Source organism: Harpia harpyja, chromosome 1 (assembly GCF_026419915.1).
Source record: "Harpia harpyja isolate bHarHar1 chromosome 1, bHarHar1 primary haplotype, whole genome shotgun sequence".
In the NCBI taxonomy this organism is placed as follows: Eukaryota; Metazoa; Chordata; class Aves; order Accipitriformes; family Accipitridae; genus Harpia; species Harpia harpyja.
The window spans coordinates 92,107,118-92,371,008 of record NC_068940.1 but is presented as its reverse complement, the minus strand read 5'-3'; the positions used below and the strand labels follow the sequence as shown (position 1 = coordinate 92,371,008).

Sequence of the window (263,891 nt, the reverse complement as noted above, 5' to 3'; positions counted from 1 at the left end):
ATGTTGGACCAAGCCCTACTCTCCGACATGGCTTTTACATATTTCGTAAACACGCAAATTTTCCAACTGATCAGCCAATAATTTGTCCTCCAAGATTTGTGCACAGGTCAGGTCAGCATGACTTGGGGATTGAGGTGGATTGATTCCTCTTCAACAGCAGTATTTACAAAACTGACTTCAGTTTCAAGGCACACACCTAGTAACAGTGAAGTCAAAGGGTGGTCATGGCTAGGAAAGAAGTGTTTGACATTTCGCTGCCGTAAGTTCTTCTATTTTAGTTATAGCTTAGTTTGTTTTTTCAAATTCTCTTTATGTTAATATAAAAAGGAATTCAAGCTGAAATAGTTACCATCTGCCTGAAAGAGGACAGGAAAACATGGTTACAAAAGAATGTCTAAAGCGTGGAGCAAAATACGGTCCTGCTAATGGCAGCATTTCTGTCATTAACATTAAAGATTAAAGGCTATAATATACAGGAAAATATATTGCATGGCTTATCACATTTTTAATGAAGGGTTCAGTGTTACAGCAGGCAAGCGCTGAGAAGAAAAATGTACCTCTTGGTTTTTATTTGCTCTCTTGGGAAACTACCCTATCATGATTCTAGCCCGTAGGATCAGCCAAATGAACACCAGGCAGTAAGTCAGCAGTCCCCAAAAGGTTAACAGAGCTTCTTCCTAATGTTACAGCAATGATTAAAAAAATTAGCCCACATTAACCTTTCACCTTTCAGTGGATGGTTCAAATCTAGTATGGGTTGGTAGTGATTGAGAATGGTTACTATAAGTTTAATGTTTTTTTGGTGGCTTACGCAATGTGAGCGGGTGGTCCCACGCTGATTCCCAGGGGAGGCGTGTGCCTGATTAAAACCCCAAAATAACTTGCCTCAGTTGGTGCTAATTGGAAACCTCCCTGACTATTTCAGTGGAGACCTCTGCGTGGGTACAGGACAGGCACCAAACAAGCTGCTACAGGCCACGGCTGCAGCAAAGGCTGCCCTTAGACACTCTGGCTTCCCAGCAAAGTTTTGAAGTCCTGATTTTTTAATTAAAGCAGGTTTGCCCATCTTTGGTGCTGAGCCTCCCCAGGGACCTGCTCTAGCTTTAGCCCCTTCACCCTCCCCCTTCCCCACATTCCCCAGGTCCTCCCGAGGGTGCTCCCTAACTCCTCATCCCCACACACAGGTCGGACCAGACCTTCATGTGTGGGGACAAGGCCTGGCCATTTGAGGTTAGGGGTCTGCTCTCTTCAGCTAATGTAATTTAGGGTGGAGGTGACTTTTGCCCTATAATCACTGGCAATGAACGCAGCTGCAGTAACCCATTTGCCCCCTGCATTTTTGTACTTCATCCATCTCCAGCCCGTGCCCCTCGCCCACTTCCCCAAACAGATCCACAGTGTAAGCACATCCATAGGGTGAGAGACTGCAGACAAGCATTTGCCATAAGGTAACAGGCACAGAATGGCCCAAGAGCATGGAAGTCTGGCCCAGTGACGTGGACTGAGAAGTACAAGGTCCAACGCGCTCCCTAAGCTTCACCATGATGGCTAAGGCACATTAGCACGACCCCAGGATGTCCTGGTTCCCCGTGTGCCTTCAAATCTTGTACCGATTGTAAACATTTAATCAATGACACATGCACAGACACAAGCTCTCTGTAAATCCTGCTTGTTCCGCATGGAAAATCCTTTACCTGGTCTAACAAACTACTCTCCTTCCCCTTCTGTTGTATTTTGCAACTAGAAAAAAATATCAGGCTCTGCTCGTGTGCATTTCTTGATTCCTGGGTGAGAAAGCAAGCAATCAGCACTCAGGGTTTTTTACTGTCTTGGGTAAATAGTTCTTGTTAAACCAAGCTAAGTAAGGTGATTTGCAGTATGGATTTTTCCCATCTAGGTTATTAGAATAAGTTCAGTCAGCACATTCAACCCTAGTCTCTAGTGGTACATAAATTTAATGCAACACTCAACTCTCCTTCAGTATTTTTGGTGTATACTTCAGTTTTTCTTGGCACAGAGAGAAGTAGCAGGTGGAGTGATCAGAGACTTTTTTCCTTCAAAGTGAGATTAGGTTTTTTTAGGTTCCTTTGTTCTGTAAAAGCCTTGGTCTAATTCACTACAAGCTATCTAGGACTGAGAATGCCATTTCTTTACTAATTTATATGTTTGGTTTAAAGCTGTGCACCGATCTCAGTGGATTTTCTCTATTTTTAGTATCCTGCTAAGAATTTTTAACCAAAGGGTTTTATGCACAAGAAGGGCAGGTTTTGTTGGGATTTCTTTATTTTCACATTACACTATCAAAGGCAAATAGTTTCCTCTTTCTTCCCCCTGATAGCTTCTCATCTCAGCAAGAGAAAGTGGGACACCCAGGCTAGCTCGAGACGGTGGAAATCCACCAGCATCTGTTCAGGACAACACTGAGTGACTTGAGCCCAGGCTGAGCTGGGTACGTTAAAGTTAAAATCCCCCAGTGCATGCGAGGAAGTGTGCTTGGGAAGGAGAAATAGGAGAAGGAGAAATAGGATTTGCAATGAGCTGTCTTCTCCAGGAATATACTAAATAGAATTCACCTGGCAAAGAAAATTGGAGAATGCATGCAGCTTTCTTGGCAGGTGCAGAGAAGGCCTTTGACATGATTTAATGGTATTTTAAAAGGCAAGCACTAGAAACAAATGGGAGTGCGCTGGGATGAATTAGATGGATTAAGATTCAATGCGATAACCTAACAACCTCAGGAATAGCTAATGACCTACCCTAACAGAAATGTCTGCTGTGTAGGGAACAAGGCACGGCTGTTCACTTTAATGATTTTGCTGGCACTGAAGCCTCTCATTTGGGACGTTCAGCAAGAACAGCTTATAAAAAGTATTGGCTGAAGTCCTCAATTTGTGCAAATTGTCTTGGTTCCTTTGGCATCGGACGTGTGACCCTCTGGCCCATTGGAGCATCTGCCTCATTCTGGTAACAAGACAGAAATCAATGCAGGCCTCAATGTGAATGATGTATTGATGGCTGAGATACCCTTGTTCATAGAAATGCTTTGATAATATCAGGAGCAGGACAGCCTAGAATTTAACATCCAGAGGCGCTAGAGACTGCCCCAAATGTTTTATGTGTGCAGAAGTGACAGCAATGGTTAAAACTTCTGAAAGGGTGACTGTGGTGTACAGGCATTGGTCTGACACCCAGCAAGGCTCCCTTCCGTAATAAGAGTGATCCTTTGCTCCTGTGACATTTGAAATAAGAAGTGGATGATAGTGTACCCAAGAACCGTCCTTAAAATGAGTACTTTGCCTCAACTTCTTTTCAGTCTGATAATTATTCACTGCATCATTTCAAAAGGAAAATTATCATGAACTTGGCTGAACAAACTAAAAATCTCCTAGCATATCAATTAACAAATTGTATAAGAGCATTGCAATTAATTTGTTTAATTGAAGTCCCTATTTCTTAGCAGTGCCAGGCTGATTTAGTGCCTTGAAGGACACAGATACTCTGCAGAAATGAAGAGAATGTGCTGGTGACAGGAATGAAAATCCCCTTTCTGCAGTCATTTACGAGATGAGAACACTGGGACAAGTGTCCATAAATCTCAGCTTGGCCACTTGACTTGCCAGCAAGTCAGAGCTACAGAGAATCCACCTGAAAGGCGGAGGGCTGTTAACTATGCGATGCTTTCATCACAGCTGTGAGGGGCTGTGGGTGCTCTCTGTCCACAGACCTATGGGGAAAACATGGGGAGCTCCTATACATTCAGACTGCATGGTGCATATCACAGTAGCACACAAATATGGCTTCCGTCTCTCCCACAGCTTTCCATGGGATTAGAGCAGCCCTCAGGCTCTACGTAGCAGTACACAGCACAACTCCTGAAGGACCAAGCATGTATTCCAAATTCAGGTGGGATGGAGTGAGATCAGTTCCTCTCTTTTCCTATGTTCTTTTAATGTATATGCTCTGTACCAGCACTGGCTCATATTGCCTTGCACAACTCTTTCTTTCTTATTGCAAAAGATGTTACTGAGCAATGAAGAGCTGCACAGCCATTAAGCCCTTGATGGTGAAACAGCATGTACATGTGCAGATGTGGGTGTGTGGCCAGCTAATTGCAAACCATGACTGCGTATGGCACACGCAATTTAATACAGTTGAAAGTTCAGAGCCTGACCTTCACAAAGGCTACATAAAAACGCTTCCCTGGATCAACCTCAGCTCATGATTTCAGCTGTGGTACCTCTGAGGCACTGCCCTGGGTGTGGAAGATGTCTCTGTCCTGCAGCGGGGCCCTGCGTGACATTGCGCTGTCAGCTATTATCAGCTCCTTTGATTACTAACAGGTATGTTAGAAAGCATCCAAGTTTTAATCAGACTGAAATGGACTTATAATGATATCTGATCTGGGAATTTAGTCCAAAGCTTTCCTTTTCCATGATGGTTTTCATTTCCTGTAATTTAGAGCTGGAAGCATTTATGGAATATCACATGGTTTTAGTTTACACAGGAAATCAGCTGCAGTTGCGGGAAGATACTGACTTAGGGGTTTTAGGGTTTGTTTTGTTGGGTTTTTTTTAAGAAACGAAGATTGCTTCAGAGGAAAACATTGCAGACTTCTACCTCTGCTGTTTGAAGCCTGCATTCTGCAAAGTGATCTATGATTATATAGGAACAAGCAGTTTATTTCTGTTACATGATAATCACTTAATGTGAGTGAAGCAATAAATGCCTTTCCTTTTTACAGTGAAGAGATAAACCAAGTGCAGGAAAAGATGTGGAGGAGGGTGAGGGGAAGGGATGCTGGGCAGCTGCAGCAAGAAAAACCTCTGAAGGAGGAAGTATCAAATAGAGCGTGCATGAAAAGCCTGAGATGACCAAATCAGATTAAAATGGGAAAAGGTGGTTATGTTTCTTGAGTCACAGCCTGCCATTTTAATGACTCTCTGTGTGACTCCTGGGGAGGGGTTGGGGTACGTCAGGAATAACGCATGATGCTGCACCACCCAGACCACACCGCAAAAGCCTTCTCCATTCCCAGGGGTGAAAAGCTGGTTTTCCCCATGGTGCCAGGCACGTTTCTCTTTTGGCTTGGGGTGCAAGTGCTGAAGTTTCAGTCTTGGGACGGGGAAAGCACTTTTGAACTGCATTCCCGCTGGTAACAATTCTTCTCAACAAACTACTCCTCCGAAAGTGCCAGCGGAGCAGCTCGGTGTGCTCCGGCTGGAAGGCCAGGGCAGGGCAGGCTAGCATCCCTCGGGAGGCAGGCTGTGAAATGCCAGCCGGGAGATATCAAAGAGCAAGAAAGGCAGCAGGAAGGGGGGTGGAAGCCAGCAAACTGCAGTAAAAATTCATCTCTTCCCGAAGGCAGCCCTGCCCACTCCATGGGTCTCTGGTGCCAGAGCAGAGGGAGATGGCAGGCTGCGAGAAGAAAGAGATGGACAGCGTAAGTCAATAGTGACTAATGAACCATGTTGGAAACACCATCAAAAGCAAAGGGCTGGATTTGCAGGACGGCGAGAGCAGAGGAGTGCTGGCTGCTTGCTTTTTGCACACAGAGGTACATTATGATTTTAAATGAATCCAGAACAGCTGAGGCATTTGTGAACTAAAAGCCAACATAACCATGACCACCTTAATCATCCCCTTGTAAAATGAGCAGCCATATGCGTGAAATCAGCCCATACATTTTATGGAATATCTGTTGTATGCTGGACAAGTACTTGGACTGAGGTTTATTTTCTCAGGACTTCAACTCCTGAAATATAAACCATGTAACCTTTCTCTTCATAAAACCAGAATTTAGAGAGGGGAGGGGGAATTCCCCCAAGCTTTGCACTGCGTGGCATTGCCTCTCACATGTCGCTGCACTTGACAAAGTCTGGTGCTATAGTGGACACTATAAACAATGATTCATTTACCATCCTGCATGAACAGCCCTTGTCATGATGGGGAAGAGCATTTAAACAAAGGTGGCATGGCTTATAATATTTGTTAGCGAGATATCAAAATATTTATGTGCACAGTATTTCTTTGCTATACTTCTCAAAAGGCTGAGGTTAATCAAAAGGAGCCTGTTCCTTGTCTTAAAATCTTGTCCCAAGATGCCTGCTCCTTAATCCCCAGAAAGCAATATCGTATTTCCTTACTGGTTGCTTCTCAGCTAATTGATTCAGTATCAGAGGCAGTGTTACGCTGCGTTAGGATTTCTCAGGGCGAGAGAGTTCCTCCTTGACCATACCTCTCCTGGGCTCTGGTTCTGCAAAGGTTTTGTGCATGTGTTCAACCATCTGTGCCGGAGTAATTCCTCGGGCCTCAGCAGGGCCATTCATGTGCATCGTTACGCATATGCAAGGGTCTTTGCAGGACCATGGTCTGATTGTATTTTATGTTGTACCATGTCCTGTAATATATCACATTGTCACTGGCTTACATGTCACGAGTTCCTTCAGCTCCCAGAGCAAATTGTTGGAAGCAGGGTGGTTCATGATGGCTAGAGAACACTCGTGGTCTCATCTTGGGCTTTTCTGTTTGTTCTACTTTCATCTTGTCCCATTCTGGTTCTTCAGTGTTTCTGAAGACTTCAGGCTCATTTTGCTCTCTCTTCTCCTCTCTGAGGTCTGTATAAAAACACCAGGGAAAATGCCGTAGCCTATCCTACCACGTCCCAGTTGCTGGTTTTATACTACTTGACCATCATTGAGGCAGCCCCAGAGGTCTGCGCTAGATGGAAGCGAGGGTGGTGGGTAGGATTCTGTGCACAAGAAAGAAAGGAATATTTGGGCGGGAAGTCAGTCTGTCTTCTTTCTGTATTTTGGCGCAAACCCTAGAGGACTCCCCACTTCGATTTTTTTAAGTTGTCTTCTGGAGCACATAAAAATCTCTGCTTCTGGCTGTACAGGGCCATAGTCTATTTTCCCACCGCTGCAAAGAATGAATTGAGGAAGGTTGGGGTTTTCTGGCCATTTCTCTGACCTGCCTGCAGAGTGGTGTAAAAGCGTGTGCAGGCTCAGAGCTGGCAGAAGCAGGGTCCTCTCCGGTGTGAGGGAAGGTCAGCCCCACCAGCATGGCCCTGAGGGGGAATAAGGAAAAAAAAGCAGCCTATGCCATCCCATGAACCGTACTGGAAGGAAACATGGCCAGAGGAGAAGATCACACCGCCTGTGTGTGGGAAAAGAAGATGGGATTTACCATTTATTTGGAGAAAAGGTTGTTTTTGTTAGGGAAGGTGTAAGCAACTGTCTACATGGGAACAGGACTCAGGGAGCAGACTGATTTATGAGAACAGGTACTGACTTTGGAAATTGGAAGAGGAACGATTTTGCACTTGTGGGTGGGGGATGGGGCAGCCAGGAGGGCAAGGAAGCCACTGACGGACCCTCCCCTTCCAGAGAAGAGATCTTTCTTCTTAGGGGGTCAGCAAAAAAATCCTGCTGAAACAAAGATTTGCTTTTGGGCAACAAGCAGAAAATTATTTGGGCAAGAGAGAAGAGCTGATCCAGAAGATACCGTGCAACTTCACTGCTGGGGGATTTTTGAGAGGACGTTGGGGCCCCCAGAGCATCCCTCACTGTCCTCACATCCTGGACACGGGCTTGCAGCAGCAGCTGCCTGTGGCACTGGGTGTCCCTGCCCTGCATCAGCCCAGGGGCAGAGACTCCTGCCCAGACACAAACAGCGTATGCTGGGGAATAGGATGTAGACCTGGGATGAAGATCAACATTATTTTGTGGTTGACCTCAATTTCAGTTTTTCTTCATCTAAGGGAGATTTCCAGGATGTTGCAAAAGAAGATAGACTCGTGGGAAGTTTAATCACAACTTCTTAAAAAGTGAATTAGCCCCCACTTCGCTCCCTCCCTTCCCCTCCTCTTGAGATCAACCTCAAAGCTGGAGCCAGGAGTCCAGGCGGGACCTCTGCGCTCCTACCTCTTTCTCCAAGTCCTGCTGAAGTGCCTTATCTTTAAGTAGTCTCTGTGCAAACAGTGTCTGTTGGAACATGATGAATTTGCGCAGATGTATTTACCATCCTGAACTAGATTTTAAACAAATTGACATTTTAATATGCATATATTCCTGTCGCATTAAAAAAACCTGCTGGTATTATGCCAGAATGTGATATATAATGATGTTGTTTAGCGGCAACTCTGTCATTTGGTGTTGTTGACAGTAAAATAAATTAACATAATAAACATAATTTGTTCAAAAACAGCTAAGTAAAAACAGATGGTTAAAATATTTTGGCAGGACCCGTTAGCCCAGGTTTACATGTGTGTTTAGACATTAGTTCTGTTTGCAACATATGTTACATATTTTCTTGATCCCATTTAATATGCAAATACACACCCTCTTCCACAGTTGTATAAACAGGTCCTTTACAGCATGAGCAATGGGGAGGGTGGGGGAAACAGGATTTTTTTTCTCGCTTTTCTGTGTCAGGACCAATTCTCGGCTACGTAAATGGGAGAGGAAAGTAGCCATAGTACTGTGAGAAACAAATAGGGCGGAAGGTGGAGCATAGCAACATATTTGTGTACTGACACAATGGATCTATTACTGGCTGCTGATACCTACTTGTGTAAGGCGGTGGTTTGTTGCTCGCTCTCCCGACCACGCCAGAACGTGTTGTCCTCTTTGGGCTCCGCAGCCTTCTGCTTACCTAATTCTCACCGCACTGGCATGAGCCCTGGCAGGATTAATGGTCACATCTAGTCCCATCCCCCCCTCCCTCCTGTTTGTGAGGGCTAATGTGAAAAAAAAAAAAAAAAAAAAAGAAAAAAAAAAAGGAGAAAGCAAGCTGCTCTTTTAAGAGAACCTGTCATGGCAATGGAACAAGCTGGGATTAAGTTCTTTTTAACTATTTCTAAGCTGTGGCTGGATTGATACAGGCATGTGAATACTATGGAATTCTTGTCAATGTTTAAAGGTTACGTGCCTGTCATTCATTTTCAAGGTACAGGGACATGGTTTACTGGCGGACTCGGCAGTGTTAGGTTAACAGTCGGCCTTGATGATCTTAAAGGTCTTTTCCAACCTAAATGATTCTATGATTCTATAGCAGATGATAGTAATCTTTGTGCTGCAAGAGAAACTAGGGGCATCATACCTGGACATATTTTTAATGAGCTGTATATTTAATATAAATTGTATATACACGTGTACATGTACTTAATGTGTACATAAGATGCACCTTTTGAACCACAGCTCCAGAACAGAAGGAGCACGGACACATGAACATACCATGAACCATGGGTGCCTCCCAGCGCACAGCTGCTTCTGGAGAGCTTTGAGCCAGAAGGCAAAGGTGATCTTCAGTGCCCTCCTGAGAGAGCCTGGGATGTGCTCATACTAGACTGCACCAACCACACAGGGTGAGTTTTGTTAATATGTGGACTGGAGAAAAAGGTGGTAGGGAGGGTAGTGCCAGTGGTGTGAGCTCTTTTCTTTAAGTCGGTAGTAAACCATGCACACTTCAGAGTTTGGTGCATATGCAGACTTCAGTACTAGGTGACCTCAGGTTGTCCCTCTACTCAACTTTGTAACCCTCTTTCTCACTCACCTCACATTTGCAGAGGGAGAATGGCTGTTCACATCCCCTGCTCCACTCATCATCCCCAAAAGCTTCTGCACCTGCCTTGGAGATCTTCCCCTGCCTGTCCCCTCCAAACACCAGCAAATGTCACTGCCCGTTTATCTCTCCCCGCACTGGCAGCTCTCCCCTCCTGCCCCATGTCCCTGCCTGCCCCAGCACCTCCCGGCACCCTGGAGGGCAATGCTGGGCAAGGGTCTGGGCCACCCTTCTGTCTCTGGAGCAGAAGGGGACGAGGGAGAGAGGGGATAGTGCCACTACCCCACATACCGTCCATGCTGGGCCTTAAAGCAGTGACTTACGGCATCCACATCATGAGCGGCCGGGGCCTCATCCTGCAGGGAGGGTTCTGGATGCCCAGGAAGCATGGGCTGCTCTCCAGGGAGGTATGCCATCCGTCACCGCAGAAATACGTGGCACGAGGGAATGTTTTCAGAGGTTCCTCGAAATGTCACTGCCCCTTCCTTGCGTGGCTCTGAGACATATCTAATATAAAATATTATTTGTGAAACTTCTTTTTAATTGCTGTTTAATGGCTCCTAATATATTTCAAATAGGCATCTGCAAGTTCATTTTGACATTTATTAGAAGCCATTAGATACCAATTTAATGGTGATTTTTATGACAAATGTCTGACATCATTAAAAATGTGATGGTTGATAAATTATAATGTGATGTGCTTTTGAGCATCAGGGAATTAGACTGTTTCCAAATGTGACTGGTTTTGATGTTGTAAATTAAATTTTATTTCTAATTGATTTATGTTTGTGTGCTCTGAAAGTGAAGAGTATCAGAAGTTGAAGAGTTAGTGGGGAAGCAGGTTCTGATGAGGGCAACATGGTCAGTCAAACCAGCGTAGCTACTGATGGCTTGATTTGGGTGAAGGAAGATGGTATTTGGAATAACCTGCTTTTTAGAGGAATTGCTTGATCTGTCCTACCAGTGTTCCAGTAAGTACTTTCCCCTGCATTAGTCTGATTATTTGTTTACCACTTTTATTATTGTCTCACACATCACTCATCCTGGACCATCATCCCCTTGTGCGAAAGAAAGGACAAGTGTTGGTCCTGCCTAGGCAGTTTACAGTACGGACAGGCCCAGGGCTGAGGAAACAGGGAGACAGAATTAGCATCATAAGCAGCAAACACTGGTCTTTAGAAAGCTTTTCATAGACATCATGGCAGAAGAGATTTTTAGAGATAATTGGCAAATGTTTATAGGAGGCTCCTCGCGAGCACGAGGGGGTAAATGGTAGAGGAGAGAGCTGTGCAAACTAAAAAATGGGTGATAGAGGCTGCCAAGGAATCCCTAAGCTACAGGATTCGGCAGATCATGGATGTGGTTACCGAAGGAAATCTCTGTCTCAAGTTGCATGGAAATCCCACATTCACATTAACATGTGTGCAAAGCAATGGAGCAGAACCATAAGTATATATCAGATTTCAAAGTGAGTACAAGACCTGCAGGTGGGGGAAAAGATGTTTTCTCACAGAGGGCCCCTGGCTTTAAGAAGAACAAGTTGCTAAGGCCACTGTGTATGCCTAGGTGGAAAACAGGACTTCTTGGAGATGAAGGTACAAGTCAAAGGATGTGGTGTCAGGAAGGCAAGGTCACCTGGGCCTCCAGAGGCAATAAAGAATCTGGATGTGGTGGAGGAGAGGATGCCTTTGGGATCTGTGGTGTTTGAGATGGAAGAGCTGAAGCAGCCCTGGCCAATGATGCAGGTCTGGGCTCTCCTGGCCTCCCCCATGTCCAAACGTAGAGGCAGGTGCTGACAGCCCTGAGCTGCTCTGCTGCTGGAGGGCTGAACCATCTCTGTCCTATGGCCTTGTGCCTTAGGCACCCATCTTGCCTGTCTAATGACTGTCCCCATTGCCAGGTTCATTATACCCTCATGGAGTGGCACGGGAACACTGAAGAGGTGCCTAGAAAAAGTACCTGGTAACTGAGGGATTACACTTCCCACTCTGTGTTTGGGAGGAATGCCCTCAAGACCCACTCATTTGGGGGCCAGACTTCTTGGAGAATTCATTTTTGTCCTCCATGGCCCAACAGCTTGGCAGTCGGGTAGGACTGGCATAGGCAGGCATGCCTGAGCAAGCAAAAATGCTGACAGTGTGGCAGCATCTGGTTTGGTATGTGTGTCTGGAACCACCTGGGGATGCTGGGTACGATCCTGGGTAGCTTCACCTCATTGGTGGCCATAGCGCATCTTCGTTGGTGCCTGTATCTGTGCCTGCTAGATGAAGGCTATCTTTTCACAATGCAGCCTGCCTGACAGCTCTGCACAGAGCACGGCACAGCCTCCATCGGGATGTCAGCCATGGCTTCTTCATTTAATTGTTCATGTGCGGCTGAAGGCAGCGGTCGCAAAACTTTGGAAGGCAGGCAGGAAGAAGAGCGGGGTGTCACGCACACCATTCATAAACCAGCCGTGGCATGGGCTGTACGCTGCCTGCTCCTCCACAGGCTCACCTCCGGCTGGAGGACACAGCCCTGCAGCCAGTTTGGGTGAGGGGGCCCATCAGGTCCTTCCCTGCGCTGTGGAGGCAGTTGTCATCCTCCAAGCCTGGGCTGCGAGCCTTGCTCAGCTACCTTACAGCACAGCACGCAATGTAGTTGCATTGCAGTGGCTCTTACACGGGCCTGGAGTCAAAAACAGTGTCCTCAGTAAAACTGTGCATCTTCCCAACTCTAATATTGAGCCACGTGGCTTTCTAAAAAACAAGATTTTTGTTAAACAAGATGCCCTTTTCTGTAGATTGCAGGCATAAACTGGAAGAGCTCCATGGAGTAATTATACAGTGTCAAAAGCTCTGTTGAAGAAAGAAGATTTTTTTCAAATCCTCCCAGGCAGTGTTTCCCTAACACACTGAAGAGTCCCTTTTGGCCCCATTAACTTATTTTCTTGTCTATTTTTCAAGTCTTTGAAGTTTTTTTTCTTTTTCCTTTGGGTAAATGTCATTTTGCCATTGCATAGTTAAGGGTGGGGGTTACTTGAGACAGGTCATGCTGGAACAATAAAGGCTTGAAAAAAGAATACTTTGCATTTCTACCACCATGGTGCATCTGAGGGTCTTCAGGTTTGATGAAGCTGAGCTTTTCTTTTCTTGACTAAGGGCCTACCTCTGCCAGGACAATTGTATACAGTACCAAGGTGGGACTTCACAGCACATTTGTCATGACACATATGCCCATGATGCTGTGCACAAACTGCCTGTATACGAGAGGTCTAAGAGCACCTTTGGGAGCAGCCACTCACAAATGCAGCCATCTGCCTTGCATTTGGGCTGACCTGGGGAGTTAGCTCAAGGTAGCTGGCACATGTTAAACTTGCACTTTAAAACACCCTGTCAAAGTTCCCCCCACCCCCGTAGATAAGCCCCAAAGCGTTAAATGGCTCGTTCCAAGACACAGAGAAAACAGAAGCAGACCCAGGCTGAGCCCGAATTCCCTGATGCCGAGCCCTGGTACCCTGCGGCCGGCTGAACCCCAGCCCTGCACTGCCAGCTCGCCGGTCTGCTTGCTGCTCCCCCAGGCACAGAGCACCTCGCGGTCCTCTGCAGGCTCCTGCGCCTTTTCCTTGCCTTGTATGGAGGTCCTCTGCACAGGGAAAATTGTTTTGGTTGTGCTTCCCTGGCCTTTTTCTCCCTCTCTCCCTCTGACTTTTCAGAGAGAGAGAGAGAGGTGCTGGCCAAAGCTGAACGCACCATTCCAGGAGAGGAAATACCATTATACTGGCATCATGAACGAGAGGGATCCTAGTGCTGTATTTAAAGCGAAGCATGAGCCTGGGTACATCTGGGTTCTGTTCTCAGTCATGCTCCGGGTTTTCTCTGAAGTTTGCCCTACTTACTCAGAGTCTCTATGCTGCAGCCTCTCTCCCTGTGAAAACAGGGCTGTAATATTTTCCCTGCATCTTAAAAATATTGGGGTTGTGAAAGACTTGGATACTTGAGTGCAGATGTAATTAAAAATGCAAGATAGGGTGGATTAATTATACTCGAGGCCTCTCGTAACAGAAGCCAAATGTCTTGTTCTGTGGTTTTATAAGGAAGAAATATGTGTTTGGACCATGCTGTGTCATCAGGCTCTGCTCACTGGTGCTGATGTATGGGGGCTGAAGCAGGGCTGGAGGCTGGGAAAGCCGCGGTGGGGAGAGCAGGGACGGGAGCTCCCCCCAGACCTGCGCTGGGATTGCTGGTGCTGCTGCTGTGATTTACTTAAGCTTGAGGTCCTGATTCAGCAAGTTGCTGAATACATCTGGAGTTGCTGAGAGAGCAGGGCGCTGTCTCCAGCCTGGCTTTATAATCACCTCAGCATCAGACAGCCCGGTTTGGTGTATGGGGCAGGTTTGAGGGTTTTTTTAGTATATAGCCATGCACGGCCATCATGCTCTCTCCATGTATGTGTGGGCATGACTGCAACACGCACGCCCTTCTTGGCCAATATACCTGGTGGTAAAAGATGAACCCAACCGCAGATTCGGCATGCCGGGGTTAAACTCCTACTTGCTGGCAGCTGACACAGCTCCAGCCCTGTTTCTTGTTTTGAGTAAAGGGAAAAAAAAACAACAACCCTGTTTGATTTGCTCCTGTAATAGCAGCTGATCTGGATTGGATTTTATCCAAGTCTTTATGTGATTATATGGGCCAATCCCCACAGTATGTACACAAAACTGTTAAAAAAAGATGAGACATTTTAAAATACAGTCGGGCTTTAAAAAGGCCTGCTTAAATTGCAAGAAATACTGAACTTCTGCCAGGGATTTTGGTATTTGGGTGAAAATTGAAATCCCCTTACAAGATTTGTTACATTATTGAGCAATTATAACTATCTGTAGTTAAATAATGAAAGAAAAAGTTTTACTGGTCTTCTGCTAGTGAGTTGTCAAGAGAAATTAAAACAAAATATGCCGGTGTATGAGCAGTGAAGCAGAGTTCCTGCAGGAGGAGAAAAGCCTGCAAGCAGATTGATGGCCGTGGTGCGTCTCTCTCTTGTAGAAACATGACAACGTAGAGAAAAGAGACCATAGGGGAGCTCACTTGTGGTGTGCCTAAGAATTGGCTGAGCAGCAAACCCCTTATTTTCTCTGGATAATTTTTTCCTAAGAAGTGAGCAAATGCCTGCTATAGAAATGTCAAACATTTTCCGAGAAAGGTTCCAGGTAGAGAGAGTTGACTTGCATATCTGAGAAATCACTTAGACGGCAAACTTCATGAGCAGATGTCAGTGTTTTGAAACTGTTTGACATTATTAAAGATGCAGGTGGCACATTGGCACTACTGACTCAGCTCTAGGCAGTGATGGGCATTGCCTGGGAGACGCAGTAGCTCATCACTCTTCCCAAAACTCCGGTCACGCTCAATGAGGAAAGCCAGGCTAAGATGAACTATAAATCTCAAAATACATATTTTTAGTAAAAATTATGTATGAAGTCCAATTTAAAAAATTATAATAATATTGATGTTACTAGTGTGTATGTCATTTTTCATGTGTAACAGGAAACACACCAGATCTTTCATGTCAGCTTAGGCCAAACCTAGTAGACTGTGAAACTCTAGAGAAGAACGGGATTTAAAAATTGCAGTTTTGTCTCCAACCTCCTGTTTTCTTGCTGCTCCCAGATTTCCCTAGGTGCTTTCTCATTTTCATCAGCTCCCAGCAGCCAGGACCTTGTCATCTAATATGTTTTTAGAGTGTATTGAATCCAAATGACCAAAACACGCCTGGTCAAGGCTGCCTTGCAGGGTCTTGTCTCTATGCCCTGCCTGATCCTGCAATGTGCCCAGTACCCTCAGCTCCCCCCTCACTGGCACTCTGCTGCAGGTGGCTCTTAGAATTATAGCACGGTTTGGGTTGGAAGGGACCTTAAAGATCGTCTAGTTCCAACGCCCCTGCCATGGGCAGGGACACCTTCCACTGGATCAGGTTGCTCAAAGACCCGTCCAAACTGGCCTTGAACACTTCCAGGGATGGGGCACCCACAACTTCTCTGGGCAACCAGTTCCAGTGTCTCACCACTCCCATCGTAAAAAACTTCAACCTTATGTCCAGTCTCAACCTACCCTCTTTTCGTTTAGAACCGTTACCCCTTGTCCTATCACTACAGGCCCCTCTTCTCTGCTGGCAGCAGCTTTTCTTTTGGCTGCCTCTCCACAATATCGGGGAAGGGAGCGTGGCAGAATGTAATGCCCAAAGGAGCATTAATTCCCCTCCCGTGGGCCCCCCGAGCACCTACTAGTGAGGCTGCACTCTTGCTCCTCCTGACCGGTGATGCTCTAAGCGGAGTGGGGCAGGGGAGCAGCTCTTTGCAATTCCTACACCAATAGTTTCAATGTTGATGCTACTCCTTACACTTAAAACAACTTGTAGTGTCTCTAAAATAGGACTTGGGGGGAGGCTGATGGGTTGGTTTGGCTTTTTGTTTGTTTGGTTTTTGTGTTGGCTTTTTTAAAGTGTGAGTGTTTTATGTCCCAGGTACAAATGTTTGCAGGGCAACAGAGGCTGCAGTGGGACTGTGCCTGTTTCTAACCGATGCCGGGTGAGATACCTGCTTGCCCTCTGCTGCCTGCGCAGGACACTGCTGCTTGCCCCTCCAGTGAAGATGGCCCAAACGGGAGAAATGACTGTGTGTGCTGGGCCAGCTTCATGCCAGGTGGCAGCTAAAGGGCTGGGACTGAGGCATTTTCCTTAGGATTTTTTGCGTCAGGCCCTCGGGCCGATGGAGCTGGAAGGGATTGCTAGAGAAAGAATGTGAGGAGAAAGCTCTGGAAAGCACAGTAAGGTCCCATAGGTTTAATCTGAACCCTCTCAAACCGTGTGAATTTGGCACGTTGAGTTTCCAAGTTCATCTGGCTGAGACACGGAGGAATCAAAGAGAAAGAAATCTCCTTTTCGCTTGGTTCCAGGTGGAGCAAGATAACTTGTTCTGGCAGCCTTTCAGTGTCCCAGAAATGTGTAATGATGTATGCCGAAGTGCGTGCCCCCTACTCTCTGGGGGAGAGTTCAGCATCTGCAATAAACTTGCATAGTCTAAACCATGCCGAGAACAAGAGGATGCTTTTCAAAAGAAGCTGGCGAGTTCTCACCATTGCCTTCAGCAGTTGCAGTTCAGCCAGCTGATTTAATAAGGGACTTCAATATATGTTCTGCTTCCAAAAATCCAGATTCCCCTTTACTATTCAAAAGACAACAATTGACCTAGGGGAAAAAAAAAAATGTTTGCAAATATGATTGTTTCCTTCAAACTGTGAGTTACACTGCTTTCCTGCTCAGCTGGCACTGTTCTGACGCGTACATGTGAGTATTTAACATGCTAATTAAATGCTTTGTGTCACACAGGTGCTGGCTCCTTTTAGCACTTACTTGAAAATTCCCCACGGAGCCGGTGCCCGTGCTGGAGCATCACCGCTGCCCGCTACCGCCTTGCACCAGGACCAAACCCCAGGGCAACGTGCACCGAGCCCGAGTCGCAGCCGCTGCCGGCTCCCCTTGGCTTTCCCTAAGAAACGTCTGGTGCAGCAGAAAATGAGAACTGAAGTAGAAGCATTAACTCTTTGCTTTTCTTTGGGGAAAACCCAGGGAAAAAATAATTCCTCAGTGATATCCTGGAAGATATTCATGTATGGGATGTTTAGCAGTGCTGAGAATCACCTAAGCTTTCATACACGATAAAATATTACGATGATTTATTACATGAGAAACCTTTCGATTATATTTAATGAGCTTCCATTATACTGGTTTATTAGAAGTGAGACAGTCCTCATCATTAAAATAATTTCCAGAATTAAACTGGAAATATTATTAGACATATTTGGGGATATGAAAGTCTCATCTATGGGAAAGGCATGTATTTGTCTGAATGTGAAAGTAAAAAGTCCTTTTAAATGTGAGGAAGGTGACAGACAGCAATAGTTCAGTTTTCCAAACTGAAATTTTAGCTCTGGTCAGTGTTTACTTTCAGGTTCTGCATTATTTCTGTGAGCAGTCTTGTTTTCCCATTAAGAAATAAGCTAGATAGATAAGGTTTGGAAGCAACTCGATAAAGAACAACTGAGTTTGTAGTAGCTGCTAACTCAATTCTGTAGTCTGAAAATAAGGGATGGAAGGGTTTTGTCCCAGAGAAGCGGAGTGACAGCTTTGTGCTCGGCTTTCAGATCACCTCAGGCTTCTCTCAGAATGATTTATTTTGCACTTTACTCTATATTTATTAAACAGTTTGTGTGATGCATTATAAAAGCTGGAAACACACCAGCAAAATCCATTTTCCTCATGTACTGCCGATCACCATGAAAGCCTTGGCACAGCCTGTCAGCGGAGCACGGGTGAGTGTTAGATACACATTTCTTTCCCAAGTCACACAAGAAAGGAAAACTTATTGAAATGTTTGTGTGTTTGTGTTGGACCGGACAGTCTGATAACTCTGCTTAATGACACGAGAGGAGTTTAACATAATTTAAAGCTACTCTGATCACTAATCTCATCATAAAGAAAGTTGTGCGCTTTTTCTACTTCCCCAACTCCCACCGACTTCATTGTCCACTGATGTCAATAGGAATGAGCGCCCTGGGTGTGCAGTGGTGAGTCTGACATTTTAATGAGCCACAGTACAGGATCTGAGCAGCACTGAATACCCCGGCCTCTATAGATTACACAGATTTAGGGGAGTGGGAGAGGAAAAGAGACAGAGAGGGGGAAAAAAACCCCCCTTTTCTGCCTAGCTTTACACTGACTGGAGTGGAGAGATACATCAGCAGGTGATAGGATTGCATCCAAGTCTTGATTTTTTCCTTAAAAATGCCTGTAAAAGCCAGAGCCTGCAAAGGGTCTGAATAAAACATGAGGTGAAAAATTGTGCCTTACTTCTACTGTGAAGGAAAATTAGTGGTGGAACAGGAGCGCCCCTTCCCCCGTTTGATTGTTGCTGCAATCCCAGGAATTAATTACTGCTTGGCCACTGGGTACCTGGTCAACAAACACTCCCAATATGTTGTATGGAAAATTTATTTCTAGATTTGTTTAACTGCCTCAGAACATCTTTTCCTTTCAAAAGTACTTGCTCCATTTTAAATCACAGAGTGCCTGGCCATTGGCTTTATTCAGAAAATAAATACAGTGTATGTTTGTACTATATTTGTCAGTCAGGTTGCAGTACAGCTCGGGGCACCTGAAATTGAGCACCTGAGTTGCCTGTGTGATCACAGGACCACAAATGACACCCAAAGGTCACTCAGGACATCCAAGACAGGTGTTGAAAGGCAGGAGGTGTGACTTCACCTTCTGTATCTGTTCAAGTAGGAGGTGAAGGGACCTATGCTCCTCTCATGAGCCACCTCGCCATTTGCAAGATGAAGCAAATCTCTCTGAAACTCTTTTTTTTTTTTTTCTTTTTTGTCTTTTTGTACGCTCTGCTGGCCAGAGGGGCCTGCAGTGCTAGAACATCTTACATCTGACAGCAGCGTGCAAGGTGGGCTGACAGCCATGTAGGATGGACCTCTCAATAGGGCGGTATATGTGTCTCCTGCCTCTCTAAAATGGTCCAGCCATGCTGGGAAAAGCTTCGGTGTAAGGATCTCTTTCCCTCCATAGATGGGAAGGGGTCCAACCAGACTTTGCTCTCTGCAGGAACAAGACTGCAAACTCAATTTTTATGCCACTGACCCCAGCATGGAAGTTCCTTTTGGAAACGTGCAAAGCCTATTTGCCTCATTTCCCAGAGGGCAATCAACTGCCACAGCATAGGAGGAATATTTTGTCACTATCACCCTGACTTAATTTGAATTTCATTTCCAGGAATAATGCAGTGTGTGATGAAATCACCTCACCACTGCTGGCATGCTGCCAGTGACGCAGGTGATAGCTGGCTGCAGCTAACTATCCCTTTTTATGTCCTCTTGGCCATCATCAACAAAACCCACACAAAGCAGGACGTCGCACCTCCTTCACTGTACAAGCAGGGAAAGTTCCAGGCTGTGATGAGCAATGTCCTTCACCAACATGGGAAAAGACTCTTGTCACCTACTTTTGTACTCAGCTTGCTTCCGGTGGGAATTTTAAGCAAGGCGATGAATAGGAGTTTTTCTTTCCTAGAGAACAGCAAACCTCACAGCAAAAGACTTGAAGGTAGAGAAGCTACCTCCTCTACTTCTCCTGTGCTGGGCTGCTCTAACAGCACACGGCCTTGTTTTCTTTTCATACCTGGAGCAGTTTTGTACACGCCAAGGGGACTTCCACCCCTACTTTGGGAAATTCTACCACCTTCTGTTACTTTGTACCTGTGTCCTTGCACAAACCACGTTTTTTTCTGTCTGTAAATTCATTCCATTACATCTAATCTTATCCCAAATGAACCACCCTTAGTGTTTATAGCCTTCAAATGCTTGCAGAGGGTTATCATATCCTCCTCCTTTAGTCATCATTTGGAAAAGTTGTTTATACTGAATTCTTTCAGGCTTTCCTCATCCAGCCGTTCCCTCTCACCTCTCATCTGTGGTGGTGCTCTTTGAAAGCCCTCCAGCCTGTCTGCATCACCCCAGGCCTGAGGTGCACAGTAACGATTGCAACAGCCCAGGTGCAGCTCTGGCAGAGCCCTGTTGCAGCCCCAGCACATCCTCACGCTGCGACGTGATACCTCAGTGGGCAGCCCCAAATCACACTGGCTTCTCCGGTCCTATGTTGCAGCAACGGCTGCTAACTGACTTGCCTGCTTCCCAGGTTTCTCTGTCCTATTGACTAGCAGCGTTTCAGATTATTTCCCCCAGATGTATTAACTTCAGTTTTCCCAGGCGCAGTCTAATTTGGTTAGTTCCTGCTCATATTTCTAACCGCTCCTGCTTCCCCCATATTATCGCTACATCCTCCCTCATTTGCTTTCAACTGCTTGGGCCAAATTACAGAGAAAGGAGAGATGAGCCAGGATGTGTATCCAGGCTCTCTGCCAGCCATTTTGCAAAGAAATCACCCAGGCCACAAGCTCCCACCTCTCGCAAGTCACAGCGACAAATTGTGAGTTAGCAAATGGCTTTTCTTTTTCCAGCCTACATGGTTACACGGGCAGGATCGGTAGCGGTTGCCAGCTGACCCGCATGGTCACAGGGGCCTGAAGGTTTCCAACTCCTACGGTGACCCGCAAGGTGCCCCTGGGTCCTCAGGGGAGACCATCAGGTATTATTTCCAAGCAGTTATTTGAGGTTGGACACAAAAATGAACGTGTCCTGATTTTCAGATGCCAAGTGCTTATAGTTTCCATTGGTGATTTTGGCCACCATGCTACCTAAAGAATGGAGCTCTGGGCACAATTTGATCGAGAGCAGAAAGGCTCACCACCTTTGAATTTCACCTTTGAAATTGCTTTCCTGTAGGTGAATGAATTTCAGCAATTTTGGAATTGTTTGCGTGCATGTGTGTGCATTTGTGCATGTGTGTGTTCTGCTTTTGGAGGCAGAGACCAGGCAGAGGGACATTAACACTCCCTGAGAGCACAGGGACTGAAGGGGCGATGACAAGGGTCACTGGAAGTCTGTGGCCTTACTTGGGAGTGGGGTAGCCTGTGCTTTAGCCAGCAAGCTGTTGCATATTTTCCCTCCTCAGAAATAGCCTGATTCGCCTCGCACCTACATAAGCTGCTTTCCAGGCGGTGACCTGCTTTCCTGACTCCAACCATTTAATCAAACTGGGCTTTATTTCTGGTTTAGTTCTTTATGTAAAGTTACTCCTGGTTCACGAACACTTTCAGCAGCTGTTCATGGCCTTTCATCATTGCGCCTCTCACTTCCTCGGGGCTTTTTCCCACTCGATGACTGAGGTATCATGTCTGCTGATGCGAAGTGAGCGTTCCTAACTTCACTGCCTTCAGCTTTTAGAAAAATGGCTCTTTAACAGGAAACGGCTTACATTTCACTAGACTGCAAATGATTCTGCAAACCAATATTTACCAAGTTGGACTCAACCTGTGGAGTGTTCCTGGTACCCAGCTGCTTGATACCTGGGCAGGCAGGGCCAGCTCCATGGAGCGGCCGGTGTGATGTGGCCCCCAGGCCCTTAATACCCAGCGCTGGGGTGGCTGGTAGATGACACAGGAGTCACCTGGCCAAGCTCCCCCTGCGTGAGCCCAGTCCCCTCCACTCTGCCCCAGCAGGCTGACATCGGGTGGTCCAGAAGATGACCTGGAAGGTAAAGACTCTGCAGCCCCTCAGGCCAGATATCAACCCCAAATCTCTCCATAGCTCCAGTTACAGTGTTATGGGGTAAATACAAGCTAGTGCTGCCTCCGCCAGCCTACTAGCAGCTGGGTCTGGTGTGCGTTGCGCAGAAATCATTAGTGGAGACCCCTGTGCCTTGGAGTCCCTCGGCCAGGGGAGGAGGACCCCGAGCTCCTCCACAGCTCTAGGTGGGATAGTGAGGAGTCCTGCTGTAATGGCAAGGGCTCAGGGCAGACCTTCTCTGCAGAGCCCTGGGTTACTGGGGAAACTTAAGCACCTCTGGACTCCAACAGTGGGATTCCTCTCTCCTCACTCTATAGTGGAGCCATACACCCCGGGCTCCTTTAGAGTCAGCGGGGAGAGGGAAAAACCTTTTGGATACAATTCACCTGACTTGATATACCTGCCCCCTTTTGGATGAGGTGACTTCAGTCCTAGAATCCAGCAGCTGAACCAAGTAGAGCTCTGCTAACTATAGATCTGAGCAGCGGTGACTTCTTCCCCAAAACCTCCTCTTAGCCCCTGTGTGGAGCCACGAGGCAGATTCAGGTGCAAGATGCTCTGCAAGTCTGAAGGCTGAACACGGACAAAAGGAAGAATGGGCAGGCAGTGCATTGCAGTGGTCACAGTGACAGAGCCATTTATAGCTGCTTCCATGCTCTCCCTTAGCTTACCCATTCCTGGCCATCTCCTCTTGTAGGCAGGATCAAAAGCTGAGGAATAATTGGGGCTTCAGCTTCAGTAAGTGCTACAAAAAGTGAGGGAGACTTTGAATGATGTAGCTGTCCTGGCCCTCAATTTGTCTGTGCTTACCCAGCACCAGAATCGGGGGAAACAGCCCAGAGGCATCCCGGTTGATGGGCTGGGAGCCAGCGCAGGTCCCCTGATGTCAGTGCAGTGCTGTGCCCAAGCTAACAAACCCAGGGCTTATTAGCTCAGGTGCAATGCCAGGCGAATGCGTCAGTACTGCCGTCAGACCCACTGCTGCGTCTGTGTGACACGGGGCTGCACCTCGTGTCGTTACCACCTCTCTGTGCATGGGCAGCCCTGGGCTGCTGCCTGGTTTGGAGCGTACAGGGCTCATAACCACTACTTGCTTCAGGCCAAATGTGCAAGACCCACCTCCCTCCCCCTTCTATATATACAGTAATAAACCCCATGAAAAAGTCATAGCAAGTGAGAGAGAAGAAAGTCCAAGCCTGGTTTTGGTCACCCATTTGGATCTATGCCTTGGAAATGCGCAAACTGCCGACAACCATCAGGCATGAGCAGTTTACCCTCACTGTGTTAGTTCCTGTGTCCCGGACAAACGTCCTTCACTTCTCACTCGATGTTAGAGACTGCCTGTCTCCTAGGTATTAAAACGTGTCTTACAGGTTGAAGTTGTTGTGGTCCCAAAATGCTTTCAAGAGACATGATGTACTCAGGTGACGACACACACTGTCACAGGTGTAATGGGGCAAGAAGGCTGCTGTTGGTTAGTCCATTAGCCCTTCCTAACAGTGTTCCCACTGCAAGGTAAAACACACTTGAGTATTCAGCACATGAAGTGCTTAAAATAATAGTTTTGTGTGTGTGCGGGGTGGGGGAGGTGGTTTCTCTGCAAACTGCTGCGGTGTGATCTGGCTGAATATTTCAGCAGCGGAATAAAAGCCCCTCTCCAACTCTTCTGTCCCCGAGCACCCAAATAAGGGTGTACGTATTCAGCACAAGCACTGCTCTAAACCCAAGCCCCAAATGCTAGCAGGTGCTTCTCCCGCTCTTTTCATCATCTGAGCGTAGCTGACGTCTCCTGCCAATTTCAAAGGCAAGCGAACACAATGGCGATGGGGGGCGAAGCAGCTGGGGGGGTGGCAGGGCGGGGGCACGGAAGGGGCCCTGCTTGGCAAGGTGAGCGGTGCCCGCCGGGCTGGCGGGTGGCCCTGCCAGCTCTCTTTGTGCGGCTCTGGGAGGAAAGGGGGGAAGGAAGAGACGACAGCAAGCGAGCGAATTCAAAGTGAAGCGGCTGGGGCCAGCGAGCCGTGGCTGATCTGTGCCAGCTGCGAGCCACCGCTCCTCTAGTCAACGTGCCAAGTATTTTGCTGGAGTAGGGAAGAAAGAGCCACTAGACGTGTGCGTGAGTTCGTGGCCGACCGGGCTGGAGGAGGGCGGGCTGGATCTACCTTGCCCATACCCACTGACACGCAGCCATCACAAATTCCCTAGCGCCTGGCAGTCGGGGTGTCCTCCGTGCACAGCCGCAGCCTGACCGGCCCAAACTGCTGGGTCCCGAAGGAGAGGGAAAGGGCGGCCATGCTCCCCACGCCTATCCCAGAGCAGGGAATGCCACAAAACCAAGCATGTGTCTGCCAGGGAGTCATTCCCCGAGCTGCTGCAGGGGACGGGACCTCAGCACTATCTTGCTTAGACCGGCAGCCAGGTAGCCGGCTGGCAGGGAGAACGTTTGGCCCCAAACTGCCCCGGCTGAGCCGCCGGCGCCAGCACCGAAGGCAGCCCTCTCCCCTCTCCCCTGGGCCACTCCCGTCCTCACGGCCAAGGGACGGCTTTGCCCTTTTAGTGTGTTTCTGGATAGAGGAGCGTGGTTCACGTCAACCACAGCTACTGTCCCCGAGCTGGGATTAGCGCTGCCTGCGTGGGAGGAGGGCTGGGTCCGGACAGCTCTAAGGCTCCCGGTGGGGTGTCGGGGGCGAAAGGCGGCTGCTAAGGGCTTCTGACGGGGGGGCTTGCGCAGCCCGGCAGCGCCCTTTCGTAGCGGCGCGCCACGGGCACAGGACAGCCGGCGGCGGGCGGCGGGACCCCCCCTCCGCGACCCGGCCAGCCCGGGGCTGTGAGGCGGGCACCGAAGCCCAGCGCCGGCCGCCATGAGCCCCGGGGGCGGGAGGACGAGCCCGTCCGTGGGCAGGCGGCGGCAGCCGGCAGCCCCGGGATCCTCTCCTGGGCGCTCCCTCAAGCACCCGCCTTCTCGTACGCCGACGCGGAGCCCGCCCGTGGAGCACCCCAGCCCGCCGCCCGCTTTGCGCCCCCGCCGCAAGCCCCTCCCCGGGCAGCCCGGGCCCCGCGGGCGGCGCGGCGGCGCTGCCACCTGCCGGCGGCGGGTCTCCACGGCGGCGGCCCGCGGGCAGCGAGCGGGCTGGGCCCCGCGGCGGGGGGGGCGGGTGGGGGTGTATGGCCCAGGTGCGGCGGGAGGGCGAGGGCCGAGGCGGGGGCTTTGGGGGTGCCGGGCGCCGCCTCTCGCTGCGGGGCTGCGAGCTGTGGAGAGGCCCCCGAAGGCTCTCCCGGGCGCCCGGCGGGCGAGGCGAGGCCTGCAGCCCCGGCTCCGGGGGCGGCCTGCGGTCACCCGGGCCCGAGGCAGCAGGCTGCGGCAGATGAACGCCGGACCCGGCGCCCAGAGGAAGGACTTCAAAGCGGCGTGAGGGCAGGAGCGGTGGCGGGCAGGCAGCCACGCTCTCCTGCTCCGCGTCCCGCAGGCGCTTTCTCCTCTGCCCCTAGCCGAACGCTCGCCCAGCGATTAATTAGAGGCCGCGTGGGGAGATGCAGGCCGGCAGCGCTGAGCCTGAGCAAGCGGCTGCTGGGCCCTGCAACACCGACCACCCCGGCGCTGCGGCCGGAGGCGCTCGGCCTGACCCAGGGACGGGACGGGACGGGACACGCAGCTCTCGTGTCCGTCCCCTGCCTCACCTCTGCACCCCTGGATTTTTAAACGCCTGTCCCGGTGAAGGGCACCTGGTGAAGTCCCCCGAGGCAATACAACAGCCTGCGTCCAGCTCGGGCTTAGCCAGAGGAAGGGCGCGAGCTGCTGCGGCGATGACGTTCTCACAGCAAGCAAGGGGCACGAGGCAGTCCAGCGTGAGCGGGGTGTCCGTCCCAGCCGGCGGAGGTGGTAATGGGGCAGGAGCATGGCGACGCGCCCCTGTTACCAGCGGTACTCGTGGGGAACGGAAGGCACCGTGTTCGCCAGCCATGTTTTCTGTAGGGCGGCAGCCAGTCTTCTGCCCAGTCACCTGCCCTCGCAAGATCCTACGGCCCTGGCTTACGTGACGTGGTGTGAACACGGAACAAGGACAAGCTCTATTAAATTCAAACACGGCTGGCAGCCTTCAGCCACTTCTTAATATAAAATGAAAGGACGTTTTAATCACTCTGTGCTGGCATTTTTCCAACCGTTTTTCCTCATCCCTTCCCTTCCAAGAAGTCTCAGTCATTATCCCATCTACCAGGAGCACCTTCTCATTAGCAAACATCCTCCGCTTGCCTTCACTGCGCTCTGCCTGCCTCCCCACGCACGGCTCAGTCCCTTCTTTGGAAAATGCTGCTTTAAGGGTTTTCTAACTTTGCTTAATGAGTTTGGCTAAGAAAGGGGAAAGTTTGGTGTATGTCATTCAGGAAGAAACAAACCTGTAAGAGATCCATCAGGGGACAGAGGGAGGAGGCTGCATGCGCAGATGTGTTTCCAGAAGCTCCGCTTTCACACTCAGTTGTGTCTGGTAAGGGCCATCTCATTCTATAGATATAACCTGGAAGCAAATCTGCTGCTACCAGGCTCTCACGGACAACTGCCTGGTCTGTGTCATCAGAAATGAGTCAGCTGCAGTAACATCCTCAAATGCAAAACCACATGTTCTTCTAGCGCTTGGTCTTACGTTCTATGAACATCAACAAGTGAGGTGTGTTGGATAAGGTGGTATCTTATTTGTCCAACCAATACGGGCTTCTCATAAACCTCACCTTATGGAGTCTTTGCACATATATTAAGGACAAACTGTAGATCTTCTGTGGTATCTACTCCGTCCAAACTGGTACCAAGACCAGTGGTGGTTCCAGAGGATCTTGTCTTCACAGGTCATTCCTGAAGGGCTCCAGCTTGTCCCTCTGTTGCTCAGACTCTGGGCTGTCAAAGTTCGTTCCTGTTGCTGCCCTGTGTAATTTTGGCCAGTCCTTCATGTTACTCCCAGCCTTGAGTCCTACATCTGCTTCTGCAAAGTCAGTCTTGTAAGTCTTTGCTCATCTAGCAGTCATGTGTTGGCAGAACACACGGCTCTATATAAATCAAAAAGCATTGCAAAAATTAAGTCTGTTTTGCTGGAAATTTTGATACTAAAGTAAACCAGAGGCTTCTGGATAAAGTAAAAACCTCAGACTATTTCTGGTAGTTTTCCTTTTGTGGAGTGTGCTACGTTCCTTAGTATTTATTCCACTGGTGTGGTGTGATATGGTGCAGCATGGTTCTGCTTTTGTTCTGCAGCCAAATTTTGAAAATCTTTTCTGAAATAGAGAATCATCTTTCCCAGATCACTAATAAACCACTTGGAAAGAATTGGGGGGAAAATACCCCCCCAACATTAGAGTAAGGCACCAGCAATCGTATTCCTGAAATACAAAAGTTAGAATTGTTAAAAAAAAAAAAAAACCAACATATATTTAGATTGTAAGACTTCACTGAAATGAAGGTAGCAGTCAGAGTTGGAAAAAGAGAAAGCATTAGAACTAGCTGAGATTTTACTTGGAAACTACTTACATAAATGACTTAAGTTCAAAAAAAGCTATAGAAGTGAAATGATAAAATACTGCCTGGGCCCCCGTAAATAAACCAAGCCAAATCAATTACTTTTCTCTCTATAGGTCATGAGCGATTTATAAAGCACAGAGTGAATGAACAGAGGCGCTTTAATAATAAAGTGTTACCACTTCAACAACATTATTATATATAGCATCCAGTTTCTGGAGCTAGGAAGCAGGTGCCTTTCTTCGCAGCAAGTCGCCATTACCAAGAGTAGCGTTCATATAGAGGCTACTATATGTTTAGTGGCAGCATAAAGACGATTAATAGCCCCACACGTAAACAGTTACCAGTTTATACAGCATATTTCTAAATTAAAGGGATTAAATATCAGAGTGCTGCTATCACAGCACAAATGGCTCAGCAATTGCCACTGGAAAACGAGTATGCTGGTTAGCACAGCCTGGAACCCACAGGCTGCAGAGGCGGAGGCTGAGCAAACACCACCCTTTAGGGGAGTGTAACATTGAAGCTGAATAGGTATCAGCTAGTAATATGGAAAATGGGGACACTACAGGTTGCTTTCTTCTGCCTCCCCTTGTTCTTCCAGCAATGCATGTGGTCTAGGACTTTTCTCTGGTTCAGTTACATGGTGAGTAGTTCCATGGACAGGTCCCTGCAGAGGAGGGCGAAGTTTGGGGTGGTTTAGGTAAAGTTTGCAGCCATAGTGTCGGCAGCCACCTAGATAGCCCTTCAAGGCCCCTTCCAGCTTGGTTGGATTGGTAGAGCCACCAAGCGTAGAAATGCATGACTGCAAGGGTTTGCCCGCACAGGACCTGGACTGTGTGCGTGCAGACACGTGTAGCAGAGCCAGGCACCTCAGATGCACATTCAGTAGCTTTTACCATGAATCTCTACAACTGACTCTACCTTCTATTGATGAAGGAAAGTTTTCTTCAAATACCCTGGTGTCTTATTGCAATGAAAGAGCAGAAAACAAAGCTGTTTCTTTTGCATAAATATTGTATCTTTTAGCAACAGAATGTAAGAAATTTGTCCAGTCTGGTCCTTGCTGTGAAAATACATTCCTGTGCTAGTCTAAGGGACTACACTGGGTAGGAGTGACTTACAAAGCTTTATACAAGCAGCACTTTACGGTCTTGCCAAGAGAGCAACTGGTGCTTTCTGCTTTGTCAGTGCATCAGGACTGCAAGTGGACCTCAAGTCATGGGGCTACCCTTACTTATGACTGTGGCTGTAGAAACAGGATGGGGCCATCTTTGCCCCTTGGGCTGCACATCCTTATGGAGAGCACAAGATTTGGCATGAAAGAGTGTGAACTTGTCGTCCCTGCTGCTGATCTGGTGTGCCTGCTGCCTTGGCACTTGGGCACATTGCACCGATTTCCTGAAGAATAAAGGGCAGGGAGCACCCAAAGGCAAAGTAGCCCAGCTACAGGAAAGATGATGGTGTGCACACAGCGTGTGGCGCTCCCTCTTTTTCACCGTTCGTCTGAAATATGCTGCACTTCAGGAGAAGCACAAGCCGGAGATAAAGATTTACTTTGCTTCATCTCCAGAGCGTGCAGCTTCGCAAGCTGGTTAGGGTTGCTTCTTCAGTGGCTCTCCAGCTCTAGAAATAGTTCCCCGCATGACTGGCGCTCAGTCCATGCTGCTCTCGGCCACACCAGAGCACAGAGGAACGTGGAGGAGGGTTGCCCTCCACCAGCTGCACGGCTGGTGAAATACTGCCACTTGGCTGCATACTCCCCCCATCTACCCCCAAGTCTCACAAAACCAAACTGGAAAATCCCCCACGAAACATTCCTGATACAGAGCAGATCCCAGAGCTGCCAAACAGAGAGTTTAAGACCGCCTGTGAGTCACAGAGCAAGTGGGATGCCTTGCAGCTGCCACCTTTGCTAAACTGAGAGACGCTGATTTTGACCTGTGGGCAGGTACCATGTGTGTGAGCAGCGGGTTCCCTCACAGGTAGGGCAGTGGCTGACCAGCACGGTCCCTGGGATTGCCCTCCTGCCTGCCAGCAGGAAGAGCCGCTGCTTCTCCCTTTGCTTTCTGGGACTGGTCATACTTACTGCTCGGGTGTTTGGGCCGTGCCTCTATCTGTGGAGAGGTTTTGCCCTTGTTCACCTCCAAGTTCAGAAGTCAGTGCCCAGAAAAACACTGCTAGCAAGAAGCCAGTACAGCACACATGCTAAGGCTTAACGTGAAGGGAAAAGTATTGTTAAAATATTTTAGCTGTTTTTTGTATTATTATAGGACCAGGATAGTTGGATTAGACAGAGAAAAACTAACACTGTGACAACACTACCCCACAGGTTTTAACAAAACTTAGCTGCAGAGCCAGCATGAATGAGGAAACTGCACTGACTCCCCAGACTGTTCTTCAGCCTGTTTTAGTTACTAACTCACCAGGATAGCAGCAGAAAGAGGAGTTACAGTTAGCAGATCTTCCAGGCGCTCATCTTGCTCCACTGATCAAATCACAGGAAAACAACACAGAATCAGCATTAACCTTACAGGGCATATAAATATGAGATGAGAGGAGGGAGAACCCACCTAGCATTTCAAGCACTGCACTCCAACCTCCTTCATCCCCATCAAAGATTAATTCACACATTCAATTTCAGGAGGAAGGTTAAAAGTGTCCATCTACCCATGGCAGCATCTCAGGCTTGCATGATCAACCCCATGCTGTTGCCCTGTGAGAATCAGAGGGAACCATGTGTCCCCAGAGCCAGTACTGACTGGCTGAGCACGATCCTCACCTCGTGCTCAAAAGGGATTTCCCTACAATATCAACTGTCGGCTCTCAGCATCGTACTGGGAGAGTGCATCAGGTGAACACCGGCCTCACGTGTTTGAACAGTGGCTTGAGTGTACAGGCTGCTTTCTCCTACTTCTGGGCAGCAATGACCTATTGTTGCAAATCTACTTTAGTTTCCACACAAGGGGATGTAGAAAGCAGGCACTTTGAAGAATATTATTATTTGAGCTACTTCTCTTCATCTGCTACTTGGTCCAAAAGGGTTGTTTAGACTGAGAGTTAGTAGCAGAGGCTAGTCAAATGGTTATTCCTGCCACTCCAGTCAAGCAGGGTTAGTGCTGCCCTGTGGGGAGCACATCTCCACCAGCCAAAGCCTCTATCCCAGAGAGCTCTGCAGCATTCAGACTCCACCGCATCAGCCTGCCACTGCCCCCCTCCCACAAAAAGCACCACAGGCTGAGAAGCTTAGAATCAGCTTTCACCGGTTGTGCATGTGGGTCCACAACTCCTGCTCAGCTAAAACCTGTTTGGGAGACTGGTGGGACAGTGGTGGACAGAAACAAGCTCTCCCAAACTGTTAAAGATTAGTTTTATTTTTTTTCCCCCTACCTACCTTCCATTTTCCCTCCTCTTCTGGCTGAAGCATACAGGCTGCAGATTTTTCAGACATAATGTTTTATTTGCTGTTCTGGCATACTAATGTATTCACGTTTCCAGCCCATTTCACTGCTAACAAATCCTTACGTGTGCAGGAATGCTTGTATAATCAGAGAGCAATGTTTTTAAGAGTCAGGATTGAGCAGTTCAAAACCATAGGAGATAAGAATCATGGCTCAAGGCCTGGAAGCTGCGAGATCGACAGAAAATGCAGAATGCCATGTTCAAGGTAATGCCTTTTTCACACAGAGTCTCTGCACCAGATACTTTGCCTTTGAATTCACCCTAAACATTGTGTTCTTGAGGGTCTATTTGAAACAAGCAAACAACACTAGACAAGCCATGCAAACAAACAAACTACCCCCTCCCCATACCCAGACAAAACCTGTTTCAGCTGTATTTCCCATGCAGGGCTATAAAAACAGCTCAAGAAGATTTTAATGGCCCTTTCCAATTTCCAACCTTAAATGGCATTCCCCACAGTAGAGAGGGAAGGTAGCAGAAAAATTAAAGCATAACCCACAGTTCTCTTTGAGGCCTTACACTAACTTGTTTTCTGTTGTCAGCTTCACATTTCAGGAAGGCATTTTGATAAATAACAAGTATATTAAGGACAATAAAATATTATATCTTCTGCAAAACCTTGAAGCTTTCCTAGGCAATGTTATTGGCAAAGCACTTCAGTAGGAAGTTGGGTGCTGCATCCTGGTTCCTGGAACTGGGACACAAGATACCAAATTGTGTAAAAATTATAGGAACTCTGAGAGCTGACAACACTGAATTAAGTTTCACTGCCTGTAGGTCCTCAAGCCGGCTTGTCTTGTCTTTCAGCTGAGATTCTAAAGGCTTTCAGGGTGGGTGGATGTTGCCCTTCAGCAGCACTTGGAGGACTGACAGTGTTTTCAAAAAACAAAACCAAATGATACTACCCTGCCAGAGGGAAAAACAAGGTCAATCATGCTATGCAAATCAGCTCTCTGTTGGAGAGAAAAATCAAAACAGAGGAACCTGCTACCCCCATGGTACAGACTGAACATGAATAAACAAAACTTAATTCCTGGTTGACTTTATCACCAGAGAGGGTGAAAGAGGAAAATATATGGGTGCAAAAATACTTAGATGAGTACAGCAGTGACTTTGGAAATCTCTCAGTGCTTGAAAAATAACCTTGTCACTATAAAGCCCTGCATTTTCAAACTAAGTGTATCCCATGCAGAAGACATAGTTGAGGACCTCTGAGGAACTATCAGACATCTAAACATATTTTTGCTAGAGGCTATGTAAGAAGTATCCTGGCTCTGAATATTGTTGCTACCCTTTTCTTGGGTTATTTCATTTCAGTTTTTGACAGAAACCAGTAATGAAAGGAAATACACCAGTGAGAAAATTCACCTGTAGTATCTCAGGCCAGGTGAATAGTACTTGCATATTTCTAGGTTTTTCGTTTATTTACTTAAAAGCTAGCTTACAACTTATTAACTGATGTGTCTAAACAAGATTAATTTTAACTACGGAGCAATATTTCCTGCAGATCTTGATGAAATCTACACCTCACACATTCAAAGATCCTAATTCCTTTCCCTGGGCCTAGGAGAATGACAAGAGCAGCAACAGGTACCACTGCAGGTGATCACCTTTTTACCGAGGCAGGAGGAGCTCTGAATAGCTGCAGGGCAAAAGGAAATGGAAACTTACGCTGGCAGGAACAAAAATGTGAAATCCACTAGGCTATCAGAGGAGAACCACACAAGTTGTTAACAGAAATGCCAAATGCCTGAAAAACATTTCAAACAATAGCATATTTTTACTCTATTGCTCTATTCAATGTCCTAATTAGCTGAATGAAAACGATTTTGACTCTGGTGCTTACTGAAAGAACAGACACGATGCCATACTCATTTTCAGTTCAAGTTTTACTCCCAATTGCACAAAGGTTGAAAAGATTTTTTTCAAAGTTTGAAAACCAGCATAATAATTTTGGTTGCATGTATAAAACAGGAAAACCCAAAGGATATAGGAGTTGTGTGACTGTTCCAATGTTCAACATTAAAGTGTTGCACATACACTGATTATTTTCTACATTATCTGCTTCTCAAATTGTAACTGTACAACACTTGCAGATATCTGAGGTTAAAATGTTTTGATAAAATACCATGTTATGGAAGGTTTCAGTCACTTACTACAGATTACATTACAAAATAATGACAAGTCAGAGCATTGCTAAGAGTTTATTCAGAAGCTTTTACTTTTGGTTCTCATATCACAAAAGACATGTTTAATGTTTACAACAAGTATTAGAAACTGAGATGTTTTTATTTCTACTATTATAAAAGTAACATAGGAGACCATTCTAAGCCATCTTCAAAATGCAGACCAATCTTTTTTTTTTGTATATAAACTGTACACAAAAAACAAGGCACTATACATTTTTGGATAATAAAGTATAAAGGTCAATTCGCATAGTTTCTCAAGAAATCCATGCTATAAATACAAACGCTTTGTTTGGTTTAGCACCTGAAGCAGCACTGAGAACAATTCATTAACTACTGCAAAGAGAAACTTTTCAGAATGCGTAGGAGATACATATTGGTGGTAGAGCTAATTCAGTACAAGCAACTGCCATCCAGCTACTTTTCTGCAGTTTTGACATGACAGTCTTGAAAGTGAATATATATTGCATTGTTAAATACATACTCGTTCTATGTGTTTATATAAATATAAATTCTTTGTAATCCACAAACTAACAAAATAACACTTTACAAAGAGAACTTCTTCAAAAACAAAAATGGCAAGTATTGTATATAGCCAAAGGACACCTGCAGCAGTAGCTCAAGAAACTACTGTTTCAGTGCATAGGAGAGCAGAGCTTAAAACACATTACCTTTACGAGTCAAAACTGAATTCCATTTCCAAAGAGTTCTCTTGGCCTTTTATAATATTACACACCTCCAGACAGGTAGTCACTAATAACTTCAGATTATTTCTATTTATTCTGTAAATGTGGGGTACAATTCTTCTAAAGGGCATAGAAAGTGAAAACAGACATCCCTTTAGTGCTCACTCCAATAAACACAACTTAGAAAAGTCCTTTTGCCTTCTTCAAATTAACCTGCTTCCAAGATGGCAGTGCATTGTACTCTTCTCTTGTCATCTCTAATGCAACCTGCATTTAAAATGAGAGGATATGCCATTAGTAAAAAAACTTGTAAGTAGCAAAACTGTCACATGACTTCACAGCATGGTTAAGACACACATGCACAGAGTAACAGTGCACCTATTCGCTCCTTACCTCAAAGTCCTCATCTGAAAGATAAATTTCAAGCTTCAGTGGATCGACTCCCTCAGGTAGAGGCCTAGCTAAGAGATCTGCTAATGGATACACTGTTTTACACAGCTTGGCCAGCACATCCTCTACAAGGATTATCTGATTAGAAACATCAGCATCCTATAGGGAGAAAAGGAAAACGGAGAACAGGATCACAATGCTGAAACCACCAACTGTTCCCATTGCAGTCTGCAGATGGCATGGGATCAACCTGCACTGCCTGGCCCACAGAGCACAAAGCTATACATCCAGGTCCGTACATAGGCAAACAGCCCTACCCTACAACAATTTCACAGCTTAAAAAAAGTCTGCACTTAGAAGAAGGACATCCTGTACTCTCCGTTTAAGGCTGAATTCTGTGTTTAGTCATGAAGCCAGCATTTTCCACTAAGGATGGCTGCAGAAGACTTAGAAAACAGAAAATGTCATTTGCCTTGAGATGCGCCTTCACTGAAGGCTTTTAAAGCAGTCACGTGTAATTCGGCTGTGACTCCACTTCCCAGGTGGGTAAGTCAATGCTGAAGCTCTTGGAGCCAGCTGATCCTTTGCAGGGCATTTTGCTCCCCTGCACGTTGAGCCTGGAGAACAGACCAGAACCGCATGTTGCTGCCTGTTTCACATGATCAAAACAGTTGTTCTGCTAAACTCTAGCACATCTCTTTCTAAGAGATGATTCAGATAACACTTTCCTCCTGTTCTTAACAAAAAAAAAGAATGTGAGAAGTTACATGAAAAAACAACCAGGAATGCCTCTAATATCCACACTTCCAGTTGGAATTTAGCTATGTTATTTTTTTCCTGTGCAGACTCCTGAACTGTACTTTCCAAGTTCATCCTCTGGATTTTGGGGATGACGGCACAAACAAGAAATGTTACTGACAACACAAGACATAATTACTAGCAACAGGAAACAGTCTGGGCAATGAAAAGATTTACCATTTCTGTGATCTCTGCGATGTCTTCCCTGTGTTCCCAACTTGGGAACATATTAGTGAAGGTCAGAGGCTCTAGGCCAGCATGAATTAGATAGGATTTTGGGGGCTTCTTTACATTTTTTCCTAAAAACAGTCAAACAAAAAAAAGAGAGAAATTGCAAATGGTACCATATTTTGCAATGTCATCCACTATCCAAAGCTACCTCATGAGCATGTTTAGTTGATTCTTTCCTGAAAAGCTGAAGTAATTTAAGGCAGTAGGAATAAATTTCACCAGGATTTTTTTTTAATATAGTATGGCACCTTTTAACATATTTTTCAGTATTCTTAAATCTGCCTTTTACTGTATCTGACCACAAAGATCAAACCATGTATACTGAAAATCCCCCACAGTTACTTCCTAACCCAATGTATTTCTTATCTTACAAAAATAGAGTTAGAATAAAGTAAAGCAGAGTGTGATGGTCTGAAATTAGCCAAATTCACGTAAATGAAACCTGGTATGCTCAGCCAAAGTGTCCTGCCAGCAGCAAATAAAGCTTAAGCTTGGAGGCTTAAGGGAGAATGTTTAAACTGTTCTTAACTTGGGATACTGAGGTCAAACACAATCATTTTGTTATTACAAATTCAAAGGAGTGGGATCTGAAAGTTAACAGAGGTATTGCAATAGCTGGATGGTAATTACTGATGATTTTCAAAGACAGTCCTGCCTCTTTAAAACATGTATGTGTACACACTATATAGGACATGGACATAAACCTTCTCTTCCACATATTTTCACTGTGGTTTATTTCTTCGTTCTACCATGAACAATTCAACAAGCACTTAAAAACATTGCATTTAAAAAATGTGTGAATCTGCTTTAGTTGCACTGCTCCACTCTCAGTAATTCAGCCAAGAAATAAAAGGAGAGTGGCATTTGCTAATGTTCCAGTATAGGCAAGATGAATTTGTATGTAAATGGAAAAACATTTTCATTGCATGAACTCTGCACTCAGCACAAGCTGATCTCCTCACTAAAAATCACTGAAGGGCAAACCAGATTCTTCCCTCTCCTAGTGGTCTGCAGGTCAGCTCTCCACACTGCTGATTTAGCAGATAAAACCACAGAAAAACTTTTAAGACATTTTGATGAGTTAAAGAAGATTTATGCACAAGGAGAACTGCTAGGTATATTCAAGGGATATCCAGAGTTGCTAATTAATCTCTTTCATACCATCATGTAGTTAAACACTGCAAGCCAGGAAAAGAAAAAAAAAAGGGGGGGGGGGGTGAGTGGGAAAGGGGGAGAAGGACATAGATGAGGAAAGAAATAGAGAGAGATAAGTAAGAGAAAAGTGTTTTAATGCTTCTGATCACTCAACTATATTCTGGTAGTCAAAATAATTGCAGCAGCATCGGTATCTCCTGAAATACAGTTTCTTCACCTTGATAAGTAACAACACATAAGAGCTAGTCAGCCCTGACAGCTTGATGCAATGAATTTTTGAAGGGGTTGACAGAATCCCAGATCATGAAAGTGACAGACCACCAGAACAGCATAGTTTGAACAGTAGGAAACTGCTAAAGAAGTTCACATTAGCTTTGGCATAGAAATAGTACAAGTAGAATTGGTCTTTAACAGTAAAAAACTTGTTCTGTACCTATCCAACCATACAGCCCAAAGCTCTTGAGAACTACCCCATGGCAAAGAGGATAAAGCCACAACTGCTGCAAAGTCATGGCCAGAGGTAAAGAAGTGAGCACCCAGCAAAAAAACTTGTCCTATGATACATATGCTAAAGTTCAGACCCCTGAGGAGTCACCGAAGAGCTTTCCACCATGCATCAAACTCAGATGCAGCAAATTCAATCCAGTGCAGAAGGTATTAATCACTTTTCCCATCATCGAACTTCATGAAGTTCAAGAAATCTGGAAAAGTATCCAAACCTCAGCATGTGTATCTGATTCCATCTCTCCTGGGTCCAGAAAATATGATTTTCCATTACCAGAGGATTACCACTGCATCAGCAACACTGAGACCAGGATCTCACTTCTATCTCTCTCGCTAGCCTGCTGAGCAACTCTGGGCACTTCTTTGCATGGGGCTCAGTTCCTCTATGCTGACATTCACTTCTGCTGTGAAGCACACTGTATGAAATGATTTCAAAGAAGTGCACCTTATCACTCCTTCTGACTTGGGAAAACTGGGGGTGGTGGAGAACAAGTAACTGGCCTTTTCTTTAGGAATTCAGCAGTCGCTGCCCAAGACTCTTCCAATTACTGCCCTGTCTTTAGCACCCCATTCCTAAACAAATGCTGCTATTGGGCAGTGCCAGGGACACCAGAGGATGAACCACAGAGCAACACCGCAGTCCGATGAAGGTCACGTTTCAGTGCCTCCAGTACTGGTTTTCAGCTGTCTCCTGCCAGATGTTACCACCTCCCATCAGTGACATGAGACGACTGAGTAGAATCACAACACGTGCGCCTCCTCCTATTCAACCTGCAGATTGGGAAGGAAAGACTGGCTTATCCTCATAAGGGTGGAATCCAAGAAGGGTATCGCTTTCCCTCTTCAAATACACAAATATATATGGGAGAAGATGACAGTTACCACCAGCTGTGTCACAAGTTGTGAAGTTTATTTGCTACAGAAGAGATCAGTGGCATCATGAGGTCTCAAGGTCTCTAAGTGATCAGGCTTTGCTTGCAAGAGGACATAGTTTGCATCAGTTAAGCTGTAGTGACTTATTCACAGTGGGAAACTGTTCTGAACTAACAGAACACGGCTGTTACTTATGCCCTCTTTCCTGGATGGTAACCCCACACCTTTCTTTATTCATCCTTCATCAGAAGATGCAAGGTCTGTTCCCAGCCTCACATAACCTTAGATAAAGTGAGAAGAAAGCATTACGGTGTCTCAAGGAAACTCTACTAGCGCAGAAAATAATCTGGTCAGTGTGCTCTTACATGATCATCAATTGCAGCTAGAATCACTGCACACTGACTGGTAATAACTGTTTTCTAAAAATGAGTAGAGAGCCTCAGCTCTGTGCTCCAGCATTTCCAATGGCCGCCTGTTTCTGTGTGAGACTTGTTCTTGATCTTCAAAGTCTTTCCACCTTCCCCACTAAATCAAAACCCAGTTACATCAGCAAACAGTATCTTCGTTCAGTCTTTGGATATACAGAAGCTTATGAAATCTAAGAGGACCTGGACAGAAAGCATTCAGGTTTAAGAGGCTGTGTTCTCAGAATTCACTTTTAGGGATCTGATGTCTGAACTATTTTCCCACAGTGGGGGCACAGAAGAGAAATAAAGCCTTTCCTCTGAGAACTGAGTCAGCAGAGTATCTTTGCAATTTGGGAACAATACCATTACTAGACAAATGGTTTGCTAAGAAAGAGTGGAGAATGTATCTTCAAATACGCTGATGTTTATCAATAGCATTGTGGGAGCACCTGAGTACCTTTCAACTCAGGACAGCAAGGCATGGAAAGGCATGACACACTCAGAACAGCCAGGCACAGCCATCTGTTACCTTTGCAGTACCGGAGCACTGTCTCCATGGCGCATTTCCTGTCTGTAGCCCACCTGATTCGAGCTGATCCAGCAGTTTTGTTTTCCACTGGCCACCAGCCTTGCCACAGGTACACTTCATGGTGATTGTCAACAAGGAACAGTGCTACACAGCCAAAAAAATAACAAATCCATCATCAGCCACTTATTAGTTCTCAGAATCCCCTAAACAACCCCAGTCTTACATGCTTGTTCAGCATCAGGACAGGATCATTTCAAAGCTTACCAATCCCTTTTGTTATTCATCCAGCTGAACCTCAGCTGAACTCAGGTTCTCTGATACAAACAATGTATTTTTATAGCAATCTTTTGGGATACATGTATGTTTGATTAGTTCTCAGCATCTTTACCACAAAAAAATTACTGTTAGTGTTTAATGCAGTATAAGCATCACATGCACACATTTTCCTGTGATAAAGCAAGTTAAAAGTGATTACAGTTACTGAATCACTGCCCAATGCAGGATACTGTTATCTGTTTTCTTGTTACTTAAGTATTTTAAAGCATATACCTGGCTGTGGGGCAGTGTAAAGATCCTCTTGCAAGAATGGCATGGAATTGATGACAGCAGGGTCTCTTGAAGGGTAAACGTACTCAGTGGCTGAGAATTCTCCTGATGAACTACTGAGGCTGAACAGGCGGGGGGTGAAATTAAACTTTCCAGGATCTTTAAAGAACAAAAATTAAGATTTCCAACAGAAAATGCCAGAGGTGAATGTAAAAAATAAAAATAAAAAAAAAAAAAAAATCAACTTTCAGAGTGACTGTAAATTCTCTGGTTTTTGAAAAATAAAGATGACCAGATGTCTTAGGGGACTAGCAACAGCTGTGAATAACTTGAGCTACAAGGCTGGCTGCCATCAGTTTGAATCTGATCCTGGCTAGTTACTATCAGCCATTTCATAACGGGCTGTTTTGCAGCTTGAGTGAAGCAAGCCCATCTCAGAGTTTACTTTTTAACTGACACATTTTCCACTTGGTAAATCAATCCCCCTGCTACCTTTGTTGGCAGTTTCAAAGCAAAGACTGGACAAGAATGTGTGCAGAACTGCCTCCTAAATCCTGTCAGAAGAGAAGCAAAATGTGTTGGTAACAGTGTTAACTATTGCTCTGTGCTGCATGAATACAGAAGGGCTGCAGAAGGGGGAGAGAACAAAATGAAACACTTAGTTTTCCAGCACTTTCCTTCCAGAACAGCATTACTTAACTCAGTAGATTTTTTGGAAGCATCTCTCTGAAGTGATCATCTCAACTACCAAGATGTTCTTCAAAAGCTTTACATTAAATCTCACAATACCGTAGACCAGTAAAGTAAAATGTGAGTGCCAAATCCAGGAATGCAGGTCTACCTTGCAACATGCAATCATAGGCCTTTCGATCTCTCCTTCCTAATGCGTCCCAGAATCCCAAGGGCTCTGATCCTTCATCACATTCATGTATCGTCACCTTGCTGCTGCTGTGCAGCCCTGCCTCCAGCGGACATCTACAAAACACAAAGAGAGTGAACCCAGCTTTCCTGCCCCGAACACAGCTAACACAAACCTGCTGGGCACTTGCATTATTAGAACCCAAAAGCACCCTACAGGCTTGTTGCACACTTCATGTGAACATAGGCTTTTTGAAAATGATGACAAAAATTATCAATAAACAAGATATGGAATTTCAGCAACCATTCTCATACCATTTCTGATCACATACCTAGAGCGGAGGAGATGCTCGCATGAGCTCTCAGTACGGATTCTCACTGCCTGTTTTTGTAACTACTGCTGTCCTCCTCACATGCTTTCCCAAACACATTTCCTCTTCCTTATTTACAAGGCTTGATTCTAATCCTCCTATCAACTGGGATTTAGTTTGCTATTCAGATATTGAGCATCTCCCTCCAAATGGAGACCATTTGTTTTGCAACTGTAATTAGTACATTAGGAAGAGTAAGTGCATTTGACCTTAAAGTGATTACAGAACATGTGTTTTCCCCACTCCATCGAATCAACTACCCATCATTCCCCTTCCTTACCAAGCGTGCACATGCTGCAGTTGTACTCAGAGGACAGCTTTAGTTATTTCAACTTTTCTTTGAGGCAGACTATTTTAACAGCTCCAAAATATAGATCAGACACTCACTGTTCTTTTATTTTATTGGCTGCTGTTCTTCCTACATCCTTGGTGTGAGATTGTGCTTTGCAGCCATGCCACAGGTAGATAAGAGCTTTATTTATATTGAGGACAATCATGGATGTCCGGGAACGCAGGCTGCTGCAGTGACATGCTACTTCAAGTAAGTTTCCTTCATTGGGAACTTCTCCTCGCACACAATATAGCCTCCAGTCACCTGGAGCAGACAGGAACAGTGCAGTAGTATTATACAGTCAGTCACATGGGGTTGAAAATTCAAGACCTCTGCTCTGGAACAGCTGTTCTCATACTGGATGAATTTCACCTATCGCATGCCTATATTGTCACAGAATAAACTAGCCAAGCATCAGGTTTGGCTAACACTACTCGAGAAACTCTGTTGCAGAAAAGATACGTTCTGAAACCTTGCTACAAAAGTACAAGTATTAAGAGCTGAAGAGCTTAACAGAGCAGGAGAGACAAGTTTCTGCTCTGTTTCATACAGGAAAAAAAGGGAAACAAATACAGTAGTCCTTCTATTCAACTTCTCTTCCCCTGTGCACCTTAGGCGCAGGAGATCACATTCAGATGCAAACTGGAACATGTCCAAGCTACACCTGCATTGAAATTCTCCCACCTCAACTGCAGCATACAAGGAATATGTTGCAAAAAGTAACGAATGGGTAACAAAACCTTAGAGTTCTCCTTGGAGCAGGAGAACTGCTCATAAAAATACTCCTTTGCCCAGACTGTGTAGAAAAGAACATATTTTAAAGCAAATGAGCACATTGCTTAATTAAAAAACAACTAGAACAATTTATATGCATATCAATACAATAAAGTCAGCTTGCTCTAGGGTGACAAAATCCATGCTATGCTCAAAGAAGAAACAAACTACCTTGAAACAAAGCATTGCAAAGCTGTCTCATGGATTTCATGGCATTCATTTCCCTTTTCTACAGAGTATGGTAAGTTGAGACTAAATTCAAAGCCCTTCACAATAGATACAAAAGGATTTGCGGGCAGAAGCTCTTAATAGTAATTTACTTTGTGCATTTTCTTCTTCCTCTTCCCTTCTGCCAGCATGCACGATCATCCCTCCTTGGAAGCACTGCAGGAAGCATGGCGGTTCTTTCCCTTGAAGCACTTGTACCTGGAAATTGAAAGCACCACTCTTCATTAAAAAAATGAAGCAAGTATACAGACTCGGGAAAACTAATCTCTATGGATTATTAAAAATTATATAGTTATGGCCACCCACGAAGATGGCTTTCATTCTACTTTACAACTGCTGACTATTGTTTAAATTACCATATATATCAGCATGCAATGGATTTCGTATGTTACCGGCATCTTAAAAGAAACCTCTAGCGGAATCCAACAATCAAGTGTTTTAGAGGATAAGGAATACCAAATAAACTCTAATTTAAATTAGTTTAACCATTATTTGAATTCTTTACAGGACTGGGCCATCTTGCCTTATATTCTTTGAAACTATTATGGAGATAATGTAGGAACTAAAGTAGGTTCAAAATTTGCTGTAAAACTGGTTTATATGACAACATGCATGTTCTTTGCTCATTAAACATTGCATTGTGATTATGAAACCGATATAGCTAATTGCTAAATTAGGTATGTTGCACAGAATACCACACTCTGGATCAAGTGTATTTACATATCTCCTCTATGAACTCCTGTCTTACTGGTCACTTCTACGCTGCTGTTAAAAAACTAATTACAGCATTATCAAGGTACAGAAACTAACTTTAAGCCTCCAGTCTTGTATGCTGGTAGCAGTCAAGCCACAACAAAGCCCAACTTCAGCTAAAGACAAAGCAAGCTAGCCTGTCCTCTGTTTGAGCTTCAAACTAGCTGAATCTGCAGTTGATAGAATCTCTGCAAAACAAGGCAATCTAATATGTAATTACAGAGTAAACAAATTGAAAATTTCCAATGTATTTTCATGCCTTGGCCTGGCAGAAAGTGCTTCTCCTGTTCTCAGCACTAGGAAGACAGTCCTGTTATCTGAACATGTACTTGAAGTGAAGGCACAAATTTATTTAACTGTGCTTCACCTATTCCTGCAGGGAGAGAAGAGAAGACATTCTTCTTCAGCCATTCTCAGAAATTTCATCTTTAGAAGCAGGATTTAGGAATGACAATCCATAAAGGAGCTTATCTGTCTCTGGAAGTTGGTATAAAGCCAAAAGTAATTTTGAGGTCTAGTAATTTGTACTGTCAAGAACACCTTTACAGAAAGAGAGGAGGCAAAAAAGATAATTCGCATTTACCACTGGTGGCTACTTGGGCAGGCAAGTCTTACCAGGACTGCCACCTAGGTCTGCAGGAAGCTCACCTGTGCTCCTCTCTCTTCATCAAGTTCCACTGTCATCAGCGCTGATGTCCCTTTCTCACTCACTGTGGAGTGCCTTCCTTGCCAAAAGAAATACACGCATTTCTCTTTTCCAAGAGCCCTTACTTGTTGCTCTCCTTTTTGCCTGCTTCCAACTGCAAAACAGAAAGCACATGCTGAAAAAAGTACTCTGGCTATAGGTTTAAACAGCACGTGGTTTAATCTCATCTGCCAGCTCAGCACTAGCCCATCCAGAACAGGAAAGATAAAATGTCCAACTGGAGGAACATTACGTCTCCAAGCCAGTAACATCCCCCTAGTTGGCATTGTCTCATCAGGTGGATGTAAGCCCACAGAGAGAGATGCCTGTGTTGGCCAGAGAAAGAGATGTAGAAAGAACTGGTACTATCTGGAGAAAAATAACTGACATCACTTGAGCCAATTTGCATGTGAAATGGTACATCCAGTCATATTACCAGAAGAGTGCATTATGGCTCATTTTCCACATTACACACTGTTCTTTGGCAGCAGGAGAGTAGCTGGCTGGAACAATACTGGAAACAGCAACAGTTGAGAAAGCTACAGGCATAAAAGAAAAGTCTTTCTTGGTAAAGTGATATTAGAAAGGAAAACTACAGAACAAAAGAACACCAAAGCAGTATTTTGCAGTCATAAAAAAGTTAGGATTAGGTAAGATTTATTTATTTATTTAAATTAACTCAGTATTTCGTATTGGTCTGGAAAGTGGGTTAGCAGCAACTTTTTTTTTTTTTTTAAAAAGGATCAGTATTTAGTTGTTACGATAAGTGAGTAATGTTTACAGCAAGTGAAGTTGAACAATACAATCAGTTATGGGTTATTTTACTCTTTCCAGTGAATATTGAATAAACAGATATAATTAAATCAAAGATTTAAAAAAACCCAAGAGCTTTAAACCAGATTCTTAAAAAAAAAAAAAAATCAAAACTTCTGCCTTGATTTCAGCAGTGCTGAGCAGCATCCAACTGAAATACTTCGGAGAAAGCATCCTGTTTTTTTCAAGATGAGAATACTCAAACCACTAGTCACTTCTAAAATTTATGGTTTTCACTCTTATCTGTGCATTCAGCCCATAAAAGTACTGCCTCCTGCATAAAAATTTATTCTGTTTTGAAGTGATGGAATACATTTTCATCCATTTGGATTAGGAGTCTGTTTACAGTTCAGTATTAGTGTTACCCATTTCTCCCAAGATTTACAAGCTTTTGTATTTTTCTTGGATTTGCCAGTATCTGAACTCAACGATCCTGAATGAGACCTACCTACATTTTTTGGCTAAAAGCCTGAAGCTGTATGGCTGTTACACTGCTTTCAACCAATTTTAATATTTTCCTATTTGAAACAATAATGTTTAGACTATTTCTATTTTACTTATCGCGAAAGCCACCTATTCTTAGTTTAGTGCCAAAAGGGAGAGTTCCATTGAGCACACTGAGCTGACTGATTCTCAACCTTTTACCTGCTGCTCTTAGGCTCTTGTCAGAACACTGCTACAGTTCTCCACTTGAGACTGAAACCCATAGCAAAGGGTTTCCAGGAACAGCAAAAAAGACAGCAAGAGCAATGAGTTGGCAAGGGCTTTTCCTGTCATTGTTACTGTTCTCCATTACCCAGCAAAGTCTTTTGTTGTTGCTAAGCCTACCCCTCTTGCAAGACATTCAGACCACTGTCATTAATCCAGCTGCCTAGTTATTTTGGTGTTAAGCTGTGGGCACAATTCTGGCTTAATGAGCTGTCCTGTGAACACGTACACCACCACTATTGGGTAAAAGGAGAGATGGACAGTATTACATTTGATGTATGAAAAATAACTACAGCTTTTTTTTTTTATGCTTTCTTTTAAACAAAATAAAGTAATAAGCTCTACTTCTTAATGGCCTAGGAAGGCTAAATTAGCATTTCTAACCCTTAAAACAGTTTCACATCCAAGGAAGTCTAGGTCTGGACCTTACCCCTAAAACTGCACCACTATGCAGTTTTAGCTGCACTTCTCCATGTTTCAGCAGGATGAAATAGAATTGTTCACTAACCTGTAGTGCTCACCATGTACTTCCACTTCACCACATATGTGTCTCCCTCATGGAACTGCCCTATGCTTTGCTTAGGCAGTCTACTATAATCGAATTCCAGGATGTGCCAGACATCCACAGATGCAGTGATAATTTCAAACTGCCTCCCATCTTCTCCTTCTACAAGTCCATAGCCCCGGCCAATATTCATTCCATCCAAGACTGTGCCTACAGTTGTTTGGGGCACAGCTACCATTAGCATGACATCATATGGTTTAGAGTCAGATCTGGATTCTTCCTGTCAAAAAACACAGAAGAGATTTCTTTGAGCATAGCTTTTTTCTTCTTACCCCACAATTCCACTCAAACAGTTTGACTCTCGCATATTTCTGTACTTTGATATCTTGTCATCATTTGATGCCTTGTCAAAGCCACCTTGGCAGTATTCATTGAGCTGCTTGGCACTAATATAAAGCAACTCTGTGGGTTCACTGTAAGGTGGTGATGTTCTGACCCCTAGGTCAAAGCCCGCAAGATAAAGAAAGTGCTCTGGATCCTTGAGAACAAGCTTCCCTGGTTTCAATCCCAGCTAAGTCACCTAGTTTGAAATATCTAGCATGCTTATTATATGCACCTTCTGGTGAACGGATTCACTAGAATTCTTCTCATTGAGTTTCTTCAGCTCTGTCCAATCAAGAAATTTTTCTTTGAACAGTATGGTCTCGTTATGTTCTGTGAGTCTGCCAAACACAGCCCAGTCTGGGCGTCCTTGTCCCTTTCTGTACAAGGGAACAAAAGAAATAAAATCAAATTAAACACTGTGAAATAAGGGCAAGAAAACTAGGTTTCTGCAATGAGACCAAACTCGAGTTTTGATACCTGGGTATGAGGGGATTGCATTCCCCTGGGTCCAGAGGATTTATGTCACAGTTGGAGTAGTCAAAGGTGCCATTCCACAAGTGTTTCGCCAGCTGGAATGCCACTTTTCTTTGTGCTAAAGTAACTTCTTTTCCATGCCATACATATACTTCACTGCCAAAATCAAACACCAGCACCTAAAAACCAAATCAAAACAAAAAAACCCCAACTACCATTAGGTTAGGTGATACCCTGATCCTCCAGTTTCCTAGTGCTGCAAGCTGACAGTGCATTGAACACAAACTCCTCCAAATATCTGAGTTTCTGCAGTGACACTATCAACTAGCACTGCAATGCGAGTAAAGCCAGGGCAGTGATCTGCACTGTGATGTCTAATTGTCGAGGGTGACTGGAAGCAGGTATGGGGAGTGCTATGAGGTGTATCTTTAGGTGGTAGCTAGGTCACTAGCAGATTAGAGAGCTCTTACTACCAAGAACCTGATTCTGTTGCATAACTGATTGCCATCAAGTTACAGCAGCTTTCACCGACATTTAGACCTATGCTTCGTCCTGCAACTCGGGAAGGCTGACAGAACATACAGCGTGGTTATCTGGCTCAGCAAACAGGCAGCAACTTGAATACTTTCAAGAAAATGCATCATGTCTTTATTTTGGAAATCTGCTCTTATTTCTACTTAGATGGGTGAAATGGTTGTTTGAAAGGGAAAAGTCTGCTAAGGATAGAAATAAAAATGCTTGAAAGGGAAAACAGGTTTTTATTTTGTTTTGTTTTTCTGAAGTGCTACCTGTTTTGCACTTCATGACTTTGGAGTGAGCTACTGATGACAAAAAGATTTACACTTCCTAAAATATTATTTCACTTTAAAGATAACATGATCTAATTTCTTGAGACCTGCAGCACACTCTAGACAGCAAAGTGTTTAGAAGCTTTTCAGAAATAGAGAGGACCCAGTTTTCAGTGAGCCTCTCCATGAGCATTTGCAGTTACTGAAGGTCATTATCAGCTGTACATTCCTGCACTTACAACAGGAGCAGTAAGTGATACGATACCTCTTTTGGTTGTAGCAGGGTACATTTTGGCACCTTTCCCCAGTAGTCATCCTCAGGAATGAGTTTATCCTCTACAAGGCGGTAAATGCAATTTGTTTCTATTATTGCAGCTTCATACATTTCATCTTCTTCAGGACTTCCAGCAGCTTAAGGAAACGATTGTCAAAAATAATAAAAAATTTTAACATCCAGCTATCTTTACTAAGGAGAACAGACTCAACTATTTTACTGTGATAAAACACCAGGTACTATAACTGTAAGAATGCTTACACTGGTAACTTGTCTGTCCACCAAGGAGTTTCCAGAAGTCTTTGGCTGCGTGGGTATGGGTATTTATTCCTTCTTCTATAGTCTGTATATAAGAAGCTCTACAGCCAAGTTCCCTTTTTGTCTGAATTAAAGTTGCAAGTTCTGAAGCCTAAGAGATTAACAGTTATCTGAACAGAATTGCTTAAGTCTTTGGAATACTTGTGCATATCTTGTTCAGGGAGAAGGCAAAAGTATATAGGATATAGTAGAGCAAATAGCAAGAGAAATTATTATTATTTGTTGCACTAAATAAACAGACACTAGAGAAAATGTTACAGAAATACATTCATTCTTTCATTTGCCTAAAAACAAGACTTGATCTTAATGAACATGGGAATAAAAAGGACATCCTGCAATTCAAACTATTTTTTGTTTGAGTGCAAATCTGTTTCCTGAGGATATCCTCTCTTCTCTTGCAGCTTCACAACCTACACACTCGTATGTCAGCTTTCATTCAGTCCACAGGCTTAAATATATTTACAGGAACTCTGCATATCTACCTGTCACCGACTATCAGTTACATGCCACTTTTTGAGACAACTGGCACCAAGGCTCAATTACATCAAAGAGACATATGCTGCGACAGTTCTAAAAATAAATAATAAAAAAACCAACTAGTACTAACCTTTGCTTTTTCTATGACATTTGCAAACTCTCCTACCCATAAGAAACAAAAATGTGGAGTTAACAACAGGAAACAGTCTCCGCTGTTCAGTGACGAGGCCCTTGGTTCAACTAATCTTGTTTGAACATGTCTTCTTCCTAAAAAGAAAACAAAGCTAATTATATTCCTTTGACTACTGCTATCAAATGCCAAGATCTAATTTCTTTTGAGTGAAATACAAACAGTCCCAGCACATTTAGCAAAATATATGGAAACAGACTGTTAAAGAAGCATTGAAAGACTACTACTGTGGAAAAAGGGTTTATTCACAGAAAGCAAAAAAAATGTTGCCTCCGATCAACTAATATTTCTATTATTTCCTGTTCTTGCTTTAACAACTTTGTGTCCTTCTGGAGAGAAATTAATTAAGTAAAATGGCAGACAGCAGCCAAATTCCAGAATCCTCTACATTTGCTTAAGTGAAGCTATGGCACAGTTTCTGTAGGCAGTAAAAGTTTTAAGAATTTTACTTTGTCAAAAAAGTAGCTATTATTTTGCAGATTCAGATACATTACCATGCATTGTAAGGGGAAGTGGAGCAAGAACACTGTCATGTCACTTCCAAGTTATACTGAGCACTGGATGAACGGGACAGTTCAAAAATTTCCACCCGAGATAGCTAGAATTCCTGAAATAGTTTGTTTTCCCCTCGGAAAACACACACCAGTGGCCACAATGCAAACCAATTTGTAAGGTTTTGCATTTGCCACACAGTTCTCACTTATTCTTTTAGGTTTTGGACATAAATTTTGAGCTGGCGATCTAGAGCAAGCTAAGCATCCAACTGTGGTAGCAACTCCCATATATTACAATCAGCCTATTATATATGGAAAGTAAAAGCAGTTTCAGCATACCTTTAATTTGCAGCAGCATTAGCTTCTTGTATGGCACAGCACTGTTGTTAGAGTTTTGCTCTGTTAGATTAACACTCCGCAGGCTAACGTTGCTGAAGTTCTCTTTGCTTGCCAAGCCAGCAAGTGCTACTTCTGAGAAATTTGAGTTTGTAGACACTTGTACATAAAAAGAAGTTGGAGAAAAAACACACAAAAACCCAAAAAAAGGACAAAATTATTAAAAAATTGGTTGTTGCATTAAAAAAAAAATTATTTCCCCCCATTATTTCTAGTTTTTGTCCTTCTCAATAGCAACAGCAAAATCAGGTTGAACTTAGATTAACTGCTAGCCCAAAAGCTTTGTTTTGTTTTAAATTAAGACAGCAAGACAGTGTCTTGTACAAATCATCCTGTTAGCTTACTTTTTTCTACTTTCATTCGCTTTGACTCCATGAAGGCAACATTCAGTCTTTGTTCAGTATATTCATGAAGAATATCTTCTCTTGCTGCCAGCATTTTCAGGGGGTTTCTTGAGGACTGGACTCTGCGTGTAGGCCTAACTGCACGTTTGTGCTCTGCTACAGAAGATATTAACCTGAAAAACAAGCAGTGTTTATAATCATCAGTTAATTTTCCTAGTCAGAATCATCCAATGACATGAGATTTGCTTTGATTTTGGGTGTGACATTTGTTAGGAAATCAGGATCAGTTCCTGGATTCAGGCAGAAGAGCAATTTCAGAAGCGTGTATAAGAAATGGACATAACCAGTACTAAGATATCTACAAGATGACTTAAAGCTGAACATTTTGACAACCACCCCTACATCTACATTCACAACAATGGAAAAAACAAAACAAAACAAAAAACCACCTGATAGTTCTTACTTTGGTGCATAAGGATCAAAGATGGCATCAAAGTCCTCATCAAGGTCCAAAGGCACTGAGGAGGAAGGGAAATCCACATGGCGATAAAATTTGGAAAATGTTTCATCATCATCCAGCTTCATCACCTCTTTCACAGATTTTCCTGTAACTGTCAGCACTGTCTCTTGCATGCCAGCAACTGCAGGAAAAAAACACCTCACCCAATAAATAATCATACTAGAGTTTCTAACTCTAGAAAAGGTAAACATGGCTTGTTTGGTAGTTGTTGGGGTGGTTTTTTGGGGGGGTGGTGGGGGTGGTGGTATTTTTTGTTTGTTTGTTTGTTTTTTGTTTTTTTAAATTGATGGAATTTGAAGGAGAGATGGTAGAAAAGTTTGTTGGAAAAGAATGATAAAAATGGAGTGTAACTGCTAGTCAAAAGCAATAATCTTTATTACAAAATGGTTGGGAAATATGGCTGAATAAAAAGTTAGGCACTGTCAAAAACAATTTGTTTTGGTAGGATGATATAAGCATTTTATGGTCTTGCACAGTCCATCTTGCCTCCAACCACATAATTCCTTCCTTTGAAAAGATCTACTAGAACTACAAGTGGAAAAGTCACTACTTCAGACTAGTGAGTATGGATGGCACAATCATTATCCTATGCTACTGCCTCCTCTGCTGAAATGCAAATACATTTGTTTATGGTATTTGGCACTCTACAAATTACAAAAGGATTTTTGTCTTACAAATGGAGGACAGATATATGAGATGGAAACACCAGAGAACTCTAGCCAGCTTCACAGGTAGCCAACAAGCTGTACAAGGAAGCTGTATGAGCTGCTACAGAAAGTCAGTTTTCAAAAAAGCAGGAAGGTGAATGAATTGTGCTTGGGAGCAGCTTAGCGTCCTATCTTGATTTCAATAAGATTAAACTACATTTAAAGCTGTTTCACTGTATATGGCAATATGGTTCAAACTGGCTGTGTGATTTTAAGAAATTTTGCTCTCAGAAAGAATGTACATCGTGTGCAGAGAAAGAAGAAAGTAATTTTGGCGTTTGTGATTTATTCTATCGTACATTTGTAATACAATAGCATAAGGCTTTTTTGTTAAAACTTAGCAAAGACTGAACCAGAAAAATAAACTGGGTGATCAGTAAGTGCAGTCTGAACAAAGAAATATTCAGTTTCTGTTACCAGGTATTTTAACTAAGAGGTACTTCAAGTGATTTACTGAAGTCGGAGAGTGGATACATTGCCACCTTTGGTAACTCTACCAACCTTTGTTATTCAGCCTTCCCAAGAATGACTCCAACTTGTCAAGCTTCATATCTGATTCCAATTGCATATCAGGCCTGGCTTCAATTTCTAAGCAAACCAGAAAGTAAAATGTTAAGTGATGTGATAGGAAGTAAAGAAGCCTGAACATATTTCAGCCATTTTTATTCCTTACCTTCCAAGGGCTTTGTAACTGGAGTGGTAGACTTCTGCCGGTTACTAAAAGGGGATGCTACTGGTGTTAGCGCACTTGGAGAAGCCAGGCCTGCGTAAGAACACAGAACATAGGAAATGCAGACCTGGGTCAGCCCACCTTTCCAACAATGATGACTTGGGGAAGCTATTTAGGGAAAGAAGACAAGCCTGGCCACTTTGTACAGTCCCTCATACCTCCTCAGCCTCCACAACTGTTGTATTAAGGATGGCAGAGTACTGCCCTGCCTGCTCCTTAAATCAACAGCAGCCCCAGAAACCATCCCATTCACAAGAAAAAAAGCTTTGTTTCCAAGTGTCTGTAAGCAGGCTAACACAAGATACATGCTTTCTCTTGAATACAGTCATTTTGCTTGTTTTCAGGGTAGCAGCAGTTCACTTGGTCTACATTTTGGACTCCAGTTCTACCACAAGCCACATTTTAAAAATATGCAACTGTTCTGAACAAAAGATAGGGTTAGCAGGGAAACTACCAAGATCTTGCTTGGCACCTTCGCTACCACCACCCCCTCAACCCCCTTTTTTAATTTCAACCCATCTCTATTAATACATGTAGCAGGATGCATCTGACCTGTGAATGCTGTCCCTGGATTAAGCAGTAATTCTTGGGCCCTGTTGTGTTTTTAAGAACATGTGGAAATGGAAGTAGAAATGGAAGTCAGAGTCCCCACCGTATCAAGCACTAGTCCCTCCTTTTGTTGTACTCTCCTCCCACCTTTTCAGTAACTACCATAAAGCAATTCATTCTGGACCCAGTGGATAAAATGATTTTTGTTTAGTTCTTTTTATGCGAATCTATGTTGTTCCAGTAGGAGAAATGACACTCTACAGGTTTCATGGTTTTTTTATTAGGTAGAAAAGCATACTGAAGCAAAGAATTGCACCTATTACCTCTTGTTGCCTAGACTTTCAGTAAATGGGGAACCTGACATTTAAACTTTCCTCTATTTTCCACTTAGCCATAGCTTACCAATTACTGAGCCACATAAATTTAAGCCTTTAGTTATTTTGATCAGATTAAACCAAAACTGTGCTGGGAGAATATATACTAACCATGTTTCCACTATCTTTACTGCAAGTCCTAACAAGTCATAATTGTCAAACACCAATATAGATTTAGAATATAATTGAGTAGCTTTTCCACAAATATTTTCTTTCCCTGTTACCTAATAGACTCAAAATTCCAGCAGGTTTTAAGTCAACCAGTAAAGCCTTCATCAAGACATATTTGAGAGGACACAGCTCTTAAGCAGCTCTCCCAGGACTTAATCCACAAGACCACATTAAGAACCGCTTCAGATGTTAGTAAAAGATCACCTTCCCATTAGGACTGAAAAATTTTCAGTCATAAGCAGCAACTAAAATACAGCATCTGTGCACATGTATATAACAAAGATTTAAATTTGCATTGCTTTCTCATTATCTCTTAAATTAAAAACTCACGATGATAATCTATTCTTTTAGGCAACAGAAATAGCACACATCTGAATAGAATCCCACTTAGGCTACTTTTAGTGATGCAACTGTCACTGGATTACCTTGCTTCTCCAAAAGAATGATCGCACCACCTAAAGAGATCTTTTCAAGGTATTTTTCTTTTCCCATTAAGAAAAGCAAATGCTATCACCTCCTATTCCTTTCCAAAGACCAATCTATTCGGCAAAAAAAAAAAAAAAAAAAAAAAAAAAATCTCAAAAAGCCTGTCTTTGGTGACCCTCCAAAATAGGTAAGCATTTAAACACTGACCACTGGTGTTTCTAGCAGCAGAACAATGTAAGCAGCAGCTGAAATATGTTACTAACAGATGTAATTCCTAATACCATGTATCTGTTTATCTGCCAACAGAACGTGGCTTGGATTGCAGATGGAGTTACTCCCTGTTGCAAGTGTCCTCACCTCACAATGATTTTTTTTGGTGGTTGTCATTTAACTCAAGGTTCATTGTTGTATTTAATAACCAAGTTCTTGAAACAAAGCAAAATTTAGTATTCATTAACCACGAGAGATCAGTTTAGGTCCCTTCTTCCCAAGGGCACGGCATGAACAGCTGTATTTCTACCATGTACAGCTTTCAGAGACTCCTGTCCACTTCAGAAGAATGATTGTATCTGGAAACAGTGACTGAATTCAAGAGATCCCAAAAATGTCAACATTACTCCCTTGTCATTTCTAGTCCCTAGTTCTGTGCAGAAATCTGTTCAGTGATTTCTTCAGCCAAACACAACACTTCAAGTTGTTGTCCAAAACAGCATCCATAAAAATAACACGTGTTTGCTAAATATTCCCAGCGATCCTAGGAGTGGGGGAAGTGCCAGCAATAGCAACAACTAGATTTCACAACTTTTCTCTAAACAGTGCACCTGGGTTTTCAAAGGAAGAATACATAAGAAAGAATAATCCAACTGTGTCCTCTGGGTTGTATTAGAAAGGAAAACAAAACATATGACAGTTCAAATGACTGACTACCACCAGTCAGACAGAGCCCAATAATAACTGGATGGTAGTGCAACAGTGCAGAACAAAATGGATCAATACCAACAGCCACAAGAAGCTAGAGTAAACAGCCTCATGACATGATATTCAGCTGAAGATAAACAGTTCTCCTCTTGCTAAACATGGATATGCTTCTGCATAGTTTTAGCTTGACTTTATTTTGACTAGACAGATAAGCAGCGACTTATTTATATTGGGATCATTTCATCACTGACCTTTTTTTACCATTCGGCCAGCTACAGTGAACTGCGTGGAGTCATTGGCTGCTCCTTTACCCTTGGACTTCCAGGCTTCTTCTCGAGCTGTAATCAGGTGTTTCCTTTCTTCAATGGTCATTTGACTCTCCTGGTTATCTGCCATTCTCTGCTTTTTGGGGGGAAAGAGATGTTTAAAAGATAAACTGGCCAGGATATAGCAAAAGACTGACTGAATGTTTCAACTCCCAGCTGCAGAGGGAAGAGAACAGGAGAACAAGCTACTGAAGTAAAGTCACAGACACAGCTTAGCGACCCTGACCCTGAGAAGCTTCATTGTCTTGCTGCCCCATTGTGAAGATAAGGTTTTGGTCTATGCTCTTTGACCTTTTCTTGAAACCACCAGCCAAGGCAAATGGCATCACTCTAAGCATTTACTCTGTGATGATAGAATTTTCCAGACCTTGTTCTTTTGAAGCATGACTTGCTACACTAGTGAGATCACTAAACTGACTTTCAGCAAATGTTTTCAAGTGTGCAAATCTGCAGGTGGCACAGGGAATAACAATGAAGTGTAACTTCAGTTGGTGATTTCTGAATCAGTCTCTTACAGTAACTCAATTCTCCAGGCAGGATTAGCAGCCTTCTCTCTCCAGAGACTGCTCACTTTAGTTCCTGTATCAGCTTGCTCTACTGAGTATTTTTCCAATGACTGTGATCATGCCCCCCCCCCCCCCTTTTTTTTTTAGGTTTCTATTAGCTTTTCTTGCTTGCTGTAGAGGGTAGCAGCCAACAGCTTGAGTGATTAGAAGCAGCTAAGGAGCACTATCTTAGTGCCCTCCTAACACAAAGGATTGATGAAGGTACACTAAATAGGAAAGAAACTGAATTTACATACTCTGCTGTAGCTAGGTCAGGCCAAAGAAATATTGCTTAAATGTACTCATCTTAAAAAAGTAGCAACATTTCAGGGATTATACTGCATAGAAATCAAGCATAAAAGTATTTTTAGTGCATGGGACTGTCAACACTAAAATTACTTCCAAGTTGTGTGCTATTTGGCATTTTTCTTCACAACCTAGCTGCTAGAATTGAAAAACCACATAAAAATCTAAAGCTTTAGCACAGCTCTAGCTCATACAACCACAGAGGGGAAATGAAAAAGTATGCAAAAGCTTGTAAACATAAAGTAAACACTCTTCTCCTTTCAAGATACAAGGAAGAGAGATAAACCCAGATATTCTTACTTATTATTTTCTTAAAATCAAACAGACTAAATAAATCAGTCACTTCATATAAAAACTATTGTGACAGCAGCAGACACACTGAAACAGATATGTTGTAGCTTTCAGCCTTTACCAAAGCAGTATTCATCAGCCAGAAGAGTAAAGACAAGCCAGGAAGTAGCTTGTACAAGGACTAGGACATGAGAGCCCTCCGCTCCTTCCTCTAGTTCCATGTATCTCTACAGTCTTCTGCAGTAATGCTTGCTCTCAATTTAGTAGGAAAGATAGCTGGGCAGCCAGACACTATGACTGTAAGTCATGATAATCAAGATAAAACCCTCTGATTTTTCCCTAGAACTCCAAAAGTTCAATAGAAATAACAAGATGCAAGTCTATTCAATATTGCTTCCTTGTCTGTAAAAGCCTCTGAATGCTTTAAAGAAAAACACTGGAAGTAATCTCTGTTCACTTCCCCCAATCTCTGCCCATTCCAATGTCAGCACAACCACCTCTGGGATGAACAGCTGGTAGGAAAAAAACCACAGCAACATACTAAAGGAGATCTGTGCAGGAAATTAATAAATACCTAATGAAACCACAAGTGAAATTTCATACACAAAACAAATACTTTTAACTTAGTGAGGATGCTGACTTCCATTACAATATGAGGGGAATTGAGGGAGAGGCAGAAAGAAGTAGAGTCATATGGATTCTTTCATACTCTTTTTTTTTTTTTTTTAAAGCAACAGGAGGCTTAATTTTGAATTTTGCAAATACCTGAAGCTTCAGAGTCTGCAGAGCTACTGGAAATTCTGAAGACACAGACCTGGAAAGTGTGTGTGTTAATCACTACATATGTAAATTGTCAGAAAAATCAGGAGTAATTCTGGAGCTGTGTCAAAGGACAAAAGAGAGTAGCTGTCTAACAGCAGAAACAAACATTTTTTTTAATGGAAGATTTCAAGCTGTTCCACTGGGCAAAACATCTTTGGAGTTCCTAAAAAAAAAAAAAATATCAGACTGGACGTCTATGTTACAAAACTCTGAGCAATTCCATATTAGATTTCTTCCTAATGCATTAAGGCTCCCAACCTTCATCTATTAATGAACAAATGAACTAAAAAAATTATAAACTGAACAGACATGAAGCAATCACTAACCCATTTAATTTGCCATAACAGTCCTGGTGAAAAACGAAAAAGAAAGAGTAATTTTCAATAGCTGGAAAACTAACATGAGCCAATGCAATTGTCAGAAGAAATTTCAGAAAAAATACACCTGGTAATTGGGAATAGTTTAGAAAGCTTTCACAAGTTCCAAATGGCAGCATTTATGGAGGAATAAGTTGGTCAAAGCACATTCTGGTTGGGAGAAAATATGGCAAGAAAGGTAAAACTTGACAAGCTTTTAAGTCCAAATTTTATTTCCAAGTGAAAAAAAAAATTAAGATACGAAAGAAGAACATATTCAAATTCATAACTGTGACATTTTGATAAGGGGAGCTAAAGACCCCAATAAAAAGCTGAAACAAGAACTAGTGCATCAAGAATAAATAAAAGCTTAGGAAGACAACAGCTCCAATGCAATTTTTTCCATTAAAAAAAAAAAGGTGGTTACATTCAATGAAATATCCTAATTTATCATGAAAAATACATCCATGTGTTCATTGATACCTTGTTTCAGACAAATGATAAATTCCTAAAATGAACTGAAACAGAAAAAGGATCAGAAGAATTGGCATCCAACAACATGAAATAACTAGAATAGGAGATGCCCCAAACACAAGCAGTGAATTTTAAAAAAAGCCTTTGAAAATGGGAAAATGTATAGGACTGATAGAAACTCAGATAGGGACAATATTTAGAAGAAGTAAAACAAAAGCATGTAGGCACAGGTCACACAAGCTGTGTGTTGTTCCAGACACTCATGGGAAGACTGCTGTAAGACAATCAATGAAGAATCAAAGCACAGGCACGTAATTAGTGCCATTCCACATGGCATTATGGAAAACAGGTTTAATCAAAATGGCAAGTTTGATGAGATCAAGTATGATTAAATATGTTAACACAGTTACTTCTGATTTCTTTAATATATTTGACTTAATCACAGATGACATTGAGTTTTTTTGAGCAATATAAAAATATCAGTGCAGCTTACAGGCTGCAAACTAGTTAACTGACTGAAAAATTATTTCTAAACAGAAAAGAGCCATGTAGTGATCTGATTCATCTCAACTTTGATCAAAATATTTTCATGCATGTGGAAAAAAGATATGGTTCTGCTAAGAAGACTCTCAGGATGACACCAACATACAAAAGAGTGATAAAGAATAAATAATCACATACATGGGTAAAAAAAGGTTATTAGAAAAATCTGGTAAACGAAGCTTTCGAGAGAAATGTTACTTGAAAAGGGAAACAAGCAAAAACCAGCCAATTAGGAAGATGGAAAAAGATGAGAAAAATTCCCATGGAACAGTTCCGAACAGATAATCTGTACTGCAGTAGCTCATCCATTTCCAGCCTCTATACTTCTATCCAGGATGCTGACAATTTTGAAAGGTTTTGGGAAAGGGCTAAAATATGTTTTCAAGATTTGGAAAAAATCTACCTCAGATTAAATCAGATGAGTATTTATTTTTACTGAAGAGAAGGTTAAGAGTTAAGTTTTACCCAGCAAGAATAATTACACATGAAAAATTATTGAATATTGCAGTGAATTTTCTGTATGTTGACAGTTTAGAATAAAGACTGTGTATTTTTCTAAAAGATCTGGTTTAAGTCTGAGAAGGACTTACAGACTTGATGCAAGAACAGTCAGAAAAAAGGAATACTTTTCTTCCACTGCTTGGCTAGGTTGGATGATGATATTGGTCTTTTCTAGCACTGCAACACATTTCTTGAGGGTATGCACAGGCACTGCACTGCTTTTGCAGCGTCAGTTCATGCTAAGAAAGGGCCCACATCTAGGCAATGGTCCAAGTTGTACCCTACAGTTTTCCAGTCCAAACAGTATCCCCTTTAGGTCACATGAACACAACTCAGAGTGGTCTGTTAGCATGCTGGCTTGTTGTTTGGGGTTTTGTTTTGTTTTTTTTAATGCAAGAAATAAGAGAATTCATGGTTTTCTATGCTGAAGATCAAGACCGCCCCTACCTGGTGGAGTCCAAACCAAGAATGAACATTTAAAAAATGTATTTTTCAAAAGGGGGATCCATTTAAAACCAATGTTATAAATTATATAGAAGAATCCAAAAGGTATCGCTTTGCTTTTAATACAAGTAACTTCTCTAGTTTAGGCTCCCAAGACAAAAAAAGCACAAGAAGAATCCAACAGTTGTACAAGTATGGAAAACTTTCTGCACTGTTTTCCTCTGCAACTTTATATGGGTATTGTTTTAAAGGAGAAAACTCAAATGCACAGCTTTCTGTTCAAAAGTGGTTTGAGCAAAATAGAACGTACTCACCTCATGTTTGGTATAAACAACAAAATGATTAATTGTGCCATGCTAGGAGGAAGCAGCTTTCTAAGAGGGCAGGATGTAGCTCACCACAATCAATGGAAAGATGAACACTTTTTAGGTGTTCCCCTTTTAAGATAGATGGGATGAACAGCACATTGAAGGACCTCCTCTCATTACTGGAGGCATATTATGTTATTAAGTTAGACTATACATTTACCTTCTAGATACATAGAGCTGGTAAACTCTGTCACAACAAAATGAATGTTATCTGAAGTAAATGGTAATAAAGCTATATTAAACCCAGAGCTTACAGAGAAGAGGTAACACTGACACATTTCAGTTACTAGCCCCAAATTTAATTTTTAATTAAAAAAAATTCAGAGTAAAAGATCATCCTCAAAAATGGCTATCAAAGTGAATGTGAAAACGGTAAATATCAGTAGTCAAAATTTTTATTGTAGTTCCAGTAGCCTCTGCCATAATCATCATCCTTTGTTCTAGCAGTGAATCCCTGCCCCTTGAATTCACTGCCATTACACATGATGGTCAGAATGCTCCCCACATGGGACATACACTGTGTTTTGTGGGGGAGTGAAGAACGCAATGGATTCCTTGTAGTACTACAACCACAGATCTGAGCTGGGAGGCAAGGGACAAGGAGGTGTAATAAAGCAAAATTAGATTTGCATAGATCTATTGAGACCATCCAGTGAACTCTCCTTGTTTTCTCATGTTTTTCTTCAACTTGTTTCTTTGCCCAATGCTGCCTTTGCTTTTTTTACCTCTGATCATGTGAAAGAGGTACTGTTTGCTCAGATCAAGAACAAGTATTCTACTTCTGCTCAAAGACAACTTTGTTATGTAGCTCTAGCTGAAGAAAGTTTATATTCCTCATTATCTCTTAACTCCTCATAAGTAGGTTCTTCAAATTGTTTATGATGGAATTACAGAGGTATGGACATGATTTTGAGGAACACTTCATGTGAAGCTTCTCTAACATTTATTGGAACAGCAGCAGAACCCTATTCCCAAGCAAACACAAAGTTAACTCTGTTGCCACAAGTTGCTTTGGGAGTGCGTATCTTAGATCTGAATGTAATTTTCTGTCTTACTCCTCCCTCCAACAATTAAATAGGAAGTTTATACAGCATTTCACCTTCCATCTCCAAGGATGACGTTCATCAGAAATCAGAGAGCTTGATTCTTTCAAACTAGTACTACAGACCTTAAAAGGAAAAGAGAGAGACTCAGAGAGAGAGACAGGGAGAGACTCAGAGAGAGAGACAGGGAGAGACTCAGAGAGAGAGACAGGGAGAGACTCAGAGAGAGAGACAGGGAGAGACTCAGAGAGAGAGACAGGGAGAGACTCAGAGAGAGAGACAGGGAGAGACTCAGAGAGAGACTCAGAGAGAGAGACAGGGAGAGACTCAGAGAGAGACTCAGAGAGAGACTCAGAGAGAGACTCAGAGAGAGACTCAGAGAGAGACTCAGGCAGGAAGATGCAACAGTCAGAAAATAGAAGCAGGATGTGCCAAGGCAAAAATCCTTTAGACAGGGACTAGGGAAAAGCACTACAAGAAAGTCACCTCTGAACAAAAGCAGCTTGTTTTTTTTACAGTCAATAAATTAGATGAGTTTATATCTTACATGGTATATGTGCATTACTTACAGAGAAGTCAGGGTACACAGCATTTTATTCTAAAATAAATGCTGCGCAGTTACACATTGCTCCTTTTATATACCCTTTTTAACAACTTGAAAGTTTCCAGTGTTATAATGAATGCAATAATGTCTCCTTCATTTACTTTCTCATCTATATAGTCTAACAGATGTGGTTGCTTTTCTAAAAGTTCTGTAAGAGAAACACTAGCAGAATGTATATTGAAGAAAAGTACACAGCATAGTTATATGGCATAATACTACGTTTCTTTAACCAGCTTAGTAAATGCTGCTTTAATCAGTTAAGAGGATTATAATTTCCTATGTAAAAAAAACCAACCCAAAATCCAAACCTGACAAAATGTGCCTACTTGAAATTGTTGAGCATTTAAATTGTGCAGAATTTTGCTCACCTGATTAATAGGTAGAAAAGGATGAAATTTATGGAGAGCGGGTATAACGGGAAAGTAAGTAGAAGCATATACAGGTTCCTATGACAAGGACAGAAGCAAAGCAAAGGAATTAGAAAAGAACTGGACTATCAGAAATGGAGTTGGGGAGACATAACTCATCTTCCCCTAGTTTCTTAAAATGGAGTAAATCTGAATCTTTTAATCTTCTAGAAATGTGTTCCCTATTGGAAAGCCAGAGATCAAAAATGTTGTCACAATACAACAGCATGTTTACCAAAGCCATTCCATGCAGGAATTAAACAAGTTAGTAACAATATCATTACAACTCAACACAGAACAAAACAGCACAGCCAGAAGATACACTTTTCATATGCTGATAATTCTTCTGTCTCTGTTTTCATGCGCCATTAAATTTACGAACCATGACAACCACAATGTAAATAATTCTGCTGCAAGTTTAATCAGACCCTGCTAAATAACAAGTCATCTATTTTCTGGATGAAAGGAAAGAACGCTTACTAAAACTGGGATACTCAAAAGCCATCTGGAGGGAATTGCTAAGCCCACAGCACTCAGCGAAGGCAAGTTCACCATTCTATACAAAGCCTACAAATAACCCCTGCCTCAGAGCTGGGCTTACCCAAAGCTCATTAGACATGGCTTTATCATCTATAATTCTTCCTCCTTTCTATAGGTTAAAGCAAATGTGGAACATTGCACAGAATATGGGTAAATGCAGCTCGTTAGAGTGGCTCAAAATGAAGCCTAATCATTAGAGTTTCAGCTTTGATTAGAATGGGATACGAGCACTTGGTGGATATACCATATATGAAATGGATAAAACTATTACCACAGCAAGAGACTAATATTTTGCCTAACGGTCACTTTTTAAGGTCTTAGCCCCTTTAAGATTTTTACACACTTCATCTCTGAGCAATTTTGAATTGATTGTTCAGCCCTAGCCTTTAACACCAGTGCTGAGCTGCAGTTTGAACTTGCTATAAGAGGTAAGTGCATTTCAAATGTCATTCACTGCTTTAATGTGACTGTACTGTAGCTGGTAATCACATTAATCAGGGACTCTGTTAAAAATGGCTGACTATAAAATAGAAATTTTCATTCCAGTAAATCTTGCTATTTTGATACTAAGGAAAGATTTTAAAGTTAGTTAATTTTTCTACCCATGAAAAAAACCCAACAAACTGGAAGTCTTCCAGCCAACCTAAGATGATAGATACAAATATACTAAATCCAAAATATTTTTCCCAAATAAAAGCGATTTTTTTTTCCCAGTAAGATATTCCTCAGTATACAGTTGTTCACCTGATGTTAGGGCTATTCTTTGAATTGTCCAAGTATGTTTTACCATACATATAAATAATTGAAGAAGTCTCACAGCTTCCAACAAATTTTCCTCCTATGTGCAGCAATCATCAAAACAGATGCTGGACCTCCAAGTAAATCTCAACTTCTGCCCATTATCTGTATCTCCTTGAGTTAATTCCTTACTCCCTTCCCCCCCAATTTGAGGTTGCTCTGTCAGCTTTTCCATGAATTTTATGGTTTCTCTACAGTTTAGCCTACATATAAATTACTATAACACGTCTGGAGAAATATCTCATCATGCTGACAAATGTGCAGAAGCATTTTGACTAGAAGTGATCAAACAGCACTATTTAATGTAACTATTTTGTTAAGAGTATGAATCTTTCAACTTTTGTTGTTTATAAGAAAACTAAATGTACTCTAATAACTTCTATTTTATATAGCTATGCTTCAATAATTAAATCTCCAGAACAAGTTAGATAGCCTTTTAAAAGAGACACAAACAAAAGAAAACCTAAAAAGGTGTCTGACTACATTAACAGGAGTGACATACTGCAACTAAAATCTTCAGGCATTACTTCGAACCAGCAGGGCATGACAGAAGTTTACACACTCTTGCCATCGACACATGACTGCCATGTGTGGAAATGGTATTTTAACTAGCTCAAAAGACAGTAATCAATACAATTCCTGCATTTTTATTGCAATCCAGCAACAGAAAGCACTAAGATTCTTAAGTACATTGTAGCCTCAAAGCTCTTCTACAAATAGAGACTTCAGTGGCACACTGCTTCATGGTCCTCAAAGGATAATAGCCATCACATTGATTAATTATCAATAATTGTATTTCCAGATTGAAAGGCAGGCAGCTGACATGTTGTAAGCAGTGTGGTCAACTTAGTAAAGCTTTACATTATTTATCATGTATCACATAATGAATTGGCATCACAAATATCAATACAGTTCAGGGAGTTGTGTATCTAATAAGACCAACATTTTTTCTTATACATCCAACATTTCACCCATTGGCAGACATGCAAATCCTTTGATTTAGGCTCTAAATAGCCAAGAGCTAACATGAACCAACAGAGTGGGTGACCCAGTGTCACAGAAACTCCCACTGCTAGCATTATCACTTCAAAGCTTGTACCCTTCAAGCACTTCATGCTTGCTTACTTTCTTTAAAAGCCTAACTTGTGCTATGCTGAGTGAAGTTGCTGCACATGGTAACACAGCAGGGAGGATATAGGTGCTGGAGCTAGAAGAGAGAACAAAGGTTTTGTCTGTGCCTAAATCTTGGCAGCTGCTTAAAGCTTTTTCTCAACCCCATTGTCTTTAGTTGGAGTACATTTGTTACCTGATCTCAACAGTTGTCATTCTGGTGACTTGCCTGTTAAAAATGTGACCAGTTTTGCTTTCCTCACTGAAACTATTTTTGCTTTAGGACATTCTTCAAACTAGCAACTGGATTTTTGAGCAAGTCCACAGGGCAAAACCAAAACAAAGCCCATAAATCAAAATGCAAAAATAAGCTTTCTTGTTTTTCTGTCCAGTTAACCCACAACCATTGATAAGTCACATGTTCAGGCACACATTTATCCTTAATAATGACAGATTGTGTAACAACTCTTTGCTTGTAATATACTGATGGAACAGGAGACTTTTTGTTATTGTTTTTGCCTATACTATTTAATAGAAGCAGCATTTTCACAGCTAAATAATTGGATCCAGAGATTACTGTCCCCACTAGTAAAATTTACAACACAAATTTTATCTTCACTTGTCCTCTGTGAAAATACTCCTTCAAAAATTAAAAGCTTTTGAAACACCCTATTGTATCTGACACTATAATTTTCAAAATACTAGACTCAGAAAGGAAGCAAGACTACATTAGTCCTGTAGTTTGAACCAGCAGTCCATTTTGAAGCAAATCTCCCAGTCATCCTCAGTTTCTGTGCTTTGGTTCACATTGCAGAATGCACAGACTTTTGGATAAAACTAAGCCCTGAAGCACACTCCAGGATTCCCGTGTAACACCACGGCTGCTATCGGCAGTCAGGCCACAGAAGCAGACTAAATTTAGCTTGAAGCAAAACATCACTGAAGCAAAACAAGCAAGTATGTCAAAGATAGCAGGTCCTCATCAGTAATTGTTCTGCTTTACAGATCCACTCCAGCCGGGCAACATAACTTACTTATGTATAGACATAGCCAGAGTGTGCTAACAATGTTGACTTCCCTTTCCTCCACACCTTTCTACCCATCTCCCACTCTATTCACTAACACTGACAAGACAGATAAAATCCTTGTCCAGATGGTTTTGGCTATCCACAAACACCAAAGATAACAAACATGCAAGATAACCAAAAGCCAAATGGCTCATGAATGCTCTGGTACCTGCATTTCCTCAGTGTTTCTAGGATCCAAAATTACTGCTCACAAAAAAGTATATGAACAGAGAAAACATAGCTTTAGGAATCTGAAATTTTTACAAGCTCACCCATACTAAAGAAGACACCTGAACTTAAACTCTTAAGCCAATTTCACTGGGGGGAAAAAACACTTAAATCATTATACCTGTAAACATTCCAGAAGCCTTACAGGCCCACTTACTGGTTCATAATGTGCTGATGTAAAGACACTGTAACCAATATTACATGTCCCAAGACAGTGAAGACGTTCTTGTTTAAAGAGCTCTCATTGGGAGAATTGTTTTTTAAACAAACCTGACAACAAGAGGAATAGCAGGAGCTAGTAGCTAATAATAGGCATGCCTGTCTAGTTGGATGCATCTTCAAAAAGCTGAAGCATTTCAAGCAAGATGTTTTTTCCAAACAAGGATAGAGTTACCTTCTTCAACAGCTGCTCAACTTCCTGCATCTGCGCGCTACGATCAGTGACAGACACTTTTGCATACTCCTGCTTTTTGCCGAGCCTGCTCTTCCAATCTTCTTCACCACTCTTCTTCAGCAATGCCAACCTAGAAGAAAAAAACATGCCAACAGGTAGCTTTAAACACTGTACTTCCTGTTATCCTCAAAAGCTACCCTTATTGTTTCACTAATGCTGCATTCAAGAAAATTTGAAATTAAGTTTTCTAACATTATAGTTATTTACATTTTATACACATATACAAAGCTCACAAAGTAACATCAAGCCTTTACTGAACATGTTCAATGGGAATCATCTGTCAAAACACAGACATCTAGATTTGAGACAGACACCCCAGTTAATTTGTATAGTCAGTGGAAATTGCCAATACGGTCAAGGGAGACCAAGGTATGATGCAGATCATTGTAAAGTAGACATTTAAATAGGTTAGATTAATCACTGCCTTTTTCCCTCCCTTCTGTTAATGAGGGACAGAGATTGACTAGCTCAGCTATGGATGCTTATGCTATAGATGTCCAAAGTTAGTAAGATGAATCCTACCTTTGGTCTTTATTGTACTTAGTAAAAGATTTTAAAAATTATTTTCTTTAAAACCCAAGAAGAAAGAGGTCTGTTCAGCAGGCACCCACCAATTAGGTCTCATCAGGCACAACAAATGACAACTCTGCACTTACTGCTTTCACTACAACTCCAGCGACTTAGGTTACTATCAGACTCCTATGGATCACTTAGTATCTCTTTGCTTAGCTCAGGCATTGCTGTGACACAAATCAGTAGTACCAATGCACTGGTAACTTGGTGCTAACTATACTATAGCTGTGAAATCTATCTGCAAGATTCAACTCATTTAAAGGATGTCTTATGTTTAAAATGTGGATTACCACTCATCTCAGGTAAGTAGGATATTTTGAAAGTGCTATTTCCTAATCTTGAGCAAAATTCTGAATATAGCACAAAGGGACACTGGCTCTGGTGGGATCAGCATGTAGATTTATTTTGCTAGAATTAGAACCTATTTGTCCATACAAACCCTGAGGTGATTACTTTTGGGAGTACGGGAAGTCAGTTAGGAATACGAGGTCTACACAGGCATGATCTTCAGCTTACCTTCCTCAGAAATTAATATTTGTACGAATCTTCTAGCTGTCAGAAATCATTCTTAGTAATCCATAAAATGTATATCTGCAGTACTTGTACAAACAGTTGCATTGGTCCACTATTTTGGTTGAAGTAAGTTCTACTACATAACTTTCTTTAATCTAGGGCATTTCAGTAAGGATTATACAAAACCCTTAACCCTATTAATATTTGTTCAGTAGTTAAACCTATTTTGACCACAAGATAGGGAGATTCCTTTTTAGAGATGCGATTAGTGTTACCCTCACAGTTAAGTCTTGTCTTGAAACTGAGGAGAAGGAAAGGGTAGGACCAAATAGGTCTAGCCAGAAGCCAAGTTTCAGGCAGCTGCTTCCTGCAAAAATCTAAGGGGTGCAACCATGCTGCTGACCTATTCAAGGATGACCAATTGGTCCTAATGCAGTCATCTGAGAAAAACTGAGAATGCAGAAAACAGTAAATCCACAGAATACAATGGCACTAAGAGTGTTAGTATTCAAGAAAGCAGTTATTTCCTCTCTTCCTGCCCAGGCAGGCATCGCTGGCAGGCTTCACATTGCCTGGTTGCTTCATACCTCACAGCACGGGATGAGTAGGGGTGAAAAGGACCCACAATAAGGAGTTGAGGCCATGGTCATTGTTTCCAGAATGTATACAAGATTTCACTGCCCAGAACTAATCTTCTGGAGTGCATCCATGCATGTGTGAAACTGTGGAGGAGACCAAGACGGGACTGAATTGCCACCATGCAGTTGAATTATCTTCAGTAGTTATGTTCTCTCAGGTAAGGTTTGCTTAGAAGTGATCTGTGATAATTGAAGCTGGAAGGCATTTTGGTCAGCTTTGGCCTAAGATGCGTTTGGTTTTAAAAATGTCTATAGCTGCTCAGCATAGCAGGCAGAAAAAAAAAAAATTTTTTTTTTTTTTTTTTTTTAAACCTGACATTACTGCAGGGTAATTGCCCTAGACCTTAGCCCCAAACAGCTTGGTTGATCAGGAGGAGAAAACCTGTAACTCTGAGAATGCTTTTGTGTCTGGAGACTTTGTTTTCTCCTCTGTCATGAGGATGGATTCTTACTAGCCCTCCACTCCTCACTTCTATATGTAATGAAACAACTTGTTCTTAAGAGTGAGAACACACGTTTGTCTGTTTTGAGCAATGAAATCACCACTTAAAGAAACATATATGCCCTATATGCCATTAAAAACTTCGCTGCTGTGTAAAACCTAAAGCCATGCATTTGTTTCGAATGATGGAAACAGCAATAAACTCAGACTTCCCTGACTCAGCAACAATTGGAGGGCAACCTTTTGTATGAATAAAGATGCAAGAACTACTGAATTGGTTCACACAAGCAAGCCCACCAGCTCAGTAGCTTAACTCAAAGTAGACAGCAGTTGATTCTTTGGAAAGTCTGCAAAAATAAGGCAATTATTGGGTCTAACTCTTGGATTGTTTAAGTCCTGCTTCCTACTAGTTTCATTGCATACCTCTAGTTTTCCACTTTTGATAAATAATGAATTCATTATTCACTTTCACAGTTCTATTCATACTGCTTTTGCCTCCAAAAGTTCCTTTTCCAATCCGAAAAAATCAGGTTTACTCTTTTCTTGAAAAAGAGAAAAGCTTTTTATATATATCTGCTCATCTTTGACACCTTGCACTGTGTCATTTCACCTGCTACTGAGAAAGAATATCTGCCATCAAGATAGAATGATCATCATCCCAGAGGCGTCAGGATGAGTTCAAAGCAAAAGCTTTCACAGCTGAAGGCAAAATGTTGGATTAATTCTGAAGGGAAATAGAAACAAGATTTGAACAATGGTTTTGCCTAAAGAAGGAGCGTTGTATGAAAGGCCTTGGCAAAAGTCCTGGCAAAAAACCCGTCAAAAATGACACATCTTTCTTCTGTGGCAATATTTTAGTATCTTAGCTGCTAGTGTTATCCTTGAGACAGATTAAAGTGGACACACGGTTGGCTTTCACGCGTACTCCATTGGCTGCACTTGACCAGTTCTTTTCAGCTAAGTCATAAATCCTAGAGGCCAATATGAGATAAGTAACTACAAAAAGGAAGCTGACTGTTAAAGAGTGCATAAATTCACTATAGGTGGGACTAGTCTGCATAAGGAAGTCTTGCTCTGGCATCCATACATCAAAAAAGGTTGAAAATTAAGTTTAGGCTGGGCTCTTCCCGAGAAGGAATGAATGATAGCAAGAGGTCCACCAGAAATTAGAGTTATCTGTAGTTTTTTAAATGGTGATTGTGACATGCAGCTGACTTCTAAAGTGGAGCTGATAGGGTGGCCTTCTAGCAACTTTGGTCTCCATAAATGCACAAAGACAGGTAGTTACATGCAACTGATGTTCCATTCGACATCCTCCAAGACGTTCTTTTTCCTGAAGGCAAGACAATTAAAAAAAGGTTTCCACCACTCATATATAACACATCAGTGGATTGGCCCTGGCTGCCTAAAACAAAACACAGAGAGAACTACTCAAAGATATGAGACTTTGCTCCCTCTCATCTCCAAGCTGCGTGTTTGCAGAAGAAGAGAGGATAGGTGTCTTGTCTTCCTTGAAAATTAATGATTTTCATTCTTCCACATAATATAGGTAATTCTGAAAATGCAAGGCATGCACTCACTCCACAAGGATAATATTAGTTCAGTGAAGTAAGTCTGTGGATAATCACTTTCGTCCAGACCATCCTGCCCAAATATCATTACATCTGTGGAAAAGCTGTTCTTCCATAAGGTGAAAGAATGTCTGACACAGCCAGAAAAATCCACTGGATGGGAAGATGAAGTTAGTGAACGTGGAAGGAAAAAAAAAGTCCAAAGTGTAATAGTTAATCTTTAGCAGAAATGTTCTTTGAGGTTTATGAATAGTTGGCATCAGCTATAGCCAAGCGAAAGAAAATGACTGGTTGTATTTTAATTCTGGGCCAAGAAGTAGGCTACTGTGGTATTTTGGAAGGCTAAAACATTTTGATACCAGCTCTGCCATTTACAGAAGTTTGTAGAAACAGAATATACAAATTCCTGACAAGACAGCAGGTATTTTCTTTTGTCAGCTTTGGGACTGACTAGACAGTCTTGGAGGCCTAACGAAAGCAATTCCAAATTGTGTGTGTGACTGACAGTCCTTAACATCAGTTCCTCAAGAGATCAACTCAACTGAAGCGTTAAATTTAGGACTGAAACAGCTGCTAATACTTGGATCTTCCCTCCCCTCCAATCTCTTTTTCCCCACCAGGATCAGGGAAGGCAGATCATTTACCACCTATAAACCAGAATTTACTGGTCCTAAACCTTATCTGTCCAGACAGCTGACATATTTACAGAAGGGGGATGGGGTGCGTGTGTGAAGGTTGCTTTAAACTAAACAACAACAGTAAACTGAAAAAGGTAGGTACATCCTGCAGAAGAGGGACTAAGACTGCACAGCTGTTGTAGCTGCCCCTGCACACCCTCTTTATGTTAAGGGTATAACAGGGAGTGGCGATGCTCTATAAATGAGGATGACTTACATACTCCTAGAAATACATGAATTTAAGAAGCATGCTTTGGAATCATGTTTAAAACAACAACAAAAAAAGGTTAGGAGTTCGTAATATCACACCCACCTCACCAAGTGAGGGAATACTTTTACACAGTGAAAGTTTAATCAAGCAGCTATTTTTATTTATTGGTTCTGCTTTCACTGCAGAAAAACTGAAGTAAAAGTAGGCTTGTTTGTCAACCTGAAGCAAATAATCATAATTTTACTTACTGGACAGCTACCAGATCCTTTTGCAGTTTGGGGCTGAGTTTATACTCTCAAAATTTTAACTAAATTAGAATGAGTTTTACAAGTACTACAGCAGCTGTTGGAGCTCCAGCCACGAACTCCTACTGCCTGCACAAACACAGAACACTCAACATTCTGTTTCAGATCAGAATGATCTCGTGTTGGAAAAAATATTTCTAATACCCTCACAAACCTGTCCAACTAATTACCCTTTTAAAATCTCTACAGTATGTTCTGAGAAGTCAAAATGCCAACCATGTATTTCTGAAGTAGAAGGAAACATCACAGAGTCTATCCCTGTCTCCCTGTACTCAGCTTATTTAAAAAGAGACTCCCATAGACCAACAAAAATCTATTAAAAAAAAAAAAAATCACATTATACCTGTTATAACTGAAAGCAGAACCTGGGGAATTATATTGAGTATATCAGTATAAATGCAACTAGAACATATATTTTTACAACTTTCATTTTCTGAACTACTTATTGATTATTCAGGTGGCTCTTTCAAAATCAGATTATCACGTTCTTTTGAACAGTAATTCTCATTCACCACCATCTGCTTTATAAGCATGTCAGGCAGATTAGCTGCATGTTTCTGCTGTTAGTATTTGACATCTAATAAAGCCTAATAATCACTGCTTAGCTTTTTCAGAAACAGGTTTAAAGCTTCTCTTTATACCACCAATCTAATAACTGTACTTACAGAGATTATTTTTAAAAAAAGTGAAATTTAAGTACCTTTCCTTAATTGACATTGTTTTGCTGGAATTATCAAGGACATCCTCCGTTGTTTGTGCTTTGTTCTCTCCAACAGAAAACATCTCACAGGAATTCTTATAAAATTTGCCTTCCAATTGCTCAGAGAGCTCCTGCAGTCTACAGGATGCCACAGCTGCAGTTTGTGAAATTGTCCTCGTTGCTGATGTGCTGGGGAGTTCAGAAGTAGGCTCAGCGTGGTCTGCCCATTCAAAAGAGAAGTGCTGAATTAGACTTAGTGCTATTCTCAAACATATTTCACATTACTAATACTGAAGCAGCAAATCTGGTTTTTAACATGCAAATTGCATGCTATCCTAATGGAGGAAAAATTTCTGGCTAAGCTAGAGTACAAAGATTAATCATGCCATATTATCTGCTGCATAGACTGGCCATTTGTGACTAAAGTTCACATGAAGCCACAGAATATCATCTTCAATATACAATTCTAAGCTTCATATGGATGAGGCACAAACTGCTGCTCCTGTCATCACACCAACAGGAAAACAAATGGACAGATGAAAGTGAGAGGGGAACAAAGAGTCAGGGAAGAGAAGCAGACAAAACTTAAATAAGAAATTAACTTATTGGTAAAGCAGTTTAATGCATTAATAGCATACTGGGAGGACATTTAATAGCTTAATAAAGGTATTATTTTCTAGGAGGGTGTTGGAGGCTTTTTTGGTTTTGTTTTTTCAAGCAGCAATTAAACCACAGGAAAAAATGCCTTGATGAAAGATAAATGCACCATTTCGGTTATCCTTAAGGAAATATAAGTGATCTTAATTTTTTCTTTTTCAAATTTTACAAGCACAACACCCCTCTGATACACAACTGCTCCTGTTTTATCCCAGTCTCCATCTCCCCTGCAGTCACTGAAAGTTAATTGGATAGAACGGACACTGCTTTTGAGGAACACAGGCAGAACTATACCTTCCTCCCTTCACCTGTTTGAAGATCATTACATTCAAAATAAATTAACTTCACAGGATGAAGACAAAAATGCTCCTAGCACTACAGGGTAGCGTGGTCCTGTACCCCATCATAATAAAACAGAAAAGTAATACAACATATTTCTAAATTCAACAGAATAGAAGGCTTTATGCAATGACCAAATTGACTGATTATTTCCAAAGTACTTTAAAGATAGGTGAGTTTACTTATTAAGTTTGAACTATGCTGTGCATATAGAAATGTAATTGCTCTGATAATTAATTGGTTTATATTTTGTCGCCACACTGAAAATAAAATAATAGTAGTTTTGCAAAATTAGTTATCTGAAAATTATCCACTACTAGCTATATATGTACATATGTAGTTAATACATAACTATATATGCATGAGAAAGCAACAATTAAGAGCAGACACTTGATCCAGAGCAGTAAGTTTATTTTGTTCAGCATTTTGGAGGGCAGGGGCAAGGGCAAAAGAAGAAAGGATAAATCTTAGCTTCAGCATATAATACCACTTCTTTCAAAGTAAGAAAATTTGAATAAAATTGAGCTATCTTTAAGGGCTGAAGAATTGAAAGAATAACAAAGAGAAAACTGTATTTATAAAACTTAAGATTTCACAGGTACTTCTCTACTTTTAAGCAGTGTTAAAAAAGGAAACATAACCAGCCTTGATAATGCTTGAAATAAAGATGTTTAAAACTAGAGAAACACCACCATTTGCTGAATGAGACTACACCAACAGCAAGTATATACTGCACCTCTTTGCAAAGTCTTGCTTTTCGTAACACTTTCCAAATCCATCTTTTCTTCAAAGGACTGGCCTTCTTTGACTTCCCATTTACCTTGCATGCCAGTATTGATTTCCTTCTGTTCACGAGGCTGAAAAAGTGCTTGTGAACTAAACAGTTCTGTGCTGCCTTTCCTCAGGAAACCGTATGTTGTCTCTTTATGGTAGTCTCCTGTTTTTTCAGAAACAGGATGTGTGGTTTCTTCATCAAAGGAGCTGTACTTTGTAATTTCATTAGCTTCATGTGCTAGAAACCTCTTTCTCTCTTCTTCATGCTTCTTTGATGCTCTTTTGCTTTCTAGCACTTCCACTGAGGGCTGCCACTGTTCTGACTTCTGTGCGCATTTTCCTGAAGAATCTGAGTTTTCTGCTGAAGAGTGGAATCTCACATCAGCTCTAGCAGCAGCACTCACGCTTCCATCACTAGCTGGCTTTGTGTGCAGGTCTCCAGCATACAATGGAGAAAGGGTAGATGCCATCGTTGAAACCGATGTTGCAACTGCAGTTGACAGGGGAGTAATTTTTCCACTTTCATTTTGTACCTATGAACACAAAAAACCCAAAGGGACTTAAAAGCTCTGAAATCATCAGTTCCTGAAAACAGTCTAATTGCATCAGTTCTTCAGAGGTGTGCTTCTGAATGAATATAGTGCTCTATAAATATGGACTAGAAACAGATAAGGAGAGCAACAATGCCCCCCTAATTTGGCTGCAGGTGGATTATTTCACCCAGGGAAGAAACAACTGCATGTGAACAACAACATCTTTAGTAATAAAGGGTATATGTGTAGCATGCAACATGACATCGTGTTAGGGCTCCATGAAAAGACTCATACTGGCATGGTACTGCGCAGCACCAAGGAAAGAAATTAGTTCAGGTTCCAGACACTGAATGACATGCCATGTGCCCAGGCTAATCAACTCTGCATCTCAGCAGGACTAATTAGCTTTGGCACAGCTCTGCTCTGATACAGTTATGCAGCTTCCAGCTCTGGAGCTAGCTCAATGCCAGAGAGAGACTCTGCTCTGTGCTGTCCTACATAGGGCAGACATTCCTCACACTTCTGCCACATAGACTAAGAGTCCTGTGTGAAGCTGATTTAAGTCTTTTTCAAATAGAAATATTGGCTTTCGTGTACGTCTCTGAGCAGAGTATTTGAATCTAAGAAGCCTATTACAAAAACCTCCAAATTTGCTTTGCCGGCCTCCACAGTGGAACAATTATCTTTTCTACTCTTCTAACATAATAATATTATAAAGTTTTCCTAGAGATGCTTAAGATGCAAAATTTTTCTGAAATGCAGAGCTTGGCTTTGTCTTCTCCAAAGGAGACAAAAGCTATGAAAAAGACTGACAAACATGCCTTCATACACATCAGGAGAGCTTTTTTTGTTTGGCTTGCTTTGTTCGTTTCTTAAACTGCAGGGCTAGTGAACAGCATGCAAAAGGAATAGACAAAAGTCACACCAGTAGGAGGAAATGAACTGAAAACTTAAAATGCACATGCAAATTCCATAGAGCATGGACAACACAGTCATTCATTAAACAAATCGGAAAGCAGAGCAAAGACTACTACACTAGCTCAAAGACTCCAAAGAAAGATTACGAAAATAGTTACCAGTTTACTCTTTTTCCATTGCATCTATCAGAATTAGAAATTTAGAGGAGATGAGAAAAAGGATTTCAGCTTTAATTACAAGATATTTACATTTACAATTATGTATTTTGGTAACGTAACCTCTAGTTATCTCTTTCAATACCTTTCTTCTGCTTCTTCCTAGAAAAACTGTAACTGCATCTCAAAACATCTTAACGCTCCAAATGAACAGTTCACTATAGGAAGTCTTTTTGAAAATACACTCCCACTGAACTTGGTTCAGAGTCAACTCTGGTTTCTTTTCCTAGGTTCAGAAAGAGATGACAAAACATGCTTCCTCTGCGTTTACTTGCTTGAAGAGCAAGTCTGTTCTGTAGAAGTCTGAGAAACTAATGTGACTGTCACTTCTTTCCAATCTGTTTCAGTCCATTTCTACTGACCACCTTCCTGGGCTCCAAAGAAGTTAGTGACATAATCATTAAAAACGCCAGGCTGTGGCAGTGGTTGTCACGTGGGAAATGAATGGAAAGAGGACTATGCAAGGTCTGAAAATCTTGCTAAAATAAATTTGCCAAATATTTACTATTACTTCATGCCTAAGTATGCATAAAGTACAATTTTATATCTGTACAGCTTTGCACCAACATGGTCAGAGGAATCCTGCCTTCTCACTATTCTATTATTATAACATGGAAAATGTATAATCATGAATGAAGCATATAGAAAGAGATGGGTAGGAACTTTCTAACACTCATATTGATCCAAATCCCTAGAAATATGACATGCATAGGAGTTGCGCTTCACTGTTAAAGTGATTTCTTTTAAAGCTATAATAAGGGACTGATGTTTCTGCTATTGTGAACATCAGCTCTGAAAGACCACTGCTGGGTCATCTTATGCTCAAACTTTGCTAAAAAGGCATTCCTTTGCAGTTCCAATTATATGAAGGATTCCAGAACAGGAAGCCCAATTCCACTGCACATATTAAATAATTTCATTTTGACTTCTGAATTTCAGAAGTATTCTGCTTTTAGGGAAAAAAAAAAAAAACCAAACAAACCCCCAAAAATCAATGCCCCCTCCCAGAGGAAAATGGCAGACTATGTCCTGACTAATAATGGAAATACATAGTGCTTTCAGGAAAAAGTCCAAAAGTTGCATGACAAAGCTCCAAAATTCCCTGAAAATACATCTAAAGCATGATATATATCACAGTTTTTACCCCTTTGGTCAGAAATTTACTTTTAGAAGACGTGTAATATTCTACTGGAAAAGACAGACACTGTGAAAGGTACAGCATGCACTAATCAGGAAGAAGATATACTCTTGAATTACTTAAAAAACACACCAATGAAGTTGAACATTTTAGAGGATGTTGTTCCTCAATGTCAAAAGACTGCTTCCTGACAAGCTTTTTTTCTGCGAATAAGTCATGACCCCAGTGTGTAGCTCAGAGCAAAGAAAAGGCCAGCTGTTATGGCATCTTACACTGAAGCTATTTTCTCCAATAAAAAGAAACAAATGAAAAAGAGTGAAGATTGCACTTACCTGCTCAACTTCTCCAAGAGTGACTGGCTGAGTCTGGTAACGAGCATTCATCCTCCTGTGCCTAATATCTCCTCGACTCCTCGTGGAGATGGCCCTAGATACTGGTTGAGACAGTTTGTTAAACAAAGCCATCTTTTCTGCCAAACTTAAGGTGGAAGAATCTGGTTCATCAGACTGATCTTGCCCCATGGCCTCTTTGGCTGCTCTTATCTCCTCTTTAGCTAAAATTTTTTGGTGTGCTGATGCCTGCAAGCTGAAGAAACAGAACTGGAAATGAGTTTTGAAGAAGCCGTTATGAAGTTTTAAAGTCTTAACCTGATAGAAGCAGAAGAACTGCACATGAAGCACAATAGCCAATGTAATATAGCAGCCTAAGTGGTTGTGCAGAGGTTCAACACTGGCATGATGAATTCTAATTCAACAGCTGAAGATTTAAAAAAAAGTTAAATTTTCATTCACAAATTCATTTGATTAGGACACAATAATTTTTCAAAAGGTGAACACAAAACTGAAGAGAGACTTTTCAGACCAATCTCTTTATACAGAATACAGAACTATGGAGAGGCATTTAAGATGCCTGCTGTAGAACAAACACAGGTTCTACAGTTCAATTTACATAAAATTCAATTTTATTAGAAATAATTTGTGGACCATATAAGATAAAAACATTTAAAAGTTAGCGCTGCTTTTAGATTAGCATAAATTGTATTGCCTTTTATAATTTGAAGTGGAACAGAATTCAGACTATCTTTTGTTTTATCTGGGGTAACTCAATAACAAAAAATAGTTTTGAAATATACTTCATTAATTTTGAAGATTGTTTGACCAATGCTGAAGGCAGACACATTCATTCTTAAAAGCTGTAACTGCATTTGTCTCGTCTCTAGAGTAATATATTTTATTTACCTTCAGCGACATTTATGTAATTAGTAGTGTTCTCTCTTTCCCCCGCCCTCCCCTCCCACCCCGTCGTGGTCTCTACTAAAATTCTCTCATTCAGAACAGGCAAACAGTATTCTGCACCTTTACCTATAGGTGGTGCAATTTCTTATCTTTAATTTTGCAAGCTAAAAAAAAAAACGTATGTAGAGACAGACAAAAGAGGATATGTACTGCTTGTGAAGTCAAGCACCCAGTTTGGTATTTTCATCTCAAGGTGACATTACCGTATAAAAAAAAGTACAAGAGCAAAGAAGGTTCTACTAGGTTTGCTTTACATGCAAATTCATTTCTTTCACAAAGAAGAATACGCTTCTAGCACAGGTAAGTGTGGTTAGAAAGGTCCTGAAAACAGATGCTTGACAAGAAAAAAGCTGCATTGTTTTATCATGCAAACATAAATGAAGTTGACAAATGTTTTAAATATTCTTGAAACAAGTATTGACTTGACACATTGAAAAGGCATTCAAGACTTTAAAGATGCATCTGCTATTGAGGAATCTTGTGCTCCATGTAACATGCATGTTTATCCCCCCCAGTACCTGATAGGTTGTACAGTGCTCTTAACTACAGTGGGACTAGGTACTCTTGTCACTACTGTGTGGGTATTCACAGAACGTGAAGCAGGGGTAGATTCACTTTAAAGAATTGCCAAGGAGGGAAAATTCACAGGGAGAGAGAAGAAAAAAGCATTAAGAAAAGCAATACATTAAGCGTTAACTACAGAAAAGACCAAAACCAAACCAAAACAGAAAAAAAACAAATAGCAATGGCTTTTAATTAACTGAGTTATATTCTGCGACCTTTGCAAAATAACTTCAAATACTTTGAAAAGAACTAAAAGCATAGAAGAGCAAACAGGTTGTCTCTTGAAGTTACTCATTATCCATAACATAAGCTATCTTTTAGTAGATCATTAAGTTAAGATCCATTCACCTTTGTTTAATTTTCCCCCAAAATGGCTTTCCTTTTTTCAGGAAAATTTCATGATGTATGACCAGAGTGCAAGAAATGCATTTCCAAAAAATACATTTGAGATTTCAGAGTGTTAAAGGTTTTCCCCAATACAAATACATTCCATAAGAAACTGTGCAGATTTCCCTCAGCACAGAGTATCTTTTCCATTTGAGTTACAAACCAATGCTATGATTAATCACGTTTACCTAATCTACAGGTTCATAAGCTTTCTGCCAAATTACAGTTCATAAAAGTTATGCTTTACTAGTCCCTCTACTTCTAAAAAGGAATTTCAATGTAGTTCCCCTGTGGTTCTCAAGGAAGTTGGCCCTTAACAATATATGTTTTCCTTGCTACAAAGTTGTAAACACCACATATATGGAACTTATTCCCAGATTTAAAAGCAGGAACCAAAGTTAGAGCCAACATATGTACAAGACTTACGTAGCTGCAATGACCACTTCCTCACTGGTAATTGGTTGTGTGTGCGATCTATCCTGCAAACGCCGCAGTCTTCTCTCTACTGCTGAACTTCTTGTAGGTGGTTTAGAAACATTTTTCATTTCAAATGATTTTTCCATTTCCTAAGAGGACGTGTCATAATAAAAACCATGAAAGAAAAATTCTAAACCAGTACTTTCTTTCTAGCTTTCTTGCATGCAAAGTAGTAAATTTACCAAATGCCCATCTCTGAATTAGAAGGAGGATGGAACTGCACAGTAGGCATCACAGAGTTAAAACTAACTACACATCTCTCTCGATGTTCTTAAAGAAGGCTGTAAAGCCACAAGCCTACTGTGTAGATAGGTGAGATAAAGTAAAAAAAAAAAAAAAAAAAATTATGTAGCTTAGACTTGGTTAACTGCATTACACTTCATTCTAATGCACTTTGGGTTCTTCAGCATCTTGTATATGAAATGTTTAACTCAGCCTTCTATTAAGAAAATGTAATACTTACTCTAAAAAGCAGCCTCTTTGCAGCTACACTTAGTTTGGCTCGGTCATCCAATTTTTCTTCGTCTACACAAAAAAATAAAAGGAGGCTTAATGTAATGAATCAAGCTCATATTAAGTGCAAGGTTTTTTTTGACTAAATGATTTCTGAACTCCTCAAAAATTATGTTTTACTAAGCCAAGAAGCACCACCAGCAAATAAGCTGGCTATTATCCCTTTTAACAAAAGACTTACCGTAAACCAAATTTTGTAAACTTTACTTGTATTTACATGTATTGCATCAGAGGAAAATTCTTGACAGGATTTGAGAACAAAAGACTTGTCTTCAGGACAGTTAACATGCTGTCAAGTTATCCAAACAACCTTTTATGAATAATCAAATTTATTATATTAGCCTATGATAGCACATGGACTAAGAAAATAATTAGACCCAAAGACTGTCTTAAAGGTCAATATTCATCCTGCTGTATAGAACATCTATTTTGTACTAGTTGACCATATGAGATGGTCTCTCTTGGAAGCTGGTCATTCTGATTACCACCTTGTGTCTCCATTTTTCAGAGGCTTTACTGGTATCCTTAGGAGCTGAAATCAGCATCCTCCAGATCCAAGAGCCAACATCTCAAAGCTGCAGAGAATATCAGCTTTCAAATAGCACAAGGCATTAAATCTAAATTTAGCTACTCATGAGATTACCTACTTAATTTGTGCCAGACTTGCTGAGAGTGACAAGAGGGAAAGAGAAGCAAGATGGCAGACTGAATGATATAATTTAATTACCAGCATCTTGCAACTTCCTTAGCTAGAAAACACATTACCAATATCAGTTTCACCCTATAGTAAAGGCTTTTTTAGTTATTAGTCCTAGACCACTGATTAAAATGTGTATTTTTTTCTTCCACCAACTAGCTTATTTATTGTCTAAATCAGAAAAAACCCCAACCTATGTTGAAAAGTGTCAAGCCATTCCCTCCCTTGCCTCCCATACAAAGTTCGGTATCCATAGACAGACTTTTGGACTTAAATGAATTTGAAATCAAGTCTGTAGTAGACATGGCCCAAGAAAAAGTGGTACTTCAGACATATTATAGGTAATGATAGTTATTTTCAAGTGGACTTTGTTTGCATTATCAAATAGTTCTCCAGTTAAAACAAAACACAACACATTTGCTCCCATTTCTTCCTTAGAAAATAGCATAGTAACATACCTTCAGCAGTTGGTATTTCCGCACTCAAAACTGATCTAGTGAAAAATTATCAAACAGAAAGAAGTTAGTTGGAAATGATATCTCAAAAGTTAAATTCAAACTCCATCTGAAGTAGCAGGACCTCAAAAGTCTTAAGAGTGGGAAAACTTTATCTATTTTTCAAGTTTCAACAGTTTCCACTTTGACATCCTTTAATAAAGCAGAAAGGCAAGCAATTGCAGCCAAACTTAAATACAGTAAAGGAAAATGATTTCCAGTTCATCTTGCAGAAGATAAAAGTCTAAGATTTGCTGCCAGCTCTTTTAACAAAACATGTAGATTTGTCTGTTTACAAAAAAAGTAAAAGATAAAGCAGAGTAGATGGAAAGGAAACTCTTTATATAGAAACAAAAGTATCTATCATTAGACAGAACCAGACAGCTATAATACTTTATGATGATTCACTGTTCACCATTTTACGGGGGGCGGGATTTGCAATGAATTGGTTTTGTCGGCGGCGTTTTGGTTTTTATTTTATAAGAAGCTATAACAAATACTTCATTGCTTTTAAAGAGAAACAATAACCTTGCAAAATATTTATGCTAATAATGAACAAAGTCTCTTCACAAGCTTGTTCATGTCTACCTGCACCAGAATGCCACACAGAGCTACGTACATGCCTACCTATCTGTCTCCTTTCGTTCTGCTGACGTTATAGGTTGAGTTTTAAATCTCTCGGAAGTCTTTCTATTTTCACCAGGAGAAAAATAGCGCCTTGGCCTTCGTGGCCCTCTTTCACGGTCACCATTGGCAGACAAAGTGCTACTTGCCGTTGACATCTCAAACCGAGACTCACTTTTAAACCACATGATAGAAAGCGCATAGGAAAGAAAATAGAAGAGAGAAGTAAAGCATAGATGTAAGCATCTCAACAATTTGCTAGAGATCACTCTGCATGCTCCTCCGGTAACATGCGCAGACGTACACATTCCAGCTACCCCACATCACAACTTGCACTAGCAAGCAGAAGCACAAAAGCAGGATTCAAACCATCTCAGCCTCCAGTACACGCTGGTGAGAGCTAAGCTGTGTGCTTTAAGTGCCGAACACAACTGCTGTTGAGTGTGTGTAATTTTTGCCAAGGACGTGCAAGTTTCACACGAAAATACGTCTGAAATGTCACCTACAGTTCCGTTTTCTTGTTGGCATTAGCAGTCTCCAGAAAGACATTACGGAGCTGGGCAACAGAGACTTTTGTGTCAACCATGCCAATCTCACCGTTTGGTGCATTTGCTTCCATGCTCTCCTTACTTTTAGAAGCTTCTAGCTTAGGAGCCACAGTATAGTCAGACATTGAGCGAGTCAGGACTTTATGCTTTGCTGTCGACACCTTCCAAATGGGAGCTTTTGCCTTGGCAGGCTGCGATACAGACCCGCTCTGTATGTACATAACAGCTTCACTCCTTTCTGTGTTCTCAGGGGTCTTAAATTGCTGCTTAGGAGCCTGCCTCTTATTGCACTCAAGCTCTCTCTGAATTTCTGAGTTAACTTTCAGCTTGCTTGCGAAAGAGGAACTCCCCACAGGGGTATCCAATTCTCCTCCTCCAAAGAGGCCGTCATGGTTCTTCCCTTGCTTGCGAATCTCAGATGGCAAAATTGGTCTTCTGCCTTTGGAAGCCTGTTCACCCTCCAAGGAATCATCTTCATCGGGCTTTGCTCCATAACCAAGCACCTCTTTCTTTTCACTCTCTGATGCAGTGGCTCCCGACGATTTTATTAAGAGGCTAACATTGTCTGGTAGGAGGAGGCTGCCAACAGAGATGTTTGCTGGTTCTTCTGTTGCCATCAGCTGAGCTGTGTGAGCAATGCCAGCAGGCTGAATATAGCCATGTATTGGTTGGCGGACTGAACTGACAGGCTGATTTATAACCCTATCAAAGGCAGATGTTTCTGTCTGAAGAGGCATGTAGTGGGCTGGCACTGGATGTGATTTTCTCTGAGATACTGTGTCTGTGACAAGTTCAGGGCTTCCACGAGCACTTTCCTCTTTCACCAGTTTCTCTCTAACTTTTACTCTTTAAGAAAGAAAAAGGATTAAAGCTGTGAACAGCAATACCCAATCTGGGAAGGAATACAGACGCTGGGTACAGACAGCAATGTTGTATTAAAATAAAAAGCAATCAATACATAAAAGAAAGCAATCTTATGATGCAACCCCTTCCTCCCCCCTGAATCTTAGTAGTAACATTGCTCAGAAATATTCAAATGATTCTCAGGCCCTAGAACGTGCATGACTCCGGAGAAGGTAACTGAGCAAGCTCTGAAAATGTACAGCATGTTCCCATGAGGTCACAACTGTGTTTGTCAAACAGCACATACCCATAGTCTCAAACAAACAAGATGATCAAAACTGCTTTTCATATTATCAAACTGTTGGGTTCAGTCTGAAATTGCATATTCCATTAGCAATCATGTATGTAGTCAGATTTTTGAAGATGTCTAAACACTGAGCAGCTTACATGGTATCAAGATGCTGTTGCATTGGGGAAAGAGATGAAAAAACATGTTGTTATTCCCCACTTAGCCCTTCAGATGTTTTGCCAGAGACTTTTTTATTTGTGCTTTTGTGTATCATATAAGATATCTAAAATGTTACATGTAGTGTAACTTGTTTCAGTAAGTGAGAAAAAATGTTGAAACTACAAGCCTTAAAGCCCAAAGTGAAACTATGGCATGGCTGTTGCTCTTCAGAGGGCTTGCAGGGGAGAAAAGGATTTAAAAAAAAAAAAAAGAAAAAGAAAAACAAACCAAAAACCCAAACCCAACCCCAACCAAAACAGGCATTTTGTTATAAAATGTTTCATTACATTCTAACATGCAAAATTTACAGGAATGTTCCCCACAAGTTACCTTACTTCAGTGTATTTTCTAGAAACGCCTCTAGACTTGTGTAACATCCATGCAAAACTGAGTTGTATTCTACCTTTAGGCACTTAATGCAACTGCACTAATGGAAGGCAAGCACGTGCAGCCAGAGGCAGCCTTTGCTTTATGACTACAACTGCAGGTAAGCTATCCAGCAGTTTTACAGCCACACCGAGTGTTTGGACAGCTTACAGGGCAAGTGTTTGTAAATATCACATACACAGTATTAAAAATGAAAGCCCTGTATTTTCTCCCCTCCCAGATGGGTATAAAAAAATTGATTTTAATTCTGAGAAAGGAGAGAAACTCAAGTACAATAGGATACTAGCTCTTTATTTGAAAGTAACCCAGCTCAAAGTATGTCCAATTCCAGACTTGTTACCAACAGACTTTTTGAAGTTTACATTATTAAAAAAAGCAAGGTTTAGAAAAAAAAGGCAAATGAGTATCTGAGAGAATAACTCTGGGTATCCCGAATTATCTGAAACACCAACCTTTCTAATATTTTGGTATTTCTTATCTCTGAGGATTGGTGCACTTACCAGGGAAACTTCTCAAAGTTACTTAAGCACAGAAAGTGTGTTCAGTCTGAAAAAGTGAATCTTTAAACTACATGTACCAAGCATTCTGCAGAACATCCACACTGATGTTAGTACTGGGTTATAAGAATTACTTTAATCAGGAACATGGAAAAGAGTCTTCCTGCAATGCTTCTCGTGGTAGGCTAACTGTATGTTACCAAACCGGGAGAAAGCAGCTGCTTGTAGCTCTGATCAAGATCTTGCTTTACTTTTCAATATAAATTTTTTACTTCCTTTGTACAATCTCCTTTGGAATTCAAGCAATTAAACTGTAGGCAATGCTAAGATGGATTGGTGTGTGGTATAAAAATCTGCTGGTTTTGCAGAGTACAAAGAGGGATAAAATAAGAAGTTATAAAAATTAGTGGAAGCCAGAATGATAGTAGCTGTGGAAGAAGCTAGGGGCCTTTGTACTTTGTCATCTAAATACCAATTGGTCATAAGTTACAATAAAAGCAGATGCTTCAGAAAAGTTTCAACAGCTGTTTATCTGCAAGAAACAACACTTTAATTTTTCCTTTAACAGCAGCAAGTTAGAAAGGTAAAGTGTTAAATGAAGACAGAGTAAAGGGAAAGATAGGGGAGGTTTGTAGTCTGATTGTTAGTCACACAGCTACGTTTTATGATACCTGGAGGGCCAGCTGATAAGTGAAGGTGTGTCCCCTTCTGAATCTTTCTGAAGAAACCATTCAGGTTTTGCTTTCCCTGCACTACTACAGAAAACAGAACTTCAGGTAATTTTTTGAGATCTCAACACACGCTCCCATTGTTTCTCCCAATCTTCCCTCCCCACTGTTTTTTTTTGTCTTCTAATTACTCAATTGCATAGGACTGTTCATGAAAATAAAAGCACAGCACATTAATCAAATTGAAAAGTGATAAACTGTGAAACAAACTATCATATTAATTCCACAAACACCTAAAAACAGTGTTCTGAATGTTAAATATTCTGCAAATGTAACTTTACCAAGTGTACGTTGTCCAGAATTGGAGAAGTGAAAGCAACTACACAATCTTATTTTTGCCATTTGCCACTGCAGGTCAGTTTGAAGAGTTTATGTAAGGACACCTGGAAAAGTTGCTAAAACCATTCCTTTAATTTGTGATTTAAAGTGGTAAAGACCGCTGGGTCCAAAATGAAGTTGTAATATGAATTTAATGAAGTTGTAAATTCAGATGGCTACATCATACTTCCTAAGAAATTCTCAGGAGCATCTGGAACCCCTCTCTCCTCTTGTAGCCCTCTATCACAAAAGCTTCAGAAATGCAAACCCAGTTAGCTCACAGTGCTGTGTCACTGGGTGACAGAGGAAAGGAAAAGCTTAAAAAACAAAGTAACCCTCAGTTTGATCTTGTCTTGACTTTATTCTGCTTCCATTTTGGAGTTGAAAGCGTAAAAAGAAATAAGAGCACTGCAAACTTTTAAAAGCCTGCAAGAAAGGGTGTTTGCAGACTACCTACATACAGTTTCTCAAATACTTTCCTAAAGCCCACCTTCATCTACAGATCACATCAAATACTTTTAACCTTTCAAGCACAGACTGCCAGGCCACACTAATGTTTACAGACAAACTCCCTGGAGGTGACAAGTGGCCAGGCTGCTTTCCATTACATATAGCTACATCTGAAAAAACTCCTCGCATTGCAGTAGAGCTATTTGGGATGAAAATCCCAAATTAAGCTCTGGGTCATCTACTTCAATTTTTCTTATCTGGTCTTTTAATAAATATAGTTGAAAAAGGTCAAATCAACTACTGTTCTTAAGATAACAGTGCATTTACTGCAAATAAGTTTAAATTTGAGAACTCACCTACAGTTGTCACCTTACCCAAATCAAGCTTAGAACAGAGTCAAACTCCAATTGTTGAAACACCTTTTGTTTTTCCAAATGTTTTTGAATTCCTAAAGGAACTGACCAAATAGGAGGTAAAAACCTTTCACAGGAGCTGACCCAGTAGCTGGAATTGCTTTGATGCAAGCAAACTTCCTTCTCGTCTCTTAATGTGCACTTTGGCACATTTTTATAGTAGGCATGGCCCAAGGAACAATTATTTGTTCTTGATCATTCATCCTTTGAAGAGAGCAGTCAGAAGAACACAAGCCATGTTTTGAATTTAATCAGCCACTTCAGCAGCCAAATGTAGACAATGTCAAATGATACCTTCTCAGTACTTTGTTGTCTTCTCAGTGATGGATAATAGGATTAATTATTAAATCTTCTTAGGATTGAAGGCACAAAGCTTTCATATGTATTCCAAAGCAAGCTGCATTTATTTTCCAATTTGAACTCAGCAAATTTAAATTTAACAAAAACATTTTTGCAACCTATATAATGTGGAACTGACTTCAAAATGGCAGCCACCTGGAAAGTTGGCGTTAGCCCTTATTTTGCTTGTGCAATTGGCCTTATAGGAGATTACCACACAGTAACTTTAAACAGACTGCATGGAAATAGGCAATGACTTCCTGACCACTCAAACAGGGAAAAGAGTTTGAGAGGTTATCCTTAAATCTCTGAATATCACACCAGTGAGTATGCACTGGCACTGGAACTTGTCAGGGGTATTAAAAGGAAGAATGGGCTCTTGGCAACTTGGCCTTTAAAAAACCACCTACTGCCTACACACGTATCCAAACAAGAGACCAAATCCCAAGTTTAAACTCTAGCTGCTGTAAGAGCTGCACCGCATCTTGGTGGGTGCAGATGATTTCCTTCAAAAGATAAGACAGACAGTAATTGTGGGAAACCTGTTTCACACAAATACTGATGCAAGCCTCCTCCAGGAAGAATCTGAAATCAGTGATAATGCAGTCAGTAATTTATATTAAGTTATGACTTATTCCTGCTGCTTTTGCCCCAGTCTCTCATTTGTTAGTATGGCACTACTGCAGAGCAGAGAAGTAAAAACAACTATACCACAAATGGGATGGAGCTTAAACTCTGGAACTGTCCTAAACATCAGAACTCACCTGAAAATGGATCTTACCATTTCATTATCTGGAAACGGAGAACAACTAAGTCTCAAAAAAAGCAAAACTTTGCAGAAGGGGCCTGTGTCCAGTGCTTGCCAAACACAGTGGATCCCTTAGTGTTTCACACAGCATTAGATCTCATAGGGACATATAAATTAACAAATGAAAAAGTATGCCCCCATTAAAAACACTGTTTCCTTAATTATTTCTCTTCTGTCCAACTTCTGCAGCATCTTTTATTATTAAAAAATAGGTAATGCCAGAACAGACAACTTTAAAAAGAAACAGCTGGAGTTTGTGAATGATTTGATAATGCCTTCAGCCTGCTCAGTCTGAACTTGTAACTGGTTTATAGACCTGCATTAGAAGAAACACACTTGTTAGCTAAAGAAAAGTGAGCTTTATAAGGAGACCAGATTTCTCCACATTAAAGGCTAATCTGTGAATGAGCAGATTCAGGTGTCTCTCTATAGCCAGCATGCTGTTTCACCAGGGCAACTGCCATCCCACCAATGCAGTGTGCAGCACAGCTTCTCCTGAGTTGGAAGAGGTAACAACCTAGAAGGCATTTCATTGTTCAGTATTTCAATGGTTTCCTCTCACAGAAACAGGGACTAGGATTGCTTTATGAGAGTAAAGAAAATAAACCCCCTTTTTACACTGCAGTAGACACACTCTTGGCTATAAAGTTTGATGGGCTATTCTCTTTGCTTTCTTAAGGCTGAAAACTTTGTCCCTTCCTTCACCTTATAAAACAAAGAAAACAACCTGCCAAAGGTCCGTTGCTCCAATATTCCTTCCTATCAGTAATTGGATTAGTCAAGAGATTTATTTCAAATTGACCATTTGAACATAAGGGATAATAGCTTGTAGTATCTGAGTTGAGACTGCTTCAGAAACAAGTCTTTTGGAGCCTGGAATAACGTAGTCAGTTCAAGGAGTTTCAGTACAACTCTGGTCTCAGTTGTATGGATGACCCTGCGATGACTATTTTCCTTACTTTAGTAGCAGAATGGTAAGCTTAAAACATAAACTAAATATAAGACAGTACTTCCTAAGTATGTTGACTTACTTTCCCTCTGATTGCTTTTTTGAAATGACAATATTCCTTTAAAATTTTGGCTTAACTGGGAGAGTCCAATGATAGCTCATATAGTCACGTATCCATGCAAAAGAAGGTAAACAGGATTAGGAGTCACCTGAATAATGAAAAGCTATGAAAAAAAAAAAAATTAAGAGACTACTACTGGTGTGTCCTATGCAATAAAGTGAAACAAAAAAGAAGGCTAAGTACATCTAAGCAGTTTACAGGCACTGTAAATAGATGACTTAATCAATCCACCAGGTGGTTAACCTTTGACGTGGAAGATTGCTTCCTCATTCAAACTTTAAGGTATCCTTATGAGAATTAATAAGAAAGGCCACCACAAATAAGAATCAAGTTTTGTGATTTTGATGGGAAGGATAAAGAAGTCTGGTCAAGGTAGGTTGGTTCTGAACCTACTGCAAAAAATGCCAAAATGTATAAACGGTTCAGTTTATGCCAGTTCATTTCAGTTTTTTTAGAAAGAGTCAGCACTGCTCAGCATGATGCAGATGTGTTTACAATTAAGTTCTCATTATAATTTACATCATTTTTAGCTGGCAAATTTTAATTTAAGTTTTTACAGTTACTATTTTCCATCTATCCATCTACCTAGAAATTAGAGAGTCACATTTAGAGAAAATCATCCTTTTAAAAAATACTTAAGTCACATGTTGTTTTCAGTCATGATAACACTTTGACAGTCTGTTTTTGCACTACAGTGTAAAAGTACAAGGTGAAATTAGTGAAAACTATTTTTTATTTCCTTCTGGAAGAATCTGGTTACCCTGTTACTGGAATAGAATTGTCAGATCTGAAGTAATTCAGCATACAATGAGGGAGGCTAGCTTTTCCAAATTCAGCATGGAATTTTAACTCTCCCCTATGCCCCTTCACACACATAACCCGATATTACCTGAAAGATTAACTATCACAGTTCAAAAGGGTTTTTACACTTTCATGGCAGAAAAACAAATCAACTATTATTTCAACTGACCCAAGACACTTTTCAGCTTTTAACTCTGAGACCTGTTTTGTTTTGGCAGAAGCCATCATGAAGCTATTCAAATCTTCACTGAGAAACAATCTGTACTTGGAAACTCCCAAACAATTACAGGATATGGAGGAAAAAAGTTAAAGGCTTGCTCTAACAGGTTATGAAAAAAACCAAACCCGAGAAGGTTTAGAACCATAACTGCTTCAATTTCTTGTTTGTGTAAATATCTTAATCATCAGTTATTCCACTCCTCTGCCAAAAGGGCCTAATTTTAGCATAAATTCTATAAATATAAAGTGAAACCAAGGACATATCTAATCATAGAAATAGACAGCCACTTCCTTGTATCAGAAACACACTGTGATTCAATAAACCCAACCAATCCAGTCTGAGACATCCAAACCCACTAAATACTTTCTTCAAGAGTAATAAATACATTCTCATAAATACTCTAGACATTGCTGAAGAAAGTGATTAAGATAAAGGAATCTACTGTATAAACAAAAAAATAAAAATCATGCTTACTTTTGTCTGATGTTACTGTGCAAGGGCTGGTCATTCTGCAAATGGATTGGTGAGGCTGCCCGCTTTGGTGAAGAAAGGGACTCTCTGGGGATTTGCTTTGGTGATATTGGCACTTCATTACAGGAGGAAGATTCTCGTCCAGAAAGTGAGACAGAACTATCCAAGGTTGTTGAAGGGTCAGAAGCCTGTCTAATGGCACTGTCATCATCTGCTTTTCTATCACTCTTATCATTTGAGAGGTCTTCTTTATCTGGAACACCTTCCTTTTCATGGCTGGAGTACTCTTTGGATTCAGAAATCACACTCTTTGACTCCTTTGTCTCAGTTCTGGACAAATACAGGGAGCCACTGTCCTTGTTTTCATCATTTTGCCTTTCACTTTTCACTCCCTTTCTTTCCATGCTGTCAGGATCTTTCCTTGCCCGTGTATATCTGGATGAGTAGTCAGAATCCAAATCAGAATCAAGAGATAATCCATACTTTTCTGCCAGCTGGCGCCGCCTCTCTGCCTTGTACCTAGCTATTCTTTCTGCTTTTGACTCTAGTTCCTGGACATCCATGCTTCCTGTACTATACAAGGGCTCTGTATTACCTCCTGTGATTTCTGCTCGGTATCTGGATGATCTGGGTTGTTTTTCTACAGAAGAATCTGAAGTTTCCTCCTCTTCATTTGATCTTCCTGTCAAAAGTACAACATATATGAGCAAGTCCATCCCAAAACTCCAAGTACCCTACCCACCATTCACATCGAGTGAACTAAAAGCTTCCCATTTTCTTACAAATCGAAGTGTACTAGTGATGGCACAGACACATTACATTTTTGCACTTATGTCTCCAAAAGCACATACAAATGATTAAGAAATGTGTATTAGTTATAATTCTTTAAAAGTCTCATATCAAATTATTGTTGTTTTAAAACAATATGGATAATCAACCTTTTTCAAATAGGACAACTAGAAAATTAAAAGGCAAGTTAAAAAAAAAAAAAACGCCGACCACAGCTCTTCTATAAAACTCCTCTCCATGTACTGCACAAATGACAGGGTAGTAAACATGAAGTAATTCAGCAACGCAAGATTGATACATACTACTTACCTAAGTGGGGACTGTATGGATCAGTTGCACGCATATATCTTGGTGTATCTTCCTCTAGTAAACGGTGTGTGACTGATCCTGGACAGTTTTGTAGAAGCATAGGTTGTGTATCATTTTCAATTCCCTCTAACCGTCTAGCTATTCTCTCTTTTCTGAAAAAGATGTGAAAAATGTGAAATCAGGCATCTTTGAAGATTTGAGGGGAGAGTTTCTAAGAGGAGGTAACAAAACAAGCTGTGTGTTTTGTTTTACAGGCCAAAGACTTTTTTTTTTTTTTTTTACCTTTTCATTTCCAAAAAATCTTGGTTGTTTGGTTCAAACAGTTTTCTTAATTCTGAAACTGAGACAACAAAAGATTATACAGTTTATAAACTACTAGGTTTCAGAAACTCACAGAAACTTGCTAAATGCTTTAGGATAAGAAGGAACAAAGTTAAGAAGTTTGAAATAGCTTTTATTGGGGAACAAGCATTTTCCTCGTTTTCCTAGTTTATTAAGCTTGCGTTATCAAAGGTGCATTAGGCATATAGGCGTAAACACCAAGGTGTCCTCCCCCTCCAGGTACTTCCAGGCTAAGCTAGAATCTGCTATGCCATCCTAGCAGTTTTCAAGATCTAGTATAAACTGGGCAAGTTGTATTTTGATTAGCTGAGGTCAAGCTTACACACTACAGTAACCTGTTTCAAAACCGGGTAGTACGGAATTACTGCTTATCCTATCTACACAAAGGTTGGGGACTGACTATGTTTAAAGAGAAACAGTGTCCCCTATTCCTCACTTTCCTCCACTCCACTATATTGAGCAAATCCCAAGAATTTCACTGACTCATGATTGGAGTGAAAATTACCGTGTACCCTCATGATATTCTAGTATGGTTAATCACTTTCTACTTTGCTAATATTCCCTTGTAGTTTTAATTGGACGTATTTTCTTTCTCTCCCCCTAAACTGTCTGGTGGTTATGTGCTAGTAGGCAGCTGTCACAGTTCACAAAATAGTAGTGAACCAAGAGGAGGCATGATAGATGAAGTAATCCCTACATATATATGTGTATATATATATATACACACACACATATGTGCAGTTACCAGTGATGTTTGCAAACCACACTGGAGCAGTGAGTGCTACATAAACAAGTGTGGTGTGACTTCTTACCACCAGGGAGAGAAACCATACAGGCTGTCAAAGGATGCAGTGGACTGGGAGAGGCGTGTGTGTGTGCCTAGCACCGCCTGCCCCCCCCCCCTCCATCATTGCCTTGGCAAAGATGTAGTGCTAAAAGCTGTGTGCGCCTATTCTGATGCAACGCACCTCTGGGGTTCTGATCCTGTTGACCCAGGGATCAAAAGTTAAAGCAAGCTAAAGTCTACAGCCTGCTAAATCAGCCCTAGATTGCCATCAGAAATGCCTGATGAGTCAGGAGTGTCTAGTAGACACTGTTCCACACCACTGCAGAAGTAAATCTATCAGCTTTTTTCCCTACCAGACCTCATTGCTCTAGATGCTTAGAAGATAAACATTATTGAAACATCACCCTTTTAAAGGTCAGATGCACCTTCTCTCCCTTTCCTCTACTGCAAGAGCTTACATGCATAGCTAAGTCAGGGGTTCAGCTTAGCTGACACTATCCAGGAAGTTTGCTGTAGTCAGTATCAGTGCTTATACTTCATAGATACAGACAGAGACTATTGATGTTGGCTGTCATCTCAACCTTACGTGCTGAAAAGCCACTAGGACTCCAGGTAAAATGTCTTGGATCTGATCACGGCTACAAGCGAAGCAAATGAATAAGGTATGAATAGAGCATCTGAGGCTAGAGGAGTGTCTACTGAGAATGTGCAATTAACAGGGGAAAGAAATCAACTGCACCACTCTCCAAAACAACTCATTTAGTCTACATTTTTACAGAAAGCAGACTCAAGCTATCTGCTTCAATTTCTCAAGCCAGGTTAGCTCAGATTGTGATCACGCTATGAAAAAAAATCTAATATGTACACATTTGATGCAACTAGCAGTGCAGAGTAGTTAAGTATGCAGCTACTTAACAGTGCTAACCCAAGGGACACCTCTTCCATGCCTCGTTTCAGCATCTCTGGCAAAGCAGACTGAAGCCTATGCTGTTGACCAGGTTGACAGTGCAAGATAGCCACCTAAAGTCAGCAAGCTCCAGGCACAGCTCTCTGGAGACGGATGGGAACTGGACTTGGGCAATGGAAAATTTGTATCCTGAACCAACACCAAAGCAAAGATGAACCCTTACATTGTGTTTTCATAGACTTTTCTCTCAATGCATGAGCAGTTCCTGCTGCTGCCCTGCCTACTCAAGCTGTGCTAGCAGTGGAACTGTATTAAACAGAGAACTTATCCATATGAAACCAACCTTCGTCTAATGTTCACACCAAAGGAAATGATTTCCCATAAATACTTTGCTCTCACCTCTGCCAAATCTACTGCTGTTTCAGTTTGTTCCTCTGACTATTAGAGTTTTTCTGTTCCATCTGTTGGCTATACATACATAAAATGGTCAAAACAAACCCCATAATTGTTCTGCCACTTCAGACAGGTCAAAGGCCTCCACAGCTCACAGTTAATAAAACCACATTCCATCCAAATCCTCATAATTTTTCTTCCCTACTCACCAATTTATACAGTCCCTAAAACCATCATCAGAGAACAGGTCTTTTACACAGCTTTTGTAAATCTCTAAAGCATAGCTTCATATACTAAAGTCTTCCTCCTCCCCGCCCGCCCCCCCCCAAAAAAAAAGAAGAAGAAGAAACTTGACTATAAGTCATCTGCATACAAGAAATGTGGAACATCCAAAGAACTCCCAGCAACATTAGCTCAACACCCTCTTGCTATGTGTTAGCTGAAGTTCCAGAGATTCTACTACTGCTTTGCAGTCCTAAAAAGAGCACTGGCCTCATGATGCATCTCTCCAACACCTTCCTAAACAAGATGGGACAAAAATAGCATTGGACTACTCTATGCTGCCTTACACTTTTTCCACACTTGAGATTCCAGACAGTAGTTTCAGCTAGGTTGGCCAACATCTGCAGAGCTTTTTTGTGAAAGCAGTTTCAGCAATATTCTTCTTCTGGGGAGGTGGGGAAAAGAAGCACAAAAAAGCAAAAAAAGAAGATAAAATGCAGGAAGTCATCTACTCTAGTGATTTCTTTTTGCTGAATAAAACATTTGACTTCAAAACATTAAAGCCAGTTGGAGAAATTTCACTCCCAAGGACACTGGTTGGCCCTTGCAAGCTTAGGTGATCAGGTTTCTCTTTTTTAGTTTGCAATTTGAATATGTTGGTGCCAATTTCCCATCTGTTCATGGGATGTTTTTCCACATGACCATCAGAAACTACACCATTTCAGACACCCATGACAGTGTTAAAGAATAACAACACTTCTACCTAAAAGGTAGCACAAAGATCTGATTCAGCACACAAGAAAAGACTAAGAAGCCTAAAATAACTAATTTCACAGTAAAAGCTGCTTATCTAAGTTACTTCATGCCAACAGACTTTGTAAGCACTGTCGGTCAGTATATTTAAGGGCAACAGGAAGAACAGCCACAGTTCAGGAAACAGCTTTAATTTAGGATGTTGGGCAGGATGCTATGGTAGCATACCCTCTAAGGCAGGCTGTCAAGAGGCATCTTAATTTTGGTAACTGTAGACCTTCTGAGCAGAATTTACCTTATAACACAAGTATTTAGCAAAAGGAGTATTGTTCCATGTCTCGTCCCAGAATAAAACCCAAAAAGTACATTTGGAGTGCACCTTATAAAAATGTTTAACAAATTCCTTAAATTAAGGTGAATGATTTCTTACAGAATTCAGAAATCTTTCAGAAACATTTGTTACAGAATATAAATATGTTTTTGCTGAAAGCCCTCTTTGATAACTGCAGAGGGGATACATGTGGATAAAGTTGCAGGCATGTGACAGTGGTTTTATTTTTAAGATACAGAAGCTGTAAAAACTAAATCAAGCCTTCTAAAAGTCCCTAGTAGGAGTAAGCACATACATTTGTGAAGCCTGAATAGACATGGATCAAAAGTTTACCTGCCAGAGGCTTAATTTCTCAAAGATGGTAAATAACCATTGCAACACAGGTATACAATTTTTCATTCTGAGGAAAATTTAACACAAAAGTGAAGCCTACCAGCCTCGTTCCTACCTCCTCCTCTCCTCACCTGGAAAGATGATGGTCTACAAACCAGGCTGGAGAAGCATTTATCTACTGTTTATGCTAGCAGATGCATACTAACATGTTCAATGCTTAACTGCAGGCAGTAATGTGTGAGACTTCAGCTAGACTCTTTGAACCTCAGTTAGGTCTGTATCAGTTGAAAATTAAATATATTCCTCTGATTTTCCAACATGTACAAATCTGGATCAAAGTTAGGCCCTAGATGGGAAAATAACCTGGATTTTCAGAAAGTATTTGGCGTCAAGTATTCCCCTCAGAATATAACCATAGCTCCCACTGCTAACTTTTTCTTAAGTCTGGCACTCACCAAATCTGATGCCTTTATTATGAGAATAATTTCTTAGGAAATAGACACATCTTGGAATAGAAATTAGTTCACTGAGAAGCAACTTACAGAGAAGGTTTCTCAACTGAAGGCTCTCACAATTAACTTGTTGGCCAGCATGATTGTAAGGCTAAGTATATGGAATAACAAGGGACTACATATTCTTACTGACTAGAGCTCTCTGGAAGTCTGTATTGTACAAATGCATATCACTCTATTACATCATTGTGTCAATGACGTCTTTCTGAACATCTGCAATAATTACATCATAAAAGCAAGCACATCACTTAAATATCACTTAAATGTTATGCTGGAAGAAGGGCTCCTTTCTAAAGGAACTCTGCAACAAACGACATTAAAAGAGCAACCCAGTTCCTTTACGTTGGGATTATTGCACCTATTAGCCTTGTAGTTTGTCTGAAAAGGGTAAATACCATCAGAACACACATACAATTTTAATCGAAGTTCTGAGATCCACAACATCCCTGAGTGAAGGGAACATCTTTATGCCAGTTACACGTAGTTCTTCAGCCAAATGTCACCCTTTACTGGTCAAGAACTACTTCCAAGCAGATTGTGATTTCCTCTGAATAATTCAAGAGAATTAATTCTCGGCTCTACCTCAACTGCGTCAAAAGGTAAAGATGGAACTGCTGTTTTCTTTGTAAGTTATTCAGGCTAAGACAGAAGTTTAAAAAAAAATATAAAAATCCCCAAACCCATATGTAGTGCAGGTTCTTTAGCATGCAAGACTAAAATTCAGTGTGTAGTCAGTTGGTTGTGCAAGCACAGTGATTCTACCAATCACCAAAGGGGACTGGAAAGAGCTATGACTACAAGCCAAGTTAATACCTTTGAATTCAGTATTAATCTAACTGTACAAAGATATCTCACTGAAGTTTTGAATTTCAGCTACTGCTTAACCTATTGAAAACTAGGTAAAAAAAGGTGAACTTTATGAAGCAGGGATGTAACAAAGCCTTGTAAAAGAGTATTGTGGTTCATCCCCTGTTTCATCCCCTACACATACTTCACAGGGAAAAGAAAACTCATTTACAAAACATCTGTGCCTAAGTGATTTTAACTGTGCCTTGCACTTGCACAGATTAAACTTCACATGCTGTTAAATTACCACTTGTGTTCATAATATGTCTCCTGTACCTACCTTTTGGAAGTACTGCTAAGAGATTAGCATCAATATCCTTTGTGCTGTTTGCAAGTTCTTCTTTATCTTCAAATGAGAACTCCTTCTGAAAACTGAAAGCAACATCTGGTTTACAGAACTGTGGATGTTTCTGCTACAAATCAAATAAAGCCAAGATGTAACCAATTTACTGCAAGAGAGTCTAACAGAGATACCAAAGAAAGTATTTTCCACAAGAATGAAATAAGAAATAACCCCAAGAAACTCACAAAGCCAAACCTAACAATCTGAAACTTGTTTGGAACTGACTGTGACACATTTTTGCATTAAATTACTGACTGGAGACTGCCTTCAAAATGCTCTCCTACCAATTACATTTGAAATAATCTATATCAAATGATTCTCCATAAATATTAAAACATATTTCATCAAATACAGTATTGTATGGTACACTCCACCTAGAAGTCTTCTGCATGACTGCCCTATTGTTGTTACTGCACTGATCTCTGGATCTTATATGGCTTAAAATACACTAATATGAGCAGTAGACTATTTAGTTTCATACCTTGTCTTTTCAAAACAGCAAAAATGCCCATTTAGATGAAACAAAATATTTCTTTAAATATGTTCATTAAATACACAAATTTTAATTGTAAAATGTAGGTGTCACAATGGTCTAAAGTAGATAATGTCTACAGAGACTTTTTTTGATGAAGTGTTCCTCCTTGTGGGTAAACAAAGTGAGATTTTTCTCTCCAATTACTAAAAATAGAGAACTGCTGTAGTCTGCCATTATGACTTCTAAACTACCCCAACCGGGCATAAGAAAACTTATACTAGTCCTAAAACCTTTGGTAAACTATGTAGACAGGTGTAACAGATACAAATCCCCACAGTGATACCAGGCTCTTCATTTTGCCATGGTAGTGATGTGCCATACGATTTACTGTCATTCTGGTAAGACAAATTGCACAGCCCTAGTGTTGGAAAATCCTTCCTTAGGACAGTTTTTAAATGGCTTTTTAAAGAATTGAATACCCTTTCATTAAGGGTATTTGGTTAGAAAAGAAAAACTGTTAAAAAAAAAATTCTGTACTCACTATTTCAGAAGAACATTGCTCTTTGAAGAGTTTTAACATACAATGACTAATAACATTTTACATGAACTCCAAGAAGTATTTGCTTCTTTATGGTTTATAAATAATATTCCTTTGTAAGACATTGAGGAGAGAATAAAGCCCTTGAAATGACAATAAAGAAACTGGGCTGTGTCACATTCAGGCACCGTGCCACCTGCTGCAAATCGTCTCCAACAACTGCACTTACAGAAATTATTCCAGGTACTGCCAAGAAAAGCAGTGTTAGCCACTACAGAAAATAGCAAATAGAAGATGAAAAGCTGCAATAAGCTGTCCATTACAGAAAACTGTGTATCCTTACAGGGTGACAACACTTTAATGGAACTAAAAAAACCCCAAATAAAATAAAAAAATAGCACACAGCAGCCACAGGCAAATGGGTGCATGTGTCATCTGAGACTGGGCAGAGACTCAGACAGTTAACCGCATGTTTCTATATGCCTAACCCCACATTGCCAACACTCGTGATTCTTATTAGCCTCACAATATGTTATTTTCTTAGACACAGCTTCTGGAGAACCCCTAGGTGGAGAGATTCCCAGTTTCCATTTGAAAGCAGTTTCTACTCCTCTTGGCTGAGGAAGAGTTTGAAAAATGCAATATTGGCCTAAGGCTACAAATCAAACCCCAAATTTATTTTGTCAAATCAATTTGATTACTTAAGATTTGTCTCAAAAGGGACCCAGCTCATGACTTCTTAATACCTGGGCTTTATTTAGCAGCATCTCCAATTGCTTCCGTAATGCTTGTGACAATGCAACACCTTAAGTTTCCATAAACATGGGACTTTGTACAGAAAAGCATTCACTCATACAGTAAAATCCTTGTTTAAATTAACTGTGCACTAACATCCACAACTATGCCTCAGTCCCATATGAATTTCCAAGGGTAAAATCATACAGAATCAGGACTGGCACTAACCTGCTGGTTTTAAAAGGAATTGTATTATTGGATTGCTTGCGGATCCTCAACAAACTTTTAAATACTGTGAACTAGTTAGGTTCACTCCTGTCCCTTCCTCCAAACTCCAGGGAGTTCCAGAGACCCTCTAAACCCAGTCTAAATGTCTTTCACTGAATTTCCATCTATTTGTTCTCATGCCAGTGTTGTTGGTTAGCTTACTTATTTTTCTTAACTGAAGTTTTCAACATCTACTCGGCTTCCTCGAGAGAGTCTCTCAGTTTCATTGATTATCTGTAAAAATGTTCTCTACTTATTCCAGTTTTAAGTCATCTTTTTTGTATATGGTGACCAGAATTGGACAGTCTTGATTCCAGACCTGGGTCTTAGCCGTGCCTTATAAAAATAGGAATTTTAATAGAGGAAGCATTATTATATGACTAGCCAGATGAATGCCAGGATCCACAACACATTTGCCTTTTTATATCTACACTATACTGGTTGGTCAATCCTGCATGAGAAACCAATATGCCAAGGCTTTGCTTTTATCAGTTGCAAGTGACAGAAAAATTTATCAGCCCCCAATGCACAACAGTGCACTTAGTATTATTACATTACATCCTTTTTCTATTACTCCTCAAGGTCATCCAGTTCTTCCTGTATGTGAGCTCCCTCCTCCTTTGTACTGAAGGTGGCTTCCAACCTTTGCTCACTGGCAGATTTCATTAAAATTCTTTTAATAACCACAAACTTCTTAAGCTTAACCCTTGGTGGACTACACAGCATCACAGGTTATCTCCTTTGTGAAAGTCCCTTCACAGTTTCCCTTATGCTTTCATATTCCATTTCCCTCTCGACAGATTGTCAACTTTATTTACTTGTTTACTTTTAAATTATTAACTATTTTCATATACTGACTATTTTATCCACAATGGAGGAGTTTTTCCTCTTCAGAGGTATTTTTGCGCTCTCTCACAAAGCTGCAGGTGGCATTGCTTGTTTTAAATATGTGCACATTAGAAACACAAAATGTTTTAAACCTATGTATCAATTGCACTGCTTTCACTTACACAGAGAATTCAGAGACAGAGCACGGCTCTGAAGATGACACAGTCAAGCCAAACAATTGGGTATTTATAGATACATATATAAAATTAGTTCTAAAAATGAAAGCAGGCATATTTAGGACATGTCACAGTATTCAATAAGAACATTCATTAGGAATCTAAATTGAGTCGGAATGATGTTAAAGCAATTCCTAATAGGTGTTAAAAAAAAAAAAAAATTTACAGGACACTACTCATAAGGGTTTTAAAAAAATACGCTCATAAGTAATTCCTCACCAAGACTTCCCCATTTCCTCAAAGGGATCTATCCAGATGTCTCCCTGTTTTATTAGTTTCTCTGCTAAAGGAGCAGTTGCAGCATCAATTTAGTTGCTTAAGCAGAGTCAGCCAGACTTGGATTGCCAAGTATATTGCACTTTCAAACTCATACACCACCCTGTTCTAGAAGTATCACAACTACATCTACTCACCTTTGCTTTTCTTAATTTCTCAAGTCATGCTATAAATTTAGGTGCAGATTCCAAGCAGCAGCAGCACCAGGAGTTTCTGCACTTAACAGGTAGGCCATGCACATTCATTATTAAAATAATTTAAGACATACGTGGGTTTCTCTAAATGAAAAAAAAAGTTTAGAAGTTTGCAAGAATTCTTTCTTCTTAAAGTCCCTGTTAAACCTGGATACTGAAAGAAGAACTTCTCCTTTGCTTGCCTGAAATATAGCCTGTGATCATGGTTCATTAAATGCAATCAACAGCACGAGGTCCCTCGAGTTTGTTTTGCACACGATTTGTGTGTGGTTTGGCCTCAGGTTCCCAACAAACTCATCATACTCTCCAATGTTCAGGAATTCATATGATTCCTATTAAAACATAGGCAACAATATTTCACTACCTCTATAGTTTTTCTTTAAAATCAATGTATAATGTGGCATTAGTAGAGTATTTGACAGTCTCAGTAGTTACACTGCTCTTGCAACTTCCAAAGTAAGTGTGGGCTGCATCTATACATCAGGGATTCCAGGCTGAAAACTTCATCTGCTGCTGCAGCAGCAGCATACAGTTTCCAAATAGCTGTCCCACTAACCTAGTTACATGCCCAAAATCAAGCAGAAGTTTGATCCAAATGCCACTGGTAGCACTGCTCTGCCACCTGGATTAAAGCTACATGATATCCTGAGATTTTGTGATTGAAATACATGCATGAAAATCCACCTGCATACCTGCCAGCCAGGTGCTTCACGTTCATTTCCCTTCTCTTTCTCTAACTCCAGGAGAATTTTCTTCCCTGGACTCTTACGTGAAAAGTCCATTCTACAGTCACATCCTTTTCTACTACTCTCATTTCTACTCTCCCCTACCTGCCTTCCATAACACAGTGCGGCTTCTATACCTATTCCCTCCCTCTCTCTACAATACCTAAGAAACAACATGGCAGGGAATCAGGTGTGCTCCAGAAGGTGTGCGTTGACTGAAAAGATGCTTGGAAATGTGAGGCTGGGTGCCTAAGGCTGGTAGATTCCTGTGCAGCTGAGCCAACAAAACAGCTGGTTGCTGAGGCAAGAGTCAGTTCCCAACTTCCTGAACTCCTCTCTGCACCATTATGAATGAGTCCAGCAAGCACAAAGGTGGACACCAAAAGCAGTCGGAGTGAGGACGGGAAGTGAGAGGGAATGTGACCTGCCACCTTGCTTAACTGAGAACTGTATACCCTTACTCAGCCTTGTGGAACCCTGCCCTAAGACTGCAGACACGAGGCAGCATGGCCCTGCAAGGAAGCAGCAACGTCACCTCTCCATTCATCTCTGTGGTGTCCCCCTCCCATGTGCTGGCAAAGCTCTCTGCACAGCTGTATAATTAATTCACCCACTTCAGCCACCTTCTTTTTCAGACAGATCAGTTTTCCAAGCTGGTTCACTAAATGTCTGTACTGTGTCTGTGCCATGCAAGGAAAAACGGGCACTGAAGTGGCAGGAGGCTCAGCGCACAGTGGGACTTTTCCCTTAGCAATGCCAGCTATAAATTTTCACATTACTTAGGAGGCAGTTGGTGTTTTCAATACCTGTTCAGAGCATCTGCTTTATGCCAAAGCTTGGTCCTGTGAGAGGACCAATAATAATTTTCCCTGACAAAAGAATAAACATAGATTCAAGCAATGGCTGCAAGTTACAATCATGCAACCAGTCATCTTCACTAGGCAAGAAAAACTTGACCTTACCTTAACGCTCTCTTCCTTTGGAGCAATCGGGAAGGTTTAAATCTGACTGAGTTTCCTTTGTCAAAATCTGTGAAATGCAAAAAAAACACACCATAGTGAAGATGCTTTAATAAATGGGGAACTTGTAGGAAATCAGTTTATAGTCTCCAGTCATAGCCCTTTTCCACTAGAAAAGACTGCACAAAGGCCTTCCCTCTAGTCAAAGGAGCATAAGCTGGCATGTCCAAGATGGTGATAAACCAAAGCCTTGCAAAAATGAGTACAGACAGTAAACATATCAAAAGCATCAACACTTTATGGAACTGCCATGTTCTAATCCCAGTATTCATGGTATAGAACTGCAGCCTGGGGCTATCATTTAAACTCCTTGACTCAGTTTCCCAGCTTATAAAATGGGCGGTAGACATGTTCACGAAGCACTCTGCAAATGAGAAATGCTGCAAGCAGCAAGAGCCTTTTTGGCTGCAGCCTAGCAATACTACAAAAACTGCATATTCACTGCAGAAGTCAGAGATGCCCAGCTGAGGATCTGTTGCAACAACAGTATTACACCATCTATGACAGAAATATTTCTAAAGGTTGTCTACTGTTTGGAAGCTCCCATTTTTTTCTGAATAGCCTTAGAACATGCTTACTTTCAGAGAGGAACAGGTGTTCACACTGAGAGCAAAACTGTGTCAGATGCAGCCTTATATTCAAAAAGCATGTATTACAAAGCCACTAGGTTCCCAAACCTTTGTGAACCATAACAAGCAATGGGCAATCTCCCCTCTCCCCACCCAGATTTAACTTTTTCATTTCTGAAGTCAAGAGCATCATCAGAGGATCTAAATGATGACCAGTGGCAAGGGGGACCAGTGCTCCAAGTACCATCTCCCTCCATTCAGCAATAAGGATGCTGTTAAAAGACCTTAAGAGAACTGCTAGCCAGGAAGGAGGGGAGCACCTGGTCCATGACTGCTGTTGAAAAACACATGAAGCTACTATTAATTTACTCACGATGGGAAAATTGCCTTCCGTCCCCATCTGTATTGTCAACTACCCCAAGACCCTAAATTAATAAACAATTGGTCACTGATGCAGTGTTCATTTTGCAAAGACAGACCTGAATGTTACACAAGCTGAACTTCAGAACGATTCAAAAGCAGCAGCATCCCTTTTACTCTACCCGAGAGCTGAGATTTAACTATTTCAAAGAAGAGCTAACTGGCAAAAAAATATTTTTTGCTTATACAAAATAGTTTAAAATCTAGGTAGCCTTTCAAAACTTTTCACCCTCCTCTTCTCTTCCACTTCTTTCTGCCACCTCTCCAGGTAAACAGATTTGAAAAAAAAAAAAAAGTTAAAGAAAAAAGACTATTTTAACAGTCTGATAAAGAGGCTTAAAATGTGCAAAAAGCCATTTTTTAGGCATATGCTACAAGTTACTGCAGATTTCAAGCTGCTTTGCTAATAGCATTCTTCAACTTTAATAGGCAACTTTTTCCTGTTTTTGTTAACATTCATTTTCTCTTTCCAAGTAAATGGAGAGTAAAACACACAGATTACACTGAAACGTCTTGTTAGAGCAAAACAGAGTATTATAAGAAAAACAGTATGAATAGTATATAAATCATTATATTTTACACTACAACATTAAAAAGAATACTCCATGCCATAAGTACCCTCTAAAAAGGCCAGATTTACATTACTGTGAGAAGAGTATGCAGTAACTTAAAAAGCCCAGCTCAGTATCAGCTTAGCTAACCAGAACCAGGCATATCTTAAATTTATAGCTGTTCTAACAGGATATAACCCATCGTATAGTTTTTGGCACTAAAACAGCTGTCCACCATGAAAACCACAAGTAGACCACAGAGAAATTCTCCCCACCCTAGCCGAAACTGGAGAGGGGATATGAGAAGGAAAGAAAGTAGCTTTCATTGCTTCACTGGGAAAAGGGATGGAGAAGGGCTGCTAAGAGGGCATACACAAGCCAGTCCAACTCTTGCTACGCATGAAACACATTCAGTAACATTCATACATACCACATCTATAATACCTCAAAAACATCTTAGAACTGCTGTATTTCACAGGGGCAAGCTCCTCTCTTCCCCCCCCCAAACACAGAAACCCAACTAGACAATTATATTCTGTTACACAGTTTTGATATTTTATGTATTTCCTCCTGTTCAAATTAAACCCCATGTGGGAGGGATTAAAGTCCAATAAAACTTACTTACTACAATATGGAAGTCTTAAAATTAAATACAAACACAGGAGAAAAAGTAAAACAACTCTGCTTCAGAAGAAAATAAACACGTCCCCAGAAGAAACGTCAGTTTAACACAGTCTTAATGCACTGGTTAATTTAAAGAAGAAAACCCACCCTCACAGTACCTGATACACAGAAGGAAAATCTTTGCAACAGCATTTTATTCCTTCTTTCACTGAAGAATTCTAAACATGCTCATAACCACATTAAAACAATTTTAAATATTTGTATTTAAAATTAAGAGTATATTTACTGAAGTATAAATCAAGCTTGCTCACAAGTTTAACCATTTGTTCAGTCTAGTCCCCCTCCCTCTTAGGCACAAACTACCAGATAAAACCACTATCCATAATTTAATACATAGGAAATTAAAAATGCTGAATTAAAAAAAAAAAGTAGATGCAACCTTCCAGTGTTACTTAGTATATTTAAAGGCCCTAAGTCAGTGGCAAGCTAAGCTAATTAAAAGATCCATCTAATCGGATCATTCAAAAGTGTCCTTTAGAAAATAATGAAATAGCCTAGGTGACTAACTGCATACTGATTGCTAAAGTAGCTAAATGTAGCTGCAGAAGATCCAGTCAAACAATATTTACACATGCATACATATATACGAGAGAGATTAAACACACACAAATGAACTGCATTTTCTTCTATCTACTTAGAACTCCTACCTTGCTCCTCGGAGTATTTAACATTTCCCAAATAGCTGGAGATCCAAGGATTTCTGAACATGGTTGCACAAACAAAGGATTCAGCAAAGAGAAACTACAATAGCAGCTAATTCTCAACCAGCCGCAGCCCTAGGCCTGTCTTAGCAATATCGTGTAGAGATTTTTCATAGCACAGGACTGGAGCTGTCAGGCTATCGTGTCCCAGGGAGTACAGTAAATGCATAGCAATAGGCTGCAAGCTGGAGCAGCTCAAGCCAGTAATCAGATTACAAACAGAAATTAGGCACATGAATGCTAAAACAGATTGGGCAATTGTGATTGGGAGATTTACAATATTACCACTTCAAAGATCCAGCCAAATCACACATTATATTCCTGCAAAATGAATGCAGAACCCCTAGATCTTCATATTAAAAAAAAAACCAAACCAAACCACCTCCAAGAACAGGAATAATTCCTTATATCTCTAATCAGGATAAACTGCAATGCTTGCTTAAGAAAAAAAGCATTCAGGCTGCCAAAAAAATGGACTCCGTTAATCATATCATTATGCTAAATATTTTGCCTAACTATTAGTTGGAACATTTAAAACAGACAAGATTTATGGATAACATATGAGCAAAATTACTGGTGGGGGTGGGGATTTAAGAACAGACACCATAGCTCCAAATATTTTAATTTGAGACAGAAGGTGTAAAATTGCACAAAAGTGCTGTCTAGCTACCATATTTTTTTATTAAACAGATCTGATGGATTTTGGATTGAAGAGTCAGAACCCTTTATAGTTCATTTTGAAAGTCTGGAAGTATTTGTTCAAAATAGTGTAATAACCCTCGCTCAATCTTCCACACTGAACTACCTGATCATCTAACGCACGCACACAAAGAAGCATTAAATATGTGACTGAAACAGGTCCACGTACTTAACCCCATCCAGCCAAAGGCAGTAACTGCTTACTAGCTTCCCTCTAACAGACTTCTTCCCTTCAAAAAGATTTCAACTATTATCAGTAGAAAACTTACCACCAGGCTGGGGTTGTCAGGACCATGAAAAGGTAGCCTAGAAACACAAGGCTGAAGTTCTTGACTTTTCTTACCTGTTTTTATGATATCTGCTACAACCCTGATCCATGTTGGGAACCTCTATGTACAGGCAAAATATAAGCAATGATGCTGTGAAAGAGACTGCTTAACCAGAATTGAAAAATATAATCTATCAAAAACCTATTAATTTCTGTTGGCTCACCATGGAGTTGTATTTAGCCTAGGTCATCATAACACTGTTTTTCATGCTAACAAGTTCTTGCAATGGATAGAAGAATATGCACTCCATCTTGTCTAATGCCCCTACTATTTGTATTCATTTATTTATTTTTAAACATTAATAATGTTCGAGTCACCTTAACCAAAGCACCTTTTATTAGCTGATCTTTCAACAGTCCAGAGCTCCCTGGAACAAGAGTCACCCAACACAATGAACATGACATTGAAGCCTCTGACTCATCAAGTAACATCCTCTGTTCAGAAATACTTGATGGTACGTACCACATTTTTTTCTTTGCCTTTAATCTTACTGGCTCTCGCATTTCATTCCAACCACTTCACAGCACTACCCATAGAACACAAATCGAACACTGCTGTGGTCTCTTGACCAGCAGCAAAGGCCTACGTCTACTTGACCCTCGCACATACAAAAGTAGTAACAAAAAAATGTAATGTCAACATGGGTCCAAACTTGCCATTAACCTGAAAATCCACTTTATGGCCTACACATAAGTGCAGGTGTGCTTAAAACACAAAAACAAGACAGTGCAGAAATTAACAAAGCAGCTGCTGGTAACAGCTAATGGAGACATTCTGGATCAGTGTCTTGTGTGGTATACCAATAAAAGAGATGCCCAGTTCTGAAAATGTCTCTTCTTTCTGAACCCTGCTTGTGTAAAGACTGCTTACTTGATCTTGTAAATAGAGACATTATTACCTGGAGTATTTTTAAGCACCTGTAACTCATCTGGTACACAGTAAGGGAACTGTTTCTCATAAAGCACAGATAAATAACACTCATTTGATAAATCTGATGGATGCAGTCTTTAGCAAGGTTGAAGGAGAAGTTAGACTTGACAGCTGAGCTGATGTAATAGTTCATGACTGCCAAGAAAGACAGTTCTACCCATTTCTCTCTGCAGAACCTGTGCTAGGTCCTGCTCCCCTAGTGACCCAGTCAGATGACTAAACTGGTAGTAAATGCTCCTTTTTATTTTTGCTGGGTATGCTTTTCAGGAGGTGCCAGAACAAAGAAAAAGGCACAGGATCTTATGATCAGGAAAGGGATCAACCCTTCTGGCTAACAAAGGAGGTGAGCTCAGCTCGATTGTCGTCCCCATGTCTGGCAATGTCCCATATGACAGAGAGGAGGGGTGTGTTTGTATTTGTGGAGGGAGGGGTCAGACTCCCACATTCCCCTCTGCTGTACATCATCGCCAACATTTTGTCCTCAGCATCCTCCTGGTTAACAAGGCGCAGAAGGTAAAGCACACAGAGCTGCAGAAAGACAGAAAAACTCTAGAGTGCCTTTCAGAAATGTGTATATTTTAAATGGGTTCTTGCTTGTGCTGTTCAAATTCTACTTACAGAACCCAGTAAGAAGCCAGTTTCTCCAATAGCTCTGGCTATCACCTATAAGGAATACTTGTGATAGGCTTTGGTGCAAGTAGGACTCCTTTCCCTACTATGTATGGCTGGCATGTCAAGAATACAGGTGCCAACTCATGGGACTAAAAAGAATTATTATAGCGGAAAGTAAAATATCCAATAAAAGCAACATCTGTATCAAGGTCTTCACAAAAAAAGCCTACCCATACACTAGAGTTTGGCTTCAAGCTCTCTTTTAGGTTGGAAGGTGATCACCAGTCATTGCTCTGTGCATGGTATCTGTGAATTCACATTAACATCACTACTGTTAATACTGAAACCGTGCTACTGTGCAGAATCTGTGACCCCAGAGTTTGTTCAGCATCACCACAAGATGAGGGGTATGTGCCAACACTGCTTCCAATATTAAAACTTTAAAGCCACGAGGTGCTGGAGCCCTAGGGTATTACACCAACACTATGCACTTCACACAGATCATTAAGAAGATATAACTGTGGGTAACTGACAACTTCCCTCCCTCCTTTCCATCAAAAAGGGATCACCTATTGCAAGAGCTGTCTCTGTGCTGTTCCTTAACGAGCTTTGGCAGTGGAGAAGACACCTTGCTAAAAACAGTAAGGTAGCAGGGTCAAGCAATGGTATAAAGAAAAGAAGTCTTAGATTTAGCTTTTTGCTGCTTGTCTGGAAACAGCAAGTTTAAGAGCTAGTCTTTCCCAGAAGAAAAGAAATACATCTCCAAATACTTGATGAGGCAAGGAGGAAGAGTATTTTGTCCTTCAAAGAGATCCAGTGTCCAGGTCCTAGAAGAACGCTCAGGCAAACTACATTATCAAGGCTGTGTTACAAATTGGTAGTAATGTTCTTCTCCTCCTCTGCCATCATTAATTCTTGAGCATTAGCAGTCTCCAACATAAGCAAACAAAGAGAGAACAACAGTTCAGCCACCAGAAAGGGGGGCAGCCCAGCTGGAAGTTAAGTTTGCAGTCATCTGGGCAAAAAGCTAGAGGTTAAGCATGCATACATTTCAAATCTGAGACTGCTCAAGAAAGACCAGCTGGCAGCTAAATATTGTTCTGAAGCTTCCCACAGGAAGAAAAGGAAAATATCTTCCTTTTGTCTGGCAAAACTAATCACTATAATCAAAGCTGGAGTTTAAACAGCTTGCAAAACTGTTCCCAACTTACAGGGCTGCCAACCCCAAAGCACTGAAGAGTTATGAATCAGGTCCCACCAAGATCAAGTGTTTTTTCTTTCTGAATTTTGATCACTTAAGAATTTATATTTAGAAGTGTTCCTCTGTGATAAGGAGAACTAGATACTTCGTTGTGACTTGCAGTTATCATAAAACCAAACATCAAAGAAGCCCATGACAGCTGTTTAAAGAAAGCCTAAAAAAAAAAAAAATCAAGAATGCAGAGGAAAGAAAACCCACAGCAAATATGCTAGTTAGGTAAACAGGATTCTGAGCAGCATGGAAGACTGAGATGATCTGTATAAGTAAGATGATGAAATCATTTTCATACACACTTCATGGGTAAAAATCTAAAGGAGCTCATGAATTTTATTGCACTGCTGCTCTTCTGGACAAGGAGAGCACCCTTGGAAAAGCAAGTCGAAGTAAGCTGTGCCAAGATCTGAGATGCTGTGGATGATTGCAGGAATGAAGGTCAGAAGAGAGGGCTAAACCAGACCACTCTCTCCCATCACTCCATCTGACCTCCCCTCCCAGGCCACAGGCTACTCGCCCACCTCAAGGTACCCTGTCAGTTTCTGGCATGTAGGCGTGTGTTTCCAAAGGTAAGTGGCAAGGCACTAGAAGAGCCTCCCTTTTCTTATTTCCCCTTCCTCCCACTCTCCAGCAATTTCTGCCAAGGTGTTAAAGAAATAATTTAGCCCAAAGCTAAAGGACAGGTAAAAAAAAAAAAAAAAAAAATCTAACAGAAGATTACTTCAGTAGTACAATCACTTAACAGGAAGTTATCATCTCAATTCATGTTCAAGCATCCTAGCTTGCAAACACAGGACATATTACTGGTTGGCAATGGCAGTCAGTTTTGTCTTCTCTATCCAAACCCCATGTATGTGGGCAAGTGATACTCTCATTTTCTAAATGGAGGCCATTCATATGAACTTTTAAGCTAGCATAAAGTTTCCTGACATGGTATCATCCCTCCAGTGGAAAGCAAATACAATCCTTTTCACTTTGCTTCCCCCCCCCCTACTTCCACTATACAAGAGTTTTTGAATAATGATCCTGGCAAGAAGATTTCTGTTTGACTAGTGATTATGTTTTGGACAAGTCTTCAGATAAACTTCAGCACTGCACCGCCTGTGTGGTATACTTTAAAACAGGTCATACGCAAAGAGATCAAAAAAATGATTAGTAAGTGTTAGAAACAGGACTAAGTTTTTTAGTACAAGATGACAGATGTGTTAAAAGAATATGGCTGGTCTTTTTGTACTGGCTATTTACTTGTGTGCTCTGGGAAAAGGGAGAACAATAGGTATTTTTCCACGCACACTAAAAAAATCCCTCAACTTTCCAGTACTATTTCAGATTTGAAGAAATCTCACTCAAGTCATTAATTTTAGCAATGAATTGCTCCTAAAAGGAGATTTTGGCACCTTTCAATCTTGCAACACGTTTTCAGAATAAGGAACATGAAGGTAATGTCCCCTGACATTCCTACATCTCATATCACTGTTCACAAAACTGTATGGCAAGACTGTAGCATCATTAAAAGATCTTCAAGGGTTTCCTCTTTAGGAGTAAGATCAGTCTAGACTAGCTCCTTAAAGGAAGTTCAAAGGCCATGCACCCTGTTCACATGTAGTGATCAGATATACCAGTGAGGCACATCATCTGAATTGAGTCAGACGTATTTGTCTGTGGGCCCGAAACAGTTAATAGAAGATACCAGGCGTGCACAGGGCCAGGGTTAGGCATGGACTGAGCAAATGACTGGAAACAAGGATAAGGCAGGAACTCCTCTCCCAGCAGTACGTACAATTTAAATTATTAAACAGCCCAAGGACTTTGAGGAGACACAGGTTTTTACCTAGCAAAACAGTATCTGAGAGCATTTCACACCATGACTCACTGTAAAGCCACTGCAGTTCAGATTGTGAAGGCACAGGGTTAGCCATGGCTCTGTGGTCATCCTTCACTAAAGTCATGACAGAAGCAGCAACTTCTTCTTTACTACTGCAGTGAACAAGAGCTTTGCTGCTGCAGTGACTGAGGACTTAAACTGCTGTTGGGAGAGACTGTCTGCAGAACTCCCATCCTCTAAACAAGTGGCCAGGGTTTCTAAGATGGGTTTCTCCATCTTCTGACACTTCTAGTCTCTTCAGTCTCCAGAAAACTTTCTGCCAGAGTGCAATACAATCAGCACAAGGCCGTCTCCCTGCCAGTAGTGGCAAGTGGCCCCATGCAGTTAAGCACCGCAAAAAGCCCAGCCATGCTACTGAGTTTTCTCCCAGCTGCTCTTGAACACCTCTGCACTGCTATCTCTGCACATGTGTAAAAGCCCAATAAGGGAGCAGAGAGAGGCATGCATACCACAAAGAAGAATTTATAACAAAGTTCTTTGGCTCTTCGCAATAGTCATCTAAGGAAAACATCAGTTTTGTTTACCACTGTGATGTGACATTTCACAGGCCACATCATATCCCTGCATACTTACCTTGAAATATAACTGCCATTTTCAAGCCTCAGGCAGACAGCAGCCTTGCAGACAACAAATCCATGACCCCAGCTCCCATCCTGTTTATAGCATGTTGCAATGCTTTCTCAGAAAATTAAATATTTAGTAAAAAAAAAAAAAAAAAAAAAGCAAAAGCATTATTCAAGAGCTGCTGGTCAAGGCAGGACAGCTCAACTACAAGCTGCCACTGAAAATAATGTCACTATGAAAAAGCATGCGTACCAGGCTTAATTTGCATCCAGCATGGCTAAGCAAAAATTCATAAGGAAAGAAAATCTGGTTAGTACAGTGATGCTGCAGTTCTGGAGCCTATTCTCTAAAGAGCAGGTTTAAACTCATAGAAGCCACGGCCTTTTCTCTTTATTGCCCTTATACACTCCTAAGGCCCCTGCAAAAATCACAAATGTGCCCTGTGCTCAGGAGGGTACCAATCACTAATAGCAAGTTAATCACAACCCAGATCTGACGAGCTTTTCCAGAGCTGCCCAGGAAAGCTTACACAGCATCTGCCTGTACTATACTTGTCTAAATCTATGGGGATTTTACTAAAGGAAAAAACACACAGACTTTTTTTTTTTTTCAAAGCCTTCTTCCACATGGAATTCAGTTTTTATGAGGTGGGTATGAAGCAACCTAGCCAAGTGCTGGTCTGCACCCAAGCAGTGGGTGCCAATACTCCCCTTCTCCTGGGAGTAGGATCATTGCTTTAGCCAGTAAGAGTCTTCCAACAAAGGGCATAAAACTGCACAAGAAGAGAGAAGAAATAAGTTCTGAAGTCATACCAAAAAAAAAAAAAAAAAAAATTCTTCTTAGTTCAGGCGTGTCTCAAAGCAGGCAGCACAAGGAATGAAAACACACTTCTTAGCAAAGGCCACCACAAAGCCTTCCAGTATATGGAATGACAGCACGAACTGTCATCCTAAGGTTATAACCAAGCACATGAAAAATATGTCAGGAAAGAGAACTACAGTTATTAACACTTACACAAAAGGATTTTATTTTTTAAAGCCATCTCTAGCACAATTCTTGAGATTTGCCAAGCAGAGTTCAGTCTCTCTGACAGCTGGGTTCAGACAGCAGCAGTTCCCTGGCAGCATGCTGTCAGCGCCGCAGTACTGGGTCGTATCTCCCGGGGTCTGGGCTGGATCTGTTCTGGGCTGCACGCTCTCCGCCATCATCCAGCATGTTCTGTCCCCAGACACCACCGCCGCAGCTTGCCTAATAAGGCCACGCGCAAGTTGACTGGCTGGCTTGTAGGTCACCCAGCGTTTACCTTGCAAGCCGGCAGCACAGCAGCGGCCGGAGCCTACCTACCCCTTTGCACAGGCGGAGGGGGCTTGGCCAGTCGTCCTCAACAGCTGTGCCACCCCTCTGCCATCCCTGCGCTTGCAGAGCTACGGGAATCTCGCAAACTATGGGAATCTCGGCAGATCGGTGCTGGTCAGGAGCTCTCACTGCTCCTATGCGAGAGGTTAAGCTCAGCCAACAGCTCACAGCTGAGGGAGACATACTTCAGTTTTACCACAAGCAGCATGAAAACTGCAGCAAGTTCAGGTACAGTTTTCGCCACAGTACATTTTAGGACCACTAGACTGAAAAAATAATCAGGCTTCCCACTGCATGAGTTGCTTGAAAGTAGGCCAGCAGCATGCATATAAACAGCCACCTTCGCAGCTCCAAGACAGCAGACAGGTACTTGTCAAACACCAGAACCAAGTGAACTAGATGAAAGCAAAGTACAGATACTCATTTGAGCACTACTATTTAATTATTTAACACTCTTGATCAGTTATGGTGAGATTCACTGCAACTCAGAGAGATGGCTTCAAAAGTAATGATTTACTCTCCCCAAAATAGCTGTCTGGCAAAAAAACCCCTGCTTCTGCTGCTCGCTGCCTCTCTTGTGATTCAGACTAGTTTTTCCATTATACCTCCCCCAAGGCAATTTCAAGATGCTGGATTTGGAGACCATCCTATCCTCTTTCCCAGCACAGAGTCTGCAAGGAAAGCTACGAGACCGCTCTGTGGTTAAAGCCTGCAGACAGGAGAGCAGCACGGGTCACCTCCTCCCGCAGCCCTGCAGTGAGCCCCCTCCAAGGGGCTGTTCAGAGTGGCTTCTTCCCTACAGGTCAGTACAGGCAGTGCATTTCTGTCCTTCATTCCCCCCATGTCTGGCACTGAACAGTAAAATACCAGAACAGTTCAGATATTATTTGTACCCTCATATTTCTAAAATTGGCATCCAATTTTCTAAGCGCTTTGCTGTCTTGAATGAAGCACCCCCAGCAAGCGCGCTGCCGGAGGGCTGGCAGAGACTGTCTCTGGTCAGCAGTGAAGGGCACAGTGAGCACAGGTCTATGGGAGGACACTGGAGAGCAAACGGAGGATCCTGCCCATTACCCTGGAAACTTTTAGTTCTTGCATTTTGTAAATGCCATATCACAGCTCCTTAGTACTAGAAAAACAACACAACCCTGTAAGGCTTAAATACCTACCTAGTACCACCAGATGTAACAATACATTTACCAAATTATTCTCACAGCTAGAAAAATCTCTAACACGCAGGGAGTAAAACCTAAACCATTATTATCACCCCACTGAAAGAAACCAAACTGCCATGGTTAAGACCTGTTCCTGCAAGGAACCCAGGGTTCACACTATTATAATTAAAAGTGATAGCATATATGGCCAACTCACTCTTTAAATAGTGCATATTAAAAAATGCAGCTGGAAATCACACTGACAGTTTGTAAGCTTAGCCTTTATCATTTTGGGCTGAAGCTGTGCCCAGATGCATACACAGATCTTGGCTGAGAACCGCTGATTTTCTGCTAAGTCTATTCTCACCCAATATATGCTTCACTAATACAAAGAAATGGGGCACACACATTCAAAAAAGGGCTAGACATGATTACACACAAGTAGTCCTAAAATAAGCTAACTCACTTTGTGTCCAATTTGCTTAGATCAGCAGCACAGTATGCTCTTATGACTAATATCAATAATGAATGCTGTAGGAAACTAAACAACACACTAGGAATGAGACAGACTGGCACATGTGCATTGGACCTGTTAACAGAGTTAGAAGTCAGCATAGCTCTGAACTATGGAAGTCAGCCACACTTCACAGACAACCAGGCTGGGATGAGATAAAACCTCTCCAGCTTGCACTACTTGCTAGAGGAAATGGGTTCACCCATTTGTTTCTAGTCTCTCGGAATACACACTGAGAAACTCAAAGTACGAGGGGAGACATTGTACTCGTGGTTAAAAAGGAGAATCCCAATAAACTCAGGCACATCCACAAAAAACACTGTGACACCCTCACAGGCGACTGCTTATTTGACACCAGTTAATTTAGGATCGTTTCTGTAACTGCACATTAGCAAATGCTTTCAAATTCTTTTACGCTTTTGCAGTTTTAATTTTAAATGGGAGGTAAAGTAACAGCTGACTTTTCTCCATTTTAACACTCCCATTTTCCATCTTTGTTCACAGACATTAAGAATTCCAAAAGACAGGCTTCAGGAAGGAATTTTTGGGACAGTTTAGAAATACAGCAGTATCTCCTCCACTGTGCTAAAGATGGGGAAAAAAAAGAAAAAAGAATTAACCTTTTTTTATCTGTATTCTGAATATCTTAAATGCAAAAGGACAGCTAAGTGGTTGAGAAGTCACTCTCGCGAAGCAGCATGGCTTTTTCATTGCTCAGGACAAAGCACGGTTATTGTACTCAGTTATACCTGACTGGTGCAGAGCTAAAGAGTAAAGTTCTCACAAATCTTCAAGAACAGGGTAGAAAAGTAATTTCAGCAAAAGCTATGCATATCAAAGGTGATGCTGAAAGAACAGAGTAATGGCTCACATAAGACCTCTGCTTTAAATCAAGGCTAAAGAATTTTTTCCACACACGCTCCCCCAAACAGGCCGCTTCCCCCAGTGACCTTAAAAGAGTCAACTGCCACCCCAGCCCTCAGTCACACGACAGGAAACACATCTACCATGTAACCAACAATTGCGTGCTGCAGGCACACATTCAGTGAGAAGGCATATGGGGTTTCAGTGAGGTAACGGGGAGGTGTTCTCCCCTTGGTGTACAGATGGTCAGTTCAAGCTCAAAAGCAAAATATTGTGACTTTGTTCAAATGAAATGTAGTGAGCAGAGAAAACAGCCTACAAACGAAAGAACAACGGCAGTTGCTTGGGGAGCTGAGAGGTTTGTTATAGTCCAGCCTCCCTGAGCCACCTTGGGAACGTCCAGAGGACAGCCCCCAAGGCTGGTGCAACCTTGATGCCTGTGTGATGGCTGGGAAGGAGTGCTCTGCCACACCACAGCTTTTACTGCCACATGAGAGGAGCTCAGCTATACTTGCCCCAAAGTTCACCCATCTTCATGAGACTAAAACTGCCTTTCCCAGCTCTACTCCTTTTAGTCTCCTAGCTCTCATCCTTGCCAATCCCTCTCCTCTGATTTTATTTCTGCTGCCTTCTGCATACCTCCACCTTCCTCCTCCACCTGTACCCCATCCTCTGGGTAATTCCACCACACTTGTATTCTTCAGTGTTTCCAAATCTACTTCCACTACTCCCCTGGCTCTTCTTCAGCTCCCGCTGCAGATTCTCCCATTAGAGACCCAGTCCCATCCCAGCGGCTCTCTTTACCCACTCCAGTCTGCCCCATGCCCAACCAGGCCACTTTCTTGAGCAGGGTTTTGTTTTTCTTCTCCAGGAGGCTTCAGTAAAGGGCTGTCCAATCTAGCAGACTTGATACTTAACTCTTCCCTTTACTAGGTGAGATCTGTACATAGGAAACTAAGGATGTGCTTTCGTGAGAGCTGAACTAACCTGGAGCACGCAAAGCTTAACTTCAGCAGCACACTAGGGAGCAGTCCGACAACCGGAGGGTGATAGTGTAAGCATGCTGATAGTCTTGGACACTTTTCATTTGCAGGTAAATTCCCTTCATCAGTCAACTTGTTTGTCCCATGAATAGCATCAAAGGAATGCTGTGCCGTTTGAAGAGAGGCACTGGGCGGGTGTAACGGGAAAAAAAGAGACATCCCTTAAAAGAGAGAAAAGACAGGCAGCTTGAACAAATTAGAGTTGGAAAGAATGAAGGACTCCCTAGATGTCTTGATAGTCATTGGTTATTATAGTAATACGCTAACAATCAGTTACAGAAAGGGTGCTGGACTAGGTCCTTGCAAGGCAGGCCTTACAACCCAGGTTTTGAAAATATGCCCACAGTGGTATTTGTCTAAAAGTGAGGCAAAAACACTGCCAAGGAATGGTGCGTTATCATCAAAATCACAGACACATACAGTACAATGCTTCTTAGCCAGCAGGACACAGTGGGACACAGCCCTGTGCCAGGTGATGTTACAAAATCCTCAGTCACTAGGGGCCCGTCACATGTGAACGCGGTCTAGTGCTGAGCTAAATGTTCAGCTAGCTCAGGCGAGGCAGCAACGTGTTCATCTGCTGCAGGACAGAGCTCAGGAGGGGCTGCAAAACCAATCAGGGAAACGGGGCAAGTTCTGCAGCAAGACTTCTCTTTACCACCCACACCACACTCTCCAAATCAAGGACCTTGCAGTTCTCAGGAGCAATGAGATGTCACAAGCCTTGGGGAATTTTGGGGTGCATGGACCCTGAGAAGCTTTGTTAAAATGCCCCGTCATCCTCACAGGCCCCACAGCCACAGCTAAGGCTGGACCCGCAGTTCATGATCCAAGCAATAAATGGCAGTTGTACATGAGCTTCAGCACCTTAACAGAGCACGTACGGGACAGGTACATGAGAAATTCACTGAAATGCACTTCATTTACTGTCAGCACAGTGCCCTGCTCACAGAGTCTGCAGAAAGGTATTCTTATGGCATGAAAATAGCCCTTCTTCCTACAGCAGGGAGCCTCCAGGAGCCATTTGGGAACTTTATTTCGGCACACCAGCACTACTGGCACATTCACTATTAAGTTCTACATCAATGCTCCACACAAAGGATTTTGAAGTCCAAGCAAGATGCTTGTCTTCCTCATTGCCCTTCTACACCTGGCCTGATTTTTATAAGTGCTAACGGAAAAACTGAATAAAACAAAGCAGTAGAAGAGCTAGGTAATCTAGCAGCTTCTCTGAATAAATGATTTAACAATTTGTATTGCATTTCAGCATACACATATCTTGCTTTGACTTAAAAAATCAAGTTCTTAAATAGTCAGGTGAACTGAAAAAAGCTCAGTCAAGGCTACAATTCAAGACATTTAGACTATCTTGTAAGTAAGTGTATTGCTTGCCAATGGCTTTAAGTCAAACTACAGCAGTATTTTAAACTCCCATGGAAAGTATGCCTGTATTAAAACTCAGTACAAGAAACTTAAACATCCTGACAGCATGTGGCCATGCATGAGATCACTGTGAAAAGCTGCAGCATTCTCTTCAGCTCGCTATTTTCGTTTCCTGGGAAGTTTGAAACCATAATCAGCAGCTTATACTGAAAGTCTAGATGTCAAGACAGCACAGACTGGAGTAAGTCCAGGAGTTGCATTAGCTCACAATATGCAGTAAAATAACAAAATTCTATCCAAGGAGATCCAGAACACTAGAATGCTATTTAATGAAGGCTGAACAAAACTAGCGGATTGCTCCTAGAGAAGACACTATATAGGGTTTTCACTTGGAAAGCATAATTTCATTTTTATAGTCAAATTATCACTTTCTTCCCTCAAGGGAGTGTGTGTGTGTGTGTGTAAGTGTTTTATTAAACAGTTTGGTATATGTAAGTTCTCAACTAGTTGCTTTTTGTTTGCCAAGAATTATTTGTATTTCTTGCAAGTCATTACGAGGAACAGTGTGAGAGCATCCAGTTTCTGATATTTCAAGGGTCTGAGCGTGTGTAAAAACCATCTGCATAGAAACTGGACTTTACAAAGGGTTCACAGGAAAAAAGTTTGGTTGGTTGTGGGGTTTTTTAAAGATTTTTTTTATCTATTGACTATAAGAAAATTTTCTGTTAGAATAAACACACAACTCTTGATCGAAAGAGTCTTATTCACTGTCCTATCTTTTTGTCCTGTAATCGGGAAGCAAAGAAAAGCAGAAGGCTGTCAACATGGTAAGTGAAAAATGAAACCTTGAAAAATGACTTCCAAACATAGAAAGGCAGGTAAGAGAAAGGAGGAGGCTAAGGGATGCCAAGGTGAATCAGCACCAGGAATGCCAGAAATCTACATCAGTGTAGACCACTGCCTTGTTTTATTTTAAAAGTCAAGCAGTTGTTTCTCTGTGTTAATGATAAACGGTTAGTTGCAGTGCTTTTTTTCTAATGGGTGAAGCATGCCACTGAGGGTGTTCCACGTTTGCTACTTTGTGGCAAATATCTTAACAGAACATCCAGTAACATACATTGTTAAATACTGTAACAAATTTATCCCCCCTCCAGAAGAATAAAACTTATATTTTATTTCTATTTCCTTATCTAAAGGCTTAACTGCTCCTATTCATAGACATTTTTTTTCCCCCCTTCATATCTTAGATTGTGAAGAAAAACAAGTGTGGGCTCCATACAGGATACTTCAGTTTTCAAATTTACAGACTGCAGCAGGACTTTGACTTCCTTTCAGTTACCCTTACTAAGAGATAGGGTTTGGAGAATAAGATGGTAAGAAGAACTTGGAACAGATTTTGGGTCCCATTACATCAGAATGATACATAGTTATACCCATCTCCATCTACTGGAATTGCTACAAATACCTTTTTTTCTCCTCCCCATTTTTAATCCCATCAAGTGTTATGCCAGTTTATTCTCTTTCTTTCCAAGCACTGGTAGTATTAATGCATCAGGATGGAGTCCTATAAATACTCTTATTCCAACTTTATAAAGCATGCTGGCTACCTCTGCCATAAATAAAAGCTACTTATACAATGTGCAGCCAATATACAAACAAAGCCCGTATCTGTTAGAACTAAGCCACCACACTCCATTAAGCTCCAGTTAGATTACACTTTTTCTGTAACTTCCACATCAAAAATTATTTGAATGCCTAGTGCTGCTACTCCTTTTTGGTCAAATATTAAAACAATATATTAGCTTTAGCTTCTAATATTAGCTTCCCTGTGAACTTGCTACACAGAAGCCATACTCAAGCCATCTAATGCCTCAAGACTAGTCTTAGGGTGACTTGGGGTCCAGCTTAGGTTTTCAGGAAATCTCCTGAGACCCTAAGACAGGTTACTGAAGCAGTGGTACTACTACTAAAGTGGTAGTGGTGGAGGGCATTCACAACTAATTACACATAATTTCTTGAAAATCTTGAGAGCAAAACACAAAAACCTTGGCTCTAATGCTAGCCATGTGACCAAAGACTTATGTGACTGAAGCACCATGTGAAAGGGATATTTTAACATACCTTAATCTTTAAAAGTTTCTGTAAAACTGCCTTCAGGGAAGCCAAGACACTGATATGCCATATCCTATAACATCAAGGATCATAGAAGATGCAGCAGTCTCTCCCTCAATATATCCTACATGCTGTTAAACTGTTCCCAATACATGACAACTTTTTTCAAATTGTTGGTTCAGCAGGTTGGAGGAAGCTGTCTTCTAGCAGAGAAAGACAAACACTAGCACAGCTACATCCCTTTCCTGGCAAGTAATTTATCTAAATTAGATTAAACTTTTCTGACCTCCTCCACCTACCCCGAGCTTGGGTTAAATGCAAGGGTTACCTATCCAGCCCCTGCGGTACTAACAGGACACAGCTGAGTAAACAGCTCTGCCCTCTTAACATACAGCAGAGGGGCTCAGAAAAAAGACCAGGCTGGTTCCTGGGACTCCCAACACCACTCAAACAGCATCAATCGTTTGTAGCATTGTAATTGATATTGAAAGTCAGTTTTGCATGATAAAGCCAGATACCATAACTTTAAAAGCAACTGTTAATATATACAGAGGTTAATTTAGAGGGCATTTGTACGAGAGCCCATTAAAAAGAACTAAGTCAGAGAAGCAAGTTAGAAGATAACGACTTCTACTTTAATATGTTTAATCTGACATTGCTTTAACTATAATATTAACCAATGTAGGATACAGCACAACAGAAAAATAGTGAAAAGCTTTAGGAAAAGAGCACCAAATGGTTTTCCTCTGCTCTCCACAGTGTACAGTCCAGTGTACATTGATGGTGCATGATCAGATGTGTATTCAAACAACCACCTTGATAAAACATCCTAATTCAAAGTTTAAAAACAGCACATAGCTAAGTCTATTAGCACAAGTGAAGCATCTGTTGTTCTGCAAAGCCCTGAAATTGTTTTTTAATATTTCAACTCTGGACTTTGTTTCTGCTTGAGGGAAATTATAGATTAAAAAAACCACTAGCATTCAGGGCTTCTTGTTAGAATAGATTTGATCTGATTTTGGAAGTAAATACTTTGGACTTTTTAAAAAAAAAAGAATAAACAATAGAGGTGTTTTTTTCTTCCTGCCATTACCTTTACAACTATGAATTGACTACTAGGTAACTTCTTAAGTTGGCAGTGTAGGCTAAGGACAGAAACCAGTTGACAAAGAATGCCTGAAACTAGATTTGCCTGTTAAAGTTCCTTTATATAAACCCAACTCTATTTGTCTACAAATGACTGATCTTGCAGTCTTGATTCTCAAAAAAAACCCCAAACCAACCCTACAAAAATAAAACCTTCCAAAAAGAAGACAAAGAATTAAAATTTCCTAATTCCCCTAGATAGCGAGAACAGCCACTGGCCCACCAGGTACTGGTTTTATAGCCTCCCCCGTCTAACAGGCTGTAAACTCCTTATTTCTTTCTCCAGTAAAACAATTATCTTCTCACCCTCCCCCCTCCACTTTAGGAATATCATACCAGCAAGCTCTTCTTTGACAGTTCAGCGCATGTCTGATTAAACTGAGTAGTTTTTCGTAACTTCTGTTTAACCTTGAAATCTGCTGCTTCTATTTCAGACCTGATGAAGTGCTAGTGTGCCTGCAAGCTTGTCTCATTTTTTCCCCCCATACCAGCTGGTCTAATAAATTACCTCTTCCTAACAACCTCATGTTAGCTATGTCCTTAGATCATACACAGCAAAACACCATTATGTCACTTCAAACTTGTATTAAACCCTGATAAAGAGTACTTCTGACTTAAGACATAATAAAAAACAAAGTCACCCAAACTACCACCTTGCGTTACAAAGGTAGCCGTTCAACTTCTCCACATCACATAGATGAGAGTTTATATGCAAGGAAAGGCTCACTTATTAAATGCCTTCCAGGAACAGGAGCATTTTCTGTTTAAACTGCTCTAAATGTAAAAGAAAATATATCGATTGGACATTTTAATAAGTTTGAGGTGACTCCAGGGCTGATGGTTAAGTTCCTAAACTGTCTGCTACAGAGCATGACTGTGAAACAACCAGCTTGCATGATTTAAATTTAAAAGCAACTTTCTCACTTAATTTGAGAAAGGGAAGGGGGGATGGGGAAGGAACAGTTTGTTGCAGACAAACCACCTCTTTTCAATCCATGGGTAAAAAGGTCCTTTTTTTTAAGGTCCGGCAGTTGGAGGCTTAACTCCGCTTTCAGACATGCCTTTATTTGGAAACAATGCAGGAGCAGGCAGGGCAGGGCAGGGCTTTTTCATAAATGCTGCCTGGCCACATGCAAACTAACAACATCTTGGCAAAATGAGTGGCAGCTCTGCACAATCAATACAGCCATATGCTCCTCTAACTGTCCCTGTACAAAAAAAAAAAAAAAAAAAAGTGGAGTTTAGAGTCTGAAAAAGCAAACAAACAAAAAAACCCCTTTGTAATTGCTTCTTAATCATTTAAGGAAAGAGGAGAATTGTAGGCTCTGCTTTTAGGCTGAGACCAGAGCTCCATATCAATCCTGCAAAAAAGATTGAAGCTCACACAACTATACCCTTTGGGACACTTATTGCCTGTATCAGAGTGCTAACTTCAGGATTGCAGCTCTTGAGAGCAAGGACTGGCTCCGGATAAGAGGGCACAGTCATCTGAAACACACAGGCAGCACTGGTTATGAATGAGAGGGGGACGGGAAGCTAACTGAAGTACTGACAAATGACTGGATGGGATGTACACCTTCAAAGTGGGCACCATCAATGTACCAAAACGCAGGAATAAGACACAGCTCACACATCGGCGTTAGCACTCGTCTGTTCACTGCAATACCTGCAAGGTGGCTCCTTGAGATCACATCCGCCTTCTTCCCACAGACAGGGAGAAGAGGCTATTGTTACACAGCTGCTGACCAGCCCACTTTGACAAAAATAAATGGAACTAAAACTTGAGGCCAGCCATCTTCCTGATACTCCTATCTCCCAGGAGTCTTAGGATCACTAGCGGCAGGAGACCAAGTGAGAAGATGAGACCCCAGGAATTTGAAGTTATAACCTGACATCAAGTGCAACATCAGGATCTGTTTGCATTTCCTTTCTACACCCTGCCTTCTCTCACGCCAAGAAATACTCCCAGCTAGGAAAGTTATCTTGAGCAATTTTTCTTTTTTCTTTTTTTCTTTGGAAAAAAAGACTCGATCAAGTTCCATTCAGGTTCTCTTCCCCATCTTCCTCCTCTCAGATATTGCCAAGGTCAGATACAGGAACCATACAACAAGGCATTAAAGCAAAACATAAAGAGGAGGTATCCATTTAAAGGTACTTCCATCTTCCTCCATAATTCCATCCATAAATTGCAAGTTCACATTCTGCACAATCTTTAGCTTGGATTATCCCCTATTTTCCTCCTAGAACACTGGCTCAGTGCTGTTGAGTTGAGGAAAAAAAATGTCCACTTCATTGCAGATGCCTAGCACTGATGCTGGGTGGACTATCGCCACCAAGCCAGTCTCATTTCCAACCTTTCTAGACCACAGTGTTCATGGAAACGCCTGGCTTTGATACCAGAACCCATTTGCATCCATCCTTTGATGGATGGTTGATTTATCAGTCCTTAGGCCTGTGGATACTGCTCACCTTGGGAGAGTACTCAGAATCTCTTGAACTAGACATGGTCTGCATCTGCATTTTCATGCAGATGCCCCATCTAGAAAGTCTGACCATTTTAGACAAGAAAACCAATTACAATAGCAACATAACAATGAGGCAACTATGGGGGAAAGAAGTGGAAATACCTACTAAAAACTTAATTTGCTATGGAAAAGCCTCGACTGCAAACAAACAAGGCTCTTCTTCCCAGAGGACAGACTTGTGATGAAGGTTTGGCATCCATTCAGTTCCTCCTCAGTGGCAAGTAGCCTTGCTGTCTCCTGCACAGATGCAATCAACACAACTTTGCCTGCCTGCGAATTACATTCAAAATGCTCTCATCCAGAACAGTCTTGAGCTTTGTTTTCCATCATGAAACACATCTTGCAAATGTATGTTTTTATTTTCCCTGCCTGATCTCATGTAGAGAGGCCACAGTTAAAGCATCTTTGGTAAGCTTAAAGTGAGAAGAGGTGGGTGGGGGAAAGACAGTTTTTGTGGCACAAGTCCCTTTGTAGTAAAAGGACTCAAGACTGAGCAATAAATGTGGAAGAATTCATGCTTACTTAATCATGCAAACTGCAAGATTAGGTAAGTGATAAATATGCTTTCCTCTCAGAGGACTCCGAAGGCCTCAGTCAAAAAGGCAGCTGGTGTTTTACACCCAAAAGCAGACACTGCCTCTTTAGTCACCCTACAATAAGGGCTGCTGAAAGCCGAGGTTAATAAGTGATTTTCCTTCTCTCAAAATTGCAGTACATCTCACTAGACATTAGCAATTTCCTGTTGCGCTCCCCCAGCTGGTGAGAGCTCTTGGGAGCATTATTTCTGATAAAGTGTATTTCAAAATTTAAGACTTTTTGCATTTTTAAGGCCATATAGCATCTCTGTTAGACTGACTGCTGAAGAGCTGCCTCTTAACAAGAAAGATTTCAATTTCAAAACAAGTTGGAACGATTTTCTAAATCCTCCCAAACCTTCAGAATACTATTTAGCATGTTTTGAGATTTGCAGTTGTTTTCAGGATTTTTGCTGGGATTTAAGAACTGCTTCATCTTCATCTATGTTTATAGTGTTTACTGTTCCTTGCTTTGGCAAAACAAAGGGGGTGATCAGCTGTTCCAGTTCCTTGACCAAAACAAATTACTAGTTCGGTTGGGTTTAGATTTTAACTTTACACCACATCTAAAAAAAATTCCAAGTAGTATTTTGTTCCTCTTGCTCCTACAGGTTGTGCTTTCAAAAGGGTCCTGTGTTACAGATCTTGATTCAAGAAACACATTAACATGTTCTTCCTTTTCACCCTTTCTATTTAAGAAAGGAAGTATGTATTATTTGAAGTGGAACAGTAACATTAATTTCAGTAAGGTCCTAAAATTTAGGACTTTAACTACCTTGATTCCAGGGTAGCTAGAATCCTGTTCAGCGTTTTTGCCCATCGTACCACTACAAGGACACATATGAGGGATTTGCTTTGGCATTTCTTCTGAAGTTTCAGTCAATATTATGGAAAAAATTCAATAGGAAAAATATGAGTACACTGACCACTAACAAAAGTTAGAGATTTTTCAAGTAGTTTCTGCCAAGTGGGACTAGAACTGTGACCTCTGTAGCTCTCTCTAACCCCTCAGGAATTCTGAAAGCATTATAAAATACTACAAAACAGAAATCAGATATTTTTCGTAACTCTTCTGAGAGGAATAGAGTCTCTTAAAACAAAGAAAACAAAGCAACAATCCTTAAAACTGATTGCTACCTTGAGTAAGTGAAGTTACTGTAGTATTAGTATCCCCAGTAATAAGTTCAGTGAATGCTACAGATTGCATTTAACAACTGACAATTTTCAAGAGAGTCACCACATGCTTCCTTGCCCAGCAGGGCACTTTATAGCAAGCAAGCAAGCCAGAAATTGAGACCAATTCAGTAACAAAAATAAGCACAAAAGAAATGATCAGCAACTCAACTACTTGAAGCTGATTTATTTCCACAGTAGCTGGATGTAAATACTTCCTTTTCTCTACACTAGACTTTCAGTTCAGGGAATATATTAAGAGATTCAGAACATACATCCAGTGCTGTGGCTTGCTCTGATCGTTGTATTGTGTAAAAACTATTGTGAGAGCATGTTCAGCCTAGTTAGCCAAGAATTTTACCATCTCTATAATTAACTCTGGAGTCTGACATCATCACCCCCTCAAGGTTCTCTTAAAATTTTAATAGCCTGGTTTATGAATATTCATTTGCCAGCATTCTACTTCCAGGGATTTATGAAAACCCAATGGCATGTCAGTTCCCAAATAGGTTCCATTATTCCTCCTGCTTCCTTAGCATATTTATTACAAGCCAATTTTATGCTGTCAGAAAGTGCATCAAGCCTGCAGTTGGTCCAACCATCTAGGTCGTTTCATAGAGATTAATAGACACAGCAGACATCCGAGTGCTACTCCTAAGGATGTCTATTAATCCCTCCGCTGGACGTGATGCTTCTTCACAGGCTTCATCGGTTCTAGGCTATAAAACCTGTTTCTCCCTTATCTCCTCCTGTTTCTCTTCTCCTACATGCCACTGCAATTACAAGCTAAGCATGCGACAACCAGCTCTTCAAAGGCAGCTCCTATGTGAGAGAACAGTCCCCCAAACCACAAAGGGTTTATGAGATGTGTACAGATAACTATTTCATGCAGTCAGCTTGCTTCAGCAAGTGCTACAAAGTCAGATGAAACTGGCACACTGCAACAGCTAAATAAAGTTTGTGACACATTATTCCATTACCAAGAGGCATAAACAGTTCTTCTGCACCAAAATGTATAATTTGTTTGATAGTTGTTCATTTTTTTTCAGAACTGTGACAGTGTTGCAGTTTTAAACCACTGGCTTGGACATTACTGTATTTCACAGACACGTGACCAACAGTCCCCAGATGTAAAGCACCTCCAGTTCTGAAAGGAGAGTTCAATAGAAGTTCATAGTGCAGGTAGATCGAAAGCTCTTATGAAACTGAATCGGGCAACAAATGTTTAGAGCACAGTTTGTAATGCATATGAAATTTAAGGCTACATTAAATGTATTAAGCCAGGTGTATTTTTAGCCAATTATTTAGAAGCTTTCTCCTAATATCCATGCAAACTGGAAAGCAAAACTAGAAAGCCAAATAGTATTTGTCATTTCTCTTATCCCTTGGCTATGCTTCTCTTTTGTCAGCAGAGAGGCAGCTCAAGAAAGCTCAGAACTACTTTTGTCATTTCCTAACACAATGAATCTAAATAGATCTTTCTGAAGGCATCTCAAACCTTACCTTAGAACAATTGATGCAATTACGTTATTTTACCCTCACCACCACCACTTCCGAACAAACACGGTAAGAGTTTTGATCTGCCATAAATGAGCATTCAAAGTTTCTGCTTTCTGTTTCTGCTCCAAATATTTACACAGCAGTGAAAAGCTCTCAATTTGGAACAGTCATTTCCAACAGTACCATTTCGCAAACACAATATTTAACGGTGTCTCCAAACGGAACCTGTAGACTACTCAAAGTTAGCAGGAGAAAAGGCAGGGCGGGGGGGGATATGCAGATAAAGAAAAACTTAAGTAATAAAAAAGAGTATAATCCTTAAAGGGAAAGGGAGGGGAAATATTAGGGACCAGCAACTCAGACAGTGAAGAATAAAGGTCAGAAGTCCTGAAAGATGTAATCATGATCCTGTTTTAAAAAGGGAAAGGCTAAAATTGTGACTGATACAATGGCCTATTGGCCAGTCCAGAAAGTTTGAAGTATCCCAAATAAAATGGCTTTACAGAACATCATCATTTGCAATTTTTCACTTGATGCTTCCTCTAGCTCCCAGGCCACAGCTTTGGCCAGAGACTGGTGTTTGGGAATAGAATTGTAAATTCTTACCAAAATCTGGTGAAAAGCTTTGCACTACAGGCAGTCCTGGACACTGGTCAGGGTACAGCAACCACAGCATCACTGTGGTTGAATTACAGTATTTCTGATTTGCTTCTGTAAAGAAACCAGGCTATTTGGCCTTGTTTTTTCTTTCCCAGCCTTCTTTGGGGAGGGAAAGGAATAATTTATGCTATGTCTTCAGAACACAAAGAACTACTGTCAAAGTAACAAGCTGCCTGTTTGCCCTAACAGGGATAGGTCCTTTGTGGTGGAGGGGAAAGGGAGACCTTTCACTTATAAGAGATTTCCTTTAGAAGCAGAATGGGGGTTTGTTATTGTTATTATTTAAAAAAAAACAACAGAAGGTTAAAATAATTTACTTCAAGAACACCTGAGCTAAAAGATTGATTTTTGCTTTTCTAAGAGCTCCAAAAGGAAGGGAAAAAACCCCAAACTAAGTCTGCCCTGCAAAACTCTACCTGCCCCCCCCCCCCTTATTTATTTATTTTTAGTGACTTGCAAGCTAAATCTCTAGCCTGAAACAAAACCAGGTTTGGGTAGCTGTCAACCCCTAAAGCTAAACAGCTACAACACTTGGCAGGTGGTTGCAGGAAGGACTTTTCGCTACAAGGGAAAACATGATCAGCTGGGTAAAGCTGAATGCCCAATTTTTTTTTGGCAGCCGATACTCTCACAGGATATACAGCCATGTTGGCCAGGATCAGGGTCCTGAATTATGTAAATATTTCCAAATGTTTAGAGCTTGTCTGCCTTGCTAGACCACCCACAGGGAGTACAGCTTGATGGCCATGGGAACAGTACCACCAACTACATTGTTTTTTACTGTACTCTACTGAATACACTTAACACCCAGTGAACTGACAAAATTACTCCTCTGTGTCAGGAAGATTCATACATGTCTGCCCAGCAGGAGCTTCAGTAAAGCATCCCTTTGCAGGCAGAAGGATGCATCGCAGCTGCATCAGCTTTCATGGTTAGGTTTCAGCCTACAAATCTTGGAATACGCAACAGTAGGTCTTAAGTTTTGCTCCCCTCCTAATAGGGGAAACAAAAATACGGGTTTGTGAAAGCAATGCAAACACCAGAAAACTACTTAGTAATTCAACTAATTGTCACATGTTGCAAGAAAGAAGCAATATATTAGTGTTAATCAGTCAAGAGTTGATTTCAACCCAAAGCATTTGTTACATTCTGCAGAGGCGCAGCAGGTTGCATTTCACAGCCACTGTATCAAAGATACGAATAAGGAGCAAAATATCCCAAAGTACAGAACAAGGCATTGTCAGGGTACATGGCATGTAAGTAAAGTCATGTTGAGAACTAGTTATTTACACCTCCTAGGGTGTAATCCCATGATGCAATACTCAGATTAAATCTTAGACTATTATCCCAGCATATCAACACTGTCTGTTCTCAGCAGAGAGGTGACCCAAAGATCCTGTTTAAACTAGTCCATTTATCCAATCAAGACAGTAAAAAAAAGCATGAGAGAGCTCCTCTTCTCTAAGTACTTCCCTTGGTTCTCCTTTAAACCAGCTCGAGGTTTCAGTCTCAAAGCCTGGTCTCTAATCCTCGATCTCTCTCAACTCCTGCTTTCACTCCTCTCTCTCTCTCCGTCCCTCTGAAGTCTTGAAGAGGGAGCAAGTTGCTGTGGAAGGCTGCTTGCGATGCCAGGAAGACAAGCCAGGGCGACTAAGTCTAATAGTTCTTGATTTATCCTAAGTGTTTGCCAAGAGGATTGTGCGTGGAGTCACTTTTTTCCTGACAATTACTTCCACAGAGTTGCGTTGTCATGAAATTTCATAGTCTGCATTCAGTCTCACATCATCACAGGCAATTACAAGTCACTCATAAAAGTCTACTCAATTACTTGCCCTAGGTTTAATTCAGAAATACTCATCTGTTTAATGTTTCAATATAAACTAGCTACTTGTGTGCTGGCTTCAATCAAGCTGTAAAGTTCCTGTGATATCAGACATAAGTCTTTCATAGCTGCACTTCAAAATTACGCCCTAGCTTTGCTTACACCTATTTTTATTTCAGTCCAAACATCCTAGCACAGGCAGTATGTAAGCCTTTGTAATTTAAGACAAAAGTTTCCTTACATCTCAAATGAAAGGTGCAGAACTAATTTCAAGTAGAAGACTATTCAGACTTAAGTCCCCACGACACTTTCAGAAGCATGGCACAGAGGCAAGTAGATAATTGGGCAATTTTAACACTGGGCTAGAATAAACAGCAATAGGCTTGGTCCAAAATCAACATGGTGTCTTAAGAGAGAAGTTCTCTTTGGCATAAGAATATTAGCACAACACTTGCACAACACATTGTCCTACTTGCCTTTACCATGGTTCGTTTAAGCATCTAAATCAAGCAAACCGAGGCTGTCATGAACACAGTATGACAGACCTCGAGATGCAAACATTTAAATGCTGACATTCCACCTGATGTGGTGAAAGCAATGCAAAGCACTGAAGTACCTCACAGCTCATAGGGCCCCCAGTTTTTGTCCCTTCTGCCATCTAACCAAAGCCAACAGTGTTCCCTACTCACTTGTCCTTCATTCTCACTCCCACATCAAGCAGCTCATTTCAAACCCCAACTCCTCCCACCCCCACTAAATCAGCATCCGCACTGGCATAGCCATGGTGAGCAGTATTGGGGAGCCCACAGGGCTATAGAGGAAGAGGAAGAAAGTTCTCAGAGCAGTTCCCTGATCTGTGTGGCCATGTAGCCAACTGACACACATGGAAAGAGTGGTTCAGGAGCAAACTGGGAACGGGAGGGTGAGCAAGAAGGATTCCTAAACTGGTATTTTAAAGCAAGGTTGCCACTTCCACTATTCCCATCTGCCAATCCAAACCATCAGCTGCCTAAAGCAGTCAGAAGAACTTGGTATCCTGAACCTTAAACATCTGCAGGAACACGATCCAGTAGGCGTGCTAGAGTGTCTAACATAGGTGGACAACAACCATCATCCCTGACAACAGTAGGAAAGAATGTGACTGGCCTCATCAAATGGTGTACAAATTGCCTAGGTGTTTCCAAAAGAAATGGGGAGACCTAAATTTGAAACTCACCAGCCCGAAACCTGAACCCACTTCAAGACAGCCCGAAACACCAGCCTACAAGCAAGCGAACAGCAAGGATGCTCTTGACCTCCCTTGTTTAAGGCAGGGCATCTATGAAGAACACAAAGTTTTATAAATGATGTTATGTTCTTCTGCAATTAGTAATTGCTATAAATCCTCCTAGTTAATACGTCTGACACACATTACTAGCTCAGAGAATAAAGTGTTGAACTGAAGTGTGTTGATGCTATGCTTTCTCCTTTGACTCAACCATTATGAATCCTTATAGGCAGCAAATACACATAATCCAAATAGCCAGAAACATGATTAACACTGGAAAAACTAAGCCTTTATGGCTCTGAGTAACTGCCAGGATGGATAATTTTTCCTGTGCCCACCTAAACAGAACCCTTGCACATAAAGGGCTGTGACTTCATTTAATGACTGATCAGAAAAGGCCTCCTGGTCAGAAGAGAAATGCTAACTATACGCATGTATGATGGGAGCTTTTTAAACTTCTCTTTTCAACAACTCTTTAAGTTACCAGAGTTCCTCTGAGCTGAACACTTATCTCTCTTATCTGGCACAATATGCTACATGTGAGCATATGAACATTTCAATTGCTTCTTTTGAGCTCTGAGATAATTCAAGACAACCGATTATTTGCTTTCACAGAACCTAACCTAACCAAGTTTTCTACAACTTAAATACCCCATTTCCACCTCTGTGAGATCTCCAGCTGGACAGGTCACTCTTCAAATACACGTGGCAATCAGTAGCTAGATGAAGACTTGGTGTAGATTCCTACATGGCAATGGTTAGCTCAGTTAGTCTTTCTTACTCTGAATAAGCCAAAAGACCCTTATCCTTTCTAGGAATTTCAACAAGGAAAAAAAAATCAAAGTTGTTTGTATTTCGGGTGTGAACAATTTTTGCAAACAACACATTTCTTCCAGAAGTGTTCTGATTCACTAGTGTTTTGGGTACATAATAACTATAACCAGCTGAAGCACAATTCTAGATGATTACTATATAAGCAAAACTGACCACAAAAAAACCTTCTAATGGTTTTCTTCATTCTCAGTACAGTTGGTTAAGGTTGACTGAAAGTGCAATGGTCTTGGTTTTTTGTAGAGGTACAGGAACATTTTTGTGTTAATTGCTCAGTTCAGTTTTAAATGGCTGAGCGGCAGGACTCACCCCGCCCCAAATACTAACAAAGCAATTGTTAAAACATCCGTAACTCCAACATTTGCATGTATAAAATGCCAAATGCATTTTGACAATATCATAATTTCATCTGCCACAATTGCATTTGTAGTATACCTTTAGATATCTGTGTACTGATAATCAGAGTATTTTAGTACGTAGAGCTCTATAACCAAAATGTATTCTGTGCTATTTTACAAGGTATAGGTTTTTTCTACTAATGTTTCCCCACTGATAAATTAGTAAGAAATGGAAGTAAGAAAACATGAGAAACCTCAACCTGAGAATTTGGTATTTAAACCTGTAACTGTAATGCAGCCTTTGAAGACTTCAGTTCATTTTACAGTTAGAAAATTAAGTTTCCCATTCAGAAACACAACCTCCAGCTATGAACGTAAAGATTCCTTGCTTGCAAAGATGACCCTTACTATCTGATCAGAATGAAAGGATGGGAGGTGAGCTATGTTTTCAAAGTCAGCTTGTACAATTCACCCAGGTTTCACTGAGTGCAACTCAGGGAGTCGGCATATATTTTTGTTTGAAGTAGTTTTAGTATAAACTGACTCTAGTTAGGGCTTTTAAGGCATGCAGTAAGCTTTATTTCCCTCAACTTCAAGAGTTTATCATGTTGCTTAGAATTACCAACACTGAATCCTTGAGTCTGTTTCTTTCAAATGAGTTACATGCTCTGGATGGTTTGACTACAGTAAGAAATACACCATGCAAGGTTAGCTTTACTCACTGCAAAAAATAGCTACTTGTCTTCACAATGATGAGGAAGAAAAAGTGAAATCCAGTGCTGCTGGAGCACCAACTGCCTCAGTTGTTCAGCTCCAGTTGCCTGTGTTAACCAATAAGGCAAGGTTTTTTTATTGTTTTTTATTGGAAACTGAAGGCAGGCAGGTGTTACAATGACTGACACCAAAGCCAAGTGAACCGAGGTCTCTTAACTCCCAGAGCTAACTTGTGGCTACAGGGTTAGCATTAACAACCCCTAGTAACCACTGGAGTGCCAACAGCTGCCTGAAACTTTGCTTCCAGTAGGATCTCACCTTGTTTTCGGGGCCAGTTGGCACTTAATGGAAAACGACATTGAAATACTGTCCATTTTTCACTCTAATATAAACAGTTGGGGCAATTATTTTCTAAGAGTTAAAGAGTTATTCTAGCTGTCTCTGAGGCTAAAATAGACTTCTTGTCAGAAAGGGCAAGATTGAAAAAGTCACATGTGAAGCACATATGACTTGCATATTCCCTAGATCATTTGGTGCAACTGTTTTGAAACATTAATCCACACTCCTCCCTCCTTCTGCAGCGAGCTAATAGGAGACAGTGCTAGCTTTATTTTAGAGAATAGGCAGTAATTTTGTCTAAATCTAAGGCTGATATGATGGAACAAGAATGAAATCCTGTAGATCTTTGCTGACTGCCAAGAGTTTTACAGGTAAAAGCCATGAGGAGCACATTTGGCAGTTATTAAATCCATGGAAGTATTATTAACTTCTCACAGTACTTTGGCACGCAATCTCTCAGCCAACACCTGAATCCAGTTTCTTTGTAAGAGACCACTAGTAACAGCATGGCAGCTTTCGGCGTCAAACGGCTCAGTTCTGTCGGGAAATTACACACTTCCTGTGTAACAGTCTGATGGAGCCTTAAGTTGTTTTAGCAATGTACCTGGCCTTAGTTATTACGACACATGATGCTTCATGTCCAAGTTCATCATAATGCTATTTTGTATACCTGAAAAGAGACAGCCCCAGAAATCTGAATTATTTTAATCTGGGTCTTTGAAGTCTTACTTTACAGATTTTTAATTTTTTTTCAACTCTGAAAACTGGCATCATTAGAGCAAAGAGAGACCATCCCATCAGCTAAATCCAAAAAACCAGCAAAGACTTAATGCATAGTTGCTCTACCCTGTCTACTGAAAGACTCCCTTCAACACACCACCACGTGAGTAAATGACATCAGAAGCATTTTTACCACCAGTTACCCAATGCATTCTTATCTGGTTAAGGCAGATTCCAACTAGGACATGTTTTGCTCATTAAAAATCATGACCTTCCAATCTGCCTGTTAACTCTAAACTGCCTAGTTGGGAAAGTAGCAAAACCAGTGAATTAATAAGCGGAGAGTATTTTGCCCCCTGCTTCGAGAGCATACTATTCCCCTCCGTTATGCCAAATGGAGGCTTCTCCATGGAGAAACAGAAGCCTATGCATTCAGCAAGAAAACACACTGTGAACTGCGATGCCTCTGCGAAGTGAACAAACTCAGCCATTCTGTTACTGCAAACTATTCCACAGCTTTTGCCTCTTTAAAATTGTAGTGAAATTGCCATGCACAAGAGCCAACACATTGGGGAACAAACGTGAATGCCAAAAATGGTAATTTAAACTAAATAAGCTTGTGCAATTTTCACCTATGTTCATTATATGAAAGGCTTCATAGACAAGAGCTGGTCTTGTGAACATGTTCTAAGCAAGGAAAATGACAATGTTGCATTTAAAAAAACCAAACACACAAGCCACAAATTCTATACCTTCTTAATAATGTTTTGCATAAACAAATGTATTGAGACTAGAAAAAGCTTTCATACCACTTCATCAACATAAATCTAACAAGAGAGAAACCTTGGCTCATCATGTGTTACAATGCATGCAGGATAATGCACATACCCTTTCCACACAGAAAACTGGCAAAAGACTCCTCCGACCTGTCTTGAAATGTCTTGGTCACAAATGGCTCAACTCCACCATCTCCAAGTCTACCTTGACTTGCTGTGAAGAAGAAATGTGTACTGCCATTTCACTTTTCCTCAACTAAATAGTTTTGGGGAGCTCTGTGTACAGATATAGCGTAATCTCTCTTCTCTGTATAAAAAGTAAAAATGGCACAGCTAGACTAAAACTGCTTTGTCTGTCCCCTCTACCTTTATCCCATATAAACTATCAAATATAAGGAATTTAGCAAAGAAATGCCAAGTACAAAGCTATAGTCCTTCTGAATAAAGCTCCTAGAAATCTGAAATCCTTCTTCCCATTGGAAGTTTTTGCCAAGAATGTAATTTAGCAATGCAATCAAGACAAAACATCATTGGAAGAGGTAGAATTAATGCTTAAATTGACTAACTAATCCCGTAGAGATAGCAGGGAAGAAAGTTTACCAGTTCCAACACGTTGAAGCATCTGCTGCACAGAGGAGCTGATATTGTTACTTCTCATCAATCAAAATGTTTCCTGCATTACACCCTTAGCGCATTTGAACCTGAAGCTGAAGTTAAGGGCTCTAGCAGTGTCTTCCTGCTCTTGTGCAGACTCTGGGGTACCTAACTTCCATATCTGATGTCTTTGTGGTCTGTTTTAGGGCTTTTAAGGCACTGACATCTTCTAACAGGTTTATAGGAGCACAACACAGGCATGCTAAAATAGTGGAGCAATTTATGTCAACTTGCTTTTTAAAATGCAAGTAGCAAAGGAAAAAAAAATCACATCATATAAAAAAGGATGCCTATTTTACCAGAAGCAATATAAAAACATTTTAAAGTTGGGTATTAAACTGAAGTACACATCTCTTAATCCAAGACAAAAATTAACAAGCTATCTGAAGGAGGATATTGATTGGGCAGTTTCTTCCTAACCCTCACTGCCTCTGCAGGTAGAAGGATTCAGTCTCCTATAAAATATGCAGATAGAGGTGAATATTTAAATGTATATCTAACAAGGTCTGTGTGAGAATGATTAAATATATGGGGTTTTTTATTCCAGTAAAATATTCCTATCCCTAAACTGAGAAAGTAGTTTTTAAACTGTAACTCTCGAGACATTTTCTGTGTTCTGGTATGCTCTAGGCTAAGACACAGGTTTATGGAATTCAGAATAAAAATTATAGATCCATTTGACAGAGAAATACAGATCTGTAATCCAAGGAAAATGGAAGATGGCCTTAAATTGCTAGTTCCTGAAAGGGAAACTGAAAACCAGGTAATTTATTTCCTTGGGAAGGACACTATTCTTGTGTTTCTGGAGATTAAAATACACCACCTGGAACATTCTTGAAGCAAGGAACCTCCTCTTCCTGCCCTCCTGCCCCTTATGCTCCCCTCCTTTAATAGCTGATACTGCTGCAGGAGAGGAAGGTAAAACAGTGCCAGTAACTTTCACTTGTGGTCTCCTGATAATGTTTAAAAATCAGAGAATGGAAAGTTGGAGGAAGCTTTCTTCTGAACACTCCAAGTCTCAAAATACAACATCGTTATCCAATGCAGCAGTATTCACATGTGTTTATAGAACTTCTTAAACACAAGAGAAAATTACTACTGAAAAATTTGGGGTTTATAAAAGTGCTCTTATAGCTGCTTGTAGTACTGTGGCTAAGGTTAACGCATTAAATCGGAAAAAGAGACACACCTCACACACAAACCAACCAGTGAGAGGACTTTCCATTCATAGCAGAATGAACTCATCCTCTAAGCAAAACCACGAGAATAAAAACACAAAATGCCTTAAGGAAGGCTGAATGACTGGCATGCACAGGCTGGAATAAACCCACTCACATTTCAACCTGACAAAGCTGCAAATATTCTCAAACAACTGGCTCAAGCGACTGCATGCAAGCTCTCCAAATGAAGTGCTACTTACTTCAGAATCCTGCAAAAAATCCACTTGTCTGCCTTTACACAAGGGAGGAAAGAAAGAAGGTACAGATGCAGCAGAAGGGATCAAAGTCTTCTCAAAATAGTTACTGATAATGCCTGAAGCTCTCTTTAGCCAGGTATTTCATAATTCTTGCTTTAGAGAAGTTTCTCACTTCAGCTAAGATTCCTTTCCAAAGGACCTAACACTCACCCACTAAGAAAACAGAAAAGTGACTTCACAAAAGTTACCAAATATCAACATGCAAGGCTGGCAAGTACATGTGCAGTCAAGATGATTCAGATAAGTCAGATAAATTTAGAACAGTGCTTTCCTAAAAGCATGAGTTCACCAAATGCAGTAAATATGCAGGAGCTACATCCAAGTGCTGATTCCAAACTTTAGAGCAAAAAATTTATTAGTGGAAATCTCCTTTTAAGAGTTCGCTGCCATCTGACGTCCTCAACAATGTTATTCCTTGGTCTGCCTTTAGTATTTCCATCCATCACTAGATTTATCCACATAAAAAGCTATAGGCTCTCCAACCTTGGAGGACTAAGCCAAATGCAGTGTGGCAACTTCACATAGGACCAACCTTTTATGGTTGGAACAGTAGAGCTTTGATACAGCTAATCTACCATAAATAGCTCTTGAAACTCAGAAGGATCAAATCAGCTGTTGCAACAGTCCCAGCCTGTAGCTGCTTCAAATCCAATTATATTGTCAATGCTATCTTGCGACTCTCCTTTTTACTCCCCCCATCCAAAACTTTTTTAGTCCTGCTCCTGTGAGAAATTAAAAGCTGCAAAGATAAATGCAGCAGAATAAAATGCATTTAATAAAAATTTGAAACAAATGCACAAGTATTCTTACAATTATCTTAAGGAACAGAAGTTTTACTCTGTTAAAAAACAGCTTAAGAATTTGATGCCCATTTAAAAAAAAAAAAATTATCAGCCCTGACTTGTAATGCAAACATACAATTTGAAATAAGCAAACAGTTCCAAGAACAGCAAGCTCAGCTTTAAAAGGTGGGTGAAACCAAGCAGATAAACTTCATGGAGCACTATCCATGTCCCAGATTAAGGCATAAGGCACTAAATTGCTTGCATATTTTTTCTGTAACTTAAATACACTTGAGAAGTACTAGAACTCGCTGTTATAAATCCTTGTATTACAATGTTTCCTTTCAGATAGTTAGAACCATTTTCCCAAAGAAGCTGAGAACTATAATTTAAGAATTCTTAAGGAACTGGGAGCTTCCAAAACGTATGTTTACTAACCATACAAGTCAGTATAACTCTGAAAATTACCACTAGGACTACTAGATCACAGTAATTCCTGAGAAGCTAGTGCAGTGACACTGTTCTGGAAAAAAGATACAGGTTTGGATCCAGTGAAACACAGAGGAGCAGCATTATCTTTATGGTTCACCCCACAGTGCAAATAAACAGCGCACAATGCAAGTATATAAGTATATGCAAATAAAAGATATTTTTTTAACCATACATTATTAACGTCTCCCCAGTCTTTCCAAAACAGCGAGTTCAATTACTCCAGTGGAGTACAGGAACTCTGGTACTTCAAAGGGGAAGAAGTATTTTGTGGGCAAAAGCCTGGATTCGTATCTCCCATCAGCACGTAAATCCTGAACGTTGTCAGGGCATCCTCCTATAATACTGGACATGACATCTACCATCTAGGCATCAGTCCTTCTTGTACAAGCAGGGGGAGAAGAAGATTGCTTATTCCTGGTATTCGAACTGCTTTAGGAAGTGTCTGAAATCTGGCTCCTCTGGAAGCTACTCTAGTGAAAGGGACAAAATATAAAAATCATCATCTTCCATGTCATGCAAAATTGTCAGCCATATGCCATCCTACTCCTCTCTGAGCTTGTGTTAAATTTTATAATCTCAGTTAAAGGGCCTGGATTTTAAACTTATTTGCAAAGCATGTAACATACCTTGAACACAAAAAGAGTCACTGGTTTCAATCTTGCCTACACAGATAATGACAAAGCAACTTCAATTAAGTGTGGCTGTTTTAAATGAAGTGGTTTGCTATCTCCTCTAAATTGTGCATGAAGAACCCAGCTGGGCCACCTTCTGGAAGTCTCAGAAAAAGTCAAAGAGCTGGAAGAAGGCACAGAGAGTTTTCCCTTTAGGCCCTAGCAAATGCCCGACCGAATCAATTCAGATGCATAGGAGACAGTGAGCTTTTCATTAGCATGGAGTAAACTGAGCATGTGACAAGTAGATAAAACAGACCAGCAAGATCTGCCCGAATAAGTTTATCACTTTGAACACAGCTTGTAGAACTTGTCACATTATGCTTCTGCACTGTGGTGAAAAAAAGTAGCTGAACCAACTGCTGACAAAAGTTCAACAGAGCTCTTAAAAATGCAGCAGGCATGCTTGCAAGAGCAGCCGTGAACATGCTGCCAGAGCACAACCACTGGTGCTTTATGCCCTATCCATAACCATTTAAAATCCAAGGTCTTTTATTACTGTGGAATTTGAAGGATGTGAGTTATGACATGGAAACACACCCCCTCTCAAGGAGCAGGACTGGGATTGCTTGTTTCTTTTATAGAAACCATTCTACATTTATTTTCCCTATCACACAGAGAACTATGTTAAAGACTTCACTCTCACACCTAATTTGAAAAAAAAATATCCTGTATGTGCTCTTTTCACATAGACTTCCTTGGCTATAAACACACAAAGCAGAACTGACTACCATGGAAATGCAGCAGTTTCTCCCTCTTCCTCCCCAATACAAAATTTCTGTAAACACAAGAGTAGAGGAAGCCACAGCCAATACATTAGATCACCACTAGCTCTTCACAGCAAGCGTAAGATCTAGCATGTATCTTCCAGAGACTATTAATTCTATTATCAAAGAGAGTGAGACATCATGCACTTCTCAGGCCACAGGTTCTGTCCCAATGAAGACAGAAGTACAAATTAACAGACACACTTCTGATACCATGGTCTTGCATTGCAAGAAAGGATATGTGCTTCAATGAGTAACAGTCAAGAAATAACACCAGTGTAACACACAGTAAAGTGCACACAGCTTGAGAAGTCTGGCTTAAGCATGCATTTATTTAACAATTCAGCTTCCCAGTTACAGATATCTTCAGCTGGAGAGGGGAGGGGAAGGAGAGACTTCCCAGAAAAAAAGACAAATTTAATAAAAAGTGACTTACCAGCATCCATTGTTAGAATCATGACCCCACTTCTGTGTCCCAGGAAGCAGGAAGCCTTACCCATCCAGTATATGCGAATGACTCAGAAGGACAGCATGGCTTTGTTTCAGCTTATATCTTCTAGCTCATTCACCCCTCCTCCCTCTTGTGGGATAAAAGTGTTGCCTGTGCATGGCCATCCCTATTGGCTCAGCTAGGGAACCACACTCATTTAGCATATTCAAGTTTCTGTGAGAGCCTAAAATGACCCACAGAGGATTTTTTATTTCTCTTAAAAAAAAAAACAAATAAAACACCAACTCACCCCCTCCCAAACCAACACAAACACTTTTTGTCTTTCCGGGAGAACAAATCTTTCATTCTTTCACTATCAGATGCATATTACAGTTGGTGTTATTGCCACAGGGCCAAACAATTCCCTACGCTCTGAATCGATGAGAAGGTGGCAAGTCAGGGAGGACAGTCCCTCACACTTCACTAATCCCCAGTCTGGCTGCACCGCCTGTCTGTGGGAATAAAGCCACATGTTTTGTGTCAAAGCCTATGCCCTCCAACCCAGCTTATCTTCAATGCAAACTGTATATACCCCCAAAACTGAGGATCTCTCAGTTTGCCAGGGAGGATTTGCTCTTCCATTTTATTTTTAAATAGGCAGAACAGTAAAAGATTGCTGTCTTACTGAAGACACACACCCGGACTCTACAGGTTAAACTCTGCAGTGAGTAAAAAGTAATTTTTTTTCTTAACCTGTAGGGTTCTCTAAATGTAACAACTGGTATAATCTAGGCTGACTGAAGAATTTAGAAAGCTGTTACTATCTATTTGTGAAGCACCACTCCAATGAGATAATACTGTGTTAAAAAAATTCACCACAATGTAAGGGAAAAACCTATCTGATCAAGAGGTATCACAACTCTTAACTTTGATCAAACCATAGGACAGCCTAAAAAGTGCACTTGGAAAGACAGAAGGTGGAGGGGGAGAGGAGTTTGTTTCTTTCTGTACTCCAAAATCCTTAGGAACTTGCAGTCAGACCCTGAAAGGCGAGCTTCTGTATCTTGCAGCGTGAACTGCTGACAGACTTGATATCTGTACTTAGGGATTCAGCAAACACAGTGAATGAAACACTAGTGTTCCTTGTCTCCAGTAAGAACTACCTTTTCTAAATAAAGCGTGGACATATTAGGCTACTGTCTCACCATGTTAGTCACTGCTAGATAACCTAAGATTCATAACTCTGCGATACAACCACAAGTGTATTTTGGAAGTGTTGCTTGTGGTTGTTGAAATAAACAGAGTACTCCCTCTCCTCCCTCCCTCTGTTTTTAGAAAAGGTATCAGTTGCAAGTCTCAAACACCAAGGTTTGTAGAGCCACTAATGAAATTAGAATCCACAATTCAAAGAAATTAGCAAGAGAAGTACAACTGAGTCATCATTTCTCAGATTTCTTGACCTTCTCTTGCTTTGCATAGCTTCACATCAACACTCTTGAGTCATTACAGTTTGGGGGAAACAAAATATTCCTAAAGATGAAAATTTCTGACATTTTCAGTAGGACACTGCAAAAAAAGCTTTGGAAAGAGGCATGAGTAATTTAGATCTTAGAAACAAACCTGAAATCTTTCACTGAATGGAAATGAGGAAGAGATGACCCAGGTGGACAGGCTGCTACTCAAAAGCCTTACTACAGAAAGAAGCACACTGTGTCAGAAAGGGTGTCAGACTGAATGGATTAGTGGTTTCATCCAAAGTTTACCACTCTCAAATAGTCCAGATTCCATTTTGTTGACCATAATAAATAGCTAAGGACATTTGGCAACAGCCCAGGTCATGTGCAGAAACGCATGTTAAACTTCTGGGAGTGACATGAGGCATAGCTTCCTTTCTTACCAATAGTTATTAATTTGAAGAGAGGTGCAGCAGTAAGGAAGATGCTTTTGCACTCTCCCTATCCCACCCTTTTTCACCTGGCAACATCTTTATTAAAAATTCCCAATGCTCTAAATAAACAAACAAAAAAACACTCCATGACAACAAAAATCAAAGTTTTGAGTATGTTTTCACGTAGTGCAATCCCAAAGCCTGAGAGGAACTATGAAGACCTTGACTCTCTGCACAAGATGCCGGGCTAATCCCAACACTAACACTTCCATCCTCAGGCAAACAGAGCATGAGCAATATTGCCAGAGAACACTAGGCACAACAGGTACTACACCAAACACACACATTTTAACAAAAGCATTATCATACATTGTGTAAGAGCAAACCACCTTCAATAGGATGACGTTCCCTGTAAGCTTGGCTTTTGCAAGCAGTCTAGTACTGTTCTGTAGCAGTAAAGTGCAAAAGTTCAAGCAAACTGTTCTCAAAGCAGAAAAAAAAAAAAAAAAAAAATCCCGAGTCAGCAAAAGATTGTGAGGTACTGCATGGCATTATTTTTTAAAACAGTGCAAGCATTAATAATTCAGCTTACAAAGTATTCACAAAAGTAGTTGAACTGAAACCATAGTAGGGGGGAACAGTCTCATTGACATCTGAGAAAATAAATAGGAAATAAATGTTTTTGCCTTTATCCTCAGAAGGGAGAGGATAAAGTTTCCAGCTAGGTTAGAGGGAACACAGCACAGGTGTTCAACATGTGACATTAACCTGAAGGATACTGCTGCACTGACAGGGGATTTATAAAAACTGGGCATCCCCAGTGTTTCAATTCTAACCTAGATGGCAGAAATGAAACAATTCACTGTTTTGCAAGCTACACTAGACAGCAAGAGTTGGCTGAAACTTCTGTAATTAAAAAGAAGCCAGTATTAGAAGGAACACTGCATGTTTCTTCATATATAAGCAGGGCTGCTAAAGTGTCCAGCAAGACAGCACGTGAACTTGCACATGAAGCCTTGGCCTTACTGTCTTTTGTGGAAGTTACACAGCAGAGGTAGTACATGATAAATGGTATGCTGCTAGCAGAGCCAATACACTGTAAATTAAAAAAAAAAAAAACAACAGAATACCTGTTCATAAACTATGTCTACTGGAATGATATGAAAAGAGAGTATAAGTGACTCATCTGATTGTGCCCTGCATATTTCCCAGCCTCTAAAGTCAACTGGACAGTCTTACCCAGATGCAACTCCAGCAACAAAGTAGAAAGCTAGGTTATGACCTCCAGAGATCACCAATTTTCTTCCATCATTTTACGGTCTGATAATCTGGAGTCCATGTAATTGTTTACTGAATATATAAGCCAGTTATGGGTACAGTAAATACTACACAGTATTGCAAGATGCTGTGGAAAAACTTAAACACATTCATCTGAAGGTTATATATCCAAATAGCCTGTGGTTTAGTTATCAGACCTTCTCAAGCTATGTCTTGTCTTATCTTAATCACATTAAGTCTGTAAATTGTGTACTGTTAACAATCTCTGGTTGTTTAAATTGTCTACTATATAATCCTCATGGATTTTAGTTGTTGATTTTTTTTTTAAATACAGCCAAAATACCCATTCACATAGTCTAATAGTATCATCTTCTGAATGTTACAACCATTTTATGATGGTATATACTAAGAAGCAAGTTCAGCAAGAAATTCTCTGGAGGCTTCACTTACTTGAGTCTTTGCTGGAAGAAGTTATTTAAGTAATATTACCCTTAACAACCTAAATTCACAGGACTGTTCACATAATTTTCAGTACACGCTTTAGTCTTGCAAGAACAGGCTACTTCTGCTCACCTTTATTAAATTATTCACTGCACAGAAAGTATACAGCTAATATCTGTGATGTGAATATGCTTGCTCTCAACATTTTTGGAGGAGACTTTATACAAATGCTTTAATTCAGAATCATCAAGATTCAATCCATTTTTTCCATGACCATGCTCCAAACCCAAATCTTCAGGAATCAAGGTTAGGTTTTGTTTTTCTACTGCAAGCTCTTCCAACTTTTCGAGCTCTTGAGCACATGTAAGAATAAGCACTGTCCCTAGTCCCCCACTTTTTCTTTTTTTTTAATAAGATGTTAAAACCAGCAAAATAAGCTTTTATTCAAACTATCACTCTTTACACTGTGCTCCCCCAGCCTTCAGAAACTATGGCAAGTTGCAAGGAAAACAGTTCTCACATGATTTTGGAGCAACAACTGAGACAGTGCCTACCATACCTCTGAGAAAAAACATGGGCTACATGTGGCAAGAGAAATTGTAGGATGACAGCTCTTTCCAGGCATTAAGGCCAGAATTAGACACCAGTTCTGTTTTAGGAAAGTTAAGAGATAGATCAGCTATATATTACCAGTGAGATCTTCTTGATCATGTCCAGGAAATCACATCTCTCCACTCACCAATATTATACAATTCTCCAAGAGCAAGATTAATCCCATGCACTACACAAGTTACAGGAGCTCTGCCTTTATGGGACTGACAGAACCTGCTACACAAACTTACACTCAAAAAAAGGTCCCTTTTGTTCTTGGTTTGTGTTTGTGTAGGGAAATGCTTTCCCATAGCCAAGAACGGGAACAAAAAAAAAAACCACCCTGAATCAAATCTAAACTGCAAATATATCACCAAAAGTCTGCAACATGAAGAGTGGGCAACATGAAAAGTAGACTACAGATCTGTAATTAATTAAAATTTTACATTTGAAGGAATTGTCCGTAGCCTAGAATGGCTAAAGCTATTTTGTTTTACAACAACTGGAAGAGGGAATGATAGAAAAACTGCAACAGGGGATCCATCTCAGCTGCCTGCTGCCTCTCAGTGCATACTGAGATGAAATTTTGGGGAATCTTACTGTCACTTTCATATTGAATAACATTACTTCTTCAAGCATCATTAACATCTCCTAGGTTAACCATCCAGCTCTTCTGAAGGTCCGAAAGGCTACTCTGGGATCCTAACTATTACACCACTGCATTTTATTAATGCTACATATATAGTAAGAGGCACACACAGATTCTTCTTTAAATGTTTAATACAAACAACTCCAGATAAAAAAAAGAAGAAAAACAACAACCCATAGTTCTTAGTTCACATCTGCATCCATTCTTCAGCACAGGCTCACCTTAAATCCCAACCATCCAGGCCTGACCCTCTAGGTAGATCTGCATCACGATGTCCAAGTGGCTCACAATCCAAAAGGCAGTCCTCCTCCTACAAGAAATAAACACAAAAAGGTATGGGTAAGAACCACAAATACACATGCCAGGGTATGAAAACAACTTCAGAACTACCAGGCAGTTGCACAAAGGGGATGACCTGATTGACTACAGGGAATGAAGCAGTTTAGAGTATATTGCTACCTTGCCCGTTCCTACAGACAAGATCATCATCACAAGCAACAGCACTTTTCAAAGCCCAGCTATTAATGCACTGTAGCTATATTAATAGGGAAAGAGAGGTCTTGCAAGTTTGCTAGGAACCCTGAGGAACTTGACCCTTCAGTTACTAGAGTCTGAGCCTTTAATATGAGGCACATTCTTGAACTACCAATTTCTCTAGAAATGCAGAGCGTTCACTTAACCATCTCACAGAAAGTAGACTGTATTACACCTTTTGATAAGGTCAAGCAGCCTGGAAGACAACAACAAAACAGCAGCATCTATCAAAAGACTATTACCCTCAAAATCTTTAATTTTAAACATCAGTGGATGTAACCGGAAGAGCCAGCTCTCTTCCTAGAACCACAGCAATCAGGAGAAAGACCTGAGACTTCTCCCAGTGGAGAGCACTTGACCTATCAAGCAAGTCCAGTTCTGTGGGCAACACCTGTCACGTGGCCTGATTTTTGATCCCCACATCTTGAACAACAACTGCTTTTATCTTCTTCTTTGGCAAATACAAAACACTTCTGGCTTTGCCTGTAACACGAATTGCTTTCCCAGAGGGTGATTTAGAATCATAAAATCATAGAACAGTGTGGGTTGGAAGGGACCTGATTAATACATGGCTCAGAGGATAGTGCCATTGGTGGAATTCGGGGGTTTTTGATCATGGGGAGGTTTACAGGGCACCGGGCTCGCTGGCGACAGATGGAGTCCAGCTATCTCAAAGCGGAAAAAGGATTCTCGCTCATGAGATGGCGGGGCTCGTAGAGAGGGCTTTGAACTAGATTTGAAGGGGGAAGGGGATAAAACTAGGCTCACCAGAGAATGGGCCTGAGAGCGGCATGCCAATGTTGGGGGTGGAATCGATAGCCCAGCTCAAGTGCACCTATGTCAATGCACGCAGCATGGGCAATAAACAGGAGGAGCTGGAAGCCATTGTGCAGCAGGATAGATATGACTTAGTCGCCATCACGGAAACATGGTGGGATGACTCCCATGACTGGAGTGCTGCAATGGATGGCTATAAGCTCTTCAGAAGGGATAGGCAGGGAAGGAGAGGTGGTGGGGTGGCTCTCTATGTTAGGGAGTGTTTTGATTGTACAGAGCCACACGATTGTGATGACAAGGTGGAGTGCTTATGGGTAAGGATGAGAGGGAAGGCCAACAAGGCAGATATCGTGCTGGGAGTCTGTTATAGACCACCCAACCGGGTTGAAGAGACAGATGAAACATTCTACAAGCGGCTGGCAGTAGTCTCACAATCGTGTGCCCTTGTTCTCGTGGGGGACTTCAACTTTCCAGACGTCTGCTGGAAATATAACACGGCAGAGAGCAAGCAGTCTAGGAGGTTCCTGGAGTGTGGGGAAGATAACTTCCTGACACAGCTGGTAGATGGGCCTACCAGGGCAGGAGCCTGGCTAGACCTACTGTTTACAAACAGGGAAGGACTAGTGGGAGGTATGATGGTCAGAGGCCGTCTCGGGCTTAGTGATCATGAAATGATAGAATTCTCAATTTTTGGTGAGGCAAGGAAGGTGGTCAGCAAAACCACCACTATGGAGTTCAGGAGGGCAAACTTTGGCCTTTTCAGGACACTGGTTGAGAGACTCCCTTGGGAGACAGTCCTGAAGGGCAAAGGGGTCCAGGAAGGCTGGACGTTCTTCAAGAAGGGAATCTTAATGGCTCAGGACCAGGCTATTCCCATGCGCTGCAAAACAAACCACCAAGGAAGATGACCGGCCTGGCTGAACAGGGAGCTTTTGCTAGGACTCAAGAAAAAAAGGAGAGTTTACCATCTTTGGAAGAAAGGGCAGGCAACTCAGGAAGAGTACAGGGATCTTGTTAGGTCATGTAGAGAGGAAATTAGAAAGGCAAAAGCTCAGCCTGAACTCAATCTGGCCACTATTTTAAGAGACAACAAAAAATGTTTTTACAAATATGTTAACAATAAAAAGAGAGCCAAGGAGAATATCTATCCTTTATTGGATACAGAGGGGAACATTGGCACCAGAGATGAGGAAAAGGCTGAGGTATTTAATGCTTTCGCCTCAGTCTTTAATAGTGAGACCAGTTACCCTCAGAGTACTCTGCCCCCTGAGCTGGAAGGCAAGGACAGAGAGCAGAATATACCCCCCATAATCCAGGAGGAAATAGTTAGTGACCTACTACGCTGCCTGGACACTCACAAGTCTATGGGACCAGATGGGATCCATCCAAGAGTACTGAGGGAGCTGGCAGAGGAGCTTGCCAAGCCACTCTCCACCATTTATCAGCAATCCTGGTCAACAGGGGAGGTCCCAGAGGACTGGAGGCTTGCCAATGTGATGCCCATTTACAAGAAGGGTCGGAGGGAGGATCCAGGGAACTACAGGCCTGTCAGCCTGACCTCGGTACCAGGGAAGATTATGGAGCAGTTCATCTTGAGTGCGCTCACATGGCACATACAGGACAACCAGGGGATCAGGCCCAGCCAGCATGGGTTCATGAAAGGCAGGTCCTGCTTGACCAACCTGATCTCCTTCTATGACCAGGTGACCCACCTAGTGCATGAGGGAAAGGCTGTGGATGTTGTCTAGCTGGACTTCAGCAAGGCCTTTGACACCGTCTCTCATGGCATACTCCTTGAGAAGCTGGCAGCTCATGGCTTAGACAAGTGTACTCTTTGCTGGGTAAAAAACTGTCTGGATGGACAAGCCCAAAGAGTTGTGATGAATAGAGTTAAATCCAACTGGCAACCAGTCACAAGTGGTGTTCCCCAGGGCTCAGTACTGGGGCCAGTCCTGTTTAATATCTTTATTAATGATCTGGACAAGGGGTCAAGTGCACCCTCGGTAAGTTTGCAGATGACACCAAGCTGGGTGGGAGTCTTGATCTGCTGAAGGCTAGGAAGGCTCTACAGAGGCATCTGAACAGGCTGGATCGATGGACCAAGGCCAATTGTATGAGGTTCAACAAGGCCAAGTGCCGGGTCCTGCACTTCGGTCACAAACACCCCATGTAGTGCTACAGGCTTGGGGAAGAGTGGCTGGAAAGCTGCCCAGCAGAAAAAGACCTGAGGGTGCTGGCTGATAGCCAGCTGAATATGAGCCAGCAGTGTGCCCAGGTGGCCAAGGCGGCCAATGGCATCCTGCCCTGTATCAGCAATAGTGTGGCCAGCAGGAGCAGGGAGGTGGTTGTTCCCCTGTATCGGCCCTGGTGAGGCTGCACATCGAGTACTGTGTTCAGTTTTGGGCCCCTCGCTACAGCAAAGACATTGAGCTGCTGGAGCGTGTCCAGAGAAGGGCAACCAAGTTGGTGAGGGGCCTGGAGCACAAGTCTTATGAGGAGTGGCTGAGGGAACTGGGGCTGTTTAGTCTGGAGAAAAGGAGGCTGAGGGGAGACCTTATCTCTCTCTACAACAACTACCTGAAAGGAGGTTGTAGTGAGGTAGGTGCTGGTCTCTTCTGTCAGGTGGCTGGAGATAGGACGAGAGGAAATGGCCTCAAGTTGCGGCAGGGGAGGTTTAGGTTGAATATTAGGAAAAATTTATTTGCTGAAAGGGTTGTCAGGCATCGGAACAGGCTGCCCAGGGAAGCAGTTGAGTCACCATCCCTGGAGGTATTAAAAAAGTGCGTAGACAAGGCACTTCAGGACATGGTTTAGTGGGCATGGTTGACGGTTTGACTCGATGATCTTAAAGGTCTTTTCCAACCTAAATGGTTCTATGATTCTACGACCTTAAAGATCATCTAGTTCTAACCCCCCTGCCATAGGCAGGGACACCTTCGACTAGACCAGGTTGCTCAAAGCTCCATCCAACCTGGCCTTGAATACTTCCAGGGATGGGGCATCCACAACTTCTCCGGGCATTTAGCCCATATGGAGATTCATGTTGATGTGGTATCCAAGTTAGGTTGTTTCAAACTAGCTGAATTATCCCAGCACCACAATGTCCTTACAGATGCCAATCCCCATAAAAACTCACAATAATAACTGCTCTGGGCTTGCTACTCTATTCTGTACCACCAATGCAGTTGTTTCTTTCCACAGAGCAGTGAAGAGATCTCCAATGCAGACCTGAACTCCATGAAACAGTCTGTGCTGTTGAACAGATTATTGTCTCCCTCCTGTAATATACCTGGTAGCTAAAACATTTTTACTCCTGCAGGGTGAGGTTCAGCTCACCTGCATACATTTTTAGGTGCCATATATACTGCTTTCACTTTCACAGCTGCTTTATTAAACTTCCCTTTTTAATCTATAAAGAGGCACAAAATGAAGTCATGATATCCTACGTGACCAGAGCAACAACTGTTAAGAGCAGTCAGGTCACTGCTCTGCTTCCACTGCAGCTGCTGAACATGTCAGACACTAATAACAGCATCTAGAGAAGAGGTCAAAACAAACATAATTATTGAAAAGACAGAAAGACAGATAAGACAGGAATTTTGCTTGAAGTGGGAAAAATTCTGATTTTAGGAGACAAGTAAACCCCCAAACACAGAATACCTTAGAGTCCATGGGAACAAATAAGGCAGTGATTCAGTGTTCTCCCTAATGTTATGCAGCTGTTCACACATTTTAACTAAGCCAGTTTTTACAGTCTACTCACATTTACCTTTGTATTTCAGGCAAGAAGCTAGCCTAAAGTTCCCAGAATATGGTAAACCACATGCTAATGTTTTCCCATTTCCAACTTCCATTCACCTCAAATGAGCATTCCTGCACTTTGGAAGGGTAAATGAGTGGGGACTCACTTCAGCCTTGTAAGAAAGTTGAAGAAAAGAGATGGTCAGCAAGGGGTAGTTGAAAGATAAACTAGTTTCTCCACCATCACATAATGCTCAGTTTCTGAATTCCTTCTTGCTACTTAACTGTAGGGCTGCCTGATTACTTCTACTGTTCCTACCTTCTTCCTCTTTATGTATTAACATTTTAAAAAGACAGAAAAAGAAGGATTTGAAATCCAGATATCGTTTTGGTCAACTACTTCACGGGTTTCCTGGGAGCCGTTGTGAGGTGGGAAGAGGTGACATTTATAATGGACAGCACACATTAAACCTGGTGCACACTGCCACTATCCAGTAACATATTTTGTTATTTATTCTTTTATGGCAAATGCTACATTTGTGTATTGGAACAAGAGACAGAAGACTGTGGTGCTGTAGTTTTGAAGGCCTGCAGCTTTGAAGCCTGTCAAAGTCTATCCTTTTAAAGGAACCTTGAATATCTGGTGTGAGTTGAACTATCTTGACAGAGTTGGTTACTTTTTTATATTTGCCTATGTCACTATATTCTACACATCCTTATTAGTGTCAGAAGTCTTACAAGAAGTTTTGGCAAGAACACACAATGAGACAAACATAAGGCCTAAGAAATACAGAGCACCGACCAGGGAACATTTAAGATTGAAATCAAAATGTGAGAGCTGGCAATTGAATTCTAAGCTTTTGAAGACTGACCTTGGTTGCGATTTTTTTGCACTCTCTCTCCAGTTCATCTGAGAATTTTCTGGCAAGACACTTGAACTGTATATCTGATAACTCCGGCATTTCGAGAGTTTAGAACAAAAGCAGGAAAACACACTCCGAATATTAATTTTTGCCTTTTTGATGGAGTCTGCTTTATTACACAATAGATAGCTCCTGGAATCAGTCAGTAGTACATCATGAAGGACAGACAGACATCAAATTATCATTTGGATACTTGATATTATGAACTAGAAAGAGGGGCTAGTAGGTAATCGCTTCTGCTTAGCCACAAAGATCCATTTTTGATCCAGGAGAATAATCAAACTTACAGCTCTTCTAGACAAAGATTCTCCTGGATGCAGATAGCATCAATATTTGGACTAATTTAACACCTGACCAGCTGAACCAGGAAAGACTGTCACTATGTGCACAGCAGACAGAAATATAGCTGCTCTGCAAGAATCTGCAGTGACCCATCAGGTTGTTCACTAGGCTGGCTACAGGACAGCTACAACAGCTTCTCTTCTTTAAGATAAGCCTTGTAGTTCTGGAGCTCTTATGTACAGAACAGACTTTAAAGAGTTTCACTGAAACAAATTAAGGTTGCATCCCTCCAATGTCAAAAGGACAGGAAAAGGAAAGAAATTTTTAGGATGTCTTATTTGTTGCTTAATGACTTATATCACATCAGTTCTGCAAAACCATCATCTTCTCAGGCTCTTCAAACCCAACCCAATGAAGCCTGACACCACAAAACTTAGAGATGTTTTGATAAGGCCCCATTCTCAAAGCCTTGGTACATCTTCATTTCTTGCAGAGAATAGAAAAAATGCAGCCTGGAAAAACCTGGGAAAGAGGTAGAAGAGTGCAAAAACTTTCCTGTGAAGCCAGGAATCCTCACAGAGAGTGCAATTAAACCAGAGTCTAACACCTCCTTCACACTATCTCAACTGAGGTGTCATCCTTCTTAATGCTCCAGAGGCACGTAACAAAATATACTGGGCAGCAGCCAAGTGCAAAGGAGATTTTCAGACTGCTGGTTATGCTTTTACAGTGTCCCCACCCCCTTCCACCCCACCAAAAAGAAAGGCCACAAAGACTGTCATCAGTCCAGGTCTCTCCTGAACATTCAGAAAATCACTTAAGAACACCAAAATTCAGCTCTATGCCTGTACTTACCCTCTATATTTGTGCTAGCCTGTAAACTCTTAACATCTCATGTTCTTATTTTTCTTGTTTTCGAGGCATTTCATAAGAACCCTACACAAGAGTAACAGGATACAGGCACTTTTCTGTGTAGGCAGTTCTCTTAGAAAACACATTCAAGAGCTCAAAACCACCCTGCTGTTATTTTTTTCTATTCCACCATCTTTCTTAAATTGTCATTGTGATGTAATCTGCTCCAGTCAGCAGGACTGTCCTTCAGTGCATTTCTCTCCCATTTGACCTCATATAACACTGTCATAGTTTGACCATCTGTTCCAGTGCCCCTGCCCAATGATGTTTTCAGAAACAATCTGCTTTTGCACATTCCCGATGTTTAAAGAAATTACTTTTCTGGAGAGCTGAAGAAGACCTGCTGAGGAGACAATCTCTACAAGTATCATGATAGAATCATGCCTGACTGTGCTTCCCTCAACATGCAAAAGTGGAGCCATTCACCTGAAAGTTACCAGCTCAGTGCCCAAGTAGTTGACAACTACACTAAGAATAATGTGCAATTCTTTCACTATGCCCTTAGTAAGTACAGTGCACAAGTTAAGGATGACTCCTATAAATAGCATGGCATATAGAAATATATCTGAACCAAAAAGTTATGTTATTGCAATGCAAGATGAATGTTTGAGGTGCACATTGGAACAATTGAGTGTGCATATTCGTGCTTACCACATTAAAGTGCTGTTATTGATACTTGCCAAATACTCCTTAAGCAAGGAGAATTAAAAGCAGGAAGCTCAAAAAAGCCCTTTAGCCAAGAAAGTCATAAGACATGTTAATATGAAGTTTTTTCCACAGCAGTAGGCTACAGTTTGTCTTAGAATCTGGTTTCAAATTTGATGAAATAGGATTCTGCAAGAAACTCTATACCACCTCACAGAAGCTCCCATCATACACTGACCTCTAGTGTAATAAAGACTCAAGACATCAGAAGTCTCTTCAAAGCCTTAGAAAAATTATCGAATTATTTTCCCAGCACTCTGAAAGACATTTTCATGCAATAAAACAGACCGAAGTCAGAAGGGCCTCACAGGATTATTCTCAATTGTTTAACAAAACTGGAGCATGGGTAAAAGAAGCTACATAACTTAAATTGTTCTAAGGATGTGAAGCTACTGCTGTGTTTACATAAGGTAATTTACATCAAAGCTGCATTTAACTACTTTGAACACCAGCTTAACACCTAAACATTCTGGACATACAGAATTGGTTCCTAACTACAGTTTTACAAAACTCAATTAAAAAGCTTTTCAAATAGAAATACTTGGTTTGGGCAAGTCCTGTACTGGACAGATCACAATTAGATCAGCCCAGATTCTGTATCAGACTTTTGGAGGGCATGTGAACAGAGCTGCTGACTCAGATTTACTTACTGTAGCCAGCATTCAAGACAACAAGTCTGCTGGAAATGTGATATAAAAATCCACATGGGTCCTCACTCACTAAAGACACAGGGCTCACACAGTCAGCTGCAGGAGTGGCCTCTTAGAGAGCCCAGGCAGACTGGGGTGGGAGGGTGGCTGGTTGGTTTTGACCAACAGCCTTTGAAAAGACACCAAAAAAAAAAAAAACCCAACTAGTTAGTTTCAAAACTATCAACTTTATCAACTATCAACTTTATCAACTTAAAAGCCAAACAAAAATGTCCCCCCTCCAACTTTAATGATTAAAGAATCTGTATTTTGTTACGAACTAACTATAGTTTTATGATAAAAACTATTTAATGAAAGTGTAGCAAATTCTAAGACAGCATTTCTGAACAGGACAATTAAAATGGATGCCCAAATCATTTAGGGCTTGTATATCACTTTTGTCCACTCCCTAAGCACCTGTCCTAAGCACCTGACTCTGGACAACAAATCCCAGAGATGTTCCCTTTACTTCAGACCATTTCTTATGCCTCTTTGAAAAGCAGGGCATCATTCAGAATCTGTTTACAAATGAAGTGACATTTTCAAAGTGCCCACATTTTCCAATGTCTGTACATGCTGCCTCCGAAATGCAGGCATATGTGGCTATGTTGGACGTCCTATGGCTATGTTGGATGTGGCTATGTAAAGGATGTCCTTTACGTTTGCGCTCACAGATTCGTGTCTGTGAAGATAACCTAGAAAGTAAGGACTGAGTTTTTAAGACTGGTTTCTAGCTGTGAGTACCAGAACTCAATAAATTCTTATCTGTAATGATAATATCTGAAAGAATAGCTTTGCATTACCACTACTTAATGATGTGTTCAAACCTAAATATCTAAAGTTTCAGACCACTTCTGAAATACATGCAAGTCATTACGAAGACAACTATTATTATATACCACACTTGCCTTCTGCACAGCAGTGAGCTTCTTGCCACCCCAACAATGAATTCCACCGCAACATAAGCTGTGACCTGTGTCCTGAAGTCTGCTTTTTGGAGGTACTGTATCCTGCAATCCAAACGTGGCAGCCTCTTGTCAGACCGAGGTGATAGCACCAAGTACACAAGTCATAATGAAGTATAGCAGCCTTCATGCAATTTGGTAAGCAGTCTAGAAGAAATGCAATTCCTAGCTACTGGTCCAGAATGCTAAAGGTCAAATCTTACCTAGAAGAATTGCTTTTCTTTTCTACATCACAGTCATTTTATAGCCAAAAACTCTTACTCCAGTTATAGCATGGAGTCAAACAGTAGCACTCAGGATTTACAAGGATATCGGTCGCTAGGTAAGGTCATTTCAAGCAGAGTTATGAATAAGATTCATGTTTTAATATGAGATATCCTGGTCAAAGCCACTCAGCCACACGTCATTTCCAATTCAAGTATGCCAACTCGGCCCGCTACTTACCTCGCATACAGCCCATACATCACTTAGACAAGGAACTGTATTGAGAAATCCCTTATGCTAAACTGTAATTTCTATTCAGAAGATAGTTTGCCACTGACTAGGAAAGCATGATACCACTTTCCCAGTCCAAAGGGGGCAACAGTTAATGCACGGAGCACATCAGACATCTGAATAAGTGTGTGAGTGAGCTCTGACAGCTTGCACAGCAGATCCTTGCCATTGTATTTGACAGAATGTGTTCTTCCAGCTATTTTTTCCCTAAATTCTTGTATTTAATTCAATGCATGTGGTGGTGGGAATGACTTTTAGAACAGTGATGTACATCAGTACACAGATGTTCCACATTTGTCATGTCGCATGAACCTTGTGGCTAACACCCAACCATTAAAAGTCTAAAAATCCTCCTACATAAAAATCCACATGATGTGTTTGTTCCTAGAACATCAGACAATATATTAGATTGCTGGAGACAGATCTGTCCAATATTGTCCTTTTTTTTTTTTTTTAAACTGCAACAAACTTTCTTTGGTTTCAAGACAAAAGTAAAAAAAAAATACACAGAAATTAAGTCAAATGGTAGCTTGACAAAATTTGTCAGAGCTAGAAGAAAGCCTTTCAAACTGAATTAACTGTAGTGTATTGTGTAAAGAGAATGCATATATGTTACATATAATCATGTCCAGAATTTTTTTTTGATAGCCCTTTTTCTAAAGAAACTGTAAAAACACAGGAGTGAAGCAGATAGCATCATAACCAGCACAGAGCTCTAAAGTCTTCACTCAAAGAAGTTTCCTAGTTTATTCATTCCCAAATTAATCAAAACAAAAAACAAGGCATAGAAATTGATGCCAGAATACATGACCTAAGCTCTGCCCTCTGACCCTTACATTCAGCACTGCCTTAATGATAAGGAACATAGCACAAATTGCTGTATCTGTTAAGAAATTTGTGTGTCCGGGGTTAGTGAAATACTCCATTCTAGATTTTGTATTAGGCCATTGATAAAGCATCACGCTGCAGATTGCATGAGTTATCAGGCAACTGCATACTGACTGATTTTTTACTGAGTTGGCAATATAATACCACATAAGGATTTGTTTCAGACACTAATTCCTGAGCTATCTTTATTAAAAGGCAGTAGCCCTTAATCATAAATGTGCTGTAGTCAACAGATCATTGTCTATCCAAAAATCACATCTCTAAGGGAAAGTCACCTGAAGTTAATTATGTATACCTCCTAGAATGCACCCAGCTTACATGTGAATATCTACAGTTATGGCCAGCTCAGTATGTTTGGATTTTGGCATACACTAGAAAGCATCAATTAATTCATACATCAGTATTTGCAAGCAAACAATAAATTTAAGTAGAATAAATCTAAAGCCACTTCCTACCAGTTATTGCATGTGACAGACCTGCAGTCAGCACCCTATAACACGAGAGACATGGTTCCAATTTCTTGCTTACAGAAGCTTGTGTGACCTTGGAGAAGTCACCGGGGTTAGTCTGTGGCTCTACAGCAATCTCAGCCAACTGCTGGCTGCCAGATTCCCACTCCTCTCCCTGCCTGCGTGAGTCTATCCCTTTCCTGCTCCACAACATGTTTGACCCTGCACTGACTCATTTCAGACCAGCAACCATAAAACTAATTCAATTGCTTCCTTACACGTTAAACACAGATGACTCAGTATGGGGTCAGAAAAGCAGAGGAGTACAGAGGGGGAAGCTGGTACATGTGGGTGAGAACATGGTAGCTAGCCCCCATAATCCAGCTCCCAGTCCATCATTCAAAATGAAGAGAACTCTCCAATTTTACAGGGGTCTGGTAAGGATGAGTAACTAAAAGTTAAAAGGGCACTGAGATTCATGGTAGCTCACTGGGGCAATTTTTTAGATTATGTGCCTAAGGAAGGGAATTTTTTCTACAGAACACCCGTTTTATACAAGTCTGTGGCTCCCACTACCCAAATTTCTAAGTTCTCTAGGGACTTTGCATCAGACACTTACTGAAGTAAAATAAAGCTTACAGGGGGATCCATGCTGAGGCAGGAGACTCCAGGACAAGCCTCTGTTTTGCGGGAAGTTCTAGGACAAGGGAGGTAATGGGGAACAGGCACGAAAGGGGCCTTCCCTTCAACAAGTCTGCATGCTCAACAAGATCACCATTTGCCACTGTTTCTGGGATTCCTTCTGTATTTGGGTGTGGGGCATCACACAGCAGATTTATATGAACGAGTGCAAATTCCTGTATCGGAAGTATGCATGCTGCTTTATCTTAATTAGACAACACTTAGCCATAAAAAAGGAAAAGGCAATACATGGTCTTCAGGAGGTTCCCTAGATAAGATGTCCCCAAAAGCTGAATCTCATTTCTCCTCTCTCAAGAAAGGGAGGAGGCCCAATCCATTCTTCAAGCACCCCGAAGGGAAGCTACAGCTTCCTGTGATCTTCAGTGTGGTGGCTGTACCTCTGTTGCTGTTTGGGGCTGGCTACCTCAAAGGCCAGGAAAGACAATCCATTAGTAAGTCCACCAACTCCATGGCTGAACACCTCTTCTCAGCTATCTCTCTCTAACACCCGTGTTCTGGGGAGCCTTTTTTTCTAGACTGCTGCAAGTGTTGTTTTCTTCCCAGTTCTTCTGCTGGCACAGCTGTCTTAGGTGGCAGAATTAGATAGCATGTATGGGATCAGAACAGGTATGTGTTAATAGTACCAAAGCAGAACCAGAAACATCACAGCAAATGTTAACTTTATTAGCACAATTAGAATACAGCAGAAAAAATATTTAGCAACATATACTATCTAGCAGAATAAGTAGCAAAAATCTTACTCAACATTTAAAGACTATTTCATACAGAAGATTATAAAAGTGACCTGTTGGAAACACAGCTATATTGGTAAAGAAATTCAGCACATATCTAATGATAAGTTTCTTTCTACAACTGCCATGTATCTCCTCACACATACTTTAAACAATGAAGTAGTAGCCATTAGCCCATCTGCAAAACCTTAAGTAGCCTCTGGAGCATTTAGTGTCCTTGTTTGTTTTATGAAATCACATCACAAACAATCTGGTCTTATTCATGAGCTAAGTTTTGGAAATTTTACTCACTTAGTGGACTACATAATTATGGCAGAGATTATCTAGTCCTGTGGGATTTGCATACTTCCTTGCTAACTGTCACTGCTATTAAAAAGTTTATGTTGCTTCTAGTTTATTTATGGACTTAGGTTCTCTCGTTTTAAGGTAGCCATCTCAAATTATAGCTTAAGTCTAAGATTAGAGCAATTTTGTGGTGTACTTCATACAACAACTTCATGTAACAATAGCAGCCTTGTTAGTAATACAGCTGTGAATACTGTATGTAGAATACAATAGTCTGAATTTAATGGAAGCAACATCATTACCACTCAATTTGCCAGTTTTGCATAAATCTGTTCAGAAGACATCTATGCTGCTTGGCAGGCAGTTGAATAAACAGTGGGGGGAAAAAAGCAAGCATGATATGCAGCTCTTGTTGTAGAGGAAAGTTACATATGTTTATTACAACACAAGAAGCACTTGTGGTAAGATTTTACATTTTCAAAGTGAAGTAGTCTGTCTATGCTGACAACTTCAGTTTTGAAAACGGAAGCAAGTACCATAAGCTAGAACACCAGTAACACTGGAAGAGCCATAGTTTGATTACTTTGCATGTCATTCAGCTGCTAGCGGCAAGAAGCTTCCAACAGAACAAGTGACAGAAGTACATCCTTGCCTCATGTAACTCCTGGGAAAGCTGGGCTGTGATTTTCGCAGCATGTTTACTGCGATCACCACCTGGAGGCCTTATCATAGCTGGCAAGCTCAGTCAGCACTCCTCCCACCTTTTCGGCTGGGGAAGACATCTGAACAAGAGCAGAGCTCCCCGTTTCAGACGCTCAAGAAACTGCAGCGCAGAGACACCAGCTCATCCTGCCCTACACAGAGATGTGCCCTTTTGCTTTTCCCCAACTCCATGCAAATTCATAACCTACATACTTAGGGCAGATGTTCAGTTTGCCAGTTAGCCAGCAGCAGGTAAGTGCACTTTCTGAAACACTGACAAAGGGCTACAACATAAAGGGTAACTGATTTCTTTTTTTAAATGAATTTTAGACTGCCACATTTCACTTTAAATGACTAAGATTGAGGTGGCTTTTTTTAGGCTGGTAACAAGCTTCTGAAAAGCTAGACACATCATAGAAAGGCAATTCCCTCTCAGCTAGGTAACCTGCTATGCTGGATGTAGAAGGGTAAGAACCTCAATGAATGCAAAAAGTAGCTACTTGCACCATCTTAGAATTTCATCTAAATTCAAGGGAATTTCCCTACCTACAGGCTAAAAAAAAGGCAGGGAAAAAAAACCATCAACAGCACATTCCAAACAAACAGATTAAAACTGGGTTTACAGCAAAGAATCAACTATTGTTTTCAATCTCTTCCTTGCAGTTTAGAGAGTATGCTGTAAAACACCCACTTCATGTATCAGCCAACTGGCAGACCCAAGCATTCTGGATTTATGTTATCTGAGCGACTTCTAACCTGCACTTGCACAGCTCTGCTCAGCCAGACCTAGGTTCTAAATCAGGACTGTACATATTTGCAACGTGCACTCTTCCTGAGAGAGTTACCTCTGACATGTGCGAGTGTGCAAGTAACAGGGGTGGGAGTCTCTTCTGACAGTGTCCTGGGACAGAAACACGTATATAGTTAGAGCTTCAGTCATGAGTTCAGAGGGCAAATCACATTGCTTGAGCTGTCTTAGGCACACTCACTCCTTAATCTTCAGCTTGAATTCCTTCTGCATCTTTTACTTATCAGTTAGATACACCAAAATAGAAGCCAAGTACTAGCTGCATAAACTAGTTCATCCCCTATATCCAATTTAAAAAAGTAAAATGCAGTGACTGCCACATGCTCTAGACAGTACGAGTGTGGGTATCCCAGTGACAAATAGTCTAAATTCTACACAGGACCCTGTGTACAGGTTTCACTGACTGTACATTCAAGTAACTTCAGCAACTTTGACCAAGATACACCTGGCAAACAGAAGGTTCCTTTTATATTTGTAAACCAGCTGCCATTGATTCAAGTCACAGTAGTCCATCTTGAATTCATATTCTAACATAGGCAAACACTGATGTCTAATGAGACTTGCAGTAAAGTGCGATGCTCAACTGTGTATCTGAGAAACAACATTTTTGACTTTCAAAATTTTCTCATAAAACCCCTAGAAATAGAGCACACTTGTAATTAAATAAATGCCAATCTTAGCCAAAATAAAATATGATCTTAGATTTAAAGGTTTCATTATTTAATAAGCTCCTATACAACTAAAATGTGACATCAGAGGGGGTTCCATAACAGTGTCTCTCTTAGCTCCTTTCGCAGGGGCATCAATTATTTAGGACATCTTCTGAAAGGGCTGCAAAACCAAATTATAATGTTCTTAGACTTGTTGAGTAGCAACAGTTATGAAAGAGATATTTTATCAGCATGTAAACCAATGACTTCTGCGAACCTAAAAAGTACTATGGAGCAGATTTCCACATATGCTTATTAGATTGTCTTCCAAGTTCTCAAAATGAATTTTTTGAAACATTCCTTCAGGCTCAGAGACATTTGCATGTTCTGATTTCATAAGAATAGCAGTTTTTTCCTTCAGAAGACACATTCGATTATGCTGCAGATTACAGCACCTCTTCAAAAAAACCCATACATTCAAGACTTCATTACAGCAAGGTAAGTTTTATTTGATTTGCCCAGTTTCTCTCACTTCTCTGACTCATTTAGCTGCTGTGTTACCTCCTCATTGTAACTTAAGTCTACGGCATTCAAAGTATGTGAAGTTTCAGCGTTAATACCAAGCACTAAGGTCTAAAGAATCATTCCCTCAAGCCAGAGTGTATTCCCTTGCTCCTGCTTTCATCAATTTTGATACTTGACTGTCTCCCTCAGCACGCCACTATAGGAGAAACACTGAAAATCAGATGCATCATTCATCTCTAAGAGGGTTTACAAACAAGACCTTGAGAACATTTTAAGTGAGCAACTGCTCACTTTGCATTTAACTTAATTAGTCCAAAGCCATTAGTAGCATAAGATATTCACTGCTTTAAAGATGCTGAACTTCCTATATGATGAGAAGTGGCAGTTATCAGAACTGTTTACCATGGGACCGCAGAGGAACAGACGTGCTGCACCAGGCACAGAAAGCGGCAGGTAGCAAAGGAGCCGACAGCAGTGTCACTGCTGGAATTCCAGCTGATCACAAGCAATGCTTGTGGTTTCAAACTTGCCAGCACTGACAAAATGGATAACAGACACAGGTGTCCATATCTACACTTCAAGAATTTAAAAAAAATGGGGGGGGGGGGAATCTTTTAAAAGAGAGTTCTACATGTAATAATTGTCCAATTTTGAACATCAAGGTTTTAGTTTTTCAAATTAGTCTGCAAGAGCTTTTTTTTTTTTTTCCTTTTTTCCTTTTTTTGGACCCTCACCGGGCCTTTACCTATAGACACAAAATCTGTTGAGACAGTATCATTCACTTAACTCATGCCCTCCTTCCAAACTCACACCACTGCCCCACTCTAGCAGAATTACTGAGTGGTGCACAAACCAAAAAATGGAATACAAATAAGATGCGCATGCTGTCTTTTGGCCTGAAGAGTAAGATACTGCAAATATGGCTAAAGGTGATTTGGTGGTGATCAGGCAAAGATAGAAGTGTTAGAGTGGTTGGCAACTCAAAGTGCTTGGCCAGTCAAGGTGGAAGTGTTAAGTCCAGGAACGTCCTATACCAATAAAAAGTGGGAGAGGGAGGGAAGGACAAACTGCGTTTAAAGTCTTTGCTGAATAAAAGCCTTCTCGCTTGAATTGGGCAATTAGGGTTGATTTCAAAATCTTCAGCAGTACAACAGACCAAGTTTCCATTAAATTGGTCTCCATGTGATCCATCACATATCACACACTATAAAATCTGGCAGGTAGCTCTGATCTTCAGTTACATTCAGCTATACTGTAAGATCTGCTTTGCACAGGAGCGTTAGCACATGCTCCTTTTACCTCTCTACAAAGGAGGAATCAAATTTGGGTTTGGCACAGATAGTAATGATACATTGGCCATTTCCTGCCCAACCTACACTAGCAATTAGTGCAACTCTGCACTGAAATGACATCATTCAGTGGGTCAGCACAGCAATGGCAAAATTGTTTCGTGTATCTGGATAAAACCAGGAACAGCAGAGTAATCCCAAAAGTTTTAAATGAGAATTAAAGCTGTGCAGCTCTTGAGAGACCCATAATAGAAAAGTAGTCCCTTAAAAGTACACCTGCTTTCCAGCAGCTCTTTCCCTAAAGCTAGCAAGAGGTCACCTAATTCAGAATCCTGTTTTCCTCTTCTTTTTTCCACAGTCATCTCTCCTGGTCAGGTTATTATGCATCATCCTAAAATGCACAAGCACATCATCCAACTCCACCAGAACACAAGATGTCTTGGCTGTTGGGACTATGTGGATCAACTGGACATGGCCTGAGTGTCTAGCAATGAACTCTTCATAGCAAGTTAGGGAGGAACACATCCAAAGAAAAAAAAAAACCAACACCAAAACACCCCCCACCCAAACACCCAAGAACAGACTAATGACAGAAAAAGACCATAAAATCTAAAATAGAAACAGTTGAATATCCTACCAAAGATAGCAGTCACAACTAATTACAGTCTCCAGAAAGGCCAGATTCAGAAATGGAAGGAATATTAAACATTTAGTTCACTCAGACAAGGCAGAAGGACATGACTTACGCTGCATGGTCATAACCAATAGGTCATGCACTGGCCTATTCATATCATCTCTTAACAATGTATTCAAGACACATTCCCCGTGTTTAGATTCATCTCCTGGGCTTAAGCATCTTGTGACAGCATGACTGGAAACATCTCCCTTATTAATGAAATTAATTTCATTAAAAATAAATTCAATAAATGTAAGAATCCTAAAGTTTTAAAAAAGGTATTTTTCTAACAAAACAACGTAATTAGGGACATATTGGATTCATGTAGCCTACTGCACTTCTGTTCACCTATGTGAATTTTCAAAAATGCTCAATCTGTTAGTGACAACATTATATTACACTGGAGAACAGAGGAACTCTTACAGAACTACAGTCATCTTCTGAGCTGCAACACCTGAAAGCATCTCAGCTTCCTCAGCAACAACTGAGATGGCTCTCTTCACTGAGCAACTATAGAACAAGACTGAAGACATACTTACACATGAGAGTGAGAGGTGTAGTCGAAAATCCCTCCCCAAAGTTTTGGAAATGGATAGTGCCACACAAGAAAGAAACAGAAATGAGGCAAAGACAAGTGCCACACAAGAAAGAAACAGAAATGAGGCAAAGACAGTAAGACATGATGAAGCAAGACTCTCCAGTGCCGAAGACAACTGGAACATAAGAGTGATTCTTGTGAATCAGGTGCACACACAAATGCACGCTTGTTCTAAACAACAGCACTCAATACAGAAGTTATTAAGAGGATTTAAAAAAAAACAAACAAAACAACAACACTCAGGTTGCCATGAACAACCAAATAGTATCAGATCTTGTGCTCAAAGATCAGAGAAAGTTTGGTTTCTTCCCCTTCCTTTAATTTGAGCACACTATTTAAATGGAATGAATCAAATAGATAGTGCAATTAAATCTGGAGAAAATATGAAGTAGTATTTGTGAGCATAATCCAAACAGTCCCCACTAATTTCTAGCAGCACATTTCAGGATAAAGGTCTTTCATGTCACATCTATTAGGTTAAGTATGTTGGTGCTCTGAGACATCAGAAACAGCACTTGAACAACTAGAGTGCTGTAAGCAGTGCTCAGCTAACAAACCTTGCAGCTCAGCTGAGCAGTGATGGCACCTCTGTTAACAATTAACACTGGAACATCTCTGAACAACATGGACTTTGCTATGGAGATATTACCTTAACTTTGAGTCTAAATCTCAGATCTGAATTATGTAATATTTTGGACAATAAGATCACCAGACAATAATGTAAAAAAAATAATGAGAATCTTATCAGGACACTCCTCAAAATGAAACCTGTGACAGAGCTTTGTTTATACAAGTGAAGTTCAAGGCAGTCAAGCAGTTGCACTCTGCTTATTGCCAGATGGCTCTGAAATTTATTTCATCCACCTGTAATGCAGAACACCCTCTCACATCTGGAGCTTAACACAACCATGAGTCTCCCCTTTGCACAGTGGATTTGCATCTACTGCCAGAATGAAGTGAGAAATCAGATAGTTTTGTTTTGGTTAGGGTTGTTTGTTTTTTTTAACTCAAATACTTCAATTTACTTTATAATGAGCAAAAGTTTTGTTAAGATGTAAAAGACAATACTGCCTTTTTTATTTTAGTCAAAAATGTATATATGAATTCTCCTGGAAAATGTACTGATAGTACAGCACAGCCTTCTCTAAAACACTGGGGCAATTCAACACCTGCAGCCACCAGTAGAGCCAGCTCAGGTGTCCTTTGTAAACAAGCCTAGCAACAATCTGGAGATCTTGCTCTGGAAGATGATGTCTTAGGAGACAAGACAGCTGTACTGTGAGGTAGATGTGCAGGGCGAGTCACTGGAATTCAACTTAGCAAGCTGCACCTGTGATGCCACAAAGTCAGCAGGCAGAAGTAATAGTTTTGTTAAACTCAGCTGGCAGTTCCTAGGAAGCCAGCACACTTGGAATTGACAATCCACCAAACTGTCCTGTTAAATCCAATTACTTTGTTTCAAGCCAATGTTTATAAATGATTGGCTTTTACCCTATGTTAAAGTGTTTTTGAGACATTCAAAAATCCTAGAGTTTATGCAGGTTGTCATAACTCTTTTGTTGTCAAATATGCATTGGTGGCACTATTGAGCAGTTACAGAAAAGGCTAGGAATCAGATCATTGCTGGGAATGTTTCCAACCAGACACTTGTATTCTGCTAACTCAAACAAGACACTTGTCTCCTTCGTGCCAAAGTAAATCCCCAATTGCAAAACTAGGTGAAAAAGCAGGCCCTCACTGATGATCACAAGCCAAAGCCATCAGGTTCAATAGCACATATTACTCTCTAGTAAACTTCTAAGTACTCAGCCCGAGTTTAACAATGCTTCCCAAAGCTTCCTATATTGCTTATATTGACCTGAGTATAGTTATTTCAAATCTCCTTCCTCCCTAGCATTTCTTCCCCATTCTCTTTAGTTTACTGCACCAGTACAGAAGAGACATGCTGTCACCACGACTATTTTAACTCCAAAATACAGCAGCTCATGCTGTCTTTAAAAGATGCTAGATGCTCTCACAGCATCTTTACAATCTGATGAACAAGGAAAGGATCTGCAATTTTAGATTAATAAGTCATACACAGTTACAATCCAACAGAGCCAAACAACACTATGCAACTGCAATAGTTTCTGGCCTTTCCCAGCTGTGATCTTCCCCGAAAAGTGTAAAGTTTCCTTTAAACAACTTCTAAAAAAAATAGTGTGGAAAAGGAGCCACAAACAGAGAGAAAAAAAAAAATCCAGTTCCAGCATTTTAAGCTTCAGATAAACACTACTTCAGTGTTCCATTCGAAAGCTTTTAATTTGTCAAATCACAGCTGAAAGGTGCGATGGGAAAACCCATGTTCATACATAAATCCACTTTAGATGAAGTGAACTGTGAAGAGCACCTATCCCCACCAGCACTAAGACTAAGGCTCTAAAATCAGGAGCTGACCAAGGGGCCTTGTGCCACCAGCCCTCACTTCCTTCTCTGGTCCCACTCCCATTTGGGCTGATCCCCTCTGGCCCCACTCCCATCTGGGCTGATCCCCACTGCACCAGCTCCCACATGCACTGGAGGTCTGAGAGCTTCCTTGGTTCACTAACACAGCAGAACACTGATGTGCTGAGCCAGCAACCAAAACCTGAGATAAAGCAGCTTACAAAGTTGAAGGAGTGGACTAGAGCCACTCCAGAATAATCAGCACAGGCATACAGCTGGGAGCGGGAATGAAAGAGGGAAATGGGAGGAGTAGGGAGCTGTTAGACTCATAAAACTTCATCCCCCAAATGGTATTATTGCAAAGCCACACACACGAAGAGTTGGCTTGAAAACTGCAATACAGGTTTCAAAGCTCATTAAAATTGCCTCTACAACAAAGTTTTCAGAGCAGGGTTTCAGTGGGAGAAGGGAAAAAATTTCTCTAGATTACCCTGCAAAATCTGCCCCTTCTAGAAATGAGTTCTGAGGCACCACAGAGTAACCTCACTATCCTGCGCAGGGAATATTCAATAATAGCATAATAATATTGTAAATAGCATTTACAATAAAAGTGTGCAAACTGAACAGCTGTTGGGACATAAACCACAACTGAGAGGGCGGCCAACACTGAGGCTACCGCAAGGGAAAAGTCCCAAAGCCCAAGGAAGTCAGTACATAAGCCATGATTTCCAGAAGCAAGGGAGCAAGCCGAGGGTAGCACACCAACAGGATGCTGCTAGGGCTGGATTCCAGAAGCCTTGGTGTATGCAGCATGAGACAGTGTTAACACTGTTTGTCAGAAGCATGTATTTATTTTGCGCACACCCTTCCAGTACAGAAAGTTATGCCTGACCAGAAAGGAAAGTTAATTTGGCCTAGTTTAGCAAGTTCTTAAAACTCTGCCAAAGCATTGCCCAGACAACAGAAGACATAGCTACTGGCAAGTTCCTGCTCTCAGAAATCACAGACTTTCAAAGAGTAATTTAACCTCTCTGTAGCTTTATTTATTTGCAATATTTTTAGGTTGTAGAAAGAGCAACAGCTACATAGGTAAAGTATAAAGGCAAGAATTGTTCAGGCTTGGGGAAATCAGACTCTAGACACATCATGACAGATGTCCTGCCTTAAATAGCAGCAGTAACGTTCCAGTACTTAAGAGCCCAGCTAACACTCCAAAATAGTAGAACATATAAAACATTAATGAAGATGATGTGATAAGTCTGTTTCAAACAAGTAGCCTGCTCTGCAAAGAAAAGGGAAAAAAAAATATATCAATTTTATCACTGCTAGCTTAGGTAATTTGCTACATCCCCACCCCTTGTTCTTTCTTCTTCCATTAAAAAGAAAAACAAGAAGAATGTGCTGTGTAATTTGAGTTATACTCTTGATAGTGTATTTGAAAGATACAAATTAAGGACGCAGTTCTGTTAACAAAGAGAGGTTTACCTTAGGTGTAGTCTGAAAAACTGATCATTTGAAATGCAGAATAGGGATTAAAAAAAAAAAAAAAAAAAGTGAGATTGAGAAGACCAGCTCATAAATAAAGAGACCAGCATAAAGAAAAAGAGGGATGCTCAGTATAGTCTGAGTGAAGTGATACAACAAGTAATTTTTGAAGTCACCTGAACCTGAAGCTCCCAGCCTGTAGTACATGTATCACATACTAGTGGTACGCAAGTCACGTTGACACTGCACACAAGTGTTGGCCAAGTGTTGCCACGGAGTGTGCACAAGCGCACATATGTATGTATGTGTGTGCACATGTGTGCAACACATCCATGTGTGCACACTGAGTGGCACTGATCCAGGAACTACCCAACCACCACGGGCAATTTCAAGTACACCAGTTTCAGAAACCCTAACAAAGCAACTCATCAAACACATTGCTGTATTTAATACAGGGGTTGTGTTCAGTTGCTACAACTGTCATACCTAGAGACTCAAGGGGGTAAAAATAATTGAGGAATAAAGATGGTCTCAGACTTGTAGGGATCTGACAAGTACCCAAGCCCTAGCAGCACGCACAGTGAATACAAGTGACTGGAAACATTTGAGCAAGTGATCTTCTGTTTATCAAAAGAGTAGCGTTTCTTACAGCAGCTCTCTAGAGGCCACAGCAAAAAAACCTGGAACATTCTGAACAACTTTAATACACAAAACTAATGACTGTTTTACAAGAGTTAGAAGTTTTCCACAATAAGAATTTGTGGTTTCCTGTGCAAGAAAGAATGCCAATTCATACCAACTTGTTCATGGAAAAAGAATTTTTTTAGGGCTTCCTTAAGAAACTAACCTCTGTAACACCAAGATTACTTGCTTTGTTTCAGCAGAGACTGGCATGATTATAAGTTCTCATGTCAGTTTTTGCATAAAAACATTTAATGAAATAGCATTTGGTTTATTGGAAGGATACTGTCTACTATTCCATCATGAAAGTACATTCGTATGTTACTCCAGGAATTTCACAAGTAATCATAATTCTCTAAGACAGTATTTAAGGTGTTCCCTCTCTTTATTGCATTTGGAAAGATCTTTTGGCTAGGCTGAAGTTCAGCACAAAACCACTCTCGTCCTTGGCTTCCTTACTTCACACACATATATGGGCCTTTTTGGGTTTTGCTTTTGATTTCAGCAGCTCATTGCTGGCAAATACCTCCTGGGAGCCCAGAAAGAGCATGTCCAACCAAACACTGCTTTAAAGATTTCTTTTAAAAGGCTACTAGATCAAGACTCCAACAGTAGGTCAGATGAAACAAAATCACTGGTAACTTCTTTTTCGCAGCTCCCTACTGGAAGGCAGATTAGGTTCCCAAACCAGGGAATGGAAATTTGTCTCTCACCTGGAAAGTTTCATCTGCCATCTCCCTGCCCACACAAATCCCTTCAAGTTGTCTGTGGCCGTACTATCCCAGCAGGGTAAGCTACGCAGTGCATTTCAGACATGAAGTCTATTAGGCAAGTTTTAGCTGAGCATTCCCCTTTTAAACCACAAGTTTTAAGAACCTGAAATGCATACCTAGCAGTAGTTAGTGATGCTATAGTTAGCTTTTATTAATGTAAGTCCTAGCAAGTTGTTTACCTGGGTTCAGTGCCACTTAAATTCATTTTATTCAACGTAATTTAATTTCAAGCTAGAAGAATTAAACTTGCATTCCATACCAGGAATCCATATAAACAATTTATTTCCATACTCCAGGCTTTTGCTTGCAATAGGAAGCCAGAACGACTTTGTTGCCAACCCACAAAAACAATACAAAAATAGGCATTTGCATGCAAGTTGTAAAGTCAGGCATGCACCAAATATTATGGAGACAAGACAAACAAGTGTATTTAAGAAAAAACAAATCCTTTTGTCTGTCAACTAGTGGCATTCTACAATATAACAGGAAGGAAGAGGACAGGCACTGGGGAGAGCATCCAGGAGAGGTTTGGTGCAATCCCACAGCCAGGGTGTTTATAAAGTTCTGGGGAGTCTTTACTCTCTGAGCTTTGCAAGGGTCAAGTTTTGTACAAACTCCTTTGAAGTAATATTTGTCACAGTATATGCTTTAAACCACAAATGACAGGATACTCGAACCGAAGTAATTTAAACCTAAAGCCAACAGTGTGATCTAATCAAGAATACGTAAGCTAAGCAGACTTGGGGAGTAAGATGGGAGAAGAAGAAATAGCTACCTTTTAGCAGTTAACACCTAAACACTGATTACAGATGAGAGCGCAGCCTCACACGCAGCACACAAACAAGGCAAAGCATCCAGAACACAAGTAACTATAACAGGCAACCCTAACAACAGCAGCCTAACTAAGCCAGATCCTTACTGATAGATATTACCTCAGTAAATATACTTTGTTTTCTTCTAATTTTGTTCATTACTGCAACTTTTGCTTAAGTAAGCTTCTTTCAAACCCTTGACTCTTTCCAGTGATAGAGACAATTGTGTCTAAGTAGGCTCTGGGATGCCATACACATGGCTGATCAGCTAGAGTTGTGAACTGCACAACCTGTGAGATAATAGGCACCCAAGCTCACCAGTGTGCAGGATAACCCACAGTAAGATCTGCAATGACCACCCTGGAGAGAAACAACTTAAGCTGCCGAAGTTAGAGATGACAATTCTCATCACACATCAAACTGCGGCTTGGGGAAGCAGCTCTACCTGCCGCTGCTCTATTTCTGTCTTTAAATTAACACATACTGTAATTTTTAGTTTCAGAGAGCAGTGGAAGAGTCAGTGAAGTGAGGCAGGCAAAGCAGCAGTTACCACTAGCTGTGCAAAGGAAATCATTAACAGCAGCAAAAGGAAACAAAGCTTGAAGGGAGTAATTCAAGTTACATTTTCAGAACAGCAATTTCCCTGCTGCTGGAAATGCTGCTCTCCTGTGCAATCCACAAGGTCTCCTCCTCCACTGAGCCTTACAGTTGTCAGCTTTCCTGGAGTTGGAAGGCATTACATGGACAGACATGTCTTTAAATTGGCTGAGAAGCCAATTTAAGTTTAGAGGAAACTTTAAAATAAATATTTTCCCCTGTAGGGGATGGAGAAAATTTAAGCCAAGTTAACAACATTGGCAGAACCTTTCATTTAAAAGAACGAAAAAAAACCCAAACCCAAACCTAACAAAAAGCTTTCTGCAGTGGTCTATTTTTATGCATTTCCAGAACTTCCACCAACTTAGTGAAGAACAGTTTTTTGAGGTGGGTGAGGGGGTAAGCCCTTCTTTTTCCCCCATTGCTTTTAAACATGTTTAGCAATTTACTGCCATTTAAAGTCTTATCACTTGACTTCCCACCACCTTCCATGAGAAATAAATATTTTTTTCTCCTAAAGCCTTTAATAATTGAACACCTCTTATTAATCAGATACCGTCTTCCTCCTCTGCTCAACTGAGCACAAACCAACACCTCCTTACTTTCATACTTCTCAAATTCCACTCCTCCCAAACTCCTCTATGTCCATTCCCTAGATTCACTCCAAAGGGGTTTATGAATTAATCAGCAGCACTTAAAAAAAAAAAAAAAGAAAAAAAATTAAGACACACTCCCTAACCTTCTCTGTGACAGATGTTCCTCCTCCATTCCCCACCCATCTTTCCCTGCCCTCAGTATCACACTCAGTTGTCTTCCTCTATTTTTGAAGCATAGACATTCTGCTGTTCTGAATGAGAACGCCTGCTACCTGTTTCTGAAGAACCGTTCATACATGTAGTTATTAAATCCAGAATACACATTCCTTTCTACATTTTCTGTATTAACTACACATATTAAGCTAATATCCATGACTTTGCTCAGCTAACATAACTATGTATCTAATATGATCATTTCAAACTATAAGCCTGTATTTCTGCTATGATTTCAGACAAATACTGATTTAGTACTCGCAAAGAGTAATTTTCCAGAAGACAAGAGCAAGCAACTAGCCAAAGACAGTGTTTCAACTCCTTTTAAGACACTAGCATTAGAATGGAAAAGTTCAAACTCTTAGCTATTTGGAGATATGAAAAACAGATCCTGAAATTTGCTACCTTAAATCAAGAGAAAAGACTTCTTTTTATGTTTTTGCTTTGTTTTTTACAGAGCAAGGCTCTATTATTAAGCCAGTCATCCTCTTATTAGCATAATCTAGGTAGTATGGACGTTTAACATGAACATGAAAACTACAACCAGCTAGGATAGAGTAGGCCTGGTGAAAGAAGAAAAAAAAAAGGTAGGAAAAAAGAAATATATCTACAGTCACCTGAACATTTCCTCTCTGAATAATAGGGTTTTCAGACCAGTTACAATGGGTAACTAGGAGCCTGGGGCAGAGTCAGCCTTTTCTGCTATCAACAGCAAGAATGCACAAGTCATTCCCTTCCAGTCTCCTTCACCATGAAATGATTCACACAGCCAGAAAAGTTCAAATTTACATTATTCAACTACAAACTGCATTAAGTATGTTTTCAAGAAAATGCCTAATTTATCTCCTTGTAAGGGATTATGGAATACTAGTTAATGAAACCAGCTCAAGCCTCTGAAAACTTAGCTTTATCACTATCTTTAACAATCTCTTGCAGTAACAAAGTATATGCTCCTTCTCACCCAAAGTTTCAAACTGACATTGTAGAACAGGTTAAGTATTTAGAACAGTAACTTTAGTCATTAACAGAATTATCTTTCTTTTCCAAAGGTGCTTGAATTTACTGTGTTCAAAACTTTCACTGAAGTTCACCACACAAAGATAGTCTGCCTTTTAACTTCTCCAGGGAGATAGTTATGGATTCACTGCTGCAGAAAAGAGTTCAGCCACACAAAATGTTTTCTGGACATTTCCTATCCCTTTCATGGCAAAGGGAACAGGCTGGATGGGAAAAGCCAGAAGGCAGGGCTCAGCCTATGGTCCCTCACCGGGACTGAGCACTCACTGCAGATACGAGGCATTTCAGAGCCCCTGTTCTTTCCTCAACATCCTATCTGATCAGTGCTGCCACTGAAATAAAACTATTTCAAGAATTGGTAAATGAAAGGGTTGGCTGACAAGAGAGCAGAGGAAGCCTTGTTAAACTGAACATTGTTCAGAGAAGTGGGGAAACAAAAGAGCTGTTGACATGGGTTTAAGGAGCACCTTTTCATACCTCTGTTCTTTTGGATTAGTTACTACCACGGGCTGTGGATATACATATACATGTAAACACAATTGTATTTCATATTTGTGCCAAATCTAAGAAAACAAGATTTTTATACAATCTGTCCAACTAGTGGCAAAGAAAACTCCTGACAACTTTGATACAGTAAGAACAGTCCACTTTTTGTTTAAGTCCATTAGAAGCACGAGAGGGGCTCACAGCACCTAGCATTTAACAAAAGTCAATTTTATCTCCGCTAATACTTAACACCAGAGAAACAAATGCAGCTACAGTTGCCTGTATTAACCAGCTGGCAAGCTCAGAGATGGAAAAGTTGCAGAACAGCTGGGGAATGTGAGACCCTTTTGAACAGGCTGCTATGTGATCCAAAATAATGGTACGTGTTTACACACAACACAATGGCAGCAACAGCCAAATGCAGGTCTGGCGAATGCACTACAGCTGCTCCTTCCCTCAGACAAGGCACAGCGAGTAGATACAAAAGAGTTCATATTCGCAAAAATATGGCTTTCATCTTAAAAGGCGGCAGTCTGATTTCCAAAATAGACAGCTGGCCCTCCAACTGGACTAAACCGTTTAAGGTTCTGTATTAGAAGTTACCCTTTAAAACAAGTCTGGATCAGGGTCACAGAGCTTTCCAAACTGCTGCTACTTTACCACCAACAGTTTCCAATAATGTGTTGTTCAGACCAACATGCTGCCACCTAACATATTAAAAAAACTTCTCTCATGACAGTATTTTCCAGCTAGCATCAGGAAGACAACCGTATACAAACTCGTAATATAGACACTGACTACACAGAAGTTAGCTATCCACTTTAGAGGAAGATGTTCAGTATGCTAGAAAGGAGGGTTGGAATAAACAAGGGCTATTTTACAGCTTTTTTACACTAGTGTTGCACATGGGTGTAAAAGTAAGTTGGCACCTGAAGACAATACATCCCACTGCTTATATCTAGACAGAGGGATAGTCCTTATTTGCTGCTGCTTATGCAATGACCGATAGCATGTTGCAAGGAGTAGTCGCTTGTTTCACAATTGCCATCTGAAGACAACACAATTTTGTACGTGACCTTGCACAAAAATTGCATCACCTTACTTCAAGTTATCTTCCCAGTTTCCACGTCTCAGAAGCACAGTATCAGTGGTACCATCTGTCTTGCTCAAGACAAACTGTGATTAAATAGTGCTAACAAACCGGCTACTACTTTATACTGTAACCATATCACCCCTAATTATGCTAGGCACCAAAACAGAGTTAGTAATGGAATGTTTCAACCCACTGCATCTTGATCAAAAATATATCAAACTCAAAACTCAATGAGTATTTGAGTACTCTTTTGAGTTATACTCAAAAGAAACATTTTTTGACTGAGAGAAGGAAAGGGCATTGAAAGATTTCCTCCCTCTGCACATAGTCATTAACGTTACAACCCCAGTTAAGAGCTATTCAGAATATGATAGTTAAAACTGGACAAAGACAGCTGTCATAGCAACAATAACAGATGCAGGCACAATTTTTAACCTCCTTCACTTTTACAAAGAAAAATGCCACTAATAGCCATCACAGAAAGGAGGATTCTGAAATATGGGTTGTAAGATTCTGTCTTGTAATTAATGGGACTCTGTCAATGGTAAGCACATCTCTCAGCCCACCTAAGCAACAAAATGCCACATCTGTACACTTCAATTTCAGACTTCTGATAAAGACTTTCTAGTGAAATCCATTTGTGAATTAAGCCATATTTCTAAGAAACTCCCCATATAAATGGAATATACATACTGAATAAAGAAGGAAAATAAGTAGAGCCTTGAATCACACTTCCAGGAAAGATGCTTCTGGTAACAAAATACTATTATGCTAAGTGCCCTTCCTGCAGGCAAAGCAGTAACAGGCATGCTACCTTCAAATCCTACCATCTGTAAAGGTAAGAGCACAGATTTGCTCTTCCAGCTGCACTGATGCTGCACTTGCTAGGAGCAGCTGCAACTGCTGCCATGTTGTAGCTGAGGGAGCGATGGCCTGTATCCCCAAGAGACCTCAATATGAGCTCTAGAGCCCCAACTACATCAGGAGCTTTTTCTCCAGAGTTTTGAACCAGTTCTGCTACCCAGATTTATCCAGCTTTGAGCACATCCCACTACTCTAGTGTCTCTAAAGTCTTGTTCTCAAAATAAATAAAGTAAGAATGGAAGCTTGAAACAAGTGCAGGGTGTTGGAATGAGTTAGGACATCAGCAAAGCTTAGCACAGTTCAGCAAACGGGTGATTTTTAACAGTTACAGGTAATGCACTGACAGTCAACCTACATAAGCAAGTGAGATGTGAATGATCTGGACCATCCATAAGCTGCACTAAACCTCTCCCAAATTACTCCCCATACTTAACCATAATGGATTACTCTTTCAACCAAGATCACAATAATAAATTAAACAAAAACCAAAAACAAATAAAAAACCCACAAAAAACCCAAGGAACTCTAGTTCCTCATCAATTAGTCCCCACTAAACTAATTACTGCTTTAAAGGAGAAGGTATTTATCTCAAAATTCCAATGCTGTACTTACCAGGTACAGACAAAATAAGTGTACTTGGAAATAATTCTGTGGTTCCACTCGCCTTCTTTGGAGTCAAATCATATATTGTAGTTTATTTTCAATTAGAAGACCTATCAGGGTATTTGTGTGCATGAATGGGAGGGTGAGTTTCCATCTTCCTGAGAAGTTCTTTTTAACAAGCATTTTACATGTGGATATAAACTCAGTTCTTTCACAAAACAATTCCTGCTGTTATTTGCCACAGATGAACTAAGAAAACAATTCTTTTAATAGCTTGTTCCTGATTTTACTATAACTGCACACAGATAAGGTTTTTAAAAAAACTGTTAGGAGGTACATCTACACCAAAGTTTACGTGCCATAACAAAGATTTCCCTACCATGTAGATCTCCTGACAGCCATGTCCCAACAGGCTCCAAATCATTTATACATATACGAAGTATTGTTCAAAGCAGACTTGCTTTAAGCAAGATTAAATACCTGTTCAGTTTGAACTGTCCCAGTGCCAGGATAAACTACACCAAACTAGTTCAGACGGTTATCCCGCTGGGCACCAATGGCCTTTGAAACTCCCAGTACCCCAGAATCTGCTGCTTCTGGGAATTATGCCAGGAGCTGTGGGGATAGCTCTCCACAGAGGACATTACAAATTAAATATTTTAGAAGTGTGCTTGTGTTTACATGGAGCAAGGCTGCAACAGTTCAGCATATGAGTCAGCATGGTTTGCATCCACACAGAACTGAGCAGTGCAGTTGGGAACTATAAATCTTCTAGGGAAACAAAGAGCGTGAAATGATTCCCCCAGGGGAATACAGTCAGGCTGCACCTAGCAGGAGCTAACACTCACCTGAAGACAGGAATTTTGTTCAGAACTTTACTACTGAAAAGCCCATGATTTTCCTGTGGTGATTTCAGAAGTTTCTACACAGGACAGACACTGTCCTGTATCAGAGACGTTAATAATGATACCATGGCCAGATAAACTTACAGACACACACATCCACACCAGGATACAGCTCATTCAGTCTTATAATTAACACAACTCCTTTAAAGTGAAAGCTGAAGCATATTTCCTAACAGGATAGCAAAGAATAATTTTGAATGCATTTCACTTATTACAATAACATCCAACAAAGTCTTCAGACAGGTAAGCAAAGCAGAACTGAAAAAGAGCAAAGAACTCTAGGGCATCTCACCGTGCTGTTACCTACGGCCAGATGCATTTAAGGACCAGGCCAATACCCTTTTATTGAGGCCTCAAGAAGCACAGGAAAACAGGATGACATATCAGGTCTCTGAACATCCCACCAGGGAAGAATTTCTTGTGTCAGGAACAGTGGTCAGGCCTGTGTTTCAAGAGCTGAGCACATTACCACTATTCCTTCCTCTTGTCTCCACAACAGGCACCTCTGTCTCCTGGAGGCTTGACACAGACTATCAAGAAACCAGGACTGTTTCTCTGAAAACACAGGCTAGTCCTCTACCACTGTTGGTTACAGAGGGCAGCACACAGACCCAGAGTACAGCACATCCTCACCTTGAACTGCACTTTCGGGTCAGAGGTAACAACACCTCGACGTAGTAACACTGCACACAGTTCTGTTGTCATAAACCTCATCAGCCATGTGAATCAGTCAACAGAGGTTTCCATTTTCAGGTGGCTTTTGTTCTCATTTTGAACACAAGAGATTAAGAGAATTACAGGCTGAGAACATTTTTTTGTATGATATAGTTTGATTTACTCTTAAAGAAACACACTTGCCATGATAAAAATAACCAGACTAGTTCAGAACGTTTTCCATAAGCTATCAGAGGAACTGTTCGCACACCCAGAAGAGCTATGTATCTACCAGGATAAGAGTACTGTCCTTCAGCACATGAGATGCTATCTGAGCTACGATCAGTCTATGATGACACTAACAGCTGTCGAAGACCGAGAACAATATCAAAACTAAACAAATAATTTTCAGTTCCTATTTGCTTCCCAGGCCTCATGCTGCTGCCCCCTGCCAAGTAATAAACTTGAGTATACTCAGTCTGTGCAACACCACTTAAGTCTCTCTTAAGAGAGTCATAATCCATGATCACGTGCAGACTTTAAGAAGCACTATTAGCAAAATGGATCCAAAGGTGTTGTTAAGTAGTCAGCTCTGCAGCACTGGGTGTCCACGCTCTATGTAAAACCCTACAAGCACTGCACTCATAACTAACAGCATACCCTACTCATTTTTTTTTTCCTATTAATCACAACACATCATTGTTTCCCCCCTTTCCAAACATAGTTTTCTGGAGTTTGGACAAGAAGTCGAGGCAAGCTGCAATACGACTGCTGACCCATTTAAGCCAGGGAAGGTAAGTACTCAACCCCCCCAACACAGCTATTGGGCTCTGGGCCAAAGAGGTTCCACGCATCAGGAAACAAGTAACCTGTTGATTTTGTCAGCCTTTCCCAGTATCCCCCTATGCTGTAACCAACCAGCATCATAAAGTCCCTCTTTCTTTACACCACACGTGCACGCTGCTGCTGCCGCCGCCCATGCCTTTTTTCCCAGCTGAAAAAAAAAAAAAAAAAAAAAGAGACAAAACCCCTTCAAAAATTTCCGGGTCCCGCTGCAAAGCAGCCCTTGCGCCAAGCGCGGCAACGGGACAGCACCCTCTGCCGCGCCTCCAGCTCACTGCTCCCGCCAGCTCCGAGGATGTCCCCGCGGGGCAGCACCCCGCCGCCGCACCCGGGCGCTCCCCGCAGCCCGTCCGCCCGCCTCCCCCGGCACGGAGGACGAAGGGCCGCGGCGCCGGCGGGCGCTCGCTGCCGCTCGGCCGCCGCGCTGCGCCCGACAGCAGGTGCTCCCGCAGCCCGTGCGGGAACACCCGCGGCGGGGACGGCAGGCTGGGCGCCAGCCCGGCATCCTCCACATGTTGCTGCGCTGAGGAGAAAGCCCGAAGCCGGGGTGACAGCTGGGCCCCGGGCGGGAGGGGAGGAGGGAGGAAGCGGGGAAGTTTCGTGCAGCACCTTCGCGACGGAAACCCGCTGCAGGACGAGCGAGGATCCCGCGGCGCCTCGTCAAAGGCGGCGGCCGTGCCCCGGGGGCAGCGCCCGCCCCGGCCCCACGCGGGTTTCCCTCCCGCGGGGAAGAAGCGGCGAGCGCGGCCGCGGCCGCCGCCGCCACTCACCTCACAGCCGTGGCGGCTCGGGGGCAGCCACAGCCTCCGGCGGCGGCGGCGGCGGCGGCCTCCGTCCTGTCCGTCCGTCCGTCCGTCCGTCCGTTCGTTCCTCCCTCCGGCCGGCCGGCGGGGCGGAGTGGGGCGGGGGAAGCGGCGCGGCCCCCCGCCGCAGGGGGCCGCCTCCTCGGAGGAGCGGGGCGGGGCGGGGCAGCGCCCCTCACCTCACCTCAGCGCCCTGGCGGGGAGCGGACGTGCCCGACCCCGGCCGGGCGTGCGGGGAGCAACGGCCGGCGCGGCGCTACGCGGCCCCACGCGGGGCGGGAAGGGAAGGGACGCGCCCCTCGCGCCGGCCCCGCCCCCGCCCCGCGCCCGCGCCCCGCGCCCCGCGCCCCCCGCCCGGCTCGTCCGGCCTCCGCGCGCCTCCTGGAGGCGCTGCTCCACTCCTTAAAGGGGCCGCGCCCGGCGTGGCGGGGGGCGAGGCGTGGCGGCGGGGCGCGGAGCCGGGCCACCGCGGGTGACCTGTGCTGGCGGCGAGACGAGCGGCACGTTTCGCCCGGGCGGAGCCGCCTGCCGAGAGCCCCGGGCAAAGGTAGCGGCCACCGGCGCCGGGGTGAAGCCCTTGAGGGGAGGCTGAGGTAACGCGGCGGCACCAGCTCGTCCTCGTCCCGCCGGGCCGCGAGTGGCGGGCCGGGGCTCAGCGGAGGCCCGAGGGAAGTGTCGGGCCCTGCCTCGGGCGCCGTCCGCGCCGGCCTCGGGGCGCCTCTGCCCGAGCGAGCCCCGCGGGGAGCGGGGGATACCGCCGGTGAAGGCCGCGGCGTGACGGGTACCGAGGTGCAGCGTCCCGGCACGTCGGTACCTCGGAGGTCACCTCAGCGGCAGGTCGGCTTCAGGCTCCCGGCCCTGCCGGCCGGGGAGCGTGAGGCGGCGGCGTGCCGCGGGCTCGGGAGCCCTCGCGGACGCGGGTGTGAGGGTACCCGGGACCCGAAGCCAGGCCTTCCACCTCATCGAGCCGTGCCGGCCTCTACGGCCAACGTGTTGAAGCGTTGTGGGAGTTTTTTGGGTGCCTTTCACCGTGCCTGGCCAAAAGGATATTTAATTATTTATTTAAACAGGACCAGGCCCAACGAGAGAGCTCCAGTACAGCAAAGGAGCTAGGCAGGGCTCAACAGCATGACTCGCGCATTAGCATGAGTATGGATGGCTCCTGCATGAGCAACATTTCTGGACAGTGTTTGTCTGTAGCGTACATTCAGAGACGTAGGACTTTGTTCTCTTTATTAACTCGCGCAACTTTTCCAGGCCATCTCAACCAAATTGCAGAGTTTGCTCCTGCTGGGCTGGAGCAGATCCTGGAAAGACCTTGTGGAGAAGGCTGTCTAGAGGAACAATTCAATGAATGTCCTGCTTTCTCCCTACTGCTGGGACCACTTGGGGTAGAAGCTGGGGGAAGCAGAAAGTCATCACTGCTTTTTATTTAAAGGGAGAAACTTTTTTTTTTTTCTCAGATGCGCTTGTTTAAAATTGAGGCATCGTTACGAAGATTGTGGAAATACGATTATGATGTTGTAGACCTCACCTCAGTGGTGCAGCAAAGGTACTTGTCCACACAGCAAAAGGGAAACAAAGCATTCAAATTTTTTTACATTAAACAGCCCAGAAGGTAGAATCATCCTTCCTTTTATCTTCCTCTCACTCTAATCTTTTACTTTAGACAAATGTTTTTCTAAGCGAATTACGTGGAGAATTCAAGCCCTGCTTCGCTTGATCAGATCTTGCAAAGCAACCTGAAACTTGACCATAGCACATACCACACAGAGAATTACCAAAGGGGGAATCATTTGAAGAATATGTTAAACCTGAGAACTTAGGTAGAGAACACATGGAACTGAACAGAATACATAGAATCATTTAAGTTGGAAAAGACCTTTAAGATCATCGAGTCCAACTGCAAACCTAACACTGCCAAGTCCACCAAAAGAAGTGATGGGATGACCAAACATCCTTCTCCAGGTGCTCTCTACACCGCAGCTGGAGGTGCTTCTGTTCCATTCAGTTGCATATGCAAGAGTAGAGCTATCTTCTCCATATCTGCGTGAAGTCTGTGCAGAGAAACAGGAGAAAATCTTAAGGTGTGGAAACATACTAAGATGAGGCAAACCTAAAAACTTTCAAATCAACACCCAGCAAGTATTTCACAAGGCACACTACAAAGTATCTTTGTCTGCAGCACTACAGCAGCTTTGTGCTCTAGATGAATATTGAGGGCTTAGCTTGAAATGTTGCTGGGTTTTATAGCTTTGTGGCAGGCAGAAGTTTCTTAATTGCAGGATAATGATGTGGTGTGGGCACATGCCTTTTGCCTAGTGGTTATGAATTACTTTGTGCAGATACATGAAACCCACATCAAAGAAGCATAGACGTGTCCTTCCAGTCTGATTGAGGGAGAGAAGGAGGAAAGCTAGCATGGAAAGGAGGTCAAAGACAAACCAAGGTTTAACCAAGGCAAGGTTAAAAATCTTGGATTAAAAAAGTGACCTTGAAAATATGGTTTATCCTGCTGTCTTTCAACATAATTTGTCCTGTTGTCCAACATCCCTATTTGAAACTATCAAAGGCCTTCCCTTTCCTTAAGGAAAAAAAGAGGCAGCACTTTCTCACTAGGATTGTCAAGGTTTAGAGATGGAATTCTGATCTTGCAAAAAATGGCCTGTAACACAGGCCTGAGAGAATTGTCTGAGTGGAGGGGAGAAAAAAGTAATTGAAATGTTAAATTTGCTTTCGTTGTGATTGATATGATGCTGTCCTTATTTGTTTTCAGATATCAGAACGGTTTCTTGATGGAACTTTTACAACTGAAAACCTGCAACTCATTTAACAAGAGCTCTGTTTTCACCCTAGTTCGGAACTGATGTTTTCTGTTTGGATTAACTTTAGGCACAGTCCCTGCCATCTTCTGCCAGAGATTTTTCTCCTGCAAACTTAATCCATGATCCAGTTACATGATTATTTCAAATTTACATTAAAATAGAGTAAAAGATTGATTTGAATTCCAAGGGAAGAAAGGGAGGCACAATGATGTTGAATCTTTTGTTCCCAGAAGAACCAGCAAAGAATTAAGATTATTAAAGAAGTATAATTTGGTCAGACCAGCCATCTTAATCCATGTCAGTTAAAAAGATGATTTTCCCCACTTTCTGAATGTGTTAGACACAAGCATGTTTGATTTATGATGGGAGTCAAAACCATCTGTACTTTGGGGCACAAGCAAATGCTTATTTAAACAATGGGGCTCCCTGGGGGGGATATAGGAAAGAAGTGACATTCTTTTGCAAAGAATTCAGTGTTTTTCACTCCATGAAATATCTTGCTTTGTTTTGAAAAGTACTTTGCAGAAGACACAATGACTTAACCTACTATAAAGGAGTCTAGCAACTTTCACCTTTATGTGACTGGTATGAATATGAACTAGGTTAGGACCGATGAAATACTGTTACTGTTTGCTTGCCTCAGAGTGACCCGTGTGAAAAGAATTGGTCATCTCAGTCTCATTGGCAGCATACAAGTATTCACATCTTAAAAACATTTGGAACTAGTTGGCAGTACGAGGCCTTGTCTGCACTCAGAATTAGCTCTGATTTCAGGAATTATTTTAGCTTCTGGTACAAACCCACTGAAGTTGTGCAAATCGTGACCAATGCTGCCATCTGCACCATTTGATGGCTGACGTGGGGACTAGTTCTAACTGCAGATGAGGCTGAAGGAAAGGAACCAGTTTCTGAATAGTTACATATCCTGAATCAGCTCTCATGATGTGCTTGAGTAGTTTATTTGAGGTTTTTCAGGAAAAAAGTGTTGAAGGCATCAGAAGATAAACATCTGTAGCAGCATTTTAAGTTCAAGCCTGCACTGGGTGGAGATTCCCTTCTGTAACCAGATGCTGTGCTGTATATGCATTGATATGATTAGAAACAGGCTTGAGAGTAACATTTAAATTTACTAGTAAACTTCTCAGACTTCAGTAAGCCAGGTCTGTGAATGAATGTTGTGCCTGCTCCTTTCAAATCCATTTTCTTGAATCCAGACATCTCCACACTTAAGGGACTTTCTTGCCAAGCTTTGGAACTGACCTCTGTAGCTCAGCACAGTCAGTCTGCTATGACAAAGATGTGCCTCGCTGTAGAGCCCAGTGTAAACTATTAATGTCAACAAAGAGGCCAGAGCAGAGAGACAGAAATATGTGTGTTCCTGGGAGGTTTCCACATATGGAGGAAGCAGAAAAAAAGTAACAATCTACATTTCAGCTGCTTTTCTAAATTAATGTATTCAACAATGTGGCAGGCTAGTAGCTTTCTCTTCCCAAGTAAGACTATGCCAAACTACAGTGAGGAAGCCTAGAGTCTTTTAAAAGAAGGTGTGAAAAACTCTGGGGCAAGTGTAGAATTTTAGAAAAGAGCCAAAGCCTCTGTCCACCCTCAGAAGAGCAGAATGACAGAGCCCTGGCAGCCATTGCAGCCACCACCAATTTATTTACGAGTTCCTGGAGTCAGTCCAGTGTAATTATGGGCCTGAACTCCAGATCAGATTCACTTGACATTTGAGAAAGTCTGTGGAAAAACAGTAATAATAAACTGATAATAACCATCCGTCTCATAAGCAACAAAAAATAAAGGGAAGAGAAAGGGCAGGTGGAGAGAGGGGATGGCAACATAATCCCCAAAAGATCTCCTGCTTGTCAGGAGATACTTTCAGTATATACCCCTATGTATTTTCTAAAAGGAGCTATGGAGAATTTTGGAGTAAGTCCTGACTCATGTCAATGCTATTGCAATTACTGCACTGGAAAAAATGAAAATGGGGGGTGCAAAGGAAGCTGGGATAAGTCAGGACAGCAGTTTCTTTTGGTGGAGTAGATAGTTTGTGGCCCACATGGCATTTATCCAAGCATGCTCATCACCTAAATTATATTACCATGAAGCTGTTGGCTTTGGAAAAAGATGTCTGAAGAAACTATGCTGTAGCATATGATTCATTTTCAATTTCATGCACGGTATAGAAATACACTTTTTCTACTTTACTGCAGGGCTTTGATTCTGCTTGTTCATATCATTGGTATAACATGGATGAATATCGGGTTTAAAAATCTTTGTATTTAAAACATCTGCAGTCTTGTATCAGGATTTATATTGCACTGTTCAGTCCTTTCCATTTGAATCACTCCATATTATTTTCTATTGAATTTCTGTAAGACTGCTTTCAAAACCCAACTCTCTGGGAGTTTTCCAGAAAAAAAAATATTTTTCAAGTAAGATAAGTTGATTAATACTGCTGAATGGAAAAGGTGTCTTCTCTGACAAGAAAGAGGGCTGACATTTAACTTACAGTTGTGTCAAGTATTTTATTTCAGGTGATGGAATTGAATTGCAAGTTATGAGTACAAGTTTAGCAAAGCAAGAACAGTTAGTTACATTTATGCTACACCTAAACAGCATATTGTGAGTTTTCCTTATGTAGGTTTCAGAACTTATCACCTACATATATGCACAGGTACAAAGGAGCCCATGTGTGTCAATGGATTTCCTCAGAGGAAGCATTCCAATTAGCTGCTTTCATCAAACAACAGCAACCAAATGTCTAGTGCCCTGGCAATCAATACCAAGCACAGTAACGCTAGACGGTGTCTGAAGGAAAAGGAATCCCGGGTGAGTGAATGGGGTTATTGGCCCAGAACATGTCATCTTCAAGTGACCTGCTTTGCCATGCTCGCCTAACTTCTCAGGAACTTCCTACTCACAGCTGGAGTGAGTAACTCCAGTTCTGAAGGAGAAAGAATATTGAAAAAGGAATGGTCACAGCTGTATGCAGAACAAATTCAGTTCTCAGATATCCAGTGAATGTACACTTCTTCAGGTTAAGTGCATGGGAATCACACATATTGAAGTAGTTTAGCCCATAGTCCCTGATTTGACAATGGTATCATGTATTTCTGCTTAGGACCTATGTGTAGAACTGGAGTTCTATGTTATTTGTTGTGGTTTTTTGTTTGGTTTGTTTTTTTTTTAATTTGGCTTATTATTTAACTTTATTTAACTTCTTTATTTGACATTTATTTAACACTTTAGGTTATTGTGTTATTTCTGTATGCTTTGATACTTTCATCTATAAATATGTCTCATACATCTTGAGGAGGTGACTTAGCAGTCTGAGGTGCTGGTGTAAGGTCAATAATAAAAGTCTAATATATAGGAATGGAATTTTTTTTGTATTTTTCTTACCTACCATACAGCTGGCTTTCACCAGACGTGTCCTTTTTTTGTTCATGGTAAATTTGTTGGGGCAGAATTTGAAAATGCTGACAATTGTCTGGAACAGCTTCACCAGAATAGCAGCTCTGCTTGGGCTGCTGGATATCTGGAAATCCTAGACACATTCACTGCGCATTGCAGATCAGCTCCACAAAGTATGCAGTACTTCCACAGTGTTAGACCTTCTGAGCATATGGTGCCCAGATGAACTGCACAACCCATAGTAAACCCACTTACTGTGCAAAGTCAGATTAACTATATAATTTATGCACTGTACATCTGATACTTTGAAGTGCTGGGCTTACAGTTATTTTCTGTTCTGCACATGCTTATAGATTTCTACTGGGTGCTTCTTGGGTGCAAATCAACTGACTTTTTATTTACTTGTTTGCATGTCTCTCAATGATGAGACACTGTTACCTGGAAAAAATTTATTTTTGTTTGGGATCAGCGCATCAGCTGAGGTTGCATCCAAACCACTGAACTCAGTGGAATGTTGGAGCACAGGGTCACAGTGAATGAAGCTTTCAGCTACCGACAGCATCTGAAGAACATCAAGAAAAAGTTGAAAGCCTTGGTAAATATCCTTCAGAAAGTAGCTGGCACTGCCATGTAGATTTCAGCAAAGGCAGTGGGCCTGTCTGCCACAGAGTTTTCTTCATGTTATTTGGTGTAACAGTCCTCATGTGGAGCTCATAGTTATTAAAATAAATAGTGCTTCTAGAATAATATGTGGGATTTTGAACTCCATTCCTCAACTTTGGCTTCCAGTATCATCTAACAGTCTCACAGCAGATATTAAAATGTGAAACAGTTAACATGCAAGAGGAACAAAAATAATAATTCCATAACAAGAAACATCACCATTAGCAATCCCAGTTTGCTGTTCATAAGACTTTTGAGAGTTATTGGCATCAAATATGCACAGTCTGTAGACTCTAAAAGGAACTTAATATTCCAGAAGTACTGCCTTCCCTTGACAATACTGGACTGCACTCAAGTGCATCGCAGTGACTTCAGAAAGGTACACGTCTTCTGTGCAGACAGTGATACAGTCATTTACCTGTGATGTGACTGTGGCACGATGAAGACTATCATCTATAGTGTTAACAGCTTTGAAATACGGATATATGCAAGGGCCATAAAAGGAATTCCTCAGCCTTGCAGGCCTCAGTGGGCTATGTAACTGTGGTATGACTTTGTAGTCTATTGTTGCTTTCTGGAATGACACATGTAAAAAAAGAGATGGAGCAAAATCAGCATCAGTCCGTTCACATGACGGGCTCTTCCCACATGGAAAACCCTGCAGGTTCCAGTCCTTCTTTTAAGTCTTTGCACTTGTGTAATTGAGCTTAACAGTGTATTGTTTTGTCCATATGCCATTCCGACTTCTGTCTCCACAGAGGTGTTGTTCTGCATGGGTGCGCTTGTGTTTGTTTCCAACACTTCAAGGGAGTATTCAAGTTATAAACAATGATGTAAATAAAAATACAAGCGCTTTCAGCAGTTCAGTCACAAAGTCTTAACGCATATTAGCCTTTATGAAAGCAAGGTGTTTACTTGCCAACATCTACAATTAGAGCTTTAACTGCTTCAGTGTGCACAACATTTGATTGCTTGTATGGGATAGTATGAGAGCAGTCTGCCCACTGGGAGTCCTCTTGCTGCAGAACTTCTTGGGTTTAGAGAAAAGATTGTTTTGCACTACTTTGGAGTAACAAGGATTTTATTTTACATAGTCAAGTCATTAAACAAGTTGCATTCAAGGGGACAAGAGTATTTGGGAACATCAATCTAACTTTCTTAATTGTTTCAGCTGGAAAAATAGGAGGGGAAGAATCAGAAACATTAAATGTTTCATTCTGATATTTTTAAGTAAACTCTCTTGACTCTGGATTTGGAAATGGCAGGTCAATTTTATATTTGGCTCAATTTTTAAAAGAGCTGCAAAAGTGTTAAATAAATTTAAGCATGAAACAAAACACCTTGGAAAAATCAGAACTGTGAAACTTTTTAAATTTTCTTTTTTTTCATTGTGGCTCACTGAATCAGAAATCCATGACCCATTGTCTTCATGGGCTAGCTCTGGCCACTACTCAAAGATCCAGTAATATTGTCCTCGTGAACCTGTGTCTTGGGCTCATGAGCTGGAGCTAGAGTCATTGAGATTGAAGCTAAAAGATGCAAGTGGATGGTCCTGAATGATCCACTTGCAATAATAATTTGTCTGGAGCACTCTTATGCTTAAACACAGACTTCCCATGAAGACTCACAATTGCAAATACTTGAAGAGATGTGAAAAGAACAACCTTTTTGAAAGAATCCCTCCTAAGTCTTACAGCTGCCGATGTCATACAAACATACAGTATGAATCATGTTAGCACTCCCAGGAAAAGCCTGAGTTTCTTGCAGTCTTTCACTAGGATCCTGCAGTTTAATAGCATATTTGTTATTTATTTTCCCTCTTACACCAGTGTGTTAGCAACAGATATGAGAGGGGCTAGGAAAAAAAACCAACAGAAATCAATGAAGTGGAAACAGTTCTTATAGGCAATCCACATCAGAGGGTGTAAGACTGTAGAAGGCAAAACTGGAGCTTAGAGTGACTTCTGTCTACAAGAATGAAAATATTTGCAGTCTCATTTGCCATGTTTGTAGTCAGAAAAGCTACATGGAACCCATCCTCCTCCAAGCCAGTGTGTTCACATCTCTTCTGTGTGAAATAAAGATCCCATTTTTGGCTTGCCTAAAGCAACTTTTCAGAGAAATAGAATAAGGTTATTTGAATAGGAAAGCCCTAATTTAAACAAGTGACACTCTGTACAAGTCAGAGCTTTTTCAGCAAACTGAATTCATGAAGGAACAAAAAGACTAAACAGAGATGTTCTGTCTCCTAATGAAACCCCCCACCCTCTTTTAGGTCTAAATAAAACTTTCAAGGCATGAATTTAGTAGAAAGGCAGATTTTATGAAGCAAGTTCTTGTTTACTACCAAGTGATATGGCAAGTACTTCGGTGACCTAGCAGTTATTCTTTATTGCATGATTGTATTGTGATCTTTCATATGCAAAACATGATCAGTGTCAATGTGTTGTGTAATGAAAATACTGTCTTTAGTATAAACTGATTTTGCTAATGCTCTTATGTATTCACTGGTTGTCTACAACATGACTCGGATAGCAAGATTAAATAGAAAACACAGCATGGCCCATCAGCTACAACTCACAACCACAAAAATGGAGGTTAGGGTGTCATTCAGCTGAAAACTCAGTCTCTGGATACATACAGTTTGTGTGAGAATCACTGCACACGTTTCCAAAGCGATCTAGAATATTGCTGCTATATTGTAGGCAGTAAGACAGAAGGTACAAAAAATGTTTTAAAAGACATGCTTGTAAATTCATTTGCAATGCTGACACAACTTTACACACATTTCCCCCAGCTCTGAAGACACTGTTGCCAAAGATTTGTGTCTGGTAATAAGCAACCACAAAACAAGAAAACATAATAATCCCAGCTCTGACACTTTGTCAAGGAGTAATTTCTGTAACAATGATAATTTTGCAAAGATCAGAAATAATTTAGTGATAAAACACGTTTTCCAAACCAACAGTGAAAGCACCTCAAATCAAGGACAAATTCTTTTCTGCCTTGTATTTTTTTTTATTTAGTTAGTTGAACATATCAGTGAAGTACTTGAGAACTCTCAGAGACTACGTACTAATACTTAGAATAAAATAGTTACAGCTGAAGATTTAAAGTTAAGCATATGCTGAAATGATTTGCCAGACATGCTGAGGAGTGAGCTCACAGCTCACAAGCTGTAATTGATAGGTTTGTAGCAAAAGGTGTTGGTACTTTAACCTCTGGTTTTACTTCTTTTCTTTAGCTATTTGAGGTCCTACCAAGTGCTATAATAGCTGCGGGGGGGGGGGGGGGGGGGGGGTGAAGCTGGAATACAGCAGCATCTGGCAACAAATATCTCTTCATTGATATACTCCAAAGTCTGGGTACTGAAGTTGGAGATGAGCAAGGGAGCACCTATGCTTGGGAAAATCCCTGGAGACCAGTTGCATTAACTCTGAACCCCATCATGTTGCTGTGACAGTAGGGAAGAGCCAGAGCAGAACCAGTCACACAGCAGAAGGTTTTTAAAAGCTTAGTGGGCTTAATGTCATGGGAAGGTCATGAGCAGTGAGCTGCCAAACTGCACTCTGAGACCTTTCTCCTACTGTGAACTAATGGCTACATAAGGTACAAGGCAGTGGAAAATTAGGCTTTAAAGCTATCTTTCATTAAATGCAAAATGTTTATATTTTACCCAATTAAAATATCTCAGTGTGTTCAAATAATCTGTACAACCATGGTCTTGAAGGCTGTCCAAAACCAATAAAAAAAGCCAGTACCTGCAACAAAGACGTCACAAGTCAAGGAACATTAAATGTGCTGCACAGGTCTCCATAATGAACACATTTGGGTGGGATTGCTTGTAGGTTCACAGATTTGGCCTGGCTTGAGCAGTCTTAGCTCACTACTGGAAACTGCATCCTCTTACATTAGGGTTGGATCTTCTTCCTGTGCTTCTCTGGTTTTCTTCTAAGCATAATTATCACACATAATTGCCTTTACACCCAGGTCTGACTCCCTGTATTCTTCTTAATCATTCTGACTAAAGCAAATAGCCCTCCCCAATCTGATGTGAGTATGATTATATTTCATTAATTCATAACTGAGCCATAAAAGAGCCATAAAATGTTATATTCTACGCTAGAAGCAATGAGGAAAATGCTGAATAATACTACTTCTCCTCGACAGTGCTGGCATCTATGAATGGATGGGGTTCATGGTGCTGCATGTGTGCAGATCATCAAATATGGAAGTGTGAAGGGGGAAAATTCAGATAACCTAGGAGAGGCTGAACTGCCATAATGAGAGTACTTCTGCAGGCTTACCAAGTTATTTTTTCTCCATGGAAATAATGCCAAAGACAAGAGAAAGTGTGTAAATAAACATCTCATTGATGGGGACAATGACTGTGTAAGTTTGTTCTTCAGACATCCACTGTTGTATCTCCTGCTCCTTTGTTAACATTTTAACTTGAGTGAAAATGAGCAGTTGTGAAAGTTGGTGGAGACTTGAAGTTCTAGTTTCCACTACTGTATGGCCTTTTTATGCTGCCGAGGTGGCACAAAAAAGCACAAAGTGGGGAAGGAGCAGCCTGCTGCTAACACCATCTCAGGTGAAGATGTTCTGGTTGGAGCCCAGCAGGTGGTTCCAGGGCAGACTTCTTTCCAGTCTCATGGAGAGAGGTGACCCTCAGGTGACTGCCCTGCTAGCTTACATGCCAAGTATGCTAACTATAAGATGTGGAGAACACTTACATAATATTTATGGTATTTTTTAGTGAAGTTTAGTAGAAAATAGTAACCAAGGAATACTCTGAAGTAGCTCCCCGATCTATTCCTAGTGCTGGGCAAACATTTTCTAAATTAGTGTTTTCCATTTTGAAAATGCTGATTCATCAGTGGGAATATGTCAAGGTGGGTATTTCATGCTGGAAATATTCATACTTAGTAAAAAGAAATTTGGTTAAGGCTCATTGCAAAGGTTTTGGAATGGTGTATTTCTTATTTATTACTCCTCTTTCAGAAGAGCTCTTGTTCTTTAAAAAAACAAACAAGCAAAAAACTAAATGGATTTTTTGTTTGTTTTAACAAAATTATATATTTCTATTGACATGACTTTTTTGTTTTACAGGACTTTAAAAAGTCTTTAATTTTTTCCCCCTCCAAACCTGGATATATTTCAAAATGTCAGAATTTCCTGTGAAACAGAAGTTCCAGTCCTGCCACAGCCCTGTCTGTGGAGACTTTAGAATGGGGAATGATGGTTAATCTCTGTAATTACCCCAATAAACCCAAACTTGCAGGAGAGAGAAAAAAGTAAGAAAAAAAAAAAGAGAGAAGAAGTAACTTATGCAGACTTTTGTAATGAACGTGTCCTCAATAACCCAAGCATGCATGCAATTGTCCCTGTAAGAGCTAGTTCTACTTATATACAGGAGCTTTCTAGCCATAAGCCTGGGTCTGCCCTCTGACACTGTTGTATGAAGGAGACATCAGTGGTATGGTACAAGCCATTCTTCTAGACACTTTTTTCAGCAGACTGGAGGAAGAAGATGGACTTTGTTTAAATCTGTGGCAAAAATAATCACTCATGAAATTGTGGAATCTGAATGTAACTGTTTGGGGCCTTTTGAAGCTACCTTGCTTTACTTGACTGAACTATTACAACTACTCATTATTGCCATACTTAAATATTCATCTACAAACTTGGAAATCCCAGCTCTCTTTCTGAACTGAGAGTCTCTAATTTATTCACCCAAAGTCTGAGTCTTTTCTTTTTCAAGTAAATTTAACAAATGCTTTTTCTCTCTTTCTCTCAAATCCCTTTTCAGAAGATTAAAAGAGGAAATAATATTATAAGGCATTCACCTACTTAATAAGATTGATCCTGCCTAAGATGACTATTCAAGCCATCTGACCAAATCTAAATTCTAAAAATGCCTTGGTCAGGTTGTATACAGTAAGATGGACAAAAGGAGAGAGATGTGTAGGCAATACAGTCAGGTAACTTCTGGTAGACTAAAGACCAGAGAGAGAACTGCAAAGATTAGGAAGAAGGTTCTGTGCTAGTGTAGCTTTTCTTTAAAGTCAAAAAGGAACCAAAAGAAAGTTCATGACTGACTTTATTCCAGGAATGTGTAAATCTGGATGCACAAAGAAGTAACATACTATCTACATAAAACATTTCCATTTGCTGGCTCCTCCCATCTGGATTTACTGGATTACGGCCAAAGAGTTGTAACTGCCAAATTTTTCTCCAACAGAAAATCCATCTGACCAGAATTTAATATTGGCAGAGGAGGTTTGGAGACATGTGTGAAAAATTAGGAACCCTTTAAGGGAAGAAGTCACCCAATTAAAAATGTGCAGAAAATAATCTATCATACATTCCCATCAAATCCCTTTTGATTTCAAGTACCAAAATAATGACTGGATCAGACCCCAGTTGAGTCTACAGCTGGCTGAACTGTTTGTTATGGATTTACCATTCTTTCTGGAGAGAGAAAAAAATCTGAATTGAGCTTTTTAATGTTTTTAATTTTGCTTTTTACATACTTTCTTTGTGGAATACCTTGTACAAATAATTTTCAGTCCTTTGGCTCTTTGAAACAGCTTCCTTTGAGCGTTTCAGCACATTTATCCATGTTGTGTATTTGTACTTTCAAGTATTGTTTTTCCCTGACTGGATGACTCTTAAATTTAAAACAGAATCATAAATCAAGGAATAAAAATAACAAAATGTAACATATTCTGTTTCAAGAGGATAATCACTTTCCTAAAATGTATGAAACATTTGTAACCACAGGCATTTGGAGGAAATGCCAAATAAGGCAACAGATTAATAATACTACTAATTAACAAATCACATTCTTCAGCTTATTAACAGCCATATTTGCTACTTAAGAAGGGGGGTTTTTGTCTTGCTTTGTAAATACTCACTCAATCCTACCACAGTATGTGTGGTACCAGACCTGCAGAACAGAAATCAGTGAGGTAGAATTTTTCTATTTTGTAGAGAAAAACAAAAAACTGCAAAATAATTCTTTGAGGTTCCTTTTTTTTGCCCTGAAATAGAGCTGGTTAATTTTGTAATTATTATCAAAACACTTTCTTGTTTAAAGAAATAACCCACTTTTTTTAAGAAAGAAGTCAAAATAATTTCCTTATTTCCAAAGTAAATATTTAGTTTTCAGTATTCTGGAACAAAAAACTTTGGGTGGCATTCATTTGACCAGCTGTAAGAATCACAGTCTTAAATACATATCTTTGAATATGATGGAGTTAGAAACAATGCTTAACTCAGATTTGGCTACAGACAAGTATTTTTCCCACAAAAACCCCACCCCTCCCAAACCTGTCTTTTTTCGAGTAGGTTTGAAATTACTTCACATATTGAACTCTTAAATTTGTGATTACTTGTCAGTTCAAACCTGAATTATTCCACATATTCGGTCCAACCCCACTTCTGAAGCATGCCCCAGAGAGAGAGAAATGATCATACAGTATTTAATTCTCCATGTCAATAAAGATTTGAGTTCTATTATTTCATCCCCAAATATCTCTCTTTTATCATAGCTGCAGGGTGTGTTACAGTTACCCTTTACTCTGCTAATCAAGAAGAATGTGTCTATTATTCTTCACCTTTCTTTCATGGAGAGCACCATTTCTGGGTGTATGCAAGCAAAATGTTCACCTCACCAGACATATCACTGGAAGTCTGAACAGAAACAGCCCAGTGAATTTTCAGCCTTGTGGTTTCTGTGATTGATTAAATAGAGATCTATGCATTCCAGAATGAAAGACAAACAAAACCACATGCTCCAGGAGCATCTTCTGTAACCAGTGTGATGCAGAGCTGAGAAACTATTCTGATATTTGGTAATGAGAATTTAGCAAAGATCTTGGCTTCACTGGGAAGCTGCTGGACCTCACGAGCCTCAGGCATATGCTGTCACATATGGCATCCCAGATACAACTGGTGAAGATAAAATAATTTTATAATAAATATAAAATTAGTAGGCTATATTCCTGTATTGGCAGAACTACTTCTTGACACAATGAAAATTAATTCAGTTTCTTTTACCTTGTGCAAGTTGTGGTATACCTGTCAAACTTGTGTTTGATTTGGTAACTAGTTACAATATTTTTCATAGAATCAAAGCACAATTCAGGTTAGAAAGAGCTTCTGGAAGTCATCCGGTCTAACCCCCTGCTTAAAACAGGACTAACTTCAATATTAGATCAGGTTGCTCGGGGTCTTGACCAGTTGAGCGTTGAGTACCTGCAGGGATGGAGTCTCTGCAAGCTCTTTGGACAACTTGTTCTGACGTTTGGCTGCCCTCAAGGAATTTTTTTTCCTAATCGGAATTTCCTTCTTGTAGTTTGTCTCTATTGCCTCTTTGGCTGCTGACCTCTAAGAAGAATGTGTCTCCATCTTCTACCCAATAATTAGGACAGCAATTAGATCCCCACTTTTCACCTTCTCCAGGCTGAACAAACTCAATTGCCTCAGCCTCTCCTTGTAAGTCAGTCATGGACTCCAGCCTTTTAACCATTGTAGTGGGCCTCTACTAATATATGTTACAATTTTCACATTTTCTGCAATTTCTTAGAACTGCTACCCTAAAAAATCCCAAGCCCTTGAAGTTAAAATACATTTTTGTTTGTGTAATTGCCAATGCATTTGCTGTAACCTGATCATCCCAAAAGAGAACTGCTTGAAAAATGTAACCAGCTTTTCTAGTCATCTGGTCTGTGGAAGAGTGGATTACCCCATCAAGGCAGCCAAATTTAACAAGGAAAAGAACCAGATTTAGCAACCATATCAAAAGCAGACGTTGTTTCAAAAAATTTAAGACTCCTATTCCATCCAGATACCAGCCCAGGCGGACTGCACAGACAAGTTCCTAACTCCCTATTTAAAGGTGGACGGAGAATGTATTTCTTATCTAAAACTGTTTAAAATCCCAAACCAGTAATGAGTGTGTGCATAGGGTTGAAAATTACACACACATTTCTGGAGCCATGCCAGGGAGGAGCGATGACAGTGCGATCAAAATTTGTGCACTGAACCTCTTTTTGCCAGAAAATATTAGGAGTTAACATAAAGTATAGAAGGCATGTCTGGGATTAAAATACCAGTTCCTCTTTGATTTCAGTAGAATGGCACCAAGATAGACTGGCAGATTTCTCTCCCCGAAAAATCCTTAACTGCACGTTCAAACCAGAGGACATCCTCTGAGCCCAGTCCTACTTCCATGTTCACGGGAACTATTTCAAATACTGTAGCAGAATCTGGGCCTGAGCTCCTGGCTTTATCCACCACTTGCTCTTGCACGGGGAAGCCCCAGAGTTAGTGTCAATCCAAAATCAAACAAGTTATGAACCGAAGGGAGGAGTAAGCACTGTCCTGAAGGCCCGGGTGAGTGCCTGCCGTTCTCACCAGCCCTTTTGCAAATAGGTCAGCGGCCAATTTGTGCTCCCTGCCTGGCCGTGAGCACAGGCTGCCAGCGGGGAGTGAGTCAGCTGAGCTGCAGTAGCCCTGCGCAAGCTTGCGGTCAGCGCTGAGTTCCTGCTGGTTTCCTTCTCTAAATGCTTCACCCCCTCCCTGCAGTGGGGAGAAAGTCAACCACGCTTTCCAGAGGGTTCAGGGACGGGTGTTCATTTTTGAGGGACAATCGGGGACTGGCAGTCTTGGCTGCCTGCTGGTCGCTGTCGTGCTTCTGGGGGGAGGGCTGAGCAACTTCCCTGACCCCAAAAGCTCCAGCCGTGCTCTGAGGCTGGCCCGGTGCCAATACGCTTCCTGTAGCTGATATATTTTTATCTCATCCTCGGAATCAGCGACACCACCAACTGCAACACCAGCTGCAGGGGAGAAGAGAACCTCTGCCAGGTACGGGGTTGTTTTCCATACGTAGCTGTATTTGACTTGTTTATTGAAGGAAGTGGGGTTGATTAGTCATGTCACAGGACTCCTGCCATTTTAGGGACCAGTGGGAAAGAATCCTTTCCCATCCCTTTAGACCAGGTGTAACTACTGGGGCAACGGGCACAAGGAGGAAGTCAACAACGTCTTAATCGAGCTGGCTTAGTACTGGCTTAATCTGACTACATTTCCAGGATTTCTGGATTTATGCCCAGAAAGCAAACCCAATATATAATATAAATTATTAAGATAAATACTATTATAAAATAATATAATATATTATAGAAACTATAATAATACCAATTGTTATTATATTTTAGAACTGAATATATAGACAAATATATGTAGCTAGCTGGGCTGCTAATAACCAGAAATTCTTCCTGTATGCATTGTGCAAAGGCAAGACTTTTCTCCTGCTCTGGTGAGCATGCAGCAAGAGTTGTTATGGTTAGTATCTGCCCTACTATGTATGTATTATGCTATTGAAGTGCATACGTGCAAGATGTCCATTATGTCCCAAACATTTCAGATTTACATGACCCACGCCCAAGAAAAAGACAAAGCAACTATGGCTCCAGCCATTTAATTTATTTGGAAAAAGAGCCTCAAGGCTCTTCCTGCATGATTCTGTTAGTTCCTTGCTGTCGAGCTGGTAACATTTTTGATCTTTCTTTCTTTCTTTCTCCTGTTAGCCTTCCCACTCTGCCTGTTTTGTTTTAAAAAAGAGTTACTGCAGAAGTTTCCAAAGAATAATTATCTGGGGAAATACTTGCATTCTCTGGAAGCCAGTATCATTAAATACCTGTGGATTTACTTCAAAGGAGAGGAAAGTTTAAATACAGAAACACTGGCAAATTAGCTCATTTCTATTTTTTATCTGCCTATTTTAGATTTGTAGCTACAGACAAACCTTAATGTAGGGTAAACTTTGGCTTAAGAAGGCACCATTATTTGCTATGAGACAAGGGTCAGAAACACGCTCTGGAAACCATTTGTCAATAAAACCCTGATAAAACTAGGAAGCTATTCATGTGGTTTGTATTCACACTAAGTCTTTTAAAGCACTATTTATCATGGTGATAGCCACCAAATAAATCTCATAAAGGGACCGTTTCAAAACTAGAATGTTGAGTTGGAGCATCAGACACTCAGCTGAGCCATGTTCTGGGAAGACACTAGAAATATCTCATAGCCACTTAGTGAAGGAAAGCATATGGACTCATGTAAATGAACTTTACTACACAAAAGTGATGTACCGAGCAAAGTAACAAATTATGCTTGTCACCTGTGCAGCATGAAAAGATACCTTGAAATTAGAGGAGGGTGAGAAAAGGAATCAGATGTAAAGGATACTTTCGCTGAAGATGGTTTGCAGTGGATTGTTGTCCCTGGAGAAAGATAGATATGTCTTAGCCAGGCAGTGATCCTGCACACAAACAACAGTTGCAATGTTAGCACCATGTATGCTTTTCCTGGTATGTTTAAAACATTAGGCAGCAGAGCAATGAGCTGGTCATGGGAAGAAGAGAGCCAACAGCACTTGTGGCTTTGAGACAGCTGGAGCTCTGAGGCCTGGAAAGCTCACAGCAAGTCTTGAGAGGGGTAGTTAATGAGCTGGGTAGGTAGAAGACTTTGGCCCTATGGTTCCCTCTGTTTTTTTCCCTATTGAAAAGCATTGGGCTTACTCAGGTTGGCGTGGCTTTTGGCTTGGAGAAAGGCCTGGCTTCTCTAAGGTAATGAGATGATTGCTTGATTTTCGGGGGGGGGGGGGGGCTTCACCAAAAGAGTCTGTGCCAGCTACTATAGTATTTTCAGGGCTAGTCTGGTTCAAGGCTCTGTGGAGGCTGCTCAGAGGAGGCAAGCTGCACAGTTCCCTGGTTGGTTCTTTTCCCAGGCCAGGACAAGAGCCAGCACAGATCCCTTCTAGCAACTGTGCAAAGAAGGAAACTGGAAAGGCTGGTGCCCAACATTGTTTTAAGTAACGATCTCTTAGAAGAAAGAGAAGCCATCAGTTTCCTGCTCTGTTGCTGTTGGATGAGTGAGCTCAGCTTTTCCTCATGCTCGTCTTTTTTGCTCCTTTGTTTTCCCTCTCCCCACAACTCAGTTGGGGTCCTGAGTGCACCAACAGGCTTGAATTGCCCCCAACCTTTCCTCCTATTCCAATAGTCCCTCTCGTCTCCTGTTTCAACAATATTTTCCCCATGACATCCCCTGAATCCAGGTTTATGTCATGTAAGTAAAGCAAATGAGTCAGAAAGAAATGGAGCCAACAAGCCATGCATCTATCATCACACCCTCCCTCGATTTGTCTTTGCTATTATATCCCACAAACTTGACCACTGTTTGTCCTTTCAGCTTGCAAGTTATTAAGGCCAAGAAGTCTATCTTTGCATGCATTTGGGCAGCACATCATTCAGTGGGGACCTAATTTCTGCTTGGGGCATTGCTAAAATATTAATTACAGTAATTGAGTGTCTCAGGTGTGCTTTGGCTGGAGTTGAACCATAACAAAAAGCAAGCCTGTAGACTATAAGCAAGGCAGAAGCTTACTGAGTCCTGACAATGGAGTTTCTCACTTTTGCCAAAGACAAAATAACAGTTTATATTTTTCTTTCCTGAAACAGTACAGCAGCTTCCCTGCAGGAAAGCCCAGGGGTTCTAGACCAAGGTTTTTCTTAGTGAGTTGGGCACAGAGCTGAGAACTGCCCTAGGGACACCTCCATACATCCCTCCTGGTATACCTGGATGAAAGCTGTCCACCAAGAACTCCCTAACACCACATCCCGCTTGGCCCACCTACAGTCAGTTTTTCTCTGTCTTGGGCTTCATCGTCCAGGCAGAGTACCTCGGCAGGTCCATGTTACACCCAGCCAGCTTCTTCAGAGAGCTTTTAACCCCAAATGGGGGTCTTGTGATTCCTTCATATTTTCACTATGCATCCCAGTACAACTGGAATTGCTGCTGATTTTAAGAGCCTTGCCTCCAAGGCAATTAGTCAGTCTGGCATCAGTTTTTAGGCAAATAAATTCTTTTGACCATACATGTGCATATATTTTGTCAGGAGTGGTGCATCTATTGCTCTGCTAGGCAGCTATCTCAAGCCTGCACCTTGTAGACTAAGATATATTAGGCATTTACCTTTGTACACTGGCACCAGTCATTTGTATCCATGTATATGGCAGAACTGCCCAAGCTGCGAGTGGCAGCTCCCTTTCTGTGTAATGATAGGGGAGCGTTTTAAGATTTGTCTAATGCTCACAATCACTGGCTTCACTTGGTTTCCAGCTTCAAGACTGGGGCTGTCAAGCTGTCAAGCTGTTTTAACACAGCAGAAAGTATCGAGACAGAGAGCTAAGATGACGGGAATGCACAAACAGCTAGCAGGTTCATTAACTCTCAGACACTTTCCGGAAATCTGGAAATAGGGCTGTGGACTAACCTTGAATTTGGGAGACCTGGCTTATTCCCATCTCTTTGCCACTGCCACAGCACGTGAGCCTGGGCAAGAGGTTTCAATTCTCTGTTTTACTTCCTACCCGTGTTTGTTCTGTAAATAGCCAGGCCTTATTACTTAGTCCTCATAAAATTCCTGTTAGGTTAACTTATTTTTCAAATATGAAAACACACTCACAGGGAGGCTGTAAACTGGTCTGAAAAGCTTGAATGCAAATGCCATCCCCATACTCTTACCAGCCTAACTCAGATGAGAATCTCTCCCTGAATGATTTCACAAAGTGACGTGGCAAACCAAGTCAGAGAATAGAAAGCTGGAGATTTTCATTTCTAGATGTGTTCTTAGAAGATTGGATCCTTGTCCTCATTCTGCTGTCATAGCTACCATCGGCCTGAGGAAAATGATAGACTGAGAACCAGAGACACAAGGAAAAAGATCTTGCTGGCACAACGAGCAGGGTCAGCACTCAGCTTGGGCAGGACCTGTTTTGGCCTTGTCTGTCTCTCTTTGGAAAAGACAATTGGGTAAAGGGAAGGAGCTTTGTAGAACTTTGGGGAGTTTTTCAATATTAAAAATGTTGTCACAAAACTAAGCTAGCATGGGAAACATTTGCACCTTAATTGCACTGCATTTTCCACATTTGATCAATGATTCATCATACTTAGTTTCTTCTTTGACAGTGGTTAATACCAGAAGTTTCACAAAAATGTGCAAATAACTTTGTAAGTAGATAGTCTAAGGTTAGCCTGCCCAGGGCATGTTTCTTCCTAAAGCCAGGTAGCTGGCTGATGGCCTGGCCCATGAAGGTTTATTTCCCCACAGTGTTGGTTCAAAGATGCAATGATACACTGATTCCATAGATTACTATTCACTGCACTCAATTATTTGTTATTCCAAACAACAAGTTATTAGAAACAGAACAGGAAGGAATGTTTTGAACTGTCTTGTTTTCTAACCTACCCGGATGAACGAAGGCACTGGAGAATTATTTTAAGTGTTCTTCAAAGGGTGTTGTAAAAGAGTGTGAGGCCTGAAAGTAGTGTCAGTTGCATCCATTTTTTGGGGCCATGCCTCTATTCTCTACATGCTCCACACTCAAAAGAAAATGAATAGTCAGAAGAAGGTTTGGGTAGTCTTCATAGTTTTCAGAGTCTGGGTTCAGTCAAGTACCTGAAAGCCAATATTTATTTGACATTTACATATACCCCATATTTCAGCAGATGAGGAACCAGTAAAACATTCTCTCACATAAAAATTTCCAGCTCTCTGACTTCTGGCAGTGGCCAAAAACCCTGCAAAACTAGCTTTTCTGGTGATATTTTGGCCTTTTTGTTCCTGGTCCCAGGAGGAAATGGGAAGTGTAAAAAACATCTAAAAACTTAGTCATGAGAGCATTTCAGGTAATTACAGTCTGCCTTCAAAACAGGATCCGTCTCCAGAAATGTCCTCAGCTGATGACACTGGCAGATCCTGGGGTACGTCTTCTGGATGGGGTAGCTCTCTTCAGCTAGTTGCTTCCACTGCTTGTGGCTGACTGAAGTCTCTCCATGTATTTTCTAAAAGAGAAACATTCATGTTAAATTTGGTTTTAAACGTTTTCACTGTAACTGTTAGAGTTTGTTTGCTCCTTCGTAGCTTGCATCTGTCTTAAAACAGACATCAGCCATACTTGTATGCTCTTCCTACTTACCTCTTTCAGCCAATATATTCCTGAAGACAAAAGAAGAAAAAAAAATGCCCCTTCTCGTGTTCTCAGTCCTTCTCACAAATTCCACAACAATAATGTCCAACCTTTTGATGCTACTGTAGCCTTTAGAGGATCATGTCTGAGAACACTACAAAGCCAGAAATACCTACTGGTCAGTAGCAACAGTATAACTGGTACACCCTTGCCTATGTACATGCTCTGGGGAGCATGGCTTGTATGCAGTAAAGCCATATTACTAATTCTCAGCTCTTCAAGGCATTTTCTATGCCTTGCCACTGTGGCAAGACCCTATTTGCTTGTGTAAGTTCACTGTAACCTCACTGTAAGTGAACTGTGTGTAAGTTATTTCATGGACTACAGTTGGAGTCCCAGTTGCCAAACTATTTTGCTCTCATAAGCTAGTGCAGAGTCAAACATAGCCAAGCTAGGCTGAGAACTGAGCTAAAAGGATTAGCAAAGATGGCAAAGATGGTTTGTAGCCACCTTTCTGCCCCTGCCCATTACTCTGTACAGAAGCTGCTGTTAGGCCACAGGCACAATATCATAGGCATTTAAGGTTCACTGCATTTGTAAAAGATTAAGAAATGTTGGAGGAACACCAGGATATTTAGAACAATCAGATCAAGAACTGGTTCTAAAAGTGAATTTAAATTCATTTGGGGTGGAAGTGCAAGTCTTGAAAAGCAGCACCTGGTCTACTGGTGGCAGATCTTCCACTGCTAGATCATTTCTTTGTGAGGAGGAGATTTTTCAACGCCTACTAATTCACCAGCCAGAGTGGAAAGGACTGGCAAATTGCAAGCAAGGTGACAGGAATTTTGTTCTACTCCAGATTCTGATCGACTGCCTTGAGCTTCTCCTGCATTCAATATTTTGAAGCCTCAGCCACCAGCTGGGAGTTGGGCAGAGGCAGAAAGCCAGCCGCACAAAAATTAATGAGATGCTGAGCTAGGAGGCTGATGTCCCCTGCATAGGTAAGGCAAAGAGACCAACTCTTGCCATCACCCAGGGATTTTTTAGTGTAATACAACCTTTGGGATTTATAATTCAGGCTACTTGGGATAATGTTTTTCTGTCTTATGCTATAACGATCTCCCAGTGTGAAAGAGTTACAAAGAGGGCAGTACATAATGTTGTACACGTTCATGTTTTCTGGGCCAGTTAAACAAGCTTTCTTTTGTTTTAGAAGGAATCTATTCAAACTTTGGCAGAGCAAATCAATAATTGTGCGTTTCCTTTCTTCCTCCCACTTGGAATCCAGTCTGGATCACGCTCAGAGATGGTGCAGGGGGAGGAGAGAAAGGGACCTCCAAGAAGTGAAATGCCTCCCACCATTAATTGAAGCAAAATGATCCCATTTCATGCACTGCCCTCCACAGCTACTATATTAATGTGGCACTTCACCCTGTATCAACAAAACAGAGAGGCCATCACTCACCCTGCTGCGGTCCCGGCTCTGGCTCTTCTCTGAGCTTTTTTTTATCCATCCTACCCAGACAGACCCTCGGGCCATGGCCCGTGGAGCCATCTGCTCCAAGGCCTGATCCAGATTTCTGGCCTTACTGTTCCTCCTGCCACTGACATCTGCTCTGTCTCCAGCATGGTTTAGGTGTCACTGGCATCCTGCTGTGCATTTCACAGGACACTGGTTTGTTCTGCACTTGCACCAGCAGCTAACTGGAGCTGTGCCCCATTAGCAGCACACCAAGCCACTGGTTTCTAGCACTGTTTAACTGAAATGAGCTGAATCCTGAAGAAATGAAGCAGGCTGCCTGTAAAATAGTTACTACATTTATATAAACTTGCCAGTGGCTTCCAGTTGGTAGGAGGTGAATGGAGATGGAGGATACAACGCCTGGGAATGCAGACTCAAAGAAATGTGGGAAGTTATTGTAGGACTCTCAAAAGGCAGAGTCTGCTCCCCAGACTTTAAATGAACCCTAACAATAAAATACATGGACCAGAAGCTTCCTTACATGAAAACCTGGGTTTTAATCAACTCTCCCAATAAAGCGAGCAGTCCCATGTGCAGAGTTCATATGAGCCTGATCTTTAGGGGATTTTGTGAATATGGTGGTGAACTCTGACTAAAATCCAGATAAAATCCTCTAGGATAAACCTTAATTCATGGCCTAATCCTTTGCCTCATTTTAGTCACTGAATATTCACACTTTGACTTAGTGGCAAGTTAAAAAAAGAAGTACGCTCACCTAGTACAAAGGCAGGGTAAACTGCTGGTACTCATTTAACTCTTAAAGATTAACTCTTAAAGGTTAGCATCACTGACCAAAAACCTTGCCCTCAATGCTGGGGAAGAAAAAAAAAAAAAGAAAAAGCCCAGTAACTAAGAAAGTTGTACTGCACCAGCACCAATCCTCTCCTAAATTTGATCTCTTGCAGGTTGGATTCTCAATCCATCTCCTTGGCCTGTTTATCCCTCAAGTGTAAACCTCTTCAGCTCACATCATTCCACTTTGAGAGCTAATTCCACGTGAGTCATGGTGCTGGAATGCCAATAAATATGGCTGTAACCATGCCCCAGCTTGTTGCTGCAGATCATTTTGGCACAAAATTAGGCCTGTTCTTATCTTTGTTTGTGCAGCTCTTCTCAAAAAAGGAGCTTCGGGCCTGGCTGTGGCCTTTGGGTGCAAAAGCAGGAGAAAGATTTCAAAACAACAGAAATAATAGTTCATACTTTGTTGAACCAATCTACAGAGATAGATGGACTTTCTAGCTTATGAAACCCTCCAAAGTGGGCAAGTCCATGCTTCCCTCTATGAGGACTACCCTCCATTTCTGCTAAGTCAGGCAAAGTATTGTTACTTGCTAATTATAATAGGATCAGAAGAGGCCCTGATGTGACTGATACTAGATAGGGCTCTGTTTCCCCAAAATCTGTTCCAATGATATTTGTGTGGTTAAATTTGTTGCTCATTAATTACTTATGGAAATAAAAGGTGAATACTTTATAATCCTATTTCCTTCCTTCCTTCCTTCCTTCTTTCCTTCCTTCTTCCCTCCCTCCCTCCCTCCTTTTTTTTTCCTCTGTCTCTTGTTCTTTTTCAAGTACATCTTAAAACAATTTTTTTTGGCAACTATTCCTCAAGAATAAGTTGTCAAAAAGTCCTTCAACTGAAGCGAAATCACAAGCAGGCCCATGGCAATCCCCTTTCCTAATAAGGTTGTCCATACTGGCTGGTTAAGGCTGTCGAATGAGATCCATGTCCTTGGGGCCTGGAATGCAGTGCAGTAACTGAAGCATCTATTTATAAGCTAGCTGAGAGATAATTGTGTTTATCTAATATTTAATCATTTGTACGAAGTTTTACAAATAAATCAGTCTCTTGGATATTGTCCTAGTATGAAGAATTTCTATCCAAAAATACAAAGCAGGAAATCGCAGGCAGTGCAAAATGCAGTCAAAATGAGTTCTGTGCAGATCCTTCTGAAAATCACTTTGGTTTATATTACATTAAAAAAGCAGGGCTGTTTAGGCTGCAGTTTTCTAGGCCTAACTAGCAGGGGCATTGCATCTCAAAATACTGTGAAGTTGCACCATACCCTCTGCCCTGCCTTGATCAAGGGGACTGCAAGCCGGTAGCACTCTGCGGCGGGGTGGCAGGTTGTTCCCAGACCCCAGCCCCAGCACAAGGGGGATTCTGACTCCCACACATCACTCCTGCTGCTTTGCTGTTGAGCAATACTTCTTAATGAATGAGCCATTATCTTGAAATTGCTTTGGAGTGAGTGCTGCTGGCTGGGAGCCAACACACTTTCCTCGTTTATTGAAGGGTGTTATTTTATTGGTGAACATCCTTCTTTTTCATTTCTTTTTAATGACACCAGCTTCTTGTTTCTAACTGAAGCAACACGCAGTCCCAAGGCCAGTTTTTAAACCTGGGTCCCTGAACCTGCATTTAGTCACCTAGCAATAGTTATGTCTAGCGAGTAGCATTCAGAAATGCTTCCCAAGCGGGTCCAGGTACACACCAGCGTTGCTTCCTGACTATGTTTTCTGATGACAGCCGAGTGTGGGAGGTCAGCTGCAGGGCAGAGCCATCCCATCAAAATAAAGGAGGACATAGACTTTTGTTTGTGTGTTTTCTGGGAGAAAAGAATTTCTTCATCCAAGATTTCTACATGCAGTGGTCACAGTTTCACCGCAAACTGCAAGCTTCTTGATAAGAGTTAGGTAAAGTAAATAGATTGCGCTTGTGTTTGTTTGTTTACAGCACACAGTGAAGGAGTATGTATTCATGCCAGGGGAAGATCCCATTAAATCTACTTATACTGGGTTTATGTTTATGCGGTACAATGCTTATACATTCTTCTCTGGGGCGGTGTGCTGGGATTGTGATTGATGAGGACAGTGCCCTTTGACATCCTGCACTGACAGAATCCCATTCCCAGCAACTTGGGTGGACCAAAAAAGGCAAATTAAACAAGCCTCCAAAACATGTTAAAATTTTAAAGAAAACCATCTTTTGATCCTCCTGCTGCGAAAGCTAAAGCAAATGCAATGCAAAGAGCATTACCCGAGATGATAGATATCTTTTGCAGTGAACTAGTCTAGTGGGAAAAGCCTTACATAAATAACTGCAAAGATATGTAAGTATGTATATTTTTTATATATATATATATAAAAAATATTTATTTTTATGCATGTGCATGAATGTATGTATATATGGATGTATTGTTATAGGTACTGTGATGGCACTGGAATTTCTGTCCTGCATAAAGAAAATCTTTCTTTTTTGAACATTCCCTAAAAAATCTGCCCCCAAAGTGGAACACTCCTTAGAGGGCAGCTTGTTACCAACCTTGGCTCCGTTAACGGTAACCACTATCTTTCTCATCATTGACAGCAGCAGCCTCAAGGGATCTATAATTCATTGACAAGAAACAATTTAATTACCTTAACTGTTGTAACTTGCAGATCAGCCAGCACAGCGCCCTAAGATAAGGTCCATATGGCTTGTACCTGAGAGCTCCCTGACTCAAGTGCTTTGCCTAGATGAGCCTGGGATGCTTTGATCCGGAGCCAGGTCCCTGCTGCGCCAGCAACACAGCACAGCCCCAGAGCCCAGCACCGAGGCCCAGGTCCTGGCTCCGGAGGCCCCTCCAGCGCTGGCCCGCAGCGGCAGCCAGGTGAAGACTGAGAGGTTTCTACATTGCTCAAAGCAGAGCTCAAGACCGCTTTTGCTTGATCTGTTTCATGTGTGAAATTCCGCCTGGCACGCATCCTAAGTGGCTCCAGAAATGTGATCCTTCTGTATCCCACCACCTGTCGTGTGATGTATGGAGTCGCTGTAATCCTACATTCATTGGCAGGGGAATATTTTCAGGCATCCAGGCTTTGATCTGTACTTGGATTATGCAGATGTTCCAAAATGAGTCTAAATGTAATGCTGAGTCGTTAAGAACATAGCTTTTTGTTTTGTCCTGGAATGAGCTGGGCTTCTTTCTTCTTCTCAGACCCTCCTCAGGAAAGGACCCACGCCAGATCAAAGTTTCTTAGAGCACACAAGGATCCATTGTTTCAAGAACTGCTACAAATTAGCAGTTGCAGTTAAAATAAAGGGTGGAGGTATTTTTCTTAGCCTCATTTAAAACTGTTTGGAGTAATTATCCTGAAGTACATTGATAAAATAGAAGTCCCTTAAGGGCTGCCAATTCTGTAGGGATCCCATTCAGCCCCACATTGTTGTCGGATATCTGATCAGGACATGATGATGTGTTGGAGGCAGAGTGGAGCTAAACTGAACTAACTGCTCACCGAAAGACAACTTCCATTGCCTCTGGCAGCTTTAAGGAGTTTTAGTGGCTGCACCCATGGATTTCTCCCAGAGTTAATGAGGAAAGAGGACCCACTATATACCCAGCACGAAGTGGGAAGGGAGGCATCCCTCCGGCATGCAGATGTCTAAACTAGATCCTTCACCCATGCCTGAACCCCTCTGCGATTCTGGATGTACAAAAGGCAAAATGTAGATTACATGGTCAGAAGGCTATGCTGGTTTTGCCTGGGATAGAGTTAATTTTCTTCAGAGTAGCTATTATGAGGCTATGTTTTGGATCTGTACTGAAAACAGTGTTGATAACACAGAGATGTTTTCATTACTGCTGAGCAGTGCTTACACAGAGCCAAGGCCTTTTCTGCTTCTCACCCCACCCCACCAGTGAGGATGCTGGGGGGGGCACAAGAATTTGGGAGGGGACACAGCTGGGACAGCTGACCCCAACTGACCAAAGGGATATCCCAGACCATACGACGTCATGCTCAGTATATAAAGCTGGGGGGAGAAAAAAGAAGTGGGATGTTCGGAGTGATGGCGTTTGTCTTCCCAAGTCACCGTTAGGCGTGATGGAGCCCTGCTTTCCTGGAGATGGCTGAACACCTGCCTGCCCATGGGAAGTGGAGAATGAATTCCTTGTTTTGCTTTGCTTGCATGCGTGGCTTTTCCTTTACCTATTAAACCGTCTTTATCTCAACCCACAAGTTTTCTCACTTTTGCTGTTCCGATTCTCTCCCCCATCCTGATGCGGGGGGAGAGAGCGAGCGGCTGCGTGGTGCTTAGTTGCCAGCTGGTGTTAAACCACGACAAAGGCCCAGAGGAGGTTTTTGTAGCTGTGGCACTACTCCTCAGTCCTGCCCTCAGCTTGACTGCAGTACAGGCAGTGACAGCCAGCCCTCCTCCTGCCTCTCCGGTACCCCTCTGACCAGAAAGGCAGGGTAGAAATAGAGAGCTGCTGTGCTCAGCAGCGTGGTGGGGGTGGTGGGCTGGGGAAGGAGGCAAAGGTGTAGCTGCCCTCGTCTAGCAACTTCATGAAGAATGCTGTTTCCAGCCTGCATGACTTGAACCCTATCTGGGACTCCACTTTAATTGGTGAAGGTGTGATCTTGCTCCAGATGAGAATCTGTACCAACGCTGGCAATTTGTACTGTCCAAATGGAAAGTGCTTGTGTAAAGAGGACTCAGATGCAGCCCAGGCACTAGTGTAACCAGCTGGCACCACCAGTGAGCAGTGGTACCCTCTGCCCAGGCTGGACATTCCTCGGGACTCTCCTTTTAGCTTGGGTTTGTGCACTACCTACTGCAATGGCCAAGTAGCCCACGTGTGCTCTGTAAGGGGATTCTGCTGTTACGGCTAACAGGACAGAGAAAACCTGTGCAGACACAAGGAAGATTCAACTCCATGGAGATCTCATGGCTGATGCCTTCCCTTTGCTGTCCTGGAGGTCTTGAGGAATGCTACAGAGAAAGGATGTTGCCCCACAGCAAAGCCTGGGCTGTCACTCAGAGTTTGACTCTTCAAACCTCACATTCCTGTTTTGCAGGAAATATGGGTGTTTAAAAATGAGCATTCTGAACACAAATAAACCCAGCCACTTTCAAAATTATCTGTACAAGGGGAACTCAGAAGAAATCCACCTGGAAAAAGTAATTTTTTTTTTTTTTAAATACAGGTTAAAAACAAATCCTATTTTACACTTCCTTAAATCTTGCTGTTACTGTTTCATTATTTTAGGGGAAGTCACTAGTAGAGCATAATGTAAAAATATAGCAGTAAAAATATTATCTTGTGGTCATCGCAAAATCACAGCAAAAGATGTCACTTACGCTGTCCTACTTCCCATTTCAGGATGATAGTACTAACAAAGTTATGGCAGGTACAACTGAGCGTACATTAGGGCTGTATTTTCTAGCTCGGAGTGTCTCCAGTTAAAATTGTTTGGGTCCAGGTTGGCTCACAGTTTTGATAATAATTTCTGGCATGCTCTATTCCTAGCATGTCCCCTCTCCTGAGGCAAATCTTGCTCATACAAAGTGAGTGCCATTTTCCACTAGGTCTAGCTGGCCTGGAAAGGGGTGCAAAGCCAAAATGCTCAGGGAGCAGGCTAGTGCATCCAGCCTTCCCACGGCACTGTACCCCAGCGGTCCTCCAGGACAGGACCCTCACCTGCACCCTATGGCTGCAGAGCCATAACGTGGCTCCACTTCTGCAGCTCGAAGGGAGGGGGAATATACTCCAGGATGTCCCAGGGACATGGGGACAGAGCACAGAGCTGGCAAAACCACAGTCATTCAACTCAATGCTGTAACCCTGGCACCAAACAAGCTTGCGGTAAAGATAGACAGGAGAGGGGAGACTACATTGCTGGGCAAACGGGGACCCCGACCTTCAGCACACAGAAAGACTTGCTCTGAAGTGGTTTGAGGACAGTTGCGTTGTCCCTTTCAGGTCTGGTAGGTACTGCTATGCACACTCCTGGCTGGACCTTCTGAAGGTCGGCAAGTGGACTCGGGCTTGTCGCGGTGGCCCTTGTGCTGCGGGGGATGCAGTGGGCTCCATGTTACAAGGGATGCTGAACACACGAGTGAAGATGGGGTTTGGCTGAGAGTGGCTCTGAGATTGTGCCGTTCGACACACAACCAGGACATGCGCTCGGGTAACTGGGCCTGGGTCCAGGAGAGGGAGAGGGTTAGGGGTGCCTCACGTTTCTCTGTTTGTGGGAAGTGAATTAATGTGCACAAAACTCCACTGTGCTCGCTTAAATTATTTATGAGAAAATCATACAGATTCAGCTCCGAAGGCATCCAGAGCACTGCTAGCCTTTATTCATGGTAAAGTGAAGTTTCATTCCAACCTTTGATGCACCTCCCCACTCCCTCATTATTTAAAGTGTGGTTTTATTCTAAAGATTGCCTGTATAAAATTGGCATCTCTTTCTTTAGCAGATATATTCCATGTGCAAAATCAGAATACCGGTCTAGTGACTTCAATGGTAAAAATTTTTTTCACATGCTCCTGTTTCATGTTGATGGTGCAGAGGCTCAGTTGCACTCTTGCATCTCAGGCAGCAGCAGTACTGCTCTTCCCTTTTGACCCTAAGCTTTTAGCCAAATGAAGGATGGGTGGACTATTTCCTTTCAAAGGAAAAGTGGTGATGAGGAATGTACTTCTTTTGATGCACCTCTATTAATGCACTAAGGGTATGCACTGGTCACAAATCACAGGAAAAATCAGACAAAAGGGGATAATCTCTTTCCTTACACCTCTAACCCAGTCAGATACCCTTTCTTTCTTTCTTGCACAGCTTTTTGTGTTGCACTATTGAGGTGTTTTTATGTCAAGGGCTTCTTTTACATCTTCTCTGCTAGCTCCCCTTGGCTGCTCGGCCTCTTTCTCAAACACATAAGCCTTTGTAAAGGAGAGGCAGTAAAAGCTCTCCCCCCTTCTATGCCTCGTGTACTTTCATCTGGGGTAGTGACACATACTTGCGTTTGATGTGAAGGTTCCTGTAGGTTTAATTATATGGTTTCTTGTGGAATGTAACAGTTTCTTCAGCTATCAAGTGGTAGTTACTGTGGCTGGCCAAAGACAGTATTAAACTTCATTAATACCTGCTCAGTCAGATTCTGCACTCATTCATCACCCTGCAATCCCACGGAAGACAAAGATGGTCCCTGGTGCGGGGGGCTGGGGTACAACAGAGTGTACCACACAGGGGCAACGCAGCGTAGCTTGGTCTGCAGGCTGTTTGGGGCTGGGAATGAGACACAAGGAGGGGAACCTCAGCTTCACTTTCAGATCTAAAGTGAATCTTTTTGCTTAACAAATCAGAAAATTGTGGTCGTCTGAGAAAGAACTTTGCCAAAAAATTCAGAATAATGGTATTAAGTAATTCAGAAATTTTGCCATATTTCTCTGGAGAAATCTAGCCCAGGTTTTGTGGAATTTGAGGAAGATGATTGCTTTCTCCGGAAAGGTTTGTTGGAGGCAGGTAGGTTTCAGAAAAGGATGGTGGGAAGCTTTCGTGTGTGCTGGCTACGTGGTGTGCCTCCATACAATGCTTGCTCAGCACCAAGGCACCAGGGATTGTCCAGAGTTGCAGGCTGGTCACACAAAGAGCAAAATATCTACTTGGGCCTTATTTAGAGCTAACCAAACAGAAAACGTGAAAAATACAAGAAATTTTGTCAATGTAAGGACTTGAAGACCTGACAGTTACAAACCTGGGTTCAGTTCCATGACTACTTCCCTCTCTCTTGTAGGAGAGCATCCTGCGGGATGCTGGAACCTCCATGTAGGCCACCTCCTCCCCGTAAACCTGGTAGTAAAATAGATGCCCTTGCCCTGAGCTGCTCTGTACCCCCCCTGAGCCGTTAACCGCCCCCTTATGTGGTATGGGGCTTAGAGCAGATGGGGCTCTGACTAATACCGTCTACACTAAGTCCTCCTCTCTTATAGTCCTTCCACTTTATGACAGACTTTATTACTGCAGCTGTGCGCTGGCCTCATGGTTTCAATGATTTTTCCATAATACTCTCAATCCCTTCCCTGCTCATTGCTCTGAGTGATTGGTTCCTTGCCCTCATATTAAATTATGCTACATTTTTCTGCAGCAAACTGCATTATACTGTATTACAAGCTGGTACTTACCATCTGCTGGCCCAATCTCACTAACAAGCCAAACCCTTTTGAATAAAAGGCATTTTTCTTCAGAGTTTGTACTGCCTCCAATGCCAGTATTCTCTATGGACCTGAAGCCCATAATTATTTCATGGGGTATCCTGCAAATAGACCCAAGCAGATGCCAGGGCATCCTACAGAATATATCTGTGGCAGCGTATTTGCAGGATTTGGCCTTTCCAATGCAGACAGGTAAGACAAGCAGATATTGCAGTCTTTTTGCTTCCCTCTTATAGTAATTAAAATCTCCTTTCACAAGCACACTTTCCTTCCTTCTCCTAATCTGGTTTTTGATGTTGCTTCCAGTTTGATCAGTTCTTTAAACCAATTAGCTACAGGCCTTCCCCCAGAGGGCCCTTAATTGCTGACTGCCTCAGAACCACTGGACCATTACACTGACTGTATTTATTTAGGTTTCTGAAAGGTGCTCAATATCACCATCCAACAATCTGCTACATCTGAGTCCAATGGAGTCTTAAGAACCATAAATGTCCCAAACCCAGGAGCCCCCTCGGCTCTCCCCCCACCTCCCTCTGCAACACCTGGGAGAGCAAATGAGCCTCACCAGCAGGTTCCTCCCATGAGGAAAGGCAACCTCTTTCACTGCTTAATTGCTCCACTGAATCCGTTTTAGCCTTGTTGCTTTCCTTGATCTGAGTTTGAAATGTAAATTGGTCTAAAAAGATAAACTTCCAGCTCAGTCTTTGGCAATGGTGGTGGGAGGGAAGGAAGGGTTGTGATGATGCTCAGAAATGACCCCGAGAGTTCAGGAAGCATCTCGTTATCCCTGGCTGGAATGAGGTTGCTGTGAACTGGGGCTTTGGGATTAAATTAAGAAAGGGTAAAGGTGGCCCCAGGCTAGGAGGATATTGAGAAGGTCAAAGTGGAGCAGGTGCTTCAGGCTTTGTCATGAATTCACATGCAAAAACCCTAAGGCAAGACACCTTAGTTTAAAAGGAGCTAGCTGAAGCTAGCAACCCAGGGAATAGTGTCTCAAACTTGGTGCAGATTATTTCTTCATGTTAACAAATGTGCATTTTCTCCCGTACATGGGAATGTGTAACCTTTGAGTCTTGCTTTGCAGCTCCTTTACCAAAAAGGGTACCCCTTTTAATCATAGCACTACAGGTAGCTGTGCACAGGAACATCTGTGCGAGCCCCAGACTTGGCTGCGTTCTTCTTGCCCTGATTTCTACGCTGCTCTACACCCCTTGACTGTGCTTGCACTGCGGATTTTTAAATGGCTTGGAGTGTTAGTAAAACAGGGCTTGTAAGGGAAGAAACGGCTTCCGCAGACTGAGGAATACAGTGTCAGCAAAAGAAAACTGTCTATCAATCAACAGCATAACAGTATGTGTGAAATGATTTCTTATAGATATGTCTGTGCCACAAGAGAAAGCACTTCCATATACATCTGATACATTTCAACTATTTTAGGGCTTCTGGGTTCTAGTCCAGTGTTTCCACCAGTGGGCTGAAAAAGATAAACATACATATTTAAATATAAAAATATATCATTATATGTAATAATAAAAATTACTCAAAGATATTATTATAATGCCACATTATAAGACATTGTTATATTGTGTAATATAAATATGTAAATAAAAGCATGGGCATGCTTTGAATCGTTCTGCATGCTTCTGTTCAAGAACAAGGGCTCAGCCTTCCCCCTTCAGCTGTACAGAACATGGACAAATAATAAACACACGATTTTTCTGCTCTTCTGAGTCCCAATACCTGAGTGTGAGTGACCTGAGGGATAAGGAAATGGGGGAGAAGAGCCTGGGTAGAAACTTGGGGGCCTGAAGGTAAGAGGGTTTCTAGAGGCTTGAGCGATGCTTTGGGAGGTGTGCAAAGGAGTTGTGCTTTCACATTAGTTCTCTTAATTGTCTGCGGCTTTGGAAATTACAGGTAAATACTGGAAACTGCAGTGACACCAAGTGTGATAACCTCTACAGAAAATGTGGAATCATCAGCTTTACTGGCAGGAGTAACATGCTCCAAAATGCTTAGGAAATCAGTTCCTAAGCCTGTCTCCTGGTGAGGGTATGGCATGAAATTGTCATGAGTCCAGTACCCTCTGATCAGGTTCTTTTAGATGTTTCACACAAGGAGGGTTTGATGTTCAATATCAAATTTACTTATTTGTAGGTATTTGACATTGCATGGGATTCTGATTTAACAGTGCTACAGCAACATACTGAAATCACAACGCAAACACTATACAGCAAATGAGATATACAGTTGGACTGCAATACAAACATGATACCCATTACTGGCTGAGGGCAGCTCAGGCCCATTGCTCTCTTCAGGGTTCATCTTGGTTAATTTTTAGACTCTGTGTTGGGCTGAGCCACAAATACATTTCCCCCATGCTGGTCTGACTGGCGCAGGAAGATAATACTCCGTACTGATTATTTTAGGGAAGGCCATTTACACAACCAGCTGACCCACTCAACAGATAACAGCTGTTTATCTAAAACAAAGGCCACCCTCCAGTCCCCTTTGTGTTGTGATAAGTTCAGCTTTCTTTACGACAGCTGAGGTCACTTCCTACATGCTTTTCTGAGCTTCATGAGCTCATCATCCTTGCCTATCTCCTTTGAGCCTTCTACCACTGAAGGGCTTCATTGGTTGGTCACAGAAGTCCCCCAGGCTTCAGAGCAGGCAGTGGTTCCACCTGTGAAGTGGGAAAATGAATTCATACCTAAAGCATTCCTGTTAGCAAAGGACAGTATCCGCACTTGCATGTTCTAGAGGCAGGATCCCCCCATCTCCACCTGATCTTTAGTTGCTATTAACCAAATCACATAGGCTAAACTCTTACTTCTGGTGGCAACCACTGGCACCGGGGCATAATCCAGCCTGACCATATGCCCCAGGCAGCGAGCTGCTCTGCCTGCCAAGCTGTTGTGATAAATTAGCAGACTCTTCTGTACACTGTGCTGTATGCTGCATAGCTTGAGTCCCTGCCATCAAAATAATAGTGTGCAGCATTTTTTTAATGGGTGGTCATCTTTCTGGGTTTTGTAAGCCATTTTCCCTGGCTGGAGACCATACATGGCTAAGATTTATGCACATTTATTTTCAATGGCCTATTCGCTAACTCTACAAGATTGTGCACGCAACACAGGGCATCCAGAGCTCATTTATCCCAGAATGGGGGAGGAGCAGAGAAAAAGATTGAAGATTAAACAAGTGAGACCAATATTAAGAATCATTTTTTATAGCATTCTTTTGAATGAATACACTTTTACAACACATTTTTCTCCTAAATGATGTGTTCAGGCAAAGGCCCAATGTTGTAAAAAGACACATAATTGGCACTCAAACAGGTCTGAGTTATTGCCTGGTTGGTGTAATTTTACACCTGTCACCGCCCATATATTTAGAAAGAGTGAAAAAAACAGACCTGGGGTTGTTTCCCTGCTGGTTGCCTTCAGGCCACACTGACATGCTCGCTGCTGAGTTTATAGCATGCCTTTTGTGAAATGCGGTGCCTGCAGAGGCGAAACCAAGAACTCATCTAAGACGCAGCTCGGGGGGGTCAGCAAGTGGCCTCCGGTTGCAGCCACCACAGGAGTAGCACAGCTTTTCAGGTCTGGCCCTGCTTTCCCATCTCCTTTTGCAGGAGGCAGAAGCCCGCCCTGCAGGAGCTGTGCCAATGCCCATCCCAACGCACCCCTCCTTGCCGAGCATCGCCCAGTGCCGGCGTGCTGGAGGCGGGCAGCAGGGCAGTGTGCTGAGATGATAGACGCCTTCTAAGGGAACTTTTATTAGACAGTTTTGTGTTGTTGTTGGTTTTTTTTTTTTCCCCTGGGATTTGCTGAAAGTACCTATTCTGTGGCCTCAGCTGCTTTTCTTGAGCTTAAAATATACAAATATAAGAATAGAAATCCAAAAGTGCTGCCAGCCAAGGCTGCCCAGACGTCAGTAGCATCTCTCGAGAAGAATAACAGCACAGCCCCAATCCTTCTTAATTTACTTTCTGGTAGCTGGGAACAGAAGGCTGGACAGGACCAGTTAAAAAACTTGTCCCTCTCACTGCCATCATTTTTTTGGGTCCAGGCGAGTTGCAGCTTGCCCCGGCTTGGTGGGCCCCTCTGCCCAGAGGCAGAAGCCCCGCTGGGAGCAGGAGAGCGGGTGCTTGGCCGCGGCGCTCTGGGAGCTTTCTGCAGGTGTCCTGACCCAGGGGGGCCAGAGGTGGGGGAAGCAAATCAGCTGGAAACTCAGCTCATGAGCCCGGCTGTGCTAATCCCCTCTGCGGAAATGCTTGTCCAGGTACCTCGGGGCCCTAGGCACTGCTTCTTAAACCTCTTCCTTCGTTTGACGCAGACGGATGATTATTTTTTGATTCTTCTTCTTTTTCTAGTTAGTCAGTGATCAGAAACAAGGCAGCTGTCTGCAGAGCTCCAGCCATGATTTTCCTCAAAAGCTTTTGCATGACACAGCTGACTCCAGCAACTGCCGCTTGCTCATTCAAACTGGGGCAGACCCGCTGAGGGTGGCAGGTTCAGCACGGGCAGAGCAGCCTTCCTCCCATGCCGGGCTGCCCCGCCGTCCACCACAGCCCTCCTGCATTTCCCGGGCAGGTTGTGGTCCCTCTCCTTCTCTGATGGAGCTCTGGTTCGCATGGCCCGAACAGAAATGTTCGAGCTCCAACGCAATCAGCACTGCTTTACAGCTGTTTACTTAGAAGCTCCATTCAACTTAAGTTGGCCAAGCTGCATTATTAGGGTGGAAAATCAGGGAATCATCCATTTTTAATAGTTTTATAATGCTGGAGAAAGACTGGCCGCTCTGGCTGTAGGACTGACACACCTCTGAATACAGGCTGGTCAGTCAGACCCAATCAATTTGATTTAAAAATCATGGTATTTTGTACAATAACTTACTTTGGATACTTTTTCCTCTCAATTTCTTTGAGGCATTAATTGCATTCATTTCATATTTTCCAGAGTTTTTTCTTCCTGCAGTGCTGAGGGCAAGAAAATTGTCTTGTGAAGTGACATTTGCATTTCTTGCATGTCCAGATGGTAAGTCTCCAAGGACACCCGAAATGGCAGGACCCTTGTGTCGTGGTTTAACCCCAGCCAGCAACTAAACACCACGCAGCCGCTCACTCACTCCCCCCCACCCAGTGGGATGGGGGAGAAAATCGGGAAAAGAAGCAAAACCCGTGGGTTGAGATAAGAACGGTTTAATAGAACAGAAAAGAAGAAACTAATAATGATAATGATAACACTAATAAAATGACAACAGTAATGATGAAAGGATTGGAACGTACAAATGGTGCGCAGTGCAATTGCTCACCACCCGCCGACCGACACCCAGCCAGTCCCCGAGCGGCGAATCCCTGCCTCCCACTTCCCCGTTCCTATACTGGATGGGACGTCCCATGGTATGGAATACACCGTTGGCCAGTTTGGGTCAGGTGCCCTGGCTGTGTCCTGTGCCAACTTCTTGTGCCCCTCCAGCTTTCTCACTGGCTGGGCATGAGAAGCTGAAAAATCCTTGACATTAGTCTAAACACTACTGAGCAACAACTGAAAACATCAGTGTTATCAACATTCTTCACTCTGAACTCAAAACATAGCACTGTACCAGCTACTAGGAAGACAGTTAACTCTATCCCAGCTGAAACCAGGACACCTTGTGACAGCAGCCAGGCTGTTAGCAGGTCCCCTGAGGCCAGGGACTGGCAATACTGAACAAGAAACAATTCTGCACGTAACATGTTTTGTTCCTCCTCAGCTTAAACTTTTTAATCTCCTGTGGCTATAAGTCACATAAGGAAAGGTCTCACCCCTCCAGGCCAGGCACTATTACCTTAGTGTTATATTATGTTCACACCTGTGGTAAATATTGAAGACATAGATCTGTTTTCTAGTTTCCATCTGTAAATTCTAGCCTAGAAAAGCAGGGAGACCTGCAAGCCCAAACCACCCAAAGTCAAGAGGGGGCCTTCGAGAGGGAAAGGTTTTCCAGAACAAACTTTCTCATTGTGAAAGGCTAAAATTATTGCTCTCCTGTGATTTATAGTGCCTTCAGTCTTATAGAGCACCTGGAATATTCAGCAGTAATTCAGAAACAGAGACGTGTGTTGTTGATACAGCATATCACTGCAGAATATATAGTATCAGAGTACCTGCACATACTTTACACACCCAGAGATTATCCTGAATGTGCTACTAATGTGTGTAAATATATTTGCTATTGTTGGCATAATTCACAAGCACAAAATGAATGTGGCTACAACAAAGCCCTCTGGCTGCTCCATCAATTATTCCTCATTTTCTAGCTGTGACGTGTATCTGCTTATATCTTCCCAGAAATGATGAAGGATGAGAGATGAGAATAATTTAATTTATGGCTTCATCACAAATTAAGTCTTAGGTTACAAGTATGTAATCTTTAGCCTTGTAATGAAGCTACTCCTCATATAGCAAGGTTCTTTACCAAACAGAAAGAACCAGTTGTTTACTTCTGAGTGCCTGCAGCACTTCTCTCTGGTGAAGGGCTGGACAGACCCACTGCCTAGGAAAAAAAAGCCTCCTGTGAGAAAGCCCAGACCATCTTTACCCTCACCCAGATGTATCAGCAGTTTAAGCACGCTTCTGAGCATAGCTGCTATTCTCCTTTCTCCCTGACCCCCTGTTCAGCCCTTGGGGCACTCCCACCTCTCAAGACCACAAAACCAGTGCTGGGCAGTGTTTGCTCACTGGCTTGAGAGACGGCTGCTATCTGCTAACAGGGCAGACCAGCCCAGAGCCCTGCATCCTTCTGTCCCACGACAGTTTCCTTTCCTGTCCCAAATCTGCACAGTTCACCCCTCAATTCATGGCTTGAATGAGGCAGTCAGCATGAATAAGGTGTGGGACCAAGGCTTGAGAGACCTGGAAGTGGTGCCTGCTCTGCTCCTGGTCTACTTTAGATATGTGGACACTCTCTGGACCTGAAGTCTGGATCTGGGTGCTCTGTATTGCTCTAAATCTTCCCCTTTGGCCTCCAGCTTAGCCACTGGGCAAAGACTCTGACACCTTCAGGTACAGGTGGATACCTATAGCTCTGCTGTCCCAAGCCCCAAGAGCAATCCTGAATGCCCTGAGCTTTAAAGTCTAAGGTTAAAACCTTTCTCCCTGTTCTCTGAGTTCATGGGGTTTCTGGTTAATTTTTATTCTTTCAGGGACACCTAAGCACTGAAGCTAGTACAGCCAAGGCTTTGCTGAATGATTTCCAAATGTAAGTGAATGTAGTTGCAATAGGAAGCGGCAGGCCACCTTTTCCACCTGTGACCTTGCACTCTCTGGCACCTCTGCAGTCATTGTTGTGCATGTTTCCACGCTGCCTGTGTTTGAACTTATTTCTGGTGTGCAGCCTTCCCTTCTGTCACTCCTCTTCCAGGTCACCTCTCAATGTCCAGTGTACCCAGATTACGCTTCAGACACCTCTGATAATGTCCTATGTTTTGGTTGCTCCTTTTTGCCTGTTCTTTTCTGCTGTACAATAAGGAAACTAGCTTCACCCCAGTTACAGCCATATCATAGTCCTGGGTGGGGTGGGGGGGATGACATTTATTGGGCTGTCTATAGACAACCCTGTGCAACCACCCCCACAGGGATAGAGCCGAGCACCCATTCCCTTTCCTTTAACAGAAGACATATGATGAAGTTATACCAGAAAGACCACCAGAACATAACAAGAGATAAAGTCCCTATCATCAGAGCCCCTAGACAGATGCTCCTTGTCATGGCAGCCTGTGCAGAGTCACTACCCCATGAGAAAATGCAGCCATGGCTATAGCCATCGGAGATGGAAAGGTTAATGACATGTACTGAACGCAGCGCTGGGAGAGGCCAAGGAAGATTAGGGCTTATATGTCTTTTTTTCCTGACAATCTCATGTAGCTTCTCAGCACCATTAGTAAATATCTCATACTACCACAGGATTTAACATCCCAGAGCCTGCTTCTGGGAAGCACTGCATGCCCCTGGGGCCAGCCCATGGCTCAGGCTGCCTGTGCCCAGCAGCTGTTGAGATGCCTCAGGACTGGGCTCCCCAGCTTAGATCAGCAGGGACAGTCCAGCGTAGCACGAAAGCCAAAACATGAAGCTAGAAGAATGTACACGAGGGAGAAAAGGCAAAACGGTGCATTTCAGGATAACTCCTGACTGAGGGTCACTGAAAATGTAATCATGACCCAGGCAATTTTGCCAGCACTGGTAGCTGGGACAAGCATTTGGTCTTGTTTTTTTTCTATCACCAAGAGAAGGCATGGAGTTCTGCGAGGAATAATATTAAGACTGATTGATTGCAGATTAAGAGCCTGAATAAAAGCTTAATGACGTCAATGGAAGGATTGTCATTGGCTTGAGCCAGCCCCAAGACACTGCTCGACTGATGCAACGGGATTTTTTTTCTTTTTAAATGCAATTGTTATAATGTAAAAGCTTCTGTTGGACAGAAATATCTCGTAGAAACAGAATTAAAAAGAGGCCCGGAACAAAAGGACAGATTTAGCTGCCCGAGATTGCTATTTCAGTGTGGATGTATGTTTATGTGATTTTTCACAACGTACTTCACTCTTTGCGTCGTACAGAGGGAAAGCTCAGGTGTGCTGGGGTATAGTTAGCATTTTGAACCTGGGAGTTTCCCTGTGTAAACTAGAACAGATCTCTCTAATACAGTAAATGGAATGTTCTTTATAAAGATTTTTCTGTGCCTCTAAGGACCTACCTGTCATTGGGGAGATCTTTACCAGCCCAGAGTGATTCTTTTAGCCTCCATGCTCACAGGAGCGTGTCATGCTTGGCACAGAGGTATAGGTGTTGTTTGCAGGAAAGACAAGGGCCCTGTACCCTCTTGCCTGTAACATGTATTACCCATGAGAAGCATGCATATAAATATATCCAACTTTATATTACAGGTTATTGTCCTCTTTCTTCAAAGCTAAGGAATTTTCATGAAGTGTGTATACATCTGGTACCGGATCAATTCAAGATTACGATAAAAAGATTATTTATAGCTCTGCATTGACATTTGTTTATTGTATAGATGACATCACCATGCCAGACCCTTGCTTTAACTCAACATTTCCCACTTTTATTGCATTTGTGATCCTGTATATGGCCACAGAACAAATCATTAAAGAGGATTGCATGAAGGATAATGAGTACCATAATACTGTTAAGCCTCGCATACACTCTTTAGCTGGACTCAAATTCTTTTGATCTGTTGAGCAAAGTTGCAAGAAACAGAAAATAATGGACATTGAATGACACATTTGCTTGTAATCTCAGATTTTGCAAATCCCCCTGGTGTACCTGTGTTCCCCTTTTCCTCACTAATGAATTCTGACACTGAAACAGATGTTGCCGTGTAAATTCTCTTACATTATTTTATTTCCCAGCAACACTGCTGCTCCAGATTAATTCGGTGAGAAGTAAATGCTCAAACATGCCGACCCCTTCGTCATGTCTTTCCTCTTCCTCTCCCCTTGCTGTTTGCCGCATCATGGTGGACTCCATCCTGCATCGTGCAAGAGTGACAAGTTTTAATATAAAGCAGTGGTCAAGTTTCTATTATTTTCTACAAACAAAACATTCTGTTGCATAATTTTTTAAAGCAGGCAGGAAAAGATAAAATATTTTTTAAAAATTCTGCATTTCTATGTTATATTTGCAACTTTACTACTGAAGTATGCAGCTGGACCTGAGCCTGAGCCCAGTCACAGCTGTGAAATTGGGAAAGCAACTTTGCACTGCAGGGCTGTCCGGTCCCCCGCAAGCCCTCCAGCGGTGCCTGCCCAGCCTCGGTCCCCAAACCCACCAGGGACCACCTAGAACAGCACCGCCACTGTGCTGGCTGCTGATCCAGCCATCTCTGGGCTTCCCTTCCACGTCAATTTGCCATTGCACAAGCAGCAAGCCAGTGCACCCCGTTTTGTTGTTGGGGCTGGGGCGTTGTTTTATATGACTTTACAGTTTTGCTTGTAAAACACCTTCTTTTGAGTAGCTGTAGAAAGCAGCCTTTCTACCAAGGGACTTGTTCTAGCCAAGTTTTCTCTCTGTGTTCAAAATTTTACAGAAAAGAGGGGTTTATTTGTGCAAAGTAGGAAACGGGTTGCACTGGCTCTGAAATGTTTATATAAGTGACTTCACTGGCCCCAGTCTCAGACAAATTGGCCAAATTAAGTTGCCTCAGACTTCTTTGATGTATGGCATGAAATGCAGTTGTAATTAAGGCACAAACATTGTGGCACAAAATCATTTCAAGCCTCTGTACAGTGGATCTGCCAGTGGAGTCAGAGGCTACACAAACTGAGTGAGGGTGGCCCTGCAATTTCCATTCAGTCTGTTCAGATTTCTGAGAAAAGGCCCATTTGCCAGATCAGAACCTGTTGATCTTTTTCTCTTGAACAACCCCTGTTCTTCTCCCCACTCGTCACTTTTCTTTTCATTTTTCTTCTGCCACTCTCTAAATTTTCAAAACTTCCACATTTTTATGATGTCTTGAAAGCTTAGGGTAACAAAGGGAAAAGTGAAAAAATAAGGAAAAGTGCTACCCTGTGGCCACCACTTAGTTTATTGTATTTGGCAGCAAGTAAGAAACTCAAAGCTAAACTACCAGAAAGTTGAAATATTTTGAAAACATTCCACAAATTGTGAAAAACGTAAAAAACCGTTCACCTCAGACTTTGCAAAATGCAAATATTTTTTATTCCATTCTGGTTAGTTTTTATTCAGTTCTGGTTTCTTATTGCATTCACTAAAACTCATAACTGCTTAGGCCTGAATTGTCCCTCCCAGTGTGGGCTGCAAGAGAAAGGTTCACAAGCATCCGTGTGGGTTTTGTTGGCTGGTTGTCACTTGGGAGGAGAGACACGGCTGTTTGTCTCTCTCTCTCTCTCCTATGGGAAAGGCCTCGGTGGCCAAATCTGGTGGTTTCCCAGGAAAACGCATGAATTCAGAAGGAATTCTTGGAGTTGGCCTGCCCTTCACCTTGTGGCCAGCTCTGAGTCCATGCCCTTTTCCTCTCCTCTGGTCCACCCAACCACAGTGAAGCATGACTACCAAGGACCTGCAAAGCTGGTGGCCTTCACTTGATCTATCGCTGTGGCATCACAGGGGAGCGCTGAGTGAAAATTCCCTGTCACCTTGGGCTGCTGTACATGTGGGGTTCGTGAACAGCAGGAGATGAAGGCTCTGCACTGCCTTTGGGAGCCTTGTTTGCATTTTAATTTGAATTTGCAGAGGCACGTAGCCCTTGCAAGCAGATCCTGGCTGCCTGCAGGGACAGCTCTCCTGCGTGAGCTGGGTCTCCCTGTGCCTGGGTGCCTGCCTTGAGGACCTCTCACCTCTCCAAACCATTGGGGCTGGTGATGCAGCGTGTGAGGAGGAGGTGTGCAGAGGGCTCGGCTCTGTGCTGCTGGACCCTGGAGCTAACACCACCAGCCAACACACCTCCAGCTGCTGCTGGAAGCAAGACCTGCAGACACACAACTCTGCCCCTGCTGCTGTCATGTGAGAAGCTCGCTTGAAACCGTTTTGCCTCATGTTACACACTGTGTATGTGCAGGCAGCTAGGGGAGCTTCTTCCAAGCTCCTGTGTGGCTTGATGCGGGCAGCGCTGGGCTATCAGAGGTGCCCATGCTGCTGGTGGTCCTGGTCACCCCGGGGGACTCTCGCCTGCACCTGGGGCAGGCAGCCATGCATCACGCAGTGGGGTGAGAAGCAGCGCAGCCTAGTATTAGCATCTCCATCGTAAATAGGTAGCACAGAGGGGGTCTTTCCTCAGGGAGGCTTCTGGATTCACAGTCGTCTGCCTATAAGCACTGCAAATCCAAGCCCTAAAGCCTTCACTTCCCTAAAACCAGTGAGAGTTTTGCCTGAGTAAAGGATTGCCATAAAAACTGCCCTTCTGGCATCTTCTCTTTCGTCTTGGCTGCTGCCTACACGTGCTCAGGGGATACCTCCAGAGCTCAGTTTTTGCTGCATTTGGCTGCTAGCTGCTAGCTTTCCAGCTAAGATCATATGTGATTTGGCTTGGGGACACACCACGTGTAGCTTTACATCAGAAATGGTATTTTGCCAATTGTAGGTATAATTAACTGACCAGAACACCCCCCCCCCCCTTGCAAACAATAGCTTCAAGTAGCCTTAAGCCAAATTGTGGGTAGAATATTAAATAGACTACATTTTTCAGAGTGTATAGAAAGAATTAAATCTGTGGCTGGGGAGGGGCTCCAGACAACCTGAGGGGAGCTTTGAAAGGCTCATTAGTTTGCAATGCCAAGATCTAAACTTTGGATTCGTTGGGCTGTTTGAGCCCCAGGAGTATTTCCTGGGCTTTCGCAATTTAGAATCAGCCCGATCACTCCTGTATTCACTTATCTTGGGAAAGAGAGAAGGTGGCAATTGCTGATGTGAGGCTTGTCAATGGTTCATGACAGCTTGTCCTGCCCTCAGGATTAAAAGGGTAGTCGTGCACATAAAACACTGTAGGGATCCAGGAGATTTAGGTTCAGCTACCAGCTTTGCTATGGATTCTGTGGAGCCTGGCTTCTCTTGTCTGCAAAGTGGGGATAAATAACAATTCCCTTTCTCTGCCTTGTGTCATCACATGTAATGACTTTAAAGAAAAAAGAGGCTGTCAGATCCTGATGCCACTTGGAACTAAGAAACACTTGTAATATAATTCAACAGGCACTATGGAGAACTCAGTGTCAATCAGACAAGGAAAACCAGCATGGGATTCAGGGCAGGACAAGAGCAGAATACACAACCAGGTAATAATAATAATTTATGTGCATACAAAGTCACAGAAACATAGAAAAATGGAGGGGAAGGTACCCCAACGATCCCTTAGCCCTTCCCAGTTCTCCAAAAGTTTTGCCATTCCCTGCTGCTATTTGTCTAGCCTGCTCTCAAAGATGTCCACTCCCCCTATCAACACCACATTTCCATGCCTTGCTTATGAAAATGGCAAGATGCAGCATTCAGTGCCTGGCTAAAGTCGAGCCCCTTGCCCCTGCCCACAAGGCCCGCTACCCCACCACAGGATGAGATTCACTTTATTTCATGAATTTGTTCTTGACGAATCCATGCTGAGTGCTATTTATTTCCTTGCTATTGATTAAAAAAAATCCAGAGGACTAAAATTAACTACTAAAGGCCAAAGTCTAGCCTTTTTTTCACTAATATGAATCATGTTGGTTAGCTGGTTGCAGTGAAGACTGATAAAAAATATACAATAAATTTAAGTCTTTTGCCAACAGTTGTAACCTTGTTGAGCTGTGAAGCAGGGCGTTCCTTGACCTTTTTCTTTCTATGAGTGTATTTATCAAATGGCTTCCTCTTCCTCTAGGTGTCTCTTAGTAGCTACTACTTGACGTGTGCTGTGATCTTCTTTGTTGTCTTCTCAGGAAGGTCATGCATGTCCAACAGGTCATGCGTTTTGTCAGCCATCTCAGGTTGTCTGACAAAGATGCTACTTCTCTGTATGAACTCAGTGTCCCAAACACTGTAGGCCACTACCACTTGCAAAGCCACCATGGTCATGCCCCCTTTTGAGATGTTCCTGGTCTGCTCTTGCCTCTCGCTTGCCTCAGCCTTGCCTCTCTTTTTCAGACTTTATGCTTAATTCACACAATATAGTTTCCACTTTTTTGTTGCCCTGTAGTGTCCAAAGCCACTGTTTTAGCCAAGCTAGTCACTGCCCTAATTGGGATGTTTGTCCTTGTGCCCTTACTATCACTTCTTTGAGGAAATGCCAGTTCTCCTTGGCTTCTTCTCTTTCTTCCCTCCCCTGCAATCTGTCAAGCAGTCGTTTTCTCCATTTATTTATCCTCAGATATGCAGTCCCTGTTGATGTACTGTCGGAGAAGTTCTGTGCATGTCCCAGGGGTGTAATTTTTTATTACTATTCCCATAAATTAAAAAGAAAATCCAGACACACAATTAAAAAATGTAAATCTTTTGCTTGTCTTCATTAGGGATTCCATATAGACTGGGGAAATTTTCAGCCTGAGTCTTAGGGATGAACAAATAAAAGAAAAAGTAAATATTAATTCAATAAATAATATAATGTAGCTTTTCAAACCTTCTGGCAAAGTTTAATAAATCTGAGTTACTTAGACACATGTTTATCATATAACTATTTGTAGGAACATGGTATATATCAAAAAAGTAAAATTTTCTTGCATTCCTGTAGAGACATATTGTAAGGTGTGAGAAGAATGTCCTAGTCAACAACTGTCCTTTGCTTTCAAAAGCTGAAATATGTTCTCATATAAATAAAAGAACAAGCCAGTAAGTGAAGATTATTTCAGTGGAGGAAAGTAACAGCTAATCCAGGAGTTAGATTTTTCATTGCAAAGGGCATTTTACAACTTTGAAGTTTCTTTCATTCCAGAATGAATATTGCAAACGAATCCTAATTGTGAAAAATACAAGATGGTTAAAACATCTTGTGCTAACAAAAATGAAGACTTTGATTGAAATAAGCTTTTGGGAAGAGGTTATAGTTTATAATACAAAGAAAAAGAATGATGATATCAAAATAGAAAAATGTTCAATGTTATTAAAATTATATTTCCATTTTTTTCTTCAGTTGATTTTTTTTTTTTATTGAAGGCCAAAATATCCTCAAGACAGTTAACTGTAGTCAGCATTTTGCAAGAAAAATCTTTCCATTGGAAGACTTCCAGCCAGGTCTTCATTTCAGTTCTGTAGAACATATAATTGATTTTTCCATCTAGTTCTAGTCTATCATCAGATGCATTTAAATCTTTATTATGCTGCCTATTTAATGTGGGTGGCATATTTTATTAATTTTAAAAGACAATTTCTTGTTTCCAGTTTTCTCAGTGGAATTTTGCAGTTACCATCGACAACCTGAGGTCCAGATTTTGATGCTCTTATTCTTGCTCTTGCACTGTGGCATGACCTACCTGATGCTTGTAACTACAAGTCTGTTGGGGTGACAGCATGCACATGGACAGCTGCTCTGGACTATAACATGGGTGTTCATGTCTCAAGATGCTACGTGGTGGCCAGTGTGTGTGCTCCAGACTCCAGGCCCTCTTGGTGACTGCGCACAGAAGGCACCAAGATCTGGCTGTGAATCTTGAGGCGGAATTCAGGCCCCAGAGCCAGACACCTAAGAGCAGGGGTCTCTAGAGGTGAGGGTGTCTGAGATCCTCCTACTGTCAGTGGCAATCTGGTCAATATATCAAAGGAGTTGGAGAGCTTTTGGGGATCAGATGTAGGCATCTAGTTGAAATGTCTCTCGACTCAACTGGTGTATTGACTAGATCACTAAGGACCATAATGGGGCTTAGACACCTAGATCACCTGTGGGCACAAGTGTCCTGACCCATGAGCTGAATCCTGCCTCTAGTTTCTTAACAAAGCGGTCGGATCTAGGAACCATGGATCTGTTGTTCTACTGCAAACTTCCCCTTCGCACACAACAAAATGGTCCAAACCCTTCCAAGAATCTAAAAAAGGAGTACAAACCCCCTCATTTTCTGTTTCTTTATTGGATGTGTTAACCAAGATCAGAGCTGCAGAGCCACTCCAGTGTGCTGGTTTGTTGTGATAGTTCCCACAAAGATACAAATTGGAACTGAGGACTGATGAGCTGAAGCTGGTTCAAGGTAAGTTTCAGGGAAGTCCCAAACTTTTGATGGCCTATTAAAGTTGGTATTTCCGGTCTTTGAAGGCTTGAGGATCATCACTCCCTCCTCATATCATTTCACCATTTCAGATGGATAGCAACAGTACAGCACATGAGGGAGCTTAGGCTGCTGCATACTTAAAAGTATCATCAACCTTTAAACAGAGGACACAGCAGTATTTGTACAGCAGGAGCTGCGAGAGGACTGAATAGTGTATTTCTTACTTCTTGTTCTCGCTGGTTCAACTTTCTTTCCTCTTACCTGGCAGTGCAATTACTGTGCTGTGTACCAGCAGTGGAAGGAAGATGGCAGCATCAAAATACCAAAATTCACATACGTGCAAGTTACTCATCAAGGATTTTCCACTGGCTCCTGAGAGTTTTTAAGTGGCACTGGCTTAGCACAGTTTTGATGTTTCCCTAGTCTGAAGATGAACACAGGAAAATTGCTGAATGGTCTGCAATCTGAACGAGCAGCAAGTAAGACAAGGGGAATATTTTCTTCCACTGCAGTTGTTGAACTCATGTATGGACAGTCTGTCCCAGCAGCTTGAGAAAATCAGTGCCAGCTGTATGACTCTTGGCTACAAAAAGTCTCACTGTACATCTGTCTGGACCAGCTCCAGGTCTGATCTGGAAAGCTGAGTGATCATCCCTTCAGCATCTTTCATATCACATATGCCTATCTTACTTCTGACAGCTGCAGAATAAACATGGGGTTTCATGGAGGAGAGCATGTGAGTATTCCCTTGGATAATGGTTTCGTGCCACTTAGAGGTTAATGTTCCCATATTTTTTTAACTAATTAATACCTCCATGAAGGAAATCTTAAAAGAAAATGGTCCTTCAGTTGTTTGGTTACTCAGCAACTGTGGGAAAAAGGGATTGCAGGACGCCCACTGCAAGCTGTCTGCATGGCAGTTAACTGAATGTTTGGTTATCTGAACAGGCCTTTTTTATGACTAACTAAATGCCATTTAACATGAAATTTGCAACTGTCTCAGCTGCTCATTCATTGACTGTATCATTACTATTCTCATGTCATTCAGTTGTAATGAAGAATGAGAGACAAATTGGTTTATCACTGGCAGAAAGAATGATTGTAGCACACCTAAAATCTGATGACAGTTAGTGTGTAAATGCGACTGCCTTCTGCCTGAAAGAGAAACAGAGAAGTAAAACAGCAGAAGACTTTCTTACACACACAACTTGCTGGAGAATTCCCAAAAGAATGACAGGAAAATGTTCTTGCATGGCAATGCCACAGACCTTGCTCTGGGAAACTGGTTTCTAAGACATTATGAGCACCAGGAACTACAGAAATGAACCAAGACCCATAATGGTCACCCAAGACTTGGGATGCATAGAGGATAGCAAAGGAAATTCAAGTTATGTTATGACATATGGGGTAAATCTTTAAGTGACTATTAGGCTATTAGGAAGGTTAGCACTTCTTTTTAGGAAAGTGGGTGTCTGAAGGTGATAGGATATCGAAAGCTTATGCAAGACAGACCTATCGGAAAAATCCCTGGCTCACTAAAAAACACCTGTACGTCAAGAGGAAACCCATGTCCCCACCTAAAAGACAGGCAAGGAACAACTCAATCTGTTGATAGCTGCAAATACCTGTACAGTGCACAGACTGCCTTTGGTATGTATGGGAAAAGCACTGAACAGTCAAGTCACTGTCTGAAACATACATGACAGTAAACTTTGTCATTTACTGTTTCAGAAACATGATTCCAAAGGTATTTCATTCTACTGAGATATTTGTTTTAATGGGCTTGTTCTAGAAGTCTATAAACAGTCAGTATCTACTGAACCTCTCAGCAAGAGCTTTGCTTCTTCTCAGCCATGTCCATATCATTCTCTGATGGAAATGCTCAAGACTTAAGATGATGCAATCCACTATATACTTTTGACTGTGTTTAACATCTAAGTACAACACCAGTCACCCAGGGTCTTCAAGCTGTACATCAGAAAGGAACCTGCTCATCAGCTTCTTGCTGTGAATGCAAAAAAAAAGGAGAGTTACTTTTGTGAGCCAGATGACGCTTCTGATATTTTTGGAAGGAAGAATGTTAAATTTTCTGGGTTTAGACAAGGAAGGATTTAGAAGGGAAAATGAAGCACAGCATCCATTCTGTATAAGAAAAAAGATCCCTCTGCAAATCACGTTTGCACTTTCTGTGCACTTTTGTGAAGCAACTTTGCCATCTCAGTAAAACACAGGAAAGGTGTTTTGCTACCAATAAGTACCAGCCAGCACCTTCTTGCACTAAACAAGCCCTTCACCATGCAGAGGGGACAAGAAAAAGGTATCCATCTTTTTGACCAATTCAGCACTGACTGTGTAACATTATCTCTATTTAGCATCACCCAGAGAGCAAAAGTGTAGAGTGGAAAGTGTTTGTGCTGAAGGCCATGCCTACGCACTAAGCCTTTCAAGGGGGTCTTGCTTTGCACTAGCTGTATGTGATACCATGGACCGAATGCCCCTGTGCCGTTGAGTGCATTCCTGTTTGTTTGAAAGGGATCCAATTCACATCCTCCAAAACTCCTCTGTGATCACAGTCAAAGCACTGCACATGGAGACATTTGCTTCAAAAGTCCCATCCTGATCCGCACTAAGTTGCTAATGGAGACACAGCCAGCTCAGGGGTCTCCCACTGTCCATTCACCTGGCATGGCAGAGACACCTGGGGAGCTGAAAGGGACAGTGAATCCCCACTTTTATAATGTGTCTGGCAACACTTCCACAACTTCTCACAGTTGTAATACTGTCAGCATAATTTTCCAGCTCTAACAGTGATGGCCTCCAGGTCCATGCAGTCTGGATCTTTTTATCCCTTGAGCCCTACAAGCCAACTGCGACTGCACAGAATACAAGTTAAGGTTATTCTATGTTCTACATCCTTGTAAGGACATTTGTCATGTGGTCTCCCTTTGCAGAAACCACTGGGATATCGGCACGGACCCTGAGCAGAGCCAGCTGTCTGCCCCGCCAGCACCTTGAGGCCCACCAGTACCCCTGCGCAGTCGAGCCATGCCAGTTGAGACCAGACAGAGTAAGTACTTTGACGGTGACTGATTAAATAGGGGTTATGGAGTATTCGAGGAGACTGCCAAAATGCCTCATGATTAATCAAAATCTTAAAGAAATTCAGGGAATCTGAGTGCTGCAAAATCTCACTCTGTTTTTCATCTCCCGGGAAGGTAAACAAATGAGCCTGCTCCACACCAGAAGTTAATCAGCTTGGGAGACCCTGGAGCCAACAAACCTCGTAGCCGTTCCCAAAACAGATCCCCGTCTCTTTCCTAGTGACTGGTTTTTAGCTAGTGCACTCTCTTCCCAACACCTCCTGGAGCATGTCCCTCAGCCTGGCCCCGTCACCTCTACTCCTGGCCGTCACCCACCACCTCCACGCAGTGGTGGCCCTGGGGGTCCCTTCTGAGGGCTCCCCCGGGAGGTGCAGGGAAAAGCCCGTTGCACAGGGGTGATAGATACACAAACACACAAGGGCAGATGGACAGGACTCCTGGAAACACACAGCACAGCTGAGGCAGGAGAGAGGATCTGTCTGGTTACAGAAGTGAGAGCAGTTGAGTTAGGTCAATTTATAATACAATACTTCACAATAGGTGAAATCCAGCTCTTTTCGTTCAGAGGTTCCTCCATGTTCCTTCCCTTCTCTCAGGTGAGGAAGCCTGAAATATTCTTCCCTCTGTTACCTGAAATGCTCCCTGATGACTCCAAGCATCCTGGGAACAGCGCAGCTGACTGCTCTGCCATTTACTCCAAGACACTAAGACCGGAGAACCAGCAGCCAGCATGCCTCAAACATAGGGGAAGGGCAGGCAGGAGCTGCCCTTAAATTAGGAGCCCAAAAGCTATGGTTTTGGACAGGAAGACAGAGCTGGTAATACCAGTTTTATTTGTGGTGGCATTGTCTGAAAACCAGAGAGAACATGATGCTCGTGATGTTGGGGTCCTTTGCCTGGGGTCTTCTTGCACCCCTGACTGTTCATCACAGTGCTTCAGGAAGCCTGCACTGTGCTGAGCAGTTTGCTAATGACTATCGACTGCTTCATTTTACATACACCTGACTTCCAGTTTACTGAATGTGCGTGTTTGCTTCCTCCCTGCCCAGTGCTGTCATTCGTGGGATGCTGGAAGCATCTGCGAAAGCAGCATGAATGCCAGCTGTCACCGAGGGTCAAGGGCCTTGTGAGGTCTGTTTCTGCCCACACCTGGCTGAAATACCCCATGCTGGAGAGCAGGGAGACACCAAAAAAGCTCTGGTACATATGGGCTGTGCTTTCTGCTTACACAGACTGGATAAGCAAGCACCAAGACAGAATATGGCATTTTTCTTTTAATGATTGAAGTTTAAATGTCAATGCTTTGAAACGTAAAACAAACACTGGGGGGAGGTAACTTTCTGCATGGCAATGCACATGTTGGAAAAACTTTGGGCTTGTGAGTAAATAGCATGTGCTTATTTGCGAGACCACAAACATTGACACGCGCCTGCAAGCTGCTGCTCTGTCTGGGCCCAGAGCTGTAAGGGGCAGAGCTCTGTTGCTCTGGCATCATAGGAATTTTTGTCTTTATTTTGGTCTCCTGTGTGCTCAGTTTCCCATGGCACCTTCTGGGTCGCAGCTTCTGTGACCGCTCTGCTTGGGGTTCATCTTCTCCCCACAGAAACAGAAAAATGAAATGAAATGAAAATATATTCTTTGCCGAAGTTTCGTTAATCTGCAGAGGGAGCCAGACAGGAAATTTGTACATTGGTCCTCACTGACATTGCAAATAATATAAACTCCTTATTTCCTCCACAGCTGGCTGGAAGCTCAGCCCCTTCGACACAATGAGGGGAAATGTAATTTTCTGTTTGTTGTGTTGTGGGAGGTTCTCGTTTTTACAGCTGCTGTTGGACTCCTTCTACTTTTTATAAAGGGCTCTTGTTCCTCCTCATATGCAGGTTACCTTCCGAAAAATAAACCTTTGGAGGATCTGCTGCACAGACCCCAGCCCTCGCATCCGTGCTCACAGTGGGCATTGCCTATGGAAAGAGCGGATGAGCCATCAGCCCGGGGTGCACCTCCTGCCCCAGCCCTCCTCCCCCCTGCTTCCCAGCGCAGCCACCCCACAGGGACTCCTCTGAAAGATGACTGAAAACAATAACATTGGTAATAGCTGATCTGGATGCGCCTCAAATATTTGCCCCATGATACAAATGCTTGTCGTTATCCCACGAACCATCCTCCAGACAAATGTTTTGAATTTTCTGTTTCCAGGAACGAGCTCTCGGGAATGGCCTGGAGCAGCTTTCCCAAACATGTTAGCTACCTCGAGCCAGGCAGGTAGCTCTGCCACACAGGTAAAACCCTGCCCTCGTACCCTGACCGAGCTGCCTGCTCACCCACCTTTCCACAGGGACGCGGGCAGGACAGAGCAGGCAGCGAGGACAGGGCCATGGCCCGCTGGGGCGATGCACGGTGCAGACGCCGGCTCTGCGCAGGCTGCTGCTGGGCACCGAGCAGAGGCAGGACCCGGCGGGCTGCAGTCCCAGGCGCTGTGCCGGGGTGCCAGAGGCAGGTAGCTGTACAGTTTCTGATGGCAGCCCACGGGACGGGCATCCTTGCAGGTCCTCACAGTCTCCCAGGTCTGTTCCCGTGTTATCCTTGGGACGTGACAGCATCCCATTATCAAACCTCTCCCTATGGGAAACTTCCCCCACAGCGGAGTTTGGTCCGGCTCTCATAATTATCACACCTAGGCTCCAGTCTGCAGGCTGTTAACAGCAGCCCAAATTAACAAAGTAAGTCCTTAGTGCCTTACGATAATAACCTTGGTTAATAAAACTGGGGAAGTATATAATCACAATAAGGCTGCTATGTATATATAAAGGCAAGATTAATAAACCATTGTCGAGCCTGGGCTAAGTCAATAAAGTGGAACTGATTGGAAGCCAGGACAGCAGGCAGGTAATCATTAATCTGTAAGTGTGATATTGAGTTTAAAGACCAGATGTTACTTGAAACCCGTGCAGATGCATGGGGTGTCTGGGAGGGCACCGCAGCCGCTGTTACCTTACACCCCTGCATACAGAGCAGGAAGAGCTGCATTCTTTGTGATTAACCCAGCTTGAACTTTGAAATCCAAATCCCAAATATTTGCAAGAAAATTGCAACTAAGACAAAGGATTGGGGTTTGAAAGGTCCTTTGGTTCTACAGTGTGGGACAAGCTTCCTACAGGGTTTGGGGCAAGTCCCTTCACCTCCTGGGACCTCACTTTCCCATGTTCAGAGTATGATTCTTCCCCAAACATATTTCCTCTGCATGTCTTATTTCCAGGGGGAATTAGTACTGAAGTTTTAGAAGGAAAAAACAAGACAGCAAAACTAAGAAATACCAAGCCCTAAACCTAAAAGTCTGGGAGAGTTTTCACTTATTTCAAAGAAGAAGAGCATAGCTGGTCACAAAAGTAGCAAACATTTCCGAGTTCAAAAGAAGTCTTTGCCTAAATACCTGGGTAGTGCTCTGTTACCCAGCTCATACTCACAATTATTGTATGAGAAGGCACCATGTTTCCAGGAATCACAACTTCACACCTGTAAATTTCATATGGGGAGAAAGAAGGTCTTATATTCCAAGGGCTTTAACAGAGCCGTTTTCCTCAGGATTGGCTGGCCAGTAAAATAATGCCCTTTCCTTTCCTCATCCCAGAGCAATCACCAGGGTCCCCAGAGGACAGGGAGAGTGAGGGCTGCGGTGCCCTGGGTGATGTGATCACCCAAAGGTGCAGCGTGCCCACCCCGCAGGTGGAGAAAGTCCCAGCACGGGCTCCCGCAGACCAACCCCACTGGCACCCCTTGCTTACACAAGTCGCAGCCAGAGCGGACTACTTATTTTACCCTTGCAAAAGTGCTTTAACTTAAGAATAAAATATTGTTTTACCCTCTGCCCTGCTGCTCAGCGTAACTCCAGTGTTAGCTTCCATAACTATAACAAACCTCCTAAGCAAACAGGTTTTAAGCTCTGCTTCCAAACCAGGCTGGATAAGGAGCAAACAGCTCAATTAAGTGCAGTGGCCAATTCATTGCCCCGTCCTCTGCCTCCACTCCCCCCCACCCTTGAGAGACAGGGCTTAGTCTTTCCACTTTACAGCTCACCCTGAACTGAGTAAATAGGGTATTTGACTCCTCATTTGCATGGATATTTTAATTGCCTGGAGCCAACAAAAAGTCTCTGCAATGTTTAAAGCTGTGGAGTTTTGAGTGGATCATTTCCCCAGAGGAGGGCGAACATAGCCCTGCTGTGGCTGCAAGCAGCTCCAGAGTTCCCAGCTGTGTCACCCGTGTGACAAACAGGGGTGAAGAAGTCGATTTTGCAAGGTGGTAATAGCTGGTCAGACTCTTTCCAAGGTGAGGGTGAGTCTCCCCATCATGTGTCCAAAGAGGACAGCCCTGGCGGCAAGCAGAACTGGCAGGAGGGCCGGGAGGGGAGGGAGGTGATGGAAACTTCCCAGGGGAGGGTTATTAAAGAGACTGAACAGGCTCTGGTACATCCAAGCACAAGTAACCGTAGCAATGTCAGGCCCAAGTGCCCTGTTTTGTCTCATGACAGCACCTTCGCAAACATCTCAAACATTTGTTTTCCTTTGTGCAGCCTCACATGCCACCACGCAGCACCAACAAATACAAGCTTCTCACTTATTAAGCACGGCCTTATGAGGAAGTATTGTTACAATGAGCTGCAGCTCAAGCTTGGCATGAAGATAAAAATGAACACAGGAATAGCAGGCAAGCAAAAGTGCATGCAGAATAGAAGTTTGAAGGAGAAGCAGGGCCAGGAACAATTGCAATGCCTTCCAGGAGCCCCATGGGTTAAAGAGGCCTTCAGATACTGAGAAATTCAGGAGACCTCTTAGGAAGAACTTGCTGTGGAGTTAGTAAAAGCTGTTTTAGGACTCTTTGGACTGAGATGGCCATCAAAAATGAGCAGGTAAATTTTTTGCTGAGATGCAGTGCACTGTGTTGCTGCTGTAGTACCACTTTCACCAAAAGGAGTTGCTGTGCCACAACTCAGGGTCTGTCCTGTGGGACAGGAGCCTTGCAGAGCTCACATGAAATGTGAGGCAAGTAAGCCTGAGCCCTTGGATATACGCATCTGCTCTGCTTGACTTCCGAACAGGCCTGACTCCAGAGAACAGGTGCTTAGCATGCTCCAAAGTTCACATCTTTTGAAAGACATCCCCACTAGTCATCCCAAACCACTAATGGTTTTGCACATCCTAGCCTCAAGTCTCAGTCTTCTCAGCAGACTAATGCCAAGGACAGTAAGGCTGGCTGAGAGAAGCAGCTGATGAGGACATCATGCAGACCCAAAGCCATGGATTTCATTGAGTTTAAGGGCAGAAGATCACCAAACTGCCTGCAGATTAGACATTTAACCAGTAAAGTTTTGCCTAGTTGCTTGTCACTTGAGCCCCTAGGCACAAATTAGACAAAAGCACACGAATCCTCATGGAACAGAGCTACTAATTGCCACCAGCAAAAAGCAGGATTCACCCTGCTAACAGCCACACCCAATTGCTCTGCCAAAATCTCCTGGTAGGGGAACCAGGCAATGTCATCCCGGTGTGGGGAAAAAGAGCTTCACTGTAGCCCCAAATTAGACATCAGGTATGTAGATAAGGAAGATGGGGAATTCTCTGTCCATTTCACATCCCACCTCCTCAAGACTTACAAGGTTTTCCTCACCCTTGTGTTGTGCTGTGGATCCCTCCCAACAACCCTCTAGAAGTGCAGACAAGGAAAATGTATTGCACTGATCCTACCAGGGCCGCATTGGAGAAGGACAACTCCTTCCCTATTTCTCTTTGATGGACCTCCAGGAGACCCTGGTAGGTCCAAGACTTCCTTAAGCCCCTATTTTGCTCCAGCTTGATGTTGAGCTCCTGCTAAGGCCCTGAGAGCTGCTGCTGGAGTGATGACCTCAGCCCTTGTCTGAGCCACTGCTTGCCAAGCCCATGCATCCCACCCTGGGGCTGTCATCAGTATTTATCTCCGTTTCCATTGGCAAAGAGTGATTGATTTGAAGGAAGGGGAAGCTGAACTGCCCACGCCATCTGTGGGACCATCCATCAGCTGTGGGGGTCACAGTCTTATACCTGCACAGGAGCAGGGGGGTTGTCTTGGGCCTGGCCACCAACTGGCACGCTCCTGGAGACCTCCCCATGCCCCAGGCCTCTCATGGTTGCAGACTTGGCAGCTGGCGCAAGCTGGCCCCCATGCACATCTTTCCCTAAATATTATGTTTTTCAGGGTGTTGGTTTTAGCTGTTGTATTTGGCAGGTTTCCTTCATTGCCTTTAGCAGCAACAACTTACTGATAGGAAGGAAAATTTGAGGACATTAGCGGCTTATTCCAGCTCCCCTACTTTGTCTCTTACACACGCACATGCCACTCTCTTACCACCATGCCAAGAAATGGGGCCAGGTGGTAAGGATTGGTGCTCAGGGCAGTATATACCTGTATATTCCTCCTTGCAGAACATTTCCAGGACCAGACTTTCTCTCTGTGTTTTGTTTTTTGGATAATGTTCACCAACTTCTTGATAGCATGAGATGTGGGGTAGATCAAGAGGTTCAGATTTCTCTGTTGGGAGACATGTACAGAGCTTTTGTCCTTCTTAACACTGCAGGCCGGCATTTCAAAACTCCCTCTTAAATGCCGAAAAAGTAGCTACTCTCTCATCAGAGTTCAGATCCTGTGTGCTGCCTGTCTGTAAGGACCTCAGTGGATATAATGGTTGCTCCCTGCCAATTTCTGAAAAACTTGGTCTTATTTCTACAGCTACTTTTGAATGTTTCAGCCACACAAATACATGGTCAGAAGAAAGAGGAAATGGGAGCTGGAGGGAGGTGGGAAGAGAAGGAGAGAGAAGATTCATCTCTTCTTCCTAACACAGTTCTTTGATCTGCGAATAGGAGTTATTACCCCAGCATTAGGATTTGGGTTGAAGGCTTATAGCAAAAAGACATGTAAAATCCCTCCCCTACTCTGAGGAAAACATGCATAAGCGGAAATAAATACATAAAATTCAACTGAGACATCAGATGCTTACCAAGGCCACCCAGTGAGTTGGCTATTATTCTCGACCATCTTTCTGTTCTATATTTGTGCATGTCTTTCACTGTGGGGTGCTTGGCTTGAAGGGGGACCAGGACCTACCACTGCTATGCCAATGGTGAAGTGAGGCCTCCTGTGCTTCATGTGCTGAGCTTTGCTATGCTCACCTTGCCAAGTGTTCTTCAGAAGCAGCCGGGAAGCTCCTCAGGGTGGAATACGTAGGGAAGGAAAGCTCTTTGGCAGGGCTGATTTCTGAACACAGTGGATGGGCTTCATCTTACTCAACACTAGCTGCTGGAAGGTAACTGCTGAGCAACGAGTCCTTCCTATTTCCATTCCCACTAGAGCAAGTGAAGAAAAATGGAAGAAGAAGAATCATTTACCCAGGATCTTCATGACCTGGGACCTCTTGGGATGTGAGATGAATCCCACCCCGAGGAGCTTTGCGGGTTTCAGTCCAGTTTACTGAGCGCAGGAGTGCAGGGCCAGCCCTTGTCCCTCAGTTTGTTCTACAGACTTTGCCTTGCCTTTTGGGAGCTCCCAGTGTAGCCAAAACCAATGTCATCTCCTAGGTTTTACTCTGAAAATGGGGGGCTGTACACAAGGGCTAGTTATTCCTAATCCCTGGTGGTTCAAGACCAGCTGGTGCGGCTTTACAGGAGCAGGGGGCTGAGTCCCCTCCCAGGACCATTGCCTGTTGTGCACTGTACATGCTCTGGAGTTCAGCTGCAGAGACATCCAGCTCCCCTGTTTATGCTGCAGCTGCCTCCCAAACACCATTTGAGGATCCAGGCGAGACAAGAGCACTTCTTGTACTGCATGCAATATATACAAATTACAGGATAATTTCTGTCTCCAGGAATTCACAGTCTAAATTAAGACAAGACTGCAGTGACAGATGTCACGAGAACTGGCAACAGGGAGAAAGGAGGATGGGAAATAGGAACCTTGCTACAATCTCAACCTTCTTTTAGCACACTGCCGTTTGTTTAAAGCAAACTCTCCTGTTTTCTGGAATGAAGTCCCAGCACATCCCACTTCTCTCCTGTTTATCTCTGTCAGTATCTGGTGCTTATATTGCATTTCTAGATACATAATGGATCAACTTCACATATGGTATTAATAAACAGTGGGTATCTGCACAGAGTGGTCGCAAAGAGCATCTGACTGATTGCATTGCAGAAAGACGCCTGGAACTGGGGTTGTTTTCCCAGATGAACATAGGCAGGACATATACGAGACCATTTTTTTCCCCATTCCTTCTCATCACATACATATTTTCAGGACTCAAAGTCTGGACAAGCAGAACATCGCGATGTCAACCAAGGGAAGATGTAAATCTCCTTAAGTAATTTTTAATGAAAAAAAATATTGAGTTACTCTGAGTGCCATAGTTTCTGGGTGGCTGGCTTTAACTTTAGCAATCCATACTTAAAGGGAAATTTTACAGTCTTAATATATTCCAGATGCTCTCCTAGTCCCAGATGAAAGCTCTGTTGTCGTTTACTGTTAATATTTTTGTCAGCAGTAGAATTTTATTGTAATACCCCATCTTATTTGTAGTCACTATTAGTCATGAGAGAAACTTCCTCTACAAGTAATCCCTGGGTCACTCCTTGAGTGTCCTGTCTCACTCTATTTAATTAAAAACCATTAACTGCTTGTTGTGTCCAAGACTTGTCTATATAATGCATGTATATAATGACTTTTTACCTGATGAAAACCATTTGCTTCTAGCAGTTAGACTAAAAAAAATACAGTTATACTCTACAGTAACAATAGTTGGCTTTATAACAGCTCTCCGGTGGAATGAAAACAAGAGATTTGCTTTGAAAATAAACCTCCATGAACTTGGATTGACAACAAGGGACGGGAAGGTTTACTGCAAAAACAAGAAATGTATTTCACGCTGTTAAACTTTGATCAGATGTTAGTTTCTCACAAGGAGAATAGTACTTAAACATGGCTATTTTGATCCTTTGTAGTGACCAATGGTCTGATTACAGAGGGAAGGGGATTTGGGTGAACACAAGAGAGCAGATTATCAAAGTACAAGTCCTCTGGATGGACATCTGAGGACCTTCCTTGTTCAGTGAGGAGCAGCTAGAACAAAAAAAAAAGTCACTACATGATGGGCTCCATATGATATTCAGTTAGTATGCAATTGGAAGCTGCTCTGTTATTTTTTTTCTCACCACTGCCTCTGAAGATTAACCTGGATTTTGAAAAATCAAGTCTCGTGGCTCCTGCTTTTGCCTCACTACCCGGTGACATACATGCTCCCAATGCTGTGGCCAACTCTTGGGCCAGCTCCTCAGCACCATCAGCAGGGTTCTGCTCTTTGGAAAAAAAGTCTTCCCTGGCTAGAGCAGTGGCAGGGATTAAGTTTGCTGCATCCTGAGGTGCTGCATGGGGACTTGACAAGGATGAAGCATGTCATTTAGTCCTGGGCTGTCTTATCAACATGAACACACTAGGCTATGAGCCACACCAATAGTGATCTCTCTGACACATGGGACATTCCCACATTGGATCCCATGAGGGAAATGTTTTACAACATGATGGGAGCCTGTGCAAGTATAATAAAGCAACAGAAAGTGGTTGCTGGTTTTGAGTGAAGTCTCTGCTGGGCAGCACAACTCCAGGCTGTGGCGTTGCCACCACAGCCCTTTCTGTTTCCTGATACAGCCTTGCAGATGCAGCCAGTCAGTGGTGGAACAGGTGAACCAGCTGTGTCAGACAGGTGGAATCTGGTCATGGCTGTAGGATGGTGCGCAGTGGGACCTGGCTGTGCAAGTCTTGCACACACATTCTACATGTGATTTGGCTGGGCAAACTATCACTGAGATGTCCAAGACTGTGGACGCCCTATTCTGTGTTAATTCTGACAAACCCTGGTGATGCTGAACCTCACCAAGATGAAGCAAGGGCCTTCTAAAAGGACTTATCTTTGCACCCTGCTGTGATGTCCAGCAGCTGAACATCTCCTAAGAAGGAGATGGCTACTGGAGTCCTGTACCCCAATTTACTAAACAGTGTTTATGCCATAATTAGTGCCTTTAAGTCTTGACTAGAATCTGGTTTTGCTCAGTGACGGACGAATTTTATTCCAGAAGGGTTCCTACTCCACAAACCTAAAACCAGAAGAATATCTAGAGAACCTAATAAGTATTGGGGAGTATGAGCTCTGTGTTGAACTCCATACCCAGAAATCCCACTGCAAACAGGAGCCATAACTTGCTAATTTAAAGCTGCCTCTGGAATATGCTACGTGAACTGCAGCTGGGACATAAACCTGTAAGAAGATTGGGATATGGACATCTTATTTAAAGCCATGGATGAATTTATCCATGAAAGGTGCAAGATGGTGGCAGGGGGGGGAAGGAAATGCTGTCTTTGCAAGCATGACTTTGTTGAAGGAGTCTAATTGGACTGGAACTCCCATATTTGCTCTGCCCTCTTGTCAAGACCCAGACTGGACAGACCAGGGAGTCATGTTTAATTAGAAATTCCCTCGGGCTAAATTAAGGTGAAACGACACCAAACGATCAGTTAAAGATTTTATTCATGACAGAAGCAAACTGAACTGGGGAGGCATGGTAGTAGATGGCAGGGTTTCTCACAACAGGAATTGGCATAAGACTACTTCTGTAAACTGTGTAACCATATACATCAATTCAGGGAACAAGGAGATCCCTCCCGTTGAGTCACGAGGTTCAGAGCAGACCCCTTTGCTTTCTAGACTCCTCCTCAGAGAAGGGCCCAGGGGCAGCTGGATCCACTCTTAGTCTCAGACTTGGTCAACGGTTTATATCTTGAAATGGATGAGGTGTGGGGATTGTGGAAAAGGAAAAGGAAAGAGAGAAGAAGACAGAGAGAGAGAAAGGAAGAGAGAAAGATTTCACCGGTCCTGGGTCCAGCGTTAGTTCAGTCAGCCGAGGGGTCCGGTCCAGGTGGGCTTGCGGCACCCGGACCTTCAGTTGGTGTCCTTTTATCATCCTTGCCACTCCTTCGGGCAGGCACCCGAACTCGTCAGGTTAATGAGCAGTTTGCGAGCCTTTGGGCTTGGGGGTCATTTGTGGAGTAACTTCTCCTTCCCTGCAGACAGGGCCATTGTTTGATCTTTGTACCAGAACAGCTTATCAGAACAGGGAGCTGCGCACCCTCCAGCACGCCCTCCCCCTCCTGTTGCTGATGTCTGAGCTGATGGGCTTTTCACCTTGGTTCCTTGCTGTGCGGGGTTTGTCTTTAAGCAAAACTTGCCCCACGACAATGTTTGAGACATTAACTCTTTCAGTTTCTCACACCTCTGTGTCTCATCTTCCGGTTTTAGTTGTGGGACACCAATGCTACTACGAAACCCCAGGGATATGGCTAGAAACATAACGAGATTTATTCCAAAGTCTTTGTTTATACCATCTGGATGAATTTGAGCAAGTGCAGATTCCTAAAGGGACATGAAGGCAGGTAATAAATGCCCAAGGCCTCTGGTCTTTGGGTGCCTCATCTTCTTGTGCAGTCTGTTGGCACCTCAGGGTGTAATCAAAGCTTTTTTTTAACCTTTTTAAAAATTTCCTTTTAAGTTTACAAACATGCTTAGAGCAAGACTTAAAGTGCAAGCTAAAAAGATATTAGGGAGATAATTATTATCCAGAGGCAGCATTCAGATTACAGCAATAACGAGATAAAGGTTTGTCAGGTTTCTTCTGTCCTGTAGCTGTGGTTGTATCTTCATGAAGTGGCCAGCAGAAAAGCACTCTCCATTCAGCTGAGCTCTTCACTGTGTGAAGCTATTCACAAGAACATAATGGAATCACGACCGAAGAAAGGAAGAGGAGGATATTCTGCAGCTATAGAGCATATAATGAGCCTTCATATCATAGAGGCTTAAAAAGGTCACAGCTCATCTGAATGTCATTGAGACACTCGCGTACTGTTTCTGAATTTTCTTTTGTACACCAGTACTGTGTGCTGCTAGCAATATCAGTGAACCACATCTAATTACGGATAGTGCAAATATATCTGCTAATGTTAGGCTACTGAGTGAATTTCAGAAAGACTTTAATTGGAAGGGAATAGACCCCGGTAAGTCAACTGTGCCTTATATATAACCTCCTTTCACTGTGACACTATTACCATCATCCGGGTGGTGTTATCGCATGTGAGCACAAAATCTCCTGCAATGCCTGCACTGAGAGATGAATGATGACTGACAATACAAAACAGGCATGGCAGCAACTTCTGAAGCAGCTGCTGACCTTTCCTGATGTTTGTGGTTAAGATGGTCATTGGAAAACCTCATCTCTGGCTATGTGGAAATTGCTCATCAGTGTTTACTACTGACTTAAAATCCAGCAGACTACTGAGCCATTCTCTGACACTGAACAGATGACACCACTGCCGGATACTATATATTATACTGTCTTTGAACCCTTTATGGCTTGAGTCGCACTGATATTTTTGAAGAGAGGAACCTTCCAGCTAGTTGAAACCTGTTATGATAATCTTCCTTTTCTTTGTTACTTTCTACAAGCCCCGTGTCTGTAAGCCATAGGCTGATAACCACCTGTACTTACTTGGCACTGCAGTTGGCATACATTGTGATTTGCAATGTATTAGGGGTGAGCCAGGAGAAATATCAGACTTTACTGGATGCAGGTCAACTAACTGGCTGAATTACACATGGTCTGATGGTTAGCATCATCTCATGGTACATTCATGGACCATTACTCAGCAGTCCCATACACCAGCTTTCTCTTGCTCTTCTACTTTCTTTTCATTCTGTTGGTTTTTTGGGGTTTTTTTTTTCCTTTAGTTGCTTATGGGATCTCTTTTCCTGAGCTGTGGTCTTAATTTCCTCTTATCCTCTCATGCTTCCTTTTTCCTGACTTTTGATCTTTCTACCATGCCCCCCCAGCCCCGCAGCCCACAACTCCCTGGACCATCCTCGGGCCCCTCACCCTCTGTTCCCCAGATACAGGCTGGGCTGACTCTGGCTGTCAACAAGCAAATACCTGTTGTAGCTGCCGTGGAGGTTCGTATTTGGCAACACAGTGGTTGGTACTGCAGCCTGTATTGGTTGGAAATAAGACACAAATGTGGAACAATTCTTTGTTCAATGGGGCAGTCAGAGGCACTGTATTTCCATTAGAGATGATGCATTTTCCTCTTAAGTATACATTCCTACTGCCCTTCAATACATAATTCAGGTCTTCTTGTTTAAGATAGTACTTACAGACAGTTTTAGTCCATGGGTTTTTTTCTAATCAATTCATAAAACTCTCTGTATGTAGAGCTCTGCCCCAGCTTGTTTAGACAAGGAAAATATTCTTTCCATTCCTGCATATGAAGAGGGAAAAGGCATAATAACTCAATGTATTTTAACAAATTGAAGAATATGACTCTGAAAATAGAGCTTAGACCACTTCCTAGTACAATTCTCCTTAAACACGCACAACCTCCTCGGTAATTCACTTTCAACCTTTTGTCAACATTTTTTCCATGAAAGTGGTTGAATTGATTAATGAAATTTTGTTTGCTGAAATAAAAAAGTAGAGTCAGGTATTTGAAAGCTAATATATACATGGAATGACATTGCTTTCCATCTTTTCTGTCTTGCCATTATACTTTAAAAATAAGAATTAAATACAAGATGAAAGAATTTGCTGGTAATTTTTGGTCTCTGTTCCTTCTACGTGTTGTGTGAAACATGGCAGTTCACTAATAGCTCTTCAATAGCCTCTCCTGCAGTACCTACAATAAGCCCAATGACAATTGTTACTACTCCTAATTATGCATAGAAAATGGTTTCTTCACTCATTTTCAGCAGTGCAAAGTTCTTTTGTCCATCTTTGAGGGCATGCCTCTTGGCAGGTCAAGGATGTTACCACAGCAGTCACTGTCATGACAACAACTTACACGAGAGGTAACTTGAGTAACCCAAAGTGCTTAGACCCAGTCTTGGGTCATACCGGCTCTGTTTCCTCTGCACTGCCTGCGCAACTGGTATCATAGCTCCAAGTACCTGCTCCACACTGCCAGCTTTTATCTTTTGGCTTTGGTGTCTTGGGACACAAAAATGTCCCCATGTTTCACGTGGTGACAAGACAACTCCCTGCACAGAGGATTCGTTGAACCCTTTGCAAGAAAACCTGTCAGCAAGTGCATGAGGTATTTGCTATTCACATACCCAGCCAGAAATTCTCTCCCATGCATGCCATTTTCCTACCTGGCTTCCTTCTTGAAAAACAAAGGTCTGCAATATTGTCATGTTTTTACTGGCAAAGCCTCAAGCCCCAAGCCCCAGTGATTCTCATTTCAGGTGTGGAAAATGTGATGAAAAATGGAGACACCTGTTTTGTTTTTGTTTTCCTCTGCAATTAAAATCTGTTAAACTGCTGGGATTTTCTCCCTGATGAACTCTAACACAGAAAATCCAACTTAATCAGCAGTTGAGCAGCCTGGTGTCACCCTGTGACGTCCACTCAACTCTCTCTTCCCCCCTCATGACCCATGAATGAAATAGAAGTTCTCTGGCGTAAATATCAGGTGTCCACCTGCATGGATAATCATGAGCTGATCTGCCAACAGGCGATGTAAATGGTGTGGATAACTGCTGAGCACTCACTGGGGGCTTTCCCCCAGGGCAGGCACTGACCTGGATCTGTGTTCTATGTACAGCCCCCAAGTCTTACGGCACAGGAAGGAAGAGCCTCTCCGGGACCCTCATCCTGCTCCAACCTGGCTGAATTGGCACACAAGTTGGAAAGGCGCTGGCTGGAGGAGAGGAAGGGAGTCTGACAGGCAGAGTGCAACCACGTGAGCCTCATATCCTTTGGAAAGCAGGCTCGGCAAGAAGTGCACGGGCCTTTGTTTTTCTAGAGGGATTTCCTTCTGCAGCTGCTAGAAGCCTAAAGGAAAACTTCAGTCCTCTTGGACTCCTTTTACTTTACAGTTTGGGCAATTATGTGCATATTCAAGTCATTTTATACATAGGCATAAGTGATGGGTTGAACTAGGACCTCCGGACTCAAGTGTGGTCCGACGCTGCTCTACCGGGAGAGCAGCAGTGAAGGTGTTTGCCTCTGTTGGAGCAATGGGCTCCCTCTCCGTGGGTGCAGCAGCCCGTCAGCACCCCGGGGTGGGATCTGTGCCCACAGTCCAGCCTACCATCCTGCTCATGGACACTGCGAGAAAGGCTGCTGCTCCTTCAGAAACCCAAAAGCTGTTGCCACAAATGCCAGGGTAATGCCTACTGCTCGCAAAAGCCCCTGCCAGAAGAGCCAGGCAGAAGGGACCATGCTGTACTTTTACTTCAAAATTCTTTTAACTTGTATGTGTACAAGAAAGAGACAGAAGTTTGCTGTTATTTTTAACCCCACTCAACTTTTAGTTGTAAAGGGTGGGTATAACCTACACAGCCCGAACCCACAGGCCGTACAACATGTTTATAAACTAAGGCTGTGGGACTGAGTTGGAGATGCGGAGAGGCAGTGACACTGCTGAAGAGGAGAGCGGGGACCCTTGGTGGGTTCAGAGCCAACACTGCCTAAGGCAGCTGCAGAGATTTCACATCCAGGTGGCTTGAGCAGGGCTGGTGTGGGCACCCCCTCCATCCAGCCCAGCCAACCAACAACCTTCAGGAGCAATCACTCTAGGCAGACTCTGCAGAGCTTCTCTCCTTTTTTTGCTTGCCCCAGAAGGTACATTTCGTTTCTGCACCAACCACAAACAAGTAGGGGAGTTTCAACACGAGCTCTTTGGTGAAAATCACCCCAAGTTCGTGGCATATAGTACACTCTCCTTCCCAAAGTGGAATGCAGCTTTAGAAGGGCAGCACCTTACCATAAAACAAGCTATTCTTGTCTGTGTTTGAGTGCCAGCAGATTAATGATGAATCAGCTTTTTATGAATGCCTTTTTTCATCCCTTCCTTATCCCTCACCTGTGTCTTGTTTTTAAGACAGATGGTGTAACTTCCTTTGCAAATTCAGTTCCCACTGCTCACTTCTCATTTTGCCCCTGGGGAGCACTCCCAGGTAGGGCAGCTCATAAATAAATCTTTCCTTACAATTGCTCAGTGACATGTGCAGCCTATAAACAATCCAACAATGTTGAATAAGGAGCTAATTCAAACTGGTGACCCTTAAGCATGAACTGAATACACTGAATAAAGACAGCTGGGCTATAGGTTTTGCTACTTTTGTAAAATATGCTTTAAATTAATATAAATACATTAAATGTGAACTTAGATATGATCCAAAACAAAACCCATGTAGAGCAGAAGTATGAATTCCCAGATACACAAGACTAGCAGTCAGCTGCTTAAATGGAGTAAGTAAATCGATAAGCAATTGTCACTTTAGGGTTAAAATGTGTAATGTAATGAAATTAGATGCATTACAGAAGATCCTGCTTCAGTATTACTCTGTTCCAAATTCATTGCTTTGAAATAGTATTTCAAAGTTTCTTTTTGTGAAAGTAAAGACGAGTGTGAGTTGCAATCTTTCCACAAATGGCATATGCAGTTCCTCAGGACTTGCATCACTAGGGTTGTGTTAAAAAAGCCTGTATACTGCAAAGTAAGGATTTTTTTACAGTATGGAGCCCTGTTAAAAGACAAACATTTCCCCCCCTCCAAAGGTCATGGGAACTGTTTCCCATAGATCTCTGCCCAGGAGTTTCTAGTTAAATGGCAGCCATTTTATTAAAATGTCTGTTTTCTGTCAAGCAAACTTAGCACGTCTTTAACTGTCAGAAAAGGCTATACAAACATGTGCTATAGCTGAACACAGAATCCATATACATTTACTAATAACATGCTCTGACTTCACCAATAAAGACAAGTTTATCAAGTCCTGGATTTACCACTGTCATCATTAAGGAGCCTTGCACTTGGCCACAGCTGACCACAAAGAAGTACAACAGGAATAATATTATCGCTACCCTCATCTTAGGGTTAGGCTGTGGTACATGTCGTTGCCTTTGTTATTTCTGTCTTATTTTGAATAGTGCCTGTTATAGCAGGAAGATATGGGGTATCTTTTCTTAATTGCAAAAATCGGTCAAGCCAAAAGCCTGGAGTCAGACCTTGTGGGGTCCCTTCCCACATCAGTACAAAGCCAATTCTTCATCCTGGCAAGCTACTCGGTTACTCTGTCCTTCCTACACTGAAACTTACACGCTCCATCACCACATCTGAGCACGTTTCATCCTGAGGTCCCCGCTGGGATTAGCTTCTCACGTGCTTGCTTTCTTTTACTCTCTCTTCCAGTGTATACAATGATTTGAATTTTCTAACAACACACACATGTTATTATACATTTAAGAGAAGGTAACATCAAAGAAACAGAGTTTATACTGAGGGCAGAAGGTGATGAGGTATTTCCTGGGGAAGTTCACGCTACGGTATTAGAGCTGCTAAATATTGTTGTTCTGAGGAGTTAAATCTTTGGTAACCTTAGGAGTTTATGTAAGTTTATATTATGTGTGGTGGTCTTTAACCAATGTTTAGTATGCAGTATGAGTTATTTGGCTGGGATTTGTATGGCAACCTAGTGACAGGAGAGCAGAATACAGACTGTAAATGTATGGTACACAAAAGTTTCTGAAGCTCCCACTTGAAAAAGCAGTGTTCTGCGGTACACCACAGGAGCCCTTTGATACGCCCTGCCCCCAGGCACTCTGCTGAACCCACCTTTGACAGCTTTTGCTGTCAGGCAAAAGATCACTTCCCTCTGAGTTTGTGCAGCAATTCAATAAAGCTTAAATACCATGTTAATGTAGTATTAATATTTACTGCTGTTACTGGGTTTGAGAGACAACTACTAAGTTTGCAACTACGGATACCTGGAACTGGAAAAAAATGTCCCATGACTGCTGAGAGGTCCAAGAAGTGGCAGAAGAGGAGGCAGGAAAGATGAGAGACATCCTGGACTTCAACAGAGTTCTGGAGAGAAGGTCCAGCCAGCCAGTCACTTGGTTTGTACAGACTGTCAAGACACAGGACCCAACCAGAAGGCGCAGGAGAGATGAACAAGCAGAGAAAGGGAGGTCAGGCTCAAAGTAGGGACAACATCAGGGAGAAAAGAGAAGGAGGAGTAAGTAGAAGCAAAACTGATGTGATGCTGAAGCAGAGAGCACTCAAGCATTGTCCTAGAGATGGCCAGATTCCAGGTACTGCCTTTAATATAGGATGAAGCCATTTGTGAGGAGGGATATATAGCCTGAGGTAGAGTGAGAGCGTTTTAGCACCACAGCAGGGGGGCGGTTTTGTAATCCTGCAAGAAATTTCATATAAAAGAGTCATATATTCCCTTTCTTATTATCGCAAACAATAAGAGAGCTGTCCAATATGTGTATGCTCCTATATGGCACTCTTTGAGGGACACACAAGGAAATAATGAAACAGAATAAGCACTACAAGGAGTCAGATGGAGCTGCCTGGTTAAAGACGAAAACAAAGGAGCCCTAAGGATAACATGGGGTAAATGCAAAAGGAAGCAGAAAGCCAGGAGGAATTGGAGGATGCATCCAAACTGGGATGCAGAGAGCTTGGAGAGCAGGCCAGGCAGGGCACTGGAAGCTGCCATGTAGCGTAATGAGTGGGGCTCGTCACCAATATGTCTAGGATATTTCCATGAAGCTTATTTCTTCTGTTGCGGACTAAGGAACCGCTGCTCTGGATCACACTTGCAGTCCAGCACCTCCTGTGGAAGAACAGCCAGAAGCCATGGCCACAGAGGAATGAAGCCTGAAGCTGACATTAGGGAAAAGGTGTTGCAAGGAAAGGTCTCCCCAGAAGCGAGGTGATAGGTTCTGCCCTATGGCCTCAAGTTCAGATCCTTCCCGTTGCTCTTTCAGTTTTATTTTGTTTAATGCTAGAATATAAGTGGTTATTATTGGTTTTCAAACCAACATTTAATCCTCATATTTGAAAATATCTTGAGAATTATACTGCATTCCCACTAATTACTGCACCAAATAAAATCTGTTCTAAAGTATAGAAACTACCGAGTATATGTATTGTCATTTCTTCAGTATCAGGAATTCCAACTTTTCCCCGGTTTCCTGTCTCAAAGTTGCATTGTTCTAGCTGAAGAAGAAGTTGTTTCAGGATTACTTGTAAGAAACATCTGAGGTGATCGCTGATTGAGACATAACCCAGCCCTGTTTCCACAGAAGTTCCTGCTGACCTTACATGTTGTGCTTTCTTTTTATTATTTAACATATTTTCTTCTTCTAGTAAGAGACATTCTCACATTTTATACTGACATTATATTTTCATGGAGATACTTTCCTAATGCTCTGCATGGAGATTTTTGATTCTTATAATTATCTGCAAAGATTTCCATCTGAAGTTATTATTTTTGTTTCATTTGGCATCTACTTTTGGGAAAGAGCCAAGGAAGGAAGTGACAAATCCATCAGCTTAAGACGGGAAACCCTGTGATTTCAGAGCTGCTCATATCTCGCTAGAAGCTGCTTTTCCCTTTGGCTATTTCACACTGACATCCTTTCATGGGATAGCTTCTCCATTCACGTAATTAAAATATACCATCAAAATATTTATTCATCAAAAACTGACTGGAATAAGTCTAATCTTGCCTGTTATATACTCTACCATGTTTACACAGCACCCAAGACAGCAGACCTTAATGGGACATGAGAGCATGACTATATATTAAACATAACATGGTAATAACAGCTTTACAAAAAGAATGGATCATTTGTCTAATTGCTACCCTGCTTATAAACTATTTTGCCTGAAAGATACTAAGTCAATCATGAGTACCACGTTGTATGTGTATGTTCCTAATATATTTCTGTTGCATCTTTCCTCCTTTGCCTGATGCACAGTGGAAACAAGCAGCAGTCACTCACTCTGGCTCCTTCCCTGTGAAAAACAGTGGGTATTTCAGCATCAGAGAAAGGGAAGTTTTCAGTTTGCTTCTCTCAGTAGCAACTCTCAGGGTCTCGAGATGCTTATTACTATAGAAAAGCAAATGAGAATAACTGCATTGACTAAGTTGTGCCTAGCACAAGCCCTGGGTAGTGATTCATAATAACAATAAAAACATTGCAAAATAATGTAAATGTCAGCGCGATTAAAAAGCCCCCCTCTAAAGCAAACAAGAAGGAGTGTTACATGTAATAGCTGCCCTGAGTTGCACAATAACAACTCCTATCTGAAGCTCTCACCATCCCTCAGAACAGCCTCCAGCAAACAGAAGGCATTTTAGTCCCCAGTCACTAGTCCCAAGAGGGCTCGGTGCCTCCATGTACGTCCTCTAACTCCTCCTGTTGCATTGCAACACAACAGGGGAATGACAAGGATGTGGACAATCAGCAGCAAAGTTTGGAGTGAGGCTGCCTGAAAGAAAGGGGAGATTAGGCTGAGGGCTACATTGAACCAGAGCCAACCAGTCAAACCATGGTACTTACACAGTAAATAACCGTGATGACAACTTCGCTCACCTTTCAGCACTTGCCCCTTTTAAACAATTCTGTAGTATCTTGTGCCCTTACTCCTAACAACGTATCACCGTGGGTGTTGACATTTAACCTGTTTGTCAACAGATCCATTTACATCTCATTTCACTGGCACCCCATGCAAGAGGCAGTAAGTGAAGAGCATTTTAGCACAAGTGATGAAAGATGTCATTGCTGGTGCCCTTTAGCACTGCCTGCCCTGCCGTGAAGTATAGCTACCATTAGTAAGAGGGATTTGAGTGTAATGTCTACTTTCACCCAGCAAGGTAAAAAATTTATGGTTCTGACCTTTTCTCTCTCATTTGATGTTGGAGTGGGCTCGGGTCATGTTCACAAGGAATAACATAAAGTCAAATAGAGTTGATGCAGGTTCAGTGTGAAGTGATGCAGAGGATTCCACCTCTCCCTGATAAAAATGACTTCAATGACTTTAATAACAAGGGCCATAAAGTTCCACAAATTTTACAGAAAAGGTTGTAACGTGTTAAATGTTTCAGAGGGGGACACGAGAATTCCAAGAAGACCTAAATTTATTCTTACCATTATGTAGTTTCTCAGATGTATTTCTCAAGGTCTCAAATATATGTTTCAAGAAGAGCAAGTCTTGCTATGGCATAAAGGTCTGTGTTAGTTAAACCACCATAACTTTTAAGTGTTGTGCTCTTAGCAGGCTGTAGACTGCTTTGACTTAGTTTGGGTTGGTCACTTTGCACCTGCAAGCTAGAGAGACACACAAACCCTGGTGCTGCATTCCCCGGATTTGACCAAGTTGGCTCAGTTGGACTGCTGTCTATGCTGACAAGCCTGGGAGTTTTAATAGACTCTTATACTTTTCCCTGATTCTTATTTTTAAGGCCAACCAGAGCTGAACTATTCGGCTGAGTCACTTTTCAGCACTGGAGTCCTCTGATGTGCACAGCTGCCGTACGGTCTCCAGCACTCTCCTCTCGCCCCATCACCAGCAGCTCGGCACGCGAGGAGCAGGAGTGCTGCTCTCGGTGTACACCAGTGATGGAGGGCAACTGCCCAGCCACTGGGGGGAAGGGGTATTTTGGGGACTGTTGGCTCCTCTCTCACTAAGTGTGACAGACAAAAGTCACAAAGTTCAGCCAAGATCAATCCTGCTAGTGTTTAGGACTGGGGATTAGCTCAACCCATTGCAGACGCGGTGGCTCAGTGAGAAACCATTTTCCAAATAACAAGTTGCTCTGCGGTCTCATTATTTGGAATAGATATTTTTTCTTTTTTTTTTTTTTTCTTCCAAGAAGGTCATTGCTGTGTCCAAGTGCTTAAACGCATACATAGTAACTATGCAGAGATTCAAACATATATCATCTGTGATGCTATAGTACAGCCGGCATTATGCGTTTAATTTTGGTACAGTTTGGTTTACTTTTAATACATTTTCTTGCTGTTTTCAACAAGAGTGAGACATTTTGACAAGGAAAGATTTAGAGCAATTATGGACACTCATAAAACATGATATGAGAGATCTGCAGATATCCTGCAAATTTTTTGTGCTGGTGTTTTTTTGCTTTGTACCTGTAGATGTTCCCCCTGACTGCAGTAGCACAAGCCTAAGCAAATGTAGCCTTCCTTGAAGATAATGTTTCCCAAACTTTCTGCTAGGAGGCATAACTTCATCAATTCCCCAAGTTTTGGACCCGAGTTTGGGACTTCTGCCAGAAAATTTAATGTCTATTTGCGTTCAAACTATCCGTTTTAGTGTGCGTACAAGCTGTCCTCTGCTGTCAGGGACTGCAGCAAGAATTGTTGCTTAACAGTGTCTTTGGAAATATCAAGTCATACATAAGCTATGAAATAGATTGTTATTGTTATAAGGATATTTTTAACACATTTGAGCATTGAGTAATTAATACAAATGCATTTTGATTCTTATTAGCTAAACCCCTTGGTATCTAGCATGCATCCTCCCCGGCTTTTGTAGTCTAGCAGGAGATATAATTTGTACCAGCCCACCCAGGGCAAGGGACTAAGAAATAACCTATATGTTGCATATCTTTTCTTGCTGCTTCTCACTGCTGCAGTGACCTTTCTCCCTGCTGCGAAACTTCATGTCCAAATTTCCTCCCCAGTACCACAGGATGCTGCAAGTACCAACTAAAAGAACTGCAAGGGAAAAAAACAAAGAGAGCGGTTAAATGGTAATTAGCAAGGATAACAAGACAAATAGGAATAGCTGTTACAACAAGGGTTCTAACCCCAGCAAGACCACTACAAGAGAATATTATATCTAGTAATGCTCCTTGTCAAACTTAATGGATTTTAAGTACCTTGGCTGCTCCTTATATAGATACTTTAAATTCACTTTGCAAAAACCATGAGACAGATATGCTAAACACCTACCTCTGGCCACCTGCTCATCATTGTTGCAGCTCGTGACTCACCTTGCATACTGCTGTGGTCCACTATGTCCGTGCTCAGCCCTTCCTCTCTGGTCAAGAATATGGAGGCATGGAAACTTTCTTAACTATGGGGTATCTTCAGATATGTGGGTACTTCCCCAGGACCAGTGCAGCAGCATGTTGTTTTTGTTACTACAGGTGGCCAACGCTTTTCCAGGTAGACTGATTCCTCCGAGGAATATTGTATTTTTAATGCCACTCAGTTTTCACAGTATTGGCTTTATATGAAACAAGTTGACTCCTAGAAACTACAAGAAACCAGAATCTTTTAAGTTTTGCTATTCCTAAAGTGCTGTTAGGTTGAGCCCTATGCTTCTGTTCTTCTGAGTCCTCCCCAGCCCACCAAGCCCCTGAGCTTAGGAAGCAGTGATGCCCAGGGCACTGTGTGAGGCTTAGCCCAGCCTGGGAGCTACACCCCTGCAGTGGCACAGGCATGTGAGCCACAACACTTGTAAATTACTGCAGTAGTATATACTTAGTCAAATGCCTGGTTTTCAGCAAAAATAAGGATAAATTTTTGTTAGCTTTTTGTGGTTTTTTTCATGTAAAAATTTCATTTTTACATTATTATTTAGTTCTCTGCCTCCTTGCTGGATATCAACATTTCAAACTTCACCACCACAGTAGCTGCAAAGCATTACCACTAGTACAAGAACATGACACCATGCTCAGAAATACAATCTTTAAAGCAAGGGTTACCCCACTGAATATTTTATGCTTTTTGGTTTGCTTTTTGCTTGGCAATTAGGAAGTATCCTTCGTTTGTGTTTTGACAAAATTATTGTAGTAGGACACTCTACCAAAAAAGGCAAGAAAAGAGCTTTCATGCCAGTCAAGAGTTCTCTTTTTATTTTTCTAGCAATGACAGAGTCACAAAACAGGAGTATTTCAGATGTGGGCAATCTGGAGTTTGGTTAAACAGGAATGAAACAATCTACAAGTGACAACTTGCTTTTGTAACAAAGATTACCTCAAACCCAGGAAACATTACACAGTAAACCTCTCCTTGTTTGCGTTTCAAGGTAGTGGCTAAAATACTGCTTCTAGGTACTTGAAAATAGCCAGTGCACATATGCTTCTCATGCCCTCCTCAGCAGGGCTTCAGCCACGGATCGGCCCACCTGACTTTTCAGACCTGAGCTGCCACGCATGTTTGTGGGTGGTTTCTCCCCCGTTTGGTGTCGCTCTGGAAGGAAAAGGTGGAGCAGTTGGGTGAAGCCAGCGCCATCCCACTCCCCCAGCCACAGCCAGCCTAGCCCCCAGAGCAGACTATTTTCTCATCGTCGCATGACTAATATAACCACAGGCACTTGAAGTGCATGGGAATTTTTCCAGCCAGTATTCAGAGGGCAGCAGCAACCTTTCTGCTGAGGAGGGTCTTATGACACATTTTCTATTTTTTTTTTCTTTCAGTAAAGAATTTTCTGGCAGTGTTGGTGCAGCAAGACAGACCCCAAACCTGGCACCATTGGAAAATGACTTTTCTCGAATCCTTCATATACCTTGAATTTCATGCCAGGACAGGCCACACTGGTGACAGTGACAGTCCATACATTTTCTCAGGCATGTTCTCTAGTTAAGCTCTGCCAAAAATGGCTGAACTGATCATTTCATGGTTACTGCACAAGAGCTCACAAGTCGGACAGTGAAGCCTTGCTAGGCTGTGTGATATGTTCCACAGCACAATACTGGCAGCGTGCGGTGGCAGCTCACAAGGTTGTTAAGAGTCATTTTAACTCTTGCATGTGCTGACACTGCCTTTTTGGGTTCTCCTCTGGTTAGCCTGCAAGCCCCTGAGCAGGGTTAATCAGCTCCCTGCTGGTGCTCTCATTAGGAGCAGCTGAGGCATTGCTGTTTCTTCTGTGCCTCTTTTTACATCTGTTTCTATGTTTCAGAGAAGCCTTGCCAAGAACACCCCAATTTATTTAGCTCTCACGTCTGATTTGATTTGAAGCTTCTCAGCCCCTCACCCTTGGGTCTGGCCCGATCACTGGAGCAGAAGTCACAAGATTTCTTAAAAAGAAAACAACAGTAAAATAGCTGATTAGACAAAACTGTTGAAAATCTCCAAGAATTAATTTACAGACTAGATGTGATAGCTGCCCAGAATGGCATCTTTCCAGCTGCAGTGTCCCTATCACTCCAGTCAATGATGGGACAGATTAGGCACTGAATTCCCGCCAGTTGATACACTAGAGGATTTTTATTTATGAGAAATGTTGCAATTTGGTAGGCTTTGACCATTCCTTTGAACTTTGGATGTTCACATTGCCTGATTTTGGCAAGTTTGCACCTCAGTGAATAGCTATGTGCTGTTCAAAATCCACATGACCACAGAACTGATACCTTTAATTTATAAATGTGACCCACACGTACTTTGGCTACACGAGGCCTGGTAAACGGAGAATGCAGTTACACTTCAGCATGAGAAGAGACGCAGAGCTAGACTAGACCGGGGAGTTTGAAGATGTCTTGCATGCTTCAATTTCAATGCTGTCTGACTGAAAGCTTGATAAAAATCCTATCTCAACCACAAAAACTGAACAGCCAATTAATTACTAACATTGTCTCAAATGACTTCTAAGTAAAGGAGAATGTGGCTGTCTTCAAGGCTGACATTTTAGGTACGAAATTCAGTTTCACATCGGAGATCCTCCACCCTGTTGTGTGATGAACCCTCTGCGGGGCCAGCCCTGCTGCTGGCACTCTGCCTTGCCAGCCCAGTGGGAATTCAGTTCTGCAAAAACCTCTGAATGATGCTATTAGCATCAGCCCACAGCTGATGTCTGCAAGCCAGGAGCATCACTAGCTAGTCTGTAAGATAAATATGTCAGTGAGCCTTACAGAAACACAGAAAAGTCTTCATAGAAAAGAGCATTGAAAGAAACTTCTAGCTGTGTCTTCTCTTTTGCAGTGACAGTGTGTGGTTAAAACCCAGCTACCGGCGGCTAAAAGGCACAGGCCAAAATCAGATCTTTGTACTTTTGAAATATGAGGGAATTAATATTTAAACCTTCAGGCCTAATTCCTGCAGACTTACATTTCTAACTAGCTTCACAATGTCCAGTCCACAATAAGGGAAAAAAAAGTCTTCGGCGAGCAAGGAGAAAATTTCTTGTGACCGGCTCTCCAATTTTTGCTGAACAACTTATGAAAATTACAATCCTTTCCCTTGGTTCAGTTTATAACTGGATCTCTGGGATAAAAATACGGATTTGGGACCAAACTCTGCTTCTTGCAATAGAAGAGATTGTTTTGTTTGACTTGTTTCCTACAGAGGTCGAAGAAGGGCAGTTATTTTTTCACAAATCTAAATGGGTATCAAGTGATGGTTAAAATAGGAAAATACCCCAGGAGCTCTGGCCTCTCTGCATAGGTGCAAATCTGTAATTCAGCTGAATTCATTCCAGAGCTATATTAACCTGAGTGCAGGTCAGCAGATGGCAGGCAGGACACAAGGGCAGAGTGGGGCAGGAGAAGAGACTTGTTAAACCCTGGACTTTGCAACCGGATCTCTGCCAGCGGCTGTTCAAAGCCTCCAGAGACTGCAGGCAAGCCGGGGGCAGACAGGGCTCTGTGCCGGCACAGGCAGCCGCTGAACCAGGGCCCTGTGCATTGATTTATTTTAGAAAGCCCAGGACACAGTTACTGGACAGCCTAAATATAGCTCCATCAAAGTGGAAAAACAACCTGGATTCAGCCGTGTACAATCAACAAACCTCCTCACACCTCAGACGCCGGGACATGCCGTACAATGTGCGAAAGTCAGCTCTTTGTGGGGGCAGAGGAGGAAGGAAAGTGCCAGCGGAGGGAGGACAGACCCTGAGCGGGAGCCGGGTCTCCCCTGCAAACACAGCAGCAGGTAGATGCAAGGGGACTTCAGCCTGCGGAGCAAGCTAGCTTCTACCAGAGCAAGAAACAGCAGTGCCCCAATGGCAAAAAAAGAAGAAATCTGTAGAGAAAGCAAACGGTAATTACATGTTTCTAGAGCTCTGTTCTCCAAAAACTTATTCCGAAGCAAGATGTGGAGGAAATCTGGTTTTTACTTGTGGGAGCAGTCTTGGCCAAATGTCTTCTTTTCCCTCCCCCTCGACTACTTCGCTAGAAATCACCTTCATTACTCACACACAAACAAGGCTGTTGCCATAGAAGTCTTCTTGACTTGGTTAAAAAGTGATTCAAGAGGATCACCCGGTGGCTGAACTGGCTTATGCCGAGAGTAAGACAGCAGAAACCAGGCCCTCTCTGGTGGCTGGGGCTGCGGGGAGAGCCCGACTCTCCCGTTAGAGCTTGCCAATCTTCGTCTCTGGTTTTGCTCAGGAAGTGAAGCTGAACAGGAAATTATTGTGCTGCGTGACATGGAGAGCTGTATTATGTAGTATTAAGAAGATCATGTTTATGAAATGTTATTTTTCCACTTTAATGGTTAAAGCTTTGGACTTGTTTTCTTAATATAATTTTCATTTTCTGCAGTTATTCATGTTTTAGTGCGCTCCTCCTCCAAAGGATAAGATCCTCTCCTCTTTCACTAATGCACAAACTCTGTGTCTCCATGGCAGCCCTGGGGCCGAGGGAAGGGAAGGTGAGTCCTGACACATGCCGAGCGTGTGGTGGAAATCATCCCAATGTGCCTCTACACTACTGATCGATGCCGGAGCGGCAGGCGAAGCTCCTGGGCACACATGGGGCTTTGGAGACACTGCGCAAAGTGCAGGGGGGGAGGCAAAAGGAAGGAGCTAAGGGACTTACCATCTTCTTCCAGTGGGTAGAGATGTGGTCTCGCCTCCTTTATCTTTCAGAAATGGTCTGTAGCAAAGTGCTGGCATTGCAAGGGGCCCTGTGACTTGGAGAGTGCAGTATAAAATAATTCATCCACTTCCAAGAGTAAGGCTAAAATAAAATATACACTGCTCAGCTCATTGTAAACATTAACAACCTTCCTTATAGCCTTTCTGATGAGCCTCCTCTAGCTACTGCTATGTGCTGGAGCAGCGGCTTGGCATTGCCTTTGCAGATACATACCCTCCCGGGAACATTCCCTGAGTTAAGGGTCCCTCTTGCCTCAGAGAACTTGCACTTCTCGCATGCTTGTTAAGAGACAGAAGCTGCCAGGCTCCAGAGGTGCCACAGCAGTGAGCCTGCCCCGCTGCCCCTTCACTGCTGCATGGCACTGGCCCAGACACGTGCCACCACAGTGGCCATGCTGCTGCTGCAGGCACCGAGCAGCTGAGGGCTGCCCCACGGTCCCTCTGTGCCCGGGCACGCACTCCTTCCTGGGCTCCCAAACGTCCCTTTGCCAACAGAGTGGCAAGGGGTGGGATGTAGCATCCTGCCTTTAATGGGAAGTGAAGGACAGAGAGAGATCGGTGGGGTCTGCCCACAGGAGGGAGGGAAGGATGACACGGAGGAAGGAGCCAGGTCTGTTGGGGTGGATGGGGATGCCTGGAGATGGCGGGAGGACAGCCACTTCCTCACCAGCTCGCCTAGGTGATGGTAACTCGCTGCTGAGCTCCAACTGCAGGGTCTGTGGACTAACCCTGCGCTAGGCTGAGCAGGCTGCAGTACCCAAGGTGTTTGGTTACCCTCTGAGGAATGGGATGAAACCAGTCTCTTGATTAGCTGTTGGTTGATTAACAGTAGCCTGCTGTACCCTGTGTGAGACAGAGGTCCTACAGGAGATGTAATCTGGCTGTGCAACCAGAGGCACTGCCACTGTGCAGGACGTGACACAAGGAGGCACAGGAGGGTAGCATGGACATGGATATTGGCCTTTCCTAGCCCAAGGGCTTCATTTGGTAGCTACAATATTTAGTAGACATATTTTTGTGTTATTTTAAAACACACTCTGCAGTTTCACATAAACCACTGTCACAGACCTGAAGTTGAAAAGCAAGACAGGGCTCCTAGTGTATCCTGTGTGCATGTGGATCTAATTATCAGGGGAGCATTAACAAAATAATCTCTTTCTGCCGAGGCTTACTAGGGCTCCCAAGACATCGTCCGAGAGAAGTATCTGACATCTTTAGAGTGTTAAGGCTAAGGATTTTCCACATTTTTTTAGAGCTAAACATGTGGGACACATACAATATATTTTTCCATTCTAATTAGCATTTTCATTAGCCAAACTGTGCCTGGCCCTATACTTCTAAGAGACACACTGATTCCACACACCACCAAGGAAAACAGATATACAAAGACAGTGTAATTATGCAGGATTTAAAGCAGCTTCCACTTAACCAGTGAATGGTGTAATATTAGTCTAAAAGCTTCAGCCAGCCTTTGATGTAAAATTTAACTGTTGAGAGACAGAGAGTGGAAGAGGGAGAGAGAGAAAAGAAAAAGCTTGGAACAGACTTTGCAGACTGGAGCTGTGTGAAAACTGCTGATCAAATACTGCTTGATCAGTTGAGTGCCATGATTTGGACAGGAGGAGAGCTGAACCTCTGTTTGAAAGTTGTCTCCTTCCCAGATGCAAACTCAAAAGATCACCTACCTGCTTGGTATTTAATTTGCAATACTGATGTGTTAAGCTGCTCCCACACACAGTAAATCAAGGAGCAAGGAGCAGAAGATAACTGCCAGCCCATACAGACAGTGACTCGCTTCATTTATTACCCAGGGAAGTGTGTCCATTTTGCAAACAGAAGTGGCATTTTCCTCGCTCAGTGGCACCCAGTGTCTTATTACAGCAGGACTGTCAGGGCGAGAGACTTATTGACAGCTTGGGTTAAAAGTGACAAGTGGCCCATGATTAACTCAGTGAAAGCCAGCCTGATGCAGAGGTGGCCACCTGTATCTCTTTAAAGGACACAAATATACTGCAGTGATGCCAGAAGTTCTCGGGTGTTATTTATCTGGGAAACAATGTGTCTGAAAGGGAAAATAAAAGAATTTTGACAAGTTGCCCATGCTGAATGTGAAGTGCTTTGCTGTCTCCTGGAAGCAAGCAGGGGTAAACCTGAGGAGGGTATGCCTTCCCAGGCCTGCTGGGACGCAGCTGGGCTGTCAAACCCAGCCTTTGCCTCTGTTAAAACAGGCCAGAAGCTCAAGAGACGAAAAGCAAGAGATACCTGTTCCATCACCCACAACAGCACTTCTCCACTAGCAGCTTTCAAACAGCTAATCAAAAAAGCAAGCACAGACTGGTATAACGCTTGAAACATGCTGCTGCCTTTGCGTGTCACTGTCATCCATCCTCATGTGCTCCAAAGCCCACAATCTGGTTTTTAGATGAGGCACTGGAAAAGCTATTGCCCATGAAGCTGAGCAGAGCATCGCACAATGATGTAGCCCTGTAGTACAGCACTGTCTCTCTCAGGAGCAGGCCAGAAGATTTGCACTGAATTTGTAAGGCCTCAGAACCAAGACTTTCGGGCTGTGCTTGTTCTGAAGTTTTCTTGACCTGCTTGTAGCTTTGTTTTACTTTGTTTTCCTTCATTTAGCTGTGGCAGCAAGTTCTCTAAGTGCCCACATATGCAAAGCTAATTTCTTTTACTTTTGTATATCTTTGCATGGTACAAGCATGCTTTTATGGAGATAGCAGTTATTCTACACAGAATGAGATATTTATGACTGATATAATAATGTAGTGTAGAGGAGGACGGGTCTGCTAAAACAGCCATCGAGAAGTGGAGACACAGGATGAGGTGCAGAAGAGCACAGGCATGGGATGATGAGAGATGGGGCACAGGCTGACACTGGTGATCCCGCAGCTATAAACATCTCTCCCATAGTCAGTTCAATAAAAGTAGAGCTGGACAAAACTGGGTTTAGGGTAAAAAAGACAACAAAGAAATAGTACCAAACATATGTAAAAGGCACTACATATAGTAAATTTCAATGAAACATGCAGCTGCACACCACTGGAGGAAGAGAAAGGTGTAAAAAAACATGTTAGTAAACTTATGAAAATGACTCCAAGTGGATCCTTAGTTCAAGGAAGGAGACACCATCAACCTGAACATCATGCTCCTCCCTGCAAAGCACTCCAGATGCCCCCGACTCGCTGCAACACTCCCAGCCCCACCAGACTGAGACCATCCACCTCAGGGCACGGAGGAGCAGGGGACGGGCGAGCCTGACACCAGGAAAAGGGGTAGAAATTAAGTGTGTGTGAAACGATTTTAACTGCACTGTTATTCTTTCTTTTTCTGTAACAATTACATCTAGACTAGCAGTGATTCTTGAATTACTGTTAAGGTTTCAGTTAGTATAAAGTGAGCTGCTTCTTCACCCGTAAACAAGATTTTTAACATAAAAATTGCTAGAATTAATGAAATGTGGTGACATCAAAATGACGGAGAGGTCACAGATAGGAAAGAGTCTACTGGTCTTCTGTGGGTTTGTTCCGGGCTGTCACAATTCCCATGACTGAGCTGTGGTACGGGGTGACTTCTGGAGGTCAGATGAGGCATGGCTGGGAGCTGCACAGCACAGCATGTTCCTTGGTGAGGGACAGCTATTTTGGCAGAGAGCAGCCACAGTGGCAAGCTTTCACCCACTGCAAGGAAATCGCTGCCTTTCCCAGGAAAGGGAACAAGAATGGATCCCAATGAGGAAAAGAGAATCCTGGGACAGATGAACTGAAACACACATTATTTATGTTGAAATACTAAAGATCAGGCCAGAAAATGCTATAGCCAAATTGATTTGGAAGGGCCAAGCTGGATTCATGAGAAGGCGGCTAGCAGAGGATAGTATGTGTATAATTTGTAACTTAACCCACGCTGCAGCGATATGGAGACACCAGCTGTCATACCCTTTGTGGATGCATAGAAAACATTTAACATGATTTAATGGGACTATTTGGATCAAGTGATGTTGAAGTTTGTTTTTCACAAGACCTTTGCTGATAGTGTTTTCTTTATGGACCTTCTCCTGCTAAACTGTCGCCAAAAGTCAGCAGGATGAAATTTCTTCTCCATTTTCCCTGGGAAAAGAAAAGCACTGCAGTTCAGTGGGGCTAATCATACTAGCAGGTATCAAGTCTTTAACAGTCTTTTATCAAGTCCTTTTTTTTTTTTTTCTTCACAAATAGGGAAAGGGGTATTTGCAGCTGCTAGGTTAAAGCACTTGGGAAACACCAACTGTAAAAAATAGAGGCTTGGGAGGCCTGGGAGGTCTGCATCCAATGCATTATCATGCAAACTGCATCACGTAGAGCACCAACTACCAGTTCTGTAATCACAGCTTTTATGAACTCCAGGAGCTGCAATGTGCTTTGAAAACTTAGTTTTTGGATGGACGTATCTGGATGATGGATCCAAGTCAGCCTAGTCAGCTCAGTGGAATGAAACTTACAGATATCATCAAGCTCCAGATCAATAGAAGCACAAGACTCTGGCAACTCTTCAGATGGGCCAACATTTTCAAAGGTCATTGCCAATTTTGCAATACCAGATTTTTAGTCTAATGCTCAGACCTATGCCACCTGCTTTACAGATACACAGAAAAGCTGGTCTTTGCTCCAGAGACCTTACTTTCTAAACACATGGATCCCATACAGGCAAGGCTGCTGCTAGAATTAATAGTCTACTAATCATGTTAGCTTTTACTTTTCAGCATATGCTGATGCCATATTTCTGCAGCCAAGTTATCTATAACATGATGGATAGTTTTGTCTGCTTCTAATTTTCAAGTAATAGTGGGAAAATTTTAGATTTAATCAGAAGAACCTGACATTATTCTACAGTTTTGTCCTTGGCATTGCTTTCACGATTCAAAAACATTCCCAGTGCCCCGCTTTCAAACTCTTAATAGAGATGGGGGTGGGTAGACCCAAAACTTCCTGTCTCCACCATTATGAGTGGGACTCACTCAAGAGGTGAGTCGGTTTCTGATTACTTGCTTCAGGGCCTAGACCTCCCATGTCGCCAGCCCAGCACCAAGGCTGCTCTCACAGTGTCCAACCCAGCCACCACCCTGTGCCTTGGACAGGGGCCACAGGGCAGGAGAGAGGCTGCTGCTGGGAAATATTCCTCCTTGAGCCTTTCTGGAAAGCAGTCTAACTGTAGGGCCCGCTGCACTGCCATATTGCCCTTGCAAAGCAGCTGGCGGTGGGGAGGGCAGGCACGGTGGCTCTCCGGTGCTGGCAGACGGAGGAGTTGGGAGGGTGTAGTACTCTGCGGGTACTGCCACGGTCCTTGCCCAAGTTGGACTGTGTGCTGCCGAACAAAAGCACCGGGGAATATTTTGCTGCGGTACATTCCCTTTCCCATCCTGGCAAGATAAGTCATAGAGCGGGGCGAGTTCATTATGTTCCATGTTTGTTGATCTAAGTGAGACAGAATGAACTAAGACTGATTTTATTTGGCTGGAAAGGTCTGAACAGCAGCTAATATTAAACACCTCTCATGTGAAGCAGGGACATTGGTACTGAAAGAATTATAATGACTTAATGTGAACATTAATATAGTGTTCATGAATAATACATTTTAAATTATTACCTAGGTATTGGCTGGCTGGAGCTCCAACCCTAGCCCATATTTCTCTGGCACTATTTAACCTCATCACTAATTTAGGGAATTAGAGGCACTAGAAATCCTACCTGTGGGGGAATATGGATAAAGTTAATAGTATAATCCTTGTCCCATTCACACACTGTTTCCCTTTTTCTCCTATAAAAGAGGGTAACAGATAAAATGAAGTTTATGAGTGTAGTCCATAAAATGAAGTCTATGAGTGTAGTCCATAAAATGAAGTCTACACTGAGTCTGTGGCCTCTTCACACAATGAGATGGGACTTCAACCAACCCAGGCCATGCAGCGTCCATAGGAGCTCGTCAGAAGTGCAGGAGCCATTTTCCTGTGAGGCTGCAAGTGCCTCCAGCAGGTCCCTGCTAGTTCCACATGCTGTTGACGTGGCCAATAACTGCATTGTGTCTGATGGAGCAGACAGCAAATTCAGCCCATCTCCTTTTGATTTTAAGAGTCAAGATTAGGATTCATTTGGAAAACATCCCCTCGGCCAGAACTTTCCAAGCAATGGATGGAGGAGGCAGATAACACCGTAATACATAGGCTCGTAAAGTGACACACTGGACTTCTCTCCTCTTTCCCCGTTGGCTGCTCAAGTAGCTGTATCCATTTCCAATACCCAGCACACTCCACACGTACCTCCTGCAGGGCTGCTTCTTGCAGCCATGAAACTGCACCTCTAGCAAGTATATTAGTAACACAGGGTACAGCTACGCAAACAGATTGCTCTGAATGAAGTGGAGGTGCGGATTTACAGTGCCAGTGTAGCTGCTAGTGGCAACTTCTCAGAGGCAGCCTCTTCTCTTGGAGCAAGTTTCCCTTTATGGTTAGGCAACTTTTCACTTACCACAGGCTGTGAATGGGACCTTGCTGTGGAAAACATGATGTGATGTAAATGCACTTCCCCACAGTCACTTGTTTGTATAGCTGTACCTTTAGAAATAAGAGTTGCAACCAGAGTAGAGCTTGAAAAGAGCCCTGCTGCTGGCCAAACAATGCTTTCAAAAGACTTTCAAACACTGCTTCATGTGGGATTTGTAAATTGTTTTGCTGTATGAATCACTGCGGCACCCGAGCCCGTTTCAGCCTGAGTCCGAAGCATGGTTTATAGTTAAAAACACCATGCAGCTGTAATACAATAACAAAGCAGTTCTTCTGACTAAAACTGGCCGCAGTCCTAGGGGCTTTTCTCTTGCTTTCTCAGTCACACCCTTCCCTTAAACCCCCTCCTGGGTCATGCAGCTGACCCCAAGTCCAGGGCCTTTAATAGCTAGTCTAAACCAGCAAAATGATTTTCCAGAGCAGAACATTTAGGGTTTGATATATAGATAAAGAGTGAGCTTTAGTACTGTCTCATTTTTGACTCATGAGCAATGCCTGACCTCACTGATGTGCCCCCAGCTGGTTTTCAGAAACTGAGCTATCAATCAGGGGAAATATTCATCCTCAAATTCCCAAGCACCATAGGTGTCATGTGGATGTCACCAGAAGGCCATGCCAAATGCACACCCACGCACCTCTCTTCTGCTGTACCCCAAACTGCTGTGGCCCTTCAGGAGCTTAAACATCTGCAGCCTCTCTACCGCTCTTGGGTACAGACATAGGTGACAGCTGTTGGCTTTCTTCCAGCAGTGTGATCACCTGGAGAAGGCAGCCAGCAAGGACCTGCATGTACCGCCGGGCATGGCCACCCCTCCCCAGCCAAGCAATGCTATGCAGGACTATGCTTTAATTTGGGATTGGGGTAGGGCTAAGCAGAAGGGACATTTTCTGCAAAATGTACCTGTTTTCATCAGAATTTTTTGGAAGATTGAATTAAAGTAAGGGAATACATAGAAATACATCTTTGCAGTAACCCAATTTGAAATTTTGAATTTTTGAATGTGATCCTTTAAAAAAAAAAACAAACCCTTTCTTTCTTTTGAAGAAAACCTCAAAATCTGCAGAGAAATGTTCCCCAAATTTTCCCCAGACTGAAACTCCTGTCCAAGCCAGGCATTTTCACAGAAACAAAAGCAGTAACAAAGCTGGATCATTAACATTGTGTAGAAACCCAGTTTCAGCTGATTGTGTTGGAAATGTTCATATTTTCAGTATCTTTTTCTTCTTTACCAGTTCTAATAAACCACATTAACTTAGCGGAAGGAGATACTACAACACACTAAAACCTTAGTCGTTGTCTTCAGTGCTCTGCGATCTCTCTTTAGCAAGCTAGGTGTCTGGTTTTGTCATCAATTCAGACATCACCCCACCTTGCAGTCCACAAGAGTGCCTATGTGCTGCACTAGCTCTGCCTAGACCAGCATCCACTTTTAAGTGATGAAAGTCCACAGAACCAGGTGTTTCTAGACCAAGCATTCCAGTAAGTGAAATTTATTGTTTTAATATTCCTTTCTCCCATTTCTCCATCAAGGGATCTTCCATCACTAAATCAACATGACTCAGCCTGCTGCAGGAAGACAGAAAACAGGACAAGCACAGGCCATCCAAAAATAAAATGGAGCCAAAGAAGTCCCCTCTGCAATATTGACTTTTACTACAGCACCAAGATGACACAAGAAAGCTACTCTGTGAGGTCAACAGAAGAAGCAGATAGCAAGAAAAGCTTGTAATTGGTGTCAATATGACAAGAAAGGGTGAAAATCATCCTGGTCTCCATGTTAAAGATAGAAATCTGAGGTCCTGCACGGAGCAGGAGCAGGTAATAGGGTCCCTCCAGCTCAGTGCCTTTATCATCACACTGGTCACAGAGGAGGGCAGGAAGGTTTGAGGGCAGATGTTTGCTTTGTGCTTTGCCCCTTTCTCTGTGCCCAAGGCCAGAAGGTTAAGAGCATCTCCTATCTCAGTGTCCACTGGCAATTTCTCACTGCCAGAGAAGGGAAAATTGGGCTCCGCAACACCCTGTCTTATGGATGGCCCAAATGTACCATCCAAGGGAGAGGACAGAACTAGCATCTTCAGCCTTCCCACATCAGCTGTCCATGTGGGAGCCACTAGATCTGCCCCTCCCTGTAAGTGCCCCGTCCAGCTCCTACAGGATACCTGGAAGTGGTCTATTTCTAATAATGCTGAAGGAGTGTAGTCTCTGACGGTAGGTAGCGCACAAAACCAGGGTAAAAATATGATCCAGAGGGTTTACAATCTAATTAAAGAGTTTAATTCTTTATACACACTGTAAAACTGAAAATCCAGGGTAGGTCCATTTGAAAACAAAGCAAACTAGATAAATGTGAGCTGTTTCACACTGGGCTATGGGCATATTTAT

At 42.2% G+C, this 263,891-nt stretch overlaps 1 protein-coding gene and 3 long non-coding RNA genes across 29 annotated transcripts; 3 read left to right on the top strand and 1 right to left on the bottom strand.

Moving 5' to 3' along the window:
- Window positions 1-32,621: 32,621 nt before the first annotated feature.
- Window positions 32,622-176,167, bottom strand: SVIL (supervillin). 23 transcript variants are annotated; one of them, XM_052805445.1, is made up of 41 exons: window positions 175,932-176,167; window positions 143,011-143,099; window positions 100,602-100,668; window positions 95,303-95,394; window positions 89,879-89,936; window positions 89,597-89,748; window positions 88,502-89,180; window positions 83,552-83,635; window positions 80,604-81,491; window positions 80,101-80,271; window positions 79,438-79,472; window positions 78,233-78,294; window positions 77,719-77,858; window positions 76,860-76,955; window positions 75,379-75,631; window positions 73,852-73,875; window positions 72,205-72,775; window positions 70,473-70,692; window positions 64,783-64,912; window positions 60,607-60,684; window positions 53,867-54,017; window positions 51,121-51,210; window positions 50,949-51,035; window positions 49,684-49,861; window positions 49,221-49,393; window positions 48,820-48,975; window positions 47,927-48,063; window positions 47,263-47,410; window positions 46,993-47,138; window positions 45,943-46,118; window positions 45,698-45,842; window positions 45,085-45,361; window positions 43,019-43,170; window positions 41,710-41,815; window positions 40,672-40,879; window positions 39,897-40,030; window positions 39,059-39,214; window positions 38,510-38,653; window positions 34,988-35,109; window positions 34,016-34,171; window positions 32,622-33,889 (listed from the first exon to the last, which is right to left on the bottom strand). In XM_052805445.1, the coding sequence occupies exons 5-41, from the start codon at window positions 89,884-89,886 to the stop codon at window positions 33,803-33,805; spliced, it is 6,720 nt and encodes a 2,239-aa protein (XP_052661405.1). In that variant the 5' UTR covers window positions 89,887-89,936; window positions 95,303-95,394; window positions 100,602-100,668; window positions 143,011-143,099; window positions 175,932-176,167; the 3' UTR covers window positions 32,622-33,802. The 23 variants fall into 23 exon arrangements, with proteins under 23 accessions (XP_052661405.1, XP_052661429.1, XP_052661298.1 ...); XM_052805469.1 differs by lacking the exon at window positions 89,879-89,936 and having other exon boundaries at window positions 175,932-176,166; XM_052805338.1 differs by lacking the exons at window positions 143,011-143,099; window positions 175,932-176,167 and adding an exon at window positions 137,949-138,058.
- A 240-nt stretch (window positions 176,168-176,407) lies between these two features.
- LOC128149848 (uncharacterized) lies at window positions 176,408-182,168 on the top strand. The gene is made up of 2 exons (XR_008237877.1): window positions 176,408-176,511; window positions 177,428-182,168. It is a non-coding gene; the product is annotated as an uncharacterized LOC128149848 (long non-coding RNA).
- Window positions 182,169-192,429: 10,261 nt separating this feature from the next.
- Window positions 192,430-204,193, top strand: LOC128149843 (uncharacterized). The gene is made up of 3 exons (XR_008237874.1): window positions 192,430-192,742; window positions 202,874-203,085; window positions 203,413-204,193. It is a non-coding gene; the product is annotated as an uncharacterized LOC128149843 (long non-coding RNA).
- A 20,462-nt stretch (window positions 204,194-224,655) lies between these two features.
- On the top strand, window positions 224,656-238,141 carry LOC128149834 (uncharacterized). 4 transcript variants are annotated; one of them, XR_008237872.1, is made up of 4 exons: window positions 224,656-224,831; window positions 225,827-227,162; window positions 229,080-229,919; window positions 231,770-238,141. It is a non-coding gene; the product is annotated as an uncharacterized LOC128149834 (long non-coding RNA). The 4 variants fall into 4 exon arrangements; XR_008237869.1 differs by having other exon boundaries at window positions 224,656-226,412; window positions 226,904-227,162; XR_008237870.1 differs by adding an exon at window positions 228,246-228,396 and having other exon boundaries at window positions 224,656-227,162.
- The last annotated feature ends 25,750 nt before the right edge of the window (window positions 238,142-263,891 follow it).

What these genes read in the sequence shown, in the direction of transcription:
- SVIL (XM_052805338.1), bottom strand. Translation starts at nt 138,012, where the DNA reads ATGGGTAAGGCTTCCTGCTTCCTGGGACACAGAAGTGGGGTCATGATT. An exon ending in GCCAACAAGAAAACGGAACT is followed by an intron (nt 80,272 to 80,603) that starts GTAGGTGACATT and finishes GTGGTTTAAAAG; the next exon opens with TGAGTCTCGGTTTGAGATGT. An exon ending in GTGAATCCGTTCACCAGAAG is followed by an intron (nt 45,362 to 45,697) that starts GTGCATATAATA and finishes GTTTTTTGACAG; the next exon opens with GAAGAATCCAGATCTGACTC.